The sequence below is a fragment of the Mobula birostris genome, chromosome 12, assembly GCF_030028105.1.
Source record: "Mobula birostris isolate sMobBir1 chromosome 12, sMobBir1.hap1, whole genome shotgun sequence".
Taxonomy (NCBI): Eukaryota; Metazoa; Chordata; class Chondrichthyes; order Myliobatiformes; family Myliobatidae; genus Mobula; species Mobula birostris.
Genome location: NC_092381.1, coordinates 96,040,639 through 96,273,336, shown reverse-complemented (window position 1 = coordinate 96,273,336; position 232,698 = coordinate 96,040,639). Strand labels below are relative to the sequence as shown.

The 232,698-nt window shown below is 42.8% G+C and overlaps 2 protein-coding genes and 1 long non-coding RNA gene across 3 annotated transcripts; 2 read left to right on the top strand and 1 right to left on the bottom strand.

Annotated features, from left to right (window-relative positions):
- Positions 1-11,555: 11,555 nt before the first annotated feature.
- On the top strand, positions 11,556-57,088 carry LOC140206134 (uncharacterized). Its single transcript, XR_011888068.1, has 4 exons — positions 11,556-15,873; positions 52,641-52,705; positions 53,817-53,937; positions 54,524-57,088. It is a non-coding gene; the product is annotated as an uncharacterized lncRNA (long non-coding RNA).
- imp3 (IMP U3 small nucleolar ribonucleoprotein 3) lies at positions 17,373-232,285 on the bottom strand. The gene is made up of 7 exons (XM_072274342.1): positions 232,101-232,285; positions 205,961-206,068; positions 148,188-148,262; positions 143,552-143,631; positions 90,747-90,798; positions 20,706-20,778; positions 17,373-17,629 (listed from the first exon to the last, which is right to left on the bottom strand). The coding sequence occupies exons 1-7, from the start codon at positions 232,235-232,237 to the stop codon at positions 17,603-17,605; spliced, it is 552 nt and encodes a 183-aa protein (XP_072130443.1). The 5' UTR covers positions 232,238-232,285; the 3' UTR covers positions 17,373-17,602.
- Positions 158,789-165,315, top strand: LOC140206394 (uncharacterized). Its single transcript, XM_072274759.1, has 2 exons — positions 158,789-158,896; positions 160,579-165,315. The coding sequence occupies exon 2, from the start codon at positions 162,368-162,370 to the stop codon at positions 164,117-164,119; it is 1,752 nt and encodes a 583-aa protein (XP_072130860.1). The 5' UTR covers positions 158,789-158,896; positions 160,579-162,367; the 3' UTR covers positions 164,120-165,315.
- Positions 232,286-232,698: the final 413 nt, after the last annotated feature.

Genomic DNA, 232,698 nt, shown 5'->3' with positions numbered 1-232,698 from the left:
CGCTTACTAATTGTCTATCAACCTCCATTTTACATGAGTACACCCAGTGACTTGGCCTCGGTCATAGGAATGCAAGGAGCAAGCACCATCATCGGTCACTGGCTAATTGTGTGAAGCTAACAAAAAAAAAGATGCACACACTACTTCCATAACCGGAACAATCCTGGAACTTTGCAGTTGAGACCTTGGTATCACAAATGCAATTTGGAGATTTTAACTCATTTCAGCACTTCCCAGGATAGTTCAGTAAGAATGCAGAAGGCTAATTAGATCCAACATAAAAAACAGGAGAATGCTGGATGCAAGATCTTCAATAGATCTCAAGCAGGCTCCAGATTCAGCATGGGCTGAAAGGGCTCGAAAACAGCAGACTGGATCCCTGTAGATCATAGAGACTCCAAACTTTTCCAGTGGTGCAATTAGATAGACACTTCCACAATGAGTGTACAGTTTACCTTTGTAGGTAACACATGGCTAAAGTACACAAAGAGCAGAAGTGCATTGTGGGAGGCACCAGACTGAAACCAACCCCTTAGAATCCTTAAGTTTACTTGCAGAATTTACTTTGCTAAGTTTGGAAAGCTGCCTGTTGTTTGAACTGTCTTTTGCACTCAGATGTTAGCTTCCTGGGTTATTGGGATGCCAGTAGAGAGAACTCAGGTCTTCCTGGGGGCAGGCTCATCCTCCCCATTAAACAAAGAAACTGGTTGCACAATGCCCTGGAGAATTGTAGATTTGACTTAGTAATTGTGCTGTTTTTAAACCAATAATTGCATGTCAAAAGTGATGTGGAGAATACAATTACACACAACAAAGTAAGTTGGTTCACTTCCTTCAGTTGGGAGACTTGTCACAGAGGTGGCAGGGCAACATAACCTTAGAGCCAACCTGATCACACAGGGATCAGGGTTGAGAAATTCAATCACATATGAAAGGGGATGATTAGGAGAAATGGGCACCTGATCGTTAGTGTGGTCTCAGTAGGCTGAAGATTCTGCTTCCATACAGTCTCTCTATGACTCGAATTTTCTACCTGCTGCTGATCCCTGTCCAGCTGAGGGAATGTTGTCTGCAGTTTTTGGGGAAAAGAGTTAAAATGGAGATGAGGAAAATGAGCCTTTATCCTAAAATCATGCCCCCACAAAGGATAGAAATTCTCTAACTAGAGGAAACATCCTCTCATAATCTACCTTAACAAATTCCACCCCTGAGAATCTTAAATGTTTCAATATGATCTCTCAATCTTCTAAACTGACTCGACCCAATCTGTTCAATCTTTCCTCACAAGATGACACTTTCATTCCACAAATCAGTCTGCAGAAGCTCCTCTGAGCCACTTCGAATGCCAGCACATTCCTGCTTAAATAATGCTCCCAAAATTAATGGCAGTATTCCAATGTGGTCACCCAATAGTTGCTGCAAGATCACTACATTTGTCATCCTTCCCTTTTGAAATAAAAACCAATGTTCCATCTGCCTCTCTAATTTCTTGGTACATCCACATGCTAGCTCTCTGTGTTTCAAGTGTGATGACACCAAATCACTGCACAGCAACATTCTGTCATCTTTGTGCACTTAAACAATACTTGGCTCCTCTCTTCTTCCTACTAAAGTGGATAATGCCACATTTCCCACCTTGTGCTTTATTAGCCAAATATCCATTCATTTAATCTCTCCACATCCCTTTGCAGACTCTATGCATTGTCCTCTAACTTCCTTTCCCGCCTGTCTTGGAATTGCCAGAAAATTTGGGTGCAATATGCTTGGTCCTTTCCTCTAATTTGTTAAATATTTGGTTACAATTAATGAGCTGATCAGAGGTGAAGAGGGTCAGTAACTTTAAATTCCTTTGTGTTACCATATGAGAGGATCTGTCCTGGGACCAGCACACAAGTATTGTCACAAAGATGGCACGACTGCTATTCTACTTTCTCAGAAATTTGCATAGAATCAGCATGTCATCTAAAACTTTGACAAACTCCTATACATGCACAATGAAGGGTACCCCAACTGGTTGCATCACGGCCTGCCATGGAAACACCAATGCCAGAAATGGAAAAGCCGACAAAAGTGGTGGACACAGCCCTGTCCATCACAAGCACTGAGCATTGCCACAAGAAAACAGTACCCATCATCAAGGACCCCCATGATCCACGCTATGTTCTCTTCTTGCTACTAGTATTGGGCAGGAGCTACAGGAGTCTTAGGTCACACACCACCAGGTTCATAAATATTTATTGTCCTTCAATGATCAGATCCCGAACTAACGTGGATAACTTCAAACAGGTCAGTGCTGAACTGATTTCAGACTTATAGGGCGCATGCTCAAGAACTCTACAACTTGTCCTCAGTATTATTTATTTATTTATTTATTTATTTATTTATTGTATCATTTGGCTTCTCTGGCACGTTGATTGCCAGTCTTAGTTATCTATAGTTTTTCATAAATTTCTTGTAAATGTCTGCAAGAAAATGAATGTCAAGGTAGGATATGATGACATATACAGTACATACTTCAACAATAAATTTACTTTGACTCTAACATGACCTATAGTTCATTCTAGATTCCGTCAGCCAACCAGTTCATGCTGCTACATTATCCCCGTGCTAAGAGTACTTGTCTTGTGCTGTAGTCTTTCATGTGACATTACCTAAATGACTTTAGGAGAGCCAAACACATGACATCTACTTGTGTCCCTTTATCCACCCTGCTGATTAAATCCTGGAAGAACTCCAATAAATTTGTCAAACACGTAGTTCCTTTTTAGAAAACCAAGTCAGCTTTATTAATTGGATTACGATTTTTCAATATCCCGCTTCCACTTCGTCAGTGATAGATCCCAGCATTTTCCCAATGAGGAATACTAAGCTAAATGACCTGTCTCCCTCTTTCCTTAACCAGGGATATTTGCAGTTTTCTATTGTATAGGCACCATTACAGAATCTGGAAAATATTGGAAGATTACAAACAATGTATTTGTCATCTCAAAGGCAACTTCTTCTGAGATATTAGGATACAGGCTATCAGTTGCATCGGATGTCTGCCTATAGCCCCAGTCATTCCCTCGGTACTTCATCTCTGGTGTTAGTGATTGCTTTAAATCCACCCCTTTCACTCCCAGATGTTTTACAACTATGAAGATTCTTTTACTCTGTACAAATAAGCTATTTCTTCAAAGTCTCAACCCATTGTTCATTAACTCCACAACCTGCAGAGTCCGCGTATTGGCAACTTAATCTTCTTTCTCCTGCTTTCTAAACACAGTTGGCTCTAAAGCACACCTAATTTGCCAGTGCGCTATTAATCTTCATCGCATTACAGTAGCTGTCTTTCCAGTCAATATTTTTGATCTATTCTGCAGTTTAGAACTTTTCATTCTGTTTCTGAAATAACATTCACACTTGTAAAGAGGCATGACTTTATGATCACTGTGACTGAGTCTGATTAAAACAAATCTTGAAATCCTGATTTTCTCTCACTGGGAAAGAATATAGCTTGGAACTTCAGGATCAAACATAGCAAACCTTTCATCTGTCCACACCCTTAGTGATTTCACTATTCAAAATACTCAAGATGGCTCAAGTCTTAAGCTGCTGCTGCAGACCATGTACAATGCATTCTGAGAGGTGCCTCTGTGGGTAGCCAGCAAATGTTAACCTTCTAAAAGATATAGCAAGCAGGAACTTTTATAATCACAAGAGGCCAGTATGGGGATGATACTAGCTCTGCATTACTGGATAAAGTGCTGGCACAAAGCAGCACAAAGTAAGAACTTGATCAAATTTGTCTGTGCTGTTTTACCCTGTATCTTCAAATATTCAAAAACAAATGCAATATTGCTCATAGACTTAGTTCTGCACACTCGACATTCATATATTCCTCCACAGGTTCAACACTTAGTTGAAACATTTGTTGGCAGCACAGATGCCTGGCTAGGCATCTTCCCAGGGGATTGGTCTGAAATGTTGACTGTCCACTTTCCATCATAAAAGCTGGTAACCTGGGCTCCCCAGCAACACAATGGCAGGTCATTGGTTCATGGTCACTGACTTCAATTCTACTGGACATCTTCCCTCCACAGCCTCCATCCTCAATGTCACTCAATCAAATCACAAACAAGAGAAAATCTGCAGATCAAAGTTGCTGGTGAAGGCAACAGGCCAGGCAGCATCTCTAGGAAGAGGTACAGTCGACGTTTCAGGGAAGGGTCTCGGCCTGAAACGTCGACTGTACCTCTTCCTGGAGATGCTGCTTGGCCTGCTGCATTCACCAGCAACTTTGATGTGTGTTACTTGAATTTTCAGCATCTGCAGAATTCCTGTTGTTTGCGTTTTTAAAAAAATCTGCAGATGCTTGAAATCCGAGCAACACATACAAAATGCTGGAGGAACTCAGCAGGCCAGGCAGTATCTATGGAAAAAAGCAGAGTTGATGTTTTGGGCCGAAACCCTTCGGCAGGACTGGAGAGAAAAAGCTGAGGAGTAGATTGAAAAGGTGGGGGAGGGGAGAGAGAAACACCAGGCAACAGGTGAAACTTGGAGTTGGGGGGGAGCTGGGAAGTTGATTGGCGAAAGAGCCAGAAGGTCACCCAACATAGACCACTTCGCCAAGCATCTACATTCTGTCCACCAGAACAAACAGGATATCCCAGTGGCCACCCATTTTAATTCCCCTTCCCATTCCCATATGTCCTCCACTGTTGGAATAAGGCCATACTTAGGTTGGAGAAACAACATTTTACATTTCATTTGGGTAGCCTCCAACCTGGTGGCATGAACATCAATTTCTCAAACTTCCAGTAATGCCTCCCCACCATTTCCCATCTCCTTTTCCTTCTCTCATGTTATCTCCTTGCCTGCCCATTGCCTCTGGTGCTCTTCACCCCTCCCTTTTTTCTTTCTTCCATATCCTTGTCTCTTTCACCAATTAACTTCCTAGCACTTTGCTTCATCCCTCTCCCTCCAAGTTTCACCTGTTACGTACCCCGTAACTGGGTTGCCAAACCAGCAGAAATGGATCACTCAGTTGGAGTCTGGATTACTAAATCTAAGAAAGTTTTATTAAAGAAACAAGCAACACAGTAATCAAAAGGACAATAAATGCAACAGTTCAGCAATGATAAACACACATGTGCACAGAATTAAGATAACAGCATCAATCAAGCTCTATCGTTGTCTAGGGATAAATGACCAATTTCAAAGTGACACAAAATCCAGTTCAATTTAGTTCAGTTCGCAGTAATCGTTGCCATGGCGATGGACAACGTGGGGGGAGGGAGAGAGAGAACGGGAATGACTGATCATTCAAAACGGCTTCCACTCACAGACCGGTGATATTGCTCACAAGCAGCTTTCGGGCGGGTCCTTTGTGATATCACCTGAGGTCACTGACTGTGACCCCTCCTCCAGATGCGGTCGACCCTCTGCAGTGAACCCGGCACCCAAGCAAGGGCGGACACACACTGGGTTCCCACTGATCGTGCCTTTCCACCCTGTGCGTCTAAGGCTTGGTTCTGCAACCAGCCTTCCAAACGACTCCCGCCACTTGCGTGGGGGGGGGGGCACCGCTTCCAGGGTCTCGTTACCTCATGGTGTCGTGTGTGTCTTGCCTTAGTGAACCTGTCCCTTTTTATCCCCCTGCTGGGTTATCGCCTGTCCATCACTTCAAACAGTTCAGGGTTCAAAGGGGGAGCCGCTCTAGACAGCTCTCTCTCCCGTCCCTTCATTACACATCTCCAAATGCTGCTCCATTGTCTTCCTTATCTCTCTCTCTCTTGAAGACAGGTGGCAGACCAACTGCTGATCACACAGGACAGCTAACATCTTATCTATGTGTATTCTTGTCACACACCTATCACCTGGTGTTTCTCTCTCCCCTTCCCCACCTTTTAAATCTACTCCTCAGCTTTTTTTCTCCAGTGCTGCCCAAGTGTTTCAGCCCAAAACATCGACTGTGCTTTTTTCTATAGATGCTGTCTGGCCTGCTGAGTTCCTCCAGAATTGTGTGTGTGTCATTCAATCAAACATAGATCACTTCAACTTCCTCCCTAAGATCCACAGCAGACCCAAACCAGTCAACCCACTGATCTAGCCTGTTCTCTTCCACAGAATTCGCTTCATCCTTGGTTGACTTTCCTTGCTCAGTGTCTTCCCACCTACAAATTGATGTTTCATGCCAATAACCTTTCATCCAATCTTGATGCCAAATTCAATGAATGGTGGTGGAGGCGGATATGATAGGGTCTTTTAAGAGACTTCTGGATAGGCACATGGAGCTTAGAAAAATAGAGGGCTATGGGTAAGCCTAGTAATTTCTAAGGTAGGACATGTTTGGCACAACTTTGTGGGCCGAAGGGCCTGTATTGTGCTGTAGGTTTTCTATATTTCTATGTATTATCAAAGTATATATACTATATGTACCCATATTGGCGGCAGTGTTAGAGGTGAGGGTGACTCGGATAGGTTAGGTGAGTGGGCAAATTCATGGCAGATGCAATTTAATGTGGGTAAATGTGAGCTTATCCACTTTGGTGGCAAGAACAGGAAAACAGATTATTATCTGAATGGTGGCTGATTAGGAAAAGGGGAGGTGCAACGAGACCTGGGTGTCATTATATACCAGTCATTGAAAGTGGGCATGCAGGTACAGCAAGCGGTGAAAAAGGCGAATGGTATATTGGCATTCATAGCAAGAGGATTCGAGTACAGGAGCAGGGAGGTTCTACTGCAGTTGTACAAGGCCTTGGTGAGACCACACCTGGAGTACTGTTTGCAGTTTTGGTCCCCTAATCTGAGGAAAGACATTCTTCCCATAGAGGGAGTACAAAGAAGGTTCACCAGATTGATTCCTGGGATGGCAGGACTTTCATATGAAGAAAGATTGGATTGACTAGGCTTATACTCACTGGAATTTAGAAGATTGAGGGGGGATCTTATTGAAACGAATAAAATTCTAAAGGGATTGGACAGGCTAGATGCAGGAAGATTGTTCCCAATGTTGGGGAAGTCCAAAACAAGGGGTCACAATTTAAGGATAAAGGGGAAGCCTTTTAGGACCGAGATGAGGAAAAACTTCACACAGAGAGTGGTGAATCTGTGGAATTCTCTGCCACAGGAAGCAGTTGAGGCCAGTTCATTGGCTATATTTAAGAGGGAGTTCGATATGGCCCTTGTGACTAAAGGGATCGGGGGCATGGAGAGAAGGCAGGTACAGGGTTCTGAGTTGGATGATCAGCCATGATCATACTGAATGGCGGTGCAGGCTCGAAGGGCCAAATGGCCTACTCCTGCACCTATTTTCTATGTTTCTATATAAAATCCTGGGATTTCTTTCCCTGTGGGCATACAAAGTAAATCCAAGAAACACAATAAAATCTATGTAAGACCACAACCAACAGTATGGACAAACAACCAATGTGCATATACAAAAATAATAATAATAAAGAAATAAATATTGAGCACATGAGATGGAGGATGTAGGAACATTTCAGTGATGGGGCAAGTGAAGTTGAATGAAGTTATCCCTTTTGGTTCAAGAGCCTGATGGTTGAGGGTAATAACTGTTCACAAACCTGGTGGTGAGGGTCCAGAGGCTCACGTAGCTTCTTTGTGATAACAACAGTGAGAAGAAAGTATATCCTGGGTAGTGGGGTTCCTTGATGATGGATGCTACTTTCCTGCAACAATGCTTCATGCAGATGTGCTTAATACTGGGGAGGGCTTTACCTGTGATGGACACAGCCATATCACTACTTTTTGTAGGATTTTCCATTCAAGGACATTGGTGTTTCCATATCAGGCTGTGATGTAACCGGTTAATATACTCACCAACACACATCTATAGAAGTTTGTCAAAGTTTAAGAGGTCATGTCAAATCTTCGCAAACCTAGAAGGAAGTGGAGGGGACTGCTGTGCTTTCTCGATCTTCCACTCCATCTCAGGGCAGTACTGCTGTTGTAGTGGATATAGGCCTCTAACTGAGAGAGACTGAATATCCTTTCCCTGACACCACGTGCCTCTCTCTGACCAGGGCCTGAACACATTGGCCCTAGCAAGGACATCAGGTATTTCCCCATCTGCCCAATCACTTCCCCTCACCTAGATTCACCTATCACCTGCCACTCCTGCCTCACCCCTCCCCCATCTTTTTAAACTGGATATCACACCTCTTAGTTCTTCAATCCATATGAAGGGCCTCAATTTAAAATATCAGCTGTCCATTTCTCTCCATAGATGCTGTCTGACCTGTTGAGTTCTATCTTTATGTCTGTTGCTTCAGATTCCAGCAGCAACAGTCTCTCAAGTGTCTATTGTATAAAGTCTATTCAACGCATGAAAACTTTGAACAAGTTTTCCTCTTCTCTTTGACGAGAGTTATGTGAGACCCTCTCTCACCATTCCCTCTCCGTGGTGTCTGCAGCTATCCTGCTCTTTGACCACATGTTTGCCCAGACTCACTACCACAGCCATGTATCCTTCCTGGGCACCTGTCTCCTCCATCATCTTCTCCCACATCACTTTCATTTCCAGCTTCTAGCAAGCAGCCAATCTGCCTACCAAACCCTCACCTATTGCTTCCCAGCTCTTGCCTCCATCTCCCCTCTACCTTTCAGTAGATGAAGGGTCTTGACCCAGAAGGTTGACTGTGCATTTTCCTCCATAAATGCTGCATGACTTGCTGACTTGGGGGGCCCTTCCTAACATAATGTCAGATCATTGTTTCATGGTCACTGACCTCATCTCCGTTGGAGACCTTCCTACCACAGCTCACCTTGACATTCTCGCTAAGATCTACAGCAGAGCCATCCTAGTCCACTCACTGATTCAGCCTGTTCTCTTTCACAGAGCTCACTTCTTCCTTGCTCACTGCCTTCCCACCTACAACATCAAAACCATCTCCTCTACCATATTACCAATTTCCAGTCTCCTGTCCTCAACTGGTTTACTTTCACCACAGATATCATCTTCCACCTGCCATCACTGTGGTTTGACCTTTGTCCTCCGCCCCCGGCCAAATGCATTTCCATACGTTTAGGCGTCATGGTAGCATAGCGGTTAGTGTGACGTAATTACAGCTTGGGCATTCTGGAGTTCAGAGTTCAGAGTTCAATTCCACGCCATGTATGGAAATTCAAAGTCCTCCACATGAAATATATGGGTTTTCCCCTGATGCCCTGGTTTCCTCCCACAATCCAAAAGCATTCCAGGTAGGTTAATTGGTCATTGTAAATTATCCCGTGATTAGGTTAGGGTAAATTGGGGTTGTGGGGCTGCTGGGAGTGGAGTGGGAGCAGCTCGAAGGGCTGGAAAGGCCTACTCCATGCTGTAACACTAAATAAATAAACTTCCCCTTTAACTAACTCACTTCCTCCAAGTAAAGGGCATGGTAAGGGGAAGCTTTACAGGGCCTGTCTCTTTGTGGTATAGTGGGAACATTGTTTGTTTTAGATATAAAGAGTGTAGTAAGGGGAAGCTTTACAGGGCCTCTCTCTTTGTGGTATAGTGGGAACATTGCTTGCTTTAGATATAAAACCAAACACAAAAGACTTGAAATACTCAGCAAGTAAGGCAGCATCTGCAAAGAGAGAGAGCAGGTTGATGTTTCAAGCCAATGACCTGATATAGGGCTGTAATCAAAACATCTTGCCTCCCCCACAGTTGCTGCTCGACCCACTCAATACCTCCAACAGATTGTTTGCTGCTTGACCTACTATCAACACACCTTTTAGTCTCACAAGACCCCTCACATTGGGAGCTGTGTTGCTGCCTCATCTTACACAAACTCCTATTCTCATTTTCACATTGCCCATCGCTGCTACTTCCCTTTTCTCAAGTTGTTATCCATTTCAGGGTTTCAGTTGACTCATGCTTCCTGTAAGGGCTCCATTCCAGTCACAGTAACCCCTCACTGCCCAGTCCACTGTTCACCAATGGATCTAAACCTTTAATGCTTTCTGCCATGTTTAATAGTAACTGGACAGCTTCAGATCTTGATAACTAATTTGACAGTGCCAACTTCCACACCACAGTGTCTGATATGTTCTACCCTTTGTTTTTAAAAACAGCTTTGTAAAGTCTTACAGTCGTATAACTGGTGCCATGGTTGCATAGTGGTTAGACCGATGCTATTACAGCATTCTGGAATTCAGGCTTCAATTCCCGCACCATCTGTAAGGAGTTTGTACGTTCTCCCCATCAACCACATGGGTTTCTTCCAGGTGCTCTGGTTTCCTCTGGGTGCTCCAGTTTCCTCCCACAATCCAAAAACGTACCGGTTAGAAGGTTGATTGTTCATTCTAAATTGTCCATTGATTAGGCTAGTGTTAAATTGGTGGGTTGCTGGGCAGTGTGGCTCATTGGCCACTGTGGCCCCTGTATCTCTAAAATAATTAAATCTTAGTAGGTGCCTATTTAGTCATTCATACCTACACAGAGTTCTTTAGAAGAGCTTTCCACCTAGTCTCACTTGCTTAAATTTTTACTAACGTTGACAAGTTTCTACACACGTAATTGTCCAAATGCCACATCCTTGATACACAGGCACTGGGAGTTTGTTGCTGTTATTACTATACATCAATGTAGAATGCTCCTTAAACTCAGCAGCCAAACTGCTTTGAGTTAAATGCCAGATGTGTTAACCCATACCAATAAGAATGACCACAACAGTCAATTCAAGACACAAAGCTTCATGCACTGTGATCAGCAGCTACAAAATGCAAACCTCACAACACCTACCCCATTGTTAAACATTTCAACTGGGCAGACAGCTATTCAAATCTGGATAAAACCAAATTTTATGGTCAAGTGCATTTTTAAACAAACCTTTTTTTTATTTTACCAAAACAAACACTGCAGAAGGGCTTGAGGTACCAGCTGATATCAGCTCCTCTGCTTTAATACCCAATAAACTAGAACTGGTCTAGTACCACAAATTTAAACAGAACTCTCCCAGTGACCCTTTACCAGACCCCAAGACAGCTTTTGATACTACTAACAACAACCAGACCAACCTTAGAATGCAAGCTTTAACAAATTAAATTCAAGTCCATCTTCAAATGAAAAGGTCAAGTCCTACTTAACATCTGCCAGAAGGTTTCTTTGAAGTGAAAGCTAATCTGGCACCAGCTGGGGTCAGAACTGCTCCAGTTCGACCCTGCTGCGCACGGAACTGTCTGGTCCAAAAGAACCAACAATCAGGATACATATTGTGATTCAGAAAAAAAACACTTTACGTAATATGTTTTATAACCCAAAACAATTTATGGTGAATAAAGTCCTTGTGAAGTTGAGTGACTTGAAATGTAGGATGACATGGCTAACAGTTTACAGGCAGAGCATCACCAAACCTGGTGAGATCTTTCTCCTTGTGAGGGTTTTTTTTCTTTAGAAACCAGTAGCCAGTGCGCAGGCACGGGAACCGTCAGAGGCATCGACATCAGCGGAAGGCAGGCGGAGTACTACAGCACCAAACCCGGTGAGTTCTTTCTCCCTGCGTGGGGTTTCTGCTTAAAAACAGGTTAGCCAGTGCGCAGGTGCGGGAACCGTCAGAGGCATCGGAAGGCAGGCGAAGGACTGCCAAACACGATGAGTTCTTCCTCCCTGCGTGGGGTGGGGTCCTATTTTTTAAACCATAGAAGAGAGATTGGGTGTAGCGGAGCAGCCATCGGAGTGTGGGCTGGAGTCAGAGTGGGAACCTAGAGGCTTTGACGAGAAGAGGTTGAGGCCAAAGAAACAGGGAAGAAGGGTAGGTTTTTCCTTTTGTTATTGCTGATTTGGCCTTGGTTGCCCATAGTACAGTGCAGGCAGGATGGCAGATATGGCAGTGGAATGCTCCTGCTGTAGGATGTGGGAATTCATGGAACCTGATGGTCTCCCAGATAACTACACCTGGGGGATGTGCAGCCAACTCCAGTTCCTGAAAGAGCGCACGAAGGAGCTGGAGCTGGAGTTGGATGAACTAAGGAGCTGGAGCTGGAGTTGGATAAACTAGGGATCATCCGAGAGGCAGAACAATTGATAGATAAGACTTTTCAGCAGGTGGTTACACCCAGAGTGAGAATTCAGGGAGCAGATGGCGTACACCGAGAGAGGTAAAGGATCAGTGCAGGATTCCCCTGTGGCCATTTCCCTCAGCAACAGGTACTGATGAGGGGGATAACCTATCTGGGCAAGGCAGCAGCAGCCAGACCAATGGCACAGTGGCCGGCTCTAAATCTCAGAAGGGTAGGGTGGTCAAGCTGAGCAATAGTCATAGGGGCTCGATATTTGGAGGGGGGGGCAGACAGATTCTATGGTAGCAAAAGACATGCCAGAACAGTGTATTGTCTCCCAGGTCCAGGGTCCAGGACGTCTCTGAGCAGTTGCAGAATATTCTTGCGAGGTGAGCAGCCAGAGGCTGTGGTACCAGTGACATAGGCAGGAGAGGGATAGAAGTCCTGTGCAATAAATTTTGGGAGTTAGGAAGGAGGCTGAAGAGCAGGACCTCCAAGGAGGTAATCTCCAGATTACTCCCAGTGTAACGAGCTGGGGAAGGTCAGAACAGGAAGACAGCACAGACGAATGAGTGGCTGAGGAGATGGTGCAAGGTTCAGGGTGTTGAGTTCTTGCATCATTGGAACCTTTTCTGGGGAAGGGGTGACCACTCCAAGTGGGACAGGTTGCACCTGAACTGGAGGGGAACCAATATCCTGGGAGGAAAGTTTGCTAATGCTGTTGGGGAAGGTTTAAACTGGATTTACGGGGGAATGGGAACTGAAATGAAGAGGCAGAGGATGGGGCGGTTGGTGCTTGTAGGGAGTTTGTGAGGAAGGATAGGCAGATGATAGAGCAAAGATGCACTCAGTCAGATGGTTTGAGATGTGTCTACTTTAATGCAAGGATATCATAAACAAAGCAGCTGAATTAGAGGAGGATCCATACATGGAACTAAGATGCTGTGGCCATACAGAGACTTGGATGTCTCAGGGGAAAGAATGGCTGCTGAGTGTGCTGGACTTTAGATGTTTCAAAAAGGACAGGGAGGGAGGCAAAAGAGATGGGGGAGCAGCATTGCTAATCAGGGATATTATCATGGTTGCAGAAAAGGAGGAAGTTATGGAAGGATTGTCCACTGAGTCAGAAGCAGGAAGGGAACAGTAGCTCTACTAGGAGACCTTGCTTTGTGGATCCAGAGAAGGCACACAGAAGGCAAAGGGTGGTTGTGGATGGTTCATATTCTGCATGGAGGTTAGTGACCAGTGGTGTTCTGCAGGGATCTCCTCTTTGTCATTTTTATAAATAGTCATAGTCATACCTTATTGATCCCAGGGGGAAATTGGTTTTCATTACAGTTGCACCATAAATAATAAATAGTAATAGAACCATAAACAGTTAAATAGTAATATGTAAATTATGCCAGTAAATTATGAAATAAATCCAGGACCAGCCTATCAGCACAGGGTGTCTGACCCTCCAAGGGAGGAGTTGTAAAGTTTGATGGCCACAGGCAGGAATGATTTCCTATGACGTTCTGTGTTGCATCTCAGTGGAATGAGTCTCTGGCTGAATGTACTCCTGTGCCCAACCAGTACATTATGTAGTGGATGGGAGACATTGTCCAAGATGGCATGCAACTTAGACAGCATCCTCTTTTCAGACACCACCGTGAGAGAGTCCAGTTCCATCCCCACAACATCACTGGCCTGGATGAAGAAGTGGAAGGTTGAGTTAGTAAGTTTGCTGATGATATGAAAGTTGGGGGTGTTGTGGATATCTGAAGGGTTGTTAAGGTTACAGTGGGACATCGATAGGATGCAGAACTGGCAGATAGATCAACCCAGGGGAATGTGAAGTGGTCTATTTTAGCAAGTCACATTTGAAGACAGAATACAACATTAATGGTAAAACTCTTGGCAGCGTGGAGGATCAGAGGGATCTTGGGGTCCATGTCCGTAGGACACTCAAAGCTACTGCACAGGTTGACAGTGTTGTTAAGAAGGCGTATGGTGTGTTGGCCTTTACCAACCGTGGGATTGAGTTCAAGTGCTACAAGTTAATGTCATAGCTACACAAGCCTTTAGACCCTACTTTAAGTATTTTCAGTTCTGGTCACCTCACTACATGAAAGGTGTGGATACCATAGAGAGGGTGCAGAGGAGATTTACAAGGATGTTTACAAGGATGTTGCCTGGATTGGAGAACGTACCTGATGAGAATAGGTTGAGTGAACTTGGCCTTTTCTCTTTGGAGCAACAGAGAATGAGAAGTGACCTGATAGAGGCGTATAAGAATCAGAGGCATCAATCATGTGGATAGCCAGAGGCTTTTTCCCTGGGCTGAAATGGCTAACACGAGGGGACATTGTTTTAAAGTGCTTGGAAGTAGGTATAAGGGGGATGTCAGAGGTAAGTTTATCACACAGAGTGGTGGGTGCGTGGAATGCACTGCCAGCGATGGTGGTAGAAGCAGATACAATAAGATCCTTTAAGAGCCTCTCCAATAGGTACATAGAACTTAGAAAATTAGAGGACTATGTGGTAGGGTAACTTGGCAGTTTCTAGAGTAGATTACTTGGTCGGCACAACTTTGTGGGCTGAAGGGCCTGTACTGTGCTGTAGGTTTCTATGTTCTATTGCAACTCCCCCCACTCTACAATTAAGGAAATGGTTTTCTGTTCATCACAGCTGTGATATCAGGGCAAAAATCTCAATCTTCCCCTTAATAATATTAGATTGGATATACAGCATATGCAATTGTAATGAAACAGTCGTATATACAGCAACTTAAGGCCCCACAGCACATTCAGATATCTGACTTGGATTCATTTTTGCAATCACTGCACAGTTAATGTACAAAAAAGTTAACTCCCCAAGTAGCTAGATGGCTTCTTGAAATTTATAGTTCTAAAGGCTTATCAACCGATATCTGTGGATTCTAATTCACATTTGCGACTGTGCACCGTTATGGTTAATATTTTAATTGATGTTTCATCGGACTGATTTCATTTCATCATTTTCAGAGAGTGAATGAGCAAGAGAGAAAAGGCAGGCAGAGGGGAGAGGGAAGACCAAAACCATCAGTGGCTACAGGAAGAGAATGTCATTGGTGGCTGGGAACGGACCCAAGTGCAAGACACAGACACTGAAGTACTAGGGACAGGACTAGGATACAGGGCGATGGCAAGGACATGGACAGGAAAACCAGGAACCTGGAACAGGACTAGACAAGAGAGCTAGGAGCCCGGGCTTGGACTCCGAGCCAGAGACCAGACAAGGACCCAGTACCTGGGTCTTGCCTCTGGCTTGGACCCCAGAACCCGGCAAGGACGAGGCTTGGCAGGCAGGCAGGATGAGGCTGGAGTCTTCAGGCTAGAGGCGAGACTTGGCAGGAGGCAGGAGGCTGGAGTCTTGAGGCTAGAAGCTAGAGGCTTGGCATGGCCAGAGGCTAGAGACTTGAGGCGAGGCGAGTCTGGAGGCTGGAGACGTGAGGCGAGGCGAGCCTGGAGGCTGGAGACGTGAGGCGAGGCGAGCCTGGAGGCTGGAGACGTGAGGCGAGGCGAGCCTGGAGGCTGGAGACGTGAGGCGAGGCGAGCCTGGAGGCTGGAGACGTGAGGCGAGGCGAGCCTGGAGGCTGGAGACGTGAGGCGAGGCGAGCCTGGAGGCTGGAGACGTGAGGCGAGGCGAGCCTAGCCTGGAGGCTGGAGACGTGAGGCGAGGCGAGCCTGGAGGCTGGAGACGTGAGGCGAGGCGAGCCTGGAGGCTGGAGACGTGAGGCGAGGCGAGCCTGGAGGCTGGAGACGTGAGGCGAGGCGAACCTGGAGGCTGGAGACGTGAGGGGAGGCGAACCTGGAGGCTGGAGACGTGAGGCGAGGCGAGGCTGGAGGCTGGAGACTTGAGGTGAGGCTGGAGGCAGGAGACTTGAGGCAAGGCTTGGCAGGCTCCTCCTGGGCAAGGCGCGGATCACCACCCGACAGAGGCAAGAGACAGGAAGGGACAGAACCAACTGCAGGTAATGGCAAGACGGCCTGGCTTACCTGGCGGAGGCAAGGGACGGGAAGGGAGCTAGGTACAGGGTGGCTCCAGGACAAGACTGCAGGCAAGACGAGGTGCTCCCGATGTGGCCTTTTATATATTGGCGAGACCCAACGCAGACTGGGAGACCGCTTTGCTGAACATCTACGCTCTGTCCGCCAGAGAAAGCAGGATCTCCCAGTGGCCACACATTTTAATTCCACATCCCATTCCCATTCTGACATGTCTATCCACGGCCTCCTCTACTGTAAAGATGAAGCCACACTCAGGTTGGAGGAACAACACCTTATATTCCGTCTGGGTAGCCTCCAACCTGATGGCATGAACATCGACTTCTCTAACTTCTGCTAGGCCCCACCTCCCCCTCGTACCCCATCTGTTACTTATTTTTATACACACATTCTTTCTCTCACTCTCCTTTTTCTCCCTCTGTCCCTCTGAATATACCTCTTGCCCATCCTCTGGGTCCCCCCCCCCCCCGTCTTTCTTCCCGGACCTCCTGCCCCATGATCCTCTCTTATCCCTTTTGCCTATCACCTGTCCAGCTCTTGGCTCCATCCCTCCCCCTCCCCCTCCAACTTTCAAATCCCTTACTCACTCTTCCTTCAGTTAGTCCTGACGAAGGGTCTCAGCCTGAAATGTCGACTGCACCTCTTCCTAGAGATGCTGCCTGGCCTGCTGCGTTCACCAGCAACTTTTATGTGTGTTGCTTGAATTTCCAGCATCTGCAGAATTCCTGTTGTTTGCGTGACAATAACAGTGGCACCCACTTAGCCTTGTCTCATCAGCTGGGCATATGCACTTCAAACAGAATTTCCTGCCTCGAGGCAGGCTGGCCTAGCCTGATGACAATGTTGATGATGATGTTTTATAAGGGAGTATATGAACTGATAATGGAAACAGAGTTTTAGAGAACATCTAGCCTTCACATGCCACTTATTTCAAGCTATCAGAACCATACCAGACTAATAAACAGAAGATAAAGCCCGTGGGTTCTGAAGAGAGGCCTCAGCCTGAGAAGTCAAATGTTTATTCATTTCCATAGATGCTGCCTGACCTGCCGAACTCCTCCAGCATTTTGGGCGCGCTGCTGTGGGTTTCCAGAATCCGTAGACGTTCTCGTGTGGAAGATAAAAATGTACCTACTGTCACTGTCAAAAAACACAAGTATCTGCATGGGACCAGCATGTAGATAATGGTCAAATTATATTCAGACTCCATACCATTTCAATCAGGGAATGGTTATTTTAGGAACAGCTTAGTCTTCCAGGATCCATTCCATGATCAGATGAATCTGTTCTGATGCAAATAATGTCACCACTATAAACTTGTTTAATGCAATTAATTCATTAATGAGAAGATAATTGTGAAGTCAGAATAGTTTAATAAAATATATTACAATGCCCAGAATATTTTAAAGATGAAACAAACACTTATTGTGGGAGGTGTACAACAGAATTAGCCAACAGTTCATGATACAAGCTCCTATCACTAGCTCTTATCAATGGTAGCAACTGGATCTGGTTGTGTCACAAGGGCTGGATTCACTTCTCTTAAAGTAATGCAGAGGGAAGTCAGGGCAAAGGAAGTTCAGCTAGACAACCAGGTCAAAGTCATCTCTCTGGAGAGGAGAAACAAAAAGGAAAAGTAATGAACATCTTTCCATGCTGCATTGATCAACAATTTATAAATCATACGTAAAATATCAATTCAAAATATAGTCTAGCTCAACTTAACCTTTAATATTTTAGAATAAGAGGAGTGCTTCAAGTTCAAAGGATGTCAGGCTACTGATTTGAGTGTGACCAGATGGATTGGAGGGGGATACTGGCAGGGATGACGGCAGAACAGAGGTGCCTGAAGTTTCTAATGAAGTTCACAAGGTGCAGGATATGTCCCACAGAATTTGTTCTCAAATGACAGGGGTAAGCAACCATGACTGACAAGTTTAAGGACTGCGTAAAAGCTAAGGAAAGGGCAAATAAGGTAGCAAAATTGAGTGGGAAGTTGGATGATTGGGAAGCTTTTAAAATCTAACAAAATGCAACTAAAAAAGCTACAAGAAGGGAAAAGATGAAATATGAGGGCAAACCAGCAGAATACCAAAAGTTTTTTTTTCAGTTATATAAAGAATAAAAGGGAAGTGAAAGTTCATATTGGACCACTGGAAAATGATGCTGGTGAGGAAGTAATGGGGGACAAAGAAATGGCAGATGAACTAAATAAGTACTTTGCATCAATCTTCACTGTGGAAGACACTAGCTGTATGCCAGAGCTCCTTGGGCATCAGCGAGCAGGAGTGAGTGACATTGCTATTACAAAAGAAAAAGTGCTAGATAAACTGAAATGTCTTAAGGTGGATAAGTCACCTGGACCAGATGGACCACATCCCGGAGTCCTGAAGGAGGTGGCTGACGAGATTAAAGATACACTGGGCATGATCTTTCATGAATCACATGATTGTGGCATGGTCAAAAATTCCAAATGTCACTCTACTCTTTAAAAAGGGACGAAGGCAAAAGAGGGGAAATTATAACCTCAGAGATTGGAAAAGTGTTGGAGTCCATTAGTAAGGAAGAGGTTTTGGGGTACTTGGAGACTAATGATAAAATAAATTAAGTCAGCATGGTTTCTGTAAAGGGAAATCTTGCCTGACAAATCTGTTAGAATTCTTCGAGGAAGTAACAAGCAGGGTGGACAAAGGAGAGGCAGTTAATGTCATTAACTTAGATTGTCAGAAGGTATTTAATAAGGTGCCTCACATGTGGCTGCTTAACAAGATAAAATCCTATGGTGTTACAGGAAATATACAGGCATGGATAGAGGAATGGCTGACAGGCAGGAAGCAGCAATTGGGAATAAAGGGGGCCTGTTCTTGTTGGCTGCCAGTGGTGTTCCTCAAAGGTCAGTATTGGGACTGCTACCTTTCACATTGTTTATCAATGATTTAGATAATGGAATTGTTGGCCCTGTGGCAAAGTTTGTGGATGATACAAAGATAGGTAGAGGGGTAAGTAGTGCTGAGGAAACATTGTGATTGCAGCAGGAGAGACAAATTGGAAGAATAGGCAAAAAAGTGGCAGATGGAATACAGATTTGGGAAATACATGATAATGCATTTTGGTAAAAGGAAAAATAGTGCAGACTATTATCTAAATGGGAGAAAATTCAAACATCAGAGGTGCAAAGGAGTCCTCGTGCAAGACTCCCAGAAGATTAATTTACAGATTGAGTCTGTGGTAAAGGCAGCAAATGCAATGTTGGAGAATAGAACATAAAAGCAAGGAGGAGATAATGCTGAGCCTTTATAAGACACTAGTCAAGCCACACTTGGAATATTGTCAACAGTTTTGGACTCATTATTTCAGAACTGTCATTGGAGAGAGTTCAGAGTAGGTTCACGAGGATTATTCCAGGAATGAAGGGGTTAATGTATTAGGAGCATTTGGCAGCTTTGGGTCTGTTCGCTCTGGAATTTAGAAGAATGCATGGGGATCTCACTGAAACCTACCGAATATTGAAAGGACTAGATAAGGTTGATGTGGAGAGGATGTTTCCTCTGGTGGGGCTTTCCAGAACTAGAAGGCACAGCCTTAAAACTGAGGGACAACCTTTCAGAACAGAGGTAAGGAGGAACTTTTTTAGCCAGAGAGTAGTGAATCTGTAGAACGCTCTGCCACAGTCTGCAGTGGAGGCCACATTCATGGGTGCATTCAAAGTGGAAGTTGATAGATTGCTGATTGGTCGGGGCTTCAAATGATATAGTGAGAGGGCAGGTGTATGCAGTTGAATGGATCCAGGATCAGCCATGAAAAAGCAGAGTGGACTCGATGGGCTGAATGGCCTAATTCTGCTGTCTCTGGTCTATTATACGAAAGATGTGAAGGCATCATAGAGAGGCTGCAGAAGAGGTTCAGCAGAACGTTGGATTATTGTTTCCTCCAGAGCAGGGGTTCCAATATTTTTTATGCCATGGACTCCCTAACATTAACCGATGGGTCCGTGGACCCCAGGTTGGGAACCCCTGCCCTACAGCATCAGAGGATGAAGGGTGGCCTGATGAAGATATATAAAATTCTGAGGAATATGGATAAGGCAGACAGTCTTTTTAACCTGAATGGAAATGTCAAGTACAAGAGGGTATAGGTTTAGGATGAGAGGGGAAAGCATAAAGAAGATTAAATAGGCCAATAGCGTTTTAGACACAGTGAGCAAGTGGTATGTGCCTGGAGTGCAATGCCAAGAGAGATCATGGATAACATCCAAGCCGAATTTAGGTGGGGAATAGAGGCATATAGATCACATGTAGGAAAACGGGCAGTTTAAACTGGAGCCTATCCTGTGCTGTGCCGTTCTATGTCTTTTCCAGGAGTCCTCCCCATAACCCTATTGGGTCTTGTAAGCAAAAGTCGATCTCTGTTCACAATGTTATACCCTTGATCTATACAAAGCTCTTTTGCAGCCTCCTATCCAAACCACGTTCAGCTGGCCAGTTAGTTATCCCAATGCTTCTGGTAATTAATAAAATTTAAAATAGCACTTAAAAGTAGAGTACACATCAGATGATGAAGTGTGCTCGCTTCAAACAGAATACCAAAATCGATTAGAAGACTATGTTGGACATAACTTGCTGACTGATCGGTTCAATTCTATCAGAAAAGCAATAGATTTGAGGGAATTGTTACTGTAATTCTTACCTCTTCATTATATTCCATTACATGTCGTTTGATCTTTGAAGAGTCCACCCAAGTTATGAAGTCTTCCATATTTCTGAAAATTCAACATGAATATAATAAGCACATTAACGGATAGTTTAAAAAGTATTTGAATTATCATGTAATGTTGGTAATTCTCAGAATTTCCACATTTACCTTGTTGTATATCTATGCAATGCACTTTCACAACAGCAGTACTGAATATCTGCTCACAAACCAACCCTTTACATGTCCAGATCTTAAAAGCACTGGCTTTGCACCAACTCAATGCTTCTTGTCTGTGACAGTTATGCCAACTGTGGTGCTCTCAGGCAAAGACAAATTATGTCCATGTCTGACTTTATTCTCAAGATATGGATGATCATCCAGGTTTTCTTTAGGATCTCGGAGTAGACTTTTACTCAACTTTGAGGGAAAACAAGCTGAAATAACTTGCCACTGACATCAATAATAAACCCATGTTCACCTTCAGTAGTCCTCCCAATGTGGACTTGGATAAAACAGATCTTCCCCCAAACCCTGAACTGTTTACAGTTCAATCACTCAAGGGGAAAACAATAGAACTTATAACAAATTCTAAAACTTGAGGGGGGGGGGGTAAAACTTAGGCTACATCCACACGAGACCGGATAAATCCGTAACCGAAGCTTTTTCTCTTTGCTTTGACCCTCCGTCCACACTGAAACGGCATTTTCCTCCCCTGAAAATGGAGCTTTTCTAAAACGCTCTCCAGAGTGTTCAAATCTGAAAATGCCGGTTGGCTGTTGTGTGTACAGGGTTACCGGCTAACATTAAAAACGCTGTCATGACGTGCCAGAATAAATGATGGCGGCTGCGCGGCACTTCATTGTTTTCTTGAACGCAACCTCCAACACCACAACAATATCTGACAACAGATGTGTAACATCCTAATGTAACATTGTATGGAAATACAAGACAACACTGATGCAGACATGTTTTATACATTTAGCAGGGTGCTTTATTAATGTATTGCTTATGCAAACATTCCATATAACCATATAACAATTGCAGCACGGAAACAGGCCATCTTGGCCCTTCTAGTCCGTGCCAAACTCTTACTCTCACCTAGTCCCACCGACCTGCACTCAGCCCATAACTCTCCATTCCTTGCCTGTTCATATAGCTGTCCAATTAAACTTTAAACAACAACATCGAACCTGCCTCAACCACTTGCTGGAAGCCCGTTCCACACAGCTACCACTCTCTGAGTAAAGAAGTTCCCCCTCATGTTACCCCTAAACTTTTGCCCTTTAAAAGGTGGGACCTGTACAGATTGAATGGGTTGCACTTGAACCCGAGGGGGAGCAATCCTTGCAGGTAGGTTTGCTAGCATGGTTCGGGAGGGTTTAAACTAATTTGCGAGGGGGATGGGACCCAGAGTGATAGAGCAGTGAAAGAAGCGCATGGAGTAAAGCCAGATCTAACATACAGAGAGGCTTTGAGGAAAGAGAAGCAGAATAAACGGTGTAAAGACAGTAATGTAGAAGGGTGGAAATGTGTGTACCTCAATGCAAGAAGCATCAGGAACAAAGGTGATGAATTGAGAGCTTGGATACATACATGGAATTATGATGTAGTGGCCATTACAGAGACTTGGCTGGCACCAGGGCAGGAATGGATTCTCAATATTCCTGGATTTCAGTGCTTTAAAAGGCATAGAGAGGGTGGAAAAAGGGGAAGAGGGGTGGCATAACTAGTCAGGGATACTATTACAGCTACAGAAAGGGTGGGAAATGTAGCAGGATCCTCTTTTGAGTCAGTATGGGTGGAAGTCAGGAACGGGAAGGGAGCAGTTACTCTACTGGGGGTATTCTATAGGCCCCCTGGTAGCAGCAGAGATACAGAGGAGCAGATTGGGAGGCAGATTTTGGAAAGGTGCAAAAATAACAGTTGTTACCATGGGTGACTTTAACTTCCTTAATATTGATTGGCACCTGATCAGTTCCAATGGTTTAGATGGGGCAGAGTTTGTTAAGTGTGTCCAGGATGGATTCCTGTCACAGTATGTGGACAGGCCGACCAGGGGGAATGCCATACTAGATCTAGTACTAGGTAATGAACCGGGTCAGGTCACAGATCTCTCAGTGGGTGAGCATCTGGGGGACAGTGACCACCGCTCCCTGGCCTTTAGTATTATCATGGAAAAGGCTAGAATCAGAGAGGACAGGGAAATTTTTAATTGGGGAAGGGCAAATTATGAGGCTATAAGGCTAGAACTTGCGGGTGTGAATTGGGATAATGTTTTTGCAGGGAAATGTATTATGGACATGTGGTCGATGTTTAGAGATCTCTTGCAGGATGTTAGGGATAAATTTGTCCCGGTGAGGAAGATAAAGAATGGTAGGGTGAAGGAACCATGGGTGACTGGTGAGGTGGAAAATCTAGTCAGGTGGAAGAAGGCATCATACGTGAGGTTTAGGAAGCAAGGATCAGATGGGTCTATTGAGGAATATAGGGAAGCAAGAAAGGAGCTTAAGAAGGGGCTGAGAAAAGCAAGAAGGGGGCATGAGAAGCCCTTGGCGAGTAGGGTAAAGGAAAACCCCAAGGCGTTCTTCAATTATGTGAAGAACAAAAGAATGACAGGAGTGAAGGTAAGAACGATTAGAGATAAAGGTGGGAAGATGTCCCTGGAGGCTGCGGAAGTGAGCGAGCTCCTCAGTGAATACTTCTCTTCGATATTCACCAATGAGAGGAAACTTGATGGTGAGGACAATATGAGCGACGTTGATGTTCTGGAGCATGTTGATATTAAGGGAGAGGAGGTGTTGGAGTTGTTAAAATACATTAGGACAGGTAAGTCCCCGGGGCCTGACGGAATATTTCCCAGGCTGCTCCACGAGGTGAGGGAAGAGATTGCTGAGCCTCTGGCTAGGATCTTTATGTCCTCGTTGTCCACGGGAATGGTACCGGAGGATTGAAGGGAGGCAAATGTTGTCCCCTTGTTCAAAAAAGGTAGTAGGGATAGTCCGGGTAATTATAGACCAGTGAGCCTTATATCTGTGGTGGGAAAGCTGTTGGGAAAGATTCTTAGAGATAGGATCTATGGGTATTTAGAGAATCATGGTCTGATCAGGGACAGTCAGTATGTCTTTGTGAAGGGCAGATCATGTCTAACAAGCCTGATAGAGTTCTTTGAGGTGGTGACCAGGCATATAGATGAGAGTAGTGCAGTGGATGTGATCTATATGGAGTTTAGTAAGGCATATGACAAGGTTCCACACGGGAAGCTTATTCAGAAAGTCAGAAGGCATGGGATCCAGGGAAGTTTGGCCGGGTGGATTCAGAATTGGCTTGCCTGCAGAAGGCAGAGGGTCGTGGTGGAGGGAGTACATTCAGATTGGAGGATTGTGACTAGTGGTGTCCCACAAGGATCTGTTCTGGGACCTCTACTTTTCGTGATTTTTATTAATGACCCGGATGTGGGAGTAGAAGGATGGGTTGGCAAGTTTGCAGAGGACACAAAGGTTGGTGGTGTTGTAGATAGTGTAGAGGATTGTTGAAGATTGCAGAGAGACATTGATAGGATGCAGGAGTGGGCTGAGAAGTGGCAGATGGAGTTCAACCCGGAGAAGTGTGAGGTGATACACTTTGGAAGGACAAACTCCAAGGAAGAGTACAAAGTAATGGCAGGATACTTGGTGGTGTGGAGGAGCAGAGGGATCTGGGGGTACATGTCCACAGATCCCTGAAAGTTGCCTCACAGGTAGATAGGATAGTTAAGAAGGTTTATGGGGTGTTAGCTTTCATAAGTCAAGGGATAGAGTTTAAGAGTCGCGAGGTAATGATGCAGCTCTATAAAACTCTGGTTAGGCCACACTTGGAGTACTGTGTCCAGTTCTGGTCGTCTCACTATAGGAAGGATGTGGAAGCGCTGGAAAAGGTACAGAGGAGATTTACCAGGATGCTGCCTGGTTTAGGGAGTATGCATTATGATAAGAGATTAAGGGAGCTAGGGCTTTACTCTTTGGAGAGAAGGAGGATGACAGGAGACATGATAGAGGTGTACAAGATAATAAGCGGAATCGATAGAGTGGATAGCCAGCGCCTCTTCCCCAGGGCACCACTGCTCAATACGAGAGGACATGGCTTTAAGGTAAGGGGTGGGAAGTTCAAGGGGGATATTAGAGGAAGGTTTTTTACTCAGAGTGGTTGGTGCATGGAATGCACTGACTGGGTCGATTGTGAGGCGGATACACTCGTGAAGTTTAAGAGACTATCAGACAGGTATATGGAGGAATCTAAGGTGGGGGGTTATATGGGAGGCAGGGTTTGAGGGTCGGCACAACATTGTGGGCCGAAGGACCTGTAATGTGGTGTACTATTCTATGTTCTATGTTAACTCTCAACTCATGTCCTCTTGTTTGAATCTCCCCCACTTTCAATGGAAAAAGCCTATCCACGTCAACTCTATCTATCCTCCTCATAATTTTAAGTACCTCTATCAAGTCCCCCCTCAACCTTCTACACTCCAAGGAATAAAGACCTAACTTGTTCAACCTTTCTCTGTAACTTTGGAGATGAAACCCAGTTAACATTTTAGTAAATCTCCTCTGTACTCTCTCAATTTTATTGACATCTTTCCTATAATTCCGTGACCAGAACTGTACACAATACTCCAAATTTGGCCTCACCAATGCCTTATACAATTTCAATATTACATCCCAACTCCTATACTCAATGCTCTGATTTATAAAGGCCAGCATACCAAAAGCTTTCTTCACCACCCTATCCACATGAGATTCCACCTTCAGGGAACTATGCACCATTATTCCTAGATCCCTCTGTTCTATTGCATTCTTCAATGCCCTGCCATTTATCATGTATGTCCTATTTTGATTAATCCTACCAAAATGTAGCACCTCACATTTATCAGCATTAAACTCCATCTGCCATCTTTCAGCCCACTCTTCTAAATGGTCTAAATCTCTTTGCAAGCTTTGAAAACCTCCTTCATTATCCACAACTCCACCTATCTTAGTATCATCTGCATACTTACTAATCCAATTTACCACCCCATCATCCAGATCATTCATATATATTACAAACAACATTGGAGCCAGTACAGATCCCTGAGGCACACCACTAGACACCGTCCTCCAATCTGACACACAGTTATCGACCACCACTCTCTGGCGTCTCCCATCCAGCCACTGCTGAATCCATTTTACTACTTCGATATTAATGCCTAACGATTGTACCTTCCTAACTAACCTTCCATGTGGAACCTTGTCAAAGGCCTTACTGAAGTCCATATAGACAACATCCACTGCTTTACCCTCGTCAACTTTCCTAGTAACCTCATCAAAAGATTCAGTAAGATTTGTCAAACATGACCTTCCATGCACAAATCCATGTTGACTGTTCCTAATTAGACCCTGTCTGTCCAGATAATTATATATACCATCTCTAATAATACTTTCCATCAATTTACCCACCACTGACGTCAAACTCACAGGCCGATAATTGCTAGGTTTACTCTTAGAATCCTTTTTAAACAATGGAACAACATGAGCAATACGCCAATCCTCCAGCACCATCCCCGTTTCTAATGACATTTGAAATATTTCTGTCAGAGCCCCTGCTATTTCCACACTAACTTCCATCAAGGTCCTAGGGAATATCCTGTCCGGACCCGGAGACTTATCCACTTTTATATTCCTTAAAAGTGCCAGTTCTTCCTCTTCTTTAATCGTCATACTTTCCATAACTACCCTTCTTGTTTCCTTTACCTTACACAATTCAATATCCTTCTCCTTAGTGAATACCGAAGAAAAGAAATTGTTCAAAATCTCCCCCATCTCTTTTGGCTCCGCACATAGCCGTCCACTCTGATTCTCTAAGGGACCAATTTTATTCCTCACTATCCTTTTGCCATTAATATAACTGTAGAAACCCTTTGGATTTATTTTCACCTGCTTGCCAAAGCAGCCTCATATCTTCTTTTAGCTTTTCTAATTTCTTTCTTAAGATTTTTTTTTTTTACATTCTTTATATTCCCCGAGCACCTAATTAACTCCAATCTGCCTATATTTATTGTAGATCCCTCTCTTTTTTCGAACCAAGTTTCCAATATCCCTTAAAAACCATGGCTCTCTCAAACTTTTAACCTTTCCTTTCAACCTAACAAGAACATAAAGATCCTGTACACTCAAAATTTCACCTTTAAATAACCTCTATTTCTCTATTACATCCTTCCCATAAAACAAATTGTCCCAATCCACTCCTAAATCCTTTCGCATCTCCTCAAAGTTAGCCTTTCTCCAATCAAAAATCTCAACCCTGTGTCCAGTCATATCCTTCTCCATAATTATATTGAAACTAATGGCATTGTGATCACTGGACCCGAAGTGCTCCTCAACACATACCTCTGTCACCTGACCTATCTCATTCCCTAACAGGAGATCCAACACTGCCTCTTCTCTAGTTGGTACCTCTATGTATTGCTGGAAAAAACTATCTTGCACACATTTTACGAACTCCAAACCATCTAGCCCTTTTACAGAATGGGCTTCCTAGTCAATATGTGGAAAATTAAAATCTCCCACAATCACAACCTTGTGCTTACTACAAATAACTGCTATATCCTTACAAATTTGCTCCTCCAATTCTCGCTCCCCATTAGGTGGTCTATAATACACCCCTAAGCGTCACTACACCTTTCCCATTCCTCAATTCCACCCAAATAGCCGCCCTAGACGAGTCCACTAATCTATCCTGCCAGAGCACCGCTGTTATATTTTCTCTTACAAGCAATGCAACACCTCCCCCTCTTGCCCCTCCGATTCTATCACACCTCAAGTAATGAAATCCAGGAATATTTAGTTGCCAATCACACCCCTCCTGCAACCATGTTTCACTAAGAGCTATAACATCAAATTCAACAGATGTAATTGTCACTTTTGCTCAGTAACTCGTTTTATTGCACATGTTAAATACAGCAAAATAATACACAAAGACATGGCAAAAGTAAAGGCAAACAAATAAGGTAACAGCAAATTTCACTTTTGCCCAGTAACAAGCCTTATTGCATTTAGTTGTAGCTGTCGTCCCTTTCATCGGTAAAGAGACTATGGCTGTAGGAAATGTTTCTGGACAAACGTGCACCAAGTCTTTAGTCTGGCAATTTTCTTTTAAGTTTTTCTAGTTTGTAACTGGACAAATGCGCACCAAGTATACTATTTCCTCTTCACTTGTTTTCTGTGTGTCCTGCGCATGCCCAGTAGGAGGAGATTTGCCCAAATATCTGTTTTAATGTAGACGAAGGTATTTTCAAAAACGCCTGGTGTGGACGCCTATCGTTTTTACATGAAACCGGCATTTTCAAAATTATTCGGTCCAGTGTGGACGTAGCCTTACTCCTCATGACACTAGGAATCTTTAATATGTGAGATCATTTAAACAAGTTTGGGATGATGTTGAAAAGACTTTAAATTAATAGTCAATCAATGAGGATGACATTAATCCTACTTAACGGTCAACTAACTCAGCCCAGAGAACAATTATCACCTAATCAGATTTTAACAAATCAATCGCTGATTACATAATTGGTAACCAATAGAAATGGCACATATACCCACACACAAACGGACTAATCACAGGACACATAAAAGGCTAACAATGTAGATCACCAACATTTCATTTGAGGTTGCATTGATAATGTTGCCAAGCTAGGTAGCGAAATGTCCGCAAGTTAACAAGCCAGCTCGGCGAGCCATTCAACAATAAAAAATTAATAGTGTATGTGGAAGTAATTTAACAAGCTACTTAAGACTGAAAGCTGCTCTTCCACTAAAATCTTTTCCTGCAACACGAACGTACTCTTTGTACCTTCTTGGATCTCATGCAGAATTGTTATATTTACTTCTAAATACTGGACAATTAGAATAAGTTTTCACTCCATTGCTGAGCTCTGTTGCAGCACAGCCTGCCCAATCAGGTCAAATCCATCATCAGCCACTTCAGGAACCCCACAGGCAATAAGGGAGATCCTAAAGCTGCTGCCTGTCACACTGAGAAATAATTGTTAATATTCATTGTTCTACCATCATTCTTTCTGCAAAATGCAGTCCACAGAAATCTCTAAGAATTCCTTTTTAGAGAGTTGATCCTATTTCCTTCTGGACAGGGCTGAAACTGTCAAATGTTTAAATCACAGAGCAAGGGAAAAGAGCAACACGTGTCTAAAAAATGGCCTGACATATGATAACAACAGGAATTCTGCAGATGCTGGAAATTCAAGCAACACATCAAAGTTGCTGGTGAACGCAGCAGGCCAGGCAGCATCTCTAGGAAGAGGTACAGTCGACATTTCAGGCCGAGACCCTTCGTCAGGACTAACTGAAGGAAGAGTGAGTAAGGGATTTGAAAGTTGGAGGGGGAGGGGGAGATCCAAAATGATAGGAGAAGACAGGAGGGGGAGGGATGGAGCCAAGAGCTGGACAGGTGATAGGCAAAAGGGGATACAAGAGGATCATGGGACAGGAGGTCCGGGAAGAAAGACGGGGGGGGGGGGACCCAGAGGATGGGCAAGAGGTATATTCAGAGGGACAGAGGGAGAAAAAGGAGAGTGAGAGAAAGAATGTGTGCATAAAAATGAGTAGCAGATGGGGTACGAGGGGGAGGTCTAGCGGAAGTTAGAGAAGTCGATGTTCATGCCATCAGGTTGGAGGCTACCCAGACGGAATATAAGGTGTTGTTCCTCCAACCTGAGTGTGGCTTCATCTTTACAGTAGAGGAGGCCGTGGATAGACATGTCAGAATGGGAATGGGATGTGGAATTAAAATGTGTGGCCACTGGGAGATCCTGCTTTCTCTGGCGGACACAGCATAGATGTTCAGCAAAGCGGTCTCCCAGTCTGCGTCGGGTCTTGCCAATATATAAAAGGCCACATCGGGAGCACCGGACGCAGTATATCACCCCAGTCGACTCACAGGTGAAGTGTTGCCTCACCTGGAAGGACTGTTTGGGGCCCTGAATGGTGGTAAGGGAGGAAGTGTAAGGGCATGTGTAGCACTTGTTCCGCTTACACGGATAAGTGCCAGGAGGGAGATCAGTGGGGAGGGATGGGGGGGACGAATGGACAAGGGAGTTGTGTAGGGAGCGATCCCTGCGGAATGCAGAGAGAGGGGTGTAGGCCCCGACGCTAGCAGGCATGAACTTTAGATTGCGGCTCCTGCCATTGATCTCGGCGGCTCCAACACCTCAGGGCATATTCAAAACCCGGACTCCAGCAACGACCATGGACACCCACACAGCGATTGCGCAACCACCAACTGAGACTCCAGCCTTGAACTCCAGGCCGGGTCTTTATGTGTTGCTGTTGTGACTCCCGTCTCCCCTTCCCCCACCAATACTCTGCAATCCCGTCTCCCTCAGATCCCATCGTCAGCTCCTGGGCCCTTGGAGGCTCCATCTTCCTCTCACTCCAACCCTCCCCTCTCTACTGACACCCCCAGCCTCCCCCCTCCCATCCCAGCCCTCATCCGTGCCGGGTCTTTACCATCCCCTCCGACCTTCAACTGTCGGAGGCAGAACGCTCTGTTCTCAGTAAGGGCCTCACCTTTGTCTCCATTCGCCCACACCTCAGCGAGTTCCGTGTTCGCCATGATGCGGAACTTTTCTTCTGCCGTCTCCGTCTCCGAGCCTACTTCTTCGGCAAGGACCCTTCCACCCCCACCGATGACCCCTTCTCCCGTCTTCAACCTTCCTCTTCTTCATGGACACCCCACTCTGGTCTTCTGCCTGCTCTGGATCTCTTTATTACTAACTGCCGACGGGACATCAACCGTCTCGACTTTACCGCACCTTGTCCCCATTCCAACCTCACTCCTTCGGAACGCTCTGCTCTCCACTCCCTCCGCACTAATCCTAACCTTATTATTAAACCCGCCGATAAGGGGGGTGCTGTTGTAGTCTGGCGTACCGACCTCTACCTTGCCGAGGCAAAGCGACAACTCACGGATACCTCCTCTTATTTACCCCTCGATCGTGACCCCACTAAGGAGCACCAGGCCATTGTCTCCCACACCATCACCGACTTTATCCGCTCGGGGGATCTCCCATCCACTGCTACAAACCTTATAGTTCCCACACCCTGCACTTCCCGTTTCTACCTCCTACCCAAGATCCACAAACCTGCCTGTCCTGGCCGACCTATTGTCTCAGCTTGCTCCTGCCCCACCGAACTCATTTCTGCATACCTCGACACTGTTTTATCACCCCTTGTTCAATCCCTTCCGACCTATGTTCGTGACACTTCTCACGCTCTTAAACTTTTCGATGATTTTAAGTTCCCTGGCCCCCACCGCTTTATTTTCACCATGGATGCCCAGTCCTTATATACTTCCATCCCCCATCAGGAAGGTCTCAAAGCTCTACGCTTCTTTTTGGATTCCAGACCTAATCAGTTCCCCTCTACCACCACTCTGCTCCGTCTAGCGGAATTCGTCCTTACTCTTAATAATTTCTCCTTTGGCTCCTCCCACTTCCTCCAAACTAAAGGTGTAGCTATGGGCACCCGTATGGGTCCTAGCTATGCCTGCCTTTTTGTTGGCTTTGTGGAACAATCTATGTTCCGTGCCTATTCTGGTATCTGTCCCCCACTTTTCCTTCGCTACATCGACGACTGCATTGGCGCTGCTTCCTGCACGCATGCAGAACTCGTTGACTTTATTAACTTTGCCTCCAACTTTCACCCTGCCCTCAAGTTTACCTGGTCCATTTCCGACACCTCCCTCCCCTTTCTAGATCTTTCTGTCTCTGTCTCTGGAGACAGCTTATCCACTAATGTCTACTATAAGCCTACTGACTCTCACAGCTATCTGGACTATTCCTCTTCTCACCCTGTCTCTTGCAAAAACGTTATCACCTTCTCGCAATTCCTCCGTCCCCGCCGCATCTGCTCTCAGGATGAGGCTTTTCATTCTAGGACGAGGGAGATGTCTTCCTTTTTTAAAGAAAGGGGCTTCCCTTCCTCCACTATCAACTCTGCTCTTAAACGCATCTCCCCCATTTCACGTACATCTGCTCTCACTCCATCCTCCCACCACCCCACTAGGAATAGGGTTCCCCTTGTCCTCACCTACCACCCCACCAGCCTCCGGGTCCAACATATTATTCTCCGTAACTTCCGCCACCTCCAATGGGATCCCACCACTAAGCACATCTTTCCCTCCCCCCCTCTCTCTGCATTCCACAGGGATCGCTCCCTACACAACTCCCTTGTCCATTCGTCCCCCCCATCCCTCCCCACTGATCTCCCTCCTGGCACTTATCCGTGTAAGCGGAACAAGTGCTACACATGCCCTTACACTTCCTCCCTTACCACCATTCAGGGCCCCAAACAGTCCTTCCAGGTGAGGCAACACTTCACCTGTGAGTAGACTGGGGTGATATACTGCGTCCGGTGCTCCCGATGTGGCCTTTTATATATTGGCGAGACCCGACGCAGACTGGGAGACCGCTTTGCTGAACATCTACGCTGTGTCCGCCAGAGAAAGCAGGATCTCCCAGTGGCCACACATTTTAATTCCACATCCCATTCCCATTCTGACATGTCTATCCACGGCCTCCTCTACTGTAAAGATGAAGCCACACTCAGGTTGGAGGAACAACACCTTATATTCCGTCTGGGTAGCCTCCAACCTGATGGTATGAACATCGATTTCTCTAACTTCCGCTAAGGCCCCACCTCCCCCTCGTACCCCATCTGTTACTTATTTTTTTCTCCCTCTGTCCCTCTGAATATACCTCTTGCCCATCCTCTGGGTCCCCCCCCCCCGTCTTTCTTCCTGGACCTCCTGTCCCATGATCCTCTCGTATCCCCTCTTGCCTATCACCTGTCCAGCTCTTGGCTCTATCCCTCCCCCTCCTGTCTTCTCCTATCATTTTGGATCTCCCCCTCCCCCTCCAACTTTCAAATCCCTTCCTCACTCTTCCTTCAGTTAGTCCTGACGAAGGGTCTCGGCCTGAAACGTTGACTGCACCTCTTCCTAGAGATGCTGCTTGGCCTGCTGCGTTCACCAGCAACTTTGATGTGTGTTGCCTGACATATGATGATGGGTGTTAGGACAATTAACATAATTTTCTTAGTTTGTATAATATTCAGTGGCAAACTATGGATAGCTGTTTCCAACAAGCAATATTAAGGGCAAAGTTCTTTGCCTAGCATTCTTCTGGCTAGGTCTACCTGCACCGAGAAAATGCTGAAACAAGCCCATTCCACATCCAAAATTACAAACCGAAGTATGCACCATCTTCTCTACACAGAATGTGGTAAATAACCAGAACAGAAAACGGTCTAGCACTACTAAAACTGACGATGGACTCATTCTCTGCCACTAGGAGGAAGCACATCTCTTAGAATAAAGTCCACTGCACTGCCATGCACTGCATATTCTGACATTCAAAATCATGGGTTGACTCTTGCAGAGAAGCACTGGAGACCTCTGGGTACTGCAACCACTTCACTAGGCAAATCTGGGATTAATTATGCAATTGGTAGCCACTCTTTGTAGATTACTTCCCCATGCACATTTATGTTGGACGATTAGAAGTTCATTCGTGGAGCATAGAGTGGCAGCAGCTCCCCGTGCACACAATACGAGGAGTCTGCTGCTGAACGCGTCACTTTAGACTGGAGAAGGAACAACAAATCCATTCAACGAACAGGAACAGGTGCAAAGGACAAACTATTTGATAATTAACTTTTTTGAGCTGAACTTAGCAATTGAAAGCATTGACCCAAAAAGCATTTTTGGTTCGATTTTGAATTGTTCATTTAGATTTAAATGTCTGAGCTAATTGAATTTGTTCACCATTTTTTTAACTTTTTAGTTCACTGTCCAGTTTATTTCAGCTATTCCATGTGAGCGGATTGTTCATAGAGATTGAGGAAGATGTATTACTGCTCTCCCAGAATGCAGCAATGTCACAAAACAAGATGATCCCCAATTGATCTTCTAAGCGCATTAACTACTGTCAGTTTAAGATGCAAAAATAAATTCTGTGTGATCAATGGAGATTCAAGAGACTGGGATCAGATGCTGGAATCTGGAGCAATCTGCTGGAGGAACTCAGTGGGTCGAGCAACATCTGTGGAGTGGTGGTGGGGGTGTGGGAAGAAGAACTGACAACATTACAGGTCAAAACCTTGCATCAGGACTGTGAGTGAAGAGAGTGAGTGGTGAAATCGAGGCCATGTCAGAGGATGAGAAACAGAGTTGGGAAAGAGTGAGAGATGGATAATAAATGGAAGCAGATTTTAAAAAGGATGGGGGCAGGAGGGAGGATGGGAAGATGAAGGGAGAGACAGCTGCCGGAAGTAGATAAGAAGAGTAACCAGTGCAGAACTCCGATATGTAAAGGAAGAGATAATGGGAACCACCTAGGCGAGAGAGGGGAAGGCAGATAGAACACGAATCAGATGAGCAAACGGGGTAGAGTTGGTGAGTGAAATAAGTTCATAGGTGGAACCGCAAGTCAAGCACACTCCATGAGCCCTGGCTCCCAACCGTTATTTCAAGTCAAGCACACTCTATGAGCCCTGGCTCCCAACCGTTATTTCAAGGCCGCAGATAACTGCAGCCAAGAGGGCAGCTGAGCAGCATCTTCCAATGTTCTCCAAACTCACCTTCAAGCGGGAAATGCAGAAATATCCCACCCTCCAACACTTGCGCTCTGCTGATTTCCAGTGCCCACTTGCCCAGGGGTGGGATGAGCAGTGGTCTACATAAGAATACAGGAAAACAGGCACAGGACATGCAGATCCTCAAACTTTCCTCATGATTCAACAGACCAATGATGATCTGGTTCAGGCCTCCGCTCCTCTTCTGTGCCAGTTCCTTCTCTTCATCGCTCTGTCAAAGAAATCATCCACCTCCTCTTTAAATTCTTCCAACAATCTAGCCTCCAAACCTTCAAGAAGAATTGCAAAGATTCAACACCTCAGAGTAGAAGTTCCCTTGGTTTTAAATGACCACCCTCACCTATCCATACAGAACAAAGCAGGTGCCAAATAAAAGCAGCAGGAGACACATGCATCCTCTCTCTTCACACAATTTCTGATTGCTGAAAACTGAAAACCATTCCTGGAAATATCTATTTCTCTCCCTCACCACGTTGAGAGTCTCTGTCTTCATCACCTGAAGAGTGGAATTCCACACTGCCCTCTGAACAAGCCGCCTACATCTCTTTACAAGCATTAGCACAACGCTATTACAGCTTGGAGTGTTGAAGTTCCGAGTTCAGTTCTGGCACCCTCTGTAAGAAGTTTGTACATGAGCACATAGATTTCCTCCAGGTGCTCCAGTTAATAGGTTCATAGGTCATTGTAAACTGTCCTGTGATTTGACACCACTTTTCAGTCCTACTGGTACGAGATTTCTCAACACATCCATTTCGAAAGTCTGGCCACTGTTTTCCATTTGCTCCGTGGTCCACTCTACCTCTGTACTCTTCATGTGTATGTTCCACCTCAATACCAGTTTTCTTTTCTCAGCTCTCTCTCTCCACCACCGTAAATCATTTTATCAAGAACTACAGACCAACAGCGAGGAGCTTTTTAATCCAGGCTCAATTACCTTTCCTACTTTGAACAAGCCCTGGTATTCTCTCCTCTTGGAAGCTGTCTTTTAAGTCCCATTTTGATCTAATGCTCTCGTGTACAGTATAAGCTGCTCATCATATGATCTTCCTCCTGACAGTAAAATTCTCCAAGGCAATTTCCGATATTAAAGCATAGGGTATAAACAGAGTCATCTTTAACAACTAAGTACCAGAAGACTGAATTACTCATTTAAAAGAGCAGCTTGGAGATAATGACATATAACAGTGGAACAAAGACATCGTTCACACCCCTACTAATCAAACATCACAGGTGTTGAAAGTAACAAAAATAGCATAATGAAAAACATCCAACATATAAAAAAGACATTTAGTTAGTGTTCAAGTTAAAGCATCTTAGTTGAAAGATCAAAATTTCAGCTACATACACCAAATTCTACAAAATTCAGACTTAATCAAAAGCTACCGTTTTATTTTGGGCATAAAATTATTCAGATTTTATTCTAGGTGCACATGATTAATGAGTGCTTTATGGATTACAATATTATAAATTTGGCAACAGAAGAGATTAAAGCCTTAGCTCAATACTTTTCTCTGTGACATCTGATCTCACACATGGATTCTGGCTTTAAGCAGCTTCCTTCAGCTGGAAGTGGAAATTAGTGAACCACTGATTACTTCCCAGCTTCAACACAATAAGTCCTTCTGTACTCAAGAAGCCAGAGGGAGGTTTTGCTGTGGTAAACTGCAGTATGAACCAGGCATTGAAACACAACACAGATTGGTTCAAATGTCAAGGAATGCTGAGACTCAAGCCCATGGCCTACAGGCACGTGTGTAAACCTGAAAGCTTTTGTTTCTAATCCCTGCGCCTTCCCAGATCTACAGGGGTAGGAATGCACAAAGCACATGCATTGTGGGTACCGAGGAAGAAGAGGCCAAATAATAGGTTAAACATTAACCCCCTTTATCTTGCTGAACAGGGTTCAAACCCAGCAGACTTTCAAGATTTCTTCTACCCATCAGCGATAAGGATGCCAATTGAAAATCTCAACCCAAGCTTCAATTACAGTGGGTTCACGGCTTCAAACCGGCAGTGGATGTTCGATCCAATGTGGTTGCACTCAGCAGATATTGAGTCATATTCTTGTTTCACTGTTCTCAAATCATCTGACAATTCAGCTGGCTACACACCAGATACCCAAGTGAAGCTCATTTCATTTTTTCAACTCAAACAACACTCAACTTCAATCACAGCATTTAAAACTAAAAGTTCACAAAACATTCAAGGCAAGGTAACATCAGATGTGATATCCTGGAATGTATATAACCAGCTTGCAATGTCTTATTGAAGAGACTGAGATTAACCAGGGTGATACCTCAGCAAAGCTCCATATTTGAACAGTGTTGGTCAGATAGACTATAAATCCACATGGTAATTTTTACCAAGCATTTTAACACCATAACCATATTAGTTATTGGAAGTTAGCATGTTATGAGCATTACAAGCACCAGCAATTGAAATGTCATGGTAGAGTATTGCAAGATACCACAACTAATACCCAACACGTACACTCACTCCACCAACACCACAAGTCCATTAACACATGCTTCCCATTTCACTGAACTATTTGGGAACATTCAACAAAAATAACTTCTGCGGGTGCATGACTGCTTTCTTCAGACTCCACTCCTTCCACCTCACGTTCACTGTTCCACCTTCCAAGACGAACATTGGACAGAGGTACCTGCACTCGTTGCAGAAAGCAGAGAAGGTCAATCAGTACCTGAGAGGTCAGCCTTTGGCCGAAGTGGAAACTCTTCATTTACATTCTCAAGCTGCAGTTACTTTCCAAAATTTCTGCTCCAAGTTTTAAAAGCTGTTTTTAACAGCTTCCTCCACTTCTACGCTCCCAGTAGTACGAGTTTTCTCATGATTTTTTTTTAAAATCAGAGAACATCTGCTCAACAGAATTCAATAGCCTACTTCCACAGCTGCTAATATTATAGGCACAGCTGAAGACACGACACAGAAAGGCACAGATGACAATAGTATCGGAGTCATGACTGAAGGAACTTGCTTCTTGGAATCTTCTGATCAAATATTTTGCTCAGTCCTACCAACCATCAACTTGCTTCTTGTGAATAACAGCAAAAGATTTAACCATATAACTATATAACAATTACAGCACAGAAACAAGCCATCTCGACCCTTCTAGTCCGTGCCGAACTCTTACTCTCACCTAGTCCCACCGACCTGCACTCAGCCCATAACTCTCCATTCCTTTCCTGTCCATATAGCTGTCCAATTTAACTTTAACGACAACATCGAACATGCCTCAACCACTTCTGCTGGAAGCTCGTTCCACACAGCCACCACTCTCTGAGTAAAGAAGTTCCCCCTCATGTTACCCCTAAACTTTTGCCCTTTAACTCTCAACTCATGTCCTCTTGTTTGAATCTCCCCTATTCTCAATGGAAAAAGCCTATCCACGTCAACTCTATCTATCTCCCTCATAATTTTAAATACTTCTATTAAGTCCCCCCTCAACCTTCTATGCTCCAAAGAATGTTGTTTGCTGTTACCCTTGGGTTCTTTTTTATCTCCTTCACGCTGCACATTGTGCTCTTGGTGTAATCTTTGCAAGACACACACTCCTTAAGGAGAGTAGCAATACTGCTGAATTTCCTCTATTTGTAAACAACTTCTCTTACTGTGGACAGATGAACACCAAGTGTTTAGAAAAAATGCTTTTAGGAATGCTTTTTCCAGCTTCATTCATCTCTACAATTCTTCTTCTAAGATTTCCTGAAAGTTGTTTTGATAGAGATATGGTGTACATAAACAGATCTCATCTCATTGCTTAAACACCTGACTCCAAATAACTTTTGTAGAATGCATTACCCCAGGGGTTCACATAATTTTTTGAACCTGGACAGTGATTGTTTAAAAGGTGTACTTAGTAGTGACAAAAAGTGCAATTGTTTCTGTGTTATTAGTTTGAGCAGATTGTGTTGGTCCATTCTTGTGACTTAGATGAAGATCAGACCATATTATGAGTAATTAATGCAAAAAAAAACCCAGGTTATTGTAAAGGTTTCACAAGCTTTTTCTTGCAACTATACTTTCACTGAGATACTACAAACTGCAGCCTGACACAAACCTCCCTGACCAAACAATCCTTTCCTGTCAGGTCTGTAAATTACTGCATGGTCCAGACATACATTATTAGTCAGTGCCTCATGAGGTAACAAATACTCGTTATAATATTTATCTCTTACCAGGTAGTGACACAACAGAGTGAAGTGTATATTGCAAACTGGCATCAAGCATTTCCATAGACCTCTTATTTAAACAAAAATAACTACAACACAGCTTCAGCCACAGAATGTTCCTGGGTGTCAAGATCTCTGAGGACCTGACCTGGTCCCAACGTATCGATGTAGTTATAAAGGCTCATACATAAGGTTCCTTTTCATTGACTACAGCTCTGCCTTTAATTCCATCATTCCAAATAAACTGATTCCTAAGCTCCAGAACCTGGGCCTTAGCACTCAGATCTGCAGCTGGATCTTCAACTTCCTCACAGACAGGACCCAGACAGTAAAAATAGGGGAAAAGATCTCCTCTACATTCACTCTGAGCACCGGTGCCCCACAAGGCTGTGTACTCAGCCCCCTGCTGTACTCACTGTACACCCATGATTGTGTAGCCAAGTTTCCATCAAACTCAATCTATAAGTTTGCTCATGACACAACAATTGTAGGCCGAATCTCCGGTAATGATGAGTTTGAGTACAGAGAGAAAATTAAGAACCTGGTGGCATGGTGCGAAGACAATAACCTATCCCTCAACATCAGCAAGACGAAGGAATTGGTTGTTGACTTCAGAAGGAGTAGCGGACGCACGACCCAATTTACATTGCTGGTGCGCAAGTGGAACAGGTCAAAAGCTTTAAGTTCCTCGGGGTCAATATCACAAATGACCTGACTTGGTCCAACCAAGCAGAGTTTGCCACCAAGAAGGCCTACCAGCGTCTTTACTTTCTGAGAAAACTAAAGAAATTTGGCCTGTCCCCTCAAACCCTCGCTAATATTTATAGATGCACCGTAGAAAGCATTCTTCTAGGGTGCATCACAACCTGGTATGGAAGTTGTCCTGTCCAAGACCGAAAGAAGCTGCAGAAGATCATGAACACGGCGCAGCACATCACACAAACCAATCTTCCGTCCGTGGACTCACTTTATACCGCACGCTGTCGGAGCAGTGCTGCCAGGATAATCAAGGACACGACCCACCCAGCTAACAGACTTTTTGTCCCTATTCCCTCCGGGAGAAGGTTCAGGAGCTTGAAGACTCGTATGGCCAGATTTGGGAACAGCTTCTTTCCAACTGTGATAAGACTGCTGAACGGATCCTGACCCGGATCTGGGCCGTACCCTCCAAATATCCGGACCTGCCTCTCGGTTTCTTTTGCACTACCTTACTTCCCATTTTTCTATTTTCTACTTATGACTTATAATTTAAGTTTTTAATATTTACTAATTTTAACTATTTTTAATATTTATAATATTTAATATTTGTAATCCAGGTGGTGTGAAGCGCAGAATCAAATATCACAAGACAAAGGAGCAGAAGTAGGCCATTCGGCCCATCGAGTCTGCTCCGCAGCTCCCCCATGAGCTAAACTATTCACCCATCTAGTTCGAATTTCCGGCTTTTCTCCCATATCCCTTGATACCCTGACTAATTAGATACCTGTCAATCTCCTCCTTAAACACCCTCAATGATCGGGCCTCCACAGCTGTATGTGGCAACGAATTCCACAAATCCACGACCCTCTGGCTAAAAAAATTTCTCCTCATCTCTGTTTTAACTGGGTACCCTCTAATTCTAAGACTATGGCCTCTTGTCCTGGGCTCACCCACCAAGGGAAACAACCTTTTCATATCTACTCTGCCCAACCCTTTCAATATTTGAAATGTTTCTATGAGATCCCCTCTCATTCTTCTATACTCTAATGAATACAATCCAAGAGCCGACAAACGCTCTTCATATGTTAGCCCCTGCTTTCCAGGAATCATCCTCATAAATCTTCTCTGAACTCCCTCCAACATCAGTACGTCCTTTCTAAGATAGGGGTCCCAAAACTGCACACAGTATTCCAAATGAGGTCTCACTAATGCCCCATAGAGCCTCATCAACACCTCCTTACTCTTATACACTATTCCTCTTGAAATGAATGCCAACATAGCATTCGCTTTCCTTACCGCCGATCCAACTTGGTGGTTAACCTTTAGGGTATCCTGCACAAGGACCCCCAAGTCCCTTTGCACTTACGATTTTTGAATTTTCTCCCCATCTAAATAATAATCTGCCTGATTATTTCTTCTTCCGAAATGTACAACCATACATTTGTCAATGTTGTATCTCATTTGCCATTTCTTTGCCCACTCTCCTAAACTAAGTCTCTCTGCAACCTTTCCGTTTCTTCAACTTTTCCTGCCCTTCCACCTATCTTGCTGTCATCCGCAAACTTAGCCACAAAACCATTTAATCCATAATCCAAATCATCAATATTGTGATGAAAGAGGGTTACAAAAGTACACATAGACTAAGATGCTAACTGTCCTGTGCTAGCACCAGTGGGATCTACCATCTGTCTTCAGGAGAAAGAGATAAGTAAGACAATGGAGCAGCATTTGGAAATGTTAATGAAGAGACGAGAGAGTTTAACGGAAGGAGACACCAGTCTGAATATTGTCAAGACCGGCTCCTGTTGAACCCTGAACTGTTTGAAGTGTGATGGACAGGCGATACCCCAGCAGGGAGATAAAAAGGGGCAGGTTCGCTAAGACAACACACACGACACCACGAGGTAACGAGACCCTGGAAGCGGTGTGCCCCCACAAGTCGGTGGGAGTTTTTGGAGGACTGATGGCAGGGCCAGCCATAGACGCACAGGGTGGATAGGTACGATCGGCGGGAACCTGGTGTGTGTGTCCACCCTTGCCTGGGTGCCAGGTTCACCGCAGAGGAACGATCGTATCTGAAACGGAGGAGTCACAGTCGGTGACCTCAGAAGACATTACAAAGGGCTCGCCCGAAAGCTAACTGCGAGGAATATCAAAGGTCTGTTGAATCCGATTTGAATATCAGCATTCGCTCTCTCTCTCTCCCCCCAACGGCACGACAGCGATAACTGCGAACTGAACTAAACTGAACTCTGTCACTTGTGATTGAACATTTTACCCCTAGACTGCGATAGAGCTGATGGACCCTATTATCCTAGTTCTGTGTACATGTGTGTTTATTCATTGCTAACCTGTTGCATTTATATCCTTACTATTAGAGTACTGTGTTGCTTATTTCTTTAATAAAACTTCCTTAGTTTCAGTAATCCAGACTCCAACTGAGTGGTCCATTTCTGCTGGTTTGGCAACCCAGTTACGACGTAACAATATACATCGTAAAAAGAAGCGGCCCCAACACCAACCCCTGTGGAACACCACTAGTAACCGGCAACCAATCAGAATATGATCCCTTTATTCCCACCCTTTGCTTTCTGCCCATCAGCCAATGCTCCATCAATTTCAATATCTTTCCTATAATTCCATGGGCTCTCATCTTATTAAGCAGCCTCATATGCGGCACCTTATCGAAGGCCTTTTGAAAATCCAAATACACAACATCCACAGCCTCTCCCTTGTCAATCTTATTCGAGATTACCTCTAAAAATTCCAATAGGTTGGTGAGGCAGGATCTTCCCTTCATGAAACCATGCTGGCTTCAGCCTATCTTGTCATGCACCTCGAGGTATTTCATAACCTCGTCCTTGAGGATTGACTCCAATATCTTTCCAACTACCGATGTCAGACTAATAGGTCTGTAATTTTCTTTTTGCTGCCTCCTTCCTTTCTTAAATAGCGGAACTACATTTGCAACCTTCCAGTCCTCTGGAACCATGCCAGAGTCTATTGATTCCTGGAAGATCATTTCCAATGCTTCCACAATCTCCAAAGCCACCTCCTTCAGAACCCTTGGGTGCACCTCATCCAGACCAGGAGACTTATCTATTCTTAGTCCATTTAGCTTCCCAAGCACTTTCTCTCTAGTAATCTTGACTGTACCTACTTCTCTGATACCTCTGGCTATCAGGTATATTGCTCATGTCTTCCACTGTGAAGACTGATGCAAAATACTCATTCAATTCCTCCGCCATCTCTTTGTTATCCATTATAATTTCTCCAGCATTATTTTCAATCGGTCCCGTATCTACCCTTGTCACTCTTTTACTCTTCATATATTTAAAAAAACTCTTAGTATCCTTTTTTATGTTAATCACCAACTTCCTTTCATAATTCATCTTTTCTTTCCTAATGACTTTCTTAGTTTCCTTCTGTAAGTTTTTAAAAGTCTTCCAGTCCTCATTTTTCCACTAATTTTTGCTTCCTTGTACGCCGTTTCTTTTGCTTTTATTTTTGCCTTGACCTCTCTCGTTAGCCATATTTGTGCCATTTTTCCATTCATGATTTTCTTTTTTCTTGGAATATATTTTTCCTGCATTTTCCTGTGATGAGTGTACGTTCTAGTACTAATTGTTTGGCGACAACAAAGTATAAAAAAGGCAAGACAGCGCCTATACTTCATTAGGATTTTGAAGAGATTTGGCATGTCAACAAATACACTCAAAAACTTCTACAGATGTACCATGGAGAGTATTCTGACAGGCTGCATCACTGTCTGGTATGGAGGGGGCTACTCCACAGGACCAAAGGAAGCTGCGGAAGGTTTTAAATCTAGTCAGCTCCATCTTGGGTACTAGCCTACAAAGTACCCAGGACATCTTTAGGGAGTGGTGTCTCAGAAAGGCAGTGTCCATTATTAAGGACCTCTAGCATCCTTTTCTCACTGTTACCATCAGGTAGGAGGTACAGAAGCCTGAAGAGAGACACTCAGTGATTCTGGAACAGCTTCTTCCCCTCTGCCATCCGATTCCTAAATGGACATTGAATCTTTGGACATTACCTCACTTTTTAAAAAAATATCGTATTTCTGCTTTTGCACTTACTTTAATCTATTCAATATACATAATTGATTTACTTGTTTATTAGAAACATAGAAAACTACCAGCACAGTACAGGCCTTTGGCCCCCAAAGCTGTGCCAAACATGTCCTTACCTCAGAAATTACCTAGGGTTACCCATAGCCCTCTATTTTTATAAGCTCTATGTACCTATCCAAGAGTCTCTTAAAAGACCCTATCGTATCTGCCTCCACCACCGTCGCAGGCAGTCCATTCCATGCACTCACCACTCTCTGCGTAAAAAACTCACCCCTGACATCTCCTCTGTACCTACTTCCAAGCACCTTAAAACTTATGCTAGCCATCTCAGCCCTGGGAAAAAGCCTCTGACTATCCACACGATCAATGCCTCTCATCACCTTGGACACCTCTATCAGGTCACCTCTCATCCTCCTTCACCCCAAGGAGAAAAGGCCGAGTTCACTCAACCTATATTATAAGGCATGCTCCCCAATCCAGGCAACATCCTTGTAAATCTCCTCTGCACCCTTTCTATGGTTTTCACATCCTTCCTGTAGTGAGGTGACCAGAACTGAGCACAGTACTCCAAGTGGCGTCTGACCAGAGTCCTACATAGCTGCAACATTACCTCACGGCTCCAAAACTCAATCCCACGATTGACGAAGGCCAATGCACCATATGCTTTCTTAACCACAGAGTCTACCTGTTTAGAAGCTTTGAGTTTCCTATGGACTTGGATTCCAAGATCCCTCTGATCCTCCACACTGTCAAGAGTCTTACCATTAATGCTATATTCTGCCATCATATTTGACCTATCAAAATGAACCACCTCACACTTATCTGGGTTGAACTACATGTGCCATTGTCAGCCCAGTTTTGCATCCTATCAATGTCCCGCAGTAACCTCTGACAGCCCTCCGCAGTATCCACAACACCACATTGATTATAATTACTTTTACTTTACTTGTTATTTTTTCTCTCTGCTAGATTATGTATTGCATCGAACTGCTGAGTTAACAAATTTCACGTCACATGCCAGTGATAATAAACCCGATTCTGATTCCCAACCTAACAGTTCTTGTCCTAACACTACAGTACCTCCTGCCTGATGGTAACAATTGAAAGAGAATGTTGGAAGGGAGGGATCATTGACAATGTCAAGGGCACTGCATACACAGCACTCTTGATAAATATCTCTGCCCCCTAAGTCCCCTCCATTACTCCCTGTATATCCATGACTGTGTCAACACCCACAGCTCTAACCTAAATAAATTTGCTGACGACAGGCCTAATCTCAAATAATAATGAGGTGGCCTACAGGGAAGAAGTCACCTCTCTGACACAGTGGTGTCAAGAAAACAACCTCTCCCTCAAAGTCGCAAAAACAAAGAAGCTGTTTGTGGATTACAGGAGAAATGGACACAGGCTAACCCCTATTGACATCAATGGATCTGGAGTTGAGAGCTTCAAGTTCGTTGGCATCCCCATCACTGAGGATCTCACTTGGTCTGTGCACACCAGCTGTGCAGTGAAAAAGGCACAACAGCACCTTTTTCACCTCAGATGGTCGAGGAAGTTTGGTATGGGCTCCCAAATCCTCAGAACTTTCTACAGGGGCACAAAAGAGGGCATCCTGATTGGCTGCATCACTACTTGGTATGGGAACTGTACCTCCCTTAATCACAGGACTGCAGAGAGTGGTGTGGACAGCCAGCGCATCTGTAGTTGTGAACTTCCCATGATTCAGGACATTTACAAAGACAGGTGTGAGAAAAAAGGGCCTGTAGGATCATTGGGGACCCAGCCACGCCACCCACAATCTATTCCAGCTGCTACCATCCGGAAACTGTACCACAGCATAAAAGCCAGAACCAACAGGCTCTCGGACAGCTTCTTCCACCAGGCCATCAGGCTGATTAACTCACGCTGATGTGAGAGTATTCTGTTACACTGACTGATCTATTTATTATAAATTATTATAAATTACTATGACAGAGACATAACAAAGATTTTTATTCCTCCTGTATGTGAAGTATGTAAGAAATAAAGTCAATTCAGTTCAATGATGGGTGGAAGAGAGACCCAATGATCCTCTCAGCAGTCCTCATAATTCTTTGTGGTCAGATACCTTGCAATTCCCATTCCAGACGGTGATGCAGCTCGTCAGGACACTCATGATGGTGCTCCTATAAATATTGGTTGAAATGGTTGGAGCGAGAGCAGCAGGGAACCCTTGCTCACCTCAAACTCCTTAGGAAGTGGAGACACAGCAGTGCTTTCTTGACCAAACAGGTGGTGTTGAGGGACCAGATTACATCATCTGTTAAGTGTTCTTAACTCTCTCCGTGGAGGAGCTGTTTATGTGCAGTGAAAAGTGGATAACCTGCATCTTCCTCAAGTCAACAATGATCTTCGCTCAAGTTGTTGTCAAGTTATAGCTTACAGAAGTTTGTTGCTATTGTTGAGTGCCATCAGGTCATTGACTCATGGCAACCCTATGAATAGTGTGGTTGTCCATAGGGTTTTTGTGGCAAGATACAGAAGTAGATTGCCAGGACTTTCCTCCGTGCAGATACCGCTGCTGCCCAGGTTGGAACCCGGAGGATTCGAACTCAGGACTATCTGCCTTGAAGTCCAGTGCTGAGGCCACTACACCACCAGCCAGCCCAATAGAAGTTAGGGTAATCAAAAGTGTCTGTAGATCTAACCAAATCTGAAAACAAGAGATTCTGCAGATGCTGGAAATCTTGAGCAACACATTAGCCATTCACCGCCTTATTTTCCAATTAGATTAGACTAGACTCCATCATCCTCAGCCTATCACCTTCTAGCTTCTCACCTTCCCTGCCTCCCTGTCGCCACCACCCCTCCCCCCTTACCTAGATATTCCGATCAGCTGCCAGCCCCATCTTTCACCTCTTTACCTTCTGGCTATATCCCCTCTTTTTCTGTCCAGAGAAAAAGTCCCAGCCTGAAACTTCAACTGAGCATTTCCCTATGAAGATCATTGCACAGTTTCCCCAGGAAGTTTCAAGAACATCCTCAAAACATTTTTACCATCTTGCTGCAAAGCTCTTGTCATGGCAGCTCACAATGGAAGGACTGTTTCAGGACATGCAGGACATGCCATTAATCTGCCTGCCAAATGCAGCAGACTGAATGTAATCAGAATATTGATGTTATTTGGGAGAGAACACTTGGACTTGCTTATCCTAGTTGTGAACTTTGTTGCATTATCATTAGAGTGTTACATTGCTATAGTTGTCAGTTTAATTTTTCCTGTGCTTGCTTGTATTGTTTATATAACCATGTATCTACATGCAGCTGTTCAGTAATTGTAGTGTAGGTGATTATGGTGATTCTGTATTTTTAGAAACATAGAAAACATACAGCACAATACAGGCCCTTCGGCCCACAAAGCTGTGCCGAACATGTCCCTACCTTAGAACTACCTAGGCTTTACCCATAGCACTCTATTTTATTCTAAGCTCCATGTAGCCATCCAGGAGTCCCTTAAAACAGCGGTTCCCAACCACCGGTCTGTGGACCAGTACCGGGCCGCGAGGGAACGATATGATTTGGCGATATGAGTCAGCTACACGTTTCCTCATTCCCTGTCACGCCTACTGTTGAGCTTGAACGCATGTCAGCGCGGGAAGGAAATCAACTCCTCGAGCTTGCAAATGACGGCAGGCTGAAAAGTATGTTTGACATAACATCTCTGCCAGCATTCTCGATCAAAGTCAAGGCTAAATATACTGAGGTAGCCATGAAAACACTGAAAACGTTGCTTCCATTTCCAACATATCTCTGCAATGAATGCAACCAAAACTAAATTGCGGAATAGACTGGACATAAGGAACCCTCTTCGAGTATCGCTGTCTCCCATCACCCCTCGATGGCACCGTCTTGTTGCAGGAAAACAAGCCCAGGGCTCCCACTGATTCAGTGATATTGGTGTGTTGCAATGATTTTATATGTTCATACGGGGAAAATATGTGCTGTGTGTTTAATATCCAAACATTACTTAAAATGTTATGATGTTATTGACTTATAAGTGACTTATATAACCATATAACAATTACAGCACAGAAACAGGCCATCTTGGCCCTTCTAGTTCGTGCCGAATGCTTACTCTCACCTCGTCCCACTGACCTGCACTCAGCCCATAACCCTCCATTCCTTTCCTGTCCATATACCTATCCAATTTTCCTTTAAATGATAATATCGAACCTGCCTCTACCACTTCTACTGGAAGTTCGTTCAACACTTACTTCAAGCTCCCGTCCTCCCCTGATAATTGACTTATCACTATATTCATGTGAGGAAAATATGTGCTGTGTGTTTAATATTAAATTCGTTAGATAAACCCTTTCAGAAACGAAATTGAGTGTATTAGCCACTTATCACCTATATTCCAGTCGTGATTAACACCCCACCCCCCGAATAGAATCGCCAAAAATGATTTGTAGAAAAAAATTGGCACATACACGCATGCGCACATAGGTGCCCGCGCAAGGCTTCATGGTCATGGTAGTCCTTCTCGGGGGAAACACAACATATTTGACTGCTACCCTTGTCCGTTGCCAACCCTACCCCCCGGGTTGGCCGGTCCGCAAGAATATTGTCAATAATAAACCAGTCACAGTAAAAGACCTTATCATTTCCGCCTCCACCACCGCCGCTGGCAGCCCATTCCATACACTCACCACTCTCTGCATAAAAAACAACTAATAAACAGACATATCCAACATGTTCTGGATTCCAAAATCATTAGATCCAGATCTTGGAGGATTTTGAAGAGAAAATATCAGCACTCACTCTCCCCAGTGCTTTTAAAGTACATACTGCATCCACAAAGCAGTGCAGTTATCACTGCTATGTCATATTTGAGAAGCAGAGAGCCTAATCTTAGACTGTTGGTTTTCAAACACATTTCTTCAGATACGAGAAGGCTGACTGAGCACACCTGAGGCAGTGATCATGTTTTTTCTAAAACTTAACTTTGATTTACTATGATTTCTACCTGCCCCGATAGTCTCTTTCCCTCTATTCTTTGGCAAGAGTCTTGTCATCTTCAGAAGTTTTCTGATAACTCGGCTATAGTTGGATGCATCAGCACGGGAGATGAGGCTGAGTACAGGGCTATGGTAGGAAACTTTGTCACATGGTGTGAGCAGAATTATTTGCAGCTTAATGTGAAAAAGACTAAGGAGCTGGTGGTAGACCTGAGGAGAACTAAGGTACCGGTGACCCCTGTTTCCATCCAGGGGGTCAGTGTGGACATGGTGGAGGATTACAAATACCTGGGAATACAAATTGACAATAAACTGGACTAGTCAAAGAACACTGAGGCTGTCTACAAGAAGGGTCAGAGCTGTCTCTACTTCCTGAGGAGACTGAGGTCCTTTAACATCTGCCGGACGATGCTGAGTCTGTGGTGGCCAGTGTGATCATGTTTGCTGTTGTGTGCTGGGGCAGCAGGCTGAAGGTAGCAGACACCAACAGAATCAACAAACTCATTCGTAAAGCCAGTGATGTTGTGGGGATGGAACTGAACTCTCTGACGGTGGTGTCTGAAAAGAGGATGCTGTCCAAGTTGCATGCCATCTTGGACAATGTCTCCCATCCACTACATAATGTACTGGTTGGGCACAGGAGTACATTCAGCCAGAGACTCATTCCACTGAGATGCAACACAGAACGTCATAGGAAGTCATTCCTGCCTGTGGCCATCAAACTTTACAACTCCTCCCTTGGAGGGTCAGACACCCTGAGCCAACAGGCTGGTCCTGGACTTATTTCCTGGCATAATTTACATACTACTATTTAATTATTTATGGTGCAACTGTAACAAAAACCAATTTCCCCCGGGATCAATAAAGTATGACTATGACTAAGATGTTGACCAAGACAACTCCACAGACACATCTGTCCTGAACAAATGTCTCTCCATCTCAGCCCACATGACTTTCCACTCAAATTCCTCCCTTCACAATTTGCATCCACCAGGTACCTTCAAACTAGTGTTTCTTGAGCAAATGTCTCCATTGCATCCCAAGTGCCATGTGCCTGTACAAGCAAACTCGACCTTTCTCTGCAACACCAGCTTGTTCTATCTCAGAACAGCCCATGGACCTTGGCTCCAACTCATACTCTGCTGTATTTGGTACTATACAAACAGCTTCCTAATCCCAATGATCGCAAATGTCAACAGTTCTTGGATTCCAATATCCTTTCTCTCCGTGCCCCACCTTCTCACCACATCTCTTCCCCCTAGTTACAATACCTGTCGAGGTTTCACCATCCTTTATGATCCCTAACAATAAGTCTTCACCAGAGATCTCCACTTTTTCCCCTGTGTCTCCTCCTTAATTCAGCTGCTGTGAGGGGTTCTCATCATGAGACACAGACTAGAAACATTGACTTTCTGTATCCACAATGCCTCCAGATTTTCCAGCATTTTCTGGTTTTTACATGTTATTTTTCTTTGTTTTTTTTAAAGTGCAATTTCAGTTCCTTCCTGCCATCTAATGAAGGAAATACCCATTCAGTTCCGAGCAATATTGATGTCATCAATTTCCTTTTTTTTTAAAAAAAAGAGCAGAAATAGATGTATTACTGAAAAAATTACATAGACAATTAAAAAGGATATACAGGTTAAGCTAATTACTTGGAAATGCAGATTAATCATATCACACCAATAATCAGTCTGACTCCTGCTCTCATAAAAGGAAATTTTCTTTTCTAGGGATCTAGGATGACTTACTTTACAATTTCCCTGAGAAAAGAGGTATCTGATGAGGCTTATGTGGGTGCCACAGACGGCCATGAGAGCATCCTGGTCTTTGACAGGATGGACGATTGGGGAATACAAGGGCTGCGAGGTGCTTACACCACTTTTGCTTGGGTCATTTGTTTTGAGAGCATCCTTTCTGTTCTCTTCATACTATCTTGGAGTAGGATGCCTATTTAAAGAATCTGGTGCCAGGCCAGGTTTCCAAGTGATGTGGCCTACTGAGGCCTTGATGATGAAAATGGTTGGAATTAAGCCAAAACACTGACATTAGTTCATTTAACATTCTCCGGTGTCTTGAGGCACCCACTGGAGGTAAGAAGTATACAGCAGGGGGATATAAGCATCATTACTGCTTGTTTTATAAATACGCAAGAGATTCTGCAGATGCTGGAAATTCAGGACAACACTCAGGTTGCTGGAGGTCAGGGAGTATCTATGGATACAGATAAACAATAAATGTTTCAGGCTGAGACCTGTCCATTCCAGGACTGAAATGGAAAGGAGTAGATGTCAGGGGGAGGGGAAGAAGTACAAGCTGGATGGTGACAGGCGAAACCAGGGGGAAGGTAGTGGGTGGGGGGGGGGGGATGAAGTGAGAAGTTGGAGGTGATAAGTGGAAAAGGTAAAAGGCTGAAGGAGGAATCTGTTGGGAGAGGAGCGTGGACCATGGGAAGGAAGAGAAGAACCAGAGGGAGGAGATAGGCAGATGAGGAGAAGAGAAGGGTTAAGCAGGGAACTAGAATGGAGAATGGAAAAAGAGAGAATGGTAGGAGAGAAATATATAAATGCTTGATTTATATAGTAGAAATGGCAATTAGAAAATCACCAGGGGGCAGCAAAGCACAGACAATGCTGCAGTTAACTTTGCCACAATGTTATCAAATTGACATTGGACATGGAAGTTAATTCCACAAGGAAGATTTGATGGCAGGGCAGAGGAAGGGTGGTGTGGAATTACAGCAAGCTGAAAAATATTTTGCTCTTGCTATTCTGACACAAACTCAAAATTTCAACACTATAATCATCAGCCCACTCAACATGAAAATTTCCATTCCAATGCTCAGTTTCCACTGAAAAACATCTTGAAGAGCAACTTGTAAAATGTCAATGGCAGTGAAGCAGAACACGAGATGTACTATCTCAACGGCTGATAGCAACCCAGCAAATTCCCTTCAACATCCAGAGCTTTTACGTGGAGGGAGGCTTCTCTGACAGTGCAGCTCTCAATTGTTGCAATCAGATAGCTTTGTGGAGTAGGTTCTGTAGCCAGATAGTTAAGATTAGCACTCAGGACCTGTAGTGCACAAGCACAGTGCATTGCATGAGAACGTAACTGCAGTGATCTGTTCTTCCTACCGATACAGGCTGATGTTCAAGATCACCAACACCAGCTTAAGTGTAGAGATTTTCCAATAACCTCTCTCAACCAAAACTATCAAAGAAACTAATTAATGACAATCTTTTGATGATCTCAGCAAATTACTCTTGATGGAATTTACTAATATGATAACTCTCACCACACTTCATACACCTCAGTGGCCTGAGTTTGCACTTCTCTAACCTCAAAAAAAAACAGTCACAGAAAGCTGCCTTTTTTGTGGTGTGGATTTTCCCTTTGCCGATTTCAAAACACTGTTAGGTGTCATTTCTGGAGAATCTCTGGCATCCAACAAAAACAAATTGCATGAATTCTCACAGAACGTTAAGGCAGGATTTTTGATGAATATATGAAATATTTTACAGAATAATGAAATAAATCACATGATTAAGGTAGGAACTGAAATAGGAAATAGCAAAGGTAATAAACTATCTTAGTGAGATGATTCGAGAGAATTACAGTCTGGGGTTAAAATACTCTATCTCCCAATGCTCAAGGGTTGCATCAAATTTCCATCTTCATTAACTGTTTAGAGAAGTTTAAAGCTGCATCATTCTGAATTTTCATGTAAGTGGCGTGAAATATCAACAAATATCAACAATCATGCTAAAGACAGACTTTGCCAAATATAGGTTATAAACGAGACCAATTGCCTGGACTTCAGGGCATTCATTGTTGGGAAATTGTCAAATACTTCTGTTGCCCAGTGGCAAACAATAACAACTCTCAGATGAAGTTTACAGAATGCCCTCAGCTGTGTCTCCAACAACTGAGCTCAGACTCCACTCAAAGGAGATTCCCATGCCTGCTCGTTTAGTCTTTTTCTTAATTACCACTGTTGTCATCAAAAAGTCAACTAGCACCAGTATGTCAATTCAGAACAATTTTGCCCAGTAGCTCAGTGGTACCTGGTTCAAGAGTAGCATAATTTTATTTTCATCCATAATTATCCAAAAAGGTGATGGCAAGCTACTTTCTACATACCTACTATCCTTTCTGGTGAAGCTACCGTTGGGGAGGGAATTCAATAATTTGAGCCAAGTAATGATAAAGGAGCAGTGATACATTTTAAAGTTAAGATGATGTATTACATGTATTCCTTTACTAGTGTTCCCAGATGCTTAAAAACCTTGGCCTTGTTGGTGGAGTCACAAGCTTGGGAGATGTCTCTGGGTGAGTATCAGTAGTTTTGTAGATGGTTCACACTGCAGCCACCATATGCCATGGTGAAGGGAATAAAGGTTTCAAATTGAATAGAGCACAACTTACTCTTGGCTGGTGTTGAGCAATCTGAGTGCTGCTACAATGCACTTAACCAGGCAAGTGAATAGCACTAAATCGCACACCTGCTAAGCACTTTGGAGAGGTTGGAGATTCAGGAAGCTAGGTACTCACCACAGAATACCCAAATGCTCACCTACCCTTAGAGTCACAATGACTGGCCAGAGTGAATTATCAATAATTAGTCCTAGGGTATTGCTGGTAGAAGATTCAGCAACAGCATTGCCATTGAATAGAAGGTAGATGACTAGATACCCTCCCATTGGAGATGGTTATTCCCAAGTATTTATGTGGCCGGTGTTACTTGTTGGTTATCAGCCAATATCTGAACGGTATCTGGATCTTGCTGAATGCAAGAATGGACAGCTTCATTTGCAGGGAGTCACAAATGGAATTCAATATTGTGACGCAAGGAAGTAATTGATTGAGCAGCAGAACATGATTGAGCTGAGAACCCTGTGGGAGGAATTTATGCAGTGATGTCTTCGGACTGGGATGAAAAACTTCATGTAATCACAACCAACATCGCTCATGTAAAGCATGACTCCAGTCTTCCAGTCAATGAGGAGGATTTCTCACACTCAGTTCTCAATGTCAAGGGCACTCACTCATTCAGCTCCATGTTTATGCCAAGGCTGTGAAGAGGTGTTTCTATATTCGCCCATTGTTCTTGCAAAGTCCCACACTCAACAGTAGTGAGCAGACAATTGGAGAACAAGAGACATTTGATTCCAACATCATGGGAGGTTCATGGGCCACTGTAAATTGCCCCAGAAGAAGACAAGTTGCAGAATCAGGAGAACTTGTTAGGAAAATGCATAAAATAGGATTAGTGTATGACAGTGAGACGATCAGTACAGTGGTGCAAATTTCCATTCTGTATAATTCCATGAAACAATTTCAGAGTCAGCATGAAAACAGAACCTTCAATTCACTGTTTAGGTCAACAATCAACCAAACACTGACACTATTTCATCTGAATCCCATTTTTTTCTCCCCACAGCTGAGGACACCAACCTTTGCTTCGCTGATGCTCAAGAGTAGATTAATTAGACAGACCAGTCGATTTAACCTGTCCTGCTTTTTGTGGAGAGGACACAAACGGAACATCTTCCACATTTTTGGTCAGTACTAGTGTTATCATTGAATTGCACAGTCGTTAGTTCTTGAGAGGCAGGACTTCGATACTGTAGCCAGGATGTTGTGTGATCCCACAAACTTCATTGTATTTAGTGTTCGCAGGAGGAGAAAGCTGGAATGGATGATATATTTAGCACAGAGGCAAAAGTTTCAGCCCTGTCTTTAGCATTCACGTTGGGCTAGCCATCACTGAGGATGTAGCTGTTCTTGGAATCATCACATCTTTTCAGAAGTTAATCACCATCAATCACACTGGATGTGGCAGGACGGCAGAGTTTTGATTGTGCCTGTGGTTGCAAGATCACTTGATTCTTCCCATGCATTGTATGCTGTCTAGTATAATTATCATCCAACATTGCCAATTTCATTAACTTAGTTAGCTAATTTTTAACCACACTTAGTGGTGCTCTCTGCAGTTTCTGTATTCCTCATTGAACCAAAGCTGAGATTTTGGCTTGATGGTAACAGCTATTGCAAGCCACAAGATTATAAATTGTGGAGGTGGTATACATTTCTGTGTCCTTTGATAGTCTATAGCACTCACAGAGCCTTTGTTTTGATATCTTCCAGATAATCCCATTTAACACAATTAGTGTGCCACATTATACAGTGGACATCAGCCGTTGAAGAAAAGACCTGTTCTCCACAGTTCTGTCAAAGGTAAAATGGGGAGGATGAAATCAGGAAGGGTTTTTTAAAGACCCAGTTCATTCTCGACCTGATACATAAACAATCTCGCAGGTACGTCCTTTAGGATGCAGCCAGCTCAGTCAGCGACAATGGACATAGATGAACAAAAAGAAAATACCCCAAATCATCCAAACCCCAACCACTTCCACTGCTCCTTCTCACTCAGGGAAGGTTGTGGATGTCAATCAGAAAAAAAAACTTTCTTGCCCAAGTTGGACATGCTGCTAGATCTAGCGTCAATATTCCCACCTGCATGGCACCTCTGGTAGAAGTCTTTGTGTGTCTGCAATGGAGGGGTGGACTAGTTGAGTCCAACACTTTGTCTACACATACAATTTAAAGTATTCCGGTTGGGTCATGATTGCTCTGTGGGCCAGTCCTCTCAAAAGTCTCCAAAGAGGACTTTGCAAAGTTGACACGGTTGAGTGATTTTGTCGTATCTAAATTTAATGCCACAGTTTGGATCATTTTCAAAGTAGCAGTTTGGTACATCTACTAGGTCACTTCCAGAGGTACTTAAAAGTCAACCACAAACATTGCAAGTTTGGAGTCACAGACAGGCTAGACTGGGTAAGGAGAATAAACATACAAATGATAAGAGTGAATAAAATGTTTTTTTGAAAAGAGAATCCAAAAGTTTTGGGGCCGCTGCTACTAATGAAAATTTTTTGTTATTCTTTAAGTCATCAGTGAAGACTTCCATCCAATAATCTGCAATGTACTTTGGCCTGAATTCCAATAGAGCACATCAGTCACAAGTGAAGATTGTACACCATTAAATTCGGTCCACATCTCTCAAGCTATGTTTATCCAACAAAGAATCCAGCTAAGAATTAAGCTGCAAAGGCAATTTGAAAAAGAAACAATGAAGCACTGTTCTGTGTGGCTTTTAATATGTTTGGGACATGTGCAATTCAACTGCTGTGAAAAGGGGATTACTTTCTAAAACCCTTACTAGATTATTTCCTACCGCATTTTTCATCATTGTCCTCATTTTTATTTCTAACTTATAAAGCTCTGTGGCATATATAGAACAGGCATCCATTTAGTTCCTGGTATATTACTTTATCACCTTTTCTATTCTGGTCATTCCACACAATTTGCTTTTAAGCTCCTCTTTTCATGTGTCCAGCTGCTCCAAATCTACATGGATTTCTGAGTTTAAGGGAAAACAAAAGAAAGTCAATTAAAGATAATGGCATCAATTTCACTTTGATGTGGAGGAGAACTTTATGACTTACACAACTTTTATCACCTGCTGCTAAGTACTGAAGTGCAACAAAACTTTATTGCTACCAATGATAGCAATGATTAAAAATTCCAAGATTACGGAAGTGCAATCAATGTGGGTTGTAAGGTGCAGCATGTTTACGCTCAGTGGAGTACGAAGGACTATCAATCAATGGCAATTGTACAATCTTACAGGAGGAAGGCCAATTACTTGCTAGGAACAGAGTAACTCTTCAACTGAGAAGATAAACATCAACATGGGTAGGTGAAACAGCCAAATGTAATGAATGTGGCACTTGTCCACTCACCACTAATTATCGCCATGAATTTACTTCATCACTTTCCTTCACGTGTTCAGTAAAAGAACACTTTTTAGCCAGAGAGTAATGAATCTGTGGAATGCTCTGCCACAGACTGCGGTGGAGGCCAAGTCCGTGGGTATATTTAAGGCGGAAGTTGATCGTTTCCTGATCGGTCAGGGCAAAAGATATGGCAAGAAGACAGGTGTATGGGGTTAAGTGGAAACCAGAATCAGCCAGGATGGAATGGTGGGGCAGACCTGATGGGTTGAATGGCCTAATTCTGCTCCTGTGTCTCATGGTCTAAAGTAGAAGTCCAAAGACATGCTGAATTGTTATCTTCACTACAGGCTGGCATGTGAGTGTTAACAGGTTGACCATGGGGAAAATGTACTCAAGCTTGAACTAGTCTTCTCAATCATATCGACATGGTTTTCAGCAATAAACCAGGCCAGATATTTACCACCCAGTGGTTTTGTCAAGTAAATATGGTTAGTTACTGTGAGTGGTCTTTTTCCAGCAGAAGAAAAGTTTCTGTCAGAAGAACATGTACCAGAATCATGCCTGCACTAGGGCATCCCCCATCAGACTTCGAATAAAATGTACAACTATTTCTTTAGTAGTACAAATATGGCAACTCACCAGCAATATTATTTCTACAGACACATGAAATTTAGATACATTTTTTGACAAAATCGCCAGTATTATTGTGTTACCTGATGAACATGGAGTAAAAATGTGGTTAAAAAATAGCTCCTCTGATTATTCTTTCCACCATCTCAGTTTGATCTTAAAAATAAAAAACTTTTACTAACTACAAAAAGCAATTACAGTACTTTTACAAACGTAATTTTTTCTTAAAATGGAATACGAAGTTGGACAAGTTACAAAGTCCTATTGTCCCACCAACACACTATGCTGTCATCCCAGCCACTGCCACTTCATCATTCAATAAGATCACAGCTGATTTTATGCAATTCCTGAAGCTCATAGCCTTTGCCAAATATCCATCCATTTCAACAATTAACACAAGTCAGAGCATCTGCAACACCTTCCAAACATTTTAACCTTCTGCAGAAATAGCTCGTCTCAGTGCAGTGACCACCTTCCTATCCAGAGACCGGAGTTTAATACTCACAAAAATAAAGAAACTCAGCATCCACCTCAGAAAATCCTTTCCAGAATTTCATCAGGATTCAGTAAGATCATCTTCCATTCTTTCAATAACACAGTCTTTTAACACAGGAAGCAGTCTAACGAATCTACACTGCTTCATCCCCATTATAATTATCAGCTTCTTCGGGTATAAAGATTAAATCAGCACAATGAGTTCAAGAGCAACATTCCCTCCAATTTCTTTTTCAGCTGCACAGATGAACCATTGTTCTGAGCAGGAAATATTTTACACAACCTGAAACTGCACGGCACTTTATATTAACATTATACAAATGAAAATTCCAACTGCACAGCAACGAAGGCTATGTGCAAGGGAACATTTCAGTTACTGCTAGGTCACGCACCAGTGCAGCACAGGAGAGCGATAGCATCAAAAACACAACCAGAAACTGGTGAAAATCGTTAGCACATCAGATGGTGTCTGTGAAGCAGAGTTAGAATTTCAGGTCAATAGCCAGCCAGAAGATGCTATTCCTTAAGTTTATGTTGGGCTCCGTTGGAACAATACAAGAAACTAAGGACGCAAGTTTGAAGCTCAACATGACATCACCAAAAACATCCTGTACCCCTGCACTCCAAATACTCTAAAGGGACAACTCCCCAATTCCGTCTCACTCTTCCATCTACCCTTCACATACAGTCACGGCAGATGCAACACCTACACCTTTCCTTCCAAATTCCAGGTAATTCCCTCCAAGTGAAGCAGTGATCCACTCAGGATGCTCCTAGTTTTATAAAGTGCTTTTAGAACAACTTAGGATGCAGTAATTCTCCATGTTTAAGCAAATAAATCGACTGCATGAGCACTTTGAGGACCATCACTGATGGTTGACCCCCCCATGTGCCTATCATTAAATCACTTTTATCCTTACCCCAGTACCAGTGTCAACTCCATTCCAACAAAATGTAATGTAATCTCATCTTCTGACAAAGTAAATTACAGCTCTCAGCACTCAGAAATAAATTACACAAGTTCAGATACACAGTTTTACATGTCTGAATCAGGAAAATCATAAATATGCAAAATTAATTCAATTTTTGTCTCCTGATGCCATCCAATCTCCTGAGAATTTCCAGCATCCTTAGATTTCTGATTTCTGAGATTTCTGAGATTCAGATTTCTGAGATCTGTGCAGTTTTGAGTAGCATATCTTTTCCTTTCTTCTTGTTTTTTGTTTCTCACCTTCTTCTTACATCATTTCCAGACAAATCAGCTGCAATCACCCTTCCTCAGCAAGGACCTCAAGCAAATTCCATTTGCTCTTCCTCATATTTTTCTTTCACTTAAAATGTGGTTGATATTTAGTCCAAGTTTTTCTTAAATGTTAAAAGTGAGCCCGCATTTACCACTTCATCTGGCAGCTCATTCCACACTCCCACCACTCTCTGTGTGAAAAAGACCCCCTAATATTCCCTTTAAACTTTTCCCCTTCATCCTTAACCCATGTCCTGTTTTTTTCCTCCCCTAGCCTCAGTGGAAAAAGCCTGCTTGCATTCACTCTATCTATACCCATCATAATTTTATATACCTCTATCAAATCTCCCCTCATTCTTCTACGCTCCAGGGAATAAATTCCTAACCTATTCAACCTTTCTCTGTAACTCAGTTTCTCAAGTCCCGGCAACATCCTTGCAAACCTTCTCTGCACTCTTTCAACCTTATTAATATCCTTCCTGTAATTTGGTGACCAAAACTGTACACAATACTCCAAATTTGGCCTCACCAATGCCTTATACAACCTCACCATAACATTCCAACTCTTATACTCAATACTTTGATTTATAAAGGCCAATGTACCAAAAGCTCTCTTTACGACCCTGTCTACCTGTGACGCCACTTTTAGGGAATTTTGCATCTGTATTCCCAGATCCCCCTGTTCTACTGCACTCCTCAGTGCCCTACCATTTACCTTGTATGTTCTACCTTGGTTTGTCCTTCCAAAGTGCAATAGTTCACACTTATCTGTATTAAACTCCATCTGCCATTTTTCAGCCCATTTTTCTTAGAATCTTGTACAATTGGAACATTACCCTTACAAACATCTTTGCAGGGTAAACATAATGCTTTCCCAGTTGCTTGCGGTGTTAGTTTTCAGCACAAACATCCAAGTATAGCAAGAAATATCAGCCTAGCTCTTGCACAGAGGTTTTGCTTGCTTTCTCAGGTAATCTAACAGACTGGCCAATAATACTCATTTCTAATAAACAGATTTACAGATTCCACTTGTGCCCATCAATTCTTCACATTTGATTTGATTAAATAGCTATTCTTTGATTACGTTTAATTCTTCTCATTTTAATGAAATGATTCCCTTATTCATTCAGAACTTAGATCAGAGTTAACTAATCAGATCTTGAATTCAGTCAAATTTGCATCTTGCCTCAAATCAAACCCAAGATTACAGCGCAGTAAGCCGAGTGCCAGAAAAAACAACTGGAGTTCACATTTCAGAGGGGTTGGTCACTGTATCCCTCATATTTGGGATACCATTCACTAACTTCACTGCTAATCCTTGATCTCAGATCCACTTTCCTGCTCCAGCCACAAATCCATCAATTCCCCAAAATATCCAAAGGCTACTAAATCGTGCAATATTATAAAAACATTCAAGATCGTTCCCAACCATTTTTACGCCAGGGAGTCTTACCATTAACCGAAGGGTCCATGGGCCCGGGGTGGAAACCCCTGGCTGATACATGTCTTCAAAATGCTGAAAGGTACGACATTTCATTCAGAAGGATACGACATTTAGCAAATGCTGAAAATCCAAAGTAACACACACAAAATGCTGGAAGAACTCAGCAGATCAGGCTGCATCTATAGAAATGAATAAACTATTGACACTTCATATTCAGACAGACTTGGTTGTTCCTATACTAAAATCACTGAACGTTAATGAAGGCATAACAAGCAAATATAAAGACAAACAATATGAAGATGGCCAGCCATACTTTATCCCTCCTCCCCCCCACCTGACTTCACCTATCTTCTAGCTTGTACTCCCTTCCCTCCCCCCCTTCTTCCACCTTCCCCATCTTCCATGTCCTGACCTAGTCACTTAATTTGATTATATCCTTCTTGAAGCCTCTGAGTCCTTCAATTAATTAATTTGTGGAAATTATATTGGGGAATTAGGAAATGCCAATCGAAAGACGCATATTAATGGTTTCCAGTTTTAGATATCTATACAAGTTTTTACAGTTTGTTTCATGTTTCTTGCTAGATTATTCATACATTCCATTATCATTTCCCTTATTGATTTCTTGGGAATCACCAGTCAAAGTCTGAAATTTCCCAGACTGGCTGCTCTTTTTGGCAACGGTACAAGCTTCTTCCTTTAATCTACTGCTATCTTTAGCTTGCCTTGTTCACTTTATCAAACTGCTACTGGACACTGGGTATATCTTAAAGGTCATAATCAGTGCAATGGGAAATGAAATCACCCATCTATACTCTATCACACGAGGTCGGCTGGAGCCAGTGCACTCTGCTAGTACTTTAAATGTGAAACCTAGCACAACTTGAGTTTACAGAGTGCCTTAAATGAAATCAAAGGTCTGGAGATACTTCACAGCACAATTTATGAAATGAGGCCACAAGGAAACTCTGCAACAGTTAGGTGAAGAAGCTTCTTCAAGAGACAAGTACAGTAGTAATGGAAGCAATGGAAAACCTTTGGGTACGGGCATGTTGCAGCATTATAAACCAAGAATATGCAAAAGGACCAAAGAGAAGAAATGCACAGATACCAAAGTTGTAAGACTGCAAATTACAGAACAGGTTACAGAACAATAGCTTAAAACCAAGAAACAAAGTTAAAGCCAGTGACAATATCCTAAATAAGCTGTACTTATTAACAAGTGTAGTGAATTGACTTTAAAAAAAATAGAATCTAATTGTTCAAAGATCAATATAATCTGTTTGAATAATATATTTCAACTATTTTCCACCATGGTAGAAAATCACAATACACAATTTGGCTACCTCCCAAGTAACATGTTATAGCAAGTACTGATTTAACAGTTACGAAAATACTATCATAGAATTGTTTAGATTAGGGGTGGCCAACCTTTTACATTCCACGCATCAATTTTTTCACGCACGAGTTCAGATGTGCCATACAACTCTTGTACCCCCATTCAATTCTTGTAAAAATATGTTAATATAGACATATTCAGCATTTTTACATGACATATTATTTAATATAAAAACTAGATAAACATTACTTACTTCCGTTTTTTGGCCAACGCTAAAGCAATTTCGTAGGACGCTTCTGTCATCACCAAACTTACACAACTTCTTTTAACAAATATATTTTGTCTTCTTTTGATTTCCTTTTTCTTAATCACATATTCTTTCCGTAACTCAGACCCAAGCACGAGCTTCAGTTTTCCTTCTATTTCAGTCTGATGTTGTGTTTTATAGTGTCTATTAAGATCATGTCTTCTATTATGTGAGAAAGTGTTTTCACAAACGATGCACAACGGTTTTCCTGATGGACCTGCTATAAATAAGAACTAATTTTCCCACTGTTCATTGAATTCACGCTTACTATCACTTTCTGCTTTTCTTTTGCACTGTGATGGGTAACTGTAAAAACAAGGCTTAATTTTTGACAAAGTACAAAACTGCAGATGTTCACAAAGGACGAACAAAGCATAACTCTGTAGCACACAAGCGTCAATTGTAAACTGACTGGCAAAAACCTGCGACACACCGCTGGTGCAGATGCCTGGCGCCTCAGGATCAAACAGGTATCTCTCACGGCTGTGTCTGAAAAGGGGATGCTGTCTAAGTTGCATGCCATCTTGGTCAATGTCTCCCATCCACTACATAATGTACTGCGTGGGCACAGGAGTACATTCAGCCAGAGACTCATTCCACCGAGATGCAACACGGAACGTCATAGGAAGTCATTCCTGCCTGTGGCCATCAAACTTTACAACTCCTCCCTTGGAGGGTCAGACACCCTGATCCAATAGGCTGGTCCTGGACTTATTTCATAACTTACTGGCATAATTTACATATTACTATTTAACTATTTATGGTTCTATTACTATTTATTATTTATGGTGCAACTGTAACAAAAACCAATTTCCCCCGGGATCAATAAAGTATGATGACTACTACTACTATCAAACGTGTATTGAACAGTTATGGAACAACTGCAGAACAAAAGTCCTTCTTTCCTAGTTTGACTCATTGAACATCTTTAAATGAAAACAGATTAATGTGAAAGAAGATAACATTCGCCAAAAGATGTGCACAAAATAATAAAATCGCTAAAAATAATTGCTTTCTTTCTTTCTTTTTCAATCTTTTTATTAATTTCAAAATATAGAAACAAAACATAGCAATAATACAGATAATATGAGATGCATTGTTACATTTAAAAAAGAGTAATTGCAAAACCAAATAGTGAAAATTACCAAAACTCCCATACATGTAGAACTGATCACGGATAATATAAAGCAAAAAAAAAAGGAAAAAGAAAGAAAAAGAGAAAAAAAAAAGAAAAAGAAAAAAAAACCAACTAAACTAAACTAAAAGACTTGGGCAAAACTAACAACTTAAAAATGGAAAAGGAGTAAACCTCAGTGTCGACGATTCCATTTCCCTCCAACAACAGTACAGAGAAATAAAACAAGTTTGGAAATGATCAAATTACATCAAATGAAAATGCTGAATAAATGGCCTCCAAATTTTTTCAAACTTAATAGAAGGGTCATAAACTGCACTTCTAATTTTCTCCAGATTCAAACACACCATAGTTTGTGAAAACCAATGAAATACAGTAGGAGGGTTGATCTCTTTCCAATTCAACAAAATGGACCTTCTAGCTATTAAAGTAAGAAATGCAATCATCCTTCGTGATAAAGAGGTTAAATTATTTAAGTTTATCATTGGTAGTCCAAAGATATTGGATGAGGTTGTAAGTCTATATTTAGGACCGTTGAAATAATATCAAAAATATCTTTCCAATATTTCTCCAACAAGGGACATGACCAAAACATGTGAGTTAAAGAAGCAATCTCAGACTGGCATCTGTCACATATTGGATTAATATAAGAGTAATAACGAGATAGTTTATCTTTAGACATATGAGCCCTGTGGACTACTTTAAACTGTATCAACCTATGCTTAGCACATACAGAGGATGAATTCATCAACTGAAGAATTTTTTCCCATTTTTCAGTCATAATATTAATCTCAAGTTCTCTTTCCCAGTCAGCTTTAATTTTATTAGAGGCATCAGGACATAGATTCATAATTATATCATATATAATTGCTATTACACCTTTCTGAGAAAGATTTAAGTCTAAGATTTTTTCCAAAGTGTCCATTGGATATGGGTGTGGAAAATTAGGAGAAACAGTAATTAAAAAGTTTCTAATCTGTAGATATCTAAAAAAGTGAGATCTGGGTAAGTTATATTTATTAGAGAGTTGATCAAAAGACATAAAACAGTTATCCAAGAATAAATCGCGAAAAGATATTATACCTTTGGTTTTCCAATCAAAGTAAGCTTGATCCATAATTGCTAAGTTTTAGATTTATTCTCAGTAAAACCCATTTCTAGCTCTAAGCTACTTGAATTCCTGTTATAGATTTTTTTTTCTACAAATAGGTTTTTGGTTAATACTTTTTGCATGAGTAGGGTTACTTTTTTATTATTATCACTGGGGTGCAATGCACCACTTCTAATCATCCAATGCACCACTTTTGGCACATGTGCCATAGGTTGGACATCCCTGGTTTAGATAATCTTGATACAAAACATCAATCATCCATTCCGACAACACTGCAGCTGGAAGGATTTTCCATCGTTGAATGCCACAAACATTCTCTTGAAAAGGTAACAGTAATTCTTCAGATGGCCTCCAGAAATGACTTGAGAGAACAGAATAGGGAATGGATAGAAGAATTTCAGCTTTCCTTTCAATAGCCTCTGCATAATTAGTACAACTGACCAGAACACCAGTACACAGTACATAGAACAAATGTTCTACACAGCTTATGTATGCTCTCAAGAGTTCCTACTTCCAAAAGATTCCAACATATCTATCAACAATTCCCAATTATTCAGAACATGTAATATAGCAAAAACATGCGAAGATTTTCCCACAATCACTGTATTAAAATACTTCTCGTCAGCAAATCAAATCTAATATCCAAAAATTTAGACAGAAAAGTAGGTCTTCAAAGAAGAAAGGTGCTGACGTGCAAACAAGGAAGTTTAGAACTTAGCATCATGTCAACACAAGGTTTAGCCACTACTGACAGAGCAATACAAATCAGGAAAGTACAGAGATCTTGATTGGGCTTTAAGAAGTTCAGAGGGGACAAAGAAATAACTTCAATTTTAAGCCTTGTTATCAGACTGGGCACCAATGTTGGCAAGTTAGCACAAGAATAATGGATGACCCAAATACAGAATAAATTAATCATATATAGCAGAGATTAAGATGAGCACAAGTTAACACAGTGTCGGGAGGAGGATAAAATGGCTAAGTAATAGATCAGCTAAGACCAGACAATGTTATATGGAAATAGGAATGCTGGGTGATGACCAAGGGTGTCCAAAGTTTTGTTCAGCTTCAAAGCTTTAAGAGAGAGAAGGGCCAAGGAAGGGGCTCTAATGACCATTGAAAACAAGAATACCACGGTAAAATCTCATTGATTCAACTTGACTGGCTGGACAAAAATCACACTTCAAATATTACAAATATCCTCAGACCAACTATGTTTTAGTTCTTTTGAATACCAAAAGGTAGGCTGCTACAACTTAGCTAGAGGCATAACAGAAGATATAATTCTTGATCATTAGTTTTGAACAATTTTAATAATGCACTTAGATTTAAGTATAAAAGCAGAATATTGCATATGCTAGACATTTGAAATACAAACACAGCAGGCCAGACATACTCTAAAAGCCATTCAGTATCAACAGAGAGACGTATAGTCAGCTAATGACTTTTCAATGTTCTGGGAGAAAGTCTTCTTGTAGAACACATTCATTGGTGATCATTTGTAAACTCTAAAGGCAGTTATACGGATTTGAATTGCTGTACTACTACTTCTTCTTCTACTTCCGGCTGTTTAGACGCATCTAGGTGCTTACAGCCCTCCGCAGGATGTATAATTAATTATAGAACTTCAAGGAACTCAAATTCTTGAGTACAACCTAGTCTCACGTATGAACTGAATAATAGACTCTTCAATCAGATGTTGATTCTCTTGACGGCCAAACAAAGATTTAATAGAAAACGAAAATAAATTTAAGCCAGACAGCCTCTTGAACAGCATGCTTCTTTCAATTTTGTATCGATTACAGCTCAGCAAAACATGCTGGACTGTCTCTGGACTACCACAGTCACGTAATCCAGTAGGATGTTTTCCTATTATCTTTAAATAATACTAGTATCAATAATAATAATTTAAATAATAATAATACTAGTTTACAGCAAAACAACTTTGCAAGTTCTCAAGTGACTGGTATCAGAGCCAGGTTTAAGATAACTGGCATATGACCCAAAATTTGTTATGTGCCAGCAGTACACTGCAATACATAATAACTATAAACGATAAGTATAAATAAAAATTAAATAATTTTTAAATAAGTAGTGATGACCATTAAACACTTGACATTGCAGTGTAACAGAGAAGCAGAGAATGCAGTATGAAATTGGTCAAGGTTGCATCACAGTTGGACCAGTACTTGAGCATCCTATAGCAAACCCCAGTCTAAGTTCTGTGCTGAGGCTACTGATCACACGAGATTGCACTCTTCTCCAAGACTGCCAAAAACCTGGGATAGTGTCTACAATAACTACTTTACCAAGAGAAAGCCTGCTAAAGCCTAATATGCAAAAGTGCCAAAGAAAGCCAATAAATGGCAGCCAAAAGACAATGAGGACCATGACAATAGAAGTACTAAATGTCTACGACTACAAAGGAACTAGAGATCTAGAAGTCTGAATACTACATCAGACTAACACCAGACAGAAAAGGCAGCGATATAGACTCATCACAACCCAGACTATACAAGGTCACAATATGTCAAGAGTACCATTTCAGTGGAACAGGTACAACAGGAGATAGTAAAACGATGCGGAGCATGGACACAGTTCATCAATAGTCATCTGGAGAACCATACCCAATTATGACAGCTCTTACAGATCTGGTGCTTCAAGCGAGTAACTGGAAATAGTTAAGACAGTGATTTGGATATTTGATTCTTGTTTTTGCCTTTCATTAAGTCAGGGATGTAACACAAGCACTAAACGTAATATGTCTGAGGGCCCTAATTGAATTAGGGTTGTGATTCTGTGTTGTGACCAACAGTTCTATAAAATAGCCAGGAAGATCCATTCTAGTGGAAGCAAGCTATTGTTAAGGATACTGTTTGACATGCAAGCCCTTTTGTTCTATGGATCATTTGTATTACTGACTATTTTCGAAATGCTTCGATATTCAAATGAGATCAATTCTGAATGAACTTCACATCGAAGGTAGTAAATTTTGCTTGAGACGGTTGAGCTACATAAACATGATTGGAATATATTGAGGAACCAAAAGGTTTTGCTCAAGAATAAGTGCAAAAAAATTCACTCCTACATTCACTTCTTCCTCCACTCTCCAGAATACACCCCTCCTCCCTCCCGCCAGCGCCATGCAATTGAAAATGCATATTTTCTGGACTAGAATATCAATTTCACTCCAGAAATTCAACAGAAAATTTTCCTGTATGAATTGAACTTGCAAAGCTGGTTCAATTAATTCTCTTATTAGGAACTGGTATTAACTAAATGGGCCAAATGCCCTTCATGACCCAGAACAATTACCAGGAAAGGACAGTTGGCCTTTGGAGAAACCAGCAGATAACTAAGGATTATGTCTGCTGTTGATTGGTGCTTGATTAAAATGAGACAGTTCCTGAGGAATCTTGACAGGGTTGAGATGATGTTTCTTCTTGAGGGAGGATCAAGATTAGAGTGGCTTTTAAAAATAGAGGTCATGAATTTTGCATAGAAACAATTTTTTTTTGCACTAAATGTTGCAAGTCACTGGAATGCTCTTCACCAAAGGTGGCAAAAGCAGACTGAATAATTTTTTTTAAGAAGTTTGATGCTTTCTGGGTAATAAGCCACAGGAGCGCAAGGTTGATGTTATAGACAGATTCATTACAATCTTATCAAATGACTGTCAGGGGACAGACTGACACACTTCTGTTCTTAATCTGCAACGAACCTACATTTTTGGGCACTCTGAGAACGATGAAGTTTTAACAGAAATGCACCAAACTGGGAGCACACAAGGCAAGTCTCAATATTTAGTACAAATGGAGGATCTCTATCCAAAACATTGACTGTCTATCTGTCTGACCTGCTGTCCCTCCAGCATCTGCTGTGTCATGTCCCTCTCAATACTTTCCTCACCCCACTCTTCACACAATTAAGACATGCAACTCCAACCATCCAAGCTGTCCTGCCATCCTTCAAATCTTGACTGACGTTGAATGCTCCCAACCTCCCACAAACCAGACGGTAACAGGCCTCTGAATCAAAGTCCGTGCCCTTGCACACATCTGTGACCTTCACCCCAGGCTCTAACTACTCATTAATGCTCAACTACCCCACATATGTGCTTCAGGGACAGTACTGCATGCAGCTGCTGCACCCCTCAGCTCCAGTGATCCAAGTTCAACCCGGACTTGAGATGTTGTTTGTAAAGAGTCTGCACGCTCTCCCTGTGATCACATGGTGGTGGAACAGGAGCTCTGGTTTCTTGCCACAAGACAAAAACAACAGTTAATTGACAACTGCAAATTGCCGATGAAGTTAGATGGAAATGACGGGAACGGGTTTAGCCTAAGTGGATGGTTAGTGCAGACACAGTAGCCTGAAGGCTTATTTCTGCCCTGTATGACTCCATGATTTCATAGCAGCCCTCTTTCTGTCACCACAATCACTTTCCACCTACCTGCCTCCAGACTGATAGAATAGCAGCAGCTCATCGTCAAAAAAGAGAAGGAATCTGAGGCAACCCAGAATGATAAAATAGGGCACTTTTATCAGCACACACTAACTTCACAGCCAGCCATTCGAAGTGGAATAAACAAAGAAAAGACCTGGTGCCAAGCATGAGACCATGAGGAATCTGCTTTGGTTGCACCACAGAGAGGGGACAATCTGGAAGGTGATGGAGCAGAGAAATACAAGCACATGTCAACTTCCAACTACAGTTAAAGAAACTCTGAGATTCTTTTAAATTGAACACTCAGTTGTTGTTGTGCATTTGAGAGTACAGCACTGCAACTTGTACAGGATACCATGGCAAAAAAGACTGGAAAATGGCTACTCCCTGAACAAGAGATACAATTTGAGTTCAAGTTCATGCTATACATGTAGTTGCCCCCCAATGCTATGAGGTGTTATGTAGTTCAACCATTTTTTCCAGTATGAATAAAATGGTTCCAATTTAAGATTAACAGATGCTGTTATCTTCTCCCTTTTGTAAATATATCCATTGTAATTTCCATCCATACATTTAAAGTTGGGCTCCCCTGTGATAACCATTTCCTGGTAAGGGTCTTTTTACCAGCCACCAGCAGTACATTCATTAAATATTTATCTCTTTTCAACCATTCTTGAGGTATATACCCAAAATATATGGTCATACTCTCTGAGGGTATTTCACATTTAAAGATGTCTAGCAGGGCATTATGTATCCCACTCCAATTGTCTTTGATAATTGGGCATTCCCAGAAAATATGATAATGGTTTGCATTTTGATTTCCACAATTTCTCCAGCAGGCAGGGGGGTTAATATTATAATGGGATTTCTGAGAGGGTGTAATAAAATATCTTATCAAGCTTTTCCACCCTAACTCCCTCCATTTCTGTGAACTGGTACACTTCCACTGATACCTCCATATTATTGTCCAGTCTTCCTCAGATATTATTATCCCTCCTTCCTTCTCCCATTTTGTTTTAATGTATGAAGTCGAATGTGTTGTAAGATTTGACAAACCCTCATAAACACTTGAAATTATTCTCCTATGAAATTATTCTCCTACCGTTGTTTGAATTATATGCTTTTCTAAATAGCTCTATCAGACATGTACTTGCCTTGATTACATTTTTAACCATCCTATTAACATACAGTCACATCTATAAATACCGGTAAAAGTCTTGTTTTACTAGTAAGTGTTTTGAGCATTTCAAAACTGAACAGTGTTCCTTCTTTCATCATATTGCAATAGCTGTTATTCCTTTAGCTGTCCAGTCCTTAAATCTAGCATCCAGTTTATTCAGCGTAAAATCCGAGTTATATGCACACCATTTAAGAATTGCAATGTCTCTCTCTAGCTTATATTCTTTTATAATAGTTTTCCATATTTTAAGAGTCCATTTCACCCACAGGTTGTCCATATTATTTACCTAACTTTGTAGGTTGTTATCAGCCAAAATTGCCTGTATGGGGATGGAAAGTATCCTCTCCTCAATGTTTTTCCATTGAGCGCCATATAATGGGTTGCACCAGCATATCACAGCTCTCAACTGTGCTGAAAAATAATAATCTCTAAGAGAAGGTAGGCCCCATCCCCCCCTTTCTTTGGCTAATTGCAAAGTTTTGAGATGAACCCTAGGCCTTTTACCTTGACATATATATCTTGATAGCATCTTGTTCCATTCATTGAATTGATTTTGGTTAATCTCTATTGGTAGGGTCTGAAAGCGATATAGTAGTCTGGGCAGTATATCCATTTTAATAGATTCAATCCTTGAACTGAGACCAAGAAAAGGAATTAGGTTCCATCTTGTTATATCTTCCTTAATTTTTTTTATATATAGGCTGATAATTGCATTCTGATAATTTTGCCCAATCTTTTGGCATAATGATGCCCAAATATTTGACGGACTCTGTTGCCATACCCAAGGATATCTACTTTCAATTTCTCTTGGTGGGCAATAGTTATATGAAAGTAGTTGGGTTTTATTTATGTTGATCTTGTATCATGATAATTGGCCATATTGTTCAAAGGATTGCATCAATTTAGGTAAAGAGTACGTTGGTTGCCCTAGATAGATCAAAATGTCATCCGCGTAAAAGGCCAATTTATGCTGTCCCTTTAATAGCAATTCCCCTGATATCTTCATTTTGTCTGATGTATTGAGCTAATGGTTCCAGATATAATGCGAAGAGTAGCAGTGACCATGCACAACCCTGTCTCGTGCCCCTTTCTAGGGTAAAACTACTAGATAAGTATCCATTGATTTTAATCCTGGCAGTAGGATTGTTGTATAGTGCCTGTATAGTTTTGATAATTGTGTCATGTAGACCAAATCTATGTAAAACTCTGTAAAGAAAATTCCAGTTAACCAAATCAAATGCCTTTTCAGCATCCACACTTATCACTATTGCTTCAATTTAATTTTTTTTAATATGATCCATAATGTGAAGTGTCCTTCGTATATTGTCTTATGTTTGGCATTGTTGTATAAAACCTGTCTCATCATTATTTATCAGTGTGGGTAAAAACTCTTCTAATCATTTGGCCATGATGGAGGTAAGTATTCTATAATCCACATTAAGAACAGATATTGGTCTAAATGACCCACATTCCATTTTATCCTTGCCTTCTTTCGGTATACCTGAGATTATTGCCTCCTTCCAGCTGGGTGGCATTCGCGCCTTTCTTAGAGTCCAGTTCAGTGTGGGGAGTAAAATAGGAATTAACTCACTTCTAAACTCTTTATACCATTCTGCCGTATATCCATCTGATCCTGGTGACCTGCATAATTTAAGCCTACTAATTGCAGTTTTTAGTTCAGCTTCAGTTATGTCAGCAGCTATCATTCTATTTTGTTCTTTGCTTAAACTGGGTAACTCTAAAGAATTCAGGAAGGTGTCAATTTGGGTTATGCTTCCCCCTGGAATTTTGGAATATAGAGTTTTGTAGAACATTTCAAAAGCTTCTTGAATTTCACTTAGCTTATTTTTTTAAATCACTTTTGTTCTTGGATCCCTAATTCTATGAATTGTATTTTCTATCTTTTTTTCCCCCAATTTCCACACCAGTATTTTCATAGATTTAGATTCACTTTCATAGTGTCTCTGTTTCTGAAGCATTAAATTTTTTCTAATTTCTTGCATAGCCAAACTATTAATTTCATTCCTGATTTTTTAAATTTCCTCTAGTGTATCCTGTGTCAAGCTCAATTTGTGTTTTTTTTTCTAGTTTCCTCAGCTTATTTTGTACATTAGGGATTTTTAAAAGAATCTAGATCAGGCCATGAATGTGAGGAAAATGGAAGGATTATGGACATTGTGTAGGCAGAAGGGATTAGTTTAGTTGGCCATTTGTTACTAATTTAATTGGTTCAGCACAATATTGTGGGCCAAAAGGCCTGTTCCTGTACTGTGCTTTTCTATATTCTAATTTACCGATATGAGATTATGTGGAAATCTGTGGTATTTCCATTCAATTTCTTACGAGAAAAACATTGATTCACAGTAAGCCAGAAACATATGACGACTTGATGCATAAATAACCAAAGGTAATATGGTTAACTCATGTATTTTTAAAGGTACAAAACAACCTGTTTGATATATGCATTTTTTCTCCAACTACATTTCAAAGAAGAATAAAAAAAAATACAAACTCTCAGGAAAATTAATTACAGAATTTCCATTTTCTGGTCTGTTCAAGTTTATTTTGAGCAATCTCATCTGACAAAAATATTTTTTAAACCATTTCCCTTCAAGCCACAAATGAACTTCAAAGCAATCAGGTGCATCTCAATGGTAGCCTTCTCACACCCCACTCAGGAGATTATTCGATCAAGCTTTTACAAAAGCATTAAAAAAAAAATCTTGAAGTGGGAAATCAAAACAGAAAATGCTGAGAATACTCAGCAAGTCAGACAGACCTGTGGAGATTGAAACAGGGTTCTTGAATAAAAAAGGGCTGCAGCCTGAAATCTGGACTGTTTGTTCATTTCCACAGACACTGCCAGACCTACTGAGTTACTCCAGCATTAAGTTTGTGTTGTTTTGGATTTCCAGTATCTGCCAAATTTCTTGTGTTAACCAAGTTAATATTTCACGTTGATGACTTTTCATTAGAAGTATGAAAGGGTAGATAGCATGTTTAAGAAGAAAAGGAGAGATGGATAGAACAAACAAAATGTCTGTGAAGAATGAGAAACTTCATTGCAGAATGTCAGCTGCTTATTAAGGGGCAGCCACACAATCCAGAAATAATATGAATAGAGATTAAAGGGAGGAAATGAAGGGAAAAACTAATGCAGAAACTGTGAGATAGAGAGCAGTGTAGTTTTCTGGAAAGGCCAGTGAGATTGTGCAAGGAGAAAGTGAATGGTGGTAGAGGAATCTTTCTGATACTGCACTTGCATCCAGCCCCTCAAGCTTTACATCGTGGATGATGGCGTACAAATGATAACCTTATTTCAGCCATCTAATTTGATTTAATCTCACATTTCTACAGATACTTCCCTCTGCTTTATGTTTGGCATCAAAATCAAACTTCACAAATGAGGACCACCATCATGGTAATAGATAGAAATGGGGTCCACCAACCCCGTGGCTGAATGGTCACAGCTCTGAAACACGAACAAGAGAAAATCTGCAGATGCTGGAAATCCAAGCAACACACACAAAAGGCTGGAGAAACACAGCAGGCAGACAGAATCTATGGAAAAGAGTAAACACTTGCCATTCCGGGCCAAGACCCTTCATCAGGACTGGAGGGGAAAAAAAAAAGATGAGAAGTCAGAGCAAGAAGGTGGGGGAGGGTAAAAAGTAATACAAGGCAGTAAGTAGGTGATAGGTGAAACCAGGAGAGAGGGAGGGTGAAGTAAAGGGAAGGGGAGAAGCACCAGAGGGAGGAGATGGGCAAGGAAAGTGTGATAATGTGAGGGGGAATGGGAATGGGGAATGGTGAAGGAAAGTGGGGGGGGGGGGGGAAGAGAGGAGGAGACTACTACCGAAATTTGCGAAATCGATGTTCATGCCATCAGATTGGAAGCTACCCAGATGGAAAACAAGGTGTTACCCCTCCAATCTGAGTGTGGCCTCATCACATCATTCGAGGAGACCATGGACTGACATGTCAGAATGGGAATGAGAAGAGACAAAGGACTGAAGAGGGAGAGGAACAGACAAATTAGGAAAGCGTTTAAGTGGAGTAAGGGGAAATATGAAGCTATCAGGCAGGAACTTGGAAGCATAAATTGGGGACAGATGTTCTCAGGGAAACGCAAGGCAGAAATGTGGCAAATGCTCAGGGGATACTTGTGTGGCGTTCTGCAAAGGTATGTTCCAATGAGACAGGGAAAGGAGGGTAGGGTACAGGAACCGTGGTGTACTAAGGCTGTTGAAAATCTAGTCAAGAGGAAAAGCTTACAAAAGGTTCAAAAAACTAGGTAATGATAGAGATCCAGAAGATTATGAGGCTAGCAAGAAGGAACTTAAGAATGAAATTAGGAGAGCCAGAAGGGGCCATGAGAAGACCTTGGGGAGCAGGACTAAGGAAAACCCAAAGGCATTCTGCAAGTATGTGAAGAGCAAGAGGATAAGACGTGAGAGAATAAGACCAATCAAGTGTGACAGTGGAAAAGTGTGTATGGAACCAGAGAAGATAGCAGAGGTTCTTAATGAATACTTTGCTTCAGTATTCACTATGGAAAAGGATTTTGGCGATTGTAGGGATGACTTACAGCAGATTGAAAAGCTTGAACATGTCCGTAGATATTAAGAAAGAGGATATGCTGGAGCTTTTGGAAAGCAACAAGTTGGATAAGTCTCCGGGACTGGACGAGATGTATCCCAGGCTACTATGGGAGGTGAGGGAGGAGATTGCTGAGCCTCTGGCAATGATCTTTGCATCATCAATGGGGACAGGAGAGTTTCCAGAGGATTGTAGGGTTGCAGATGTTGTTCCCTTATTCAAGAAAGGAAGTAGAGATAGCCCAGGAAATTACAGACCAGTGAGTCAAACTTCAGTGGTTGGTAAGTTGATGGGAAAGATCCTGAGGGGCAGGATTTATGAACAATTGGAGAGGCATAATATGATTAAGAAAAGTCAGCATAGCTTTGTCAAAGGCAGGTCCTCAATTTTCTGAGGATGTGACTAAACACGTTGATGAAGGTAGAGCAGTAGATGTAGTGTATATGGATTTCAGCAAGGCATTTGACAAGGTACCCCATGCCAGGCTTATTGAGAAAGTAAGGAGGCATGAGATCCAAGGGGACATTGCTTTGTAGATCCAGAATTGGCTTGCCCACACAAAGCAAAGGGCAGTTGTAGATGGGTCATATTCTGCATGGAGGTCGGATACCAGTGATGTGCCTCAGGGATCGGTTCTGGGACCCCTTCTCTTCGTGAAGTTTATAAATGACCTGGATGAGGAAGTGGAGGGATGGGTTAGTAAATTTGCTGATGACAAATGTTAGGGGTGTTGTGGATAGCATGGAGGGCTGTCAGAGGTTACAGCTGGACATCGATAGGATGCAAAACTAGGCTGAGAAGTGGCAGATGGCGATCAACCCAGACAAGTGTGAGGTGGTCCAGTTTGGGAGGTCAAATATGATGGCAGAATATAGTATTAATGGTAAGACACTTGGCAGTGTGGAAGACCAGAGGGATCTTGGGGTTAGAGTCCATAGGACACACAAAGTTGCTGTGCAGGTTGACTCTGTGGTTAAGAAGGCATACGGTGCATTGGCCTTCATCAATCGTGGGATTGAGTTCAAGAGCCGCGAGGTAATGTTACAGCTATATAGGACCCTGGTCAGACCCCACTTGGAGTACTGTGCTCAGTTCTGGCCACCTCACTACAGGAAGGATGTGGAAACTATGGAAAGGGTGCAGAGGAGATTTACAAGGATGTTGCCTGGATTGGGGAGCATGCCTTATGAGAATAAGTTGAGTGAACTCAGCCATTTTTCCTTGGAGTGACGGAGGATGAGAGGTGACCTGACAGGTGTATAAGATGATGAGAGGCATTGATCGTGTGGATAGTCAGAAGTTTTTTTCCCAGGGATGAAATGGCTAACACAAGAGGGCACAGTTTTAAGGTGCTTGGAAGTAGGTACAGAGGAGATGTCGGGGTAAGTGTTTTTTTTTTAAAAAAGAGTGGTGAGTGCATGAAATGGGCTGCCAGCAACGGTGATTGAGGCGGATACGATAGGGTCTTTTAAGAGACTCTTGGAGAGGTACATGGAGCTTAGAAAAATAGAAGGCTATGGGTAAGCCTAGATAATTTCTAAAGTACATGTCGGCACAGCATTGTGGGCCAAAGAGCCTGTATTGTGCTGTAGGTTTTCTATGTTTCTAGACATTTAGATAGGCACATGAATGTGAGGAAGATGAAAATTGTGCAGTTATTAGGGATTAGTTTTTGTTTTCTTTATTTTTCAGTTGGTTCGACACAACATTGTGGGTTGAAGGGCCTATTCCTGTGCTGTACTTATCCTTGTACTATAAATTAAAGCAAGTTGAGCTTGAGGGAGTTATTTTTCACCCGAAGAGAGGGGAGTACCTGCAATGCACTGCCAGTGTAATTGCTGTAAGCAGAATCACTGATGGAATTAGAAAGTGCTCAGATTAACACTTAAATTGATGGCTACAAGCCAGATCTTGAAGATGGGATCAATACTTCAGGTACCCACTCGTCAGCTTAGATCTGGTGAGCCGATTGGCCTGTTTCCAGGCTGTGGTATGTTATGACTCTACGACTGTGAGCACCCTCTAAATCTGAAAATAAACTACAAGTACTGAAAACATGGACTAAAAACTGAAAATGCTGGACACACTCAGATCAAGCAGCATCTACAAGAAGAGAAATGGCTAGTGTTTCAGATCAACACACACAAAATGCTGGAGGAACTCAGCAGGCCAAGCAGCCTCTATGGAAAAGAGCAAGCAGTCAACATCTCCAGCCAAGACCCTTCATCAGCACTGGAGAAAAAAGTTGAGAAGTTAGAGCAAGGTGGTGGAGGGGATGGGAGGAAGAAACACAAAAAACAAATGGTGATAGGTGGAACTGGGAGAGGGGACGGGGTGACGCTAAGAGCTTGGAAGTTGAGTGGTAAGTGAGGGAGGTGGTGTAGAAGGTGGGGGGGAGCATTACAAGAAGTTTATAGAAATCGATGTTCATGCCATCAGGTTGGAGGCCCAAAATATTGACAGTACTCTTTTGCTTAGATGCTGGCTGGACTCTTTTGCTTAGATGCTGGCTGGACTACTGAGTTCCTCTAGCATTTTGTGCATATTGCTTGGATTTCCAGCATACTGCAAATTTATATTTTACCCCTCAAGCTCATGATATCCAAAAGGATTTGTCTTTCAAAATGCATCTTTTGAGCAACCAGGTTACTTTAGTAGTCAAGCACAACTCGTTTATTGTGCCTGAATCAGAGGTTCAAGTCAAACACCTCCATTCTCAGTTTCTTGGAAATTCTCTGCATCATTTGAGAAAAGGAGGTCAATTCACAAGTGAAGCTGATGAAAAGAACCATGCACTGAAGAAATTTTCTCATTCAAGCACAGGAATATTCATGTTGCAGTGGAATCTGAATGTTATACTTCCACTGAAAAGTTAATACATTTCATTTCACAACTCTGTATGACAGTTTAATGTCTAAAGAATGAAAAACATGCAGGAACCCCCACTCCAAATCTAACCTAAATCCTACATCTGTTGGTAAAAATCATGCATCTTTCAGCACTCTCAGTGCAAGGCAGCAGCGATACAATGCCTATCCGATGACGAAGCCAATCTCACTGGCACCAATAAACTGTACTGTTGGATCACCATAGCCATCAGACAGAAGCCTCACAAGACCATTTCTCTCATACACATGGATCTTTTGGCTTCATCTACAAGATCAAAAAAGATTCCTTACAATGTCAAAACCACAAACTCTAGAATGCAAAGACTATTTTGAGGATATTTGGATGATTCAAAGAAAGTGATGAGAAAGGTTGCACAAATTGTACAATGGTTTAATAGTCGAACAGGAACAGACCTAATGAAATCATAGGAAACTCAACAAACCTAAACAAGCACTTAACACTTTGAAAATAGCATAAAACTGTAAATCATGAGAACAGACTATGGTCAAATTTAAAAGAGACTTTGATTTGGACCTTGCACAAGTTGAATGGTATGTTCTTTAAAGCTCTGCTATACAAATAGGAGTGGGGGTGGTGGGGAGGGGTGGGGGGAGGCACAGAAGCCAGAAAGGAAGGCAAGGATATGAGAGCAAGAGCACACATCTGCTGGGAAAGAATGCACATTTGGCAGAGTAATCCTCCAGAGGAAATCACTGTCAGGTCTAAATCAGAATCAAATGTGAATGATAATCTTTAATTTCCTTGCAGATATTACTACTGATTTAACAGGGTTTTTTCAGATACAATATTAAAGGTCATACATGCCTCTGAACATGGAGTGCAGAACAAGTATGCCAAATGAATAACTCAAAATATTAAACTGCACAGGCAGCTTCTTCAGTATCAGAAATAGGATGTAAACATGGGTGAATAAACTGCAAAATTTGATATTGTTGTTACCTGTCTGAGAGGACCGATAAAAAGCATCCTGAACTTGGGTAAAAGAAGTTTTACCTCTGTATCAAGTTGAACCGCTGCTTGTTGATTAGAACTGAGGGTATGATTGTGTTGAATGCTGAGCAGTAGTCAATAAACAGCAAGCTGACATACGTATTGCTATTGTCCAGGTTATCCAAGTCCGACTGGAGCGACAGTGAAACTGCAGCCACTGTCCTATTGTGGAGATGAGCAAATTGCACTAGGTCCAGGTCTTGCTCAGGCAGGAGTTCATTCTAGCCAAGACCAACCTCTGAAAGCTCTTCATCACAATAAATGTGAGTGTAACTGGGTGATGGTCATTAAAGCAGCTCACCCTGCTCTTCTTGGGCACTGGTATGATGGTCGCCCTTTTGAAGCAGTTGGGAACCTCCAACTGCAGCAGTGAGAGATTGAAGACATCCTGCCCTACCAAGTACACTATCAGGACCTGATGCCTTTCAAAGGCCTACCCTCTTGAAAGATATTCTGATGTCGGCCTCTAAAACCGAGATCACAGGGTCACTGGAGGCAACATGGAGTCTTATTCTCCCTTTCCAAGTGTGTATCAAAGGCATTGAGCTCTTCTGGAAGTGAAGCATCACTACCATTCATGATGTTAGTGCTTCTTTTTATTTGTAATGGCCTGCAAACCCCTACCAGAGCTGACCTTCTGTAGGTCACAGGTGGACTGGTATAGTTTTTGATTACCAGATTGAATGCCACAGGTCAAGCCCTCAACAGACTACGAATCTCCTGGTTCATTCACAGCTTTTGATTTGGGTATGCCCCGTATGTTCTCGAAGGCATAAGTTCACCCACACAGGTTCTGATGAAGTTGGTGATGATATCATCCTGGAATATAGTCCAGTCCACTGATTCAAAGCAGTCCTGAAAGTGCTCCTGTAGCTCCTTGACCATACCTTCTTGGTTCTCTACACTGGTGCTGCAGTCTTCAGTGTCGGCCTATACGCTGGGGCTAGAAGTTTACCAGGTGATAGGACTTTACTGTGCCCATCCCTTGCCCACACTTTGTAGGCATTCTTGATGGTGGCATAACAGTGGTCAAGTGTGTTGGCTCCTCTGGTTCCACATGTGATATGTCGGTGGTAGCTGTTCAGAGACCTCTTCACCCAGGAGACTTCTTGTCAAATGTAGCTGCTGCAGTTAATACTCATTCTGTTTTCCATTTCATTTTGATAAAGAATGAGTAAAAACAATGAGCAACAAGACAGAACAGAGAAGAATTTGGTTGCTTTACTCTAAAGTGCTGAGGCCAGCTGTGTTGCTCGCCAGCAGTAATTAGACAAATGAAATTCTAATGACCAGCATGACATGTATAGCACAAATACCAAGAGATAATCAACATGTGCAATGTCCAAACTTGACCACGAAAGCTCTCTGCAATCGCGGGCGATGTACTATGATTATGGACAACACAATGCAAGTAAATGAATACCATGGCTAAGGCAACTTGCCTCTGAAGAGAGCTGATGAGTTAGCAGTCACGTACTGTGGAAAATATGAGGTAATCTTAAGCAACTTCTGACTCAAGCTCACAACAAGGAAAAGAAAAAAGTCTGTATATAAAGGCAATGATAAATATATAAAAGAAAAACTACTGAATGAGAAGGGAATAGATGCAAATTAAGTCACAAAACATTATTTTTGGAGTTTTTAAGTACTTCATTGTTGCTCCTTTCTGTGCGTTGTGGCACACTCGGCGGCAACCTGGCCACTTCTTAACATTGTCTTTTTATAAAAATATGGCTGAGATGCTAGCTTGACACTCAATCCATCACAGATGGAAAGCTTGTGGCACAGATCAGTAAAAGGGGAAATGATTTTGTAGCTATTACAGAGATATGGTTGCAGGGTAGACAAAATTAGGAATTAAATATCCAAGGATATCAGGTAATTTGGAAGGAGAGGCAGGAAGGTAAGGGAGGTTGAGTAGTGCTCTTAACTAAAGATGAGATCAGGGCGGTAGTGAGAGACGATACAAGATCTAAGGAGCAGAATGTTGAATCCATCTGGGTAGAGATTAGGAACAGTAAAGGGGAAAAAAAATATCACTGGTGGGAGTTGTCTATCAGCCACCGAATAATAACATTACAGTGGCACAGGCAATAAACAGAAAAATATCTGAGACATGTAAGAATGGAACAGCAGTTATCATGGGGGACTTCAACTTGCACATAGATTGGGTGAATCAAGTTAGTCGAGGCAGTCTTGAGGAGGACTTCATAGAATGCATCCGTGCTGGCTTTCTTGATCATGTTACTGAACCTACAAGGGAACGTGCTATCTTAGATCTGGTCCTGTGCAATGAGACAGGTAAAATTAGTGATCTTGCAGTTAGGGATCATCTTGGAAAGAGTGATCACAGTATGATTGAATTTCTCATACAAGTGGAGGGTGCAATAGTTCAGTCTAAAACCAGTGTATTATGCCTAAACAATACACACTACAATGGAATGAGGAAGGATTTGGCTCGTGTAGACGGGGAACACAGGCTATATGGTGGGACTGTTGAGAAACAGTGGGAGACTTTCAAGAGATTTTTCATGGTCCTCAGCAGAAGCTTATTCCAGTTAAAAGCAAGGACAGTAAGGGTGGGAGAGCCAGTCTTGAGCAACTAAGAAAATAAAGGAAGGCATCAAACTAAGTGATCATAACATGATTGAGTTCAAATTTGAAAAAGAGAAGCCGAAATCTGATGTGTCGGTATTTCAGTGGAGTAATGGAAATTACAGTGGAATGAGAGGGGAACTGGCCAAAGCTGACTGCAAAGGGAAACTGGCGGGAAAGACGGCAGAGCAGCAGTGGCTGGAGTTTATGCGAGAAGTGAGGAAGGTGCAAGACAGATATATTCCAAAAAAGAAGAAATTTTCGAATGGAAAAAGGATGTAACCATGGTTGACAAGTCAAAGCCAAAGATAAAGCAAAGGAGAGGGCATACAAGGAAGCAAAAATTAGTGGGAAGACAGAGGATTGGGAAGTTTTTAAAACCTTACAAAAGGAAACTAAGTAGGTCATTAAGAGGGAAAAGATTAACTATGAAAGGAAGCTAGCAAATAATATCAAAGAGGATACTAAAAGCTTTTTCAAGTTATAAAGAGTAAACGACAGGTGAGAGTAGATATAGGACTGATAGAAAATGATACTAGAGAAATTGTAATGGGAGATAAGGAGATGGCAGAGGAACTGAACGAGTATTTTGCATCAGTCTTCACTGAGCAAGACATCAGCAGTATACCGGACACTCAAGGGTGGCGGGGAAGAGAAGTGTGCGCAGTCACAATTATAACAGAGAAAGTACTCAGGAAGCTGAATAGTCTAAGAATAGATAAATCTCCTGGACCAGATGGAATGCACCCGCGTGTTCTGAAGGAAGTAGCTGTGGAGATTGCGGAGGCATTCGTGATGATCTTTCAAAAGTCGATAGATTCTGGCATGGTTCCGGAAGACTGGAAGATTGCAAACGTCACTCCGCTATTCAAGAAGGGGGCAAGGAAGCAAAAAGGAAATTATAGACCCGTTAGCTTGACTTCGGTGGTTGGGAAGTTGTTGGAGTCGATTGTCAAGGATGAGGTTACAGAGTACCTGGAGGCATATGACAAGATAGGCAGAACTCAGCATGGATTCCTTAAAGGAAAATCCTGCCTGACAAACCTATTACAATTTTTTGAGGAAATTACCAGTAGGCTAGACAAGGGAGATGCAGTGGATGTTGTATATTTGGATTTTCAGAAGGCCTTTGACAAGGTGCCACACATGAGGCTGCTTAACAAGATAAGAGCCCATGGAATTACAGGAAGGTTACATACGTGGATAGAGCGTTGGCTGATTGGCAGGAAACAGAGAGTGGGAATAAAGGGATCCTATTCTGGTTGGCTGCCAGTTACCAGTGGTGTTCCACAGGGGTCTGTGTTGGGGCCGCTTCTTTTTACATTGTACATCAACGATTTGGATTATGGAATAGATGGCTTTGTAGCTAAGTTTGCTGATGATACAAAGATAGGTGGAGGGGCCAGCAGTGCTGAGGAAATGGACAGTCTGCAGAGAGACTTGGATAGATTGGAAGAATGGGCAAAGAAGTGGCAAATGAAATACAACGTTGGAAAGTGTATGGTTATGCACTTTGGCAGAAGAAATAAAAGGGCAGACTATTATTTAAATGGAGAAAGAATTCAAAGTTCTGAGATGCAACGGGACTTGGGAGTCCTCCTACAGGATACCCTTAAGGTTAACCTCCAGGTTGAGTCAGTAGTGAAGAAGGCGAATGCAATGTTGGCATTCATTTCTAGAGGAATAGAGTATAGGAGCAGGGATGTGATGTTGAGGCTCTATAAGGCGCTGGTGAGACCTCACTTGGAGTACTGTAGGCAGTTTTGGTCTCCTTATTTAAGAAAGGATGTGCTGATGTTGGAGAAGGTACAAAGAAGATTCACTAGAATGATTCCGGGAACGAGAGGGTTAACATATCAAGAACATTTGTCCACTCTTGGACTGTATTCCTTGGCGTTTAGAAGAATGAGGGGAGACCTCATAGAAACATTTCGAATGTTGAAAGGCATGGACAGAGTGGATGTGGCAAAGTTGTTTCCCATGATGAGGGAGTCTAGTACGAGAAGGCATGACTTAAGGATTGAAGGGTGCCCATTCAGAACAGAAATGTGAAGAAATTTTTTTAGTCAGAGGGTGGGGAATCTATGGAATTTGTTGCCACGGGCAGCAGTGGAGGCCGAGTCATTGGGTGTATTTGAAGCAGAGATTGATAGGTATCTGAGTAGCCAGGGCATCAAAAGTTATGGTGAGAAGGCAGGGAAGTGGGACTAAATGGGAGAATGGATCAGCTCATGATAAAATGGCAAAGCAGACTCGATGGGCCGAATGGCCGACTTCTGCCCCTTTGTCTTATGGTCTTATGGTCTAAAAGCTCATGCATACAAAGTCACCAAGAGTAGTGGGAGACAAAGATTGGGAAAACTTTATAAAAGCAACAAAGACCACTAAGCATGCAATAAAGAAAGGGAAGCCAGATTATGAAAATAAACCAGCACAAAATATAAAAATGGATAGTAAAAGTTTTTATAATTTTATAAAGCGGAAAAGGGTGGCCAAAGAGAACGTAGGTCTCTTAGAGGATGAGAAGGTGGAATTGATATTGGGTAATGAGGAAATGGTTGAGGCTTTGAATGATGATTTTGTGTCAGTCTTCACGGCAGAGGCCACATCTAGCATGTCAAACAGAGATTATATGGATGCAATGGGAAGTGAGGACATCGATACAACAACTATCACTAAAGAGGTAGTGCTGAGTAAACTTGTGGGCCTGAAGATAGTCAAGTCTCCTGGTCCTGATGGAATGCATCCCAGGGTACTGAAAGAAATGGCAGAAGTTATAGTTGAGGCTTTGGTGATCATTTACCAAAATTCTCTCAACCCTTGGCAGGTCTCAGCTGATCGGAAGACAGTAAGTGTCACGCCACTGTTCAAAAAAGAATGTAGGCAAAAGCAGGTAACTATAGGCCAATTAATTTAACATCTGTAGTTGGAAAAATGCTTGAAGCTATCATTAAAGAAATAGTGAGGCTCCTGGAAAGAAATGGATCCATTGGGCAGACACAGCATAGATTCAACAAAGGCAGGTCCTGTTTGACAAACTTACTGGAGTTCTTTGAGGATATAACGAGCACAGTGGATACAGGGGAACAGATGGACTTAATTTACTTGAATTTCCAGAAGGCATTCGATAAAGTGTCACATAAAAGACTTACACAGTATCTGTAAGATAAGGATGCATAGAGTTGGGGATGATATATTAGGATGGATAGAGAATTGTTTAGCTAATAGAAAGCGAAGAGTTGGGATACATGGGTGCTACTCTAATCGGCAATCCGTATGCCACAGGGGTCAGTGCTGGGCCCACAACTGTTCACGGCATACATTATTGATCTGGAAGAAGGGACCGAATGTAGTGCATCTAAGTTTGTTGATGACACTAAATAAAGTGGAAAGGTAAATTGTGCAGAAGATACAGAGAGTCTGCAGAGAGATATAGATAGGTTAAGTGAGTGGGCAAGGGTCTGGCAGAGTACTGTACAATATTGGTAAATGCGAGCTCTTCCACTTTGGAAGGAAAAATGAAAGAGCAGATGATTATTTATAGCAAAAAATAGCAGCATGCTGCTGTGCAGAGGGACTTGGGAGTGTTTGTTTATGAATCACAAAAGGTTGGTTTGCAGGTGCAGCAAGCTATCATGAAGGTAAATGGAATGTTGGCCTTCATTCCTAGAGGGATTGAATTTAAGAGCAGGGAGGTTATGCTGCAACTGTACAGTGTACTGGTGAGGCCACACCTGCGTGCAGTTCTGGTCTCCTTACTTGAGGAAGGATGTACTAGCTTTGGCGACAATGCAGAGGAAGTCCTCCAGGTTGATTTCATAGATAAGGGGGTTAGACTATGAGGAGAGATCGAGTTGCTTAGGATTGTACTCGCTGGAATTCAGAAGAATGAGGAGATCTGATAGAAACATATTAAAAGGATAGATAAGATAGAGGTAGGAAAGTTGTTTCCACTGGTAGGTGAGACTAGAACTAGGGGACATTGCCTCAAGATTAGGACAGAGATGAGGAGGAACTGCTTTTCCCAAAGAGTGGTGATTCTGTGGAATTTTCTGCCTAATGAAGCAGTGGAGGCTACCTCAGTAAAAATATTTAATAATATTTTTCTTTTTTTTTCTTTTACAAAAAAGGTTTATACAGTGCAAAACAAACATATCAAATGTACAGTTCATAACAGTTAAGGAAAAACACCCATAGTAGAATCGTATAAAGTTAGTTACCACCCCACCCTCCCACTACCCAACTCCAAGCCAACCTTACGATATATAGAAAAGTTAATCAGAACTTTTATCACCATAGAGCTGTATTTATAAAAAGGTATATTGCCGACTACAGTAAATATATTTAAGACAAGGTTGGATAGATTTTTGCATAGTAAGGGAATTAAAGGTTGTAGGGAAACGCAGGTAGGTGGAGATGAGTCCATGGCCAGATCAGCCATAAACATAGAATGGTGCAGTGGGCTTGATGGGGCAGATGGCCTACTGCTGCTCCCATTTCTTACGCAAGGAATTGGCCACATTCAAACCCGTGACTACTCACCTTGAGTCCAGTGCAGACACCACTACACCACTGGCCGGCTAGTTTTAAGTATATAACTCAAACCTAATGTCTTTGGGAAGATGGTGGTGAACTAGCTTCTTGAACTATTGCAGTGTTTCTGGTGAAACTACTCTAATAGATCTGGGAAGGCACTCCAAGATGTTTGGCTTCGTGTCAATGGAACAATTCTGCAGATGGTGAAAACCTTGTGCAGCAGCACATAAAATGCTAGAAGAATTCAGCAAGTTAGGTAGCAACTATGGAGGGAAATAAACAGCTGATGCTTCAGGTCAAGAGCCTTCATCAGGACTGCTCTCTCTTTTACCTGTTCCAACGAAGAAGTGTTTCAGTTCACTCCACATATCCTTCTAGGTAATGGCAGATAATTTAGATGGATCTCCAAAAATAAAAGGACACATTAGAACGCCTCAGAAATTCACCTCACCTCCTCTTCTCAGGCAAATGTCTCAAAAGAATCTCAAGTGCAAACAGTAGACTGTTGACAGATGGGCGGATTTGTAAATACTTAATCCCAAACTCACAGAAAGCAAAGTGGCAATCTGTTTTTAACATATGAATCAAGGGAATTGGAGGTCCCTCACCAAAAACCAGAAGCACGGCGATTAAACAGATAATGATAACACATTAAAATACAGTTTTGAATTGCACCTTTGGAAAGAATGTAATTTTATTTGACTAGCACTCCAATTCTCTTTGTATCAACTCCAGGAGAATACAAGGATTAGACCTCCACCATTCAAGTTAGCTTGCACTTTGAATATGGGTGAATGCATGTTCTTGTACTTGTTCCATTATTGTCACTCACCAACCCACTGCATCCTACTACAGCACATTATGAATAAAATTTACCTATAAAGCTGATATTTTGTCTCTTCTCAGTTCAGGGAGTGCCACCAGGCAGCAGAAAACATTACATTTTAAAAAGAAAACTGAAAGCCATGTTAGAAAGCCCTTGCACAAATATAATGATCCAATTACTTTGGCAAGTCCTAATCCAAACAAACTAGTAACAAAATTTATGAAATATTAATTGTTCATGAACTGACAATGTTTTGATCCCATTCCAGTATTCCCTTAGCAAATCTCAGAGATCTATTATGTATATTCTCCAACCTAATTATGTCAGTCATATTTTCTTGCTATTCTGTGATTGCATTTTTGACTGCTTGTGGGTGAAGAGCAAGAGGATCAGGTAGTGCCTCAGCAAAATTAGCTACAATCAAGCTGAGCAACACACATAAAATGCTGGAGGAACTCAGCAGGGCAGGCAGCATCTATGGGAAAGAGTATAGTCGATGTTTTGGGCCAAAACCCCTCAACAGGATTGTTTGTTTACAATCAAGCTGCCAGACTTTCATTATGAGGTCTTACATTAGGTGTCTATGATGACAAAATACCCAAGGTAGTTTACCGTCATCAAGACTTAGGTCAAGCACAATGGCTTTGGGAAGAGTGAGGAAGTCCAAAAGTCAATCAAGATATTGCAAGCTTGTGATTTTGTCACAAGCCTTTTCACAAATATATTCCTCACTACCACCTGTTCTGAATTTAAAGTACAAACTGTGGAAAATGGATTGACCACATGTTAATTCATTTACTCGGTCTAAAGTACAAGTAATACATAGTTACCTACTCTGAAAATGCTATATTGAAATGGTAGCTTTAGTGGAAGAGTTTATGCTGCTGTAAATGCTTGAAAGAAAATGTATCTTAAGGTAGTATATGGTGACATATACATACTGCCATAATTAATTCGCTTTGACTTTTTAAAAATCTATTCAACAGGCCAAAGAGAAGGAATTGAGTTGTAACACACCTCAATTATTTAATGCAAAAAGCTGCACAAATTTATCTGTTTTAAGAATGGAAACCCAATCTTCACACAAAGTATTAAATAGCACATGGCACCAAAAGTGTCCATGTAATCTCCACCATCAACTAGGTAGTCCAGAATAGCAGTTCAAAGTCAGGGTTGCTTCTGAGTGCAACACTGGTATCTTCAGCATGGGTCCTATGCCTGGAAAGCTGATTGCCCACCCAATCATTGCTGCTCCAGCCTCAAAGGAGCATGACCTTGACTGACTCTCTGACATTGTTTGCTTAGTAGAGAAATTCAGCAGCTGTACACTATAGACATCTGTCAATTTAAAACAGAGATGGGATGTTTAAACTCATTCCATACTCTTCCAGCTGCTAAGACAATAGAGATTTTCATTCCAAACAAATGGAGTTTAAATCCAAATCAGAAAGAAGATAAAGTTCCAACATATTAAGCTCTTTCTCATCTCCCTTTATTCAAGACTAAGTCATTTTTTCCAATTAATAGAGTCACAAATGTCTGTACTTCTTTACAAATCAGCACTTGCAATTCAAATGTCAGGGGTTTTAGCATTGGTGATGCGGATTTTAAATGTGTTTCTTAAATTATTTCAGTGAAGAATTCCATGAACTGTTTCTTTGTTAATCGTGCCAACAATGTGGGAATTTGGAGAGGTTGAATCAACTTCACCACAAAAAAATGTAAAAGACCAGAGGGAAAACAGTTTGTCGTGCTTGAGAAAGCCACACTGACCCAAAACCCCACCCACTCTTCTCAAACATTTTTTAAAACAGTGAACTGTACTTAATACGAAACAGACCACTTGTTGTTTATTGTTCTACTCAGTGGAGGATACTGACAACTAGTTAACGATGCACAAAAATAAACTGTCAAATCTTACCTACAATCATTGCATTGAAATTACAAGAATTTGTACTTATGTTTCACAAACATGAGAAAATCTGCAAATGCTGACACAAAGTGCTGGATGGATTCAGCAGGCCAGGCAGCATCTATGGAAAAGAGTAAACAGTCTTTCGGGTCAAAAGCCTTCACCAAGTCTGGGCCCGAAACCCGTTGACTGTTTACTCTTTTCCACAGATGCTGCCTGGCCTGCTGAGTTCCTCCAGCACTTTGTGTGGGTTGTACTTATGTTTGTTTGCTTCTCATCCACAAGCATCTTCATCATGCTCACTGAACCTTCAATATTCATATCTACCTTCATTTGTACTACTTAGGGGTAGAAGCTGGCTTGAATATTCCCCTGATTATAAAATGAACATCTCCTCCCTCAGGTAGTCTATCAGAGTCAAGGGTGACAAGATCTTTGGTCCTTATGGGGACAATGTGGACATGGAAGGGGCTCCAAGACTGCCTACAGGTGAGGCAAGAGGTACTCTACAGAGTACTACTCCTACCATTTACAGTAGAAGTTTATAAAATCTTGAGGGGCATAGACAGCGGCTAGCGTCACAGGACAGGAATCTAAAGTTAGAGAGCATAGGTTTAAGGGGAGAGGGGAGAAGATTTAAAAGGGGACCTAAGAGGGCATCTTTCTCACCCCCTTCCAAAGATCTGGAAGTGGTAAAGATGGGTACAGTAACAATGTTTAACAGGCATTTCAAAATATACATAGGCAGGAACAATTTAGAATATGGACCAAATGCAGGCAAATGAGTTCAAGCTAATTGGTCAACATGGATGAGACAGGCCGAAAGGCCTTTTCTTCCCCCCCCCCCCCCCACCCCGTGCAGTATAACTATGACATGAGAATTTCTTGTTCTTGACTGTTATATTTAAAGCAGTCACGGCCAAATCCAACATTCAGTCTGTTTTGACATATCATGGGCCAGTATTCCTTTACATCTGTAGAAATGTATATTTTTCCAAAAAAAGTTTAAGAATAATTTTCATGGAGCCAAGGAACACTTTCTCCTCTGTCCACCTGAAATCTTAGACACAAGCTATATAGCCTGCCAATCAAGGGCCTCTGATTGTAAATACAATTTTATGCCGAGGATGATGGTTTGGGAGAGGACACTGATATTGGTTCAGTGTCTCACCAGTGGATTTCAAAGATTTTGCAGAGATAGCACTGGTCATTTCTCTCTGGTACTTGATATGCCTGCGTTAAATTCCTGTCTCAGGAGCACACCGGATCTGTAGAGTCTGGAGGCCAGGAGCAATGTGGCAGTTTGACATCTGATTGCAAGGAAAGCAGCAAGCAAATTAGACAACTGTTGTTACTTTATCTAATGTCATTAAAAACATTTAACGTTTCTGACAGATTAGTTTTTTTTGATTCTGCAGTAGATTATGAGATGGAGATGTTTGTCCTGTTCCAGGATATCAATAATACTGACACAGTACTCCTGCTCCCATTCGCAAAATGGGTCCGATTAGGATTGTACAATAAGGACATTAAGGATGAGGTATCTTCCATACCGGGTGGGGGGGAGGGGGGAAAGAGAGACATCAGTCCTCACCATCCAGGTTTGCACATGAAAGTACCACCTTGACAGGTAGCAACAAAGGACAGGAAACGGGTTTGTTTCAAGCAACGCACATAAAAGTTGCTGGTGAACGCAGCAGGCCAGGCAGCATCTCTAGGAAGAGGTACAGTCGACGTTTCGGGCCGAGACCCTTTGTCAGGACTAACTGAAGGAAGAGCTAGTAAGAGATTTGAAAGTGGGGGGGGGGGGGAGGAAAGAGATCCGAAATGATAGGAGAAGACAGGAGGGGGAGGGATGGAGCCAAGAGCTGGACAGTTGATTGGTAAAAGGGATATGAGAGGATCATGGGACAGGAGGCCTAGGGAGAAAGAAAAGGGGGAGGCAGGGAAACCCCAGAGGATGGGCAAGGGACAGGAACAGTGAGAGGGAGAGAGGGAGAAAAAGGAGAGAGAAAATCTCTTACTAGTTCTTCTTTCAGTTAGTCCTGATGAAGGGTCTCGGCCCGAAACATCGACTACACCTCTTCCTAGAGATGCTGCCTGGCCTGCTGTGTTCACCAGCAACTTTCATGTGTGTTGCTTGAGATTCCAGCATCTGCAGATTTCCTCGTGTTTGCATTTTTAAAAACGGGTTTTTGTGGACGATCATTGTCTTTCCATGATCACGACTGTATCTGGCAAATTTTTCTACAGAAGTGGTTTGCCATTGCCTTATGCTGGGCAGTGTCTTTTCAAGACGGGTGATGTGAGCCATTTTCAATGCTCTTCAGAGATTGTCTGCCTGGCGCCAGTCGCATAACCAGGACTTGCAATGTGCACCAGCCACTCATACGACCATCCCATGGCTTTGCATGAGCCCTACTGGAGCCCTCTTTTGGAGTAAGTGTATCTCCACCCGACCACCATAGTTTACTGAATCATTAAAGATAAACATCCAGAAAAAGTGAAGAGAGCAAAACCATATAGTGCCAAATAATATTTAGTCCAAACTGTTGAAAGGTGGCACACTGGGCAGAATTCTCTTCCGTCTTTGGTGACCAGAAGGTCCCACTTTACTATCTGTTTACATCTTTATATAACTACAGCATACTGAAACTTACAATGATAACAATGGCTTTGACTGAAATTATCAAACAAAAGGACTATAAAGAAAACAAACTGATTTCTACAATTGATTTGTTTTTGAGGCCTGATTGCATGGGTACCCATTAAAATTTAAGGAAATAGCAGTATGCAATAATGGTAAAGGCTTTAAGACCAAAGAAATATTGTGTCTAGAAAGTCCAAGGCCAAATGAAAGATGACCACTTACCTTGTCACTAAGAAAGCTGGATCAGTTACAACTTCTGGTCCAATTCGTATATCTGATATGGCGAGTTATGGAAGCTTCATATTTGCATTTCAAAACTGTACAATAGTTGGTGTGTATTTAATATTCCAGTAATATTACAATTATATTCTTAGATATGCAAAAATAAGTGAACTACATACATCATGACCACACCACATGGTATGTGCACGCCTCACTGAGTAAAACATGAAGTTAGACTCACGTTCTAGACTCTCGTTTCCCCCCACCCCCCAAAGTAGTTTTTAAATTTTGTTTTAGAGTTACAAAACAGAACAACAAACTATCATGTTGTCCTGACTTAGCTTGTGCAGCTTCGCATCTGGTACAGTTCTATTTAATTATTCCTCTGGTTCACAACTTCAGTATTTGTTTACTGAAAGGAAAACAATAACAATCCCTGAAACAGATCAAAATTCTAAAACATGATACAAAAGAAACAACTTTGATTTGATTAGGTAACAAATTATTATTTTGCAACTTAACCATACTATTCCACACATCTGAGCTAAATGATAAAGCACAGGAGCATCTCAAGACTGATTTTTTTTACCCCTGAAAAAGAAGATGCATTGTGTTATTGATTGGTCCCCACAAGTAACTTAACAAATTAGGATTACAATTGCGTCTCCAGTTCAAAGAATCTTATCTTCTATTTTGAACTGTACCCATTACTTTTTAACTTCTCAGACAGTCTCTTGGGGTTGAGGATGCCTTTCTTCCATTCCCGCTTGGAGAGTCGAAGATGCCTGTGCACAAGAGTTCATCGTATGCATGTGGACTACCACACAGTTCTGATAGTGAGATCTTGCTCCATGGGCAACATCCATAACCAGGCTCTGGGTACAGACTTTACATGACCCACGTACTTAGTCACACATAATTGTATGGTTACGCACAGATAGACAGTGACACCCATCCACAATGACCCAGCATTGAAAAAATTTAATCACAATGGATAAAACAGCATGTACCCAACAGTATTTATGTCTGGTAAATGGAATCTGAATTGTATTTTTTCTACTCACTTCTGTTACAAATAGGAGCAAAGACATGACTTCGGACCACAATTTTCAGTTTGGTGATAAAATGATAGATATTGCAAGTTGTTCATTAGAAAACACACAATTTCCTTTCAGACAGTCCTTTAGCTTAACAATGAATTAGATTCACTGCTGTATTCTGAGTTCTCAGATGGTAATAAGACTAATGTCAGAACTACATCACAATGGGGTAGGTCACATTGTAGGCAGTGCACTCCTTGTGCAGGGCAGCAGTGGCCTCACAATACACAGTCTTATGGTTCTTCAAGCCATGAAAAAACCCCATCTTCAGTCAAGGGAGAGAAGCTCCTGGGAGCCACTAGCAATGTCACATTCTCAGGATGGCTTCACCTCCTCTGACTATTTACTGTGTCCCATACCCATTCCAGAAGAAAACCCAGACTGCATCAAGAATTCAACAGCTTTTTTGATTAAAAGTAACCCTCATTTTGACAAAGCTGTAAGATCGAAGACTGTTAATACTAACCAACAGTATTTAGTTAGTAGGATGCCAATTGCTTTGTTTTTACTGATTAAAAGCAAGCAGTATAAAGTCCTGTAGCAACAAAACTAGTCTTGGTTCAGTGAGAGGACGAGGAGTCAGTTTAACACTGTAACAGTACTGAATTGCTGAAAAACATTCTGGAGAAATTGTTGGTAATTGAACCCTTCAGACTCATAGCTCATCTCTTCACTTCAGCATTCCCACAGAAGTCAAAAACATGCCACTGCTAGATTTAAATGTAGCATCATTCAAGCTTTTGGCATCAGCCTCCTCTTTAGCCTCTGAAATTCAGAAGCAGCAATTCAGATTATCCTCGTTTTAAAGTCATCTGCACACCAACATCTGCCTAAACACTGTGGCAGAGTTGTGAAAGAGGAGATTTATATAGGCATCTGTTAGTCTCGTGAGACCATGGATTTGCGCCTTGGAAGGTTTCCAGGGCGCAGGCCTGGGCAAGGTTGTATGGAAGACCAGCAGTTGCTCATGCTGCAAGTCTCCCCTCTCCATGCCACCGATGTTGTCCAAGGGAAGGGCATTAGGACCCATACAACTTGGCACCGGTGTCATTGCAGAGCAATGTGTGGTTAAGTGCCTTGTTCAAGGACACAACACAATACCTCAGCCAAGGCTCAAACTAGCGACCTTCAGATCACTAGATGAATGCCTTAACCACTTGGCCACACGCCAACACTAAGAGGAGATTACAGTCAGGGTTAGGGGTAGAATCAACCACTGAAGCTGGCAGAGCATCACATCCCACCCAATGGCAGTGACTCTTGCCTGCTAGCATATACTAAAAAAAGAAGCAATAATACAAGTCTATTAGAAGTTGGAAGAATATCTGCTAAATAGCAGTACCAAAATTCTTAATATAATAATAATCCTGTGTATGCAACAGTGAGACACATTTCACAAGAACAAAAAGAAAATTAAACTCAGGCAATTCCATGAAAGGAGAAAATAAAACATTCCAAGAAACAAATACAGGAGTGGCTTGGATTCTCCGCAATAATCTCCATAATCAAAAACACATTATGGAAAAAGACACTTCGCCAAAATGTTGAAGGACGAAATGTGTTCGAATTGATGCAAAATTACAGAGAATCAGGATTCAGTGGATTTCAGTTAACTAGGGCAACCAATTATTTGGGACAACTTAAAAGGACAAAAACTAAATAAAGAAAACAGCTGGGATTCCCTCGTTTATTTGGGATACTATGCCCCTTAATAGGGACAGGAGGCTGCAGCCTAACAGTTTCTAACTTGTGTCAATAATGTGACCTTGCGTGGCCATTAGACACGACACTGTGCTCAGAGTGAACTTTTTAAATACCATCAGTTGCATGTGTTTCTCTTCAAAAAAGTGATTTTTGCCACTGATAGTTAGCGAGAAATAAACTGGAAGACAATTTTAAACTGCTTTGCTCACTGCGGTTTCAAGCATTCTGGCTTGGAGACGTCAGAAACGGCCATAAGTGAAAGTGAATCGATTTCACAACCTCAACAAATTAGGAACCACAATGAATTTGAAAGTATGAACAATCATCATCTTAAGTGTTACAATGGAAATGAAAATTTGGAGGATGCAATCATCGAAAGCAATCTATGGAGGCAGACCATTATCTGTAGATGTGTCTGCACTGATTTTGTTCATTTACAGTCTATCAAAAGAACACGGCAGCGTGCACTGAGTGATTCCTCCACCAGTAACTATTGAGAACTATTATGCATTTTCAGTACCGCAGCAATATTGATAGTTTTAACTTGTTCTGTACTTCATTTAAATCCATTATTTATTACTCAGTTAAATCATAGCTTTTCTTTTTTTAATATATTTTTAACTATTTCCACGAAACTTTGGCTAATTGATGCAGTTGGTGAGTTAAGCCAAAATGTAGTGATCCGAATGTGTCCCAATTAACCAGAAGCTACTGTATTTGGAAAAAAGCATTATCGTTTATCCTCCATTACCAGTACTTGTTATCCTACCCTTAAATCTTGGTTTGCGTGTACCAGCCCAACCACTTATTCTGGCAGTTTACATTCTCACCATCTTCTGCATGAAAATGTTGCCCTTCTCACCCTAAATCTAAGTCCACTAGCTTAGGTTCCTCTACCTCGGGAAAAAGATTTGTTTCTGCCTCTCACAATTTTAGAGACTTCTATGAAGCCACCCCTCAGTCACCTACGTTACAAGGAATTAACACCTAGCCTGGCCAACCTCTCCTCATAATACCCTCATTCTTTCAGCACTCTTTCCAGTTTAGCCTAGTCTTTTCTCTGACAGGGTGACCAAAACTATAGATAGAACTCCAAGTACAGCCTCAGCAACAACTTGTACACTACAACAAACATCTGATCTCCTATAGCCAATGCTCTGACTGATGCCGAAGGCCATTATCCTAAACACCTTTGGCATCACCTTACCTACCTGTGGCACCACTTTCAACAAAATATGCAGTTGTTTTCCAGTTCTTCTGTTCCATTACGCTGCCTGGTCCCTGATGATACACACTATGAACCCACAAAATGCTGGAGGAACTTAGCAGGCCAGGCAGCACCTGTGGAAGAGTACAGTCGATGTTGTTTCGGGCCAAGACCCCTCAGAAGGACTGAAGAAAAAAAAAGATGAGGAGTAGATTTCAAAGGTAGGGGGAGGGAAGGGAGAAACGCAAGGTGACAGGTGAAACCAGGAGGAGGAGGGGTGAGGTGAAGAGCTGGTATGTTGATTGGTGAAAGAATCAGGGCTGGAGAAGGGGAAGATCTAATAGGAGAGGATAAAAGGTCATGGAAGAATGAAAAGGGGGGAGGAGCAGCAAAGAAGGCAATGGGCAACAAGATAAGATGAGAGAGGGAAAAGGGGATGGGAAATGGTGAGGGTGGGGGGGGGGGGTAGAATTGCCAGAAGTTTGAGAAATCAATATTCATGCCATCAGGTTGGAGGCTACGCAAATGGAACATAAGGAGTTGTCCCTCCAACCTAAGTGTGGCCTCATTTGGCCTCCTCTACTGTCATGATGAGGCCACACTCAGGTTGGAAGACCAACATTCCCACTTTCCATTCCACTTCCAATATGTCAATATATGGCCTCCTCCACTGTCATGATATTGACATATTGGAATGGGAATGGGAAGTGGAATTAAAATGGGAGGCCACGGAGAACTCCTGCTTTTTCTGGCGGATGGAGTGTAGGTGCTTGGTGAAGTGGTCTCCCAATCTACATCGGGTCTCACTGATATACAGGAGGGAACACTGGGAACACCAGTCACAGTTTATGACCCCAAAAGACTCACAGGTGAAGTGTCACCTCACCTGGAAGGACTGTTTAGGTCCCTGAATGGTAGTGGAGGAAGTGGTGTGGGCACTTGCTCCACTTTTGCAAGGATATGTGCTAGGAGGGAGATCAGTGGGGAGGGACAGAAGGACATGAGTCAAGTAGGGAGTGATCCCTGTGTAAAGTAGAAAGTGGTGGGGGGGGATGGTGTTGGGGGGCAGGAAAGATCTGCTTGGTGGTGGGATCCATTGGAGATGACAGAAGTTACAGAGAATTATGTGCTAGACGTGGCTGGTGGGGTGCTAGATGAGGACAAGAGGAACCCTATCCCCAGTAAGGTAGCGGGAGGATGGGGTGAGAGCAGACATGCATAAAATGGAAGAGATGCGGTTGAGGACAGTGTTGATGGTGGAGGAAAGGAAGCCCCTTTCTCTTAAGGAAGAAAGACATCTCCTTCATTCGAGAATGAAAAGCCTTATCCTGAGAGCAGATGCGGCGGAGACAGAGGAATTGAGAGAAGGGGATGGCATTTTTACAGGTAACAGGGTGGGAGGAGGTATAGTCCAGGTAACCATGAGAGTCCGTGAGTTTATAATAGACATCAGCAGATAAGCTGTCTCCAGAGACAGAGACAGGGAGACCAAGAAAGTGGTGTTGGAAATGGATCAGGTAAATTTGAGGGCAGGCTGGAAGTAGAAGCCAAGTGGATGAAGTCGATGCACTCCACATGGGTGTAGGAAGCAGCACTAATGCAGTCGATGTACAATAAAATGTACACTGACTTTCCAAAATACATCTGTACCAAAATCCTTTTGCCACTCTTCTGCTCATTTCCCTAAATGATCAAGATCCTCCAAGTAATATATGATAAATTTCTGTGCTAACAATTTAGTGATCAAGTCTTGTGCATTCACATCCATGATTTATATAACTCACCAATACAAGGGTCCAAACACTGACTCCTGTGGCACACCACTTGTTTCCAATTCCTTTCCAAGAAACAACCTGTAACCATCACCCTTTGCTTCCTCCCTCTGAGCTGATTTTAAATCCATCCAACCAAATCTCCCAAGATTCACTGGGACCCAATCTTCCAAACAAGCCCGCCATCTGAAGGCCCTGGTCAACAACACCACTGTTGTTGGTCGAATCAAAGGTGGTATAAAAACAACCTCTCACTCTGTATCAGCAAGACCAAGGAGATGACAATGACTTCAGGGGGAGGAAACCAGAGGTCCATGACCTTCTCCATATCAGGAGATTTGAGATGGAGAAGGTCAGCAACTTTAAATTCCTCAGTGTTATCAATTCAGAGGACCTGCCCTGGTCCCAGCACACAAGTGCAACTACAAAGACAGTGCCTCTACTTTCTTAGGCTGTGAAGATTCTGCATACAACCTAAGACTTTGACAACTTATATAGATGTGTGGTGGAGAGTATATTGACTATTGCATGATACAGAAACACCAATGCCCTTGTACAGAAAAGCCGACAAAAAGTAGTGGATATGACCCACTACTTTACATCACACGTAAAGCCCTCCCCACCCCTGAACACATCTACATAGAGCATTGCCCCAGGAAAGCAGCATCCATCATCGAAGACCCCCACCATCCAGGCCATGTTCACTTCTCAAAGTTGCTGGTGAACGCAGCCAGCCAGGCAGCATCTCTAGGAAGAGGTACAGTCGACGTTTCAGGCCGAGACCCTTCTCGGCCTGAAACGTCAACTGTACCTCTTCCTAGAGATGCTGCCTGGCCTGCTGCATTCACCAGCAACTTTGATGTCTGTTGCTTGAATTTCCAGCATCTGCAGAATTCCAGTTGTTCATGTTCAATTCTCGCTGTTGCCTTAGGGGAGAAGGTACAGGAGCCTCAGGACTCACACCACCAGGTTCAGTAACAGTTATTACCCCTCAACCATCAGGCTCTTGGTTCACAGGAGATAACTTCATTCAACTTCACCTGCCCCATCATTAAACTGTTCCCACAATCAATGGACTCACTTTCAAGGACCCTTCATCTCATGTTCTCAAAATTATTGCTTATATATTTATTATTTCTTTTTCTTTCTTTTTGTATTTGCAGTTTGTTGGTGTTTTTTTTTTAGTTTTTTTTGCACACTGGTTGTTTGCCCGTCCTTTTGGACGTGGTCTTTCACTGATTCTGTTGCATTTCTTTCATTTAGTATGATGGCGCACAAGAGAAAGAATCTCAGGGTTGTACATGGTGACATACGTACTTTAATAATATATTTACTTTGAACTTTGACGATCCAGTGCCCTACCCTCATCTACCCTTGTAATTTCTTCAAAGAACTAAAAGATTCGTCAAGCACAACTTTCCACATCAAGCAATTCCAGTTAAGAAATTTACAGCCTTACTAAAGAAAATTTTATTTTGGCCTAAACACGAACACATTGCATCACAGCACATCTATGGGAAAAAAAAAACATGGACTAATACAGGGGTCCCCAAGCTTTTTTGCACCGCGGACTGGTTTAATATTGACAATATTCTTGCAGACCGGCTGACCAAGGGGTGGTACTTAAGTTGGGTTAAACTCACCTCAACGTGTCTTTTACAGTTAGAGTTGCCAACTTTTTCACTCCCAAATAAGGGACAAAAGTAGCAGTCAAATCCCAGGACACTTTACCCCAGGGAAGACTACCATGACCATGAAGCCTTGTGCAGGCACCTGCATGTGAATGCGTGACGTGCGCATGTGCCGATTTTCCCCCCCACAAATTGGTTTTGCCTTCATCTTCCCAACTACACTGTACCTACATTATTTCTACTTTATATTGGATGTGTATTTATCATATCCTTCCTGCTTTTACTATATGTTAGTGTTATTTATTTTCGGTGTTATGTGTTATTTGGTATGATTTGTTAGGTTATTTTTTGGGTCTGGGAACGCTCAAAAATTTTTCCTATATAAATTAATGGTAATTGCTGCTTCGCTTTAAGCCATTTCGGCACGCAAGGTTTCATAGGAACGCTCTACCTTAGTGAGGGAAATACGGGACAAGGGCGATCCCATATGGGATAAACCAATTTAGCCCAATATACGGGATGTCCCGGCAAATATGAGACAGTTGGCAACCTTATGTTCAAGTTCAACAGTGCGTGACAGGGAAAGAGGAAAGATGCAGCTGACTCGTATCGTTTCCTCACAGCCCGGTAGCACATGCTTTGCGGCCCGGTACTGGTCCGCGGACCAGTGGTTGGGGACCGCTGGACTAATAGGATCATTCTGAGACCTGGCCCCGCCATGCACAGATCAAAATGGGGAACAAAATATATTTATTCACAACTGTGGCTCATCTCAACATGTGTAAAATTCTAAAGCTAAAGCAATGTGCACAATGATAGGTTACCAACATCAAGTAATTTGAACCCATCATAAGGAGCAACCTCATCCTTTACAAAAACACATTTAGCCCAAAAGTACCAAGATGGAATAAATACGACACAGCAATTACTTTGCCCCATTGGAGAATCTGCTGAGCTTACTTAATGCCTGAATGGATTCATTTAGAAATCTACAGCTTGAAAGTATCATTATATTGATTAGATTGTTAAGAATGTGCTGGATGATTAATATTTGTAATGAGGAATAAAGACAGCTGAATATAAACATGCAATTAAAAACATATTCTGATCGGTTAATAAATATTAAACTACATTAGACAATGAAATTAAAACAGAAAAGCCAGAAAAGCAAAGAAAATTTTTCTGAACATTTGTAGAAGTCACAGTGTTACCCCCTACTTTGTAAAGCTCAAGACAGCTGCAATCAATTAACAGTGACTGTGTTCATAAAGCAGTCCACTAGGGCAATGAGTAACAATTGCTGCATTCCACTACCATTTATTGAATACTGTAGAGCCCATCTCAACTTCCTCACACATTTCACTTCCAGCACTACTTGTGACTGCTGTCAACACCATCAGGAGGGAACACTCCAAAGAAACAACCTACAATCAGCTTTCACAACATGACCTCTCTGTGCATTCATTCAGAAGCTCTGTACACAAGTCAAGCTTTCATGAAATACAGTTACGAAAGGATTTGAATTCAGATACAAATCTGACAAATTGTGCTCGTGCTGAAGGATCTCCATGTCACAATCTGCAATCAGCCCCAATCAACCTTGTTGTTGCTGGTGACTTCAATCATAACTTTAAAATAGTCCTACCAGAGTTCTACTGGCATGTCAGCTTCACAACCAGAGGAGAGAGTAGACATAGACTATACTGACAATCATGCAGCCTACAAGGTTTGACGAATCAGACCACAGATCCATTTTTTTAACCCCTGCATATAGACCACTGATTAAGTGAGTTTGGCAAGTTCACAGGGAGATCAGAACCTGGCCACAAGGTGCCACCTAAGCACTGCGGGACTGATTTGAAAGTAGGGACTGGAGAATATTCAGGGAGGGGCCAGCTATGAACATCGTATCGACATTGATAAATACAAGGCATCAGTGAATGAGGAAAATGCACCAAGGACATTATTGTGATCAGCCGGCCAGTGGTGTAGTGGTATCCACACTGAACTTCGAGATGAGTAGTTCCAGGTTCACATCCGGCTGGTTCCTTACATGCTTTTCATCCACACTGAATTGAATGTCGAGCCAGCAGCCCGGCCTCATAAAAAAAACCGACAAGTGCTAAAGAAATGCAAGGTTGCTGCCTGATGCGCCACAAGGCATGAAGATGATCAACCTTACTGTGATAAAATACCAGACTGCCACAGCAACCAGAAATAGGACCTAAACACTAAGTGCTTAAGCTGTTGGTAACGGATCTTATTAAATCTCACTTTCCAGCCAAATTCTCAAACCAGCCCAATGATGATGTCATTGCCTTGGCCCTCCCCTCCAACCAGTCCCACCTAGAAAACAATACCTCATAGACCAGGATGTAGTTTATCGACTTCAGCTTGGCATCTGATAGTGATCATCCTTCACAGGATACTGGGTAAACTGTCCTCACTGGGACTCAACACCCCTTTCTGTAACTGGATCTTGGACTTCTTGATGGAAAGACCTCAGTCAGTCAGAGTTGGTAGCTACATCCCAAGCTCCATCACACTAGGCACTGGTCCCCCCCCCCCACAAACGGTTATGTACTCAGCCTGCTGCTGACTCACGACTGCACTGCCAGATCCAGCTCAAACCGCATCATCAAGTTTGCTGATGATACAACAAAGGTTGGCCTCAGCAACAATGATGAGTCAGGATACAGGGAGGAAGCAGAGAGGCTTATCAAATGGTGCGAAAGCAACAACCCGAGTCTCAATTCGGGCAACAGAGATGATTACAGACTTGAGAAAAGCACAGATCGACTACTGTCCATTGCACATCAACAGCTCAGCCATGGAGAGTGAAGAGCACTAAGTTCCTTGCTGTGCACGTAACAGACGATCTAATCTGGACCAAAAACACCTCATCAGTCAAGGCGGCAAAGCAGCATCTACACTTTGAGAAGGCTGAGATGTGCGAGGCTCCCTGTGCCCATTCTAACAACTTTCTGCAGGAGTAGGTATTCGAATATTCTATCTGGATGCATCATAGCATGGTGTGGAAGCTGCAAGGCATCAGACCACAAGATCTTACAGGCAAACACCACCAAGAGCACAACAGGGGGTCTCCCTCCTCCCCTTATTTGTGCATTTTACTAGGACAATTGTATAGCAAGGGCACAACGCACAATCCCACAATCTCTTTAACCCACTGACATCAGGAAGGAATTTCAGGAGCATCAGGACTAGGACTGCCCACCTTCATAACAACTTCTTCCCTCAGGCTGAGACTATCAAATACCCTGCCACAAATGAGGTCTCATCACAAGATCAGCAAGCTGTTAACCTTTGCTGTGCACTTCACATACATTTTGAATTATATTTTCATGATGTACGTGTAGTAATTTTACATGCTGTGTGTGAATTATGCATTGTAGGTGCACTGTGGTCCACAGAAACTTTGTGTCATTTAGTTGTATATATGTACAGTCAGATAACATTAAACTTGAACTTGAGATACTGCTAGAGCACATACTCAGAATATATTAAGTGATTACAAATACTTTTCTGTTTCTGTGTTTGAAAACAGGGTAGTTAACTTGCACACAGCAGCGCCTCTCAGGAATCAGGTGAGGATATGATGCCCAGTTTTAGACTCCGTGTTCTCTTTGGTTGACCAGCTCATTTGCACTTTAAGTCCAACATTTTCAAAAAATGGCCATGATCCAAGTGACAGTTACTGCAGCCACCCTCTCCTCTGTCTTTGACTGCACATTTCATAGAGCTAGCGGAGGCAAACAGTGATAGATTGTTCACTGGCATGTCCACCTCTCCCCAGCCTAAACATTACATTACCAAAGTCTCTGACGCCCACAAGGCAGACACTAGGACTGGAATGAGCTACTTCCCATTTCCCATCTCAGTTATCAGGGATTCCAAAGGGAGCACACCAGGCCTCTACTTTCTCAGCTTCCTGTGATCACACAGTCATGAACTTTCCGAACACCATGCCAAAACAGACTAAAAAAAGTATCGTTCTCACTTTCTGGGCCCACAAGAATATGCAGAGTATTCCAAAAATAGCCCATTTTCACTTGGGAACAGGACTTGCTGCATGGGAAGTTATAATTACACAGACTATAACCACTCAAGTTATGGTCTTTGTCAAAATCACATGGTTAACATTTTTTTTATATTAATTAAGCTCAGAAATGTAACCCTTCACATGCTGACCATTCCTCCATATTTTACACTACCCTTAATTCAGAAGGGATTGGTGCACACATCCTTCTCCACAATCAGACAGATCTACATGAGGCGTTGCCTCAGGAGAGCAACATCTATCAAAGATCCCCATTATCTGGGCCAGCTACCATCAGGAAGGAAATGCAGAAGCCTGAAGTCCCCCACCACCAGGTTCAAGAACTGCCATTTCTCTTCAACCATTCAGTTCTTGAACCACCCAGCACAACCCCAATCACTGCAGTATAGCAATACTATAACCACTGATTATGGTATTCTGCAAACCTAATGCAGTGCCTTTTCACTGGCGACACACAGAAACTGAAATCCTTTTGGACTCAGGCTGAACTGCAGAGGACAGGGAGAAGTTCTGGCCCCTACACATGTAGCACACCCTGGTGCTCATGAACCAGATCCCCCAACTGTAGGTAAATAGCCCCACCGCCTGGTGGGTAGCCTCAGGAGAGACGAAGGCAATGGGAGTAAACCCTGACAGCAAACCTGGAGTAGAACCCCTGAGGCCGCTGGATGTCATTGAACATCCTTCCTGCAGTTCCTGCAGCCAAGCTGGTGCCAAATGTATTGCTTTGTAAGCTTTCCTTTGGTGAGGCAGAGAGGGGGATCTTGATAACTGGGTATCTCAGGATCTCCATACCTTCCGCCCAGGCTTGTGTTGATCATCACTACCACCACCCACTATCCTTCAAGACAGACGGATGGCAATCACTGATTACATCACACTACGATGAACTTTAACAACAGGAATTCTGCAGATGCTGGAAATTCAAGCAACACACATCAAAGTTGCTGGTGAACGCAGCAGGCCAGGCAGCGTCTCTAGGGAGAGGTACAGTCGACGTTTCAGGCCGAGACCCTTCGTCGAGTTCTGACAAAGGGTCTCAGCCTGAAACGTCGACTGTACCTCTTCCTAGAGATGCTGCCTGGCCTGCTGCGTTCACCAGCAACTTTGATGTGTGTTACTATGAACTTTATGTTTTTTTGTTCTGATGATTCTGTTTCTTGTAAATATTTGTGCATAACTTATGTTTAATTTGTTTGTTCTTGTAAATGCTGCTTATCTGATGCTATTTCCCCATGATGCTGCTGTAATTTTTTCATTGCACCTGTGCATAAATGCACTTATGCAAAAGACAATAAACTCCACTTTGAATTTGAGTACGTGTCTGTTTTGTGGGGGGGGGGGCGGGGGGGGCGGGGGGAAGCAAAAGAAAGAGAAGACCCTTACAATTAATTTATTGACAACTATTCCTTGCAAAAGATTGTGTTGCTTCACATTGGCTGACATCACTTATCTTGGGAGTATGGTTAGCCTCACCCGAGCAGATCCCATTCACACAGCGTTGTCTTCCAGCATACAATTTGCCAGAGCTGGGTGCAATTTTATTCCATAAAAGTGCCAGTATCTCACTCAGCCACCATGGGTCTCCTTACATCTGGGATTCACAAACTTTTTCATGCCATGGACCCCAACCATCAACCCAAGGAACCCCTGCCTTACATTGCCGGGCAATTTTGTGTTTAGCTGTTCAAGGGATTCTAGTGATATTCCCTTTGCAAGTTGCATAACTGAGTTAGACTCACAATGCTTTCAGCAGGAGTTAAAAAGATGGAAATCTGAAGTAAAAACACCAAGTGTTGGTAACACTAGACAAAGTCAGTCAGCTTCTGAACAAAGAAACAGTTAAAATTTCATGTCAGATGTCAGATAACCCTTATCAAAACAGTTTGCCAGTTCAGTATTTCAGACCACAAACCACCATGAAAGGATAACCTTGCTCCATCTGAAAGTTTATGTAATAGACCACAACACCAGAAGATATAGGAGCAGAATTGGGCCATTTGGCCCATCGAGTCTATTCCGCCATTTAATCATGGCAGATCCATTTTTCCTTTCAGCCCCAATCTTCTGCCTTCTACCCATGTCCCTTCATGCCCTGACCAATCAAGAATTCATCAACCCCTGCCTTAAATACACATGAAAACTTAGTCTCCACAGATGCCCGTAGCAACTAATTCCACAGATTCACCATTCTCTGGATAAAGAAATTACTCCCCATCTCCATTCTACAAGGATGCCCCTCTATGCTGAGGCTGTCCCCTCTGGTCTTCAATTCTCCCACCAGAGGGAACATTCTCTCCACATCCACTCTATCAAGGCCTTTCACCATTCGATAGGTTTCAATGAGGTGTTACGCACCCTGTAACTGGGTTGCCAAACCAGCAGAAATGGATCACTCAGTTGGAATCTGGATTACTGGAACTAAGAAAGTTTTATTAAAGAAATAAGCAACACAGTACTCTAATCAAAAGGATAATGAATACAACAGTTCAGCAATGATAAACACACATGTACACAGAAACTAGGATAATAGGATCAATCAAGCTCTATCGTCGTCTAGGGGTAAGTGACCAGTTTCAAAGTGACGCAAAGTTCAGTTCAATTGAGTTCAGTTCAGTTCACAGTAATCACTGCCGTGGGAGAGAGAGAGAGAGAGAAAGCGAATGAATATTCAAAAATGGCTTCCACACAGACCTTCGATATTCCTCGCAGTCAGCTTTTGGGCGAGCCCTTTGTAATGTCTTCTGGGGTCACCGACTGTGACCCCTCCGTTCCTCTACAGTGAACCTAGCACCCAGGCAAGGGCGGACACACACCAGGTTCCCGCCGATTGTTCCTTTCCACCCTGTGCGTCTATGGCTTGGTCCCGCGATCAACCCTCCAAAAACTCCCACCGACTTGTGGGAGACGCACCGCTTCCAGGGTCTCGTTACCTCAGGGTGTCGTGTGTGCTGCCTTAGCGAACCTGTCCCTTTTTATCCCCCTGCTGAGGTGTCGCCTGTCCATCACTTCAAACAGTTCAGGGTTCAAAGAGGAGCCGATCTTGACAGCTGTCAGACCGTGTCTCCTTCCGTTAAACTCTCCCGTCCCTTCATTAACATCTCCAAATGCTGCTCCATTGTTTTCCTTCTTTCTCCTGAAGACAGGTGGCAGACCAACTGCTGATCCCACTGGTGCCAGCACAGGACAGTTAACATCTTAGTCTATGTGTACTTTCGTCACAGAAGTCACCCCTCATTCTTCTGAATTCTAGTGAATACAGGCCCAGAGCCATCAAACACTCTTCATATGACAAGCCGTTCAATTTTAGAATCATTGTGAATGAATTTTCATGAATAAATTAATAGCAGATGATCATACTTGCATAGTATCTCATATAATGCAAGTAAAATGTAATATTAATAAATTGATCAGTTTATCGAGAACACAAATGCTAAATCATTATTCAATTTCTTCACTTTCACTGTATTTTTTAATAATAAGAAACTTTTTATAACTACTTACCTTACTTTTGTTCTCTCTTTTCCAGAAGTCCATTCAGAGTCTGATTCTACCCTAATAATATGAACTTGAAGTGTAACAAGGTCATGCTGTTTGTAGAAATCTGATAGAGATATACAAGAGAGATTTTTTTATATAAAGGTTTCCTTTGTTTCAATATAGGATGGGAGTTGAGATATGACTGGTAGTGTGATTGCATTGTAGGTGGCAGAAATTGTGGAGGATCATTTGTTCAATGCAAAAAGGTATTGGGGCAAAAGAAGAGGACCAGGGGAACTGTAATGCTGGTCTACTTGGGGAAAAAGGGGGCCAGATCTGACATGCAAGAACTGGAAGGACTATTTGTGAGCACAGAATGCAAATATTTCTTCAGTTAGGGTTGAAGGAACAGGACACCTTATCCTGAATTACACATCAAATACACACCCACACTTTCCAAAATGCATGCCAAAAATACTTAATGTGAATTCCCTTCTCTCCACCATAACTGCTGAGTCACAGCATAATCCATCCCATACAATGTTCAGTCTGAATCACCATACACTCGGGAAGCAGAGTCACCGTGGTAACATCCCAACCCACAGATTTGTGGGCTTTAAACCACTGAGTGGGGAAGCATACGTCTGATACTTGGATACTCACTCAGTATCGAGCCTGTTGTTCATCCAGGCACAATTAAAACATGCATGTAGACAAACTACCTGTTCAATAACAGTACAAGAAAAACAGATCACTTTTCCCTCAACAACAGGAATTCTGCAGATGCTGGAAATTCAAGCAACACACATCAAAGTTGCTGGTGAACGGAACTTTCACCAGCAACTTTGATGTGTGTTGCTTGAATTTCCTTAAGTTTGTTTTGACACAGTGAGATCATAGCAGATCCATGTTCCAATTTTTCTATCCTCATCTCTTCCTTAAAACCCTTAATAATACTGATTGTGATTATGAAGACACATAGCCCTCTTTTATTGTCATTTAGTGATGTATGCATTAAGAAATGATACATTATTTCCTCCGGTGTGACATCACAAAACACAGGACAAACCAAGACTGAAAAAACTGACAAAACCACATAATTATAACGTATAGTTACAAACAGTGTAATAATACTTGAAGAAGTCTGTGAGCACAGTAAAGTTCAAAGTTTCTCAAATGTCCCACATCTCATGCAGGCGGGAGAAGGAAGAAAAACTCTCCCTGCCATGCCCGACCACAGTCCGACTCTGAGTCATCTGAAAACTTCGAGCTCTGATCAACTCTCCGACACCGGGTACTCAGCGCCATCTCTGTCCGAACGATTCAACCTCCTTCTCGGTCGCCAAAAGCAGGCAAGGCCGGGGACTTTGAGGCCTACCCTCAGAAAGACTCCCGACCGTGCAGTAACGACAGCTGCAAACAGGCGTTTCAGAAATTTCTCCAGATGTTCCTCTGTGCTTTCACGTCCATTCTCCATCAAATCAGAGTTGTCCACTGCCCCTATTTAACAGATACAATATCATTTTTCACCGGAGGGCTGCGCACGCGCGACGTGCTGCCATCTTCTCAGATTAAATGTCAACAATTCATTAATATTAATTGTTCTGTGAATAATTCCAACTTTTTCAAATACATACAATTGTCTGACACCCAATAAGCTGAAAATTTTCAAGGGGTTCTGTCACTATCTAAGTTAATGTCTGAGTTAATGTTCTGTCACTATCTCCATTAATCAAAGTCCAAGACACCTCCTGTTCATTCACCCTCACTTAGTTAATCACCATTATAATTGCTCAGTAGGCTTGCAAAAATAAACAAGCATTCAAACCAACATTACATGAAGAATCGAACACTCAAACAGAACCATTGTTATCACTATAAATATATGAAGCTATTCTGTGATCCAATAGGGTCATTGTGCTATATAAGTGTTGCTGAATTAAATCGTCAGGAAGGGCTACCAAATTTCCTCTGGATTCCTGCCAATCTCAAACTCGATCAAAATCACACCAAGATAAGCAAGTGTACAGAAATGCAGAAAGTTTGAAAATTAAAAATATTTTTCTAGAGGATTTTCCATGAAATAAAAGCCTAGCCAAGATTTCTGTGCATCTGGCCTTTAACAGATTAAATACATCTTTTCTTTCCCCAATTAAAGAACAAAGGCATTCAATGAGTCATCAAGTTGTTGTGCAAGAGCATAAATGCAAAAATAATCAGTTCTTTGCACCATCAACACTGTGTAAACATTGACTCAACAAAGCAGCTCCCAATTGATAACAGAAGTGTAAGAGACAGCAAGAACAGGCTTCAATGGAGAAGCAGATCAGATTGCCTTCAAGCTAAATTGCTCATTCCACCTTTGCCTTGCTCTTTAGGCACTAATTTGGAGATGATTCTGCTGTTCACAATTCTTTTATTCTTTAATTTAACCAAGATATTTTTGAATAATTTATCTGGAACATTTCACATTCCCAAAACTCCACTGTTGACTAAGATCTTTGGAAGCCAGTATATTTGGTTACAAAAATGTAAATAACTCGTTCTTTAGTCTTAGCATTGCTAATCATCAGTTTAGTATTTTGAACAGCCCTTTTAAAATTACCCTCACATGACCCAACTAATACCCTGTCAAAATATATTTAATATGATTCAGTAAAAATCCAACCTACCTTTAAAACTATCCTTACACATAACAATTTGTGCAACTGTTTATTTAAGACCTGTTGTACACTTCACAGGATTGAGAAATACCTTTTTAATATGTACTTCTGGTGCTCACATAAATTAACTAATATTTGTCCACATTAACTGTACTTTTCATTTTCCCCAGTCTGTGTTCATCCTCCTTGCCAAGCAAAGCTTACCATTAGCTACAAAAAACAGCTACTCTCAAAATGTCATTACAAGTTGAAAGAGAGAAAGAAAATCTATTCAGTACAGCCATGAATTAGGAGAGTAGACTATTCAGCCTCTCAGATCAGTCCTGCCATTTAACATCATGGCTAATCTGATTTTAGCATCAATTTTGCTCTCCTCTCCATGCTTTTTAATCCTTGCTTATCAAGTGACTATCTACCTCTACCTTAAACGTATTCAAAGATTCTGCTTCCAATTTGAGAATTCCAAGATTCATAAAACTACACGAACAAAAATTACATCTCATCTCTGGCTCAAATAGGCAATGCCTTATTTTTAAATAGCAACCCTAAGCTCTAGATTCCCCAAGGAGGAAACAGGCACTCCAGGATTTCAAATATTTCAGTCAAGTTCCCTCTTAAACCAAGTCCATTCAACTCTCCTCAAACTCTACTCACACATTATTGGAATACAATTAGTCTGAACTTCCTTCCATGGATTAGTAGCTTTCCTTAAATAAGACCAGTACTATACACACTTGGCCAGGTGGAGTCTCAGCGATCCCCGAGCTCAAGCAAAACCACCCAAATTATGTCTGCAATTCTCCTCATAAATAACATTCAGTTAACTTTTCTTACAACTTCCTGTACTGCCCACCAATTTCATACAAGTCACAACAATTACTTTATAATTAAGGTATAAAAATTGTTTTTATTCTAAAATGGTAAGTTACAAGTGGGAGGAAGCCAAAGAGTGATGGTAGATAATTGCCTCAAGAAGGGCAGCACCTGTGACTAGTGGGGTACTGCAGGGGTCGGTGTTCGGCCATGCTAAACTGGATCAGCAAATTTGCAGATGACACCAGGACTGGGGGCATAAAGGGCAACGAAGCTGGCTATCAAGGTTTGAAAACAGATCGAAACCAGCTGGAAATTTTACTGAAAAGTGGCAGATGGAACTTAATGCAGATGAATGTGAAGTGCTGCACTTCGACAGGACAAACTAGGGTAGGACTTACACAGTGAATGGTAGGCACCTAGGTACATGGTACAATGGAGGGATTTGGTCCACAGATCCATACAGATTCAGATACCTTGAAACTGATGCCTTGTTAATTTTTGAAGAAGGCGGGATAAAAGGTTAGCACGTAAGGGTTCCAAATGTAAAAGTGAATAACAGCATATAGTTTTCATGCAAATATATTGACAAATTAAAATCTCAGATAATCCCTTTATTTCTTAAAGTTATTTAAAACAATTGCGTTCTGCAGTATTATTTAAAACAACTGCGTTCCGCAGTCCAAGGTTCAAATCAATAAGAATATTATAAATCATCACAAAGAGCTATTCAGACCCTGGTGCTACCAGGATTATTGACTTCAATTAATAATACAGTGATTAAAGCAATAATTCTCACCAGCCAAGGTTACAGTCTTGACAAAACTGTGTACTTTCACCACACTATGGCCCAATACTTCAAAAAAATGTGTTAACTCAGACGTCCCACCAACCTGCACTTATCTGGTTGACAATATTAATTGGAGGTCCTCAATCTACTTGTACACTTCAAGGTAGGAAACAGAGATAAGCTGAACAGTTTCCCACCACTCTAGCAATACCCTAGCCATCTGTCATACACCAAACTGGTCCTGCTGTTGGGGAACTTCTGGAAGGAAAGGTCTCGGTATCATTTCCAAACCTCTCCAGCCACCCCAAATACAAAGCATCACAAAATAACACTGAGCTCCAAACACTGGAAGTTATCTTGGGAAAAGTGTTGTGAGAGTTTTCTCATGGAAGTCCATTTATCATATTTTATCCTGACAAAAGTATCATAAAGCTGCTCAATTTGAGATCTAAAGATTAACAGTCACTTGGGTTAATTTCAAAGTATCTTCCTTGAAGATGGCACACACATCTTCCTTGAAGATGCAGCTCGTCCAACTCACAAAAGTGGTGTTAGCTTTAAATTCTTAGATAGTGTTTCAAAGTTTTTAGTCAGGAATTTCAGCCATCCAAAGCTCCACAAATATAGTGCCACTGAACTCTTAAGAGAAAATTACATTTAATCTGATGGCAGCAGAGTTAATAGCAGTGCTCAATGGAAGCTGGATTCTACAGGCACCTGAACCAGCGAATGCGACCTGCCCCAAGTGACTCAACTGAGGAAGCAGCTAACTTGGGCGGCATGAGAGAAAGCAGAAACTCGGCAAGGGAGCTGGGGTGCTAGTCAGGCTGAGAGCTAACCCAGCCAGACTGGCAGTACCATGACTTTTCCTGGCCAATGTCCACTCGCTGGATAATAGATTGGACCCACTGATACTGAAAATTTACACGCAGAAAGATGTAAAACTGCTGTTTTCTGGTTTTCACTGAAACATGGTTAACATATGTCCCAACTCGATGTTTCAACCTGACGGGATGACTCCCTATTGGGGGAATCAAAGGAGGTAGAATCTGTGTATACATTAACCAAGGCTGGTGCACAATCTCACTGTGACAGTTAGCAGTCACTGTACTGGGGAAAGAGAGCATCTTCCAATTAAATGCCAATAAAATTATCTGCCCAGGGAGTTTACTGTTGTGTACATCCTCACAAATTCCAGTGCCAAGGTCGCTCTGGGAGAGCTTTACAGTATCATCGCTCTCCACAAAACAAACATCAGGACAGTCTCTCCATTATTGCAGGAGACTTCAATCAGGATAACATTTGACCCATGGTCACCAGGGGAACAAAAAGACTCGACCATGTCTGTACAAACAGATGTGATACTTACAAAGTCATCCCATGCCCTCATCTTGGCCTCTGATCACATCTCCATGATGTTAATCCCAGCATACAGACTGATGCTGAAAATGCAGAAACTAGTCAAGAGGACCATCACTGTATGGCCAAACAAGGCAATCTCTATGTTTTAGGACTGGCAGATGTTCAAGGAGGCCATCACAAGCGGAGGAACCTTGAGAAATATGCCTCATCTGTCATCGGCTACATCAGTAAGTGTGCAGATGACATTGGTACTAGAAGCCCTGGCTGAACGTAGAGATGTGCTCCCTACTAAAAGCTGCCTTCAAGTCCAGTGACAGAACAGTTCTCAGAGCACCCTGGAGAAGCCTCATCTCAGGCATCAAGAGGGCAAAGACCGCCTACGCATGAAAAATTCAGGAATGCCAATCTGCTAACGATCCACAGCATGCATGGTTGGGCATCAAGGGCATTCATGAATATGCAAGCGGAAACAGTGCTGACTAGCAGTGATGCCTCCCTCCATGATGCTCTAAACAATTTTATGCACGCTTCTAGGTGGCATGCAACTCAACACCAGCCATGAAAGCTTCTACCTCGAACAGCAATAGATGTGAGAAAGACTCTGCAGAGTCAACCCCGCACCCCCACCCCCCAATGCTGCCAAGCCAGGCTGAGTACTCACAGTGTGCAGACCAGCTCAATGACATCTTCAACACATCATTCATCCAGGCTGCAGTCCCCATGTGCTTCAAATCAGCCACCATAACCATGGTACCAACAAACTCTACACCTTCAGAACTAAAAGACTACCACCCAGTGGCAATGACGCTAATTATCATGAAGTGCTTTGAATGGCTCATGATGGCAAAACATCAAAAACCCCATTCCTGCCACACTGGACACTCACCAACATGGTTACCAACAGAACCACTCTACAACTGATGCCTTGGTAACTATTATGCACTTGGCTCTGACACACCTGGAAAACGAAGACATTTATATGTCAGAATGGGTTTCAGTTCGGCATTCAACACTATTGTCCCACAGACCCTGGTGAACAAACACCTACTCTCGGCCTAAATACATCACTGTGCAATTGGATGGTGGATTTGCAAACGAACAGGCCTCACACAGTCAGGATGCACAACTGCTCCGTCCCATCATCCTCAACACAGGTGCACCCGAGGGCCATATGCTGAGCCCATTGCTGTACACTATTCACACGCGACTGCACAGCCAAACACTCGAGTGATCACGTGTGAAGTTCAGCGATGACACAGCAGTGGTGGGGCTCATCACCAACAACAATAAGATGCCTACTGAGAGGAGGACAATCTCGAGGTCTGGTAGCAGACAAATAACATCTTCCTCAATATCAACAAGACAAAGGAGATAGCTGTCGACCTGGAGAACTCACGCCCTGCTTTACATCTGCAGCACAGCATTGGAAACTCCATTCTTGGGAGTGCACATCTCACACAAACTTCCATGGTCCCAGAACACATCCTACACAGTCTAAAAAGCTCACCAATGCTTCTTTCTGAGGCTGAAAAACGCTGGACTATGCACATCAAAGCTCACGTCAGATGTGCAGTTGAGCACATCCAAACATGCTGTATCACTGCTTGTGATGGAAACTGCACTGTGGCAGACAGGAAAGCTCTTCAAGGGGCAGTCAAAACTGGGCAATTCGTTACTGGCACCAGCCTACCAGCCATCAAGGACATGTATACAGAAAGGTGACTGAAAAGGCCAGGAACGATATGAAGGATCCCATATAACCTGCTCAGGGATTATTTGTCCCACTTCCATCAGGGAGACAGTAACCATACATCCACATCAGGACCACCTGACTCAAACTGTTACTTTCCCCAAGGAATAAGGCTGATCAACATGTCCACCACTAACTCCACACTACTTTATTAGCTCCCATCAGTCACCTTATGTAGATACAGCCTAGCATCACTTCATGGACATACAATCAATCTATATAAGCTATCTGATGTATTTATAGTTTTTTTATTATTATTGCTGTGTTCTTTTTATTTTTTTTTAAATGCTGGAGTAGCATTATTTCACTCTCCTTACACTTGTGTAGAGGAAATTACAGTAAACAATTTTGAATATACAATTAATTAGTTGTCAGTTAGATAATCTTAGCTATTTTCCAGAAGTTGATTGTTTCCCGATTAGTCAGGGTGTCAAAGAATATGGTGAGAAGGCAGGTGTATGGGTTGAGTGGGATCCGGGATCAATGATGGAATGGTGGAGCAGACTTGATGGGCTGAATGGCCAACAGACAGATATCATATTTGACTAACGTCCTAGTATGTTAAAAAAAATAGATTTGATTAGCGGCATCTGAGCTTTTCCTTTTGTGTATATCATGGGAAATTTATCACCAATTATTCTCACTAATGACAGCCACTGAGCAGGGACTGATGTTCTGTCCCTCCTCATCCTCCTCAACCACTCTGCAGGAGAGTTGAGTAACTCAGCTACTTTCCACACTTCTTTTCTCCATGTCCAAATGAGCAGCCCACCTCCCCCAACTCACCTTAAATGCGTTTTATAGGAGTAACATTGAGAGCATCCTGACAAGTTGCATCTCCATCGGGTATGAGAGCAGTGGCTTATCAGACTGGAATTCCCTACAAAGGACTGTGAGATCAGCTGAGAGGATCATAGGGGTCTCCCTACCATCCATCGGGGACATTTACCAGGAGCGTTGCACACACAGGGCCCTTAGTATTGTTAAGGATCCCACCCATCCATCCAGCATCCTTTGACTTTCTACCATCAGGCAGGAGACCACAATGCACAAAAACAAGAGTGGTCAGGATGAGAGACAGTTTCTTCCCCCAGGATATTAGGCTTTGAACTACCAGCTGCATCGTATTCAAAATGTCACTGATTAATCAGTTCCATACCTTGCCCAAACAACAGGAATTCTGCAGATGCTGGAAATTCAAGCAACACACATCAAAGTTGCTGGTGAACGCAGCAGGCCAGGCAGCATCTGTAGGAAGAGGTACAGTCGACGTTTCAGGCCGAGACCCTTCGTCAGGACTAACTGAAGGAAGAGTGAGTAAGGGATTTGGAAGTTGGATGGGGAGGGGGAGGGGGAGATCCAAAATGATAGGAGAAGACAGGAGGGGGAGGGATAGAGCCAAGAGCTGGACAGGTGATAGGCAAAAGGGGATACGAGAGGATCATGGGACAGGAGGTCCGGGAAGAAAGACAAGGGGGGGGGGGGGGGAGACCCAGAGGATGGGCAAGGGGTATATTCAGAGGGACAGAGGGAGAAAAAGGAGAGTGAGAGAAAGAATGTGTGCATAAAAAAAAAGTAACAGATGGGGTAAGGGGGGAGGTGGGGCCTCAGCGGAAGTTAGAGAAGTCGATGTTCATGCCATCAGGTTGGAGGCTACCCAGACGGAATATAAGGTGTTGTTCCTCCAACCTGAGTGTGGCTTCATCTTTACAGTAGAGGAGGCCGTGGACAGACATGTCAGAACGGGAATGGGACGTGGAATTAAAATGTGTGGCCACTGGGAGATCCTGCTTTCTCTGGCGGACAGAGCGTAGATGTTCAGCAAAGCGGTCTCCCAGTCTGCGTCGGGTCTCGCCAATATATAAAAGGCCACATCGGGAGCACCGGACGCAGTATATCACCCCAGTCGACTCACAGGTGAAGTGTTGCTTCACCTGGAAGGACTGTTTGGGGCCCTGAATGGTGGTAAGGGAGGAAGTGTAAGGGCATGTGTAGCACTTGTTCTGCTTACACGGATAAGTGCCAGGAGGGAGATCAGTGGGGAGGGATGGAAGGGACGAATGGACAAGGGAGTTGCGTAGGGAACGATCCCTGCGGAATGCGGGGGGGGGGGTGGGGGAGGGAAAGATGGGAAAGATGTGCTTAGTGGTGGGATCCCATTGGAGGTGGCGGAAGTTACGGAGAATAATATGTTGGACCCGGAGGCTGGTGGGGTGGTAAGTGAGGACCAGAGGAACCCTATTCCTAGTGGGGTGGCGGGAGGATGGAGTGACAGCAGATGTACCTTGCACTTTAGTTTGTCATTTATGTGTGATTCATCTGTTCATTTTATCCTTACCTTCATAAGTCATCTCGTGTTACATATGTTATGGGACTTTACACCCTGGTTTGAAGAAACTTCTCATTTCTATACACATGATATACTTTATATACATGTACTGTAGTTAAATGCCAATAAACCTCACTTGTCATAACTGTCTTGACTGGGCCAACAGTGACAAAGAATATCCTAAAATCTTTCCTCTTCTCATATCATTGCCACTGAAGTCCATCATCATGGGTCAAAATCAATGATGGTGCGCTGACAAAATCCAAACCTTGGCTTGGCTTCCTCAACTCTCCACACTATCTAAATTAACAAAATTAATTTTCTTATATTCAATAGTGGATAAACAGAATTTTCCTCCAGCTAAAGAAAAAACATGTGCTCTAATCCTTGCCATCGGCTCCATTCTCATGCACTTGATACAGGATCCCTTCCTGGCCACCCAGGAAATCTCTGGATATGTTCCAACTTTGAAGGGATGGTATAAATGCAAGTTATTGTTGGTGGTGCTCTTCTGGTTCCAAACCCAAATGACGAGTCATCTGTTCTTCTGCCAACATGTTGATTGCAGTTCAGTTGGTTTGGCTCACTTCTCTGGATTCTAAATTACTCGAGTTCACCTCAATCACAACACAGAAGAGTGTAACATTGCATTAAAACCTAAAGCAATTCTCTGAGGGTGCAAACACTTCCTTGTGCAACTGATTTACCTTTCTGAGATTGAACACAGGCTAGAATAGTAACAATAACGAAGCCAACACTTCAAAAACACCAACAAGCTTTTCCAAGAACAGTAATCCAAAGTGGCAGGGGAAAGGAAGAAAGGAAGAGTTGAAAACATCAAACAAATTTTACAAGTCTCGCTTCTGTCAAGAGACACCTTCAAAAATAACAGTGGAATAAGCCTTCAGGAGAAATTGTGGAATAAGTTGCTTTAAACTTGGGTAAGACCTACATACCTGCACTTGAAGTTATAAAACATCTGTGTCTATTTAATGTCTGTCACATTCCCTTCAGGGCATTTTCAAAGATTCTACAACAAATTAACAACTTCTGATATTTCGTCATTGGTTTATTGCAGAAAGTAAACAGTCATATGGACAAGTGTATGTTTGTCTGCAATGAAAGTCAGGCCTGCAGCAGCATCACAGGCACATGAAATACTCCTCACCAGTGCACAATCATCTGAGTCATGAAACAACTTGGTTGTCCTCTGGACCTCTGCTCTACAACTGAAGAACTGCATTGCAATATTCTATCAAAAGAGCACCAAGAAGCAATTATGTACAAATAGCAGCAGAGAATTTGATTTAATTCTCTGCTGCCAGTTGTATAGCATTGGCTTTTTGATTTATAGCAGACCTGAGTTCTGATAATGGCTGGGATCACCCATCTTGTAAAGACACTGCCCAGAAGGAGGAAATAGCAAACCACTTCTGTAGAAAATTTGCCAAGAACAATCATGATCATGGGAGGACAGAGGATGATGGACAATGATATTAATGATATTGACGATAATGATTACTTATGCCAAGGTACAGTGAAAAGCTTTAAATAATTTAAATAAAGCAATAATTTCCCACTCGGGATCAATAAAGTACTTATTATTAAAATAATACAGATCAATCCATTACAGTAGTGAAATGAGATACTATAAGGTAAAAAAAAATAATAGAATAAAGTGTTACAGTTATAGCAAATGTGCAGTGCAGGCAGGCAATAAGATGCAAGATCATAATGAGGTAGACGGAGGTCAAAAATCTATCATACTAGGGCTAAAAACCATAATATTCTGATGGGACATTTGTGCCCAGTGTGTGATTCCCAGAAGGCTCATCTGCAGATAATTCATTAGGAAAATTAACAAAATGTTATTGTTTTTTTACTGGAGAGGTTTGCTTCAGTTTAATAGGGCACCAGTGAGTTCATAACTGGAATTAAGTGACCAGTATTTGTCTGCAGTTAAGAAAGCATCTTAATTCAAAGCAATTCAGAAGAAGATCGACCAGACAGATTTTCCAAATAGGAAAATTGCCTTACGAATAAAAGGTGAGCAGGCAAGGTTCACATACAACAGAGGAAGGTGAGATGACTGAAATAACAAGACGCAGAGTTGATGTTATAGATCAATGATAGCATGGTTCTTCTTTCGATTGGAGATCACTGTACAAGTCAGAGTTGAGGCAAAAAAAAAGCTCTCTCCAAGCATGCTAATGTTTACAACTCTCTTCCTCAAAAGGTATTGAATCAAAGTTATTGAAAACATTTCAAGCAAAAGATAGACAGGTACTCGATAAAAGACACAAAGTTACCCATTGTTAGTGAGAACAGAGCTCAGGTAACAGCTAGATCACCTGAAACCTTACCAAGAAGCACAGCAGGCCAGCCTGCTCCTATTCCAAACCAATAAGGTGAACCTTCCCATTGCACCTATGCATACATGCATTTGTGTATACGAAAATAAACTTGCCATGACATAAATCTATTCCAACCCTCAAAGAGACAGACACATTTATTCAACACCAGTTCCACAAAATTACTTTAAATACTCTTTGTGCATTTGAATCATTTTCTGGTTAGATGAAGGTGCACTCAATTGCAGTAGCCACTCCAGATCTAAACAAAGGTGTAATTGCAGTCCTGAGAATTAGTCTGAAATTCTTTCCATGAATTAATATCTTTCCTTAAATAAGACCAGTACTGTACACAATATGCAAGCTAGAGTCTCATCGATTCTCTAACTGAAGGATAACTACCCAAATTATGTATGCAATTCTCCTCATAAATAACAGAGTTAACTTGTTAGATAGTCCTTAGCACCTTTTGTGCAATTATAAGACACCGCTGGATATTGAAAACATCAATTGCCACAGGTCTGTCCCACTGGCTAGTTGCTTGATGGCGGTGGAGCTGAACTTGTTGTGCAGCATGTTGCTGGCAGCTACAGCATCAGCAGCGGTGCACAGAGGCAGTAAGCAATTCAATCAACAGTGCAAATGATTGTAATCGATGCTTTTCTTGCAATCATAAGACATTGGCTAATGCAGAATACTACTAGTCTAGTTCACTAGTTCATTGGAAAGAGCATCAGCAAGGGAGCTGTGTGGCCTCAGTTGTTGCACAGACTCAGCTCTCATGCCAGAGTGTCGCCAATTTCAGCCGCCCAGGGAAGGAGATTCCAGAGCTGGTGTTGGATAAAGCTGGAGTCTGTGCTGGTTTGGGGGCTGGCCCCTCTTGTCAGTGCTGCTCTCCGGAGTTCTCTTGCTGGAAGTCTAGTTGGATTGCGTTCGTCTGTGGCTACACCAACAATCTACAGGCCATGACACTCAGGGACTTGGGCTACATCTAATCTTTTTGCGAACTGTTCTTCTGCTGTCATAACTACGTGCTATATGTGACTGATGGTACTGTGTTTTTCACCGTGGCCCCAATGGAAAGCAGTTTCATTTGGCTGGATTCAAGGGCAATGACAATTAAACCTGAACTTTAAAATTGGACTTTCTCAAACTGCAGCTGCCAAGTAGGGAACAGCAGGTAACCACAAGAAAAAAGCTATTTGTGCAACCTCCCAGCTGATGAAAACTTGCCTCAACATAAATAAGGCAAAAAAAGTGGCTGGAATACAGATAGCAGTTTATGAAACAGCTCTGTTACTCTATATTTAATTGGGTGATGTGGAAGTTGAAACAAGAGATCGGTAAGAATGCTGTATCAATGTTCATTTCATCGCAAATGCTTGCTAACGTTAAATCATGTCAATATCAAACACACTGGTTGCTACAGAAACTCTAATCCCACTGTGCCTTACTTTGTAAAAGTTATCTTTCCTTCAGATTTCTGGAAAGCCATACAAGAACAGCTCTCAATGCTTTCATTAGTATTAGTTCAGCCATTCAGAAGCAATAGCCACCTTTGGTGCTGCAGACCTCTGCCACGCTCAGAGTTGCACCAATCCCTCTCAAATCTGCTTTTCCTCAATACCTTAAAATTAAGAAAAGTTTCAAAGTAGTTATTAATTAAAATAGTCTCTTCAGTTGGGTTCTTTCTTTGTGCAGAGGGAAATGGAATGGCACTTTTCTGGAAAGCTCCTATTTGCTCTTTGTCAAGTGCAAAGAGACTAATTCATCACCTTGGGAACCAGCTGCCTGAGCTCCTTGTGAAAACAGTGTGGGGAATTAAAATACTTTTGCTGGTACACAATCCTGTCTAGTGCTTAGACAGTAATACATTAGGAATTCCACCAGAACTTTGGAAAAATATTAACATGCATAGTACGTTTTCTGAACAAAAAGGTAAGTTTGAGAAAGAATGGCTGAGGAACAAAATCCAATGGACACTGGGAGTGCCATGCATACTTGTGCAGCTTCCCTGCTGAGATTAAAACAACACAGTTAAAAACAATGCAAGATAAAATCCTGGCATATTTAAAATATTTCCCAGAGTAATTCACTTCAGAGGAACCCTAAATATCAAAGGACATTGGATTTTGGCAGCCGGTTGGCTAAGATTGTGATGTAATGATAATTCAATAAAATTCTATAAATCAAAAACTAAAATATATCCTGTTACATGCAGTTGCTGCCAAAATGTGTGGTGGACTTTAAGAAGGTTTCACTAATATTTCAGCATGACAGTGGTGTCCAATAATAATCCAGCTGCTGATTTTATATTCTTGCCATTGCTGGTATTACTTCATTGCAAATACAATTACAACACAGCACAACAGACTAACATTCACTCAGTATGCATTCTTCAGCTAAACTGATTCAAACACCTCAGCTTACCATTGGTATCTTTACAGATCTTGTTCTTTTTCCAACATTATTTAGTTTGCGTTAAAATGTATAACTACTTCCATGGTTCACATTTCACATGAAGAATTTAAAGTTTCTAATTTGATGCTTTCCAGATCACATAGATAGCAATCGTACATTTGTGGTAGACCAGCAACCCTGAGGCCAGACCTACTGTATTAATCCAGGGACACAAATTCAGAACCTTCCAAGGCAAAGGAATTTAAATGTAGCTAATTAGTTCATAATTTGGAAATAAAAAGTAGCCATAGTAAAGATCACAAAATTTTCAAATCATGAACATTTTTACATCATTCATTTCTTTCTCTATCAAATTTCACATGCCTTTGCAACCAAGTGTGAATCACCTCGATTAGCACATAAAAGCTAAATAGTATTTTCCCCCCTTACTTTGTGCCTCCACTCTCCTCCAACTTGTAAATCCCTCCAGTAATCAACTCACTTCTGCATCATCTTCTGTGGTCCTTCCTTCTTACTTTGCACTTCACTCCTTATTAACAAACAGCCAAAATCCAAGCAACCAGCAGCAATTCCTTCTGCCTCAGATAGTAGTAACAATTTGAAACCCTTCTGGGCAGGAACCATCATCTTAAAGACATCAAACGCTTTGTCCACATTTATTTTTATCAGCACTGCTCCAAAGTCATATTTAACCTTGCTGATGACACTATTGACAAATCAACGGTGGTAACAAATCAGCATATAGGACGGAGATTGAAAATCTGGCTGACTGTTACCTCTTCCCCGATGTCAGCAAGACCAAGGAGCTCATTATTGATTTCAGCAGAGGAAAATGGAGGTCCATGAGCCAGCCTCATCGGGTGGATCAGAGGTGGAGAGGATCAGCAACTTCAAATTCCTCATTGCTATCATTTCAGAGGACCTGCCCATGGCACAACACACAAGTGCAATTATGAGGAAGCATGGTAGCACTTCTACTTTCCCTTGGAGCTTGCAAAAATTCAGCATGACATCTACAGTGTAACTGACTACAGATGTGTGGTGAAATTTTATGGCACCAGGTCAGACAGAGGCAACTCTTCCTGCTCAAACAACAATAAGAAAAATATACTTTGGAGGGCAGATAAATTTACATCCTAAGTGACCTGGCACCATCATGGCTGAGTGGTTAGAGACAAGATAACAAGATAACAGGCAAGGAGCAATTCATTACCTAGTCCTCGCCCATTCACTTTTCTTGTCATCACTGTCCATGATGTTGGGGATGGCAACTTAAAGTCAGAGAGGAAAGATTCCAAACAGGTGTGGCAGTTCAGCTGGGCACCCAACAGGCACTGTGAACCTTTTGTAACAACAGGAATTTCCATCTATACAATATGTACCTTTTTTGAACTGACTAAACAATCTGGCGCTTTTGCGATGTCCTGGGGAATTCTGCAAACTAGGTTCTTGAGGATGCGGGTACACTCGGGGCAGTGATCGATTGGGGTGGTCTCTGTGGTGAGGCCTGATAGCAGAATAGTCATCACTCGTGACGACTAAAGCATCAAGCAAGATTAAAATCAGCGATAACGACAGCTGAAAGCAAAACGGTGTTCAAAGCCATCTGCTTCTGTTTGACCGATCTCCCTTGCCTCTCACTGCTACCGTTGGGCGACAGGTGCAGGAGTCTTGGGTCCAGGCCGCCAGGTTCGGGAGCAGTCGTTGTCCTGTAGCAATCGGGCTCCTAGACAGGCTTCACATGCCTCTGCACTGAACGGGATCCACAATTCTGGACTCGCTTTCGGAGACTCCACACTTCATGTTCCGTGTGCATTTGTTTGTTTTTTTTTACTATTCGCATGATGTGTGCTCTTCTGTACTTTGGATATGTGGCAGTCTTGTGTGTATTTTTTAGTGAATTCTGTTGTGTTTCTTTGTTTTGTGAGTCCCTGCAAGAAGGTGAATCTCAGGTTGTACATGATATACACTGATAATAAACTTGAACTTTGATCAGGACCCACCAAACAACCAACTCTATCTATAACTATAAACAAGCCCAGGGTGGGAAGGGTTTTATCCAGGTGAGGAATACACAGGGGAGCCCCCCCCCCCCCCAGGACAATACGTTAAAAGTGAGGTCCAAATGTGGCTAGCTACAACATAAGACAACATGCAAGAAAGAAAGCTGAATGATCGCATAACCAAAAAAAAAAAATCAGATGAGAGCTCTGCAGTCTTGCACACCCCCTTGTAAAGGGTGTTCAGTATGTGAATCACTAATGGGTGAAGGGAGAGCAAAAGACATGCCCAATGCTGATGAGGCATGAACTTACCCAACGTATCAATGCTGAAGACAAGACTGAATAAATCACATTGAGCTGAAGTAAATGGCTCACCTTGGTATCCTTCTGGCATCCACATTATCACACTTAATCTGCCAACCATTGCTCACTTTGGTGTCCAACAGGACCACTGATTCAGATCTTAGCTTATGGTTGAACATTATCACTCCAGACCAAAGAGCAGAATCCCCAAAAGATAAAAGTGACTGCCCTTGAAACAAATCAACATTTGACTTAGTGTGGCATCTAAAAGCCCTGATAAAACTGAGGTCAATGTGCAAAGAGAAAGTATTCCAATATTTGGAATTATACCAAGAATAAAGTAAATGATTCTAGCCTCAGGACACTACAGCAGGAGCACCTCAAGATCACATGGCTGAATACTGGACCCCAATACCTTCAGATGCTTCTCTATTCTTCACTGAGAATTGTTCAATTCTATTTGCTGATACCACAATAGAGAAAGCTGACTTGGAATTGTTTTTACAAATTTAAATTGCCAGGCTGCCAAATACTAAATACAGACTATATTCAAAGCTGGGGAAAATAGAGGTCAGGTGAAATTAAAAGATTTAGTGGACACTATAAACAAAGAAAAGTACAGTACATGAACAGGTCATTCAACCCAAAATATTGTACCCAACTAATTAATTAGTACTCAAATGCCCTCCAAAACGATTCCCTTCTGCCTGCACGTTGTCCATTCCTGCACATTCATGTTCCTTAACAGCCTTTTAAATGCCTCCACCACCACCCCAGGCAGCACATTCCATGCACCTATTACTCCGTGCCAAAAAAAACTTGCCCCCACATCTCTTTTGAACTTACCCCTTCTCACATTAAGCACATGCCCTTCGGTATTAGATATTTCAACCCTGATTGTCAGCTTTATTTATGCTCTCAGTCTTATTTACCTTTACCAGGTCTCCACTCAGCCTCTGCCTCTCTAATGAAAGCACCTCAACTTTGTCCAAACTCTCCATATCGCACACGCCCTCTAATCCAGGCATCTTCATAAACCACTTCTGCACCATCTCCAAAACCTCAATGTCCTTCCTATAACAGGGTGACCAGACCTGATTGCAATATTGCAGATGCACCCTAACTAGTGTATTATAAAGCTGCAACAGAGAAACAGCATCTGAGCACTGCTTTCATTTGGAATCGAGGACAGTCTTTCCAGTGTTTCTCTTTTATTGCAACACATGAAAAACCAGTAATTATATTTATGTCACGTCAGCAGAAATGTAATCATAGTTGTACATTATTTCACCATCACTGTTTCCTCTAAAGCTGCCTGGATGCGCAGTAACTGAAATGCTCCTGCGCACATTGCCTTTGTTGCCAGGCAGCTGGAATTGAACACAGTTAGAAATAGTTCAAGAAACATGAAAGATTTTCTTTGTTGTACTGTCTTTCATTATACCCTTCAATTAATAAAAAGTATGCAATTTTTCAATTTTCTTTCCAAACAGTCATAGTATGCATATTACAAAACAAAACCACATTTAGAGTAGCATGCAATTTCAGGCCATGTAAAAATTTCATGCTCAGAGCAATGGTATTCTGTTGCAGAAACACACTACTTTCTCAACTTAATGTACAAATTCAACTTGAGCGAACTTGTTCATATAGTAAATTCATAATTCAGGGCAAAGTGCTTCAATTGCCGAACAAATACAAAGAAGCCAACGAATTATACCAGGGTGCTTTTAAATTCAATTTTGTATGAATGCACCCCACAAGCACTGGTATTTGCTGGCCTTGATCTATCAGAACCAAGGTTTGTGGAGGTTTATACTGGCAGAAAAATGATTGGATTTGGTCCCACCGACAACTAACGAAGAAAGGACACTATTGTTCAGCAAAGCCCTTTCACAGATGTCACCAGCTGGGTCAAAAAACAGTGCAATAAAGCAGTGAAATATAATATCAAGTATTAAGGATCATCACTGGTAACAGAAAATGTAACAAGATACAGAATCACTGAAGTAGTAACAGGGATGTTATGATACACTGAACAATTTTGTTATACAAACAGTGTAAAATCATTCATACACAGTGATGGTCAACAGGGTGCTCATTTAATTACAAAGACATTAAATTTTGTTGCTCAAGTCTCTCCCTGTTTATTACCTACATCTTTCCCAACTGCTATACACCTCTTTTCTCTTACTTTGTGTGTGCATATTAATCCTTCACTTACAACTTCAATGTATTTGCTTCAACCATTCTGTGTGACATGTTCTACATTCTGACTCGGAGTAAAAAATAGTATTAATGTTTCATTCTGGTTTATCATACTATCCTCTATTTATGCACACTTGACAGGACTCAAAAGTGGAGAGTATACATCCTCCCAGAACAACCTCTTCACTTTGTACACCTTTATCTGAGTCTATCCTTCATTCAACCAACAACAATGGAAAGTAGTGCAGGAGTGCCAAACCCAATCCAGGTTAAATAACAGCATGCTCCATGAGCATAGTGAAATAGCATTTAGTCAGTCATAACCTGCAAACAGCCAGGACACTGCAGCCCTAGAGTTCATTCAAAGAACATTTATTATCAAAGTATGTATGCAGTATACAACCCTGAGATTCTACTTAGCTGTGACAGCCACGAAACAAAGAAAACCCTGGAACTTTTCCAAAGAAAAACATCAAACCCCACCTCCCCATGAGCCAAGAAAAAAATCCAAATCATGTAAACAGCAAAAAAAAAACAAGATGCACAACATAAAACACAAAAATGAGAGTCCACAATATTCAGTTCAATCTAGCGCAGTGTTATCTGCAGAGCGCCCCAATTCAAATCGCCCAAAATACAACAAAAAAAAGGAGCAACCAGGAAGCAGAAACACATCGTAACGTGAATTAGAGTCCAGTCCACAAATTGTGTCGATTAAACATTGCCCAAGACTCCAGCACAACCAAGTGAGAGGGAGAAAGAAAAATTTAAAGATGTCTTGTAGGGCATTATGTATCCCACTCCAACAATCTTTGATAACAGGGCGATCCCAGAAAATATGATGATGGTTTGCATTTTGATTTCTACAATTTCTCCAGCCAACAGGGAGGTTACTAGCATAATGGGATTTTTGACAGGATGTAATAAAATATCTTATCAAGTTTTTCCACCCGAACTCCCTCCTTTTCTGTGAACTGGTACACTTCCATTGATACCTCCATATTATTGTCCATTCTTCCTCAGATATTATTATCCCTCCTTCCTTCTCCCATTTTGTTTTACTGTATGAAGTCAAATGTGTTTTAAGATTTGACAACCCTTGAAATGCTTGAAATTATTCTACGACCCTTGTCTGAATTATATCCAGACCATTAATATATATGACAAATAACATTGGACCCAGTACAGATTCCTGAGGCACACCACTAGACACCGTCCTCCAATCTGACACACAGTTATCCACCACTACTCTCTGGCATCTCCCATCCAGCCACTGCTGAATCCATTTTGCTACTTCGATATTAATGCCTACCGATTGAATCTTCTGTGTGGAACCTTGTCAAGGGCCTCACTTGAACAACCAATGTTATAGAGTTTTTCAAGGAAGTTACTAGGAAAGTGGATGAAGACAAGGCAGTGGATGTTGTTTACATAGACTCTAGCAAGGCATTTGACAAGGTTCTGCAAGAAGGTTCAGTTCCTTGGCCCTCAAGATGAGGTGGTAGATTCTATTGGATCAACACACATCAAAGTTGCTGGTGAACGCAGCAGGCCAGGCAGCATCTCTAGGAAGAGGTGCAGTCGACGTTTCAGGCCGAGACCCTTCGTCTGCAACTTTGATGTGTGTTGCTTGAATTTCCAGCATCTGCAGAATTCCTGTTGTTTGCGTTTTTAGATTCTATTGGATGTTGGCTTCGCAGGAGAAGCCAGAGGGTGGTGTATGGTCGTCTCTCCGACTGGAGGCATGTGACTTGCACTGTTCCGCTGGGATAGGTGCAGGGTCTGTTGTTTGTTATCTATATCAACGATCTGGATGAGAATGTGCTGGATCAATGAGTTTTCGGATGACACCAGGATTGGGCGTAGAGTGGACAATCAAGGAAAAACTATCCTTGCAGTGGGTTTTGGACCAGTTGGAAAAATGGCAGATGGAATTTAATGCAGACAAGTGCGAGGTGTTGCACTTCGGTAGGACTAACCAGGGTAGGTCTTACTCCATGAATGGTAGGGCACTAAGGAATGCGGTAGAATAGTGGGATCTGGGAATACAGATCCATTATTCTTTGAAAGTGGTGTCACCAGTAGATCGTAAAGAAAGCTTCTGGAACGTTGGCCTTCATAAATCAAGGAGATAGGATATTATGTAGAAGTTGTATAAGACATTGTTGAGACCTAATTTGGAGTATTATGTACAGTTCAGGCCACCTACCTACAGGAAAAATACAAATAAGGTTAAAAGAGTGCAGAGAAAATTTAAAGGACGTTGCTGGGACTTAAAGATCTGAGTTTTCGGGAAAGGTTAAATAGGTCTTGACTTAATTCCTTGGAACACAGAAGATTGAGTGGAGGTTTGAGAGAGGTATACAAAATCGAGGGAAAATGCAAGCAAGCTTTTTCCACAGAGGTTGGGTGGAACTACAACTAGAGGACACGGGTTAAGAGTGAAAGTGAGAAGTTTAAGGGGAACATGAGGAGAAACTTCACTCAGAGGGTGGTGAGGGTGTGGAACGAGCTGCTCCTGCAAGTGGTAGGTTTGGGTTTGATTTTAACAATTTGCATAGGTACATGAATGGGAAGGGTATGGAGGGCTATGGTCTGGGTGCAGGTGATGGGACAAGGCAGATTCATGGTTCAGCACAGAACAGATGGCACGAAGGATCTGTTTCTGCGCTGTCGTGATCTGTGACTCTTCTGTCTGGCAAAATCTTGAAGTTGCATTTCTACAACAAGAAAAGTTTCTTAACCTCTGTCAGTCTTGAAATTTAGTGGCCTAGATCTTGTTTTTTTTTTTTTTGCAAAAATGATTGCTATTCGGTGATGAAAGGAAATTCTTGGGTCTTTTGAAGAAAACCTTGTTGGATTTCACTTTGATTATATTTGTATCAAAGTGGGTATATTAATACACCTGTCAGTCACCTTGCATAGACATTCCTGTACTGAGCATCTATGTAGAGAAGCTAACTTGTGTATTTGAATTTGCTTTTTTTTTTAAATTATTGTGTTCTTTATCTGTTTTTTTGCGCAACATTGGATCTGGAATAACTATTATTTTGTTCTCCTTTACACTTGTGTACTGGAAATGATATTAAACAATCTTCAATCGTTTGTTGACATCTCATGGACCTCGTTGGATAATTAATTGTTTTCATTTGTAAATAGCTATTTTCTCCTTTCACCTGCAACTGAATTTTTGTTTTCATTTTGCCTCTTACTCAAGTACGAAATATTTCTCTGGATGTGAAATATATTTTTGTATCCTCATCATTTTCTGTTGTTAAGCTGGTATCTTGTATGTCAATTCTCTCATTTCCTCAAATTTGAATGTTTATTTTGTAATTGCTTTTAAAATATTTCCTAATTCTCCTATTAAAATTAGAAACTTGCTTCGTAGTTTTAACTATGCTGTTTCTTTTCCAGCTCAATGCAATGATATCAATGGAGTGTCCTTGTAGAAAAGTGTTCATAGATGGTTCAGACGGGTAGAAAGGGGATTAACAGGAGTATTTGATATGATGACCAAAAGTCTGTTGAACGTAGTGTTCAGGAAGAATAGAGGGAAAAGAATTTTGGAGTTCTGGACTAACTTTAAAGTACCGATGGAAGAGAAGGGGTTAGTGATGTGCAGGCCAAAATCAGAAATAGGCACATTTTTAAAATTGAAATGACTGGTATTGTTATGACCCGTTAAATTTCTTTCTTTACAGTTAAATCTTTTTCAAAGATCTGGAACTCAACTCACAAAAAAAAATATATTTAAATATCTGTTTTATTTTAATTTTTATCTCTAAACTTAAAAATGAAAACACATCATAATCTTGAGTTTCTAATGAGGAAATTAATTTTAGAGCACTAAGGGAATCCATTGGTTAATATATCCTGTTATTGAGCATTTTGTTCCTTGAGCAGTTGAGTTTAAAATGGAATATTCTTTCAAATTTCTCCTAAAGACTCCCTTCACCCTTTTTGCCAAAACACAAGTTCAATAAATAATTTGATATAGGCATTGGGAAAACTTTGAAGTAAATTTGCATTTTATGTTGTTTTCTTGAAAGACCACACATTTTGCTTGTTTGCTCTGCTTCTTCACCATGTTATTAAAATAGTTTGCTGATGAAATGGATAAGACCAAAGCTACAGATTAACCAAATGAATCCTGCATGTTTCCTGCAAAAAGAATAACCCAGCCCTTCAGCAGGGCTGGAGAAAAAAAACTGAGTAGATTTGAAAGGTGGGGGGGAGGGGAGAGGAGAGAGAAACACCAGGTGATCAGTGAAACCTGGAGGGGGAGGTATGAAGCAGAGCTCGGAAGTTGGTGAACGAGACAGAAGGCCATGGAAGAAAGCAAAAAAGGGGAAGGAGCACCAGAGGGAGGTGATGGGAGGGCAAGGAGGAAACATGAGAAAATGATAAGGGGATGAAAAATGGTGAGAAATTGATGTTCATGCCATCAGGTTGGAGCCTACCCAAATAGAAAGGTATTGGTCCTTCAACCCAAGTGTGGCCTTATCACAACAGTGGAGGAGGCCATGGATGGACATATCAGAATGGGAATGCGAATGGAAAGTGGAATTAAAATGGGTGGCTACTGGGAGATCCTGCTTGTTCTGGTAGATGGAGCATAGATGCTCAACGAATTGAATTGAATTAAATTGGCTTTATTTCTAATGCAGGTTTTCCCCGCCATCCGAAGGTAGAGCGTTCCTATGAAACGGTTCGTAAGCCAGAATGTCGTAAAGCAAAGAAGCAATTACCATTTGTATGGGAAATTTTTGTGAGCGTTTGCAGACCCAAAAATAACCTACCAAATCATGCCAAATAACACATAAAACCGAAAATAACAGAAACATATAGTAAAAGCAGGAATATGATAAATAGACAGCCTATATAAAGTAGAGCAACACACATCAAAGTTGCTGGTGAACGCAGCAGGCCAGGCAGCATCTCCAGGAAGAGGTACAGTCGACATTTCAGGCCGAGAAAGTGGGAGAGGAAGGGGGAGATCCAAAATGATAGAAGACAGGAGGGGGAGGGATGGAGCCAAGAGCTGCAAAATGATAGGAAAAGTACCCCACTTTCAAATCTCTTACTAACTCTTCCTTCAGTTAGTCCTGACGAAGGGTCTTGGCCTGAAACGTCGACTGTACCTCTTCCTAGATATGCTGCCTGGCCTGCTGCGTTCACCAGCAACTTTGATGTGTGTTGCTTGAATTGCCAGCATCTGCAGAATTCCTGTTGTTTGCCTATATAAAGTAGAAATACTTTTCCACAATCATTGCCTGAACTGTTCCCCGTAGAGAAAATCTCACGCAAGCGCTGTTGGCAAAAACATGGCACAAGCGCTCTCCGGTAACCTTTAAGCTATGAAGCTGCCAAATCAAACCAAGTAACACGTAAAAATACACAGCCTATATAAAGTAGAAATAATGGATGTACAGTGTAGTATCACTTACCGAAATCAGGACAGCACAGAGCACACTGATGATGGTGTGTTAGACTGAGTCGTCGCAGGTTGGGTGGTGCAGTGGCCCCCACCCTCCGGGCCACCAACTGATACCGATCCACGAAGCACGCAGGGGTGCAGCAGTAGTCGGGAGGCAGACAGCACATCTTTAAGAAAAAAGCCATAAGCCGAAACAAACATGCTAATTAATTAGGTGCCGCCCGGCACATAAATGTCAGCCTAGATCAGTGCCGATTTCTGATTGCGTCGTCTCTGATCTGGGCTGACAATTACGTGTCGGGCGGCACCTAATTAATTAGCATGCTTGTTTGGGCTTTTTTCTTAAAAATGTGCTGTGTGCCTCCTGGCTACCGCGGCATTCTCCATGAATCGGTATCTGTCCGTGGTCTAGGGGTTGGGGTGGTGGGACACTAGGGTGTCACCTCGTCATCATGTTTCCATTAGGGCAGGCAGGTCATCTTCTATCTCTGCCCACCTTGATGTCGAAGGTCGAGGTTCGTCATCTGCTGTGGAAGGCTTGCTTGACTGCTGAGCTTCGCACATTTTTCTATCACACAGTTCTTTGTAAGGACTCAAAACATCCTGCAAATATCCCCTAAACCTACCTACCCTTTCAAAATTAAAGTCGTACTTTATCATTACTCATTCGGTTTCAATTGTTACCCTTTTTTCTTCCAATTGCATCTGCTCTTCATCTATCAGATCTTGGTCATGGGATGCCAAAACCTCTTCAACATGATGTTCGTCAGCTTCCACAAGCCAAACTCACTTTGTCCTTACTTCGTTCACCACGATCGAAACGCTTAACTATGTCTAGTTTTACGCTAAGTGTAACACCCTTACGAGCTCTTTTGGGCTTTTCCGATGCCATAGAACTCATCTTGCAAACGACTGCTCACAGGCATGTGTTTAAGCAATGCCGGCAAGAATGCCATTCCGAATCCGGGGGAGAGTGGCTGCTCGGGTACGCGCTGCCTTTTATCGTGCGCTGATTTCTTTTCGTAACAGTGAAAACACCTTCTGAAAGCGAAAACAGGGAACTAATGTATGTCTTTCGTAACAGTGAGGTTTCGTAAAGCGAACGTTCAAAAAGCGGGGGACACCTGTATCCTTCACATACATCAGGAGTAAAAATCTTTACGTCACATCTCTGTCTAAATGTGCAATGTGCAATTTATAGTAACTCATAATGCATAGTATGTACAACAGGACAGTCAATATAGCACAGAAATACAGCGTCACCTGCGCAGCTGCTTTGAGCGTCCTATGGACTCAGACCCCAAGATTCCTCTGATCCTCCACAAGAGGAGCATTGTAAGAAAGGTGGATGAACTCAGAGCATGGATTGATACCTGGAAATATGATGTTGTAGCTATTAGTGAAACGTGGTTGCAGGAAGGGTGTGATTGGCAACTAAATATTCCAGGATTTCGTTGCTTCAGGTGTGATAGAATAGGAGGGGCAAGAGGTGGAGATGTTGCATTGTTTGTCAGAGAAAATATAACAACGGTGCTCTGGCAGGATCGATTAGTGGACTCATCTAGGGAGGCTATTTGGGTTGGAATTGAGGAGTAGGAAAAGTGTTTTGACACTTATAGGGGTGTATTATAGACCACCTAATGGGGACCGAGAACTGGAGGAGCAAATTTGTAAGGAAATAGCAGATATTTGTAGTAAGCACAAGGTTGTGATTGTGGGAGATTTTAATTTTCCACACATAGACTGGGAAGCCCATTCTGTAAAAGGGCTGGATGGTTTGGAGTTTGTCAAATGTGTGCAAGATAGTTTTTTGGACCAATACATAGAGGTACCAACTAGAGAAGGGGCAGTGTTGGATCTCCTGTTAGAGAATGACAGGGCAGGTGACGGAGGTATGTGTTGGGGAGCACTTCGGGTCCAGTGATCACAGTACCATTAGTTTCAATATAATTATGGAGAAGGAAAGGACTGGACCCAGGGTTGAGATTTTTGATTGGAGAAAGGCTAACTTTGAGGAGATGCGAAAGGATTTAGAGGGAGTGGATTAGGACAACTTGTTTTATGGGAAGGATGTAATAGAGAAATGGAGGTCATTTAAAGGTGAAATTTTGAGGGTACAGGATCTTTATGTTCCTGTTAGGTTGAAAGGAAAAGTTAAAAGTTTGAGAGAGCCATGGTTTTCAAGGGATATAGGAAACTTAGCTGGGAAAAAGAGAGGGATTTACAATAAATATAGGCAGCTTGGAGTTAATGAGGTGCTCGAGGAATATAAAGAATGTAAAAAGAATCTTAAGAAAGAAATTAGAAAAGCTGAAAAAAAGATATGAGGCAGCTTTAGCAAGTAAGGTGAAAATAAATCCAAAGGGTTTCTACAGTTATATAAATAGCAAAAGGATAGTGAGGAATAAAATTTGTCCCTTAGAGAATCAGAGTGGACGGTTATGTGCGGAGCCAAAAGTGATGGGGGAGATTTTGAACAATTTCTTTTCTTCGATATTCACAAAGGAGAAAGATATTGAATTGTGCAAGGTAAAGGAAACAAGAAGGGTAGTTATGGAAAGTATGACGATCAAAGAAGAGGAAGTACTGGCACTTTTAAGGAATATAAAAGTGGATAAGTCTCCGGGTCTGGACAATATATTCCCTCGGACCTAGAGGGAAGTTAGTGTGGAAATAGCAGGGGCTCTGACAGAAACATTTCAAATGTCATTAGAAACGGGGATGGTGCCGGAGGATTGGCGTATTGCTCATGTGGTTCCATCGTATAAAAAGGGTTCTAAGAGTAAACCTAGCAATTATCGGCCTGTGAGTTTGACGTCAGTGGTGGGTAAATTGATGGAAGGTATTCTTAGAGATGGTATATATTATTATCTGGATAGACAGGGTCTGATTAGGAACAATCAACATGGATTTGTGCGTGGAAGGTCAGTTTGACAAATCTTATTGAATTTTTTGATGAGGTTATTAGGAAGGTTGACGAGGGTAAAGCAGTGGATGTTGTCTATATGGACTTCAGTAAGGCCTTTGACAAGGTTCCACACGGAAGGTTAGTTAGGAAGGTTCAATCGTTAGGCATTAATATCGAAGTAGTAAAATGGATTCAGCAGTGGCTGGATGGGAGACGCCAGAGAGTAGTGGTGGATAACCTTGTGTCAGATTGGAGGACGGTGTGTAGCGATGTGCTTCAGGGATCTGTACTGGGTCTAATGTTGTTTGTCATATATATTAATGACCTGGATGGTGGGGTGGTAAATTGGATTAGTAAGTATGCAGATGATACTAAGATAGGTGGAGTTGTGGATAATGAAGGAGGTTTTCAAAGCTTGCAGAGAGATTTAGGCCAGTTAGAAGAGTGGGCTGAAAGATGGCAGATGGAGTTTAATGCTGATAAATGTGAGGTGCTACATTTTGGTAGGACTAATCAAAATAGGACATACATGGTAAATGGTAGGGCATTGAAGAATGCAGTAGAACAGAGGGATCTAGGAATAATGGTGCCTAGTTCCCTGAAGGTGGAATCTCATGTGAATAGGGTGGTGAAGAAAGCTTTTGGTATGCTGGCCTTTATAAATCAGAGCATTGAGTATAGGAGTTGGGATGTAATGCTGAAATTGTACAAGGCATTGGTAAGGCCAAATTTGGAGTATTGTGTACAGTTGTGGTCAGGGAATTATAGGAAAGATGTCAATAAAATTGAGAGAGCACAGAGGAGATTTACTAAAATGTTGCCTGGTTTTCATCTCCTAAGTTAACAGAGAAAGATTGAACAAGTTAGGTCTTTATTCTTTGGAGTGTAGAAGGTTGAGAGGGGACTTGATACAGGTATTTAAAATTATGAGGGGGATTGATAGAGTTGACGTGGATAGGCTTTTTCCATTGAGAGTGGGGGAGATTCAAACAAGAGGACATGAGTTGAGAGTTAAAGGGCAAAAGTTTAGGGGTAACATGAGGGGGAATTTCTTTACTCAGAGAATGGTAGCTGTGTGGAACGAGCTTCCAGCAGAAGTGATTGAGGCAGGTTCGATGTTGTCATTTAAAGTTAAATTGGATAGATATATGGACAGGAAGGGAATGGAGGGTTATGGACCGAGTGCAGGTCGGTGGGACTAGGTGAGAGTAGGAGTTCGGCACGGACTGGAAGGGCCGAGATGGCCTGTTTCCGTGCTGCAATTGTTATATGGTTATAAGAGTCTTACCATTAATACTATATTCTGCCATCATTCCTGACCTACCAAAATGAACCACTTCACACTTACCTGGGTTGAACTCCATCTGTCACTTCTCAGCCCAGTTTTGCATCCTATCAATGACCCACTCTAACCTCTGACAGCCCTCCACACTATCCACAACACCTCCAATCTTTGAGTCATCAGTAAACTTACTAACCCATCCCTCCACTTCCTCATCCAGGTCACTTATAAAAATCACAAATAGTAAGGGTCCTAGAACAGATCCCTGAGGCACCCCACTGGTGACCGACCTCCATGCAGAATATGATCCATCTACAACCACTCTTTGCCTTCTGTGGGCAAGCCAGAAGCAATGTCCCCTTGGATTCCATGCCTCCTTACTTTCTCAATAAGCCTTGCATGGGGTACCTTATCAAATGCCTTAGTAAAATCCATATACACTACATCTACTTCATCAATGTGTTCAGTCACATCCTCAAAAAGTCCAGTCGGGCTCGTAAGGCACAACCTGTCCTTGACAAAGCCATGCTGACTACCCCTAATCATATTATACCTCTCCAAATATTCATAAATCCTGCCTCTCAGGATTTTCTCCATCAACTTACCAACCACTGAGGTAAGACTCACTGGTCTGTAATTTCCTGGGCTATCTCTACTCCCTTTCTTGAATGAAGGAACAACATTCACAACCCCCCAATCCTCCAGAACCTCCGATGCAAAGATCATCGCCAGAGGCTCAGCAATCTCTTCTCTCACCTCCCACAGTAGGCTGAGGTACATCTCATCCAGTCCCGGCAACTTATCCAACTTGATGCTTTCCAAAAGCTCCAGCACGTCCTCTTTCTTAATATCTACATGCTCAAGCTTTTTAGTCAGCTGAAAGTCATCACTGCAATCACCAAGATCCTTTTCCATAGTGAATACTGAAGTAAAGTATTCCTTAAGTACCTCTGCTATTTCCTCTGGTTCCATACACATTTTCCCACTATCACACTTGTTAGGTCCTATTCTTTCACATCTTATCCTCTTACTCTTCAAATACTTGTAGAATGCCTTGGGGTTTTCCTTAATCCTGCCCGCCAAGGCCTTCTCATGGCCCCTTCTGGCTCTCCCAATTTCCTTCTTAAGCTCCTTCCAGATCTCTAACATTACCTAGCTCTCTGAACCTTTTGTAAGCTTTTCTTTTCTTCTTGACTAGATTTATTACAGCTTTTGTACACCACGGTTCCTGTACCCTACCATAACTTCTGTCTCATTGGAACGCACCTATGCAGAACGTCACACCAATATCCCCTAAATATTTGCCACATTTCTTTCGTACTTTGTCCTGAGAACATGTTTCCAATTTAAGCCTCCAATTTCTTGCCGGATAGCCTCATAATTCCCCTTACTCCAATTAAACACTTTTCTGACTTGTCTGTTCCTATCTTTCTCCAATGCTATTGTAAAGGAGACAGAAGTATGATCACTATCTCCAAAATTTTAGATTAGATTCAACTTTATTGTCATTGTGCCGAGTACAGATACAAAGCCAATGAAATGCAGTTAGCATCTCACCAGAAATGCAAAGAATATTATTTACAAAATAAGTGTGAATAAAAGGTAAGTGCTACAGCACACAAATATAAAAGTACTGAGACAGTACAATATGGGTGCAATACTGCTTAGCGCTGTGATCTGAGGTTCAGCAGGGTCACAGCCTCAGGGAAGCTCTTCCTGTGCCTACTGGTGCGGGAGCAGAGGCCCCTGTAGCGCCTACCCCATGGGAGGAGAGTAAAAAGTCCATGGTTAGGGTGAGATGCATCCTTGATTGGTTTTTCACTCAGGATGGATGGCCCAGTCCTTTTTTTTGCCCTGTTTAGAATAGTAGTGTTTTTTTTTTTCTTTTTTTTAAATATATAAAAATTTCTAATACTCCTTGCTTTCTTCATAAATCGATAAGAGAAGAATGAATTACACTTTTTTTCCCTGTATTATACATTCTATATTATATTTATGCTTTGTAGATGAACACTATGTGTGATTCTGATATTGTTTATTTTACCTTCTGTATGTACTGTTACTGACATATATACCAGAGATATTCTCCTCTGATTTGTATACACTTTTTTTTTTTTTAAATCAATAAAAAGATTGAAAAAAAGAGAGAGAAATATCCTTGATAATGCTTTTCGCCCTGCCAAGGCAGCGTTTATGGTAGATGTTGTCCATGGTGGGCAATTGGGTGCCAATAATCCACTGGGCAGTTTTCACGTCCAATACAGGACAATTGCCATACCACACTGAGATGCAGTTGGTGAGTCGGCTCTGAATGGTACAGTAGAAGAAGTCCGTCAGTATCCTGGGACAGAGGTGAGCTTTCTTGATGCTCCGCAGGAAATAAAGGCGCTGTTGTGCCTTTTTGATCAGGATGGAGGAGTTCAGGGACCAGGTGAGATCCTCGGAAATGTGGACACCAAGGAATTTGAAGCTTGATACACGCTCCACCACAGCTCCGTTGATATAGATGGGGACGTGAGCGTGGCTCCTAGCATGCCAGAAGTCCACAATAATCTCCTTGGTCTTCTGGGTGTTAAGGGCCAGGTTGTTGTCGGCACACCACGCGGTCAGGTGCTGGACCTCATCCCTGTAGGCCACCTCGTCATCCCCTCTGATCAGGCCAACCACCGTGATGTCATCTGTGAACTTGATTATGGAGTTAGAACCATGTACAGGAACGCAGTCATAGGTGAAAAGGAATTACAGAAGGGGACTCAGCACACAGCCTTGAGGCACGCTGGTGTTCAGGGTGAGAGTGGAGGAGGACAGGATGTCTAATTTAACTGATTGGGGTCTGTTGGTCAGAAAGTCCAAGGTCCAATTGCAGAGGGATGAGCTGATACCAAGCTAGCGAAGTTTGGCGATCAGCTTGGAGGGGATCGCAGTATTGAATGCTGAACTAAAGTCAATGCACAGCATTCTGACATAAGAGTTGGGGCTGTCCAGGTGGGTCAGGGCAGAGTGAAGTGTCGTGGAGATGGCGTCCTCTGTTGACCTGTTGGTGCGAAAGGCAAAGTGATGGGGGTCCAGGGTAGTGGGCAGACAGGATTTCAGATGTGATAGAACCAGTCTCTCAAAGCACTTTGCAATGATGGGGGTGAGTGCAACTGGGCAGAAGTCATTCAGGCCCGTGGCAGTGGGATGCTTCAGCACTGGCACGATGGTGGCGATCTTGAAGCTCTCCCGTTGAGAGATCTGACACCTGACCAGGTTCATTTCCCAATACCAAATCAAGTACAGCCTCTCCTCTTGTAGGCTTATCGACACATTGTGTCAAGAAACCTTCCTGAACACACCTAACAAACTCCACCCCATCTAAGCTCCTCGCTCTTGGGAGATGCCAATTGATATTTCGGAAATTAAAATCTCCCATCATGATAACTCTGTTATTATTACACTTTTCCAGGATCTGTTTCCCTATCTGCTCCTCGATATCCCTGTTACTATTGGGCGGCCTGTACAAAACACCCAGTAAGTTATTGGCCCCTTCCAGTTCCTAATCTCCACCCACAGAGACTCCATAGACAATCCCACCATGACGTCCACCTTTTCTACAGCCGTGACACTATCTCTGATCAACAGTGCCACAGCCCCACTTCTTTTGCCTCCCTCCCTGTCCTTTCTGAAACATCTAAAACCCGGCACTTGAAGTAACCATTCCTGTCCCTGAGCCATCCAAGTCTCTGTAATAGCCACTACATCCTATCTCCAAGTACTGATCCACGCTCTAAGCTCATCCGCTTTGTTCACAACACTCCTTGCATTAAAATAGACACATCTCAAACCTTCAGTCTGCGCACGTCCCTTCTCTATCACCTGCCTATCCTCCCTCTCGCACTGTCTACAAGCTTTCTCTATTTGTGAGCCAACCTCCTCTTCCCCAGTCTCTTCAGTTCAGTTCCCACCCCCCAACAATTCTAGTTTAAACTCTCCCCAGTAGCCTTAGTAACCTCCCCATCAGGATATTGGTCCCCTTGGGATTCAAGTGCAACCTGTCCTTTTTGTACAGGTCACACCTGCCCCAAAAGAGGTCCCAATGATCCAGAATCTGAATCCCTGCCCCCTGCTCCAATCCCTCAGCCACGCATTTATCCTCCACCTCATTCTATTCCTATACTCACTGTCGCGTGGCACAGGCAGTAATCCCGAGATTACTACCTTTGCAGTCCTGCCTCTCAACTTCCTTCCTAACTCCCTGTAGTCTTTTTTCAGGACCTCTTCCCTCTTCCTACCTACGTCATTGGTACAAATACGTACCACGACCTCTGGTTGTTCTCCCTCCCACTGCAGGAGATATCCAAAACATCCCGGACCCTGGCACCTGGGAGGCAAACTACCATCCGAGTTTCTTTCTTGCATCTACAGAATCGTCCGTCTAACCCCCTAACTATAGAGTCCCCTATCACTACTGCCTTCCTCTTCCCTTCTCTACCCTTCTGAGCTACAGGGCCAGACTCTGTGCCAGAGGCACGGCCACTGCCACTTTCCCCAGGTAGGCTGTTCCCCCCAACGGTACTCAAACAGGAGTACTTATTGTCAAAGGGGTACAGCCACAGGGGTACTCTCTCGTACCTGACTCTTTCCCTTCCCCCTCCTGACTGTGACCTACCTGTCTGTGTCTCGTGGCCCCGGTGTGACCAGCTGCCTATAACTCTTCTCTATCACCTCCTCACTTTCCCTGACCAGGCGAAGGTCATCGAGCTGCATCTCCAGTTCCCTAACTCGGTCCCTCAGGAGCTGCAGCTCGACACACCTGGTGCAGATATGGCCGTCTGGGAGGCTGGGAGACTCCAGGACCCCCCACATCTGACACTGAGCACAGAAAACTGGCCTCACACTCATACTACCTCCTTTCGGCAATTAACACAGTTCAACCTACCTCGCCTCGTCCCATTACCGCCCAAGCCTGTTGAGCCAAAGCCCTACCACTCTGCCACCTCTCACTCCGCTGCCCGCTCCGACGCTGCCTGCTGGATATGGCGGTCTTCTTTTTAAACCTTTCACACGCTATAGGCTGATGTCATGCGCCTGCGCAGTCTCGCCTCTCTTTTACCCCCTGTAGTAAAAAAACTCCCTTCACTCCGAAAAACATCAGCTGTTCACTCACAGACTTCTTGCTCCAAATCAAAAACTGGTAAAGATTCCTTGCCTTTTTAAACCTCTTGCGCACTACTGGCTGACGTCACACGCCTGCACAGTCTCGCCTCTGTTTTACCCCGAGTAGTAAAAAACTCCCTTTGCTCCGAAAAATCAGCTGTTCACTCGCAGCCTTCTTCTTCCGATTGTATGCAGAAAAAGGCCCATGATATCACAGGCTTGATTGCCAGGTTTAAAAGTTGCTTGAAGCTAGAAAGCATACTATAATCATTTTACAAGTTCTACTGTTCCAGACAATAGCAAAAAAAAAAAATCAGAAATATAATGCAGTTAATTATTGAGCAACACTCCAGGTTTCCACATGGAAGCTGTAACATAGCCAAATTGCATGCAGAAAACTTCTAAAGAAACGAGTGGAAATGCCAAAATACAATTCTAAAAGCAAATATTCAAACGAAGTGACTGGCATTATTCTCAAACTAAAAATAAACAAATTTCTTAGAAGTTTGCAACATATGAGCTCTTGGCTTCCAATGTTTGCATCGTTAGCCAAAGCTTATATACAATCAAATTAATTTTCTTAATAACTCTAAAGAGTTGCCACAAAAATCTTTTTTTAAGGCACCAGTCTTAACTTTCTAGTGTGCAATAGGCCGTAACAGAGTAGCAGTGATCTGTATAATGTGATCTGCTATCATGACCAGCTGTCCAAACTTCACAATACTTCACGATTAGACAAATGTTAAATCTGTTCAATCAAAATACAATAAGCTTGATTAATACAAACTGAGACACTCACAAGGACTTCCTAGGAATAGCACAATAAACATTTTTTAGATGAAGCTTCAATGATCAGTAAATTTATCAACATACTCTGTTAAAACAGATTAAAATAAAAGTTGCTTCTAAAAATACTCCATATTATTAAAACTTATTTTGCTGAGTAATTTTGAACTGATATTTCAGTGCTGCTTCAAGAAATACCATTATCAAAAGTTATCTTTTTCCAGGATTCTCGTACTCAACTTCTCTTGATACATGCATGCCCTCTCCACCATTGAGTACATCTACACAAAATGTAATCGCAGGAAAGCAGCATCCATCATCAGAGACCCCCAGCACCCAGGACATGCTCTCTTCTTGCTGCTACCATCAGGAAGGTGGAAGGAAGCCTCAGGACTCCCACCACCAGGTTCAAGAACAATTATTACCCCTCAACCATCAGGCTTTTCAACTGAAGGGGCTATCTTCACTCAACTTCATTTGCCCCATCATTGAAATGTGCCACAACCTGTGGACTTAATTTCAAAGACTCTTCACCTCATGTTCTTGATATTCATTGCTTGTTTATTTATTTGTTTGTTTATTTATTATTATTTCTTTCTTTTTGTATTTGCAGTTTCTGTCCTTTGCAGACTGGTTGAACACCCAAGCTGGTATGGTCTTTCATTGATTTGTTATGGTTATTATTCTATCATGGATTTATTGAGTACACCCTCAAGAAAAGGGTTGAACATGGTGACATATACTTCAAATAAATTTACTTTGAGCTATTGTGAAAATCTCTCAGTTTTCCTGCTCATTTTCAACATCTACGTGTATCTGGCTTTCAAAGACTGAGATTCTCAAATGTGCTGCATTCCTTAAGTTCAATTTCACAGTTATGGAATAGTGTACAGAACAGGACAGTTCATTTTTTAGATCTGGTGAAAAAGGGCATTACTCTGGTGTGGTTGAAGGAGGAACTGATGTGTGGAAATACGAACACCAGTGAATGGACTGAGGACAGTGAAGGAGAGAGATAAAAAGGGAACAAAATGATCTTGGGAGGCTGTGAAGATGTTGGAAGTGATTTAAAAGATGGCAATAGGTGGGATGAAGGAATGTTAGTACTTGAATAGCAGGAACTAGTAATCACTGTTCATTGTGAGAAGTGATAGAGTATTAACGTCAAATACAATCGCTTCTCACTTAGACTTAACTGTATGATTTAACAATAACCAATTTACCAAATGCACAGTTCCCAAAATCAATTATTTTCTGAAATAACACATGGAGTTAGAATTAATCATAATTAAAAAGTTGTCATTTTCTTTCCAGTTTATACATAACCTGATCGATTTCATCACAATGTTGAACTTCAGTCATGGGCATAGTTGTTCTTATAGATTTCATGTCATTTCAATTCAAAATATAAACGATATTCTTACATTAAAGTGAGATTACGTTTTACATTCTATGCCCATTTGCCCTTTGATACATCTTTATCGTTAACATACAAAATGTGGCCTTACACAACTGAATATTCTAAGATAATTAAGCAGCCCAGATCTCCTTGCTCACCAGAACTTTCAAGATCTTTTCACCAAGTGTCTATGTCCATCCATACAGCCACAAACAGCAGGTCCTCTTTATAAACTAAAATACCTGAAACAGATAATACCTTCCCTTAAATTCCATTGAGTGATCCACTACAGAACATAGAAATCTACAGCATATTACAGGCCCTTCAGCCCACAATGTTGTGTCGACCATGAATTATTTACTGAGAATTACCCTACTGCATAGTCCTCTATTTTTCTAAGTTCCATGTACCTATCTAAGAGGCTCTTAAAGGACCCTATTGTACCCGCCTCCAGCAGTGCATTCCCTACACCCACCACTCCGTGAAAAATTTACCTCTGACATCCCCCCACCCGTACCTACTTCCAAGTACCTTAAAATTATGCCCCCTCATATCAGCCATTTCAGCCCTGGAAAAAAGCCTCTGGCTAGCCACACAATCAATGGATCTCACCATCTTATACACTTCTATCAGGTCAACTCTCATCTTCCTTCGATCCAAGGAGAAAAGACCATGTTCACTCAACCTATTCTCATAAGGCATGCTCTCCAATCCAGGCAACATCCTTGTAAATCTCCTCTGCACTCTCTCTACAGTATCCACATCCTTTCTGTAGCGAAGTGAACAGAACTGAGCACAGTATTCCAAGTGGGATCTGACCAAGGTCTTACATTACATTAACATGTAATCTTACATTACAGGCAACATTACCTCACAGCTCTGGAACACAATCCCATGGTTGATGAAGGCCAACACACCATACGCTTTCTTTACAAGACTGTCCACCTGCGCAGCAGCTTTGAGTGTCCTATGGACATGGACCCCAAGATCTACGTTGCCAAGAATTAATATTATATTCTTCCAAATTTGACCTGTCAAACTAAAATATTTCAGAACCAGTTCAGAATTACGTTAAAATATTAACCAAATTACATTTTAAAAAATGGACTCTTCCATCAACTAACTTCATTCCTCTAACATTAACCATACTTCAAACAACAAGTAAACTGAAAATGATCACCACCCCAATTTCACATTTTCAGCACAAACTACGCAGGCATAAGACAGATCAAATTAAAAATTGTGCAGGGGAAAAAGAGAAAGGAATCTTGGCCTGAGGTTGAAAAGATCTCTTTCAATTCGCTGCCATTTTCACATTCCATGACAGTCAGACGGAATGAAATCAGCAGACAACAAGAAATAGAAGACTCATTAAAAAAAAACTATGATTTTGTCCCTACTGAAATAATTCCAGTTTCAGGCTTGGGAACCTTAGTGCAAACCTATCAATTTTCATTTTCTATTGCTTGCTTTTCCAGAGCAATGACAAGATACAAAACAAAACGTTAATCACTGTGATGCAAATGGAGTACTGAGAAACAGCAATTAAAGTGTGATGAAACATTGCAAGCACTCAACAAACTGAAAGAAAACTGTGAAACAGCAAGGTGGCAAAAAACAGAAGAATCGAGTCCTGACAGCAGTAAATAACTCCAATGGATAGCAGTGACATGGACAAATTAGACAAAATATGACTAAACTTCAACAAGGAACAAAACCAGAAGGAAAGCAGTGAGGAAACAGACATTGCAAAGAATACACAGTTAACCTCTGCAGTTTTGTGACGTTACTCGTCATTTTTGTCAGATCTTTAAGCGTTCTCGTCCCACTTCAGGTTTAAGTGGACTTAAACTGGTACTTCATCCCATGGGAATGTTTCAAAAGGATACGTCCTTGCTCAATGAAAGTAATTGCTGTTCTCAGGTTTTGAGCCATACGCAGCTTTACCATTATTGTGGGGAGACGTCTCCTGCAGAAAAGAGCACAATTTTGTTTTTATTTAACACAGAATCAAATGCTTATTGCACCTTGAAGCAAATATCACCCTTTTTCAACAATCAGTGACCAAGCACAAGAATTCAGCCCTCTATTTGTACAGCTGTGAAGTGCCAAAAGAAAATCTAGCACAAGCTGGTTTCCTCAAATACCTTGGCACTGAAAGTACACAATTCTTACCGGTAGCCATACCAACCAAAATAGATCAGTAATTGAGAATCTCATTCGAAATGAGTACTGAAGTACACCAATCAGCACTGCAGTTTCTAAAGAGACCAGAGACTTAACCACATCAGATTTAAACAGGTTGTGATTTACAACTACCACAATCAAAAGACACTTAAAGCTTTAATATATGCCAGGCAGTCTTTCCCAGTTGTGTTGAAAAGCTAATATCTGCAAACACTCATCCAAGTTATTTAGAGATGACATCGTCAAGCTAATGACTTATATTGGATACCAAGAATATTTATTGAATACATTACTGCCTTTATTCAGTATTCAATAAGCAACAACATCTGAGTCCTTTTCCAAAAATCCAGATTAATTTAATATACAAAGAAAATGCCCTTAAATTGCTTTTTGGTGAGATGGCAATGTACTTGGATGCAGCAGCCACTCTTGTGCAACCAAGGGTAAAAACATTCACCCTTTATGTCTTTTTCATGATCACAAGGCACGGCTGGTTGTCAGGAACATCAAGTACGGCTGGTCCATCCCACCAGTGAGTTGCTGGATAGCGATGGAGATGGACTTCATTTATTTATTGAGATACAGCACGGATTAGGCCCTTCAAACCCTGATTTAACCTTAGCCTAATCACAGGACAATTTAAATTATCAATTAACCTACTAACCGCTACATCTTTGGACTGTGGGAGAAAACCAGGGCACCAGGAGGAAACCCACACAGTCACAGGAAGAACATACAAATTTCTTACAGGCAGCAACAGGAATTGAACCCAGGTCACCTGTACTGTAAAGCGTTGTGCTAACCACTACACTACTGTGCCACCCCAGTTGTTGCGTATCGTGTCGCAGCCTGCTTCAGCCACCCAAGGAAGGTGGTGTCAGAGGCGAAGCACAATCCAACAGATGATTGTCTTTTGGTGCCCTGTAGGACAATGGTAGTATCGAATACTGCAAATCTCATTTACTGTTTTATTTTGGCAAGACCAATGGCAGGGGAACTGCACGGCCTCTGATGTGGGGAGTGGACAAGGCCCTCGCGCCTCAGGATTGCCTGTTGCAGCCCCTGGGATAAAAGGCTCCAGAGCTGGCTGTGTGGCACGAGAATTCATACTGGGTTGGGGGCCTGGCCCTTCCCATTAGTGCTGCTCTACAGTGTACAGTGGTGGAAGACGAACTGGATTGCGTTCGTCTGCGGCTGCAGTTGCTCAGTATGAGGAACGCTGTTGGCTTGTTCTTGTGGAAACATGGCTCAAGGACAATATCTGTGCACCATCAATCTACAGGCCATGATACCCTGGGACTTGAGCTTCTTTCTTGCTATCATAATTATATATGCTCCGTGTGACAGCCGGTACTGTGTTTAGCACCTTGGTACCAAAGGAATGCTGTTTTGCTTGGCTGTATTCAGAGGCATGGTTGAGTGACAATTAAACTTGAACTTCCATTAAGAAATACAAAGTTCCTCAGGGAGAAATCAGGTATTATAGCTTCAACATAGCTGGGTAAATATCAACTAGGCCTCTGGTCAACTTGTGAGAAATGTTTCACATCTGATTGCAATTCGAGACATGAACCAAAGTTCCTGCCTTTGTTCAGAAATGTGGTCCACGAAGACAGAAAATGCCATCTATCACAGCAGCACTTGATTCAGAATACATGGAAAAAGTATGAGATACCTGTATTCGGGAGAATGTTGCTTCAATTTTGCAGTATATTATCCACATGCCAAAGTAAACTTATATTGCATACACCTTGAAAATTCTGAAAATACAGTTCTTATGGTTATTTACTGCAAAATTCCTTCATCTGCATACACTGTCTGCAGCACTCAGCTTCCTATATTTTATTCTTTGCATCCATGATTTCAACCATCTTCTTCCTCCATCCCAACTCATCATGGGTGTTATTTATATCAATTGGTCTGGTGAATATGCAACCCTATTGCTGGATTGCACAAAATCTCAAAACCCTCACAGGTTGGTCATAAGAACAACTTCCAATCTGAAGTGGAGTGGCACGGTAGCATAGTGGTTGCACAGCGCTTTACAGAGCAGGCGATTCACACCACTGCCAATAAGGAGCTTGTGCATGCTACCAGTGTCTGCCTGGGTTTCTTCCGAGTGCTCCAGTTTCCTCCCACATTGCAAAGACCTACCGCTTGATCAGTTAATTGGTCTTTGTAAATTGTCCTGTGATTAGGCTAGGGTTAAATCAGAGGAACTGCTGGGCAGTGCAGCTCCAAGGACATACTCCATGCTGCATCTCAAATTTTAAAAAAGATTAAACAATATCACCAAATGATTTGCTTTATAAAGCACTAATACATTTATATATTAAATTATCTGTGGGCACATGGCCAAGTGGTTAAGGCATTGGACTAGCAACCTGAAGGTCGTGAGTTCGAGCCTCAGCCGAGGCAACGTATGTTGTGTCCTTGAGCAAGGCACTTAATCACACATTGCTCTGCGACGACACTGGTGCCAAGCTGTATGGGTCCGAAAGCCCTTCCCTTGGACAACACTGGTGTCGTGGAGAGGGGAGACTTGCAGCATGGGCAACTGCTGGTCTTACATACGACCTTGCCCAGGCCTGTGCCCTGGAGATCTGCGACTTTCCAGGCGCAGATCCATGGTCTCGCAAGACTAACGGATGCCATTAAATTATCTGTTACTTTTTGAAGTCTTTCCTAAAGTTTATTTAAACTAAAACATTACAGCCTCATCAAAAAGTGATTTGATTGGACAGTGAAACGCTGACAACGCAGGGCAAGAACCTGCTGTGTACCTCATAACCAGAATTCAGTACCAAGGCACTGTACCTTGTGTAATTTTCCTTCAGTGCTGTCGTATTGTTTTACATTCTCTTCAATCTTAGCAAATGGGTGAACAAATGATTACAAAAAGTGTACATATTTAAAAGAAGGCTGCATACAATTTCAAGTATCAACTTACTGACTAGAGCTTTTGCTCTCTCCACCTGATGATTAGAAAAAGCATGAAGTAGAATCGGGACAAGAGTAGGTAAAGTAGGGAAAGTGAGCAAGGAGACAGAGCACACACATTGAGGGAGAAGGAGCCACAGATGAGGAAGAATAAGAGGAGGAGGAAGAAAGGAAGCACCAGAGACGTACATGGCCAAGTTAAACCTGGTTAAGAGGAAGCTCGGAATCAGGAGATCTCAAATGGAGAGAATACAAGCATACAATCAATGCTACAAATTAAGAAATTTATCATGGTGATTTGTTTAAAAATTAAAAACAAACTTGGAAAATTCAGAATGAAAACTGAATAAAAAGTTTGTTTTTCCTAGTTTACCAATCATTATCTTCCAACCACATTTCCCTTGGAGAACTATAGCATATTATCAAAGAAAATGTTTTACACAGTATAGAGCTATTTGGTTCATCATGAATATGGTGGTCAAAATAATCTTTAAATCTGTTTCTGTGAGCAATATTAACAGCGCTAAGCGCTACAAGACACTGATGACATTTAAATTAGTGAAGGACAAAGTGGCAGAATGGTAAATAAACAAGACCGATGAGAGAAACCAGAAGCAGTGATAAACCACAGCAAGAGCAGGAAACAGAATACAAAGCATCAACAGTAGTGACAGCTCAACATCAATCAGGCTGCATCACTATTCACATCTACAGGAATCAGACTTCTGGAATCAGACTTCTGCTGTCTGATTTACTTAGGCTACTGACAGGAAAAAAAAAGACGCAATCTAATCAGAAACAATTGCTAAATTGCCACATGCACTTTCATCAAATACTAATATAGCAGCCAAAAATCCAACAAGGCACTTCCAGTGAATAGTCCACAGCTTTTGCTAAGTCAGTTTAAACTGAAAGCTACTACCAAAAGAAGAGCACCGATTATTTTTCAAATCAAATGAAAATAACCAAACTGATACTATTGTCATTCAATAGAACAGGCCACTATACTATTAAATAGCGCTACAAAATTATAAATTATCTGCAGCAGCCCTGCTCCCAATTTTGCCAAGTGGCAATTTTTAATTGACCCTCTATCGTGATAACCTCTCCCCAATGTTTCTGGACCAAGTTATTTCAGGAATGTGTTTATGGCAGCATGCTTCAGTTGTGCAATACGTAATAAATAACGTTGTTATGTGATCCCTAAGTGAAGACAGACAACACCAGGACATTATATAAAACAACTGAACTGACAGCAGGGTTAGAAGGAAAAAAAGAGACTTTGTGATTTCTTTCCATTCAACGATTAACATGTATGATTTGTCCAATATTACTGGAAGCAAGGTATTCTGAAACATTTCTACTCCACCCTGGAGTCTGTCATTTCTTAATTCATACCTGCAGAATGATGATGCTGAGACTTTCTCACAGAGGTGTAGACCCTGCTTTGTGGGGATCAAGCCTAATGAATATCTGAGGGGAGAAAAAAAAAACAAAGTTCAGTTAAAATAGTTCGAAAAAAATATGAAGAAGTTCCCACAACCTTTCGACATATAACAGTTTTCATCACTTGAATGTATCATTACCACTCGACATTATTGACGCAAAACAATCACATTACATATTATTGTTCAGTGTGAACACATTGTCCTGCCCTCAAAATAAGCAGGGATGTTTATTCCAGTTTGCATTTGTTTATCAACTAAAATTATCAACAATAGCACTGGTACCAGGACTAGAAAAAGAACGAATGCTCACACAGATCTCACTTCGTAGAATGTGCATCATTAGGGCTTCTTTCAAAATGCAAATCTCCAAAGGTGTCACACTGTGTGATGTGAAAAGACTGTGGGTGGTGCGGTGACCTTTAACTCTGGCATGCAGGTCTCACATTCCAGCCAAGACCTCAAGAATTCAAGTTTCTCCAAGAAATACAAGCATGATATACCAAGGGCACAAAACCACTCCCAAATATTTCCAAATTTTATGCAAAAGAGGAACTGGTAAAATGGCTCAACTAAATGCAATCTGCTGAAGAAGAATCAGGGATTTGGGGTACAAGGGGGACAGTAGATGGTTTAGTTTATCATGAGGACATTCTTTACAAATGGGGCATTTACTTTTGGTTAGAATATGGTGGTGGACCTACTCAAACCACTGCAGTCAGCACGGATTAATGTCCTTTTGGATGCTACAATGAAAGAATGAGGTCTGAGATTCTGCTCAAGTTGATATTGTAGTCCTGGAATATCTGGCTGTTGTGTTGTCCATTGTAAGTGTTGAGGGATTTCACTGTCGTCATCCTGCTTGCAGTGTACACTCCACCAGAGCAAACTTCAGGCTGGCACTGGAGGAGCTGAGTACCATGACCAGCATTCATGAGGCAGTGCATCCTGATGTCTTCCAAATCATCGCAGGGGTCTTCAACCAAACTAGCTTGAAGCCTCTCACAAGCTACCACCAACATGCTTCCTGGGGCCAACACACTCGATCACTGTTACACTACCATCAGGAATGTTTTACCAGGCCATTCCATACCCACACTTTGACAAGTCTACTCACTTGACTGTACTTCTATTCCCCGCACAGAGGCAGAGATCGAGAACCACAGCACCAGTGATAAGGACCACAACCGTCAAGGGAGGCAGAGGAGCACAGGCAGGGCTATATTGAATTGTTGGACTGGACCATATTCGGGATTCGTCTTCTGATCTGAATATGCCAAAGCCATCACCAACTTCGTCAGGATCTGGATGGATGAGTGCGTGCCTTTGAAAAGATACAGAGTACTCAAACCAGCTTATATGAACCAGGAGGTGTGCAGTCGGCTGAGGGCAAGGCCTGTGGTTTGCACACCATTACTTCCTACAAGGCAAAACCTGACAGCCTAATTGGTAGTGATGCTTCACTCCCTGATCCACACTTTTATGCACACTTTGAAAGAGGGAATAACATTACACCTGTGCCAAACCCCACTGCTTCCGGTGACCCTGTGATCGGTATCAGAGAACCTCAGAACTTCCTTCAAATGGGTGAACCCTCGCAAGGTATCAGCACCTGGCAGTGACTGAGAGTCTGTGCTGCCCAACTGGCCGGAGTTCATCAACATAGCACTTCTGCTGTCTGAAGCTCCACCTGTTTCAAATTATACCACTGCCTCAGAGAGGCAGAGTAAGCCGCCTCAAAAACTCTTGCCCTGTAGCACTCACTCCACAGTGAGGAAGTTGGTCATGGATAGAATTAACTCCTGCCTCAGTGAGGAAGAAAATTAAATTTTGAATTAAATTTTGTTGTCAAGCTTAACTAGCTAAATATTGCTCAAGACTTGGGTCATGAGGGCAACAGGATAAGATGCAGACACTGCCTTGATCATGCGAACTAATAGCAAGAAATAGATCATACCACTGATAAGGTATTGCCAACCTTCGTCTGAGATCACCCAGCTGATAGACGAACTGACTGTAGACGTGAAATTCTAATTTTGTGTATCGTGTGGCAACCATTAGTAGACTTGATGAAGTCAATTGGTAGACTTCTTGAAATCGCTGACCAAGTATGTTTAGCTGTTGGCTATTGCCCAAAATTTACTGTATAAATTTAAGATGTAACCTGACATTGGCAGAGTTGGAAGACAACGGTTCCCTGTGAGCACGTATTAAAAGGTTAACTTTATATCGAGGTCTGTGTCTTTATTTCTGTTCCATAGAAACATAGAAACATAGAAAATAGGTGCAGGAGTAGGCCATTCGGCCCTTCGAGCCTGCACCGCCATTTATTATGATCATGGCTGATCATCCAACTCAGAACCCCGCCCCAGCCTTCCCTCCATACTCCCTGATCCCCGTAGCCACAAGGGCCATATCTAACTCCCTCTTAAATATAGCCAATGTACTGGCCTCAACTGCTTCCTGTGGCAGAGAATTCCACAGATTCACCACTCTCTGAGTGAAGAAGTTTTTCCTAATCTCGGTCCTAAAAGGCTTCCCCTTTATCCTCAAACTGTTCCCCTTGTTCTGGACTTCCCCAACATCGGGAACAATCTTCCTGCATCTAGCCTGTCCAATCCCTTTAGGATTTTATACATTTCAAACGTTCCCTAACAGAGCAAAGTCTCTCACAGTAAATTGGCAACAAAATTCTTTTGCAGTAAAGTAGGATAAATCAGAGTAAATTCTTCGACTGAGCAAGGACCTGGATCTTACTCTTCTACCACAAATAGTCAAAGTTCCAAATTCTAAGTAAAATTATTATTAAAGTACATACGTCACCATGTACAACCCTGGGATTCATTTCTTGTGGGCATTCACAGTCATTACAAAAGAAACAATAGAATTAAAAACCACACACAAGATGGACAAACAACCAAAGTACAAAAGACAAACTGCAAATTTTAAGAAATATGAATAATGATAAAGAATTGAGCAATAAATATCAAGAACCTGGGATAAAGAGTCGGTGAAAATGAATCCAAAAGTTGTGAGAACAGTTCAGTGAGAAACGTTGTCCCCTCTGGTCAAGGGCCTGATGGTTGAGGGGAAAATAACTGATCTTGAATGTGGTAGTGTGGGTCCTGAGGTTCCTGCACTTCCTTCCTGATGGCAGCAGTGAGAAGAGAGCACGGTTTAGATGCAGTCTACAACAGATGCAATCTCACTGGCTCTCCACTCAGCTTTGGAGCACCTCAACAGCAAAACAAACATCAGGCTGCTGTTTATTTTTATTTTATTTAGAGGTACAGAGTGGTTACAAGCCCTTCTGGCTCAACAGGCCTGCACAGCTCAATTAGACTCAGATGACCAATCAACCGATGAACCCATACATCTTTGAAATGTGGAAGGAAACCACAGAACCTGGATATAATCAATTACAGCTCGGTATTCACCATCACCTCCTCACTACTAAACAACAAGATTCAAAACCTGGTCCCTTTTTTTTTTACTCCCTTTGCAGTTGGATCCTCAACGTCTGTCAGTAATAACATGTCCTTGCTGACAATCAAGACAGGCACATCTCAATGATGTGTGCTCAGTCCACTGCTCCAATCTCTACACTCATGACTATGTGACTAGGTACAACTCAAATGCCATCTACAAGTTCACCAATGGCCCAACTGTTGGTGGCAGAGTCTCAGATTGCGACGAGATTGCACACGGAATGCAGAATAAAGAACTACAGTTATATAGAAAGTGCAGGGCAGGTACACAGTAATGTACAAGGCCATAAATAAGACCAGCTTTATTTGTCAAATATACATCAAAACTGTGAAATGCGTTATTTTGTGTCAAAACAAATCAGCAAGGATTGTGCTAGTGTCATCACATTTCTGGCACTAATATAGCATGCCTACAACTCACTAGCCCTAAGCATACGTCCTTGGAATGAGCGAGGATCCCAGAGGAAACCCATGCGGTAATGGGAGAATGCATAAACTTCATAAAGACAGCAGCAGGTATCGAACCCTGATCTTAGAGCTGACACTGTTAAGCATCGTGTTAGCCACTATGGTACCGTGCTGCCTCAGTTGAGGTAGATTGTGAGGTCAAAAGTCAATTTTAGCATATAACTCAGTCATCTTTTATACTGCTGTTATAAGCTTCCCTTGAACCTAGCGCACACTCTTTTGCATCTTCTGCCCAATAGAGATGAAGAGAGAACATCCAATATGGGAGGTGTCTTTGACTTTGCTGTCTGCTGTTACCCAGGCAGTGAGAAGTGTTGACAGAGTCCATGGAGGGGAGGCTGGTTTCCACAATGTGATAAGCTGTGTCTCACTCTTTGTGTCTCAAGATGAGAAGTTGTCATACCAAGCTGTGATGCATCCTGACAGGATACCTTCTCAGGAAATCAGTAAAAACCGGTGAGGGTCAAATTTCTGTCGCCTCCTGTCCTGAGGAAACAGAAGTGCTGGGGAACTTTCTACACAGTTGGACCAGGACAGGCGATTGGTGATGTTCACTCCTCGGAACTTGAAACTCTCAAGTTGCGCAGCCTCAAGCACAACTGATGTGAATGGGCATGTATGCACTGCCTCCCTCCTTTGTGTTTACCGACACTGAGGCAACAGTTGCCATGACATCATGTCACACAGCGCACTGTGACATCGTAGTCACTTGCTATGAGGTCCTCATGATTATCCTGTTTCAAAGCTGTTAATCATGTTCATTATATGCAGGCTTCACATCTGCCTGGGGGGTGGGACGTGGACTGCTGCCAGGATAGATATTCCATGGTAGGTAAACAGGAAAACAGCTGGATCGTCACTTCCAAGTGCTATGAGGAGTTGATTTGGAAGCAGACCCCTCCGACTTCTGCACTACCTGATGGCACGCTACAGTCCATCCGGTGAACTGAGAAGCCCTCAGGCTGGAAAGTACTGTCAGGTGAAGCAGGTTCAAGGCAAGTGCAATAGAGCAGACACCACTCCCTCGGTTCACTTTCACAGCTCGATCTCACTTCCAGCGAGCAAATGGGATTATGTCATCATTACGGTGGACCTGCCCTGGACCCAGCAAACAAATGCAATTTAGAAAAAAAGCACAGCACCACTTTTACTTCCTTTGAAATCTGCAAAGGTTCAACATGACATCTGAATATAGATATGTGGTGGAGACTATATTGTCTAGCTGCATCAGAGCCTGATATGGAAACACCAATGCCCTTGAACAGAAAATCTGATGAAAGGTAGCAGATCTGAGCAAGTCCATCACTGCCAAAGCCCTCCCCACCACTGGGCACATCTACACAGAGTGTTGTTGCAGAAAAACAGCACTTCGTCAAGGATACCCCACTAACCATCGTCTCTTCTTGCTGCTGCCTTCAGGAAGGTACAGGAACCTCAGGACTTGCACCACCAGGTTCAGCAACGCTTATTACCCCCGTCCTCTGGAGGGTGTGGCTTAATCCTTTCGAAAGCTGCTTCCATCATGCTGATTGGTTTATTTAAAGTTTGTGATGCTCGTTTCCGATTGGTAGGGTAAAGGATGCAATGGAGCCCACTTCCAGTTCTGGGCACCTTGGCTTTTTCTTTCCAGTCACCCACAGGGCCCGACCTCACGAATGGTCCTGAAGGACCATTGGAAAAGTACGTTGTAAACACAGACAGGCCCCCCGCAGTTTCTTTAGTTAAATATCTTTTCGTAGCATGCTTACTTCTTCGATTTTATAAATCGGGGAGGTTGAGCAGAGTATCCGTTCATTTAAAGGGTAACTGAATGTACGGTGTAGTGCTTTTGGGTACTTAGATGAACACTCATCTAGCTGGACACCCAACTTAGTGTTTCACTGTTCGTTTCTTAAAAAAATACCAAACATATCCATTTTAAAATCTGCGTGTCCTGTTTCATTCACTGGATCCTTGAACATGCTCTTCCATTTTACAACCCCTCAACTATCAGGCTCTTGAACCAGATGGGATAACTTCATTCAACTTTCACTTGCACCATCGCTGAAATATTCCCACGACCTATGGACTCACTTTCAAGGACTCTTCATCTCATGTTCTCGATATTTACTGTATTCATTTATTATTATTATTTCTTCTGTCTTTTTGTATTTGCGCAGATTGTTGTCTTTTGCACACTGGTTGTTACCCCGATGGTGTGGTCTTTCATTGATTCTATTATGCCCACAAGAAAATGAATCTCAGTGTCGATTACATACTTTGACAGTAAATTTACTTTGAACTTTAACACTGATGGGTACAAGGGTCAGCACAGACGTGGGAGGCAAAAGGGCCCATTTCCGGGACATATGCTATAATGTCCACCATTCCATTACCTTTCAAATTGCACGTAATGTGACTGATATAGTTCAATCCGTTCCACAATCCAAAACCCTCTTTAATCAATACCACCCTCTGTTTATGATGCAGCCACCTCTACCCTGGCAAAACAACTCAGCTCAGGTGATTGATCACTTTCCTCAATTCAAGGGACTGAATCTGAGTGTCTCAAACCAATTCAATTCTCCTTTTATGGATCCTCCTGTCTTCTGCCTAAACACTAGTCAACAAAATCATCTTGCTGTTCAGTTAGAATTCAATATGGAGTTCAATTATTGGACCATTACAACTTCTCCCTTTAACTCTGCCCTATACAGCTTCTCTGAAACCATACTTTGCTTTCACTACCCTCTTTACGCACCTCATCATTATTTTCTTATTTAATAAGTCCTGCCTAAGCACTCTGATACATACCTTGTTTGTTCTTTCCTCTCTCTGTTGTTTTTTGCACAATTTTTAAACTATTTGATATAGTACACTGTAATTGATTTATTATTTTCTTCTACAATCTGTATTATTGAACTGCTGCTGCTAAGTGAACAAATCTCACGACACATGCTGGTGATGATAAACCTGTGATAATAAGCCTTTGGAAATCGCTATTCCTCCACTCACTGCCAAATCCATAACCAACTTATAGCAACAAATGAAACATCAAAATTGACATATTTGAGATGGAAGGAAACTGGGAAATGGAATGAAATTCATAGAGGAAGCAAGGTCGCAAAACATAGAAAATAGGTGCAGGAGTAGGCCATTCAGCCCTTCGAGCCTGCACTGCCATTTATTATGATCATGGCTGATCATCCAACTCAGAACCCCGCCCCAGCCTTCCCTCCATACCCCCTGAGCCCCGTAGCCACAAGGGCCATATCTAACTCCCTCTTAAATATAGCCAATGAACTGGCCTCAACTGTTTCCTGTGGCAGAGAATTCCACAGATTCACCACTCTCTGTGTGAAGAAGTTTTTCCTAACCTCGGTCCTAAAAGGCTTCCCCTCTATCCTCAAACTGTGGCCCCTCGTTCTGGACTTCCCCAACATCCGGAACAATCTTCCTGCATCTAGCCTGTCCAATCCCTTTAGGATCTTATACGTTTCAATCAGATCCCCCCTCAATCTTCTAAATTCCAATGAGTACGAGCCCAGTTCATCCAGTCTTTCTTCATATGAAAGTCCTGCCATCCCAGGAATCAATCTGGTGAACCTTCTTTGTACTCCCTCTATGGCAAGGATGTCTTTCCTCAGATTAGGGGACCAAAACTGCACACAAAACTCCAGGTGTGGTCTCACCCAGGCCTTGTACAACTGCAGTAGTACCTCCCTGCTCCTGTACTCGAATCCTCTCGCTATAAATGCCAGCATACCATTCGCCTTTTTCACCGCCTGCTGTACCTGCATGCCCACTTTCAATGACTGGTGTATAATGACACCCAGGTCTCGTTGCACCTCCCCTTTTCCTAATCGGCCACCATTCAGATAATAACCTGTTTTCCTATTTTTGCCACCAAAGTGGATAACTTCACATTTATCCACATTAAATTGCATCTGCCATGAATTTGCCCACTCACCCAACCTATCCAAGTCACCCTGCATCCTCTTAGCATCCTCCTCACAGCTAACACTGCCGCCCAGCTTTGTGTCATCCGCAAACTTGGAGATGCTGCATTTAATTCCCTCATCCAAGTCATTAATATATATTAATATATATTGTAAACAACTGGGGTCCCAGCACTGAGCCTTGCGGTACCCACTAGTCACCGCTTGCCATTCTGAAAAGGTCCCGTTTATTCCCACTCTTTGCTTCCTGTCTGCTAACCAACTCTCCACCCACACCAATACCTTACCCCCAATACCGTGTGCTTTAAGTTTGCACACTAATCTCCTGTGTGGGACCTTGTCAAAAGTTACAATGAGATCACAAGACCAAACATTACTTCCACCAGAAAAGCAAAAGGCAATCTTTCAGGTATCTTCTTCTATCCATTCAATACTCATATTGCAGCAAGCAGAATACCAAACAAATGCACACTTAATTCCAGGTTTCTCTCCACACATCCTTCTGGGAGGTTAGTTCCATATATTTAACACTTACCGGATAATCTGACATCAAACTATTTCCTTATTTGAGGGGAGACTATAAAACAATAAGGAATGAAATTTGCGGTCATCCAAACTGAAGTAAAAGATCTGTCATGTATACAGCTGCAAATCATATCAATACAAGTGGAAGCATAACTATTTAGGGATCAGAGAATGTTGCCAAGACAGAACAACAATCTGAAAACATTGCTCAAGGAATTACAAGGGCATGTCAGTGAAAGAAAAACTGCTGGAGAGAGTACAGCCCAAACTGTTGAATCTTCGATTCCACAGATGCTCCCAAACTCAAGTGCTTATAGCTCATCTTATCTTGTTTTCCAGCAACAATGTTTATGCTTTTCTAGATCAAGACTTTGCCCTCACTCTATTGAGTGTTTCATCAGGCTTTGTACCGAATGTTGTTTTGATGCAGCCACAGTTCTGCGATAATAGGCTTTCCTGTGGAAATGCTGCCATCCAGTTCAACAGAGCAGTTGGCAAGCTACAATCCTTGGCTCAACTATAAAGCCAGTTCTGCCTGGCACATCGTCACAAGTGAGAGGATACTGACAGACTTCATGCACATACTGGATGACTGTTCCAAGCACCCTGTAACTCCTGCTTTTTGACAGAATCATGATATTGGGTCAATTGCTTTTCACGTGGAAGTCCATTAGTCCTTTTTTTTTAAAAAAGAAAGGTAGCAGACCTGTCTAGCTCCGTCACGATTTAACTTGCCTAGTACCTCTCCATTTCTCTTTCGAAACACGGTGCAGAATTTCTGTGGAAGAATATTTATGGAATTTTTATTAAAGAAATTATGATGCATTCTCCTTGGGGGAAGTGGAAACTGTCAATATTTGACAGAAACATTATGCGGGAATATGCAACTTTGAAGTAATATAAACTGCAAACTCAAAAATCCTTTGAAGATGCAGAATACTTCAGTTTAATTTAACTGCTTAGGTCAGTGAATCAAAATTTCAAGTTCAAACCTCACCCAGTCAATTGGAAAGACATTCACCTCCAAGTCCATTGCATTTGAGTCAAGTTTGTTCAGAACAAACAGCTCCCAGAGGACAATTAATAACTGACAATACTTCACCCTACCATACATGATCAAAGTTCCATACAACAGATCCCAAGAGATGTTCCTGATGTGGTGCAAAAGCCTGGCAAGAAATCTCGAGGAGGATGCAGCTAGCACTGACGCATTAGCAACCAACATTAAAAATATGAAGCAGCTGAGTTTAATATCTACCCAGACATCAATTTTATTTGAATTAGTAGGTACATTTCCTTTTTTTAGTTTAATAATTGAGGATAGAAACATAAGACCGGGACATTTTGTGTGAGAAGCGCTTCCAAGTGGGAAGAAAACTAATAAAAGATTTGCAATCTGCCAAATTATGTAGAATAATAATTATATAAAATTCTAAAATGTGCTGTACAAAGAAACATTAAATATCCAGATGGATTTACCAAATGAAGACCAAAAAAAGCAATAAAATTAAATTAAGAAAACATTGTGCTCTTAAGCGCACTGCAAAAAGATTTTTGTATTTACTAATGTATCAACTACTTTTTAAAATCTAATTTCTTACCTTTTAAATATGTGACAGACGCCAAAAATTACTAGTTCCTATTTGTTGTAAAAACCTCTATTTAACATAGATCATCCCAAGTCTTCCCTCCTCCCACAAAAAGATTATCTGAAAAAAAAACTTTATGCTACATTAACCAAATACAGAAGCTTGGCCAGACTTTTTTTTGAAAAAGGAAAGAGGGACAGAGAAGTTTTGTTTTGGAAAATTTCACAACTTTACACAATGGTGGAGTAATTGAGGATGCTTGGAATTAAGTGTTTCGATCGTGGTGAACGAAGTAAGGACAAAGTGAAGTCTGGCTTGTAGAAGTAGATGAAGATGATGTTGAAGAGGTTTTGGCATCCCATGACCAAGAATTGATAGATGAAGAGCAGATGCAATTGGAAGAAGAAAGGATAACAATCAAAATCGAACGCAGTAGCGAACGGACTGAAAGTGAAGTCGTCCAGGAACTGAACGTGAAGCAACCACATGAAATTTTCGCTGCAATGTTTGCAGAAAAGTACAACTTGAATTTTGAAAGGGTAGCAACACACATAAAAGTTGCTGGTGAACGCAGCAGGCCAGGCAGCATCTATAGGAAGAGGTGCAGTCGACGTTTCAGGCCGAGACCCTTCGTCAAGACTAACTGAAGGAAGAGTGAGTAAGGGATTTGAAAGTTGGAGGGGGAGGGGGAGATCCAAAATGATAGGAGAAGACAGGAGGGGGAGGGATGGAGCCAAGAGCTGGACAGGTGATTGGCAAAGGGGATATGAGAGGATCATGGGACAGGAGGTCCAGGAAGAAAGACAAGGTGGGGGGGGGGACCCAGAGGATGGGTAAGGGGTATATTCAGAGGGAGAAAAAGGAGATTGAGAGAAAGAATGTGTGTATAAAAATAAGTAACAGATGGAGTACGAGGGGGAGGTGGGGCATTAGCAGAAGTTAGAGAAGTCAATGTTCATGCCATCAGGTTGGAGGCTACCCAGACAGAATATAAGGTGATGTTCCTGCAACCTGAGTGTGGCTTCATCTTTACAGTAGAGGAGGCCGTGGATGGACATGTCAGAATGGGAATGGGATGTGGAATTAAAATGTGTGGCCACTGGGAGATCCTACTTTCTCTGGTGGACAGAGCGTAGGTGTTCAGCAAAGCGGTCTCCCAGTCTGTGTCAGGTCTCGCCAATATATAAAAGGCCACATCGGCAGCACCAGACGCAGTATATCACCCCAGCCGACTCACAGGTGAAGTGTTGCCTCACCTGGAAGGACTGTTTGGGGCCCTGAATGGTGGTAAGGGAGGAAGTGTAAGAGCATGTGTAGCACTTGTTCCGCTTACACGGATAAGTGCCAGGAGGGAGATCAGTGGGGAGGGATGGGGGGGACGAATGGACAAGGGAGTTGCGTAGGGAGAGATCCCTGCGGAATGCGGGGGGGGGGGGGGGGAGGGAAAGATGTGCTTAGTGGTGAGATCCCATTGGAGGTGGCAGAAGTTACGGGGAATAATATGTTGGACCCGGAGGCTGGTGGGGTGGTAGGTGAGGACCAGGGGAACCCTATTCCTAGTGGGGTGGCGGGAGGATGGAGTGAGAGCAGATGTACGTGAAATGGGGGAGATGCGTTTAAGAGCAGAGTTGATAGTGGAGGAAGGGAAGCCCCTTTCTTTAAAAAAGGAAGACATCTCCCTCATCCTAGAATGAAAAGCCTCATCCTGAGAGCAGATGCGGCGGAGACGGAGGAATTGCGAGAAGGGGATGGCATTTTTGCAAGAGACAGGGTGAGAAGAGGAATAGTCCAGTTAGCTGTGAGAGTCAGTAGGCTTATAGTAGACATCAGTGGATAAGCTGTCTCCAGAGACAGAGACAGAGACAGAAAGATCTAGAAAGGGGAGGGAGGTGTCGGAAATGGACCAGGTAAACTTGAGGGCAGAGTGAAAGTTGGAGGCAAAGTTAATAAAGTCAACGAGCTCTGCACGCCTGCAGGAAGCAGCGCCAATGCAGTCGTCAATGTAGTGAAGGAAAAGTGGGGGACAGATACCAGAATAGGCACGGAACATAGATTGTTCCACAAAGCCAACAAAAAGGCAGGCATAGCTAGGACCCATACAGGTGCCCATAGCTACACCTTTAGATTGGAGGAAGTGGGAGGAGCCAAAGGAGAAATTATTAAGAGTAAGGACTAATTCCGATAGACGGAGCAGAGTGGTGGTAGAGGGGAACTGATTAGGTCTAGAATCCAAAAAGAAGCGTAGAGCTTTGAGACCTTCCTGATGGGGGATGGAAGTATATAGTGTGACGAGAATACACATAAATTAAGATTAATTTAATGCTGTCCTGGGCTAGCATCAGTGGCATCAGCAGTTGGTCTGCCACCTGTCCTCAGGGGAAGGAGAGATAAGGAACAATGAAGCAGCATCTGGAGATGTGTAATGAAGGGACGGGAGAGAGAGCTGTCTGGAACGGCTCCCCCTTTGAACCCTGAACTGTTTGAAGTGATGGACAGGCGATACCCCAGCAGGGGGATAAAAAGGGACAGGTTCGCTAAGGCAGGACACACACACGACACCCGAGGTAACGAGACCCTGGAAGCGGTGCGCCTCTCACGAGTCGGTGGGAAGTACCGGACCTTAAACGCACAGGGTGGAAAGGTACGATCAGTGGGAACCCGGTGTGTGTCCACCCTCGCTTGGGTGCCGGGTTCACTGCAGAGGATCAACCGCATCTGGAGGAGGGGTCACAGTCGGTGACCTAAGGTGACATCACAAAGGACTCGCCCGAAAGCTGCTTGTGAGCAATTTCGCCGGTCTGTGAGTGGAAGCCGTTTCTGAATGATCAGTCGTTCTCGTTCTCTCTCTCTCTCCCTCCCCCCACATTGTCCATCGCCATGGCAACGATTACTGCGAACTGAACTATTAAATCGAACTGGACTTTTGTGTCACTTTGAAATTGGTCATTTACCCCTAGACAACGATAGAGCTTGATTGATGCTGTTATCTTAATTCTGTGCACGTGTGTTTATCATTGCTGAACTGTTGCATTTATTATCCTTTCGATTACCGTGTTGCTTGTTTCTGTAATAAAACTTTCTTAGTTCTAGTAATCCAGACTCCAACTGAGTGATCCATTTCTGGTTTGGCAACCCAGTTACGGGGTACGTAACATAAGTGGGGTTCTCGTCCGCGATTTTGAACGCTAAATTTGGGACGGAGTAAATTGATTGGGTTAAAATTCCCGAAAGAAAGAAAAGACAAACAGCAGAAATGGAGGCTGAGGAATTTATAAAGGCGCCGACCTTGGAGGCATTAGAGGATGCCAGGAAATCGGAATTGGTAGCTGTGGCCAAACGGTTGAATCTTGCTGAGGGGAAGTCGACAATGAGGAGAGAGGAGATACACAGAGCTATTGTAGAGGACGATGTATCTAAAGGTGTGTTTCCCCAAGGGTACGACAGTTGGAGCGAGAAGAGAAGGAGAGGGACAGACAGTTACAGCGAGAAGAGCAGGAAAGAGAGTTAGAAAGGCAAGAGAGAGACAGACAGTTGGAGAGAGAAGAGAAAGAGAGAGAGAGACAGTTGGAGAGAGAAGAGAAAGAGAGAGAGAGAGAGAGACAGTTGGAGAGAGAGGAGAAACAGAGGGAAAGGGAATTCGAATTGGAGAAGTTAAGCTTAAGGGCAGAGCAGGGGCTCGCGCCGACCCAAGGTGGAGGGTTCCGGACTACCCAGGAGGTTAGGCTGGTTCCTTCATTTGACGATACCGACGTGGATCAGTACTTCCTCTATTTCGAAAAAGTGGCTACAAGTCAGGACTGGCCGAGGGATAAGTGGGCTGTGTTACTTCAGAGTGTACTGAAAGGGAAAGCCCAACAAGCTTACTCCGCTTTGTCCGCGGAAGATGCCCGGAGGTATGAGGTGGTGAAAGAGGCCATCCTCAGGATTTATGAGTTGGTCCCGGAGGCATACCGGCAGAGGTTCCGGAATGCGAGGAAGCAGTGGGACCGCACGTATTTAGAGTTTGCCCGTGAGATGCAGACATATTGTGAGCGTTGATGCGCCTCGAAGGGGGTAGAGGGGGATTATGACAGACTGCCACAGCTGATCCTGATTGAGCAGTTTAAAGGTTGTGTCCCTGAGGGTATGAGACCCTACCTTGATGAGAAAGAGGCAGCCACGTTAGCCGCAACTGCTAAGTTAGCGGATGAGTACGCGTTGACGCATAAAATGAAGTTTGCCCCGAGTAAAGGCTACCAGAAGGGTAGTCAGGACGGCGGGGAAAGTCCGCCGGAAAAGTCAGAAAGTAAGCCGGGGACTAGTGAGAAGGATAAGGTAGACCGGGAGCAGTCTGGTAGGAAGTCTCCTGGGATTGTCTGTTATAATTGCGGGAAAGTCGGACACTTTGCGTCCAGGTGCTTTGCCCCAAAGAAGGAGACGGGAAAAGGAAAAACGGCGATTTTGACTGGCTGTATCGAGCTGGTAAATGAACCGCTAGGGAAGGACAGATCTGCCAAAGTTCAGGAAGGGCGCGAGAGGTTTATCTCGGCCGGATTGGTGTCAGTGAAGGAGGGGTTAAACCCAGTTCCAGTGCGGATCTGGAGAGACACGGGAGCGTGTCAGTCACTGATACTGAAGAGTGTATTAGAGTTTAGCTCAGAGACCCAGACCGGGGAGGTCAAGGTCAAAGGTGTTGGGGAAGGGACAGAGTCAGTCCCTTTGCACCAGATACACTTACAAAGCAACCTGGTCTCTGGACTAGTCACGATCGGGGTGAGGTCCGAATTACCAATGAAAGGCGTGGAAGTCTTGCTCGGTAATGACATCGCCGGGGGAATCGTGTTCCCAGTCATGAGATTGACAGGTCAGCCTGCCAGCAGTGAGGCCCCGCCCACAGACTCACAGGTTCATCATGGCGCTGCGGTAGTGAATTTAGCTGCGGTGGTAAATTTAGCTGAAACGTTTCTGCCACTCTTGTACGAGACGGGGGTAGAAAATGAAAAGAAGGAGTGTAGTGAGACAAGAGGCAGTGAGGGAGCTGGGACAGACGTACCAGTAGCCAGGAAAGAATTTGTGCAGACGCAGGAGCGAGGCGAGGGGCTGATGGTTTTGGTAGAGACAGCTCTCTCTGACACAGCCTTAACAAGGGAACTAGTAGGCTATTGTGCGGAGGAGGAAGTGCTAAGGAGAAAAGGGAAATCAAGTACAGTACCCGCAGATGAGGAGTGGGGGGTGGTGCAAAAGAGTTATGGGGATGAGGTTTTTAACATGGCCCACGAGGTACCCCCCGGTGGACATTTTGCGGTGCTGGAGGAAACAGTTGGTGGAATCATCAAAGAGGTTTACCGGCTGCCCAGGGGGAAGAATGTTGTTGATCATGACCGACGCGAACTGAGACGGTCACCGGCTTTTGATATGCTAACAAACCTAGTCGGCATTAGCGTGGAAATCAATGAAGCTAGGGGCCCCCTGATAAGAGAAAAAAACCATTTTGAAAAGATTAGTATGGGATCGATCAGATGCGAGAAGGCTATTGTTTTGGCCAGGTCTACTGATAAGGTCTCTCCCTTAATCCCCGAACAAAGCGGCTCTTTAGAAGTAATTAAACGACTCGCACCCGTGTGTTTGATTGTCCCGAGGCGATGCAAAGAACTGGGACTTTGGGTGATGTCTGTTACAATAGGTCAGCCTAGCAAACAACATCCATATATAATGAGTAATTCAGTGACTAAAGGGCCGATAAACACAGAGGTGTGTATTGGCAATTTAATACGGCTGTCTGAAGCCAGCTTGATAGTGAACCTTGAAAAAAATGAATTCAAGGGTCACTTACCTGGGAATTGTGGTGACACAGGGGCAGCTGGCAGCGATGCAAGCTACAGTGCAGGCTATCGCTGACCTCCCAACCCCGACAGACAAGAGGGCCCTCAGAAGGCTCTTGGAGATGGTGGGGTACTGTAGGAAGTTTTGCAACAACTCTGCGGTCACTACCCCTCCCCCTCCTACTACGCCCTTGCAAGAGAAAACTAAGTCGGAATGGGACGACCCTTGTTATTGTGGTCCAAGACGGAACCAAATGAGAGGTTACATTGATCGCAATTCATCAGTGTTTTTGGCCACTATGAAGTTTGCTGAGTTGGAGCCTGGTCTAAGGGATTATTAATAACACATATAAAAGGAACAGAAAATGTGATGACTGTCTGTCAAGGTGTTGACAACTTCAAACTCGCTGTGTTAGCCAAATAGCTGATAAAGATGTATATTTGTGTGTGTGTATCAACTAATGTATTCATGTTTGTAATTTTTACCTCCCAGTAAAAATCCTTAAAGGGGGGAAGTGTGACGAGAATACACATAAATTAAAATGTTTGCTGTCCTGGGCTAGCACCAGTGGCATCAGCAGTTGGTCTGCCACCTGTCCTCAGGGGAAGGAGAGATAAGGAACAATGAAGCAGCATCTGGAGATGTGTAATAAAGGGACGGGAGAGAGAGCTGTCTGCAGCGGCTCCCCCTTTGAACCCTGAACTGTTTGAAGTGATGGACAGGCGATACCCCAGCAGGGGGATAAAAAGGGACAGGTTCGCTAAGGCGAGACACACGACACCCGAGGTAACAAGACCCTGGAAGCGGTGCGCCTCTCACGAGTCGGTGGGAAGTACCGGACCTTAAACGCACAGGGTGGAAAGGTACGATCAGTGGGAACCCGGTGTGTGTCCACCCTCGCTTGGGTGCCGGGTTCACTGCAGAGGATCAACCGCATCTGGAGGAGGGGTCACAGTCGGTGACCTCAGGTGACATCACAAAGGACCCACCCGAAAGCTGCTTGTGAGCAATATCGCCGGTCTGTGAGTGGAAGCCGTTTCTGAATGATCAGTCGTTCTCGTTCTCTCTCTCCCCCCCCCCACGTTGTCCATCGCCATGGCAACGATTACTGCGAACTGAACTATTAAATCAAACTGGACTTTTGTGTCACTTTGAAATTGGTCATTTACCCCTAGACAACGATCGAGCTTGATTGATGCTGTTATCTTAATTCTGTGCACATGTATGTTTATCATTGCTGAACTGTTGCATTTATTATCCTTTCGATTACCGTGTTGCTTGTTTCTTTAATAAAACTTTCTTAGTTCTAGTAATCCAGACTCCAACTGAGTGATCCATTTCTGCTGGTTTGGCAACCCAGTTACGGGGTACGTAACAATAGGGACTGGACATCCATGGTGAAAATAAAGCGGTGGGGGCCAGGGAACTTAAAATCATCGAAAAGCTTAAGAGCGTGAGAAGTGTCACGAACATAGGTAGGAAGGGATTGAACAAGGGGGGATAAAACAGTGTCGAGGTATGCAGAAACAAGTTCGGTGGGGCAGGAGCAAGCTGAGACAATAGGTCAACCAGGACAGGCAGGTTTTTGGATCTTGGGTAGGAGGTAGAAACGAGAAGTGCGAGGTGTGGGAACTATAAGGTTGGTAGCAGTGGATGCGAGGTCCCCTGAGCGGATAAAGTCGGTGATGGTGTGGGAGACAATGGCCTGGTGCTCCTTAGTGGGGTCACGATCGAGGGGTAAATAAGAGGAGGTATCCGCGAGTTGTCGCTGTGCCTCGGCAAGGTAGAGGTCAGTATGCCAGACTACAACAGCACCCCCCTTATCGGCGGGTTTAATAATAAGGTTAGGATTTGTGCAGAGGGAGTGGAGAGCAGAGCGTTCCAAAGGAGTGAGGTTGGAATGGGGACAAGGTGCGGTGAAGTCGAGGCAGTTGATGTCCCGTCGGCAGTTAGCGATAAAGAGATCCAGAGCAGGCAGAAGACCAGAGTGGGGTGTCCATGAAGAAGAGGAGGGTTGAAGACGGGAGAAGGGATCATCGGTGGGGGTGGAAGAGTCCTTGCCGAAGAATTAGGCTCGGAGACGGAGAAAGAAAAGTTCCACATCATGGCGAACACGGAACTCGCTGAGGTGTGGGCAAAGGGGGACAAAGGTGAGGCCCTTACTGAGGACAGAGCACTCTGCCTCCGACAGTTGAAGGTCGGAGGGGATGGTAAAGACCCGGCACGGATGACAGCTGGGATCAGAGGGGGGAGGGGGAGGCTGGGGTGTCAGTGGAGAGGGGAGGATTGGGGTGAGAGGAAGATGGAGCCTCTGAGGGCCCAGGAGCTGATGGTGGGATCTGAGGGAGACGGAGTTGCAGAGTATTGGTGGGGGAAGGGGAGATGGGAGTCACAATAGCAGCACATAAAGACCCGGCCTGGAGTTCAAGGGTGGAGTTGCAGTTGGTGTGTAAGGGGGTTTCGACTTTTATGTTACTGCGGAGGCTAATTAAAATGGCGTTTTTGTTATGTTAATCTGGGGAATGCGGATTTGTTGTGTTAAACACTGAGAAAGTTTGTGCTAGCAGCTTACTGTGGTTTAGAGGGTGATAAGAGGGTGCTATTAACCAATTGGGATAGTTGTTATGGTTTTGGTGTATTTGAAGATACTGTTTGCGAGGGGGTTTGGGGGCAGAAGGCGGGAGAGCGAGACAGAGGATGGACCAGGTGCTGTGAGTCCGCTAACGGGGTCGGACCCCGAGCGGGACGTTCGGCGAGGAGACGGAGACGGACTCGTGTGGAGCGTCTGGTCGACCACCGTTGTTGGTCCCAGGCGGCCGGTCGAGGTGGTCTGAGGGGGTCGCAGGGTGAAGAAGAAGGTCCTTGAGCTCCAACGGTTTTTGTGCATGAAGAGATTGAACTTTGATAAGTGTTGGCGCCTTTTTTTCCCCATTACTTTCCTCTCTGTATCAAATGCATATTAATGTCATAGAATTAGTAATATCTATAAACTGTAAATCATTTAATTGCATCTGGTGTATTGTCTGTTATTTGGGCGGGGTGGGGTACCTCACACAGCATCCACACAAACGAATTACCCAGTTTGGCGGGGCCGAGGCTGTTTCCCTAGACGACAGCGAGCCGAGCGACCCTGAGGGTGGCCAGGGGGGCTACAGGTGGTTGCACAATTCAAGGCTGGAGTCGCAGTTGCGTTGTTGTTGCGTTTTGAAAGGGTACGTATGTTTAGGGCATATTTGCAGGATGGTTTGAGTGCTTACAAAGAACTGTATGATAGAAAAATGCACGAGGCTAAGCAGTCAAGCATACTGTTGTTTTTCAAGCCTTCCACATCAGCCAAAGCAGACGACCAATCTCGACCTTCGACATCAAGGCAGGCAGATATAGAAGAAGATGACCTACCTGCCCTAATGGAAACAGACGACGATGAGATGACACCCCAGTGTCCCACCACCTCAACCCCCGAGCTGCAAACAAATACATTGCCGCGGAGAATGCAGCGGTAGCTGGGACGCACCCAACACATCTTTAAGAAAAAAGCCGAAATAAACGTGCTAATTAATTAGGTGCCGCCCGGCACGTAAATATCAGCCCAGATCAGAAGTGATTGCCGATTGCGTCACCTCTGATCTGGGCCGACATTTACATGCCAGGCGGCACCTAATTAGTTAGCTTGTTTATTTTGGATTTTTTTCTTAAAGATGTGCTGGGTGCATCCCGGCTACCACTGCATTCTCTGCGGATCGGTATCGGTTCGCTGCCTGGAGGTTAGGGACCATTGCACCACCCCAACCTCCGACAACTCAGCCTAACACACCATCATCAGTGTGCTCGGCGCTGACTTCTTGATGCCAGTAAGTGATACTACACTGTACATACATTATATAGGCTGTGTATTTATCATATCATTCCTGCTTTTACTATATGTTACTGTTATTTTAGGTTTTGTGTTATATGGCATGATTTGGTAAGTTATTTTTTGGGTCTGCGAACGCTCACAAATTTTTCCCATATAAATAAATGGTAATTGTTTCTTCACTTTACGACATTCTGGCTTACGAACCATTTCATAGGAACGCTCTACCTTCGGATGGCGGGGGAAACAGAACAATTGAGAGGGGAGACAGTAAAATGACGCAGGAGGTAAAACTGGAAGTGACCAGCAAACATGAGCACTCTCAGATGTGAATTGGGACAGCATGCAGAACAAAACCAGGAAGAGTCTTGGGCAGCTTCCCAGGAGACATTGGGGTCAGCATGCATGAGCTGAAAGAGAATTGATCCTTTGCTACAACAGTCAATAAAGAGAGTTAGACAAGTGCAGCTAGAGAAGGCAGTAGAATGGAATGGTAAATTGTGTAAAGTGGTGGTAGAGGCAGGTTGAGAAACATAAAATGATCTTTCTCACTATCATATATTCGATCAGAGTCATTTTAGTACCATAGCAGAGTGAAACATCTCAGTAGAGAAAGAAAACGAAAATGTAACTAATTGGTATGAATTGCAGAGGTGACACCTGATGATAGGAAAGGAGAAGCTATAACTTACAAGGTCATAATACTCAAGGAATAGCTTTCGAGGACAGGAATAACAATAGCAAATTTGAAGAAAAACAGGACAGTGTCCCAAAAGGCAGGACCTTTAACAATATCAGATAACTGGGGGGACACCGGAAGCTGGCTGGCCACTGATGTTAAGAGCACGGGAGACAAGGCGATGATTTCAGAAAGGCTATTGGGAGATGAGAGAAGGAAGCACAAGCAAGAAAAATGCAAGCTTCATGACTGGGCAAGCCAACAAAGATTAACCCAGCAGAGATTATTGCCAAGGGTGGAAAAAGTTAGGAAGAAAGGCATTATTAGCTATTAAGATAGATAGATAGATATACTTTATTAATCCCGAGGGAAATTTGGTTTCGTTACAGCCGCACCAACCAAGAATAGAGCGTAAGTATAGCACTACAAAAAACCCCAACAATCAAACAACAAAATGCAAACTATGCCAGATGGAAAATAAGTCCAGGACCAGTCTATTGGCTCAGGGTGTCTGACCTTCCACGGGAGGAGCTGCACGTTCGATGGCCACAGGCAGGAACGACCTCCCGTGCCGCCAAGTGTTGTATCACGGTGGAATGTGGCCAAAGTCCAACAGTAAAAAGTTCAATATCCAGTTTGCAAACACGTTCCTCGATCGTAATATACCCCGGATTGCACCATCCATTGTAGCCAGATCAGTAAGCACCCCAATCTTTCACGCTTACCGCTCTCGGTGCACTTCCGGTCAGGCGGAACGGTATTACCCACCGAACTCCTCTTCTCCAAAAGTCTCTGTTGTCTCGACCCGGTCCTCTTTCCTCGGCTTTGTGATTCCCCCTCTGTGTGTTTTCCTCCTGATTTCAGCGGGGGTGTCTGCCGCTCTGTTTGTTAAGCCGGCCGGAATTTGCTGGTCCGTGGAATACACAATGCGACCTTGCTTCTGTCCCGCATGTCGGGATGTAACCATTTCCAGCGCTAAAGAAAACCCAAACCCATAAGCAGGTGCGCTGGAAGCACTTGTGATGACACTGGAAAATGTCATTCAGCTCAATTCAAGCCCATTCTCGCTCCAAGCAAAAGTGTCTCATTGTCTCTCTCCCCTTGTGTTGCTAGAGTCCTACAATTTATTCTGCACTGCCTATCGCCTATTCCGTCATTCTTTTGCCACAAGCCCACTTGAGTGGCAATTCAAAGCAGCTATTTAACCCATCTACACCTCTTGGAGGAAGCTGGATTCAGAGGATACCGCAGTAACAGGGCAGAAAATCCAAATGTCACACAGAGTGCAGCCAAGATTGACACTGAAACCAGGTCACTGGGGCTGAGGCAGCAACACTTTAACTGGTGCACTACCATACCAAAAGACAGTGGTAGTAGCTCTCTTCCACAGAATGAGGTGAAGTGGACAGGAAGGAAACATCATCTGCCGGTCCCTAACTTCATTTCCTCCCTTCATGTCACACTAACTTGCAGCAACTTCCCACAAACATTATCTATTCACCCCAACACGAAGTAATTTTAAAAATTATTCCACCAATTAAATTTCATCAAGGATTAAAATTCTGAATCACAAAGGAGGTGGCATGTCTCTCACAGAAAACAAAAAAAACAGGTCAGACACCAACGCAGTTTTGCTGTTGCTGACTGACTCATGCAACTTGCCGATCAACTTCACCTGCTTTAATAATCTTTTTGTCATGAAAATCAAAGCAAAACTAAAATGGAAAAAAATCCAAAGAATTAAATAATCACTCATTAAGTGGCACATCAGGATTTTCAGAAGGTCTTCAATGAAGTCGCAAATAAAAGCTGATTGCTTGAAATTAAATCACATGCTATTGGGGTTAATCTGGCAAAGAGAATGAAAATGGGTCAACAGACAGGAAGCAAGGAGTAGGAATAATTCCAACTTCTCTGGGGTGACTGCCAGTAACTGATGGAATATGCTAATGATCAGTGCTAGAGCAGCAGTTTACAGTCCATGTTAATGAGTTGAATGAGAAAACCGAACTTAATATTTTTACATTTGATGATGATCCAGCTTCAATGCAACTCAGGCAAATTGACGGGGAAATGTAGGACAGATACAATACAATGTGGATAAATGTGAAGGAATCCATTTTGGTCAGAAAAATGAAAAGGCAGAACAATATTCACGTGGGAACAAATTTAGGAATATTGATGTTGATAGAATATGGGTTTCCTGATACACCAGTCACTGGTGTACAAGGAACCATCCAAATAGTTAACAAGGCACATGACATGCTGGCCTTCACTGTGTGAAGTTCTGAACACAGGAACGAGGACAACTGAAGTCAGTTGTACACAGCCATGGTGAGAGCACAGCTGGGGTACCGTGTGCGGATGTGGTCTCTTTCCCGAGGAAAGGATACAATTGAACATGTGTAGTAGCAGTAATCATGTCATCATTGTTCTTTCTCTTCAACCTCAACATCAAAAATGGTTTGTTTCCACTTGTGCTCTATGTTTAGGCAGTCTATGTGAACAACAGGGGCTACCCAATTGGGCTGAAGGAGTGTCAATAGAACTTTATTGCTCAGGATGTCAGTCTGGCAGAAGACACCAGTTCAAAAGCAAGTACAACACTACACCGATTCCTGTTTAGTCATGTGAGACAACATTGGGCAAATCAGGCCTGTATTTATTTAAGTTTGGAAGACAGATTAGATTGGATTGAAAAATACAAATTACTGACAAAGCTCAGTAGGCTGAAGATCAAGGAAATATTTTCCTTGGCTTGGTCTAGAACCAGGAATCATGGTATCAGGAAATGGAGCAAGACAAGTAAAACTGCCTGAAGGAGAATGTTTTGTCCCTTGCAGAGGGTAATAAATTGAAAATTGATACCACAGAAAGCTAAGTCACTGAATAAATTTAAGATGGAAATACATTTCTGGACATAGAAGGCATCAGGTAATGGGGAGGGGGAGACTGGATTATGATTGAGAGGAGATTAACATCAATTACAGTAAAAAAAAATAGAATAGGTAGAATGTAAAATGTCAGAAGAAAAGCTGGTCTTTGACTTCGGGGAGGGGGCACATGTGCATATCTACATCAGCATTGTGGAGGTTAAGAGGGATAAGACCTTCAAGTCCCTGGGAGTGAACTTCATTAACAGCCTGACCTAGTCCCATGGTCAAGAATGTTCACCAATACCTATTACTTCTTCAGGAGGCCAAAGAAATTTGGAATGTCCCCGTCAACCTTTACCAGTTTTCAGTCTATGCATCATAGAAAGCATTTTACCTGCATGCATAATGACTTGGTACAGCAAGTATTCTGCATGCAACACAGCAAGAAACAGCAGGGAGTTGAGGACACAGCTCAGCACAGCACCGAAACCAGCCTCCACTCTATGGACTCTGTCTGTACTTCTCACTGCCTCAGTAAATGATCAAGGACTACACGCATCCTGGACATAGTCTTCTCTCCTCTTCCATCGGGCAAAACATAGAAAAGCCAGAAAGCCAGCAGGTTCAAGCACAGCTTCTATCTAGCTGATCTAAGACTATAAAATAGTTCCCTTCTACAATAAGATGAACTCTTAACCTCACAGTCTGTCTTACACTATTTTTTACCTGAATTTTTCTGTACCTGATAAGACTATACAGGCTTCCCCCGCTATCCAAAGGTAGAGCGTTCCTATGAAACGGTTCGTAAGCCGGAATGTCGTAAAGTGAATAAGCAATTACCATTTATTAATATGGAAAAAATTTTTGAGTGTTCTCAGACCCAAAAAAACCGACAAAATCATGCCAAATAACACATAAGACCTAAAATAACAGTAACATATAGTAAAAGCAGGAATGATATGATAAATACACAGCCTAGATAAAGTAGAAATACTTTTCTGCAGCACTATCTAGTGCAGCAAAAATCTTGCAGAAGCGCTCTCAGCAGAAACACTCTCTCCAGTAACCTTTAAGCTATGAAGCTGCCAAATCGTACCAAATAACACATAAAAATACACAGCCTATATAAAGTAGAAATAATGTATGTACAGCGTAGTTTCACTTACCGGAATCTGGAAGACGCCAATAAATTGCAGTTTCATCACAGTTAAACATTTGCTTATATGAATACGCACCTGACGCAATCGACAATCGCCTCTGATCTGGGCCGACATTTACGTGCCAGGTGGCACCTAATTAATTAGCTTGTTTATTTCTGCTTTTTTCTTAAAGATGTGCTGTGTGCGTTCCGACCACCGCTGCACCACTGCATTCTGCGCGGCAATGTATTGGTCCGTGGCCGGGAGGTTGAGGACCACTACTTAAACTACGAAGCTGCCCTCGCCTCAGAAACCGATCAAACCACCCATGACTACCTTTAAATTCCACTTTCGCAACACTTTCATCACCATTGTCCAGTGCTTTCTGTTTCAGCTTATTAAAAAGACTGATTTCTCCTTAAGTATAAAAAAAACTTAACGGAACACCACGCTTTATACACCTACCAATCCACTCAAGCAATAGACTTTCCATTTTATCCATCATTGGATGCCGACTAAGACAGACCACTTTGCTACCAGCAGAACCAACAGTAACATCGGCAGCTTTCAAAATTCTTTCTCTCTGCGTATAAATAGTGCGAATGGTGGACGCAGGCAAGTTCAAAGCGCGGACGATGTCCTTACTTTGTTCACCAAGATCGAAACGCTTAACTATGTCTAGCTTTACGCTAAGTGTAACACCCTTACGAGCTCTTTTAGGCTTTTCCGATACCTTAGATCTCGTCGTGCTAACAGATGCACAAAATAAATCGAGATAAAGCACATGTTTAAGCAATGGCGGCTAGAATGCAGTTCCGGGGGAGGAGCTTGGCTGTTCGGGGCGCACGCTGCCTTTTTTCATAACAGTGAAAACACCTTCTGTTAGCAAAAACAGGTAACTAATATAGGTCTTTCATAACAGCGAGGTGTTGTAAGGCGAACGTTCGGAAAACGGGGGCCACCTATTCTAAAATATTGTTTGGCCTGGTTCTACCTCAAAGCACTGTACGAACAGTATACAAGCAAGCTTTTCACGGTATCTTGGCACATTTGACAACAATAAATTCCAAGAGGTTCAAAAGGTTGAATGGCTTACAATTTCTGCATTTTTCGATTTTCTTCTAAATTGAAAACATGTTAATTTTGCCTTGTTCAGCAGAAGCACCTTTGGGAACTTTTAATTCAAGCCTTTCCAACACTGAGAGAAAATTTGAATTTTGCTCCCAATTTCACATCTGCCTTCCACCTTGGTAAATGTGTATAAATTCATTTAGATCACATGAGGGCAGTCTCAAACCTCGAGTAAAGCGTCCAGAAGAAAGAATTTGACAAACAAGGCATGACCACAAGGTTCTCGAGCAGCTGGAAGCCATAAACAATATGCTGCTGAGAATCAATACTTTGAGCATTTAATGGCAGGTTGGGAGAAAGATTTGATGAAGAGATTTTACAACAACAATGGATAAAATAGGCTCTAAGCTCTGACTTACTTGATTTCAAGTGATTTTTCACTTATCTGTTGTAGGAAAACACATGGAGAGAACCGTAAAATCCTAAGTTTAATTTCCATTCCCACTCTACCCTCTCTCCAGAGTTAAGCAAACTGATCCTGGGAAGCAGTAAAGCTATCCAATAAACTTGCGTGTCTAATGAGAGAGCTTGGGAAAAAGAGGGAATAACTCAAAGATTTGACCTCCTGATAACTGTACAATGACTCATCATGGAAGTACAGTACACACAAATGAACTGATAAACAACCTATCCAAAAATCACCTCCCCAAAACCACCCTTTGGCAAATCACTGAATGCCAGCTAACACCAAGAAATCGAGACCAGGTTGAAACAGCACCTCTGGGAATGGACAAAGCTTTAAAATGAGTGTGCAAGAGAACCTCAGCATTTGTATGTGATTCAAGCTTCAATTTAATTTACGCAACATACTATGTACTCCAGGAGTTCCACTCCCACTCCAAAATATTTCCAAGTACAGGACTTTGTACAAAATAAAAACCTCCATCTTAAAGAGAAATAGTAAAGTAGACAAGCAAATATGACAACTGATTTTCACATTATATTAAAACAATATTGCAATTATTGGTAATATACTGAGGTGAAGATCCAAATGTGCAGATGTCAGGAACTTAAAGAATGAGTAGGAAACACTGGAAAACTCAGGTCAGGCTGCATCTGCAGGAACAAAAACACAACATTACATTTCGGATCAAAGATCTTTTTGCAGAACTGGAAAGATGAAGATTACATTTGGAGTACTGAGAGCAGTGTTGAGCCCTGTATCTAAAAGTTTGCTGGCACTGGAGAGGGTCCAGAGGTAGTTTACAAGAATGAACATGAGAATGAAAGCATTTGGTGGCTCTGGGCCTGGTCTCGATAGAGTTTAGAAGAATGAGCTAAAATCCTACTGAATACTGCAAGGCCCAGATTGAGTGGAAATGCACAGGATTTTTGCTATAGCAAGTGAGTCGAGGACCAGAGAGGGCAAAGCCTCAGAATAGAATGATGTCCTTTCAGAACAAAGATCAGGAAGAATTCCTGTAACGAGAGAATGGAATTTATGGTCACAGATGGCTGTGGAGGCCAAGTCATTGGGTATATTTAGAGTGGAGGCTGCTCGGTTCTTGATTAGTAATGATATCAAAGGTTTCAGAGCGAAGGGGGTGAGACAGATAATAAATTAGCCAAGATCGAATGGCAAAATTGATGGGCTGAATCGCCTAATTCGGACCCTATTTATGATTTCTTATCAGGCAAGTTTGCAGCTGCCATGGGGTTAAGCTCTAAATAAGTTTAGCTTGTCTGTGAATGGGAGCAGAAAGAGTGACAACACAGATACAGGAAAATAGGAGCTGCAAAGTGCAGATGAGGATGATAATACCTTGCAGACTGGGGAAGAAAACAACAAATAAACTGAGCCAATATCACACACAGGCAACTAATACCATCACATATCAGGTTAACTGAAGTTGAAGTATTCAGTATCAAATCCTGAAGGCTGCAACTTAACCAGATGAATAAGTTGTTCTACCCCCTCAGGTTTACATTGGACCTCATTGCAACAGTACAGGAAGCAAGGACCAATAGATCAGAATGGGAGTGGATGGGGAATTTAAGTGATAAGCAAAGGGAAGCTCAAGATTACCCCAGCAGACTGAATGGATTTGTTCTGCAAAGCAATCACCCATTCTGCATTTGGCTTCGAACACAGAACAGCTCAGCACTGGACAAGTCAATCAGCCCACAATGTTGTAGCAATATTGATGCCAATATATATTGAATGTCCTCCTCTTATGGATAATATTTCTATGTACCTCTCATATCAGTCTCTGGATAAACACCTCAAACTCCACCAGACTGCCTCCTTCCCCTACTACCCCATTAACCTATTCCAGGGACCCGTGGAAAAAAACTGCCTCCAACATAAACAAGAGAAAATCTGCAGATGCTGGAAATCCAAGCACACATACAAATGCTGGAGCAACTCAGCAAACCAGGCAGCATCTATGGAAAAAGAGGACAGTCACCATTTCGGGCTTAAACTATTCGGCAGGACTGGAGAAAAAAAGCTGAGGAGTAGATTTAAAAGGGCGGGTGTGGGGGGTGGGAGCAGAGGAGAGAGAAGCACTGGGTGATAGGTGAAACCTGAAGGGGGAGGGATAAAGAGCTGGGAGGTTTGATTGGTGAAAGAGATACAGGGCGAGAGAAAGGAGAGTCTGATAGGAGGGGACAGAAGGCCATGGAAGAAAGAAAAGGGGAGAGGAGGAGCACCAGAGGGAGGTGATGGGCCAGCAAGAAGATAGAGTGAAAGAGGGAAAGGAGTATAGGGAATGGTGAGGGGCGGGGGAGGAGAGCATTCCTGGAAGTTCAAGAACTCAATGTTCGTGCCATCAGGTTGGAAGTTAACCAGACAGAAAATATGGTGTTGTTCCTCCAACCCAAGTGTGGCCTCATCACGACACTGGAGGAGGCCATGGATGGACATAACCGAATGGGAATGGGAAGTGGAATTAAAATGGGTTGCCACTGGGAGATCCTGCTTTTTCTGGCAGACGGAGCACAGGTGCTTGGTGAAGTGGTCTCATAATCTACATCGAATCTCACTGATATACAGCAGGCACTGAACATTGTATATGACCCCAAAAGACTCACAGGTGAAGTGTCGCCTCACCTGGAAGGACTGTTTTTGGTCTTGAATGGTAGTGAGGGAGGTGGTGTACGGACAGGTGTAGCACTTGTTTCGCTTATCGTGATCAGGCCACACTCAGGTTGGAGGAACAACACCTTGTATTCTCTCTGAGTAGCCTCCAACCTGATGGCGCGAACATCGATTTCTCAAACTTCTGATAATGTCCCCCCTTCACCATTCTCCATCCCCTTTTCCCTCTCACACCTTGTCTTTACCTGCCCATCACCTCCCTCTCCCCTTTTCTTTCTTCCATGTCCTTCTGTCCTCTCCTATCAGACCCTCCCTTCTCCAGCCCTGTATCTCTTTCACCGATCAACTTCCCAGCTCTTTACTTTATCCTTCCCCCTCCCAGTTTCATCTATCACCTGGTGTTTCCCTCTCCCCTCCCCAACCTTTTAAATCTACTCCTCAGCTTTTTTTCTCCAGCCCTGTCAAATGGTCTTGGCCCGAAACATCAACAGTACTCATTTCCATGGATGCTGCCTGGCCTGCTGAGTTCCTCCAGTATTTTGTGCAACTTGCCTCTAATGTGGTCTTTAAACTTCCCCCCTCTAACCTTAAAAGTGTGTCCTCTGGTGTTAGACATTTCTACACCGGAGAAAAGATTCTGACCACCTATTTTCTTTGCTTCTCATACTGTAAACAACTGTACCCATTCTGACATGTCCATCCACGGCCTCCTCTACTGTAAAGATGAAGCCACACTCAGGTTGGAGGAACAACACCTTATATTCCGTCTGGGTAGCCTCCAACCTGAAGGCATGAACATCGACTTCTCTAACTTCCGCTAAGGCCCCACCTCCCCCTCGTACCCCATCTGTTACTTATTTTTATACACACATTCTTTCCCTCACTCTCCTTTTTCTCCCTCTGTCCCTCTGAATATACCTCTTGCCCATCCTCTGGGTCCACCCCCCCCTTGTCTTTCTTTCCGGACCTCCTGTCCCATGATCCTCTTGTATCCCTTTTGCCTATCACCTGTCCAGCTCTTGGCTCCATCCCTCCCCCTCCTGTCTTCTCCTATCATTTTGGATCTCCCCCTCCCCCTCCCCATCCAACTTTCAAATCCCTTACTCACTCTTCCTTCAGTTAGTCCTGACGAAGGGTCTCGGCCTGAAACGTCGACTGCACCTCTTCCTAGAGATGCTGCCTGGCCTGCTGCGTTCACCAGCAACTTTTATGTGTGTTGCTCATGATATGCACCAGCTGCTCATATGACCATCCACCACCTGCTCCCGTGGCTTCACATGACTGTGGCCGGGGGCTAAACTGATGCTACACCTTGCCCAAGGTTGACCTACAGGCTAGTGGAGGGAAAGAGCACCTCACAACTCCTTCGGTAAAGATGTACATCCACCCCATCACCCAAGATTACAGTTCTGAGCTGTTTAAATTTTAAATAGCATAGTAGTCAGTCCAACACTTCACAGTACCAGCGACCCAGGTTCATTTCCCACCGCTGCCTGTAAGGAGTCTGTACGTTCTTCTCGTGACCATGTGGGTTTCCTCCAGTTGCTCTGGTTTCCTCCCACAGTCCAAAGACGTACCAACTGGTAGCTTAATTAGTCATTGTAAATTGTCCTGTAATTTGGCTAAGGTTAAATCAGCATTGCTAAGTGGTGTGCCTACTCTACACTGTATCTCAATAATTTGTTTTTAAATCTTCATTTCTGGGGTCTGGACATTGCCAACTTGATCAGTGTTTATTGCCCAACCCCAAATGCCCTTGAATAATCATCTTAAACAGCCCTGCTACACTTGCCACCAGAGTATAATTGCCAAAGTTGTTCTGCAATTTAAACCCAGCAACAATGACAGACTGGGAATTCAAATGCCACACTGACCATGCACAAAGCTTGATTGAGCTTTTAAATTAGTAACACAACTTCACAGTATCATACAGACTGTAATTGTTTCAATAAGTTTAAATAAAGAATGTGGTCAGTGAGCACTGGGGACGAACAGAAGCAGCATCTTCCTCAGATTGGGGAATTCTCTCCAATGTCATGGTCAAAAACCAATGAAATGAAGTTTGAGTGGCTGGAGATGTTGGCATGAAAATTGTCAGTATGGTCCCTTTCCCAGCATCAAGGAATCAACTGCACATCCCTTCTGATGAGCTCCATGCACTCTCTGGGCATTTTGAGTAGAAGTGAATGGAAGGTCACCACCTGCTCCAGCAGGTTCCAATGCAGCTGAACACAGTGTTACAGGAAACAGATCAAACTCCCAGAGAGCGAGCCCACAGAAACCATCCAGCTTGGATGCTGCATGTCCTCAGATCCTGTGCAGATTAAGTGGTAAGGGTATTTGCAGACATTTATAAACTTTCCCTACTTCCATCTGAGATTCTCACCTGCTTTAAGACAACCACTATAATGATGGTACTCAAGACAAGCCTTCATGACTGCCACCGAGGGGCTGAAAAATCCATCACAAAATGCTTTGAGAGGAAATGCATCAACTCCAGCCTCCCGGAAAATGCTTGAACCACTACAATTTACATAATGCCAAACAAGGCACACAAAAGACTCCGCTTAGCTCACCCTACACTCATCTCTAGAGCATCTGGACAGTAAAGACACCCAATTTATGTGATTGCTTATTGACTACAGCTATGCCTTCAACACTACAATTTCAAGCAAATTCACCCCCAAATATGAAGAATTTGCAACTGGATCCTTGACTTCCTGACCAACAGACCACTAACAGTAAGGACAGGCAGCAATGCTCCCATTGTGAATAACCTCAACAGTAGCACCCCACAAGGCTGTATCCTCAGCCTCCACTACTCTACTCCCTCGACACTCATGAAGGTTTGGCCAGATTCTGATCTGACTTCATTTGCAAATGATAATGGAAAGAATCTCAAACAACAATGAGTCAGAGTGCAGGAAAGAAACAGTCTAGGGACATGGCTTCATGACAATAACCTTTGCCTCAACATCAGCAACTCAAGAGATAGTTATCAACTTCCTGTGGGGAGGGGGGGGGGGAGGGTGTTTAGGGCATAAAGTTTGAGAGCTTCAAGTTCCTGGAAATGAACTTCACCAATAACCTGCACTGATCCAATCATATGGATACCGGGGTCAAGAAAGCTCAGCAGTGCCTCTACTTCCTCAGGAAGCTGAAGAAATTTAGCATATCCCATTTTACCTTCACCAATTGATAGATGACTTGGTATGGCATCAGCTTTGTCCAAAACTAGAAGAAATCGCAAAGACGAGGAAATCTGCAGATGCTGAAATTTCAAGCAACATACATAAAAGTTGCTGGTGAACGCAGCAGGCTAGGCAGCATCTACTGGAAGAGCCGAGCCCCTTCGTCAGGACTAACTGAAAGAAGAGCTAGTAAGAGATTTGAAAGTGGGAGGGGGAGGAGGAGATCCAAAATGATAGGAGAAGACAGGAGGGGGAGGGATGGAGCCAAGAGCTGGACAGGTGATTGGCAAAGGGGATATGAGAGGATCATGGGACAGGATGCCTAGGGAGAAAGGGGGAGGGGGGGGAAGCCCAGAGGATGGGCAAGGGGTATAGTGAGAGGGACAGAGGAAGAAAAAAAAAGAGAGAAAAAGAATGTGTGTATATAAATAAATAACGGATGGGGTACGAGGGGGAGGTGGGGCATTAGTGGAAGTTAGAGAAGTCATGTTCATGCCATCAGGTTGGAGGCTACCCAGACGGAATACAAGGTGTTGTTCCTGCAACCTGAGTGTGGCTTCATCTTTACAGTAGAGGAGGCCGTGGATAGACATATCAGAATGGGAATGGTACGTGGAATTAAAATGTGCGGCCACCAGGAGATCCTGCTTTCTCTGGCAGACCGAGTGTAGGTGTTTAGCAAAAGGATCTCCCAGTCTGCGTCGGGTCTCGCCAATATATAGAAGGCCACATCGGGAGCACCAGACGCAGTATATCACCCCAGCCAACTCACAGGTGAAATGTCGCCTCACCTGGAAGGATTGTCTGGGGCCCTGAATGGTGGTGAGGAAACCGCAAAGAGTTGTGGGCACAGCTCAGCACATCATGCAAATCAGCCTCCCTTCCATGGACACAGCTCAATGCCTCAATAAAAGCAAGCAGCATAATCAAAGACCCGACCTACCCCGGCCATTGGGCAGAAGACTGAAAACAAGGACCAAGCTGAAGGACATCGTCATCTGATATCAGCCTATTGGGCAGTCCCCCTAGTATGATAAGATGGAATATGGAATCGTAACCTCACAATCTCATCAAATATGACCTTGCACCTTATTGTTTGCCTGCACTAAAGTTTCATTGTAACATTTAATTCTGCCTTGTGATAATTTTCTCTTTCCCTATTGCTATGGATTACAGGTGGCCCCCATTTTCCGAACGTTCGCTTTACGACACCTCGCTGTTATGAAAGACCTACATTAGTTACCTGTTTTCGCTAACAGAAGGTGTTTTCACTGTTACGAAAAAAGGCAGCGCGCACCCAGACAGCCAAGCTCCTCCCCCGGAACTGCATTCTAGCCACCATTGCTTAAACACGTGCTTTATCTTGATTTATTTTGTGCATCCATTAGCAAGATGAGTTCTAAGGTATCGGAAAAGCCTAAAACAGCTCGTAAGGGTGTTACACTTAGCATAAAACTAGACATAATTAAGTGTTTTGATCGTGGTGAACGAAACAAGGACATTGTCCGCGCGTTGAACTTGCCTGCATCCACCATTCGCACTATTTATACACAGACAGAATGAATTTTGAAAGCCGCCGATGTTACTGTTGGTTCTGCTCGTAGCAAAGTGGTCTCTCTTAGTCGGCATCCAATAATGAATAAAAATGGAAAGTCTATTGCTTGAGTGGATTGATGGATGTACAAAGCGTGGTGTTCCGTTAAGTTTTTTTTATACTTAAGGAGAAATCAGTCTTTTTAATAAGCTGAAACAGAAAGCACTGGACGATGGTGATGAAAGTGTTGTGAAAGTGGAATTTAAAGGTAGTCATGGGTGGTTTGATCGGTTTCTGAGGCGAGGGCAGCTTTATTGTTTAAGCAGTGGTCCCCAACCTCCGGGCCGCGGACTGATACATTGCTGCGAAGAATGCAGTGGTGCAGCGGTAGTCAGAAATGGCTTAAAGCACATCATTAAGAAAAAAAGCCGAAATAAACAAGCCAATTAATTAGGTGCCACCCAGCACGTAAATGTCGGCCTAGATCAGAGGCTATTGCCGATTGCGTCACGTGGTTATTCGTATAAGCAAGTGTTTAACTGTGACGAAACTGCAAGTTATTGCAGTCTTCCCGATTCCGGTAAGTGAAACTACACTGTACAAACATTATTTCTACTTTATATAGGTTGTGTATTTTTATGTATTATTTGGTATGATTTGGCAGCTTCATAGATTAAGGGTTACTGGAGAGAGTGTTTTTGCCGAGAGTGCTTGCATGAGATTTTCACTACAGAGAACAGTGCAGCAATGGTTGTAGAAAAGTATTTCTGCTTTATATAGGCTGTGTATTTATCATATCATTCCTGCTTTTACTATATGTTACTATTATTTTAGGTTTTGTGTGTTATTTGGCATGATTTTGTAGGTTGTTTTTTGGGTCTGGGAACGATCAAAAATGATTCCCATATCAATAAATAGTAATTGCTTATTCACTTTATGACATTCCGGCTTGTGAACCATTTCATAGGAACGCTCTACCTTTGGATAGCGGGGGAAACCTGTATTGTATTGAAATGATCTGTATTGATGGCATTACTGTTCCTCAGTAATAAACTAATTTATCCAGAGACCTCAGTTGGACATGGGTACCAAGCAGAACCAAGTTGAAATAAACTATACAAGCTCCTGCTGCCTCATCCCTCCATCATGAATCAGCAGAAACCAACATATCAACATTACTTGACCCTATAGCATACATTCTTTTTTCTACCTATTACATCCCTACACTTTCTTGCTACCAAGACCAATCTTGTTGTCTCTTTCTCAGTTCTGGAACATTAACAGTTTCTCTTTCTACAGATACAGCCTATCTACAGTATTCCTCACACATTTCTTTCTTTATTAATTTCAGATTTTCAGTATCTACAGTTTTTTTCATTCTCTAAATTTTACAAATGTTGCTTCAGAATCACTTATTTTAAATAGTTGTAACTTCTGCATTTAATCAATCCAGAATCAATATTACTAATGAAAAATTCAGTGGTCCAGTCAAAGGTTCATTTCTTGTACTAAATTATATACTAGCATTTTGGGCATGTTTACTGTAATTAGAATACTTTTCCAAAACTCTACCAGAAAAATTAAGATATTTACAGAAGAGCACGTTGTTGGAACGCAGCTCAGTCATAAAGCCAAATTCCCTCATGCTGTTCTTTGACATTGTGTTGAACTCATTTTTACATTTATGTATTTTAACAACTGATTACCATAAACAGCATTTGTATTTCATAAACCAAGTATGCCCCACTTCCCATCAGTACCAGTCAAACAAAGAAGCACTTATTAAGATTCATGTTTCACAATAACTATTCACAAAGGATGAATCCAAAATTGTGTCAAATCATTTACTAGAAAATAGCCAGTTGTGATTACCTTAGATTGTTTTATTGCCTTGCATCAGTACAGCTCTGCAAGCTCAGTCATTGATGTTTTCCTCAGGGAACTATGAATCCATAATTTCTTGCTCAAAGAACAAAGCAAACAAAAAATAAAATACTTGGTTTTATTTAATATGGTTAGTATTGCCTATTAAGGAAAGGAAATACAGACCCAGAAACCCAGTGTATGAAAATCAGTGCTAAAACGTGGACAATTGTGAAATACAAGGGAATTGGATTGTTATAAATTGAATGAAGATTTGCCTCCACGATCACCCAACCACAAAGTCAGCATTTTCAGCATTCTCCTCCAAGTCCTTCCCACACACAATACAATCAATGCCATTCTGGTCCAGGGGTCCGGGCCATCAATGAGATCTAGTTTGCTATTCTTGTCCACCATGTATGATTATCACTCCAGTGACCATGCTTTACTGCAGAATCCCACCCGTCCAAGTGTACATACTGAAACATCTCTCCTCATGCTTGCAGTCACTGGCTTAGCTATCCCATGCAAGTGTCACGGGCAAATCTAGGTCAACAAGATTGAGATTTACATCAGATGTGTTAACCGTGTGACAGAACACAGTTGTGTGCCTCATTTACAATTCCTCCGTCAATCTAATTCAGTCTCTCACACCTGCTGCATTTTTCAATTCAAACCTTTAGCCTGAGCACTGTTTTCCTACATTGAGCCCACACCCATCGATTCTCTTCGCATCCAAACATTCCCCCGCCCAGCATTTCTGTTCAGCAACTTGGGTGGAGAATTCCAAAATCAGCAATCCACTGGTTGAAGAGATCTCAAGTGAATTCAAACATGGAGTTAAAGCTAAACTGAGCCAAGACACTGAGTTGGGTTCGGAGACTTTAATCCATGCTTCTAGACACTCTAGCTAGAGGAAACCCCTTCCCTGCATCTACTGTCACATCTCACACTCTCAATGTGATCACCTCTCGATTTTCTACACAATACAGTCAGTTTAGTCTCTCCTCAAACAGCAATCACCTCTTCCCAGGAATCAGTGGTGAACTCGTATTGTACTCCCTTCGACTGCAAGTATATACTTTCTTCGAAAAACTGGACCAAAGCACAATATTCCAGGTGTGATCTCTCGAGGTCTTACGTAATTGGTACAACACCTCGCTACCTGAGCTCAAAGCCTCTTGCAATAAAAGCCACTGTATTTTTGATTTTGCTTGCTGCATTCACAGACACCAAACAAAATCCCTTTCAATTTACTGCCACCTCAAGATATTTTGCCTATTTTCCACTGAAAACAATAATCTCACATTCCACATATACTACATCAACCAGGTCTTGTTGCAGCTATATAGGACCCTGGTCAGACCCTACTTGGAGTACTGCGCTCAATTCTGGTCGCCTCACTACAGGAAGGACGTAGAAACCATAGAAAGCGTTTACAAGATTGTTGCCTGGATTGGGGAGCATGCCTTATGAGAATAGGTTCAGTGAATTTGTACTTTTCTCCTTGGAGCGTCGGTGGATGAGAGGCAACCTGATAGAGGTGTACAAGATAATAAGAGGCATTGATCCTGTGGATAGTCAGAGGCTTTTTCCCAGGGCTGAAATGACTAGCACAAGAGGACATAGTTTTAAGGTGCTTGGAAGTAGGTACAGAGGAGATGTCAGGGGTAAGGTTTTTCTTGTTTTTTTTTTAAAACACAAGAGAGTGCTGAGTGCATGGAATGGGCTGCTGGTGGTGGTGGTGGAGGCAGAAACGATAGGGTCTTTTAAGAGGCTCCTGAATAGGTACATGGAGCTTAGAAAAATTGAGGGCTAGGGATAAGCCTAGGTAATTCTAAGGTAAGGACATGTTCGGCACAGCTTTGTGGGGTGAAGGGCCTTTATGTCTTCTTCCCACCCCATCATCAAGCCTATCAAAATCATCTGAAATGAAACCTCTCAAAATCCTGTTCACAATGAACACTGCCCACAAATTTTGCATTACCAGCCAACTTAGATACACAACATTTGGTTATCCATAAAGATCATTATCAGTCAGAGCCTCACCATTAATCCTTTTGCTGGTTTCCTACCACAGCCTTCTAAACTGAAAGTAGTTTGCTTTTTGCTCTTTAAACAATCTAAAAAGCAATTTTTGCCCCACTATCCATGTGATCTAAAATTTGCTCATTAATATCTTCAGCAGTACTTTGTTGAAGGCATTCTGGAAGACCAAATTTGCTACATCTACTGGCTACCTCTCAGATATTCAGCTTGTTACAACATCCAAAAAAAACTGTCAAACAATTAATTCATATTGACTCCACTTTTATGAAAACAACAGTTGAAAATGCTGGAAATACTAAGCAGATCAGGCAGCATCCATAGAGATAGAAACGAAGCTAACATGGCAGATTAATCACGTTTCTTCAGAACTAGCAGATCCTGCCCAACCATCTTCCCAGTTTAGTTACCACTTGGTTTATAATAGATTCTGGTATTTTATTTATTTGTTGAGACACAAAGCAGAACTGGCCCTTCCGGCCCTTTGAGCTATGCTGCCCAGCAATCCCCCAATTTAACCCCAGCTTAATCACTGGACAATTTACAATGACTGATTAACCTACTAACCGTTACATCTTTAGACTGTGAGAAGAAACCAGAGCACTCAGAGAAAACTCGTGCAGTCACGGGAAGAACGTACAGACCCCTTACAGGCTTCAACGAGAATTGAACCCAGGTCACCTGTAAAGCACTGTGCCAACCACTACGCTACGGTGGCACCCTGATGCCGTCATCCCCATTTTTCCCCTCTTTTCTTCAATAACAGAATTCTATTTCCGGCCTTGCATTCCATGGGAACTCCTCTGGAATTCATGGAATCTCGCAATCAGAATATCTTCAGTCTTCATCATCACTGCTGTTAAAACATTGAAATGCAGGTCATCAAGTTCTGGAGATTTATCCACTTTATTTTTTCTATTTTTAGACTTCTGCAAAGCACCTCTGAATTAATGGTTGCAACAAGAACTCAATACCTGCAGAATTGCAGCAGCTTTATTCTGGACTCGCTATCTGAGAAAGGCCTCAAAAACAACCAGAAACTAAATGTATCCACCTCAATCCTTCTTGGACTCCGATGGAAAATGCATAGCAACAAGAATTAATTTATCTTTTACTCTCAATTTCGTCTGAACAATTCACTTTACTGGAACTCAGTACATCACAAATGTACTTGACGTGGCCCATGAAACAGAGCTTTAAGGTTCCTATCCATAGTTTTAAATGCCTCCAAAGCACCAAACGCTTACCAGTCATCGAAATTTTGCCACAACTGTGTGCAATGGTCTCCATTCAACACACCAATCCAGTAACTATCCATGCCTCTGCTTATTTAGCATACTTGCTGGCATTTTTTCTTTTATTTAGGGATCAAATAACAAAGACATGGTGTTACAAATAAGCAGTCATATTTGTATATCCTGACTGGAAAACTTGGCCCTTCTCCTCCTGACTTCACATTACTATTCTTTTACAATATCATCAGAAGCTGGTCCTTCTGTCTCTGAAAGTTACTCCCTGCTCCAGAATAATGAATTCCTTATGGAACACCATCAGTGCCACTAATTTTGTCATTTTCTGCATCTGTCAATCCTGCAGATCATCTCAGATGCATGTACAATATGGTATTTATTCCCCTTTAATATTGTGTTGGTTGCTGATTTTGATGAACTTTCATAGATTATCATCATCATCAGCTCCCATGTCCAGTTTGAGCTTTGACTGCCATGGCCCACTGTTTCGAGTCAAGTGGATCAATTCATTGGTAATAATTTCCAGTTCTCTGGCTGCTGTCTCCACCATTTGCCTTTGCCTTCCTCTTGCTTTCTTCCCTTCAATCTTTCCCATAATTACTGTGCATTCTAACTCCTCTTTCCTAATCACATGTCCAATGAAGTCACATTGCCCTTTCATGATCTCAGACATTATTTCTCTTTTTGTGCTTGCTCTGCTCATGATATCCTCGTTAGATATTCGTTTCGTCCATGATATTCTTTGGCATAGACTATACTTTGGAAATATTATAAAATCTCTCTCCAAGTGCTTAAAAAATGTAGATGCATTATCAAAGTATACCCTGTACCACTGCCAGCTTCAGTGTTGGCTCAATTCTTCACCGTTTATTGCACAGGACAGCATAGTAAGATACAGGCCCATCAGTCCATGTACTGAAGTAATTACATAATTAAATGCTTATGCTTTACTAAACCAAACCCTCTGCCAACACATGATCCCTATCCTTCCATTCTCTGCACATCTAAGTGCCCAGCGAAGAACATCGTAGACACCTTTATCACATTTGCCTCCACGAACACACCTGAAGTGCATTCTCTGCACCCCATTTCCAACATCAATATCTCCACCACACTTACAGTTCTCACCTTAAATGCATGTTGTTTAGGATGAGAACACTTCAACCCTGGGGGAAAGAAGATACTAACTAACCACTGAATCTATGCCTCTCAATCTTATAAACATCTGGCAGGTCTTATTCATAATAATGACTCCCTTGATGATCTGTTAAAATCCTGGTATTTCTACTGAAATAATACTCTCAATATCACCGCACTGATCAAGCTCTAATTTGACCAAACTGCAAGATTGCATTCATCTGCATAAGGTGGAAGAGAAACATACACAATTGTACAAGGAGGTGGCTGTACATCAGGAACTGAACAAAATGTTTTTAAGCATCTATGACTTTCTGGTAGGATAAAAAGAGCAAAGTATTAAGAGTACAAATACAAGAAATCTCCTCATATACAATAGCCTTATGGAAATTACAACAAAAAGTTTTATAAACTTCAATACACTCAGAGGACCAGAGTACATCATATTGTGAGACCCAAAGGATACAGATAAAACTGTCAAAAGACGCAAAATCAATTGATGATGCTCTGAAGTTAATTCTTTCGGAAATATCTTAATGAAGCTCAAATTTCTCAGTTGTCCAAATTTAAAAGGATTATGTACGCCACACTAAAGTTCCTTTCTCTTCAAAAGAGAAATCAACAAACACGTGTATTTTCTGTACAATTTAAACTAAAACTCATTAGAACCACACCCCCCGACACAGATACACGCACACCTCTTCCAGTACCCCCAAAGGAAAATGAAAGCTTTGAACAATTTGCTCAGAGCTACGCACCCAAAGAGCCAGAGGAAACAAAGGGTCCTTGAGGCTGCAAAGTTTGCCAATTTGAAGATACTGCATGGAATAAGGAATCACTTCCTATTCAAAATGAAGTAATTCAGGAAAATTTAACCAAACTTTTACGAGAAAAAAATACTACATGCAACAAGTAGCTCACATGTAAACAGACATGACATAATCCTCTCATCACATGTATAATGAGTTACAAGTGATTTATTGCATTACTTTTGTGAAACACTAACGTTATTGTACTCATTTGGAGAATGAACTGTTAATTACAGAATGCGGCAAGCATTACTTCAGGCAATAAGCAGAACTGTAGTAGCCTTTGTCAGAAGTCTACTCAAAACCCTGCAGCAGGGTTCGTCCCTTTTGATCACCACCGCACAGAGCACTGGTCCTCCCTTTGCTCCCTAATTAGTGTTAACTGAAGCCAGTTAGGTAAGTAAAGCACCCCCGTCCAAAAAAAAAGAGCAATGACCTCAAAAACAAAGGTTCTCTTATTCCTGCTGTTAATTACTGACCACCATTCGACTGACACAATATTTCCCTCCTGACTTCACTGTATACCACTCTCAAATCCAGAAAGATGAACATGCCACCACTTTGCAATTGTGGGTCACTAGCATACTCAAAAAGTTAGTTCTCCTGAAAAGACAGGAATTTGTGCCAAACTGTCATTAGTGTTAAATTTGTACCCCCCCCCAAAAAAATTCTGTTTCCTACAACTTTATTTAAACCAGAAATACATTCAAGAGTCCCTAAAAATTGTCAGTCTATTTATTTTCATATAACACAGCTTACTCACGTCTTTTCCTCTACTTTGAAAAAACAACCCAGCCAAATTTGAAATGAGACTCTACTGCATGCAGATACAGTTGGTTGCGAATGCTAGGAACGCAAACCTGGAACTTCATATCCATGTCACACTCACGTTTGTAAATGGAGCCCACCACAGGTCTCCTGCAGAGCCATTGGGCATGGGTGTAACTGAGGACCTATGTAAACAGATATGATGCATTTTCTTCTTCAGCAGTTGCTTGCAATCTTCATTCTATTCTTCTAGGCTCCAAGACACAGAATGAGACCAGTTAACCATGGTCTCTTCAGATAGATGGGGGCAAGTAGTGCCAGGCACAGTGATAATTTGCTGGGACATGATATGGACAGCTTCCAATACTCTAATGCATCATTCTCAATACCCCTGCAGACGCACGGTCTCCATTTTGAGCAATATTGGATGAGAACCCAGGGAAGGTCAGAGTCCCAGTGGAATGTCACATTTTTCCCCCCATTGCAGCCAGCCAAGTATAATTAGGACATCAGTGCAAGGGCTGCTAGCATGGAAAAGGACATGGATATCTATTCAAGTAAATAGGAAGGAAGAGAGTGCTCATAACATATTGCCAGTGCCTCGAGGTGCCAGCTGCAAAGATGGTCCCAGCAGCAAAGAGAGTAACTGCATGCAGCTTTCTGCTCCACCAAGAATTTTGAGCCAAGTCAACAGACCACAAACTACACATTGAAGACAAAGGTAAATCATAGAACAGGTGACTGCATTCACAAAAAAATGGCTCCCAAAAATGGGTAGTGGTTCACACTTCACTGAACCTCGCAGGTTGGCTGAGCACCTTAACCTTGAAAGACCTTGCAGTCAACATCACATGATTGTAAAGGCCCTCTGCCAGCCCGCCCCATGTAACAAGGTGTAATAAAAGTTTGCTTTATAGTCTGGCACAGTGAGGCCACTCTCAAGTTGGAGGAACAACATCTCATAATCCGTCGAGGTAGCCTCCAATCAGGTGTGAACATAGATTTCTCTTTGCAGTAATTTTTGCCCATCCCCCCTTCTAGTCCTCACTCTGGCCTCTTACCTCTTCTCACCACCTCCTCCTGGTGCCCCTCCTCCTCCCCTTTATCTCATAGTCCAATCTCCTCTTTATCAGATCCTTTCTTCTCCAGCCCTTTACCTTTTCCAAGCATCACCTACCAGCTTGTAACTTCACCTCCCCTCCCATACCCAACATGGCTTTACCCATCACCAATCAGCTTGTAACTTTCTCTCCGCACTCCCCGCCCCCACACCTTCTTATTCTGGCATCTTCCTCCTTCCTGTCCAGGCCTATGAAGAGTCTTGGCCCAAAACAACAACTATTGATTAATTCCGTAGATGCCGCTGACCTGCTTAGTTCGTCCAGCATTTTGTGTATGTTGATCTGGGAATGGAAGTTTTAATACAAAATGTACTTGGAAATATTCTTGGTGCCAACTTTACATTAATTTGAAAACCTCAGAAATACTCAATTCAGGCTGCTTAGCCTTTTTTTAAAAAATTGGCAATAAAGAAACTAGCAGCTGCTGAGACTTGTAAAGAAAAATTATTTTTGGCCGGAGCAAAAATAATCATTGTACACCAAATATTGAAGGCATTTTGAATTGGGGTTGTACATCACCTCTTCAAACAAATTTACTCTGCCAAATTAAGGGCATGGATCCAATTAACAACACAGGAAATTGTTTTTACAGGCTTGATTACTGTGTGAATTTAAGCATTTGATCTAAACAAAATTAAGAATTAAAGTGGACATCAGGAAATGACTAAAGGTATTCACTTGAATTTAATCAGCATATTTCATAAAATGATCCAAGCAACCATTGCTCAATTTTTAAAAATTTATAATTGATCATCTTCATTGCTTGTTCCTCCTTGTCCATAAATTCTAATTTAAAATTTGGATTTAATACATTTTCTTTTTAAGCTGAAATTTAAGCCCGGGTGCTTTAAGAACTTTGTTTAGTTGTACAAAGAGGCCATTCTGGGTATGTGGGGTAGGGGTGAAAAGTGAGAGAAAAGCCCAACAAACTTTTCCTTCTGTAAATTTAATTTTGCACAGATGACTCATAGCCCTGCATTGATGAATGTGTAAACATATCTAAATATAATGTTAATTCCAGTCTATATATTGTATTTCATCAGGAGAAAATAATTACGCTCATTGTATTTCATCAGGAGAAAATAATTACGCTTTACTAGTTTTATGATAAGCAACTTATGTCGACACAACTCACATTAGAAACGTAAGTGGGTAATCTTAAAGAGCCTTCAACTTGCCTTCAACACCCACCTGTAAGGTGGAACATAGATAGTTGCAAATCACAGTAATACAGCTGAGTTTTGATTCTAAATCTGATGAATAATACAGCAGTTAGAAACTATAACCAGCAGTTCCTAATGTTTATGAATGGCCTAACTGATTCACACCATGATATTTCACAACCCCACCCCCACCCCACAATGTCATCTTTATTCCCCTGATTCTGCTGGGCAGCCACGACCCCAGCTAATTCATAAGCCCTGTTCAAGGGCTTCTCATGTCAGACACATACTTCAAATAAGTCTTCGGTGGTAAGTCACCCTCGTCAGTCCCAAAACAAAGGTCAATGGGCAATCTTGCCTCGCGCCCAAACATCAGATAATATGGCAAGTACCCAGTAGCTTCATTTCATGTACAATAATAACTGTGAACCAGATACCCAATAATGTTGACTCCACCTGCTCTTCTTGCTGATCTTCAGGGTCCCGAGCATGTCTAGCAAGGTCCCATTAAACCTCTCTGGCTGGGGATTACCCTGCGGGTGATAGGACGTGGTCCTCGACTTCTTGACTCCAAGCATGCCCAGTAACTCATGGATGAGTCTGCTCTCGAAATCCCATCCCTGATCACTATGTATTCGCCTGGGAAGGCCATAATAAATGAAATACTTCTCCCAAAACACTTTTGCTACCATAAACGCCCTCTAGCCCTTGGTAGGAAAAGCCTGAGCATATCTGGTATCATGGTCCGTGATGACTAAGACAGTTGCCACGTTGTTGGCATCGGGCTCTATTGATGGGAAATCCATACACACCAGGTCCAGAGGCTCCACGCTCTGCAAGTGGGACAAGGGAGCTGCCCACGCAGGCAGTGTCTTCTACCGAATGCATCAAATGCATGACTTGCAGTATTCTTCGACCCGACTTCATTCAGGGCCAGAAAAAAACAGTCTCTGAGCAATTCATAAACCCCCAAATGTCTAGAATCATCATGAAGTGATTTCAATGCCATCTTCCAATACTTCTCGGGCAGAACCAGCTGGCAGCTCCGGGGTCTGGGGATGATGTGACTCAATATAAGATCTGGTTCTTCAACCAAGGCCATTCTCATAGTAATGGAGGAACCAACACATGTTTCGTCCTCTCCACCTGAGCCATGTCTCCCTTTTCGACCGCCACCCAAATGGTACCAATGCCCACATCATACAGCAACAGCAACTTCCCTAGAACTCAATTCCGGCAGCTGATTTGTCTTCAGAGCAGTCACGTTAAAATAAACTTGGGGGATGGTGTCATCAGAAGACCCCAACTGATCCACCGCTTGCTTCTGCCGCTCCTTTTCCCTCTGCCTTCACGGTGATGGCAAACTGACACAGGGCATTCACCCCTGCGGCAGGAACACCCTCCTACTCCTCATCCCTGACCAGTCCTTCATACGTCCCTCAGGACAAAGCATCAGCATCAATGTTCCTGCTTCCCAGCCAGCAGTTCAGGCTGAAATCATAGGCAGACAATGCTGCCAACCATACATTAGTGATAATTTTTCAAAACTCGTTAGATTCTGGACTAGTTCCTGAGGATTGGAGGGTGGCTAATGTAACCCCACTTTTTAAAAAAAGAGGGAGACAGAAACCGGGGAATTATAGACCGGTTAGCCTAACGTCGGTGGTGGGGAAACTGCTGGAGTCAGTTATCAAAGATGTGATAACAGCACATTTGGAAAGCGGTGAAATCATCGGACAAAGTCAGCATGGATTTGTGAAAGGAAAATCATGTCTGACGAATCTCATAGAATTTTTTGAGGATGTAACGAGTAGAGTGGGTAGGGGAGAACCAGTGGATGTGGTATATTTGGATCTTCAAAAGGTTTTTGACAAGGTCCCACACAGGAGATTAGTGTGCAAACTTAAAGCACACGGTATTGGGGGTAAGGTATTGATGTGGATAGAGAATTGGTTAGCAGACAGGAAGCAAAGAGTCGGAATAAACAGGACCTTTTCAGAATGGCAGGCAGTGACTAGTGGGGTACCGCAAGGCTCAGTGCTGGGACCCCAGTTGTTTACAATATATATTAATGACTTGGATGAGGGAATTAAATGCAGCATCTCCAAGTTTGAGGATGACACGAAGCTGGGCGGCAGTGTTAGCTGTGAGGAGGATGCTAAGAGGATGCAGGGTGACTTGGATAGGTTGGGTGAGTGGGCAAATTCATGGCAGATGCAATTTAATGTGGATAAATATGAAGTTATCCACTTTGGTGGCAAAAATAGGAAAACAGATTATTATCTGAATGGTGTCCGATTAGGAAAAGGGGAGGTGCAACGAGACCTGGGTGTCATTATACACCAGTCATTGAAAGTGGGCATGCAGGTGCAGCAGGCGGTGAAAAAGGCGAATGGTATGCTGGCGTTTATAGCGAGAGGATTCGAGTACAGGAGCAGGGAGGTACTACTGCAGTTGTACAAGGCCTTGGTGAGACCACACCTGGAGTTTTGTGTGCAGTTTTGGTCCCCTAATCTGAGGAAAGACATCCTTGCCATAGAGGGAGTACAAAGAAGGTTCACCAGATTGATTCCTGGGATGGCAGGACTTTCATATGAAGAAAGACTGGATGAACTGGGCTTGTATTCGTTGGAATTTAGAAGATTGAGGGGGGATCTGATTGAAACGTATAAAATCCTAAAGGGATTGGACAGGCTACATGCAGGAAGATTGTTCCCGATGTTGGGGAAGTCCAGAACGAGGGGTCACAGTTTGAGGGTAAAGGGGAAGCCTTTTAGGACCGAGATTAGGAAAAACTTCTTCACACAGAGAGTGGTGAATCTGTGGAATTCTCTGCCACAGGAAACAGTTGAGGCCAGTTCATTGGCTATATTTAAGAGGGAGTTAGATATGGCCCTTGTGGCTACGGGGATCGGGGGTATGGAGGGAAGGCTGGTGCAGGGTTCTGAGTTGGATGATCAGCCATGATCATAATAAATGGCAGTGCAGGCTCGAAAGGCCGAATGGCCTACTCCTGCACCTATTTTCTGTTTCTATGTTAACCACCGATGGCCTGTGGCATCCAGTTTCACTGAGGTCAGGATATAAGTTAGGGGATTGTTCTCCATCCTCACCTCAGACTTGGCCCCATAGAGGTTGTCACTCAGCTTGTCCACCACCGCCCATTTCAACACCAGAAATTCCACCTTGTGCGTGGGATAGTTTTTCCTCAGAGGGCGACAGACTCCAGCTGACAAATGCAACGGGCCTCAACACGGAGCCCTGATCCCGATACAGGACGCCCCCTAAATCCTCTCAGCTTGCATCCGTGTGCAGTACATACGGTAATCGGCGGTCCACAAAGGCCAGCACTGGCACCAGCAGCTCCTTCAGCAACTGAAAGGCCTCCTCACATTTTGCATCCCACCTCAGTCCAAAGGGCTCCCACAGGCTAAGATACTCTCCACCCTCCTGTCCTTTTTCCCCCCCGTCCCTTTCTTCCCCAAGGGAGGGCAATCGCACAGAAGCTGAGTCAATGGGTGACTCACTTTCACATTGCCTTTCACAAACCTCCAATAGTAACCACAGAACCTGAGGAACAAGCACAGAGCACTCACAGTCTGGGGTCCTGGCCAAGTAGTAACTACCTCGATATCAGCTGGGTCTATAGCTACACCATGAGACAATGTGCCCAACATAGCTAACAGACATTTGGCAGAACTCACACTTGTCCAGGGAAAGTTTTAACCCTTCAGCTTTCAGGTGGCCCAGCACCTTCAGCAGCCTCGCTTCATGTTCTTCCAAGGTGGATCCAAATACTATGAGGTCATCCAGATATACCAATACTCCAAGCAAGGTCATATCCCCCACTGTCTTCTCAATTTATTTTCAATAAATATTTATTTTCAATATTTTTAATGTTTATAAGCAAAAAAAAAATCAAAACTATTGAAGGCAGAATAATACTGGAAAATAATTTATTACAACTAAACTTTCAAAGGAAATTGGATGAACACTTAAAATATATATAATTTTTTGAAGTTTAGGAAAGTGGTGGTGCTGTTGCCAAAAGACCTTTCAATAGTTGCACAAATGCAGGCTCCTTTTATGCTGCACGGTCTTCTCAATAGTTCAAAGTAAATTTATTATCAAAGTACTTTTACGTTACCTTATAATGTTACCTCGAGATTCATTTTTCTTGCAGGTACTTATAAGAATAAATATAGAATAGGATTTACTAAAAACGAACCATAAAGGAAGATGGAATGTGCAAAAGAAGTTTTGTAAATAAGAACGAAATGATACAAGAACACAAGTTGTGGAGTCCTTGAAAATGAGTCTGTAGAATTGGACAGAAAGCAACAACCAAAGGCAAATCACCAGAGCAGTGTTAAAGCACAACGCAAATCTCCAACAAGAATGCTGCCAGGTTTGTGCTTCCACAGCCAAGCACAGAGATTAATTTTGGGGCATGTATCCTATTCAGATATGTGCTGAAATCAGTGAGGTATTTTACAATTATCAAAGAGCTCAGTTATTTCTGAGCTTCTCTGCACTGCAAATATTAAAAGGATATAAATATATTAAAGGGATAGACAGAACTCAAATCAATGACATTAGAACCAAATTGCATATGGCTCTTTGCAGTGACCCAGGTTTCATGAAGCTCACAGTTAACATCTCACTTCATCTCCATTTTCCTCAACTTCAAATTCCTTAAGAGAAAAATAAGGAAAGAAACAAAAAAAAGGGAGAAAAATTCTTTGAATTTTTTTTCAGCTATCTGGCATTTTGGTTTTCATCAATGTATCAAAATAAACAAGGCCGCGTCTGCTCTCGAAACTATGCCTTCAAATCAGAGGAGATTCTTGCTCAGAAAACAAGTTTGTTCCAAATGCAGTCTCTGTGAAGAAGTGATTCCAGGTGAAATCACCTCTGCACTGAAGGATATTTCTTACGAAGCCTGCGGACTGTTCGGCCAGCAGGAGTACTCATGCCCCATTTGGTGTGTATAAACCATCGCTGCTGTACGAGTGAAACCAGCCTTGTGAGGAGGTTGTTTATAACAGCAGAGCAGCTGGGCCAGGGCTGTCTTTTCTCCAAGTATGAAATGACTACACTCCACCAGTTTCCTATTAATTCACAGTTTATATTTCCGCATTACAGAGCCACATCCAGTTTTCAAATCATAACAAATTAAAATTTTAAGTGCACTAAAATAAATACCCCTGCATTTAAACATTCTGCATTTGTTTTATGTTTACATTAAGACATGCTTCTGAGAAATTACCGCAACAACATACATTTTATAGCACACAAGATAAACATGCAATAAAACTCGCAGTAACTATCGTTTCAGTGACACATTAGTGTAAGATTGGACAAAAGATCCATCTGCACTATTAGTATACATATTTTTAATACAAAGGCATCCAAGACCAGAGTCCAGTATTGGGTATGTCAGGGAAAAAAAAAGCTGTGGCTGCATTGAGAAACATAAGCAGGTGATTAACTGCTAAGAATTTTTTTTTGCTTGAAGTACAACTGAGGAACTATCAAGTACTTGGTTAAATTTATAGCTCGAGCAATAGAACTCAAAATATAACTGAGTTAAACAAAGTTTAAAAATTAAATAAGACCAATTGAAAGTGGGGCTGGATGGGTTAAGTGCCTGACTGCAGTTTTGTGTGGGCTTCTAAACAATCTTAACAAATAAATATTTCAGGGCATGTCATCTCCAGCTTGAATCAGTCTACCCCGGAATCACTGAGAAAAGTGAAGGCAATCTGAAACAAGAGCTGGAGGAGGAACTTCTGCATGTTTTATCCAGAATATAATCACACTCCACAGGAAAACACAGATTTGGGGGGAGTGGGGGCAGATAGCTATGAATTTTGGGGATCATGCTGCGGGGACTTGCAACATACTGAGAAACACCTACAGAAGCTGACCAACAGATACAACGTGCCCAATACCAGCAAGGACAAGAAAGACAGATGTTCGACTCTGTTGCACCAATTAGAGCGAGGAGGGAGATTGGAACATCGAGGCGATAGCGAAAGGTGTGCACTGGCTGCCTGCCTTTTTAGATCACTGGAGGATCGTTCTGTTGCCAGAGAGGGAAAGGCCTGCTGCCGTGCCCAGAGAATGTTACCCAGGTTTGGATATGGACTTGTACTGCACACCTTTCTTTTCCAGTCACGGTTTTCTATATTCATCTGATCTTTCTCAGTTTTTTGTGTGCAGGGGAGGGGGTTTTGTGGGTTGATGATTATGCTGCCATTCTTTCTTGGTTTCGTGGCTATCTGGAGAAGAAGAATTTCAGAGTTGCATACTTAGATGATAAATGAACCTTTGGGGGGAAAAAAAACACTGGATCACATTCAGATTTGAATAGCTGTGATCAATGGAATGCTGCAGTGACTGACTTCACAATCCGTCGCTCACAACCTATACTAATGACTTGGACACGAGCATGAAGCATAATATGTCCAAGCCTCCAAACGTTAAGCTGAGTGGGAAGAAGAGTGGATAGGGATCATGTGGTATTTTAAAATATCATTGAGGGCCGGATAGAAAATAGCAGTGAACGCCAAGGAAAACTACAGAAAACTACAAGAACATTAATAGAGCAGAACTAGAAAATAACAGATGGCTAGCTCATAGATAATAGTCATAGTCATACTTCACTGATCCCGGGGGAAATTGGTTTTCGTTACAGTTGCACCATAAATAATAAACAGTAATAGAACCATAAATAGTTAAATAGTAATATTTAAAATATGCCAGTAAATTATTAAATAAGTCCAGGACCAGCCTATCGGCTCAGGGTGTCTGACCCTCCAAGGGAGGAGTTGTAAAGTTTGATGGCCACAGGCAGGAATGACTTCCTATGACGCTCTGCGTTGCATCTCGGAGGAATGAGTCTCTGGCTGAATGTACTCCTGTGCCCACCCAGTACATTATGTAGTGGATGGGAGACATTGACCAAGATGGCATGCAACTTAGACAGCATTCTCTTTTCAGACACCACCATGAGAGAGTCCAGTTCCATCCCTACAACATCACTGGCCTTACGAATGAGTTTGTTGATTCTGTTGGTGTCTGCTACCCTCAGCCTGCTGCCCCAGCACACAACAGCAAACATGATAGCACTGGCCACCACAGACTCGTAGAACATCCTCAGCATCGTCCGGCAGATGTTAAAGGACCTCAGTCTCCTCAGGAAATAGAAACGGCTCTGACTCTTCTTGTAGACAGCCTCAGGGTTCTTTGACCAATCCAGTTTATTGTCAATTCGTATCCCCAGGTATTTGTAATCCTCCACCACGTCCACACTGACCCCCTGGATGGAAACTGGGGTCAGCGGTACCTTAGCTCTCCTCAGGTCTACCACCAGCTCCTTAGTCTTTTTCACATTAAGCTGCAGATAATTCTGCTCACACCATGTGACAAAGTTTCCTACCGTAGCCCTGTACTCAATCTCATCTCCCTTGCTGATGCATCCAACTATGGCAGAGTCATCAGAAAACATCTGAAGATGACAAGACCCTGTGCAGTAGTTGAAGTCCGAGGTGTAAATGGTGAAGAGAAAGGGAGACAAGACAGGATAAACACCAAATAATAGGGTTGTTTGGAAGAGGGAAATCACTTATTACTTATAAAATACATGTTCCTGCCTCCAGAGGCACTGTTCATTCAGTACAAACATCACTTCCTGTACATGAACTTTTTTTTACATCATCTCCTGCACGGGCTAATTCAGATTTCAGCTTGAAGCACAGATGATAGAAAGGCACTGTCCACTCTTCAATTGTCCTTGAAACAGCAAAATCTGAGAGTCTTAAGCTTTCTTGATCTTGGTAAATATTATGTAACTATAATTTGAAGGAAGTATAATATTTACCATTCACCACTGTCATTGTGCCAGGAGTCCACTCCAGTCCACGGCATAGCTACAGGATGTTGCATGTGTGCATTATCTCGCTTAATGCTGATAGTGAGAATAAATCAGTAATATTAGTATATTCAGGTGCACAATGATCCTGGAAAATATGTAGCTCGGGTGGTTGATGATTGGGTTGAGTTATTCTCTGATCTTAGCAGTCCATTTGCAAATCTTGTCACCATATGAGATGTCATCAGTGCTCTGCTCACTGTGTTTTACAGAATCCTCTTCCAGTAAGATAGCTCTGTGTTGGGTTGTAGCGGCTTCTATGGGGTCAAAGGTGCTACTGTCCTATTTAAACACATTTTTAATGATGGCAAGATTCTGCAATAGATGAAGAACTGAAAGTACTGCAGGTCTACCCCATCAGTGAGCTGCACATCATGCTGCAGCATGAGTCAAAGGAGGCATCGACCAATGACCGTCTTGGTCGCTTTTCTTATGATCACAAAACTCTTTTGGACATTATCAATGCGGCACACTGCATGTCTGATTCACTGATTTAATGGTGGGTGAGCAGCACAGACTCGGACATCGCGAGGATCAGGCCTCAAGCCACAGTGTTGCCTGCTTTGGGTCTGGGTGATTTCTGAGAAGGTGTTGAACTCCCTGCCTTGCTTGGTATTCAACGCACCGTGAGGGCACTGGAATGTGAATTGAGGCACGAATGAGATCACGAGGTACAAATACACCAATCAAGTTGTACCAAGTGCCAGTGAAACATTAAAATAACAAACATTGGGGAGCTGATCAGAACATAGGTCTCAAGTTACTGTGACATGCTGTAAGGTCCCACTGCTAAAATAATGGTTTCTCTGTAGCAGCAATGTTTGGGTTATGACGAGAGATGACGGGGTTTGGAATGCTGGGGCTATCCAATGAGAGAAATGTACTTTCTTGAGAGTCTGGAAAAGAGATTTTCGCGGTCTTTTGCTGGGGAGAGATGAGGAGAGAAGACGCGAATGAAGAGAGTTGGCAGACCACCAGATAGAGTGGACTTGGAGCAAGGATGCGAAGGTCAGCGACAATTGGGGGTCGGTAGTGGACGACTGGTTTATCAGTGAGCTCCAACATTGCGCAATAGAATGTTTCGTGAGAATGGGCCCTTTTTTTGTTTTCTTTACTAACGATATAGTCGAAGTAAGAATTATAAAGCTTAATCGTTTAATTGCCTACTGTGTACTGTTTGTTATTTCTGGGTACTGATTTGTAACAGGGGACACATCACGCAGCATCCACCCAAACAAGATCTCTTAAGTTTGGCCAGGCCGGGGAACTATCACCCCCTATATTAAGCCACTAGCCAAAGCAAGAGAGTTATATTTTGAAGGACACAAATACATGACTGCAAACATAAAAAGTGGACTGAGTAGAAAGGAAGTTTTGAACCAGTCAGCCAAAACGTAGTCTAATATTCATTTTCGTATCTTCATTTCCCTCCAAAGAGGGTAGCCACTTTTACCCCCAAAAACACACCCATTCTGCACTTTCAGAAACGTGCAAAATTCCAAATTTACATCAAAGATTCAAAGTACATTTATTACCAAAGTATGCATGCAGTATACAACCCTGACATTTGTCTTCCCCACAGACAGCCAGAGAATGAAAACCATGGAACCAGTTCAAAAAAAAAATCAAATCCACTCCCAAGCACAATATAAAACACAAATCATGCAAATAGCAAAGAAAATCACACACAGAATATTAAACCCAGAATCGAAAAAGTCCAGGCATATTCAGTTCTGCTCAGTGTTCGTTATCTGCAAGACACACCAATCAAAAATCGCCCAAAATAGTAACAATAAAAAAAAAGGAGCAACCAGAACCACATCATAACGAGTCCGATCCACAAAACACGTCAATTAAACCTCGCCCGGAACTCCGCCACCATCCTCCGGCAGCAGAGAGGGAGATAATTCGAACGTAGGGACCTTCCTCCAACAGCATCGAGAGGGATCATTCAAACACTAGAACCCTCCTCCGACAGCAGTGAGAAAGAGAGAAAGAGAGAGACAAGTAGTCGGTGCTGAACACACGCTCACCTTCCGCACTCACCTTGATGATTTCAATCCTCCTCTGAGCTTTCATCAGGGAGATTGGCCAGGAACAGTTTATCATGGGCTCACAACCCATCTCGAGGATTCTTGGCACGAGGATGCATGCTTCACCCAAAACCTCACTGAACCCTTTCAGAGACAGCAAAGCACCACATCGCTCAATCGGCCCAGAAAAACACATCACTAAAACGCAGATCACAGACTCCAATAGCAGCAGAGCCGCATTTTAAAAGAAAAAGATGGAACAGAAGTGAAAGATGTAGTTTTGTGAACCATCTGGAGGACGTCACCCTCAGTCACATTGTTCACTGATGCCATCTTCTTCCTGATTAGGTCGCACAAGATTAGGCCAAGTCAGAATTTCAAAGAGTTAGGCAAGCACAATGTTTGCAAGATCTGAAGAATTCACTTCAATCAATATTATCTTGTACATCAACAGGAAATGATGACAGTTGATCCATGGGGGTACATTAAAAGTTATGTCACCTACTGCTATAGAGATTTATTTTCTTAACTGTAAAAGGATCATGTCATTGTTAGGTATTCCAATCAGGTTCTTTTCTACCAAAGTCAAAGTGTTTCTTAGGAGGAGGAAAATGCATATTGGGAACTCTTGCAAACTGTCACAGCCTTTATAGCAACCACAAAGTGATAAAACCTCGAAATTTTCAATACATACTCTCAAGCTGGTTAAAGGTTTAACATTTCTCAAGCCACAGTCTAACTGGCAACGGAAATGAGCTACATCCTTTTGGCAATTATTAATGCAGCAATTTTGAACTAATTAGATTTATGGCAGAGAAAACTCAGCTTTAACACTTTGAGTACTGACATTCATTCCAGTCCGAATAACAACAATACTGCTAAACATGAAATACAACTTAGATTGCTGCAGTTAAGATATATCTTGCTTCCCCATTTCCAAAGCTTGTTTCCAGCTCTCCGTCGCTGTGAAGAATAAATAGACCCGAGAAAAAGGCAAGCCCTGGTGTACCATGTGCATGGTCAGCTTTGGAAGTCATGCAACAAAGGAAATGCATGCAAACCTGTACCACTTTACCCAAAGCTGATTGTTCTGAAAACTTCTGATTAAGGCTTGGATTTCAACTTACATGAGCAGTTTAACAAGATAAGAGACCATGATTTTGCAGGAAAGCTACTCGTCTGGACACAAAATAAGAGCCCATGGTTTTGCAGGAAAGATACTAGCCTGAACACAAGATGGGCTGAATGGCAAAAGGCAAAGAGTGGGAATAAAGGCGGCCTTTTCCTGTTGGCTGCCAGTGACTAGTGGTGTTCCACAACGATCGGTGTTAAGACCGCTTCTTTTCATATTATATGTCTATCATTGCAGACAATACAAAGACAGGCAGAGGGTAAGTAGTGTTTAGGAAGCAGGGAGCCTGCAGAAGGCCAGATAGATGGGAGAATGGGCAACAAAGTGGCAGACGGAATTACAGTATAGGCAAGTGTATGGTAATGCACTTCGGTAGAAAGAATGAAGGTGTAGACTTTTTTGTAAGCAGGGAGAAAATTCAAAAATCAGAGGTGCAAAGGGACTTGGGAGTCCCACAGCAGGATGAGTCAGTTGTGAGGAGATTAATGCAAAATTCACATTCACTTCGAGAGGACTAGAATATAAATGCAGGGATGTTCTGCGGAGACTTTATCAGACTGGACTTGCAGTACTGAGAGCAGTTTTGGGCCCCTTATCCAAGAGATGATGTATTTGCATTGGACAGGGTCCAGAGGAGGTTCACAAGAAGGATTCTGGGAATGAATGGGTTAGCGCCTGAGGAGAGATTGCTGGCTCTGGACCTGTACTCGCAGGAGTTTAGAAGAATGAGGGGAAATCTCATTGAAACTTATTGAACACAGAAAGGCCTAATTGGAGTGGATGTGGAGAGGATGGCACCTATAATGGAGGAGTCCAGGACCAGAGTAGTGAATCTGTAGAATTCATTGCCACGGATGGCTATTGAGACCGAGGCATTTGGTATACTTAAGGTTCTTGATTAATCAGGGCATCAAAGGTTACGGGGAGAAGACAGGAGAATGGGATTGTGACGGATCATAGATCAGCCATGACAGAATGGCAGACCTGATGGGCCAAAAGGCCTAATCCTGCTCCTGTGGTCTATGGTCCTACACTAGTTTACTAAAAGTTATTTCAAGATTACTAAGATAGGGTTCTTATAAAATAATGATTTTAACTTACAAACCTTGTCTCCAGTGGAAACTGTTCAATGGTACAACAATGTAGTTTGATAGGAGAATAATTGGACTGATTTGCCTCATTCAGGTAAAAAATGGAAATCTAAGTTACAGGAGGCATCTGCCATTTGGCCCATTGCCTGAGAGAGATGGAAGGTAAAGGGTGATGAAAAATAAAGGCCAGCAGACACTCGCAAGATAACAAACTTCATCCATTTTAGTCAAAAACAAATAGGTTTTTGTCCCCAAGTCAGAAAATTAAAAAAAAAATCACTCAACATGGAATGCATACCTCCACAATACTGTAATAAGTAACATCAAAAGCATCACTAATCCGAACAATTAGCTGAAGTCAGAGAGAGGCAGCTAGTTCCACCAATCACAGGAAAAAATGTTTGCACACACATCAGACTATAATATTTAATACTAGGAACTGGTTACATAAGGTGTCTTTAAGACATGCTGTAATCTTCCTTTCACGCTTTTGCTTTGAATAAATAAGTATTTTTGAGTTAGATGTGATTACCTTTACCTATTTAAGGTATGTTTGAGTCTGTGCACATGCAGGGCCGGGTTTCAGAAGTGATGCATTTAGTATGCGTCCTTGCCCCTTTTCCAGACTTAGAACAAACAAATCCCATGCACATAGGACTTGCCAATTCTGGTGAACTTACCCCAGTTCATTTTGGAAAATTAAAAAAAACCGCAGGGGGAAGAAATCCAAAATAAAAGCAGAAAATACAGGAAATACTCAGCACGTCAAGCTGCATCTGTGGGAAGAGAAAGAGTCATGCAGACCTCTTAAAGGTCTTTGGCCTGAGATATTAACTCTCTTTTAGTTCACCTTTGATCCAGACATGCCCTCTGTTCCAGTGACATCTTCAACAGTAACAGACATCCCATTCCAATGAGAGGAATCACAATTTCAAGTGACAGAATTCATTCATGACCTGGTTACAGAATTCATTCATGTTGTTGGTACAACAGAGCTCATGGTTAAATGTCAAATTAAGAACTACAACCAACTTAACAGCATTTCTACTTGAGTGCATTTTAGAATGCAATTGTCACATTCCTTCAACACAACATTGCCATATGCTACTCATTATCAAAAGATAAGAAAGTTAAAAAAAATTTTGCCTGCATTTCACAGAGGACATGTAAGGAAACTACTTCAGCAACAGCTTGACTAATGACTACCTGATACACTGGTTATTGAATGGTTTTCCTGTTACACAAACAGCAGAGGTTTATCTCAAATGCAAAATGGAACAGTGATACATTCCCACCAGAGCCAGATATTTCCTGTCAAAAAGCCAGAAATCTGTCAACTCTACAGAAGTTTGCACCTTTCCTGGCGGCTGTGGTTCAGCAGCATGAGCTCATACGGCACAATTAGATTTTAAAACAAACTCTTGAGAAACGGACAAATGAGATCCAGGTTTAGCATTTCATTCGAAGTACAATCAAGGAACATCTATCATGCAACGGAATGGCATCCACTCTTCCGTACAAAGCTCCAGAGTGAAATCGACTTCCAATAGCAAACAAACTTCAACTTATTTCATACGTGTTGAAGGACTTGAAATTCTCAATTCCAAATCCCAAGTCATTAGTGAAGAAACGTCAGGATTGGCACCTGGGCAACAGAGAAATAAGCTCAAGGCAACTTGAAAGTTGAAACACACAATTTGTAGTTGTGCCTTATTTGAACTGACTCAGTGATTCATTGGCAAATGTGCTACACAACTCCAGAAACAGCAGACCCTTCAAGAAAACGCCTGAGTTGATCCCAACTGCTGATCCCAGCAATGAAAAATAATTAATCTTCGTCATTTCAGGCTATTGGCTGGGAATTGGACTGAGAATGAAGGTAGCAAAGGGTGAACAAATCTTTTCTACAATCAAGATTTGTGTTGAAACCATAATTCCAGACTTCAATTGGGAATCAATAACAAAGAAAGAAATTGGCGTTAATTGTTACAATGGAAAATGAAACACTAAAATTCACTTTCCATCTACAAGCATATTTGGGCCCTTAAAACTGCATCTTCCTATACAATACAAACTCATCTCTTACTTTCAGTTCTTTATTTAAGTTAAGATGGAAGCACTCACAGCTTTTCCAGCAACTGTCCAGTGCTTTTGGCTCGGAAGGCGTCTTTCGCATCCAGGTCTCGGATCTTGCGTGCCAATTCACGAACTTCTCTGCTCAGTTTATTGTACCTGTTAAAAATAGAAGGATCACAGCCTTCATTTTTCACCAAAGTAATTACTCCTTCATTTCTACTAGAATATAAAATCAAAAGTAATCACTGAGCTTGTTGAACATGACAGTGAAATGATGCTCAAAAGGCAAGCCACATTTGAAGAAAACTCTTCAACCCATATTGATGAGCCCTCAGAAGGTCCATCATGGAGAACCTGCAGCCTAACATAACCAGGCTCCCACCTTCAAACCTCTCATGTTGGAACCTCAAATGGAAATTGAACAAGATTTTCCACACAGTTACTCAGTTATTCAACTGCAAATCATTTTACTTACAAGAAAGTAAAGATATCATGAGAAGAAAAATTGTTGTGCTAATTGGTCAAACTGGTAACTGTCATGTCAGATGACATGAAACTTCCTGTGGAAATGCTCATTTATCAGAATTAGGATGAATCTGACAGTGTATAAGAAAACATTTTCCCTCATGTTTGAGGACTGCAGGACGAGATTAAGTATTCAGCAACAGCTCACTGGTCAATTCTTACCAAGCACAAAACAAAAAAAAATTAGTTTCAAGTGTAAATTTTACAATTTCCTCCCCCCACCACCCCCAATCCATTGTTTGGCAGAGCCATCATTGCACAGTCATGATTATACCACAAGGTAACAAAGGGAGAGCACTGTTTTTAAATAGAGTTGCAAATTGTGCGAAAACAGTGGACAAGATTAGCGCCTGGTACGGAAATACTGTTATGGACTTGCATTACACAATTTTTTGTTAGAAATGATAAGTATGCACCAAGTACATAACACAAATTTATCCTTAAACTAGGTTTTACAAATAATGTCTCCTCAATAATAAATATACCGCTCGGATACTGCTGGAGAGGTGGTGACAGGGCAACCTACCGGGGAAGCCACAGTGACCCGATCTCCAGCACTGAGTCAGGCTCTGTGGCTCAGAAGGGAAAGGGGGAAGAAGGCTGCAGTAGTGATAGAGGATTCCATAATTAGAGTAGAAAGCAGATTCTGTGTACATGAAAGAGACACCCAGGTGTTATGTTTCCTCCCAGGTACGTGGGTCAGGGATGTCTCGGATCAGGTCCACAGCATTCCAAAAGGAAGAGGGCGAACAGCTGAAAATCTGGTACATATTGGTACCAACTACATAGGTAGGAAAAGGGAGCAGGTCCTGAAGAGGGAATATATGGTGTTTGGCAGAAAGTTGAAAGGCTGAACCTGCAGGGTAGTAATCTCTGGATTGCTACCATTGCCACATGCTAGTAAGGGCAAGAATAGGATGATTTGGCAGATGTATGCGAATTGATGTTGGAGGCAGGGTTTCCGATTAATGGATCATTGGGATCTCCTCTGGGAAAGGTATGACCTGTACAAAAAGGATGCACTACACCTGAACCTGAGAGGACCAATATGCTTGCAACCTATCAGTGGACGTGGAGAGGATGTCTGCTATAACACGGGAGTCTAGGACCAGACAGCACAGCCTCAGAATGGAGGGTCATCTACTTAGAATGAAAATGAGGAAAAATTTGTTCAGCCAGAAGGTGGCAAGTCTGTTGAATTCATTGCCAGACAGCCGTGCATGCCAAGTCATTGGGTACATTTAAGGCAGAAGCTGACAGGCTCTTGACTTATCAGGGAGGAGCCAGGAGAATTGGGTTGAGGGGGATAACAAATCAACCATGATGGAATGGCCTAATTTGCTTCCATGTCTTATGGCAGGGGTCCCCAACCTTTTGCGCACCGAGGACCGGTTTAATATTGACAATATTCTCGCGGGCCTCGCATGCATTCAAGTTGGACAGTGGGTGTGACAGGGAATGAGGAAAGGTGCAGCTGACTCATATCGTTTCATATCGCCAAATCATATCGTTTCCTCGCGGCCCAGTAGCACATGCTCAAGGGAGAAGCCAGGAGAATTGGGTTGAGGGGGATAACAAATCAACCATGATGGAATGGCCTAATTTGCTCCCATGTCTTACAGTGCAAATTAAAACTGCATTTGAATGGCTCACTGAAAACAGTCACCAGTCCTGCTGCCTCAATATTCAGTGAAACTCAGCACTGGACCAAACACTAACTAATCTTACCTGCCAACATGATGGCACTGCAAGCACGATCCCTCAAAAACACTGGGCAATAAAAGCCAAGGACATAGGAGGGAGAGGGGAAAACATTTGCAGAATCACAATCAGGTTTAATAATACTGGCACACGTTGTGAAATTGGTTGCACTGCAGCAGCAGTACAATGCAATACATAACACATTTTGCAGAACTTAAAACAAATTTACTTCGTCTTCTATGTGATACTCTGCAACACTTCATACTTAAATAACTAATTGTTAATTGTGGTGTTGGATTTCTATTTTGATTAGGGTTGGTATCTAGGTTCATGAGTCAGGAAAAGTATCATATGGAAACCTACCCTTTCACCACCAACTCCATCTTCTCAACAACTCCTCCCATAATCTGACACCCACTTACACATTAGAAACAATTTACAATAACTAATTAACCGACCAACCCACACATCAAGACACTGATGGAACCTCTTGCAGAAACAGGGTGAATATGTAAACTTCAGGTGGTCAGGATTGAACCTGGATATCCAATGCTGAAAGGCAGTAGGTCTATCTGATGTGCCACTGTACCACGTCCTCATAAGGCTCAAGATGGTGGGACTAAAATAATTAAGTGGAACTCTTGGTTCTGCTGAAAAGCTGAAGGACTTGCTAAGCGTTTGCCTTTCTGTCTTCCCTCCTGCTATACATAACAGTCCCATTGTCCTGATTCATAAGGACTGAAATAGAGGGGTCTCGGCCCGAAACATTTACTGTTTACTCATTTTGTAGATGCTGCCTGGCCAGAGCTCTTCCAGCGGGGTGGGGGGGCGGGGGGAGGGTGTTGCGTGTTGCTCTGGATTTCCAGCACCTGCAGACTTTGTGTTCATGATTCAAGCATTTTAATTAAAGTTAAACTCTGTGCCCAAGATAGAAATATTCAGAGCCAGCCTCAAATTTCTCACACTTCAATCTAATGTGTCAAGAAATATTCAAGGCATTCACAAACTAGTTATATTGGACCAGGCTACTTTAAAAACTTAATATACAACAACCGGACCCGCACCCCTTTAAATACTGGCATTTGATTGCTCAGATTACCCATTCCCAGCAGCACTGGAAAGGAATTGAAACACTCAAAGCAAACACACAAACTTTTATGAAAAGAAATGTCAAATCAAATTCCAGTCAGCAGAAAATCTCAAACCTTGAACTCTTCTTGCAGTAAATGAAAGGTTCAAAGCCCAACTAAAACAACCTAAAAATCTCACAAGTCAAACACCCTTTTTCCAAAGCTCTACAAACATGTCAAAACAATGTTTTAAAGCTTCAATGGCAGCAGCAGAAGAGAAAATAACTATTTTAACAGCAGACAATGAAGCAAAACAAAGGCAAGTCTGCTAATGCATGCCTAAAACATCACTACCATTTTCAAATACATACTGATTGCAACTCTCCCTGGGGCAAGGCAAGCAGTGAAAGATGCTTTCTACTGTCATGAATGCTATAAACCCCCAGCAAATGACAGACAGAATGTTTTGAAAGCTTGGTCAATGGTTGCAATAAATTTGGTTCAGCTTGGACTGACAAGCATTGAATTACAAGGACAATTACATTTTATTAATGTGCTGGAATTGTGCCACATTTTCTGCAGTTAATATTGATTTTGATGATTAGCTCCATTTGATAGGAAGCTTGTTAAAAGCACAGTTCTCAATGAGAAAGATGAGGAGGAATAAAAGAGGGGTTGATGATAGGCACCATGTACTCAATAAGCATCACGCAGAAAATATTGCAATGGCATGTTATGGAATGTTATGATGAGGTTGTATAAGGCATTGGTGAGGCCAAATCTGGAGTATTGTGTTCAGTTTTGGTCACCAAATTACAGGAAGGATATAAATAAGGTTGAAAGAGTGCAGAGAAGGTTTACAAGGATGTTGCCGGGACTTGAGAAACTGAGTTACAGAGAAAGGTTGAATAGGTTAGGACTTTATTCCCTGGAGCGTAGAAGAATGAGGGGAGATTTGATAGAGGTATATAAAATTATGATGGGTATAAATAGAGTGAATGCAAGCAGGCTTTTACCACTGAGGCAAGGGGAGAAAAAAACCAGAGGACATGGGTTAAGGGTGAGGGGGGAAAAGTTTAAAGGGAACATTGGGGGGGGCTTCTTCACACAGAGAGTGGTGGGAGTATGGAATGAGCTGCCAGATGAGGTGGTAAATGTGGGTTCTTTTTTAACATTTAAGAATAAATTGGACAGATTCATGGATGGGAGGTGTATGGAGGGATATGGTCCGTGTGCAGGTCAGTGGGACTAGGTAGAAAATGGTTCGGCACAGCCAAGAAGGGCCAAAAGGCCTGTTTCTGTGCTGTAGTTTCTATGGTTTCTATGGCTGTAGATAATTTACCTTCCCAGCCCCAGACCATACCACCTTTGGCAATCATCCTCTTTCCATGACTACAGACATCGACCAACAATTGCAATATACCAATGGCACAATACTGAATTTCATTTACAACTCTTGAATAAAACAGTTCACAACTGCACACAGCAAGACCAAGAACGAAGCATAATCTGGTAAATGGCAATGAACTCCAGATCATTCTGCAGGCTGAGGGGGTGATAGATAGGACATAGAGAGGTAGTTAGACCATAAGACATGGGAGCTGGCTCATCGAGTCTGCTCCACGATTCAATCACGGCTGATCCTTTTATATCTCCTCCTCAACCCCATTTCCCAGCCGTCTCCCCGTAACCTTTGATGCCATGTCCAATCATGAACTCATCAATCTCTGTCTTAAGTACACTCAACAACCTGGTCTCCACAGCTGCATGTGGCAACAAATTCCACAAATTCAACAAGAAGAGATAGTAAGAGATTTGAAAGTGGGAGGGGGAGGGGGAGATCCGAAATGATAGGAGAAGACAGGAGGGGGAGAGATGGAGCGAAGAGCTGGACAGTTGATTGGCAAAAGGAATATGAGAGGATCATGGGACGGGAGGCCGAGGGAGAAAGAAAGGGGGAAGGGGGAAGCCCAGAGGATGGGCAAGGAGTATAGTGAGAGGGACGGAGGGAGAAAAAGGAGAGAGAGGAAAAAAATTTATAACAATAATAAGTAAATAAATAACAGATGGGGTACAATGGGGAGGTAGGGCATTAACAGAAGTTAGAGAAGTCAATGTTCATGCCATCAGGTTGGAGGCCACCCAGACGGAATATAAGGTGTTGTTCTTCCAACCTGAGTGTGGCCACACATTTTAATTCCATGTCCCATTCTGATATGTCTATCCACGGCCTCCTCTACTGTCAAGATGAAGCCACACTCAGGTTGGAGAAACAACACCTTATATTCCGTCTGGGTAGCCTCCAACCTGATGGCATGAACTTCCGTTAATGCCCCACCTCCCCCTCTTACCCCATCCATTATTTACTTATTATAAATTTTTTTTCCCCTCGCACTCTCCCTTTTTGCCCTCTGTCCCTCTCACTATACTCCTTGACCATCCTCTGGGCTTCCCCTCTCCCCCTTTCTTTCTCCCTAGGCCTCTCGTCCCATGATCTTCTCATATCCCTTTTGCCAATCAACTTTCCAGCTCTTAGCTCCATCCCTCCCCCTCCTGTCCTCTCCTACCATTTCTGATCTCCCCCTCCGACTTTCAAATCTCTTACTATCTCTTCTTTCAGTTAGTCCTGACGAAAGGTCTCGGCCCAAAACGTCGACTGTACCTCTTCCTATAGATGCTGCCTGGCCTGCTGCGCTCACCAGCATTTTTTATGTGTGCTGCTTGAAATTCCAGCATCTACAGATTTCCTTGTGGTTGCGTCCACAAATTCACCACTCTTTGGCTGAAGAAGTTTCTCCATATCTGTTTTGAAAGGGCATCCCTCTATCCTGAGGCTGTGACAATGGGGACATCCTTTCCACATCTCCTCTGTCCAGACCTTTCAACATTTGAAAGGATTCAGTGAGATTTCCCCCCCCCCCCCCCCACAACCATCCTTCTGAACTCCAGCAAGTACAGAGCCAGAGCCATCAAAACATTCCTCATATGATAATAATTTCATTCCTGGAATCATCCTTGTGAACTTGCTCTGGACCACCTCCAATGCTAGCACATCCTTTCTAAGATGAGGGGCCCAAAACTGTTCGCAATACTCAAGGTGAGGCTTCACCAGTACCTTATAAAGCCTCAGCATCACATCCTTGCTCTTGTATTCTGGACCTCTTGAAATGAATGCCAACATGGCATTTGCCTTCCTCACCACCAACTTGACCTGCAAGTTAACCTTTCAGGGGTTCTGCACAAGGACTCCCAAGTCCCTTTGCATCCCAGATTTTTGGATTTTCTCCCCATTGAGAAAATAGTCCATACATTTATTTCTACTACCAAAATGTACACCCAACCAGGAAATTAGGTGGCAGTCAGAAAGGGGAAAGGGGTTAATCAGCCAGTGCAGAGTACCCCTGTGGTACCCCCCACCTCAAACAACAGGTATATCACTTTGGATACTGGGGGCGGGGGGGAAGTCACAGTGGTCCTGTCTCTGGCACGGAGTCTGCCTCTGCGGCTCAGAAGGGAAGTAGGGAGAAGAGATACGCTGTGAGGACAGGGGATTTGTTAGGGAAACGAACAGGAGGTTCCATGGTGAGAATGAGATTTCTGGATGGTACGTTGCCTCCCAAGTGCGAGGGTCCAAAATATCTCAGATGAAATCCTCAGCATTCTTAAGTGGGAGGATGAACAGCCAGAGGTCGTGATCCTTGTAGGTACCAATGACATAGGTAGGATGAGTGACAAGGTTCTGCAGAGGGAGTTCATGGAGTTAGGTGGTAACTTAAAGGGCAGGACCTCAAAGGTTGTGTTCTCAGGATTGCTACACTCTGTGCTGGTGAGGCCAGAACTAGGAAGATTATACAGTTTAATACGTGGCTAATGAGTTGGTGGAGGAGGGAGGGCGGGCATAAGATTTTTGGATCATTGCACTCTCTTCCAGGGAAGGCAGGACCTGTACAGAATGGACAGTTTGCACCTGAACTTTGAGGGGGACTAATACCCTAGCTGCACATAGGGGGATGGGAACTAGAGTGCCAGCACAGTTAGTGGAGAGGATGTGGAGGCCTACTTTGGTAAAGTCTCAGATAAAGTTAAGAACCAAAAGGTTGAGCATGGTGTGAATAGAGCCCTGAGCTGCACATATTTCAATGCAGATAATAGTGCTAAAGATGAGATAGCTGGTAAAACCGGTTTACAGAGGCAACATGCAGTGAGGAGAGACTGTTGAGAGGGCAAAATTACAGTCAACAGGATGAGTTGCAAAACAAAAGGCAGACAAAATCTAAAAAGGTGAATACAAGACTGAAGATGTTACATTTGAATTGCAGAGTAATAAGTAATATGGAAGATGAACTTATAGCACAGTTACAGATTGCCATGAATGATGTTACAAACATCACTGAATCATGGCTGAAAGAAGATTATTGTTGAGAGCTTCATGTCCAAGGATACACATTGTATCAAAAGGAGAGGCAGGAAAGCAGAGGGGGCAGCATTACTCCGTTGGTAAAAAATAAAATCACATCATTAGGAAGAGTTGACACAAGGTCAGAAAGTGCTGAATCATTGGGAATCGAGCTAAGGAACTGCAAGGATAAAAAGACCCTGATGGGAATTGTATACAGACCCCTAACAGTGCTAAGGACGTGGTCTACAAATTACAACAGGATATAGAAACTGCATCCCAAAAGGGCAATATTCCAATAATCACGAGGGATTTCAATATGCAGGTTGATTAAGAAAATCAGGCGGGTGCTGGATTCTAGGAAGGGGGTTTTCTAGAGTGCCGACTAAATGGCTTTTTAGAGCAGCTCATGGCTGAGCACACTAGGGGATCAGTTATTCTGAATTGGGAACAAGAGGAAATCTTCAGATGCTGGAAATCCAAGCCACACACACAAAATGCTGGAGGAACTCAGCAGGCCAGGCAGCATCTATGGAAAAAAAATTTACGTTGATGTTTTGGACTGAAACCCTTCCGCAGGACTGGAAAGGAAAAGCTGAGGAGTAGATTTGAAAGGCAGGTGGGCGGGGGGGGGGGGGGGGGGAGAGAAGTGCCAGGTGATAAATGATACTTGGAGGGGGAGGGATGAAGCAAAGAACTAGGAAGTTGATTGGTGAAAGAGATAAAAAGCCATGGAAGAAAGCTCCAGAGGGAGGCAATGGGTGGGCAAGGAGAGAGTAACAAAGGGATGGGAAATGGTGAAGGGAGGGGTGGAGGCATAACTGGAAGTTTGAGAAATCAAGGTTCAGGCCACGAGGTTGGAGGCTACTCAAACGGAATATATTCCGAATTGGGTGTTGTGCAATGAACCCGAATTGATTAGAGACCTTAAGGTAAAGGAATCTTTGGGCAAGTGATCATAATATGATTCAATTCACCTTGAAATTTGACAGTGGAATAAAGGGAATTACAGAGGCATGTGAGGAGTTGTCCATAATTGATTGGAAAAGAACACAGGCAGGGATGACAGCAGAGCAGCAATGGCTGGAATTTCAGAAGGCGCAGAATGTCCCTGTCTGTCTGTCTGTGTCTCTATGTCTCTCTCTCTCTCTCTCTCTCCCCCTTCTCTCTCTCTCTCCCCCCCCAAAGAGGAGGAAGTATTCTAAAGGAAAGATGACACAACAGTGGCTAGCAAGAGAAGTCAAAGCCAACATAAAAGCCAAAAAGAGAACATATAATAGAGCAAAAATTAGTGGGAAGTCAGAGGATAGGGAAGCTTTTAAAAAAACCAGACAGGAACTAAAAAGTCATTAAGGTAAAGATGGAATACGAAAGTAAGGTAGCCAGTAATATTAAAGAGGATACCAAAAGTTTCTTCAGATACATAAAGTGTAAAAGAGAGGTGAGTGGATATCAGACCACTGAAAAACAATATTGGAGAGGTGGTAATGGGGGCAAGGAAATGATGGATGAACTGAAAAAGTATTTTCACTATGGAAGATACTAGCAATGTGGTGGAAATTCAGAGGGTTCAGGTTCAGGTGCGAGTATGCGGGCAGTGGGCAAAATATCCCTCTATTGTTTGGGGATCTCATACTGGAGATGCAGTATCACTTTACCCTGCCACTTTGTTTTTGCCCCACTTTGTCATCATCTCGGTCCCCAACTTTCCTTTACAGGGATCTTCCTCCTCTTTAACCTCCATTCTGGAGTTTCAGTTACAATAGTGGAATTATTGCCTATGGATAGTGTTTTGGATTTGGGGTCTTTTTTATAGGGACTGTGTGCTGTGATCTGGGGGTTGTGTGGTAGCTAATTGAGGGGTGTTGTGGGGAGGGACATGCCCAGGGGTAGAGTTAGGTAATGGGGGTTGAGGATTCACGGTGAAGGGAGGTGGGGTGGCAATTGGCATTGCGGGGGTGGGGTGTCCCCTGCAGTAGGGGGGAGGGCTGAAATAGGAGCCTAGCTGCTGGTGATATTGGGTGAATTTGGCCCCTTGATGGGGTAAGGCTTGGGTTTATGGGGGTGTGTAGGGTTAGGGTTAGGATGCGAGTATGCGGGCAGTGGGCAAAATATCCTTCTAGTGTTTGTGGATCTCGTACTGGAGATGCAGTATCACTTTACCCTGCCACTTTGTTTTTGGCCCACATCATCATCATCTCGGTCCCCAACTTTCCTTTACAGGGATCTTCCTCCTCTTCAACCTCCATTCTGGAGTTTAAGTTACAATAGTGGAATTATTGCCTATGGATAGTGTTTTGGATTTGGGGTCTTTTTTATAGGGACTGTGTGCTGTGATCTGGGGGTTGTGTGGTAGCTAATTGAGGGGTGTTGTGGGGAGGGACATGCCCAGGGGTAGAGTTAGGTAATGGGGGTTGAGGATTCACGGCGAAGGGAGGTGGGGTGGCAATTGGCATTGTGGGGGTGGGGTGTCCCCTGCAGTAGGGGGGAGGGCTGAAATAGGAGCCTAGCTGCTGGTGATATTGGGCGAATTTGGCCGTGATGGGGTAAGGGCTTGGGTTTATGGGGGTGTGTAGCAGGGTTGGAGATGTTAGGTTTAGGGGCTGTTATATAAGCCCTTTAGTGTGGTGTGGTTTGGGTTATTTGGGGTGCTGTCCCATTTAGTTGGGGTGCGCGGTCCCTTGGAAATTAGGGTTAGGGTTAGGGTCAGGGCTGGGGTTAGGATGCGAGTATGCGGGCAGTGGGAATTTGGCCCCTTGCTGGGGTGAGGGTTTGGGTTTATGGGGGTGTGTAGCAGGGTTGGAGGTGTTAGGTTTAGTGGTAGGGCAAAGGACTATTATATAAGCCCTTGAGAGCGGTGTGGTTTGGGTTATTTGGGGTGCTGTCCGGTTTAGTTGGGGTGCCCGGTCCATTGGAAATTAGGGTTAGGGTTTAGTTGGGGTGTGTGGTCCTCCGGATGTTAGGATTAGGTTGGGGGGGAGTTAGGATTGAGGGGGGCCCGCTGGGCGGCGGGAGGTATAACTGGTGATGTGGGGTGAGTTTGCCCCTCCGGCGAGAAGAGGATCTGTGTTTATGGGGTGTGAAGATGTTAGGTTTCAGGGCAGGGTCATGTGCTGGGGATGTATTCTTCCCCATGGGGGAAGCTGGGAAGTTGGGGCAAGTGCTGTGGCTGGATTAAACCGGTCATTACGCATCTGTTCTTCCTAGTGGTTATCTCCTGTAGCGTTATAATTTCTAATTTTACTCCTCTCTACTTGGGGAATTAGGTTCTGTTCTGGGGCCTAGTTGTTAGGCTCTATTTCCAAAGTAAGGAAAACCTTTCCTATTTAATGGTCCCCTGTCTTAATTTGTTTCAGGGTGAGTGACTGAAGGGGATCTTCCCCTTCTTCCCTACTCTAATTTTCTCAATTTTTAAAAAAATTACGGGGTGCAATGTTGGCCCTTCGGTGAATACATTTTATGTTGCTGGCCTGGTTTTTTAGGCCTCGTTTAGGCCGTTTGGGGAATGCATCTGTAGTCTTTCAATCCATCTCCTCTCTGCTCTTTTTCTTTGGAGGTTTGACCAGTTTATGTTGGTTTCCAGGCCCAGGATTGCTAAGGAGTACATTCCATGCTCCAGGAAGTGTCCCGAAGGATATCCCTTACTGCCCCTATACCCCTATCCGTTTCTATATTGGTGTACAGGCTTTCAATGTCCATGGTGAAGAGTATGGCCTCAGGGAGCACTGACATGGAATTGACTATCCGGAAAAAGTGGTACGTGTCCTTGATGTAGCTGGAGTGTTTCTGCGATAGTGGGTTAAGGAAGGAATCAATGTATTCTGCTATCCTGTATAACTCACTGCTGCAGTCCGACACGATGGGCCTGTTGGGTGGTATTTCTCCCGGAACAGTCCATGAGTCTGGGTTCTTGTCTATTTTGGGGAGGACATAGAACTTTCTTGCTCGTGGCTGTATCCCTGTCAGGTACTCCACCTGCTTCTTCCCGGGGTATCTAGTCCTTTCTAGTTCTCGCAAAATGTTCCTAATTTCTGTGTGTGTTTCCCAGTATATGGGTTCCTTTAGTTTAGTGTAGTGTTCCGTGTTGTTTAATTGTCTGTCTGCCTCAAATAGATACTGCTGTTTGTCCATGATAACTATGCTGCTCCCTTTATCTGCTGGTTTGATAACAATATCCATATTTTCCTTCAGCTCTTTCAGGGCTGTTCTCTCCTTCCTAGTTAAATTGGGCTTATCCTGTACTTCTCTCTCCCTCTCCATTATCTGATCCAGTGTGCTCTCAAATTGTGGGGGTTGGGGTTGGGGTCAGGGTTTAGGGTTCATGAAATGTGTGAAGTTACCATAACTAGAGAGATGGTTCTTAGGAAACTGAAAGGTCTGAAGGTGGATAGGTGTCTGGACCAGATGGTGTACACCCCAAAGACGTGGCTGAAGAGATTGTGGAGGCATTAGTAATGATCTTTCAAGAATCACTAGATTTTAGAATGGTTCCAGAAGACTAGTAATTGCAAATGTCACTCCACTCTTTAAGAGGGGAGAGAGGCAGAAGAAAGGAAATTACAGGCCAGTTAGACCGAACTCAGTATTGGGAAAACGTTGGAGTCAATTATTAAGCACGAGGTACTGGAGGGCAAATGTTTATAAATAGGCTGTAGTCAGCAAGGTTTTCTCAAGGGAAAATCTTGCCTGATAAATCTGTTGAAGAAATGACAAGCAGGATAGACAAAGGAGAACCAACTGATGTCCTGTACTTGGATTTTTAAGAAGGCTTTTGACATGGTGCCACATATGAGGCTGTTTAACAAACTATGAGCCCATGGTATTACAGGACAGATTCCAGCATGGACAGAGAAATGGCTGATTGGCAGGAGGCAGTGTGGGAATAAAGGAAGCCCTTTCTGGTAGGCTGCCGGTGCATAGGGGTCTGTGTTAGGGCCAATTCTTTTTACACTATATATCAATGATTTGGATAATTGATGGCTTTGTTGCAAAGTTTGCAGACAACATGAACATAGGTGGAGGGACAGGTAATTTTAAGTAGAGAGTCTACAAAAGGACTTAGATTAGAAGAATGGGCAAAGAAATGGCAGATAGAATACAGTGTCAGCAAGTGTATTTCATGGCAGAAGAAATGAAAGGGTTGACTATTTTCAAAATGGAGACAAAATACAAAAAACAGAGGCATAAAGGAACTTGGGAGTCCTTGTGCAGGATTTCCGAAAGGTTAATTTACAGGTTGAGTTTGTGGTGAGGAAGGCATATGCAATGTTAGCATTCATTCCAAGAGGACAAGACTATAAAAGCAAGGATGTAATGTTGAGACTTCATAAAGCACTGGTGAGTCCTCACTTAGAGAATTGTGAGCAGTTTTGGGCCCCTTATCTTAAAAATGATGTGTTGAAACTAGAAAGGGTTCAAAGGAGACTCGCAAAAATGATTCCAGAATTGAATGGCTTGTCACATGAACAGTGTTTAATGGCTCTGGGACTGCATTCACAAGAATTCAGAAGAAACCTCTCAAGGCCTTTCGCCATTCGATAGAGTGGATATGGAATTCTTTGCCACAGGCAGCTGTGGCGGCCACGTTTTTATGTATATTTACATTATTATTTTATTTATTTGAGATTCAGCACAGAGTAGGAATCCCCCACTATAATCTGAGCCTCATCACAGGACAATTTACAATGACCAATCAGCCTACCACCCAGCAAGTCTTTGGACTGTGGGAGGAAACCGGAATACCCAGAGGAAACCCGTGTGGTTAGAGGAGAACATACAAACTCCTTACAGGCTACAACGGGAATTGAACCCAGGTTACCTGAACTGCAAAGCATTGTCCTAACTGGGCCGCCTCCAAAGGCAGAGGCAAATAAATTTTTGATTGCTCAGGCCATGAAGAGATACGGGAAGAAGGGAAGGGATTGAGGCAGAGAGGAAATCTGGATCAGTATCAGAATAAGGTTTATTATAGAAACATAGAAAACCTACAGCACAAAGCTGTGCTGAACATGTCCCAACCTTAGAACTACCTAGGCTTTACCCATAGCCCTCTATTCGTCTAAGCACCACATAGCCATCCAGGAATCTCCTAAAAGACCCTATCGTTGCCGCCAGCAGCCCATTCCATGCACTCACCACTCTCTGCGTAAAAAACTTACCCCAACACCTCCTCTGTACCTACTTCCAAGCACCTTAAAATTATGCCCTCTCATGCTAGCCATTTCAGCCCTGGGGAAAAGCCTCTGACTATCCACACGATCAATGCCTCATTATCTTGAACACCTCCATCATGTCACCTCTCTTCCTCCATCACTCCAAGAAGAAAGAACCGAGTTCTCTCAACCTATTCTCATAAGGCATGCTCCCCAATCCAGGCAACATCCTCGTAAATCTCCTCTGCACCCTTTCTATGGTTTCCACATCCTTCCTGCAGTAAGGGAACCAGAATTGAACACAGTACTCCAAGTGGGGTCTGACCAGGGTCCTATATAACTGCAACATTACCTCTCGGCTCTTAAACTCAATCTCACGATTGATGAAGGCCAATGAACCATATGCCTTCTTAATTACAGAGTCAATCTGCATAGCAGCCTTAAGTGTCCTGTGGACTCGGACCCCAAGATCCCTCTGATCCTCCACACTGCCATGAGTCTTATCATTAATGCTATATTTTGCCATCATATTTGACCTACCAAAATGAACTACCTCACACTTATCTGGGTTGAACTCCACCTGCCACTTCTCAGCCCAGTTTTGCACCTCTGACAGCCCTCCACACTATCCACAACACCCCAACCTTTGTGTCATCAGCAAACTTACTAACCCATCCCTCCACTTCCTCATCCAGGTCATTTATAAAAATCACAAAGAGAAGAGGTCCCAGAACAGAGCCCTGAGGCACACCACTGGTCACCGGCCTCCATGCAAAATATGACCCGTCTACAACCACTCATTGCCTTCTGTGGGCAAGCCAGTTCTGGATCCACAAAGCAATGTCCCCTTGGATCCCATGCCTCCTTACTTTCTCATAAGCCTTGCATGGGGTACCTTATCAAATGTCTTGCTAAAATCCATATACACTGCATCTATGGCTCTACTTTCATGAATGTGTTTAGTCACATCCTCAAAAAATTCAATCAGGCTTGTAAGACACGACCTGCCTTTGACAAAGCCATGCTGACTAATCCTAATCATATTATGCCTCTCCAAATATTCATAAATCCTGCCTCTCAGGATCTTCTCCATCAACTTACCAACCACTGAAGTAAGACTCACTGGCCTATAATTTCCTGGGCTACCCCTACTCCCTTTCTTGAATAAGGGAACAACATCCGCAACCCTCCAATCCTCCAGAACCACTCCTGTCCTCATTGATGATGCAAAGATCATTGCCAGAGGCTCAGCGATCTCCTTCCTCACTTCCCATAGTAGCCTCGGGTACATCTCGTCTGGTCCCGGTGACTTATCCAACTTGATGCTTTCCACATCCTCTTCCTTAATATCTACATTCTCAAGCTTTTCAGTCCACCGCAAGTCATCCCTATAATCGCCAAGGTCCTTTTCCATAGTGAATACTGAAGCAAAGTATTCATTAAGTCCTATTCTCTCACGTCTTATTCTCTTGCTCTTCACATACTTGTAGAAAGCCTTGGGATTTTCCTTAATCCTGTCCACCAAGGCCTTCTCATGGCCCCTTCTGGCTCTCCTAATTTCATTCTTAAACTCCTTCCTGCTAGCCTTATAATCTTCTAGATTTCTATCATTACCTAGTATTTTTTTTAACCTTTCGTAAGCTCTTTTCTTCTTGACTAGATTTTTACAACAGCCTTTGTACACCACAGATCGTGTACCCTACCATCCTTTATGCCTCATTGGAACGTACCTACTCAGAACCCCACGCAAATATCCCCTGAACATTTGCCACATTTCTTCCGTACGTTTCCCTGAGAACATCTGTTCCCAATTTATGCTTCCAAGTTCCTGCCTGATAGCCTCATACTCCAATTAAACGTTTCCCTAACTTGTCTGCTCCTATCCCTCTCCAATGCTATGGTGAAGGAGATAGAATTGTGATCACTATCTCCAAAATGCTCTCCCACTGAGACCTGACACTTGACCAGGTTCATTTCCCCATACCAGATCAAGTGCAGCCTCTCCTCTTGTAGGCTTATTGTGTCAAGAAAGCTTCCTGAACACACCCAATAAATTCTACCCAGTAGATGTAGTGTATATGGATTTCAGCAAGGCTGAAAGGCTTGGATCCCCTTGATGGTACCCCATGCAAGGCTTATTGAGAAGGTAAGGAGGCATGGGATCCAAGGGGACATTGCTTTGTGGATCCAGAACTGGCTTGCCCACAGAAGGCAAAGAGTGGTTGTAGACGGGTCATATTCTGCATGGAGGGCAGTCACCAGTGGAGTGCCTCAGGGATCGGTTCTGGGATCCTTACTCTTCGTGATTTTTATAATTGACCTGGATGAGGAAGTGAAGGGATGGGTTAGTAAGTTTGCTGATGACACAAAGGTTGGAGGTGTTGTGGATAGTGTGGAGGGCTGTCAGAGGTTACAGCGGGATATTGATAGGATGCAAAACTGGGCTGAGATGTGGCAGATGAAGTTCAACCCAGATAATTGTGAGATGGTTCATTTTAGTAGGTCAAATATGATGGCAGAATATAGTATTAATGGTAAGACTCTTGGCAGTTTGGAGGATCAGAGGGATCTTGGAGTCTGAGTCCATAGGACACTCAAAGCAGCTGCGCAGATTGACTCTGTGGTTAAGGCGGCGTACTGTGTATTGGCCTTCATCAATCGTGGAATTGAATTTAGGAGCCAAGAGGTAATGTTGCAGCTATATAGGACCCTGGTCAGACCCCACTTGGAGTACTGTGCTCAGTTCTGGTCGCCTCACTACAGGAAGGACGTGGAAGCCATAGAAAGTGTGCAGAGGAGATTTACGAGGATGTTGCCTGGATTGGGGAGCATGCCTTATGAGAATGGAGGGAGGAGAAGATAGCAGCGCGCACAGCTGTTCCGAATGAATATCGTATGTGTTAACTAGGGGGCCGTGCACAATCCGGATTTGATGGAGACAGCCGTGAGAAGCATGGAGGAACACCTGGAGTAACTTCTGAAATGCCTGCTTCACTGCCACTGCTACTGTGCGATCGAGAATCTCCGGAGGGGAAGGACCCAAATCCTTGGTTTTGCCTATTGCCGGGGTTGAAGCGCTCAGCAGAGATGGTGCTCGGTGTCGGACAGCGAGTCGGAGGCTCAGAGTTTTCGGACGGACTTGGAGTCAGACTGTGGTCGGATGCTTCCAGCATGCTGCATTGGCAAGTTTACGGCGCTGGAGGTTCACCGTCTGCATGAGATGATGGGACTTCGAAGAGACTTTGAGACTTTCACTGTGCCCATGGTCTGCTCTTATCAAATTACGGTATTGCTTTGCACTGTTGTAACTATATGTTATAATTATGTGGTTTTTGTTAGTTTTTAAAATCGGTTTGTCATGTGTTTCTGTGATATCATTCTGGAAAAACATTGTATCATTTCTTAATGTATGCATTACTAAATGACAATAAAAGAGGACTGCGTGTCCTCATAATCTAAAAGTTTGAATTAACTTGGCCTTTTCTCCTTGGAGTGGCGGAGGATGAGAGGTGACCTGATAGAGGTGTATAAGATGATGAGAGGCATTGATTGTGTGGATAGTCAGAGGCTTTTTCCCAGGGCTGAAATGGTTGCCACAAGAGGACACAGGTTTAAAGTACTGGGGAGTAGGCACAGAGGAGATGTTTGTTTTTTTTTAAACACGCAGAGAGTGGTGAATGCGTGGAATGGGCTGCCGGCAACGGTGGTGGAGGCGGATACGATAGAGTCTTTTAAGACAGTGGTCCCCAACCACCAGGCCGCGAAGAAACGATATGATTTGACGATACGAGTCAGCTGCACCTTTCCTCATTCCCTGTCACGCACTGTTGAACTTGAACATAGGGTTGCCAACTGTCCCGTATTAGCCGGGACATCTTGTATATTAGGCTAAATTGGATTGTCCCATACGGGATCGCCCTTGTCCCGTATTTCCCCCGCTAAGGCAGAGTGTTCCTATGAAACCGTTCATAAGCCGAAATGGCGTAAAGTGAAGCAGCAATTACCATTAATTTATATGGGAAAAATTTTTGAGCATTCCCAGACCCAAAAAATAACCTACCAAATCAAACCAAATAACACATAAAACCTATAATACTAAAATATAATAAAAGCAGGAATGATATGATAAATACACAGCCTACATAAAGTAGAAATAATGTATGTACAGTGTAGTTGCACTTAACAGAATCGGGAAGATTAAGCCAAAACCGATCTGTAGGAAAAAAAATCGGCACGTACGCACATGCGCACACAGGTGCCCGCGCAAGGCTTCATGGTCATGGTAGTCTTTCCCAGGGTAAACACAAATGTCCCTTATTTGGGAGTGAGAAAGTTGGCAACCCTACTTGAACACCCCCCCCGCCCCCGTTTTTTTTTAAACTGGTCTGCGGTGCAAAAACGGTTGGGGACTCCTGTTTTAAGAGACTTTTGGATAGGTACATGGAGCTTAGAAAAATAGAGGGCTGTAGGTAAGCCTATTAATTTCTAAGGTAGGGACATGTTCGGCACAATTTTGTGGGCCGAAGGGCCTGTATTGTGCTGTAGGTTTTCTGTGTGTCTATGTAAACCCCTCACTCTAGGGAGATGCCAATCAATATTTGGGAAATTAAAACCTCCCACCACAACAACCCTGTTATTACTCCTTTCCAGAATCTGTCTCCCTATCTGCTCCTCAAAGTCCCTGTTACTATTGGATGGTCTATATAAAAAAAACACGTAGTTATTGACCCCTTCCTGTTCTTAATCTCCACCCACAGAGACTCAGTAGACAACCCCTCCATGACTTCCTCCTTTTCTGCAGCCGTGACACTATCTCTCATCAACAGTGCCACGCCCCCACCTCTTTTGCCTCCCTCCCTATCCTTTCTGAAACATCTAAAGCCTGGCACTTGAAGTAGCCATCCCTGCCCCTGCACCATCCAAGTCTCTGTAATGGCCACAACATCATAGCTCCAAGTGCTGATCCACACTCTAAGCTCATCCGCTTTATTCATAATACTCCTCGCATTAAAATAGACACAACTCAAACCATCGGTCTGAGCGCGTCCCTTCTCTATCACCTGCCTATCCTCCCTTTCGCACTGTCTCCAAGCTTTCTCTATTTGTGAGCCAACCTCCCTTTCCTCCGTCACTTCAGTTCGGTTCCCACCCCCCCCCCCCAGCAATTCTAGTCTAAACTCTCCACAGTAGCCTTAGCAAACCTGCCCACCAGGATATGGTCCCCCTTGGATTCAAGTGCAACCCGTCTTTTTTGTACAGGTCACACCTACCCCAAAAGAGGTTCCAATGATCCAGAAATCTGAATCCCTGCTCCAATCCCTCAGCCACGCATTTATCCTCCACCTCATTCTGTCCTCTACTCACCATCATGTGGCACAGGCAGTATTCCCAAGATTACTACCTTTGAGATCCTGACATATCACCGACATATGTTTTAAAATTTAACTTAGCAGCAGCAGTTCAATGCAATACATAATCTAGAAGAATAATAATAAATCAATTACAGTATACATATTGAATAGATGAAAAATCGTGCAAAAATAGAAATATATATTTTTAAAAAAGAGGTAGTGTTCAGGATTTCGAATTGGATGGCAGAGGAGAAGAAGCTGTTACTGTTCCTAAGCAGACTCAATGAGCCAAATGGCCTAATTCTGCTCCTATATCTTATGGTCTAAAACTATCTGCCTCTCCGCCTATCAAAGTATTGTCTGCAAATTTCGCAAAAAAGCCTTCAATTCTGTCGTCCACATCATTGACATAGAACGTAAAAATAACTTCTACCATTCTACAAATCAAAGCTGATCTTTTAACTCAAAACCAATGCTAGTAAATGAGATTTGCGCAAATAGTACTCAATTGCGCAACTCTCTCTCTCACTTAAATCCAAATCATGCGCTAGTCTCGACACCATCATAATGGTGTCGAGGTCCTCATCGACATTGACAATGGACGAACATAACTCAATTGTTGCCATGTGCACAATGGGGCAAAGTTTGTTTCTGTACAGCATGACTATGACTACTTTTCCACACTAACTCTATACTTCATTTGCTTTATTTAGAAATCTATTGTTTTGTCTTGAATATACATCAAGACTGAGGCACCACAGTATTCAGTCAGAGAATTTCAAAACCACTACCCAGAGGGTGTAGAAATTCTTCCTTCTGTCAACACACACAAAATGCAGGAGGAACTCAGCAAGTTAGGCAGCACCTATGGAGGGAAATAAACAGAAGAGATTTTGGATGGAGACCCTCTTTTCTGTACCTTCTTTTGAGAACATGATGCCTGATTGCAGCACAGCTCACCAATTAGAACAGCTCCGCATCCTCTGTGTGGAGCCTTATAAAAATTTTGCACATTTCATCAAGACCTTTCATTCTTCTAGACTTCATGGAATAGAGGAACACTCTGTTTCAGCTTCCCTCATAAGACAATAAATTCCATTCCAGGAATCAATTCAGTTAACCTTCATTGCACACCCACAAATAACCCAGTGGCCTTGAGCCTTTGATGGTGCTGTACTGATGATTTCTAGAATCACATTAATAACCAAATGTATATATTGAAAAATATGAAGGTGCAATGAAGTTTACCACAGCACCTGGTAAGTTTACAAGGAGGAAACACGGAAACACAGCTCATGCAACAAACCAACCCAGACTTCTGATCCATGGTGTGCCAGATCCTAAACCTGGCTCCAGTTATGCATGCAGACTGCAGCCTGGACTCCAGTTCTGGATCGTGGCTTACAGTCCGGACAAGCGTGCCAGACAACAACAAAGCTGGATTTCCAGAATATCAGGTGCCAGATTATTGGCATTTGACATTAGTGGAAACACATGAGACTGAACAGCCTTGACTCAATATCAACAGCTCATTTCCCTCCACTGATGCTGCCCGACCCACTGAGTTACTCCAGCAGACACACAAGAGATTCTGCAGATGCTGGAAATCTTGAGGAATCCACACAAAGTGTTACAGGAACTCAGCAAGTCAGGCAACATTTAAGGAGGGGAATAAACAGTCAGCATTTCATGCCAAGACCATTCATCAGAACTGGAAAGGAAGGGGGCAGAAGCCAAAATAAGGTGGGGGTTTGGGGAAGAGTCCCACCAAGCTGGCAGATGATAGGGGGAAGGGTGTGGGTGGAGAAAGGAGGAATAAAAGGGAACGATATGAAAAGCTGAATGGTGATTACATGAAAGAGGTAAAGTGCTGAAGGAGGAGGACGGTGGACCACGGAATAAAAGGAACTGGGGGAGGTGATGGGCAAGTCATGATAGGGGAGAGGAATAGTTGGAGGAGCTACCAGAATGAAACAAAAAAAAAGTGGAGGTGAGAAAAACTAGAAGTTAGAGAAAAAAAGATGTTCATGCCATCAAGTCGAGCACTACCAGACAGAATATGAGGTGTTTAGCCTCACTGCCCTCAAACTTACTTGATTCGTCTCTGACACCCCTCTCTCCTTTCTTAATCTCTCTGTCTCCATCTCCAAAACCAGATTACACTGGACAACAAAGACGTTGCTTCCTGAATACTTTTGGGTTTATCTTATAGTTTTTGGGCTACAGATCACAAAAACCGCCATGAAATTTTTCTATCACACACAATTTTTTTAAAAATCACCTGTATTTGTTATTTCAATTCATAATTCACATCACAATAACTAATCCCAAGATTAAAGAAGGTGTTTTTGTTGGTCCACAAATCAAACAGGTCATCAATGACAGGCAATTTGAAGAACTTCCAGTGGGACCAGAGAAAATTGCATGGAAGGGATTCAAGGACGTTGTTGAAAATTTTACTTTAAAATTATTATTTATTGAGATACAACGCGGAGCAGGCTCTTCCAGCCCTTTGAGGCACACCGTCCAGCAATCTCCCGATTTAATCATGGGACAGCTTACAAGGGCCAGTTAACCTACCAACCAGTAGGTCTTTGGATTATCAGGGGAAATTAGACCAGCCAGAGGAAATCCACACGGTCACAAGGAGAATGTACAGACAGCAGTGGGAAATGAACCCAGGTCGCCCATACTGCAAAGCATTGTGTTAACAACTGCACTACCATGCTACCCCAAAATTTTCTTGGCAACTACATGACACCAAACTACATGCAGCTGGTCAACAGCATGTTTCAAGCATACAAAACCATGAAGTGCAACATGTCAATAAAGATTCATTTTCTACATTCCTATTTTGACTTCTTCCCTAAAAATCTTGGCGCTGTCAGTGATGAGCATGGTGAAAGGTTTCACCAGGACATTGCGATCATGGAGAAACAGTATCAGGGCAACCGAAATCCATCAACGTTGGCTGACTATTGTTGGACACTTACGAGAGAGGCCTCAGACACTGAGTACAAACAGAAATCAACGAAATATTTTTAGCTTAGCTGAACTATCGCAAAGTGTCAGCACATTGTGCAATAACAAGTATCCTAACACAAACAAGAGAAAGCCTGCAGATGCTGCACATCCAAGCAACACACACAAAATGCTGGAAGAACTTGGCAGACTAGGCAGCATCCATAGAAGGGTACAGTTGACATTTCAGCCTAAAACGTCGACTGTACTCTTCTCCACAGATGCTGCCTGGCCTGGTGAGCTCCTCCAGCATTGTGTGAGTGCTGATAGGTATCCTATCCTCACCTACCTCGGTATCCAACACATCACTCTCCGTAACCCCTGTGATCTCCAATGAGATCTCACCATCAGGTACACTTTCTGCAGTGTCTCTCCCTTCTTCACTCATCGCTCTCCACAGATCTCCCTGCTGGAAATTATCACTCCAAGCAGGACAAGTGCAATACCTCTGCCTACACCTCACCACCATTCGTGACCCTAAACAGGTGAGGCAGCACTTCACCCGAGAGCCTTTTCAGGTAATTTATAGCATCCATTGAAGCCCTCTCTACACAAGACACGAACACAGACTGAGGAACCACTTCACTGAGCAGCTTCACTGTCTGCCACAATAGTCAGGGTCTCCAAGTGACCACCCATTTCAATCTGAATTGCCATTCCCACAGTGCCACGTCAGCTTATGGCCTCCTCTACTGCCGTGATGAGGCAAAGCACAGGTTGGAGGAGCAACACATCATATTCTATCCAGGTAGACTCAAATCTAAAGGCATGAATATAAACTGCTCTAACTTCAGATAACATTTAGAGTACAAAATAATTTTATTATCAAAGTATATATATGTCACAATATACAAACCTGAGATTCATTTTCTTATGGACAATTACAGTAAATACAAGAACACAAGAGAGCCAGTGAAAGACTGCACCCAACAAGATAAGCAAAAACCAATGTGCAAAACAACTGCACAAATATAAGAAGGGAAAATTATAGTAATAATAAATAAGTAAACACTAAATATCCAGAACATGAGATGAAGAGTCTTTGGAAGTGAGTCCAGTCAGTGAGAACATTTCAGTGATGGATTATAGACAATAGACAAAAGGTGCAGGAGTAGGCCATTCAAGCTAGCACCGCCATTCACTGTGATCATGGCTGATCATCCATTATCAGTATCCAGTTCCTGGAACCTTTGATTCCACTATCTTTAAGAGCTCTATCCATCTCTTTTCTGAAAGCATCCAGAGACTTGGCCTCCATAGCCTTCTGGGGCAGAGCATTCCATATATCCACCACTCTCTGGGTGAAAAAGTTTTTCCTCAACTCCGTTCTAAATGGCCTACCCCTTATTCTTAAACTGTTGCCTCTGGTTCTGGACTTACCCATCAGCAGGAACATGCTTCCTGCCTGCAGCGTGTCCAATCCCTTAATAATCTTACATGTTTCAATAAGACCCCCTCTCAGCCTTCTAAATTCCAGAGTATACAAGCCCAGTCACTCCAATCTTTCGACATATGTCAGTCCCACCATCCCGGGAATTAACCTTGTGAACCTACGCTGCACTCCCTCAATAGCAAGAATGTCCTTCCTCAAATTTGGAGACCAAAACTGCACACAGTACTCCAGGTGGGGTCTCACCAGGGCCCTGTACAGCTGCAGGAGGATCTCTTTGCTCTTATACTCAATTCCCCTTGTTATGAGGGCCAGCATACCATTAGCTTTCTTCACTGCCTGCTGTACCTGCATGCTTGCTTTCAGTGACTGATGTACAAGAAAACCTAGATCTCTTTGTGCTTCTCCTTTTCCTAACTTGACTCCATTTAGATAATAATCTGCCTTCCCGTTCTTACCACCAAAGTGGATAACCTCACATTTATCCACATTAAACTGCATCTGCCATGCATCTGCCCACTCACCCAACCTGTCCAAGTCACCCTGCATTCTCATAACATCCTCCTCACATTTCACACTGCCACCCAGCTTTGTGTCATCGGCAAATTTGCTAATGTTACTTTTAATTTCCTCATCTAAATCGTTAATATATATTGTAAACACCTGCAGTACCCCACTGGTCACCGCCTGCCATTCCAAAAGGGACCCATTAATCACTACTCTTTGTTTTCTGTCAGCCAGCCAATTTTCAATCCATGTTAGTACTCCGCCCCCAATACCATGTGCCCTAATTTTGCCCACTAATCTCCTATGTGGGACTTTATCAAAGGCTTTCTGAAAGTCCAGGTACACTACATCCACTGGCTCTCCCTTGTCCATTTTCATAGTTACATCCTCAAAAAATTCCAGAAGATTAGTCAAGCAAGATTTCCCCTTCGTAAATCCATGCTGACTCGGACCAATCCTGTTACTGCTATCCAGATGTGTCATAATTTCATCTTTTATAATGGACTCCAGCATCTTTCCCACCACCGACGTCAGGCTAACTGGTCTATAATTCCCTGTTTTCTCTCTTCCTCCCTTCTTGAAGAGAGGGACAACATAAGCCACCCTCCAATCCACAGGAACTGATCCTGAATCTATAGAACATTGGAAAATGATTACCAATGCATCCAAGATTTCTAAAGCCACCTCCTTAAGTGTCCTGGGATGCAGACCATCAGGTCCCGGGGACTTATCAGCCTTCAGACCCAACAGCTTATCCAACACCATTTCCTGCCTAATATAAATTTCCTTCAATTCATCCATTACCCTGGGTCCTTTGGCCACTGTTACATCTGGGAGATTGTTTGTGTCTTCCCTAGTGAAGACAGATCCAAAGTACCTGTTCAACTCGGTACTGTTCAATTGTGTGATATGATCCCCTGGTTCAAGAGCCTGATGGTTGAGGGGTAATAACTGTTCTTGAACCTGGTGCTGAGAGTCCTGAGGCCACTTTACAACCTTCTTGATGGCAAAAGCAAGACCTGGGTGTTGGGGGGGTCCCTGGTGAGGGATGTTGCTCTCCTGCAACAGCATTCCATGTAGATCTGCTCCATGATGAGGAAGGCTTTACCTGTGATGGACTGGGCCACATCCACTGCGTTTTTTCTGGTTTTTCACACAAGGCCAAGATGCAACCAGTCAATATATTTGCCACCAAACATCTCGAGGTTTGTCAAAATCTTAGATGACATACCAAATCTTCACAAACTTATAAGTAGAGGTGCTGCCCCCTAAACCCCTATTTCCTCCCCACCCCACCTGTTTTCCCTTATTCTGGTGACCCCCCCCCCACCCCTTCTCTTCTCCTCCCCTCATGATCTGCCTTTCACCTCTCTCTGGTTTTCCACCTCCTCTTTTTTATTCTATAGTCCACTGTCATCTACTATCTTATGACTTCTTCAGGCCTTCACTTCTTCCACGTATCACCTTCCAACTTCGCAGAATACTCCTTTTCATCCCCCCTCACCTACTCTCCAATGCCACCCACCAGCTTGCACTCCTCCCCTTCCCCCACCTCCTTATTCTGTCCCCTTACTTCCCAGTCCTGTTGAAAGGTCTCAGTCTGAAACGTTGACTGTTTATTTCCCTTCGTAGTTGTTGCCTGAATGCTCAGGTTGTGTGTGTATAAACGAAGTTACTGAAGCATTTTTAATCCAGATTCCAGTATCTGCAATTTCCTATGTCTGCAATAGATGTTAGAATATAAAGGAAAACAGAACAAGCTAACGTTTTAATTAAGGATATCCAACCAAGCCAGGAGACCAGACCGAGGAACAATATTCATGTGGTCCCATCAGGGCCCCGCATAATCGGAAGAACAGCTCCATACTGAAAACCCCTTTCGGCTTATCAGGGAGGTGAAGGGTAGTTTGAAGTAGAATGTGGGTTGGGGGGTGGGGGGGAGAGGAGACCGCCCCTTCCCCACGAAAATAGAACCTGCAGTTAGAACCTCCACCGTCCCACGATGGCAGCGCCCAGCCTCCAGACCCGCCATGCCGCAGCCGGCCCTCCCTCCCTCCCAGAGACCACGGACTCACATGGTGTAGTCCTCCCTCCGCTGGATGCGATATTGCCGGAGTACCTTCAGCTCTTTCAGATTCCCGTCCACCTCCCAGGAGATGAAGTCCACCTTCTTCAGCAGCTTCTGCTCGTGGAACTTCAACTTGCGCACCATGATTGCGGTCCTTAGCACCTCACCCGGAACGGCCTCCGCACTGCCTGTTCAAACCTTAACCAGAACGGATAGGGCGGTTTCTAAGGTTGTCCGCGCTGTGCCTGATTCCATAGGGGAAATAAATGAGAATCAAATTCAGGTTCATTATCACCGGCATGTGTAGTGAAATTTGTTAACAATTTTGCAGCAGTTCAGTGCAATATATGATAATATAGAAAGAAAGTAAATAAATAACAGTAAGTAAGCATATATGTATATTGAATCGATTAAAATAGTCCAAAAAAATATTTTAGAGATGAGGTAGTGTTCATGGTTTCAATATCCATTTAGGAATTGTATGCAAAGGGGAAGAAGCTGTTCCTGAATCACAGAGTGTGTGCCTTCAGACTTCTGTACCTCCTTCCTGGCGGCATCAATGAGAAGAGGGCATGATGGGGGTCCTTAATAATGGACGTCGCCTT

Bases quoted from the DNA above. Each gene is read 5' to 3' on its own strand.
- LOC140206394 (XM_072274759.1), top strand. From the start codon at position 162,368: ATGAGACCCTACCTTGATGAGAAAGAGGCAGCCACGTTAGCCGCAACT.
- imp3 (XM_072274342.1), bottom strand. From the start codon at position 232,237: ATGGTGCGCAAGTTGAAGTTCCACGAGCAGAAGCTGCTGAAGAAGGTG. The intron at 20,779-90,746 runs GTAAGTGGTCAT...TTGAATTTTCAG, and splicing joins CCAGCTTTCTTAGTGACAAG to AAATATGGAAGACTTCATAA. The intron at 17,630-20,705 runs GTAAGAATTACA...TCTCCTCTCCAG, and splicing joins TAATGGAATATAATGAAGAG to AGAGATGACTTTGACCTGGT.